The sequence below is a fragment of the Rhodnius prolixus genome, unplaced genomic scaffold, assembly GCF_049639745.1.
Source record: "Rhodnius prolixus isolate KJV_2025 unplaced genomic scaffold, Rpr scaffold_1, whole genome shotgun sequence".
NCBI lineage: Eukaryota > Metazoa > Arthropoda > Insecta > Hemiptera > Reduviidae > Rhodnius > Rhodnius prolixus.
Window position 1 is genome coordinate 6,391,864 of NW_027411581.1, and position 244,018 is coordinate 6,635,881.

Below are 244,018 nucleotides of genomic sequence, written 5' to 3' on the forward strand. Positions count from 1 at the left end.
TTCTCACATTAACCATTAAAGGTATACACTGGGAATATAGCCTAGTACTGCAATACATCTTAGCTTTGCGGGTCTAGCCTCTAACCGCTCGGCTACCTTAGCGCCTAGCAAACATACTTTACTATAAATTTCCCATATTAACCATTAAAGGTATAGACTGGGAATATAGCCTAGTACCGCAATACATCGTAGCATTGCGGGTCTAACCTATAACCGTTCGGCTACCGTGGCGCCTGAATCACTAGATTTAAAGGTAAAAATTTCGTTAAGTAACTCTAGTAAGTGACCGGTTTCAAATTTTCTTCCATCATTAGAGGTGCAGCGGGGCGACAGAAACTTGGGAAGGAAATCTTACGGTGAGTTGATTTCGAAGCTTTTACGTGATAGTAATACCTGCTTTACCAGTAAATAAAAAAGAAAGCAAAAAGAAATTATTTATTTAAGTAGGTACTTCCTTTTTAAATTAGAAATCTTACGTCATCTTTAAAGCTTAAACGCTGCCAGTTAGATTAAGCTTATAAAGTAATTTCCTTCGTACTTCGCGATATGGAGAATAACCTCATTTTTGAGAAATTGTTACCAACATTTTACAACTGGCCTCACATTCAGTCTGCACGAAAGTCGCTTATTATTTATTTTGGAATTGGCATTTAACATTTTTATTTTTTATTTTTTTAACCACACCTGCTTTTTATTGAAACTGTTCACTCACACAAAATCACGTGATTGTTGGGGGTACATGAAGTTCATGATACTTATAGGTGTGGAGTAATTAAAGTACACAATTTCTGTGCTCAAACAAAATGGCCACAAAACGTAACACTTCCTGTGCAGTCTCGGAAGTAGAAACTCTTTTTCCGCGATACTTCCTGTTGCGAAGGAAGTGTGACGAACTAAACAAAAACACGTAGTGTGAACGCTCAACAAATTTTCCCCTTCCGCAGTTTGTGTGTAATTAAACTCCCTTAAAACTTAATGAAAACATAATTCAGGTATTCTCCCTTGTTTTCCTTGATAAATTGCCATTGTTTTAGGAAGCGTGACTCTAAAGCTCCTCCACACGAAAACCCACTAAATTATGTTCATCCTAAAATATTCCCTGTGGTTACTTACCAAGTAGTAGACCTAACATGTACTTACTTTATGTCCAACTTCAAATGAATTCAAATCTAGAAAATTACATAAAATTGATAAAGCCGATCTAAACTCACGACTTCCGGTAGACAGATATTCTTTCAATTGGGAATTTTAATCGGACATTTCGTACAAAAATATAAATCAATAAAATTTATGTGATCCATTTCCTGTTAAAAAGTACTGTTCAATAAATAATCTTTTTTCAATGAAGTGTCCTTACGATCGATTAGCTTCTATTAGGCATTTTATTATACACATATATGCTATCAATATAGTACAGGATGGGAACGTTTGTTTAAGAAAAATGGCTGGAATCCATTTTAAAAAAAAGTCCAAAAAAAAGAACCGGAAATTAACTCAATAGAGCAACATCTATGGATGGCTGATTTTGTAGTCAACTTTAGTGACGGGGTGTCGTACTCCAAAAACAATATATCATGTTTGGAACACTTTTACGTAATTCAATTAATAAACTTTAGACAGACCTGTAAACAGACTGACAGACAAATATTAATTCGTGAAAAAAAAAAATCACTTCTTTTTTATTTGCACTCAGCGGAACAATAAAACCTGTATTTCCGGTTACAAAGTAAAAAATCTGGAAATACTTCCTTTATTATTTATAGGTTTAGAGTAACTCTGACCGATTTTGGACTTCCGTTATTCGTCAGAGGTAGATTTGGTTTAAAGAATTTCGATTTTACTCATGTTTTTCCCTGGACCTTTCTTCTTTTACGCACCACACTTTTTTTGCCTTTTTTTTGGCATTGGCTTTCGCCATACAGCCAGCATCGTCTAGGTGCTTATCACTAGAATATCATTCACTCTCCATTCTTGCTTATAAATACATTCGCTTCACTCATTCATCCCTCTACTATATACAACTATTTACATATAAACTTTCAACTAATGGATGGATCAGTACTCTATATTCCTGCCATCCTTATAGCTTAACCTAAATTAAAATCACGTAATCCTTCTCTAATCATTTTCTTCCATTCATTCTATAACTTTTAAATGCATTCATATTTCTTAGGTAGCTCTGCTATAGATTTAAGCACACAGATGTTGGTGGAGAATATTATGTCTTCGTAGCGAAATGGTGCATCTAAATACCTGTATATGTCGTCAAACATTCGTTTCCTTTCTACTACATAACGTGGACATATCATTATGTTTGAAATCCTCCTCCTCATTGCAATCTACGCAAAGAGGAGAGAGGACCTTTTTGTTGGTCCTGTGAAGATACGATCCACTCACACAGCGTGGTCGCAACAACCCATTTATTAGTGACAGTTCCCTTAAACCATGGTTGTCTAGGTAACTGATCTGCCATAGTTTTATAGAATCTTCCTGTATTTGTAATCTGTCTGTCATTTTTGTAGTGCTGCTTTTGCAATTATGCACTTGGTGCAAATGAAAATATAATTGAACTCGAAATCTCTACACCAAACACTGGTAAAATCTATTCCTGATAATGGATAGAAATTCGAAACCAGTCTTTGAATGCAATAAAGATGAAATTAAAAGTTATATTATCCAGCCTCCTATGTACGTTACCTTAGTAGCAATTATTACTATTTCATTGGTTAAATAAAAATGGAGGCTAAGTTATCGAGAATTGTTTAAATATTTTGTAATCATGGACACCACTCCCTGTTCCTTTGTGGTAGTGGGAGAAAGTTTTACCTTGAAGAACACGTAGCGTTAATAATCGCTCTCCAACTGATCCAACAGAATACTGATCTACAGTTTCAAGTCCCACACTCTAAGCAAACACAAACACAGTTGATTGAATTCCACAAAATTTTGTCGATTAAATTTAAAGTATAATTATTCGATTATCGAATTATTAGAGTGTAATAAAATTGTTAATTTTTTTTTTTTTTTTGCCTTTGACAAGTTCTAAGATTCAAATTTGGTAAATCTGTTCGACATTATGCATGTTAATTATTGATAATGGGTTCTGTTACGACATTATGCGTACGAATTTCAGGCATCCGTAGCGTTAGTCATTATGGATTAATGGTACGATTGAAACTAATAATCATTTGAAGAATTTTATAGAAAATTAAAAGTGCAAGTGCACTGCACACTGCATTTAAATGATATAAAATAATTTCAATAATAAATACATAACAATATGTACACATTACGTAAAATGTAATATAATATTATGTTTCGGAGTGTATTGGCATATGTTAAAATAATGGAAATAATTAATTTTCATATATTAATTAATAATTGCATCCCCATTGGTGGGAGAGTTCTCTAAATCGGTAATGTGCGGGACAATGGTAATATTATTGAGCTTCATTAAAGGGTGGGGGCGTAATTAAAATGGAGTGCTCATATATTTTGAAATAATAATAATGAACAATAAAAGAATTTCTGCCATTGAATAATTTGTTATTATCATTGTTAGGATATTTATTGGATGATGTTCACTTGCTCAGTTCGAGGGGGGCTTGCTCTTATCACTCATTCAGAAAAAATACTAAGTCACAATACTTAATTTTGATCTCATTTTGGGCCACACCACTCCCTTTATTGTAACTCTCTTTCTGGCAGTAATAGCTCTCTTTACAGTACTTAAATTTGATCACATTTTGGGCCATAGCACTCCCTTTACTGTTGCACACTTTCTGGCAGTAATAGCTGTCTTTACAGTACTTAAATTTGATGACATTTTGGGCCACAGCACTCCCTTTACTGTTGCTCACTTTCTGGTAGTAATAGCTCTCTTTACAGTACTTAAATTTGATGACATTTTGGGCCACAGCACTCCCTTTACTGTTACTCATTTGAACTCATTTCTGGCAATGATCGCTCTGCTCACAGTATTTAAATTTAGACTCATTTTATGGCGGTCCCTGTACCGTACCGAACTTCGACTATCTTTGAAAAAAGTGACACTACTTTTATTTTCCAAAGATGTGTGAATTTGGGCCATGAAATTTGACTACCACCTAACAATTCCATTATTCTGTCCAATCTTTGAAATTTCTATTCTTTTAACTGACAAATTTTTAAAATATCGGTTTAAAAGATGTTTTTTTTAATTTTTAATAAATTGTTTACCTTCAATTATTTATTATTATCTTTAACTCCTACGAGTACACGTGCGCACATTATTGCTTATTTTGCTTGCCCCTAGCCATTCCAAATCATCAATTATATATTCAAAATCAATTTGATTGGTCAATTCTTTCTCTATTGATGAAATAACCTTAGTTCGCATTTCTTTTCTAGAGCGAATGATGACGTAAACAACGTTATTACTAACTTAAGCGTACTAAAGCTTTTTTTCTCCAGAGGCATCTGCGTGTTAGACAGCTCGTGATATTCTCACCGTTACGTCATCAACGCGTAAATTCAAGTATCAGATAAACGCATATCAAAAAAAAAAAAATGAATAAAAATTCCACGAATAAAAAATAATAATAAATAACGAAAACAGAATAGCAGACCTCATCAGCTGTTTCATTATCATTATGACCACAATGATAAGATCGATTTATTTTTATACTTAAACATAAAAAAATACTAACATAACGACTTCAGCAAACTGCCAATGAATGATGTTATTTGGAGCTCTTCCTTGCCTAATCATTGGGTTTTTATTAAAAGGTAAACAGGTCCATAATTAAGGAGTTCTTAGTTATATTTTTGGTAAAGGAGAATGAGAGAGATTACGAAATAACTGACACGTCATGGATATTTTTAAATAGAATTTATTCTGTCTTATGATCAAAATATATAAAATATTTCTTATTATCGAACTGTATGTTCGATTCAAATAAACAGTTCTTTGTACCAGTGTAGCCAACTAATTGTGAAAATTACTTAAGTAATTTTTGTTAAATATTACGTAGAGCAGGGGTGCCCCGTGGCCAGCTTTCTATCTCAATTTTTGTAGGAGATATAAGATGTTTAAGCTTGGGAGTGTTGCATTTCCTTCAAATTTCAAATCGATGTATCTCCTGTTTTAATAGGGTTATTCCAGCGAAAATACACGCATTTGTAGTACTCGTTTACCTCTTCAGTTGAGCACGATTCCAGGTTTCTAGCGGTGTTTTAATAGGAGATATAAGGTGTTAAAGTTTGAGAGTGGTAAATTTCCTTCAAATTCCAAATGGCTGTATCTCCTTTTTTAATAGGGTTATTCCTGCGAAAATACATGCAAATGTAGTACTCGTTTATCTCTACAATTGATCACGATTCTAGGTTTCTAGCGGTGTTTTAATAGGAGATATAAGGTGTTATAGTTTGGGAGTGTTGCATTTCCTTCAAATTCCAAATGGCTGTATCTCCTGTTTTAATAGGGTTATTCCAGCGAAAATACACGCATTTGTAGTACTCGTTTACCTCTTCAGTTGAGCACGATTCCAGGTTTCTAGCGGTGTTTTAATAGGAGATATAAGGTGTTAAAGTTTGGGAGTGTTGCATTTCCTTCAAATTTCGAATGGCTGTATCTCCTGTTTTAATAGGGTTATTCCAGCGAAAATACACGCATTTGTAGTACTCGTTTACCTCTTCAGTTGAGCACGATTCCAGGTTTCTAGCGGTGTTTTAATAGGAGATATAAGGTGTTAAAGTTTGGGAGTGTTGCATTTCCTTCAAATTTCGAATGGCTGTATCTCCTGTTTTAATAGGGTTATTCCAGCGAAAATACACGCATTTGTAGTACTCGTTTACCTCTTCAGTTGAGCACGATTCCAGGTTTCTAGCGGTGTTTTAATAGGAGATATAAGGTGTTAAACTTTGAGAGTGGTAAATTTCCTTCAAATTCCAAATGGCTGTATCTCCTTTTTTAATAGGGTTATTCCTGCGAAAATACATGCAAATGTAGTACTCGTTTATCTCTACAATTGATCACGATTCTAGGTTTCTAGCGGTGTTTTAATAGGAGATATAAGGTGTTATAGTTTGGGAGTGTTGCATTTCCTTCAAATTCCAAATGGCTGTATCTCCTGTTTTAATAGGGTTATTCCAGCGAAAATACACGCATTTGTAGTACTCGTTTACCTCTTCAGTTGAGCACGATTCCAGGTTTCTAGCGGTGTTTTAATAGGAGATATAAGGTGTTAAAGTTTGGGAGTGTTGCATTTCCTTCAAATTTCGAATGGCTGTATCTCCTGTTTTAATAGGGTTATTCCAGCGAAAATACACGCATTTGTAGTACTCGTTTACCTCTTCAGTTGAGCACGATTCCAGGTTTCTAGCGGTGTTTTAATAGGAGATATAAGGTGTTAAACTTTGAGAGTGGTAAATTTCCTTCAAATTCCAAATGGCTGTATCTCCTTTTTTAATAGGGTTATTCCTGCGAAAATACATGCAAATGTAGTACTCGTTTATCTCTACAATTGATCACGATTCTAGGTTTCTAGCGGTGTTTTAATAGGAGATATAAGGTGTTATAGTTTGGGAGTGTTGCATTTCCTTCAAATTCCAAATGGCTGTATCTCCTGTTTTAATAGGGTTATTCCAGCGAAAATACACGCATTTGTAGTACTCGTTTACCTCTTCAGTTGAGCACGATTCCAGGTTTCTAGCGGTGTTTTAATAGGAGATATAAGGTGTTAAAGTTTGGGAGTGTTGCATTTCCTTCAAATTTCGAATGGCTGTATCTCCTGTTTTAATAGGGTTATTCCAGCGAAAATACACGCATTTGTAGTACTCGTTTACCTCTTCAGTTGAGCACGATTCCAGGTTTCTAGCGGTGTTTTAATAGGAGATATAAGGTGTTAAACTTTGAGAGTGGTAAATTTCCTTCAAATTCCAAATGGCTGTATCTCCTTTTTTAATAGGGTTATTCCTGCGAAAATACATGCAAATGTAGTACTCGTTTATCTCTACAATTGATCACGATTCTAGGTTTCTAGCGGTGTTTTAATAGGAGATATAAGGTGTTATAGTTTGGGAGTGTTGCATTTCCTTCAAATTCCAAATGGCTGTATCTCCTGTTTTAATAGGGTTATTCCAGCGAAAATACACGCATTTGTAGTACTCGTTTACCTCTTCAGTTGAGCACGATTCCAGGTTTCTAGCGGTGTTTTAATAGGAGATATAAGGTGTTAAAGTTTGGGAGTGTTGCATTTCCTTCAAATTTCGAATGGCTGTATCTCCTGTTTTAATAGGGTTATTCCAGCGAAAATACACGCATTTGTAGTACTCGTTTACCTCTTCAGTTGAGCACGATTCCAGGTTTCTAGCGGTGTTTTAATAGGAGATATAAGGTGTTAAACTTTGAGAGTGGTAAATTTCCTTCAAATTCCAAATGGCTGTATCTCCTTTTTTAATAGGGTTATTCCTGCGAAAATACATGCAAATGTAGTACTCGTTTATCTCTACAATTGATCACGATTCTAGGTTTCTAGCGGTGTTTTAATAGGAGATATAAGGTGTTATAGTTTGGGAGTGTTGCATTTCCTTCAAATTCCAAATGGCTGTATCTCCTGTTTTAATAGGGTTATTCCAGCGAAAATACACGCATTTGTAGTACTCGTTTACCTCTTCAGTTGAGCACGATTCCAGGTTTCTAGCGGTGTTTTAATAGGAGATATAAGGTGTTAAAGTTTGGGAGTGTTGCATTTCCTTCAAATTTCGAATGGCTGTATCTCCCGTTTTAATAGGGTTATTCCAGCGAAAATACACGCATTTGTAGTACTCGTTTACCTCTTCAGTTGAGCACGATTCCAGGTTTCTAGCGGTGTTTTAATAGGAGATATAAGGTGTTAAAGTTTGGGAGTGTTGCATTTCCTTCAAATTTCGAATGGCTGTATCTCCTGTTTTAATAGGGTTATTCCAGCGAAAATACACGCATTTGTAGTACTCGTTTACCTCTTCAGTTGAGCACGATTCCAGGTTTCTAGCGGTGTTTTAATAGGAGATATAAGGTGTTAAAGTTTGGGAGTGTTGCATTTCCTTCAAATTTCGAATGGCTGTATCTCCTGTTTTAATAGGGTTATTCCAGCGAAAATACACGCATTTGTAGTACTCGTTTACCTCTTCAGTTGAGCACGATTCCAGGTTTCTAGCGGTGTTTTAATAGGAGATATAAGGTGTTAAACTTTGAGAGTTTATTTCTACAATTGTAGAGAATTTTGGAAATATGCGGTACATTTTTTTAATGGGACCCCAAGGAGTTCCGCTGTAGGAGAATGTAATAATAAGAATAATGATTCGTTCATCAAGGTCGTGGACATTCCAAACTCTTACTACTTGATTATAACCAGCAATTTGATGTGTTTTTTTATTATTATTAATTAATTTTTTGTTTAATGAACATTCTTCCTGTAAAAAATTAAATAAAATATAATAATAGCGAACAAAAATAAGCAACAAAACGCCATTATAATCTTTATTAGTACTATACATTATATGGCCGTGAATTAGGCCAAGATTACGATAACAGCTGGGATTGTATAAATTTAGCTTTTGTGTTGTTACGTTCGTATTGATAAAATCTATACTACGAATAAATATTTCACTTACGGTATTATATACATACTGTCAGTGTATTTAGTATTGTTCCTAAGTCTAATCATTAAAGTAAAAACTCAGGGTCTTGATGACGCCATTGTCCTAACAATCATGACTTTAATGACTCACACACGCCCATAAAACTGTTACAAGATATAGAATGGTATTGATAATATTTCATTTTGTACTTACATCCTTTATTGCGGAATAAATATTGGGATTATAGCCTCTCCCCCCCCCCCCCCCGACACCAAAAAACTTAATGAACGGTTAATTCATAGGAAGGTGAAATTCTATATTTTGATTTGGCTCCATTAGGAGACCAGACTTTTATTCTTCAGGGTTAAAAAGGAACAAAAATCACTGAGTATTTACGATTAAATCATGTAGGCTAAGACAATAAGTTTGATAACCTTTACAAAATATGGGATAGTAGATATTTATTTATTTTTTTAATTTATGGCGCCTCTTAAATAGAGCTCGGAGCTTTTTACGTTGCACTTCCGGTCTCCTTTAGAAATAATCCCGGTCCTTCACCGGACAGAGAGATGTAGAAAGCTCCTATGAAGAGATAATCTGGGATTTAGGCACCACGGTAGCCGAGCGGGTTAAGAGGCGAGACCTGCAAAGCTAATGTGCATTGTGGTACTGGGTTCGATTCCCGGTCTTGGCCTTGGATTTTATATTTAATGGTTAAATGAGAAATAGTAAAGTACGTTTGCTATTCGCCTCCGTCCACGACACCTAGTAAATGGTAGTTGGACGTTAAGCCCCGCCTGAAATAATAGCGATTACTTTACTTTACTTGTTTTTTTAATCTAGGATTTGATCCCGGGAGCTCTGCGTGGAAATGCAGTGCGCTACCCACCAAGCTAATCCTTTCCCTATGACTCTTATTTAAAACTCTTTCCTTGAATTCGAAAATTTTCTTTTAATTTCATATTTTTCTTATGTTACAGTCAAGACAAGACAGCCGTACAAAGGTGATGATGCTCCACCTACGAAAAAGGTACGTCTTAACAACTTCTCTATTCTATTTATAGATTGTGTTAAATATAACTTATACTGTTGTTAAGTTATTAAAATACTTAATAAATGACAACCACAATGACATCATAATCTTGTAATAGCATTACTTAATTTGAAGCAGTAGATGAGGTGACGACACATTTTGCACTTTCTCTAATTTTTTTTAAGCGGATTTCAAGTTATTACGTCTTTTGTGACATTGAGAATAATTTTACTGTAAAAAAGTTTGCGAATGGCATCTCAGGAAGTTGAAATTTATTTCGTTAGAAGATCTGAATGGGTTATTTCTGTCGAAAAAGTTTTTTATTCACTAAATGCGAGGGATCTCCGGATGAGTAGTAAGATTAGGCCTTGACCCTTTCAAGAAATATTTCAGATCAGTATACTTGACTGGAAATCAGGGAGAGAAGAGAGAGATAAGTAGTAGAAGTAAAGCAAGAGGTTAGCGCTGGCGTGAAATTAGGCAGGACCATTTCCAGTATGTGCTTACTTATTCCGTCACTTGAAAGACTTACTTCATCACCACTACACACAGAATAATATTTGATAGTCTTGGGACTTGTAGACATATTCATTACTTTGAAACGAAGTAAAAAACAGTTTATTGCCTACAAATATTATATATGTATGTATCCCTACTCCCAAAGAAGCTCCTGATGAAGGGCACAAATGGTATCTGAAACGTAGGGTGCAGTAAAAAATGGTTCCGCGTAAAATCGTCTCATCATACTTTTGGTCTGAATGTTCGCTAACCAGAATAATGTATTCAATATTAATTCTTGATGCTACTTCTCACTTCAACAGCCACAGGTGAAGGAGTAACCTACTCAGTTCTCTTGGGGTGTGGAAGGAAGATAAGTGGGACCCAGCAATCAGGGGATAATAACTTTCTGGTGCTCTCTAACTCCTTACCTCCCCAAAGTCTTCGTAGGTAAAAAAAAAAAAGTCATCCTAAATTGAGAAGCAGGAAGGATTCCACTAGAGAGGAGTTGCGTTGTATTCACCCCTCGATTTCTGTCAACCACCCAGGCTCTCTTGGGAAATCTCAGGGATAAGGTGCATTCTTTCCCCTAGAAGAATGTATCGTACTTCCAATACCTGGCTCCAATACTCAGGCTAGAGAAGCCCCAGAGAGGTGAGCTGGCACATGGGGATGAATACTCCCTAGCCCTAAACTATTCGCCTTCCAGAAGAAAGTTTGTGCACTCCTTCACATAACTGTTAACTGCCTTTCTAGAGGGGTAACTGCCCTCCTAAAACCGCACTAGTTGTTTGTGTTGTTGGATGTGCCCGCAAGTTTTCGCCAAAGCAGCTCTCACTAATCCATTTCTCTGAAGCAGTCTATTATACCCTTTCCAAACCAGCGTTTGTGCTGCTAGTATAGGATACCCACAGTGACGTCACTATCCTTTGAAGCTAATCCACTCTCCCTCCAAAGGATCATTTCCGCCATCATTTCAACGTATAATCTGGAATAACATCCGTTTCAGGGGTATTTCACTCGAAGCCGCGCCATCTGTAGAAGGAATATTCAATCAATATTAATCGATATAATTCTTGCTGAAATTCGTAGCGTAATCATCCTACCGGAAGTGCAACACTGCAGAATAGGTTTTTCACTTTTTGTTTTTGTTTTTAATAATTATTTTCGCTGTGACAGTAGCTGATGATGTTGGCGCTCGCAATTGACCTTTTCACTGCTACGTAGAGATAGTGAAAACAGAAAAACAATATTGCTTACTGTTGTATTATTGTTTGTTATTTATTTAAAAGTCATGGCCTGATATTGTTTTTTTAAGGTAAACGTTCAAATATTTATTTCTATTGAACTTTAAACGAGATTATAACTTTATTAAGTTTTGTTTGTCGGCTTATTAAAGATCAAATTCTGTGCATGAACAGGCATTTTGAATCTCTTGATCAAGTCAACACTCATTTTAGACACAATCCAACTCGCAACTTTGTTACCTCTAAATGATCGATATTAATGAAAAAGTTATTTATTAGAAAGGTCTCGCAAAAACGTCTAAACTGAACACCATATTTGAACATTCTTTAGTTATTCTTACTGGGAAGACACACAATTGATACAGACACACACAAAAACGTTCAAACGAATAAACAACACATTACTACACAGACAATTCGTAAAAGCCCATGTTTCGTTGATTTTTTTTCTGTGGTAGTACGCATTTTTATTGTATTCCTGACGATTTCGGAGTTTAGTCCATCATCAGGGGTAGTTTAATCAGTTTAGTGGATAGATTTTTATTTAATATATGTTTCTGTAAGCTGCCTTACTAAGTTCAGCAAGGCGGAAACATGACGGAATATCTCTGATAATGGATGCAAGCCTGAAATGCTGCTATGACTGATAAAATCAACGATATTATCCAGCCAGCACTGCCAACCTAACCGCATTTTCCACTGTTTCGTATTCAAAGCACCAAAATAGAACTTAGATTTCTAATGAAGCTAAAAACCATAAATCTATACGATAAATTCCCACTCTCAAGAAGAGTAAGAAATAGTAAAAATGTTAAGAATAGAAAAATAAAACTGATATACATTAGAATGAAGTTAGAAACTATATTCTATTACGAAGCGCGTGATGTCGGTGCCTTGCAGAGAATGTGATGTGCCAAGTGAGGAGGTTGGCCAAGTGATGCACAGTAAATGTCACTTATTATTATTGCAAAAATGTTGGAGAATGTGTGTGACATTTGCCATCTGGGGGTGCCATCACTGTATACTACGTCATCCACCCACCATTACTGGCCTTCTTTGTAAGTCCGCTTATATGGTTAAATCTTAAACAATAGGTTTCCTTATTGTATTTGTGTATTTGTCCACAAATTACTCACTCCTCAATTTAGTTGAGTGTTACTTTTTTCACAAGTGATTTCTAAAAAGGAAAATGTCAGGATAAAAAACGGATTTAGCTGAAACACCGACAGACGTACGTACATACTCGTACCAAATGGTGAAAAGCAGTTATTGTGTTCAGCATTACACAGAAACTGCATTTCTGGTTTAGTATACCCAGAAACTGAACATTTATTTTCTAACAGATTCTATTTATTGTAGTAGTCGGCTGAATTAGTCACTATTCTGGCGGTATACTAAACCAGCATTACATGCATGTAGTGAATGTTTAATCTAGTTGAAAATGTGGTTACGTGCACATTGTTACTGAATGATAGCTTTCATTTTATTCCAATCATAGCTCTCATGTTCATGATGTATCCCTGACCGGTTTCGTAGATTCATCCACCATCAGAGATTTCGACTTCACTTATGTTTTTTTCTCGCATGATACTTGTTGTACGGGGTTAGTTTCCAGATTTAATGGTTAATACGAGAAATTTATAGTAAAGTATGTTTGCTAGTCGCCACGGTAGCCAAGCGGTTAGAGGTTAGACAAGCAAAGCTAAGATGTATTGCGGTACTAGGCTAGGTTAATATGAGAAATTTGCAGTAAAGTATGTTTGCTAGTCGCCTCCGTCCACAACACCTAATTTGGCAGTTGGATGTAAAGCCTGCCTGAAAAATTAGCCATTACTTTACTTTTTTTTTACCTTTACTTTTTAAGAGTGAGTTAGGATGATTCTTGTTTTTTCCCTGGTTCTTAATACGTTTTCTTTCTGGCACTAATTAGGTCAGTACACGGAGGTAAAGAAAGTTGCTGATTGGGTTGGAGCACAGCCAATGTTGACGGGGTTTTCTTTTTTTGCTCACGTCATCTGTCCAAAAGGGGGAAATTGTGTGTTGATAAAGAAAAAATGCAATCTGTAACTTGGGAAAAACCTGCTCCTGTTTTTCCTTTTTTTACACTTTATTTTCACCTCTGCGGGACATTTCTTCAAGTTACAGGTTGAAAGTGCATATGAACCGTCGATTCCGTGGAAAAAGCAAGAAAATAAAAGAAAGCAAATAAACTGTTCTGGTAAATTAGTACTTCTAATCACGTCTTTCTCTTAAAACACGGAAATCTATCAACTCATTTAATGATATAATTTATAATACTACCTAAAGGCTAAAAAGTTCAGGATTCAAACGATTGCTGAAAAATGAAAATTGTACCATATTTTTTAGGTTTCGGCGGTGCCAAACTTTTGTTTGACCTGTCGCCATTTCCCCCTATAAGCGGGCGATCCTAAGGGCGAATTCTTACACCATTCTCTAGAACCACCTTAAAACGAATTTTTCGAGTAAAATGGTTACAATGAAAGCTGTGTAGGTTGTAGGTGTGTGTGTGTGTGTGTGTGTGTGTGTGTGTGTGTGTGTGTGTGTGTAATCTATATACGATTTTTTTCTTTTTAGAAAATTGTAGGAGAAAAATCTCTAAAATGGGGGGAAATCCATTCAGTGAAAAAGTACTCTCAGAGAAATTTTTAACTTTAAAACAGTAGTGTGTAACAATTTAGAGAAAAGTCTGTACATCCCCCACTCCAAGCTTAGGCTCATCAGTAACTTCTCCCGGAAAAGAGGTTTACAATAAATAATATAGTTGCAGTTCTCTACATGTTTTGCGTCGAAAATTTGACATGAACGCGCGATACGTTTCTTACCTTAATTGTAAGTGAATGTAAAAATAATGCACTCATCGATAACTATCGATAACCTTAAGGTGAGTATCGACTGCAGTCTTTGTCAACCGCTCTGCTGCACTGCGCTGTAATTATTAAATTTTGCTGTCCAAAATAGTACAGGTATTGTTCTTTCAGCACTTTCGTATTTATCAGACCACTAAATGTTTATTTTCAAAAAAAAACAACTCAATTTTGACGCTAACAAATTACTTCCGCTTCGTTAAACCTAAAAAAGAATGTAAACAGAGTTTTATATTTTAAAGTTAAGTTCCTACTGCCTTAAAAAAAAATATTCACCTTGATTCACAAAGTGATTAAGTAATAGTGATCTGAATAGCAACACCACGCGTAGTATTGTTACAGTTGCTTTTCTTCTGTACAGCCGATCTATTACAGCATACCTCAATAATTTGTACACGTTCACGTGGACTAAATGTAAATTGGTTTACATTGTGTTTGTCTGTATGTGTGAAAGTAGTTCGTAATGTAGACGATAAATAGAATGTGTAGAGGTGGGAGGGGGGGTTAAGTGGCCGGAAGGGTGGATGAGGATGGAAGTGGTGCCACCTTCAGATGTCACATTCAGAGTCACACGTATATATATTTGTATGTATGTATATTCAGAGTGTAGAACAGAGTACAGTTGGCACACCTTTCTCTTCCTGGGTGCAATACTTCTACAGTGTTGTTAGCGGAGAATGGTGCCGCCCGCCGTCCCGCTGTCGTGGATGGAGCTGGAGGCGTACATTGCGCTACACACTACTACACCGCTTACCAAACAATGACATCACTAACACACCTCACTTATCTCACTCGCATTCCTCCGGCAACTCTCCCCCCATCGCCACCCAAAAAGTAATATTCCCTTTTTCTCGTTTTTATGTTCTCTCGCTATGTTCTCTTACTAATGCTGAAGGAAACCATTGTGGTCATAGCAACATTTATTTTATTATTATTATTTTTTTTCATTACAGTTAATCTATTCTTGATTGCAATGATTAGGGCCTCACTGCGTCAGCAGAAGTGCTGTTCCTCTAATATTTCCAAAGTTTAGTTTGCCATTCGTCATGTCCATGGGAATCGCCATATGACGTCACTGGTCCACCATCTCTTCATACCCACAGATCTGTTGACTGAGACCAGATATTTGTTTTGAGAGTCTTCACCAAACACATGTCCCCCATTCCTTCAGATCTGACCTGCCCTGGAGACTTATTGTTTTTTTAAGCGTTTATGTTATATATTCTATGTAGCACCACTTTATAGGTTATCCGAGCGGTTAGAGGCTAGACCCGCAAAGCTATGATTTATTGCGGTGCTAGGCTATATTCCCAGTCTATACCATTAATGGCTAAGATGAGCAAATTATAGTAAAGTATGTTTGCTAGTCGCCACGATAGCGGAGCGGTTAGAGGCTAGACCCGCAAAGCTAAGATGTATTGCGGTTCTAGGCTATACTCCCAATCTATACCTTTAATGGTTAATATGAAAAATTTATAGTAAAGTATGTTTGCTAGTCGCCACGATAGCCGAGCGGTTAGAGGCTAGACCCGCAAAGCTAAGATGTATTGTGGTACTAGGCTATATTCCCAGTCTGTACCTTTAATGGTTAATATGAGAAATTTATAGTAAAGTATGTTTGCTAGTCGCCACGATAGCCGAGCGGTTAGAGGCTAGACCCGCAAAGCTAAGGTGTATTGCGGTACTAGGCTATATTCCCAGTCTGTACCTTTAATGGTTAATATGAGAAATTTATAGTAAAGTATGTTTGCTAGTCGCCACGATAGCCGAGCGGTTAGAGGCTAGACCCGCAAAGCTAAGGTGTATTGCGGTACTAGGCTATATTCCCAGTCTGTACCTTTAATGGTTAATATGAGAAATTTATAGTAAAGTATGTTTGCTAGTCGCCACGATAGCTGAGCGGTTAGAGGCTAGACCCGCAAAGCTAAGGTGTATTGCGGTACTAGGCTATATTCCCAGTCTATACCTTTAATGGTTAATATGAGAAATTTTGCAGTAAAATATGTTTGCTAGTCGCCTCCGTCCACGGCACCAAATTTGGTAGTTAGACGTAAAGTTACCCTGAAAAAAAATAGGCATTACTTTCCTTTTATATTTTCTCTCCCAGCCTGCTACTTCATCCATTATTATTCTTATAAATCAGAACGTGTAGAATTTTCTTCCGTTTTGTTCCTAATCTCTCACTTACATGTTTTTTCCAATCTGATTTTCCATTTTCTTTGCTTTCTTTCCATTGCTTTTGATCTCTTCTCGGATACTTCTTATGTATGCTTTATTTTATATTACTGGGCCTTAATGTGAGAATTGGAATTCTTCATAATTAAAGAATTTGAATTTACAAATAATTGAAAGTTATTAGAAAACTCGCAAATACAGAATGCCTTTGTTTAAATTTATACTTGTCTTTTTAGAGTTCATAATTTTTATAATTACTTTAATAACATTTGTAAACGAAGCGCCATCTCTGTTTCGTCATCAAATTTGTATCTAATAATAGCACTCTAATTACCATCTGACGTCGCACTGACCTCTAGACTGTCAACATTTGTCCTGTCCCAATTACCTAGCGCCTAATTTCTCGCACTACCCTTTGACATTATTGAACACCCTATTACCTGCTTCTGGTCAAATTTTCTATTTCCCGAGTTTTCCCTGGTAATTCCAGAGTCTGAATCCTGAGTCCTGAAGTATTAGTATTTAGGAAATGATGTGGGGATGAGTGTGTATACGTTAACTGAGCAGCTAAATCCCTCTACCACCTTTACCACCACCTCCGCCACCTTTACTGGATTGATTTTGCGTTTTTCGAGTGTGGGGGGGGGGATAAGTTTGAAGTAAAACTGGTGAACCTTTTGTGTATCTGTAACAGGGCAATCGTTAAAGGATATCCGTTTAAATCCATTGTTCATAAAATCGCTTTATTAAAGATGCACTTCCGGTGTTCGTGGATTTTGGCCAGGATCTTTGTAACAGGAAACTATATTTGAGATTTGTACAATTTTTAACTTTTTTTTTTTGCGATATTTTATTCATGTATAATGCCACTAAAATCCGGTATAGTTTTGAAGAATTTAGGAATATAAATTCTGAAGCCGTGACAGTGGAGAAGCTCGCCTAACAGTCTAGTCATGTGCGTCTTGTACTTATTGTAACCCTATAAGATGTTGTGCATGCTTCTTAGTGCGTGATTGTGATTCTAGACTTGATTAAATTCCTCTTTTACAATCTATTTTTATATAGATAAAACTATCTGTATTCAGTCATTTCCGCATTGTCATTTCAATGCGTATCATTTAAATAAATGCTGTCATTTTGCTTTTTAATTTTTTTTTTTTTTAATATTTATTTTGACTTTCTCTCGTCATGTTTTTGAACTTAGCTTTAAACGTATACAAAATAAATTAGGCGATCCACTCCCCACCAACCACCCCAAAGGAATTAATGAGTCATGTACACGTGAAGATTCGTTCAACTCACAGTTTCTTTATTTAATAATTCAACCAGCTGTGAAAGGAGAGTGAGCCAACAGATTTGTTTTCAAGGATGAATTAGTACAGCTCTCGCAAAGAAGATCTTTATAATAATGAGATGAAATTAAATTTAAAATAATATTGTATTATACTCACCAATACTTTCCTTATTAATAAATTAGTAAGAGAAAATAATGATAATGATGGAATACGGCGGACGCCCATAATCTTCCCTTGAATCTCCTTAAAAAAAAAATCAATATTCTATGAAAAAATTAATGTTCTCAATGGCGCAATACCTTCACTTACAGAGCTATGAGAAAATAAATAAATCGATTCTGCAAACAGTATAATCGTATTATTTTTTTTAAATCGATTTTCTTATAAACTTCTGAATTTCTCCGTTTTTAATTACTTTTTGTTTTTAAATTATTTGCAAATTCTGATACCAAATAACTCCAGACATTCTACCTCTTCCCCCCTTCACTCACTGGAATTTACTCTTTCCAAAAAATCTTTTTTCTAATCACTGCGCAACTTATGGATAATTTCAAAATAATTAGTACGCGCAAATGGACAGATAATTAAACTGGGTATAATTAAGACAAGGATGGAAAATTGATGAAACTATTTGGTGATATAATTTGTTGTTACTTTATAAAGCTCAACAAAATTTTCCCCATTTCTATAATTAAACACCTTGCTAATTATTGTTAATGAATACATTCGGTGTAATTATAGGGTGGAGTTAATTATTACTTTTTAGTATTATTATTTTGTCTTTTGTGCGCTTTATGTCTGTATAAACTTATTATTTAATTTCTCTTTCTTGTTTTGAGAGGAAATAGATTTTTCGAAAATACAAAAGAACTCTAAAGGCATTCAAAGGAAATAAAGAATAAGAACAATAGCTGAAAATAACGTTTCTGCTCATTATTTCTAGAAATCTTTAGCAAGAATATTACCCTATATTTTAATGAAAATTTGGGAATTTTTAACTTTTATAGGAAAAGATGATAGAATTGTCAAAATTGGGGTGTTTTTGAATATTACTTTTTTTCTTACAATTTTTGACGATCAACCATACAACTGTTCTACCGGATAGTTTTTACTTTTTATAAAAATTTGAAACAATTAAAAAGAAATCAATGTATTAATTCAATCAATTAGGCGCCACGGTAGCTGAGCGGTTATAGGCTAGACCCGCAAAGCTAAGATGTATTGCAGTACTAGGCTATATTCCCAGTCTATACCTTTAATGGTTAATATGAGAAATTTATAGTAAAGTATGTTTGCTAGTCGCCACGGTAGCCGGTGCGGTTATAGGCTAGACCCGCAATGCTAAGATGTATTGCGGTACTAGGCTATATTACCAGTCTATACCTTTAATGGTTAATATGAGAAATTTGCAGTAAAGTATGTTTGCTAGTCGCCACGGTAGCCGAGCGGTTAGAGGCTAGCTGAGGTGTATTGCGGTACTAGGCTATATTCCCCGGGTACAATCAAAACATAAGTCTCCGTTGATAAAGCTGTGACCTGATGAAGCAATCTTTAAGAGTTAAAAGTTCACTTTTATTACAATCTAGTTGGTAATTAAAACCATCGAACAACAAGCAAACAAAAAATCGATTTCCCAATCACACTAGCCAAGCTTCTTCTTTATATCACCACTTTCTTATTGCCACAGACATGAGTGCAAATCGATTGTATCACCAAAACTTTAAATAAAATCTTGTCTGTTTATTTTGAATCTGACAAGTTACAATTATATAATACGTACATTAAATATATTCCTTCTCTATGGCGCATAAATAGTTACATGAATTAATGTTTAGAAAGATGTTGCTGGAGTTCAAAGTTCATTTACAAAATTGGTTACAAAATATTGAGTAAAATTTCAAATTTAACTTCAAAAACTCACTGGTTCTCTTCAAACATTGAGTTTTTCTTTTAAGGAGTTCGCTTTAATATGTATAATCATGAAAGGAATTTAAAAGGGACAAGGGTCGTTCTGAATCGTTCAGGAGAATCACACATCCGGTCAGACACTGAATTTGTGTATAATTCAAAGTAAATATGGCAATGTGTGAGTTAGGAACACGATAAGCGAGAGATGAAAGATGACATCCAGTTCCGCCGATACTAAACACAGCGGTACAAGAAGCGATAAAGCGTTTTCTGAGTTTTAGCAAAGCGCAGGGAGTAACTCAAAAGGCCCTTTACCTTCTCCCAGTCCTTCACTAACCCTTCTGTGAGTGGGGAGGTCAGGCACATCTTCAAAAAAAACGGTAAATCCAAAGCATTTAAATCGAAAAATTGAATCGATGCGATCGATCATTGAAACCGGAAATGACGAAATTTTGGGCAAAAAAAATTGCTAATCGGAAATGACACTTTACTGGAATCTATGTTTAGTTTTTTTGGGATTTCCATGTGTATTTTTTATATGTATTTATTTATAAAATAACTTTTATGCTGGTGATGGTGTAGTGGTTATGGACTGAGATTTGTAAGTGGGAGATCCCCCAATTCAACAATTTTTTTTTGTTAGAAAATAGTGTTTATAGTAAAGTATGTGCTTCCGCCTCAGTTCATGACGGCCAAATCGGTGGTTGGACGTTAAGCCACACCTGGGAAATAGCCCAGAAAATGCTTACGCAGAGATGGTGTTAAGCTTTTCTCCTAACTGGCTTTCACACTGATTTTCTTTTTCAAAGAAAATAAAATTTATAGAAAATCGGTTGAGATATTTATTTACTGTGAATAAATGGTTACGCATAAATTTAGCTTTAATCAAAAAATAATTGTATCTAAATGGCCGTAGGTGGCCGTCATTACAGATGGTAATGGATTTCTTATTATTATTTTAAATTAGAGAATTAATAACCCAACAAACATAAACTTCACATTTTTTTGTTTTAAATCAGTTTTACGTGTTTAATGAATCCGAAAATAATGCTACCATTTTGTCAGCGGGGGGGGGGCCTTCAAAATAACCATCAATCAAATGGGGGCCATGTTTAAGAATTTAAGAGGCTATAGGTATAAAAAAACATAACAGTGAATGCTCCAATATACATATACCTACAGTCAATCAGTTCCTATTTCCGCAGCCATAGCCTACATGATCGAAAGAGAATTATGTATTACAATTTTGTATGTACGAGTATGTTAGCGTTATTACATTACATAGGCGGTATTCACGCGAAAACTTATCGTTTGATCAATCTAATGTAACTAATTATTTAGTTCTTTTTGTTTTTTGTATGATTATTATTTTTTTTTTTAATTTCCATTGTTATTGAATTACGTATTAGTTTGGCACGTGGCCGCTGATTCTATTTCCTGATTGGGTAATATTGGTTGTTGTTGTTGTTATAATTTTGTTTTTATTTATACTTTTGCTCTCGATAATCCATTCCTTTTTGCATCGATATTCATCGATTATCGTTGATACGCTTATTATGAAGTACTCGAATATCATTTTATGATAGATTAAGAGTCTGTTTATTTAACTGAATACAAAACATTGCAAAAGGGAACAAAAGTAAAGGAATCATAAAAATTAAAGGAAATATAAAAATAAAAGACGTATACCATCAGCGGGGTTGTTGTTAACGAATTCCAAATTATTGTATATACAGGGTGTTCATTTTAAGACGGCTCAAATGCATTTCATGCTTAAACGGTTGTTCTGAGCGAAAAATGGTAGAGGAAAAATTTGGACGCGTGACCAAAAGTGAGGGTTCGCAGTTGACCCCCATTTTCATATACACAGTTTTAAAGAGTATAAAAAGTAATGAAAGAATCCGGAAACTGCAATTCGATATTTTCAAAATTAAAGGTGCTAGGCCATTTCAAAATCTGGTATTTTTAATCATATTTCAATTTTTTTAACTTGTTACCAAAGAGAAAGAAGAGCACGCGATAGGTCATTTTTATGTATTTTTTCATCCCCTTTCTACTAAAAATATTGCCAAGGCAGTAAAGCTAGTATTTTTCTTAATATCGGGAAATAAGTCGTTTTCCGAGTGATTTTTTTTAAAAGAAAAATCAAATTATAAGAGCTTTAGATGTTCTCAAACATATCCAAAATGGCTAAAAAATAATTTTACATCTGTTACAAACAAGAAGGTTTAATAATTATTTGGTAATTTTGGGAGAGTTGCGTTTAATCACCAAAAAAATTGGAAACCTCCTGCCACATATTTAAGTGATCAATATCTTTCATGTAAAGGGTCAAATTTATTCCTTAATTTACCAAATAATGCACTTTTACTTTAATTACTAAAATTTTTCAAATAATTTTTATAAAAAACAATTATTGAAATAGATAGATAAATCCCCAAGCATATTTACAAAATATTAATTAATGGAGTCCTCTTATTGTAAACCAATTAGAAAATTTACCATTTCCTGTTTGGTAAGGCTTTCCTTTAAGAAATATTTTTGACGGCCAACGCCCAATCTGGGACACTCTACAAGGAAGTGGTACAAACCCACAGTCACAAACATTTTAAGTTTTAACTCATTTAAAACTTAAAGTCAAATGAGGTTCTTTTTTTCAAAATATTCCAGGGGACCTAAAAAAAAAAACTGATACTTCCGGTGTAAATTTTATATCGAAAATCTGCAGCATCCAAGGATGTAGGGATGCTCTTACCTATAAGGGCCACTTCTGTGTAATCTCAGGTTTTACGAACACGTCACATGTTCCCTTCAAGTTTAAATCTATCAACAAAGTAAGTAGTGCGAATGTTAAAAACCCAAATTGTTAACTTCAAAAAAATGTTTCCGGTTCCACAAATACTATTTAATAATATTAAGCACAGTTGACTGAATACTAACACCAAGTTAGGAACAGGAAAGAAAATAAGGAATACGTATTTATTCCAGAAATAGATGATTGAATAGAAACAGCTGTAGTGGATTAAGTATTGGTGCGTGAATAGTGTGCGTGTGTCTGTCCATGATCCATGACATGAACACAACATGGTGTTGTTATAAAAAACTAAAGTCACTATGTTAAGAGTACAAAAATACCAGGAAATATTGGAACACATACATACATACGTACGTACACTTAGTGTCGGTCTGCTAGTATGACACTGGTATCTAGCGGTTATTATTGTGCACTTTCTCCATAATCTTAACGTGCAAACCACAATAACAGGTAGCTAGTTTGGTCAAATATACCACCATGAATAGATTACTTCCATTCTAACAGCTTCCTCTTCAAACAGCCTGTGTAATATTACTATTATTACTACACTTCATCGTCTTGTACAGCACATTACCGAAGACATAGTGTAGAAATATACATTAACCATTACTAGTTCTGCTTCCTCTTATAGCTCTTAATAGAGGAAGTCATGCGGTTTAGTCGAATTTTTCAGCAATTAAATTCTCTGCGCTACAATCGGGTACCGCGCTACGAATTTTTAAAAAAATATTTTAAGCACATCAACATCTGACGTTATTGGCGCCCGGAGCTTTTTTCACAGTACACTGCCGGCCTCCGGACAGTCTCGGGGAGGAAAAACCAAGGCCTGTGAGCTTTACTCCAGGAGTCGCTCTCCAGAATTAAGAGTCTGATCAAACGGACGGCTCTAGAGGGCGACTTCTAGAGTGGTGGGAGCCACAATAGATCCAAAGGGATCGCAGAGGCCTTGAGGCCGCTCTAGTTGAATCTAGCTATCTATCTCCGGGATAGTGTTCTTTCTCGTTACAGTCAACACTGTCCACCACCGGACGCTATACGCATAGCTAATCCCACCCTTTTTTTTTTGAGCTTCCTATAATTTTTTTGTTAAGGAATTTTCCGAGACACATCTACACAGAATTTTCGCAGAGAAAAACAAACAAAATTAATTTTTCGAACTCAGAAGCCTTAAAAGGTGAAAATTGTTTGTAGAAACATATTGTTACCATATTGAAAATGAAAATGAGCAATCTATAAACAACAAAATTTGGCACTTCCGGTTCAAAATTCGCTTCGAATTTGGAATTATTTTTAAACATTTAATTCCGAACAAAAAATAGCTTCCTACATTTTGAGCCCTTAACACAAAAAAAATACACTCTCAAAAAGTGCCCATAGATGATTTTTTTTCCCCCCTCCTAAAAGTATATCAAGCTTGAAGAAATGATCTGGAGCCAACATCTTCAAAGAAAATCCTGAATAAAAAAGCTGAAAAATTTATTCAATGATATTGTTGACTGTCAAGTTCTCGTGCGGCGGCGGCAACTTAACTAAATATATTAAAATTTGAGTTAAAATAGTTCCACATATCCTAGACAGACAGAGCCACTGAAAACCACCAAAATGGATATTTCCTGTGTCCAAATTATCTTTCTCAAAACGAGGGATGAAAAAAAAAAAGAATTAATTAAAATTGAAATAGGATATTTGCTTTTAAGGGGGAGGAGGGGGTGGTCATTAAATAAAAATATAACTTTTTTTTTCATATGAAACATTTCCCGGAAAAACTGATTTTACGCGGTGATGTAGCTCTGTAAATTGAGTAACTTCCGGGCTAATGGCGTGCGATATTCAGTTACCTGGAAAGTTAGGAAAAAAACCAGATCTGTACCACGGATTATATTTATCCTTTGATAAGGAAAATTAAAAAAAGCCTTTTTATTAAATAATGATTTCATTTTTGTAATGGCGCGCTCTAAATGAAGAATCAGCGGGAAAGCATTGCTGTAAACGTTAATGACGTAGTGAAACACCCCAACACGCAATTATTTGATCTTGACGTAATATTGTACTCGTTTATTCTACGCCTTTGTTTATATCCGTTTACTCCACAGAATACGGATTTCATTTTGATTATTTATTTATCTGTTTAAGAAAAAAAAGATACGCGAACAGATCAATTTATTAAAATTATTTTTTTTAGTAACCTTAAGGGCTATCAAAACCTTTACTTCCGGTGGAAACGATAAACCATATAAAACTGCACGAAAATAACTTTCCTACGAGTGAAAGCATTAAGAGAGGATGTTACAACTTAAGGTTTGGCTTTTAAAACATCCTTGGTGTGCTGAATCTACGTGGCTCCTCTTCTGCTACTCTTGCATTTCAGCAAAAATTATCCCAGAAAAGGGCGAATCTTTTCAGAGCTCTGCATTAAGGGCTAGCCAGATTACTGTTTACCCCATCTTGAAGAGATTTCCTCAACGATTTGTCGCCTTATTCCTGGTCCTTGTCCTTGATATCTTTTCAGCCCTCCAGTTTCAGAGATGCACGTAATTTATCCAGCCTCAAACTGCAGCTTCTACGTGCTCTAGCCAAAAAATTGCATGCGCCTGCATAAACTCTTTGTCTCCCATCCTTTCTAAATTATCCATTCACCTGAGTCTTTAATAAGGAACATCTTCTTTCTTCATAGTTCAATCCGTCTCAGTTTGGCGTTCATACAAATCTTACCACCCTCTCAGTTGTAGAACCTTTCCTAGTAGATACTTCTCATACGAGAAGAAGTAATATAACTCATAATTCATAAGAAGAAATTCGTATATATAGCATATTTCCGTTTTTCTTGTCTTGACGCACGTTTTGCTGACGTAAGCTCTGGTTATCATCTTCTACCTACTGGCTTCTCTAATCAATGCCCCTAAAGTCGAGTAGAGCGAGCTGCCTTCCACTAACCAGGACTTCATTGCCTTCACCTAGTTTCACAGGATTCTTAAATCGTCCCTGTTCTAGAATCCTTCCATTAAGGACCCAACTTCTTCTACAGCTCTATTTCATCCTTCCTTTTCTTGCACTTCTTTCCTTACTTCCTCTTGCTGGTAAAAATATATATGTAACTATATATATATATATATATATTCCTGTATTATACAAAGTTGCATGGTTTTTTTTTGGCATTGGCTTCCGCCATACAGCCAGCATCGTCTAGGTGCTTATCACTAGAATATCACTCACTCTCCATTCTTACTAATAAATACATTCGCTTCACATTCATCCCTCTACTATATACAACTGTTTACATAAACTACAACTAATGGATGGATCAGTACTCTATATTCCTGCCATCCTTATAGCTTAACCTAAATTAAAATCACGTAAACCTTCTCTAATCATTTCCTTGCATTCATTCTATAACTTTTAAATACCTTCATATTTCATTGCTAGCTCTGCTATAGACTTAAGCACATAGATGTTGGTAGAGAATATTATGTCTTCGTAGCGAAATGGTGCATCTAAATACCTGTATAAGTCGACAAACATTCGTTTCCTTTCTAAGGGTGTAAGTTGCATGTTACAGAAAGAGTTAGCCTTTTACTGTACTATAAGAATTAAGATACAAAAATAATTGAAATAAACAAACTTATACTGAAATTAAACATAGTAAAACTGTAGGTGCATTTAAAAAGAAAAAGGAAAATGCCATAAACTGTTCTTTTCTTTTGCTCATATTAGAAAGGAAACAAAATAGAGGTAGCTCAGGGAAACAACATCAACATATATGATAATAAACAAGAACCAAGGCAGTACAAAATCACAAATTATTCGTTCGCGTTACAGACTAAAGTAATATTATAGATCTAGTGAGCACAGACTGGACATTACTCTTGTAGCAAAGCACTACGTAGTCTCATTGCTTCAGTAAAAAAAGTTATACACGTTAAATGCTTGAGTGCTGGTAAAAATATTCAAACAAACCAGATGAAATTGACTTCGGAATTGATCTTTCATTATTGACCCTCCTTGAGTGAAACTTGAAACCCAAATATGGTGGACAAATTAGTCTAGGTCTAATCAGCCATATTAAACTCATTTAAAAACAATATTATAAGTATATATTTTCCTTTCTTTTGAAAGTTTCTTAAAAACTTATGGTTTCCTGTAAAGAATAAATACAGTTAATGAAGCATTTAGTCGCGTTTACTTTATTTAAATTAAATAATTTTCAATTGATATTGGCTTGATTATTACGACGGCAAAAAGTAACCGGGTATTATTTTAATTGGATTGACACAGTACTTTATTTTTATCTCTAATACATAAATTGAAAACGTAAAATTAAAAGGAGAGTTTTACCAAAACGGGAAATAGGTCCTTGATGTACGATAATAATATTCCAAACAGGAGCAGTCTCCTCGCTTTTTTTATAATAATCCATCATTAACTGAAGCACTGATTCATTGAACTGGGAAAATGATGATTTGTACAATTAAATAAATTATTATTGATTGGAAAAAGTTATTTTTAGTAATAAAGGCGACAATCTCTACAGCAGGCGGCCAATTATCCAGATGCAATTTATTTCTGTAATTATCTTCTTATTTTATATTCATTTTTCCCACATCCGCTTTATTAGTTGGTTAATAAATTAAAAAAAAATAAAAAATAAGTATATATAAGGTTGAGAAAATTGTATAATTAATTCAAAGTACCGTTAGGAATAAAAAAATTTAAATTTGATTTTAAAGTGCGTAATTGTTGATTAAAAATGATTTTAATAGTTAAATTGTTCAGTTAGGAAGGGGAAGGGATTAGCTGAGAGGTTAGCGGATGCTGGATACCATAGCGGAGAATCCAGCTGCTTAGATGATTTTCTCTTCCTGCAGAGGGAGAAATGCTTCAAAATTGAGTTGATCTCGAAAATCAGCATTGTAATTCAGCCAGTTTAAATAAACAAAAAATTGGTGTAAACCCCACGGACGATTCAATTCGTGTTGTTGACTGACCACGTAATAAAAATTTCCTAATAATACTTCCGGGAGTTTTCTTTTTAAGTGGAAGTATTGTAATCGCACAGATTCCAATTTCCCGTAAAATAGAAATTAATAAAATACTCTATGCGATAAATGAATTTTTTTACAAATTGATCCGTACGTCCGTCTGTCTTGTTGTAAATCAGTCTGCTTCACTGTGTGAGAATATGTAGCAATAGTTTTCTAACTATTTCTATAGAATTGCAATAGAAAATACACAATTTCTCCATAAGAAAAAAAATAATAAAGTGTTATAATAAGATGTACTACATACCTGATTCTCACAATATGTGGCTGTAATGGAGGTAAAACAATAGTTTGTATTTCCTCATTGTTATTATTTTTAATGAATTTCCATTGTGTGTAATTGGAGTAGTGGAGACATAAATTAGATTTTCACCTTAGATAGAACACATGAACGTGATAGAACTGTAGGAAAAGCATTTTTCTTTCTTTTCTTGCTGTTATGGTTTATTTACCAACAATTTGAACTTCTTAAGGGATCTTCACGTCGCTGCGGGTCTAATGTCATCCCAGACTTACAATTAGGATAACTTACGAGGTGTGGCTATTAAATAACGAGACTGATGCTGCTACAGAAGAGCTTACGGATGCGCCAAATCCTAACCACCGACAGCTGAGCAGCGTAAAGCCTTCTCTTTCGATTGCAGCGTCTCACGTGTTTTTGTAGAGAAATCTGTCTGACCGGAACCGTCGTTTGTATAATAGAGGTTGGATAGTTTCGTTTTGCCGAAAACATGATACTACACATGTAGTAGAGCAACGAATTGTCGTGAAATTTCACATAAAACTGGGTAAAACTGCTACTGAAACTTATCTTTTAATTAAAAGCAGTTTATGGCGATGAATGTTACGTGCGCGAGTTTTTGAGTTGTTAACCGTTTCCAAAATGGCCGTGAAGACGTCGGAGATGATGACCGCCCGGGTCGTCCTTCCACGTCCGGAAAACGGATGAAAATATCGATTATAATTATTAATCAACATTACTACCGTGAGGTGCTGGCTCAACTCTGTGAAAGAGTAAGGAGTACAACATCCCAGTTTTAGGCCATCCGCCTTATTCGCCTGACCTGGCCCCATGTGACTTTTATCTGTTCCCTTAAAGTCCAAATCTGTATTAAAAGGAACACGATTTCTCGGTCCGTTGAAGCTGTGAAAGAAAAAGCGGGCACGCGTCATGCAGGAGCTTACAGAAAAAGCCTTCAACACTGTTTCGAACAATGGTAAATTCGCATGGAGCGTTGTAGGGATAGGGGAGGGGTGTGTATTGAAGGTGATAATAACTAAATAACTGGAGAGTGAGTGATATTCTAGTGATAAGCACCTAGACGATGCTGGCAGTATGGCGGAAGCCAACGCCAAAAAAAAAAAAAAAAAAAAAAAAAAAAAAACAAATAACTAAATATGTAAAAATTTAAAATAAAATGTTTTACAGCAATAGCCACACCTCATATTTCTTTTATAGTCGGGGTTAGATCATCTTCAATGCTGTGAATCATATTTTACATAAAACATATTACAATTTACGTTGATTCGATAGTATAAAAAATTATTATGAATTTTTTAATTGTTAATAAGTATACGGTAAATATTTATTAAGAAACATTTTTTAATATCATCAAATCAAAGTACATTGTAAGCTGTTTCTGCAAGAATTTGTTCCACAGCCTTGAAGATGAACTAGTTCCAAGATCGAAAGGTTGGCAAAAAATAATAAAAAACCTTTAAATCATGAGTGAAATTGGCAATCAATGAATCATTCACCAAAAAAGAGATGAACAATACAATTATGATAACTCATAAAACATTTCGCAATACATTTACGAACTGAAGTCAGCGAGAGTAAAAATAAAAAGCGAGCGATGTTTACTAGTGCAAGTATTAGATGAAGTATCAAGAAGGCAAGTGGTTATTGAAGAAGGTGTGGTGGGGAGAGATGGAACTATTGGCCAAGGGTAACTCCTGAAGACGAAGACGTTGAGTCACAGCACGCTGGACGGCCGGTCCGGTCATTCACTTATTGCGCTCATTTCGTTATACAATACACAAACGGATACATTATTTTATCGACGGTAAGACGATTGTTTTTGTTTTTTGTTTTTTTGAACACGTACTAGTCACAACCAGACTTCGTGTAGCTCATCATTGTCTTTGACCTTTCTGCGAGGTCTGCTTCTTTATTTCATTCTAGCTGGAAGAGTTGATTTTATTAGTTCTTCTTCAAGCTTCCCGCGTGGTTTTCTTCACAAATTTATGAATTCATAAAAAAAAAAAAAAAAAAAAAAAACTTTTCTCTCTTCAAAAGTATTCCTCTAACTTCACTGCAAAGTTCTGTAGCTGTGTTGGAAATCTAAAAGGCAAAGAATGTAGCTTTGAAGTCTGCAACAGTTTGGTAGACATACGTGGCCAATCAAAACGCAGGATTTAAATTTTCCTTTTTTTTAAATTTTATTTTACGATTTAAGTTGGCAACGCTGTTTGACATTTGTCATCCGCAGGCATTGAAGTTATTTTTTTATAATAACTAATCGCTGTTGAAAAGAACGTATGTGTGTATATTGCTTCTTAAAAAAAAAAAAGTTCCAGGAGCCTGAGATATTGTGGGCATTTATTTCACCTTAATAAGTCCATCTTGCGAAGATTCATTAAAAAAAAAAAATTGCTGAAACTGGTTCGATTATGGACCAGCATAATCTTTCACGTTCAAGACCTTCACCTTCACAAAGTTCAATCAACTGAGGAACTCAAGTCACGAGACCATTCCCAAAGAATAAAATTTGGTAACCAAGCTGACTGAAAACTTTAGCGATGAAGAGATTTTGTTAATAAGCAAAAATCTTTCGATTCAGGACTTAACGAATTTAAATTTTAGAGGACAATAGAAATTCCTGTACCTATTCCAGAAGATGCTGTAACATTAAGCATCTTTTTTTGGTTGGTTATTTATTAGTTAGAGTGGCAATTGGTGTGTCCTTTTTTGCGTTAGAGATTGGCCACAATATCGGAACAGTTTTTGGAATCAATTTGCTTAACTTTAAAGGATCTTAAAAAAAGTAAAAGTAATGCCTATTTTTTTTAGGCGGGCTTTCCGTCCAACTACCAAATTAGGTGACGTGGACGGAGGCGACTAGCAAACCTACTTTACTATAAATTTCTCATATTAGCCATTAAAGATACAAACCGGGGAATATAGCCTAGTACCGCAATACATCTTAGCTTTGCGGGTCTAGCCTCTAACCGCTCTGCTATCGTGGCGACTAGCAAACATACTTTACTGTAAATTTCTCAAATTAACCATTAAAGGTATAGACTGGGAATATAGCCTAGTACCGCAATACATCTTAGCTTTGCGGGTCTAGCCTATAACCGCTCGGCTAGCGTGGCGACTAGCAAACATACTTTACTGTAAATTTCTCAAATTAACCATTAAAGGTATAGACTGGGAATATAGCCTAGTACCGCAATACATCTTAGCATTGCGGGTCTAGCCTATAACCTCTCGGCTATCGTGGCGACTAGCAAACATACTTTAATGTAAATTTCTCATATTAACCATTAAAGGTATAGACTGGGAATATAGCCTAGTACCGCAATACATCTTAGCCTTGCGGGTCTAGCCTCTAATCGCTCGGCTATCCGTGGCGCGTTTGTTGAACAAATATATTCAAAATAAGTTTCACCATTAGATTTGGTTTCTCGGGGACATCAAGCAAATCAACTGTATCAATAAAATATTTATTAGAACGGAAAGCACGTCTGTCGGTTTGCCTTGTAGCCTCTGACAAGTACTTCCTGTTCATTTAGAAACAGTTATTCTTTTCTATAATAGCACTTAATAAAAATAAAAGAAGAATTGTTTTTTTACATACATTTTGGTAATTATTTTGAGCACGATGTTAATAATTGAATCAACTACCTTGTTGTGGTAGCAATTAGCATTTTATATTTAATTTAACGGATCAGAGTAATTATGTTTTGAATTAAATTTCTATCCACTTTGCAGTAAAAAAAAGCAAAAAAATTGAATGAACTGTTCTCGATTAATATCGATTGGAATTTTTATTGCATGGTCGTGTTACTAATTTGCAAATATATGCAATGAGGAATTATTTGAGAATTCATTTATTTTTTGGTCATTGGAAACTGCCTCAAATGTTCCTTTTTTTAATTTTTTTTTCATTAGAACCCTAATTAGTTTATAATTTCAATATGGAGATGACAATAATTGCAGAAGAGGTTTAATTAGGAGTACATAAGTGCGAACGGTATATTGTAAATGATTAGGAATAATGATCACTTCCTTTCATTACTTTTAAGACTAAGCAAATTTCCGATTTACACCGGAAATAACATTTTTGAGGTCCCTTTATTCCGGAAAAATAGAAAAATTTGCTTATTTTGAGCATATCTCACAGAATCACAAAATGTTAAAATTTAAATATTTGGAAAGCAGTGGCAGTAGCGTAGGACTCGGCTTACGGAGAAAATCGGCCAAAGGGAATTTATTTATTACCTAATTTTTCTTTTAATTAATTAATTTATTTATTTGCAACTATACAAAGTAGAGCTGGGCTCAGTGCCACAACCAGGAAGACGGGATGAGAGAAACCAGCCAGCGCTGGAACTCTCTAGGAACTTGTTGGGGTTTAGGAGGCAATGAGGTCACGAGGCCAACGCCGTTTTAAGAGTGACGTGGAGGATTGTCAGGATCGGGACGATGTGGATAGTGATTGAGCCAGAGGATTTGGGTGATCAGAGAGAGAGTTTGCTGTAGAAATTTAGGAAATCGGGTGTGGATTAACTTCATTTACGAGGGTCGTTTGAAAAGTCCGTGCAAAAATAAAAACTACTTAATTTTTTGGGGTAAACCTTTTTTATTTTTCAACATAGTCTCCTTTTAGGCTTATACACTTCGTCCAACGCTGCTCTAGTTTGTTGGTCCCTTCCGAATAATAGGATTTGTCCAAGTCTGAAAAATAGCCATTCGTTTCTGTAATCACCTCCTCGTTTGAATAAAATCTTTTTCCCGCCAGCCATTTCTTCATATTGGGGCACCAATAGTAGTCCGAGGGAGCCAAGTCTGGAGAATAGGGGGGATGTGAAACGAGTTGGAACCCTATTTCCATTAATTTTGCGACCACAACTGCTGAGGTGTGAGCTGGTGCGTTGTCGTGATGGAAAAGGACTTTTTTGTGGGCCAATCGTGGGCGTTTTTCTTGCAGCTCGGTTTTTTAACGGTCCAATAACGATGAGTCCTGTAATAGTTTTACCCTTTTCCAGATAGTCGATGAGGATTATTCCTTGCGAATCCCAAAAGACAGTCGCCATAATCTTTCCGGCCGAAGGAACGGTCTTCGCCTTTTTTGGCGCAGATTCCCCCTTGGTAACCCATTGTTTAGATTGTTCTTTGGTCTCAGGAGTGTAGTGATGTATCCATGTTTCATCCACAGTGACGAAACGACGCTTAAAGTCCTGCGGATTCTTCTGGAACAGCTGCAAACCGTCCTTGCAACACTTCACACGATTTCGTTTTTGGTCAAGCGTGAGCAATCGCGGCACCCATCTTGCGGATAGCTTTGTCATGTCCAAATGTTGATGAAAAATTTTATGTACCCGTTCATTCGAGATGCCCACAGCACTAGCAATCTCACGCACCTTCACTCTTCTGTCATCCATCACCATATCATGGATTTTATCAATGATTTCTGGAGTAGTAACCTCAACAGGGCGTCTAGAACGTTCAGCGTCACTTGTGCCCATATGGCCACTCCGGAAATTTTGAAACCACTTTTCTAATCGAAGGTGCAGAGTCACCATAATGTTTATCAAGCTTCTCTTTAGTCTCCTGAGGCGTTTTGCCTTTCATAAAGTAGTGTTTAATCAACACACGAAATTCTTTTTAGTCTATTTTTTGAAAATCACTCGACTTCCTCGATTCAAACGAATGCCAAACACAAAGAAATAGACCGATCTGGCTGAAACTTGGTGTGTGTTCTTCCAAGAGGTGCTACTAACTAAACATAACCTCGATACGCGCCAGTGGTGCTATCTCTCTGACTTTGCACGGACTTTTCAAACGACCCTCGTACATACGGAATATTGAGATCATGATGGAGGGTGCGGTTAGAGACTTTAGAATGGTGCGTTAACGATTCGGCGGAGGACTTTAAACTGGAAAAATTGGATAGGTTGGATGGTTTTGGCGGAGCCCCACAATTCTGCTCCATATGTCCCACATTAGTCGTAATAGTGTTTTGTAAAATATAAGTTTGTTTTGTACGTTCATAGAGGATTTCGGTGCAAGGAGTCTCCATTACGTAAATAGCGGTAAGAGAAGGCAATGTAAGTGTTAACACAGACTTCCTTTTTAAATACATAAAACTGGGCTAACCTTTCTTTTCCAGAACAAAAATAAATATTTACATCTGTTAAAAATAAACTCAAATAAAATATATATTGTAGGACGTATTAATTGGGCATAGAATTGGTAAGAAGGAACTAGTTTTTGCATAACAGCTGTAGCGCTAACAGGCCTTCTAATCTTACATGTAGTGCACATTCCATAAATAGAATCGGAATGCCACGAATTATCGATTTTTTTGTACTTGAAAATCGATCTAGCTTTCAGTACGGTAGACAATGGTCCAGGTATTTTCCTTTAAAGTTTATTAATTATTCTTTAAATTTAAGACCTTTTCGATAATACTGATTAGTGATATTAGATAATGAATGGTTGGAAGGAATTTAGTAGAAATGCTATTATATAACTTGGTCGGTACGGCTGCGTGTTTGTTATACATTCCTTAGCACATGGTTACCGTGTGTTATTGTAAAATATTCATTCTACACCAATCACGTCAGTGTATAGTGTTCTTTAAATATTATTAAATCAATGGATTGACATAATGTTTGTTAGTTATGTTACAGCTTTGGGTTTTCTTTTTTCTTTTTCTTTTTTACTGTTAACTCTCGCAAGAGGAAGTGTATTTGTTGGGGTTTTCAATTTTTTGATATTAAACCGGAAATAACAACTTTTTTTTTTTTAACTTGTTTTAAATAAGTCAGTAAGGAGGGGGCACATGGATACATCGGATCCACCAAGGAAGGTAGCCGAGCGATTAGAGGTTATGTATTGTTGGTTAGTGGGTTCGATTCCCGGTCTTAGGCTTTGGATTTTATTTAATGGTTAATAAAAGAAATGTGCAGTAAAGTATGTTTGCTAGTCGCCTCCGTTCACAACACCTAATTTGGTAGTTGGACGTTAAGCCCCGCCTGAAAAAATAGGCGATTAATTTACTTTACTTTACACTTTGTACATACAGTAGAAAGCTACGTATAATGGTTGTGTCAGGTTCGAGTCCCATTTTATTTATTTTAATTTTTTTATGTAAAGCGTGTCAACATCTAAGGCTATTGGCACCCTTCGGGCAGTGTTCTCTCGTTGCTGACAACACTGTCCATCATCGGACAGTGAGTATAACCAGTCAGCAGAATCTCTTTTTTTCTCTTTGCTATTATTTAATTTATGATTTACTAACCACGTGAACTACCCGCTTCCGTCTACAACACCAGTTAAATAGTTGGACAGCCCACCTGAACATCATATATATATATACAGGTGTTTCTAAGAAAGGGCGAAGTTCGAAGCTCTCCTCCAAAAGTGTGACTTTATTCATAGGTTTTAAGCTTTATCTGTTTTCATCGGCGTAGTAAAAAGTATTATTGTTTAAAATCCGAGTAGGTCTTTAGAGCAGTCTAGATTGGATTTTCAGTCGTTTTGTTGATACTTTGCCAAAACGTTTTCAGCCTACCTTGCATTTGGATATGCCAAGTCCTTGCCTGAATGTTTCGAGATATTTTTCTGATAACAATGCTTCAGAATCACATTATTATAGTGAACCGAATAACATTGTAGTCTACTTTTATGTAGTACAAATTCCAAGTTGTCAAAAAAAAAATTCAGTTGTATAAATTTCTGTTGAAGAAAAAGATGGCGGCTCACACCATTTTTTATTGTTCAACTTTCTCTTACTGTTAATCGGAAGAGGAAGTGAAATTCTATTAATTTCATTAAAATGTAAAAAAAAAAAAACCAGGAAATTAAAATTTTTGATCAACTGCTGCGTATGAATGGAAGCAGTCAAATTTTTAGTCGAAAAAATCATCCAATAGATGGAGAAAAACTAATTGTTACGTGTTTTCCAATTTTTTTGGACAATTTCAAATTTAAGAAAAAAGTTGAATGAATTTTTTGAAAAAATAGCGTCAAGAACTGAAGAAGAAGTAGAAGAAGGAAAAAATAACATTTCCGTTTATGTTGGCTTTTAACGGAAACTACTTTACATTCTAGAGGACATTAAATGCAATTGATTTGAATCGTTCGCTTTAATAATCCCAAATCAAGCAGCACATTTATATTTGCACAAACCTTACGACAACGTTTTCCTTTTTTTTTTATTATCAAATAACGTCTACGCCCTTCCGGTTTACAGAGTTCTTAGTCAAGGATGGCTGACCAAGGTCCGTTCGCAAGGTCTACTTCCACCAAGTAAACACACGTCCATATTTCCTACTAACCTCCTGGACGAGGCGACAAATACAGCCCCACCTACCTTGGTGCCAGGGCAGGTGTAGTAAGCAGTAATGTTCCTCCTCAGTACTCGCTTTTCTTGAAACTATAATTTATGTGCTGTTTATCCAAACAGGAACAGTCTCGCGTCGTTCTCTTATCCCGACTGTCCATATTCTTTTGACATTTTTTTTTACCGTTGTTTGTAATATTTAAATAAATCTATTTAAAAAAAAAGTGTGCTACTTAAATTTCAAAGAATTAATAAATTTTATTGGCCCAATATCTTGTCAAGACAGGTTCAAAGGAATGGTGGTCGGTCTTAAAGTCTCTCTGTAGATAGCGGTCAGCTTCAGCAGTGATATTGAAGTCAGACAGAGATTCAACGGATATGTAATTAAAAATGTTAATATTAAAATCTGGCCTAAAATATAATCAGAGACGGACACTTGATTAATGGTCAAAGTGTTCACCACTATAGCAATAATCAATAGTATGTATCCGGCAATCGCCATTATGGTGAGCATACATAGTAGCTCTGTTTTCATGCTTCTGCCAGACAGTTTCGTGATTGTCAAGTAGAACATGCTCACTGTCATGATCATGCAGATGAGTTTGACCAGAAATATGAATAATGGTGACCAGTTTGTATAATTGTAGCCCATGTTTATGTTCTTGAACACATGGATTATGTTTTTGTCATTGCCCAAAGCTAGGTAACTAACCAGTATATAAGTAAAGCATATAAACGCTCTTCTTTTGTCTTTCCATTTTATTTGCTTACGCTTCATTCTCAATTTATATGGTATTTCATTCATAAAAGGTAATCTCTGTTCTTCATTGTCTTTGTTATAGGTCTCCACATTGACCCAACTGTATAAATTAACAACTATACTTAGGAAGGTTATAGGTTCATAACCTTCAGCCGTCAACAAATAAGGTACGCTCAGAAAGTTACAATTTTGCATTAGCCTTACAGGAAATACATTACTTCCGATGAATACGTTAAGCACAATGATTAGTATTATTGTCCATAACCAGAAATTCTTGGTGATAATGTTTTCCTGTAGAAGATAATTAGTTATAACGGCCAGTATGATCGCTAACAATGATAGCACCAATAATGGACAATCAACTAGTTTTGTAGCTAAGATTTTAGACGCGACAAGCGAACAGATCATGCCAAAGATAGCTTGTAATAAATACCAAATCAGATTCGTACTCAGTTCTGATGAATAGCACAGGCTGAAATGTAACATTATTGAGGACAGCATCCAATCAGCTAAATAACAGTTTTGCACATGTTGATAATCAGCAAATGGTAATACCAGCATCATCAACAGCATGATCACGCTGAGCACAATGTTATTCAAGAAAAAACAACATGTCAATATTAGTAACATTAAAAATGCGCAGAATTCCACTCTAGAAAATAAGGCATTTCTAATGAGCAAGAAATTACGACAGGCTAACCAACGTTTCCTATATTTTAATACTGTCCACCATGTGGTTAGCATCGTCAGTAAATAGATAATTATTCTTGCTGGCCAAGCAGCTGAGATGATCAAGGCTGTTACTAGAGTTGAGATGGCTATGTATAATATATTAATTAGACCGCTCAGTTTCGTAGACCTTATCAGTAGTCTTTTCCAAAAATTGGTCCAATGTTTAGCGCTTGTTTCCGGTACGGCAGTACTATGTTTTTCATCATTTTCTCTGGGCGATTGTCGTATATCTCGAGCTTTGCTGGGCGTCCTGTTCGTTACTTTTATGGATGAATCAATCATATCACTGCATAAGTAAAGCAACCAACCTGAATAGGCTCCAAACGCTAGCAACTTAGCCATCCTAGAATAGTAATATCTGTAATGGTTAATACCATCTAGTAATCGCATGATTAATGTGTTTGTCTCATCTATCACCACATTGTACTTTCCGCGGTCTACGTTGACCTCAAACGTGGAGTACAGGCTGTCAAGTTTACCACTATCAACAGGTGAGAATAGATCACTGAGTTTCACCAAAGCTCCGAGATTTACCCTGTCACTTATGCTTTTATAAAGTGCTTGCAACTGTTTTACATTTGCCATTGCACATCTTGCAATTATAGACGAGTTCTGCCATAAATAATTAAAAGGTAGTTGGCCGACAGAATGCGCTGGCGTTGGTATGCCAAGTAGACATGCCAAGAGCGTGGTCAAATCTTCCGGATCAATATCTTTACGATCTCTGATGAGCACTGACCATTCTTTTGTTTTGGTCAACAGATGCCCGGTAATTTGCCTACCCCAGGCGATTATCGGCGTTGCCACGTTAGTTGGCGCGTCGCTAACATACTCTTTAATGTCCGAGGTTGAATAGTCCGAAGCTAAAATAAATAAAGTTTTCTCATCATTAAACGTTTTCTTAAATCTATAGACTATTGCCTCGATATTCAACAATATCCTGGCAACCGCTTCGCCAATTTTCACTGAATACTTCCCTTCGTATTTATTAAGGGTTTTCACCCCATCAAAATAAATGATGAAAAGGGTTTTCTCCGTTGGTAAAGTTTTTAAAAATTTTAGATCCTTTAATAGAGTTTTCGTCTGATCAGTTACCCACATATCCATGGCAACATCATCATATTTCTTCGTGTATATATCCCAGTTTTCTGGGTAACTATAAATTTCCCATTTTGTGGTGTTTATATGTTCAACATTTACTTTTGAACCAATGTAGATAACTTGATTCAAGTATTTGACCAGATCGTCCGGCTTACTAAGTGTAGACGTGTTAAACCAAGCTAGATCATTGTTCACCGTACCTGACAGTAGACGCTGTAGGTTCTCCGTTGAGCTTTGATCCGAAGACCATGTAATACCCCATCTTCCAGATTCGGTCACTATGCTGTTGATCATACTATACTCCATACTGTTCATAGTTCTATAGAAAACTGAAGCATTCAGCGCGCCGACCAGAAATAGAACAGCGCGCTTACTGCTGGCGATATGTCTGGGTTCAGTAGCTGGAGGAAGCTCTGGATATGCATCCTCTGCCGGGAACATGTCCCAAGCTGACAGCAGCAGGATAGTGTGTACAATGATAGCCGACAGCCAGAAAATGAAAAGGGATTTGCCTGGAAATATGTCTAAAATTTTTCTCTGGTTGGATTCCATTTTTCCCTAAATAATTTTAGCTAAAACAAATTTTGAAATTATCTGAATTTTGCTACTCTAATATTTTACTTAAAAATTAAAATTAAAACAAAACATATGGTTATTGAAATTACTAAATTTTGATCATACAGCCATGCTGCAATCTTACTTATTAAAAAAATCTCTTCATAATTCCTAAAAGTTGAAAGTGAGAGTTCTAATTTCATGTATACTTTAAGTGCCATTATAAGGTTTTGGTGAAAATCTGTAACCGGAATTACCTTTTTACTTCTTTGCACCAAGGCGCCACGGTAGCCGAGCGGTTAGAGGCTAGACCCGCAAAGCTAAGATGTATTGCGGTACTAGGCTTTATTCCCAGTCTATACCTTTAATGGTTAATATGAGAAATTTATAATAAAGTATGTTTGCTAGTCGCCACGGTAGCCGGTGCGGTTAGAGGCTAGACCCGCAATGCTAAGATGTATTGCGGTACTAGGCTATATTCCCAGTCTATACCTTTAATGGTTAATATGAGAAATTTATAATAAAGTATGTTTGCTAGTCGCCCCGGTAGCCGGTGCGGTTAGAGGCTAGACCCGCAATGCTAAGATGTATTGCGGTACTAGGCTATATTCCCAGTCTATACCTTTAATGGTTAATATGAGAAATTTATAATAAAGTATGTTTGCTAGTCGCCCCGGTAGCCGGTGCGGTTAGAGGCTAGACCCGCAATGCTAAGATGTATTGCGGTACTAGGCTATATTCCCAGTCTATACCTTTAATGGTTAATATGAGAAATTTACAGTAAAGTATGTTTGCTAGTCGCCCCGGTAGCCGGTGCGGTTAGAGGCTAGACCCGCAAAGCTGCGATGTAATGCGGTACTAGGCTATATTCCCAGTCTATACCTTTAATGGTTAATATGAGAAATTTATAGTAAAGTATGATTGCTAATCGCTTCCGTCACGACCCCTAATTTGATAGTTGGATGTAAAGCCCGCCTGAAAAAATAGGCATTACTTTACTATTCCTAGGCACGTTCACGTTTGAATTCAAAAAGGTGTGTGAAATTTAGAACATTTTAAAAATCGTTGTAGTCAAATTCAGGGATTTGCAATTTGTTTTCTAAACAGTCCATTATTTCCTCTTACTGCTTTCATCGTCAAAGGAACAGCGTTGCGTTCGTGTTAAATTTAGCCAATTGAGGAGTACCGGAAATAAAGTTTTCCACGCAATGTATAGCTTTGTACTCCTTGATAATGTACACGTTTGTATCGTATTGTATATATTTTTTTTTAAATTTTTGGATGAAAAAAGTAAATAGCTTAAATTTTTTTCGTAAATACATTTAATCCAAATGTGAGGTAATAGAATTTTAATGGTGAAATTAGCCGACCATGCAGGAGAGAGATCGAATTAATTATTCCGCATATTTGTTAAGGTCGACCTCGATCGAATACTTTCTCAAAGCCAAACTTTTAGCTTTAAAAACAATAACAAAAAAACATTTTAGCCCACTCTAATTTTGTGTTTGGTAATTATCTACCCATTATCCAGGTCTTTTATTTAATAGCTTAATTTTAGTCTTTATTTTTATTTTTTTTGTAGTTTCCTCTCGTATGCGGAAGATAATTTTCCAAAATGAAGTTTACTTCAGAAAATATGTTTTGAGGTTTCGAGACTAAAGAATTCAACTCATTTTTTTTTAACTGCCCTTTCACTGAATTCTAGAGTACTACCAAGGGTGCGTCATTAGTAAGAAAAATTAAATTTGTTAATAATATTCTGGGTATAATGATTATCGCGTGACCGGAAATTGAATCTCTTTAGCGATTTTTTAAAAATTAGTTTTCGAAACTGTCTATTCAGGTAAAGAGGGATGTGTCGATTGTTTTGAAATTACTTTCATTCGGTGAATTTCATTCTAAGGAAGATGGTTCTTTGACGAATTTTTGTTCCGCACGGATTATCTTATCAAAACGGATATTTTTTACATTTTATTGAAGAAATGGGAAGGAAAATCAAACTTATCGTAAGCCTTTCTTAAAAATTGCACCGCGTAAAGAGTGTACCAACCAAAACTGCAAACACAGCTCTTGTAAAACATCGAGTAAGGGATCTTTTTCAGTCCTGTGGTTCCCCCACTAGGTAATAAATGAGGTTGATTTTCTTAGAGCACCTCCAGTTTTCTTTGGAACAAGTCACTGTGGTTTTCTCGCTAATTCGAGGAGAACATATGGGTCTGGAAAATATGATTTTCTGAATGACTGAATAACATGGGAAAGCTATTTAAAAAGGGCATTGTTCTTTAGCATTTCAAGGGCTAAATCACCCTATACTTCCTATTACCGCGACAAACAGATTATTGATTGATGGACCCAATGGGGGCTCCTTAGTTGATTAATTTAGAAGTTAGATTATGAAGTTCCTGCAGCCAACTAATCTATACCAGCTCTCCACTAATTGTTGTTGTTGCAGAAAGCATCTGCAAGAGAGGTCCCAATGTTCCCCTGCAATACCTGGTAAACTATCCAGGCTCTCTTAGAAAGCTCTAGATAGAACGTGAAATAAGCCGTTAGGTACATCTAATGCAGAGGGTCCGATATGTACACGTACACCTTTATATTGATGTGCCTAATGGACGGAAACTTGAAACTCTGGTATTCGCTTGTACTTCTTGGGAAGCAAAAACTAGGCGAGACCTGTAAAGCTAATATGTATTGTGGTGCTGGGTTCGATTCCCCGGTCTTAGGCCTTGGATTTTATTTAATGGTTAATATGTGAAATTTACAGTAAATTATGTTTGCTAGTCGCCTCCGTCCTAATTTGGTAGTTGGACGTTAAGCCCCGCCTGAAAAACTAGGCGATTACTTTACTTTACTTACATCTGATACCAACGTCTCCCCAGACATTCTGAGTACAACCTCAGCCAGATCAAAAGAAACTAGTTTCTTCAAGAAAGTTCTAGTAAGAAAAGAAAGAGCCGGTTAATTCTTAGGTGTAGTCCACATCCTGGTGTCACTTGTTCCCTCTCATCCTCGCAACACCCTTCCCAGATGATCTAAAAAGATGTCCACCCCCAATATCGGGAAGTTATCATCTAACTCTAACGCTCTAACCGCAACACTAAACACAAGGTATTTCACGGTCAGGTCGAGGTTTCACCTTGTTCTATAATATTGTAAAATTCTTTTTAAATGACATTTAAATTCAGTCGTCGCCATTGTTGAAAATAAATCGAATACCTTTTTTGTTTTGCCAGTATTACTAATAAAAGATCTAAAAGACCAGATTATATATTATATAGTGTAAATATAAAAGAAAATCGAATGCCATTTGCATGCGTTGATCACGTGTCCCGGACACATGGCAGTCGTGTAAATTCTTTTCTAATCAAAGAAAACCTGTTGTATTATTTATTTTTTTGCTTCTCGTTAAATTATGAACTAGCGAGTGTACGTGTGTATGTTTTTGGGCTCAAAAATTAAAACTTGGTTTTTTTGACTGGCAGTTGGTACAAAGTTGGGTAAAAAGTCTACTTCCGGTGACAAGAGAAGGTAACATAGGAAAAAAAAACAACATAATTTGCCATAAAGGAAACTAATAAATCTACAACTCTTTGGAGGAAGAGCCACAATAGATCCATGGGGTCGCGCTGGTGTAGGCTTTCAAGGCCGCCCTGCTAGAATCTATCTAATCTAATCTACGATGGAGGTAAGGCCGGAACCTGTCAGAAATACAATAAACATGCGTGTTATGACGGATAAAATCAAAAACATCTTCCGTGGAAGGTTTAGAAAAGCATGTGGGTCTGGAAAATATGATTTTCTAAATGACTGAATAACATGGGAAAGCTATTTAGTAGGGCAATGTTCTTTAGTATTTCAAGGGCATTATCACCCTATAACTTCCTATTACCGCGATAAACAGGATATTGGTTGATGGCCCCTAATGGCGGGGGCCTCCTTAGTTGATTAATTTAGAAGAAGTCGGGAGGAATTTGAGACCGTTGGGTTAACGTAGTGTAGAATATATAATGAGTTAAAGGAAAACAAAACACAAATTAATACTTTAAATACTAAGGGTTGAAATAAACACCAATCTATCATAAGTATAGTTTATTCACATAAGACATAAGATTCTAACGCCAACACAAGGCCCAACACACATCACACACAGTAATGGAATGGAAAAAGGAATGTCCTTGCTACCTGCAACTTTATTGCCACCCCTAGCGGTCATCCCTTCTCAGATACCCTCAACCAGTGGCCACTCACAGTCCCAACATTCCAATTTCCCTACAGTAGTAACATTATTGCTCGAATCTCGTATACTCTCTTAAGCCCATGATAGTCGGCTTAGAGACCATTTACTCCTGAAAGAGCGCCAGTTAGCTCAGAGTCCAGTTTTCGGCACAGTCCATCCATTCGTCGGCACAGGTCCCAAGAAATAAAAGTTATAACCTGGCATTTGAACAATACAATAACCTTCCTTTAAAGAGAATAGATTAAATCTGGATGAAGTGATAAAACCGAAAAAAAACCATTCAGTGCAGCGCTTACTTCCGGTTGGGGTATTTTAATCGTTAATAGAATCAGATTTCCGGCAGTTTGTACCAAATCCAAAATATAAGGTTTCAAGCTTCCTGCGATTCTTTTTTTTTCAGATATTTTTTTAAACACGTCACTTTTTCTGTCTTAGGGGACCTCTAAAATGTTCAGCATGATCACAATACCTTATAGTACTTACCACCAATGAGACGAAGTCATTAGATATTGAAAAGAGTTTACCGTTTATTTGATTGTTCACTGATAATCTGTGGTCTGTCCGTATATAAGTACATTGTTTCCCGATCTAAACGGAAATTAGATGGTACCATGATGATATTAGGAAGTTTATATCGTAGTTACAAAAAAAAATAAGTCAGTAAAAGTTATTGCCTACTTTTTCTCTGGCAAACTTCAAGATCATGACACCTAAGTCATGAATCGAACTAGTTCGAACTTATTACCACTAAACTATGTGCAACTATTTCCGCATTTAAAGTTGAATCTTCTCTTTATCGTTATCATTTTAGATTACCTCCTCCGGATGGGAGTTCAATAATTTCGTGGCTATACCACAGAGATAATTTCCTTTTAAAATGGAAACAAAATCTTATTACTTTTGAAATTAAATCTAATAACAAGTTAAGTTAGTTTTTAAAAGAACTGTCCGCAAAAAGAAAAAAAAAGAACCTACAATGTTGAACTATTTCAACTTTCTATTTTTTGACTTTTGCCCTATATACATATATAGTTGGTTGCTATTTCTTAAACTGTTTAATAATTTTGTATAAATTATTTGAATTCAGCGTGTTTTGCTGCCCGTTAAGTTGGTACACAACTTGGTAGCAACTTCATAGTGTGGGTGGGAGGAGGAGGGGACTAATTGGCATATTCTGTTGAATGGGTGTTTTTAGTTTTTTTCGAAACACTGGTTGAAATGTGGCCAGCACCAGTTATTCTACACCTTATTATTATTTTCGAACAGTTCTAGGAGAGTACTAGGAAGACTACGCTCTGTCGTGTTCTTTTGGCAAAGTTTCCTTTGGTTTTCCCCCCCACACTTTTAGCCCCTAATTAGGCTTCTTGCTGTAAGCTCCCGGTAGCCCCTATCTGTTGACGATATTAAGCTGTTACTTTGCCGGGCATTGAATGGTTATCAAGTCTTATACTGCTTTCTGGACGAACAGGAAACGCCAGGTTGTCAGCTACGCCTATTCAATGTAAATGCTCCTACATCCTGTAATCATTTTAAACACGGCACTGAATTCTTCCGCTCCATTATCTCCTAATGTTCATGATCGTCTTCTTAAAGCTATTCAAAATAATAACTGAAGTTTTTTTTTTGCCTTTTTTTTGGCATTGGCTTTCGCCATACAGCCAGCATCGTCTAGGTGCTTATCACTAGAATATCACTCACTCTCCATCCTTACTTATAAATACACTCGTTTCACACATTCATCCCTCTACTATATACAACTATTTACATATAAACTTACAACTAATAGATGGATGAGTACTCTATATTCCTGCCATCCTTATAGCTTAACCTAAATTAAAATCACCGTAATCCTTCTCTAATCATTTTCTTCCATTCATTCTAATCGGCTATAACTTTTAAATACATTCATATTTTATTGCTAGCTCTGCTGTAGATTCAAGCACATAGATGTTGCTGGAGAATATTATGTCTTCGTAGCGAAATGGTGCATCTAAATACCTGTATAAATCGTCAAACATTCGTTTCCTTTCCTCTTGTTTTGAGTCAAGGATCCTAATTTACGTCTATTTATTTTAGAAAGGCCATGTGTCTCCCGAAGCCTCCCCAGGGGCCGGGCACGGAGCTAAAGTTCGATCTTACCATATCTTGAAAAGTTAACTCAATTAAATGGCCCAAAAAGAGTTCCAATTTTGTGAGAAAATTCGTCAAGTAGGAGTTTTCTTTTTAGTGGCTAACATCAAGTGGAAGTTGAGTTATTAATATTTTTCTCTTTAGAATATTTTTGGCATTTAGTTGGGAGGGGAGGCTTTGCCCCCATTCCTTTGCATTTTAGGGCCTTCTTTTTGCCTTCTCCATGTTCAATTAAGGGGTTTCAACAGAGTCCAGTCGCCCGCACATCCCCCTATTGCTTGGCTTCTTAATGTAGGCTATTTAAGCCTGGTTTAATCTTTGACCTTTGTTGGTCACAGTTTTTTATTTTTCTCTTCCAATGAGAACCTTTCTCTCTCTCCTCTCTCTCGGTTCTCTCACTCTCCCTCTCTTACTCTACTAAGTGAGAGAGAGAAGGCAATTATAATTGGGCAGATTTTCTTTGTTTTGAGCTATCACCGGAAGTATTTGCTTTGGGCCCCCCCCTCTGAGTGTGTTTATATCCATGGTAACTCAAAAACGAAAAATTACTAGAGGGGGACACCACTAGAGATTTTTTGGGGGGGTTCAAAATCGATCTACTACCGGAAGAACCATTTCATTGAAGAGCGTATTTTTTTTGGTGAGATAGTTCCAAGTCTCTTGTCTACGTACATCCCACAGTAGCGGATGACATCAGTGGCAGGAAGAGGAATTTGGTTGCCATGAAGAGGAAGGGACGTGATTGTTCTAAGAGTAACTTGCGAACATTTACTTCCTTTCAGCCTTATTTTTCGATTTTCTAAAACCATTTTTTGTAAACTCAGATTTTGGTCATCGATCTTGGGACATGATCACACTTACATGTACAAGTCAGAAATTAGTAACTAAAATAAAGATAACATTTAATATAATCAATTAAAAAAAAAAGAAATATCTTAAATAACTACGTGCAAATAACCTTACGTACATTAGACCACCGCTTTACATACTGGGTCCATGAGTATAGCTTCCTGTCTCCAGGAGAGTTCTTCTACTGGATGGCCTTGGTTTGGAAATATTTTCGTAGAAATGGGTATGTAACTCTGTGACTCTATAGATATGAGTAACGGCATTTCTTAATACATACATATATATATATATATATACATAAACTATTGAAGGACAAATCAAATCAACCTCTCGTACAACTCTACAGTGACTATATAACTGCAGATATAACTACAAACCGTTTTTCCAGGGTTATAAATCAAGGTGGCCCAGCTTTATTTAAAAAATAAATAAATAATCACTTCTTCCAATTATACTTTATATACCATAAAGTTGAAGTTCCCTGTTCTCTTTTACTCGGCTATTTCCGAGATTTGATGATCAGCTTTAATCGGAAATGTCCGTGTATTGAGGTACTCTGAAGTAAAACGAAAAACGGGATTTATCACAAAACTCTCTTAGCTATCCCATCGATCGTAAAGGAAAGAGGAAGTAATTCTTCTAGTAAAGAGTCCAAGTGACGTGCTGAAATTCACTTCCGCCAAGCTTAATCCTCCATTTTCCAAAAGAGAGAGCTAGTTCCTGAATATTAACCCACACCTTTCTACCTTAGCAATCACACTATATTCACGCTGACATAAAAAAAAAATATCCCTTTAGTTGTTGACGTATCCAAAAATCCTGTTATTCCAAATTGTCTTAACATTACGATCCCCTCTCACACACACACACGCCACCTAATAAATTACACTTCTCCCCAAATCTTTTCCAAAGGCTGCAGCATCTCTTTTGGCCCATAAATGCATCATTAGAAGTAAGTAACATCGATTTTCTTGAATTAGCCGACTCATGATGGCCATCCCATCATTGGATGGCCGCCCACATTTAGTTAGAACTTTCGAGAGTTCTTAGACCGGATGAGCGGTACCATTGAATTTTCGTAAATCCTCCCTCCTACCCCCCCCCCAAAAATCTATTACGTAACACAGTTTCTAATTATAATAAAATGTGTACACTGAAAGTAATCGATACAATAAACAAATTGAACTAAAGATACAATAAATAAAATGCAGCTAACCATAAATCGAAAATTTATATCGATAGTAGCAGCGAGGGAGTTTGTAAATGCTCTAGTTGTTATTTCTAGTAAAAACTGTTGGTAAGTTCCTTTCTAATTTAATACAACATTACCGTGCAACTGAGATATATATATATTCATCTTTATAAAGTAGCTCTGTCTGCTTGAAGGTGAACCAGTCTGCCATTGTAACCACGTCCTTCTTGGTTTGTACCCGAGGCGGGCGGGGCCCTCCAATACGCGCATTCCTTTAGTCTTTATAATATTCAGCACCCGCCTAGTAATCTTTGTCCTTAAAAGTTCGCTTTTCCTTCTAAAATTTATGCTTTTAAAATTTGTACTCTTTTTAGATAAATGGATAGCTTATTCCTCTTTGGTTATGTTCCTTAAGCCCTTCGTAGAGAAGTAAAGGGGCAGTACGGCAAAAGGGCGCGACCTTGTGTTCATTCGGGAGATGCGTAATGGTGCGTGGGCTTTCTACCTTGCATTCTGATAACAAATATATAAAATTATATAAAATATCGTTGAGTTCTTTTGAATAAATCATCCTGGAGATATCGCAGAGGCCAGGACAATGTCAAGGTAACCTCAGCGAAGATGATGGAAGATGATGATTGATCATGCATGAACAGGTTTGCAGAAGAATGGTGGTGGGGGAAGCTAAGCAGAACTTCGAGGAAAAAATGAGAAGTAATAAAATAAAATAAAAATTCACAAGGATGTGAAGATAAACGGATGGTCATAAAGGCCAAAGAGATTCTTTTCATTATTATAGGAAGATGCATGAGAAAACTTTAAAGTATAATGGGTCTGCGTGGATTTTTTTTTTACCGCAGACAATAGAAGAAAAATGAAGATTTAGCCGTTTGGAAACTGGGAACTAAACACTGGCCACTGTGGAAGCCTGTGCATTGTTATTAAGGTTACCGTTACTTTCGTGAGTCACCCTAGATTCAAGGTCAGCGCTAAATGCTCTTCACTCGCTTCTATGCACTCTGTAAGCAATATATTGCAGAAAATATTCACTTTCATGATAAATAGGATTTATCTATTTCACAGACTGCTATTATTACCTTTTTGCGAGTTTAATGTTATGTCCAGTTATTCTGTTCTTTTGTTTTATAACTCTATTTTGGAAAAAAATCACTACTGCAGGCACAATTGTACCTGCACTGTTGAGTAAATCGAGTGGCCAGTGCCGATTTCAATTTACAGTTTGGGATTGTCAGGAAGATGAAAGCTAGCCAATGAGAGGATTAGGATGCGTGCAAAGATGAGATTGATGAGAAAGTTCTTGAAACGGCGCGGAGATTAGGACTTGAATAAGCTCCTGTCTGTCTCCGTTCAGAAGTGAAGTGCAGACAAAAAAGCAAAAGCGGATAGAAAACGGTGGCAAGTATTGGTTGAACCTGACAAGAAGAAACGGTAAGCCTTGCTTCAGACTGCTCACGGGCCACATGATTATTTGCCAGGCCCACCTCGTATATCGCCTATTGGGTTAGCGGCGGACCCGACCTGCGCACTCTGTGTGGAAGAGAGGATATGTCCTCCGACACACCTTGACGTTTTGTGTCCTTCTATCGAAGACATAAGAAATCTTATTCAATCGGACGATGTCTCCAAAAAAAAAAAAGCATTTGTGTACTGGGAGGCCCGACGTCTCGCGGATGTCTTGATTAAAAGGTACTTTTATTAGATCAGTGTGAATGGTTCTTGTAGCAATAGAACATGGTTTTTTTAAGGGATAGAATTTTGTGACTGGAGTGCTTACAGTTCAAGTCCGTAAATCCAAACGGTTTCCTTAGGTGCACTATTTTTTTGGGAGTACTCTTTTTGGTTTGCGTCGATTTTTCGATCGTCTGTCAAGGTGTCCTGCCAATAGCGGTTTTTCAAGATGTTTGTGGATTCCAAGTCAAACATTTGTAAACAAAAAGAGTGGCGTTGAACTCTTCTGCTCACTTAGTAACTCAATTGCGTATTAACTATGACGTTTTAAAAGAAATCTCTCACCGGAAGTAGTATTTTATGGCGTGCATTTCTCATTGTGTGTAAGTTTTTTTTAAATATTCACCTTCATTTTTCATTTTATTTTTTAAATTTCAATAAACTACAATTTAGATCGTTTAAGTCGATTGAAATGGTATCGTGCGCCGTACTAGTCGAAAGTCAATAACTGAAAAGAATGAAATTATTGAAAAGCGATACATTCTTTTGACATAGGTAATTAGTACGATATAATTAACATATTTACATATATTAATTTTTCTCTATTACTTCTCATAAATTTTCTTCTCTATTCATTAAACACATAATTTGATTGGACAATTCTAGAGAACAATAAACAATTGCGTAAACAATTTCCTAGGAACAACAGTAAACTAGTTTCTCTGTCCATCATCAGAGTCCAATAAAAACTGCACAGTTGGAGGTTAAATTTTTATACTCTGTTGGGGTAATAAATATCGTGACAAGCATAGTTTTATTGGTTATTGTGTTATGTCCGTCGATCTGTCTGGCGAAGATCGGAACAGAACTATTTGGACACGTGTACAGGTGGCAATCGATGATTTCACGGTACTTCGTTTTTTGTAGTTTTTAGTCGTTTTGTGCCTTACTAATGCCACAGCCTTATTGTTTCACGATTTAGGCAGTAAAAGAAATATTTTACCCCGTTCCTTGATGATTGATTCATCAATCCAAAAGGAAGAAGCAGTATTGCCAATTCTTTTTTTTTTTTTTGCAAAGCTTTCGACCTAGAGACTTGGCCATCTTCAGGGACTTTCCGTTGTTTCTTTTCTATACTTTCTTTCCTCTTTTTGATGAATCAATCACCAAAAACGATGAACAATACTGTACAAATGTAAGGTGAGAGCCAGAAAACGACCCAACGTTTTTACTAAAGTGATCGTTGTTTTTCATATTTTCATATTGGCTTTGTTTTCAAAAATAAAATCTTTAATAATTGTTAAGAAAAATGGTGGCCGTAAGTAATGGCCAAATAATTATCTAGAAACAGTGATATATTTTTATAATTATCAATAACATCCGGTTTTCTGTTAATTATTTACAACTATAAATACGGTGTTATTATGGGTTTTACTTTGTGAGTAAATTCATGATCACCTTTTAAGATATAATTTAAAAAAATTAAAATAACTAAATAAAGAGCAATAAATTTACCATTATCTGAGTAAGTTATCACTTATCACACAATCTGAAGAATCTGAGTAACCCATTATCACACGATTTAAGCACATTGCCAATTAGTTTTTTAGGCTAATTATGATGCGATTATCAACTTGGGTTATCTCTTCAATTAATTTATGTAGTTCTGTTTAATTTCCACTTCCGTTTTATATGTATTCGCAATATATTGGCGGTTAACTATATAAATTGCAAAAAACGATCTTGAAAACTGATTTTACTTAATCCATCTACAGGATGTGCTAGGGGAGTAACAATCAGGGTGGGATATCTCGCTCCCCATGGGCACATATGTTCCTCTTTCACCCTCCTAACATCTGGGAATGATTTTGCTTTGCCCAGTTCTTAGCGAAATCTTGGCTTTGGGATGAGTCTATAAACCATCTCGGTTGGCGTGCTCCTGGGAGCCACTACTCCCGGGGAGGTAAAGATCATCAGACTTGCTCCTAGGTCTATTCTGTAAAGTAGCGCTTCCCTTTTAACTAGTTTTACTTTTCCACCCAAGTTAAGACTCTAATCAAATTACCAGGAAAATTAATCAAAATAGGGTACCATGAAAAGAGTCGGCATCATTTTCACGATAAATTGAACATTCTATTTTCCTTTCTTGTACAGACATTCTATTCTTTAGCAGTTTTTCCTCTTCCCACTCACCTCCCCAAACGAGGATTTCCGATCATTTACTATGTAAAGACGACAAGATCGCAATTTCTCGATCTCTAACGCCTTCTTAGAGGAAGCAATGAATTTGAAATTCACAAAATTGAAATGGTAAAAGTTTGACCAATAGAAAAATCTTTCGAACTGAATAGCTTTACCGGAAGTTGACATAATTTGTAATCTATTCCCATTAAAGAACGGTAAAATATTGGGGGAAAATGAATTTAATATATATTTAACCATCTAATATAGACATTTATTACCACTTTGAACTATTACGTCACTTCAGGACGTGCATAACCAACAGTTCGATCTAACTTGTGCAGTTTTTTTTTGCCTTGCAGAAGATAGCTGTTGAAAAGGTCACCGGTGTCATCAACTTAATGTTCAGCAAATCTATTATATTATGAGTTTGTAATTGTAAAAATTACGGTAAAGTTTTGAAGAATAGAAATCTTGAAAGAACATTATCTTGAATTGACTCAATCTTTTCTTTCTTCACTAATCAAGTCTGCCGAGTTTTTTCCCTAAATCTGTTTTCCCAAGAGATCAATTTAAAATTTAGGAATTTAATATCTTTTCTATTAATGCCTGACGTGTGAGGAGGATTTGTTGAAGAATCTTGACGGTTTTGAGGGGTATCTAATAATGCAAATCATGGACACTCTGCCAAGTCCGAGGCGAATCTGGAAAACAGTTTCTTTTCCAGTAGGATCACTGGAAGGTGTGCCGTCTTAACCTGCATAGCCTAGTAGATGGATGGACTTGTCTGACACATCCCCGGCCTCAAGTTATTAGCTTCAAGATTGGAGGTTTCCTTTGGAAAAACGGGCATTTTTCTTCGCTGCGTGCATGTCTTCAACCCAATCCAGGATACCTGGGCTCACGCTGGAAACTTGTTCTCCTCTAAATACTCTTATGATTGATCCCTGCTATCTCTCCTCGTGGCGCCATCAGAATCACAAGGAGTGGAGAGAGTAGTTACTTCCTGTCTCACAATCAGCAGAAGAGTGGATGAATTTAGAGTGCTGAAGAGCCAGAATTGGCCCAAAAAAAAGTGTTTGCTAAACCCTAAACTAAGTATCTGTATACCTTTAGAATGACTTAGATTTGAGAAAATGAAGGTATTTTCAGTGCTTTGTATCCTGGTATATCTACGCTACAGGAACAAGTTAAAGGTAGCCCTTAAGTTCTGGGTAGAAAGCCGTACTCCCTCTGAGGGTTGGTTAGATTCAGGTTATTTGAAAGGAAGGAGATAGCTGAAGAATTGTACAACCCATTCCCTCCTGTTTGGTGCAACGAACTTTAACTAGAAAAATACAGTGTATGCATTTTGATCATAATGTGCAGTATAAATAGCCTTAATAATATTGCAAAAGGAAACAGGCCTGAATAAAAAAAAAAAAAAAAAAAATAGAAAATCTGTCGTATTTGTTTGATACTTAAGGGGAAAAACCTCCTCACAATATATGCATTGTCTATGTGCGCATGCGCGACAATAGACCAACCACGTTTAATACATAATGAGGTCTTAAACGTACGCTATGAATACTAGATTCATGAAGAAACTTTTATTCTACTCAAACATATAATATTCATTATTCTCTGGGGGCGATCAGAAGAAGCTAAACTAGCAGAGGTCGCTCGCTAGGTGTCGGTAAGAAGTTGATACTTCCGTTGAAAGACGTGGTGTACAGCCATTACACGTTTCATAAGCCTTTACCGGAACCGGAAAGTAAAGACGGCTGGCTGGATTGTTCCTTGTCGTTGTTGTCGTCGCCGCCGTTTTCGTCCGCAAACCAAAAACAGTTGCATAAACTTTTTGGAAACTGCGGTCTGTATAAGTCTTTAGAAGGAACGTGACGAAAGGACCAGACGTGTAGAAAACGCATGAAATACAATCCTGTTTCAATCATAACAGAAGATAATTTGATAACCAAATAGTTTAACGCTATTAAAAATAGTCTATTTTCTATTATTTCACTTTCCAAGCTAGTCACATCTATTCCAATGTTGAATACTGTCAACATTTTCTAGCACCATACTAACACTCCTTTCATCGGTCCAGAGCCTGTCCTGGGGATCACCAGGGGTTCGGTTCGCGCGGCTCTCAGAGATTGGATCTGGAGGGAGCACGAAAAGAACTGGGTGATGTGTCCTGGGGTTAAACACAGCAAGACCTTGATGCCTTGGCTGTGTAAGCAAAGATCCAAAGAGACCCTGTGTTTGGGCAGAAATCAGATTACTCTGATTACAGGCCTATTCACGGGGCACGGTAGGTTCAAGAAGCATCTGCGCAAGGTGGGGCTTATCAGCTCGGAGCCGTTGTGCAGATTATGTCAGGAAGAGGAGGAAACGGCCTCTCACCTGTTGTCGAACGTTTGCGCTATGAAACCTTTGGAACGTTGAGGCCGAAGGAGATAGTAGCGCAAAAAGAACTAGTAGGGAAAGTCCTTGACCTCTTTAGGAGGGGAGGGTTCGCCTACTAGAACTAAGAAGGGACTGGCACAATAAGTCTTCTGTGGCTGCGGTGCCTTGGGGCATAGGTCCCGTCCCATCTACTATCTTATCTTATCTTCTAGCACCATCAAGTGTAAACTGGTTTTAGGCGAGTTCTTGCTGATAATTAAATTGAATTGTTTGAAACTATTAGAGGCAAGAACCAAAGCAATGCAAAGATGTCTATCTAATACCTACATTTTCGAAATTAGGGGCCCCTTTAGCCGGTTAAAACTAAAAAAAATAGGATATCGGAACCATTGTAAATGCTGGAGTATAAAAGATGTTTGATAAAGTTGCAATATAAGGAAGTGACAGGTTCTTATTCTAACCTCTACCCCTAACGGATTGGCAATGGCTGCATAAATAGATAGCTGACATTTGCATTATATGTGTTTTTGTGGTGTGTTTATTTTAACATACATACGAACTCATACAGTGATGACATTAAGTAAGGGCTGTATTTTTTTTTTATGACGAACTTACGTCTTACGAACTTACGAACTTTGAACACCGGGAGCGAACGTATGTGTGTTAGTATTGTAAATAAGAAGTTTTTTTCTTGCAATTTTTATTATATAACTAAGATTTATTTAATTAAGAATTTCGAAACCAGGTGACAACACTGTCAAATTACACTTCCAATAATTAACCTCTCGCTTCATTATTTTATCTGATTTCATATTCACGCTCTGTTGATCTTACTATTCCGAAATTATTAAAAAATAAAAATATTGTTTTGCAAAAAATTAAAACAAAACAAAGAAATCTCTTCAAAATAAAACTAAGATCATTGGTTATTTAGATCAATTAGTGGTGAAACTGTGAATATTGTAATCGAGATTTATTATTATTGTTATTGTTATGACAGTAATCGGAACTAGGTGACAAACAGACTGACGTTCATGCAGACGACAATCCACTGATCTGAGAAAATTTCTCAACAGGTGGTGGTCCGCAATGTTGGATAAATATCTTGTATCCAAGTTTATTTGTTGTTTGGTGTGGAGAATTTCCATTTCATCTACGTTACGTTCTCCGTTGGGAATCTCTTGTTATTGATTTTTTTATTCAAGGCGCTTCTACTTCAACGGTCATTGGCGCCTGAAGCCCTTTCTGGACAGTGTTCTCGATCTATGAACTGTTAGTGGGATGTAGAGGTCACTCTAGAAAGACACAAAGTTTAGGGTTTTAACCGCAATCTCTTGTTATTAATTTTTTATTCAAGGCGCTTCTACTTCAACGGTCATTGGCGCCTGAAGCCCTCTCTGGACAGTGTTCTCGATTTATGAACTGTTAGTGGTGTGTAGAGGTCACTCTAGAAAGACACAAAGTTTAGGGTTTTAACCGCAATCTCTTGTTATTAATTTGTTAATCAAGGCGCTTCTACTTCAACGTTCATCAACGCCTGAAGCCCTCTCTGGACAGTGTTCTCGATTTATGAACTGTTAGTGGTGTGTAGAGGTCACTCTAGAAAGACACAAAGTTTAGGGTTTTAACCGCAATCTCTTGTTATTAATTTGTTATTCAAGGCGTTTCTACTTCAACGGTCATTGGCGCCTGAAGCCCTCTCTGGACAGTGTTCTTGATCTATGAACTGTTAGTAGGATGTAGAGGTCTCTAGAAAGGCACAAAGTTTAGGGCTTTAGCCGCAATCTCTTGTTATTCATTTTTTATTCAAGACGATTCTACATCAACGTTTATCGGCGCCTGAAGCCCTCTCTGGACAGTGTTAGTGGGATGTAGAGGTCTCTAGAAAGGCACAAAGTTTAGGACTTTAACCGCAATCTCTTGTTATTCATTTTTTATTCAAGACGGTTCTACATCAACGTTTATCGGCGCCTGAAGCCCTCTCTGGACAGTGTTAGTAGGATGTAGAGGTCTCTAGAAAGGCACAAAGTTTAGGGCTTTAGCCGCAATCTTTTGTTATTCATTTTTTATTCAAGACGGTTCTACATCAACGTTTATCGGCGCCTGAAGCCCTCTCTGGACAGTGTTAGTAGGATGTAGAGGTCTCTAGAAAGGCACAAAGTTTAGGACTTTAACCGCAATCTCTTGTTATTCATTTTTTATTCAAGACGGTTCTACATCAACGTTTATCGGCGCCTGAAGCCCTCTCTGGACAGTGTTAGTAGGATGTAGAGGTCTCTAGAAAGGCACGAAGTTTAGGGCTTTAGCCGCAATCTTTTGTTATTCATTTTTTTTTCAAGACGGTTCTACATCAACGTTTATCGGCGCCTGAAGCCCTCTCTGGACAGTGTTAGTAGGATGTAGAGGTCTCTAGAAAGGCACAAAAAGTTGAGAGCATCTAGCCGGATATGAATCCGGACTAACGCATTATGAATCCAAAGCACTAAGCTAATTCCTTCTCTAAATCTCTTGAATGATTCGCTTAAATATTTTTTCTTATAATAAGCTAAAGTCAATTAATCAAACTGACCTAATATTTACAAATATTGATCTCAAGGGAAACCATGTTAGATCATTTAGGTTACAGAGTTTGTTTGTTAGCTTACATTTAAGCTTCTAATTTACATTAGTTTAAAAAAAAAAAATCTCAGTAAAAGTAGTTTTAAAAAAAACTTATTATTCCGTTGCACTCTGCGTTAATGAATGCAGTTTTAAGATTGGAAAACAAAGAAGTAAATTTGTTAGTTGGTTCAAGGAGAAATGTAAAAGTAGAGAAGTGCACATCTTGTTGAGTCATCTCATACTACTTGCTAAAAAAGATGCAACTATCTTGTTCTTGCACCGTTATTATCTATTGTCAGCAATAACAATGGCTGCTAATGTTCTTTAATCACTAAACACCTTTTCTACTTAATTAACTATTTTCTATTTATGAAATTGTAATATTTTTTTATTGTGACAACAAGAAATCTATTAAAGATAGCGTTTTAAATAATTATTGTTTTAACAAAGAAAGTTAACCAAAGCTTAAAGTTTTTTTGTAGATTAATGATGATCTTTGGAAGCATCCAGATTTCTGAAGATTTATCTTAAACCCATTCTTGCTTGTTTAAAGTCTCATTCAAAGCTATCTACAAGAAGGTCATTTCTTGTGTTTTCTAGGTTATCTTCCCTCTAAAGCTGTACTAGAACCCCAAAGAGGTACTTCTTAATGTAAGAATTCTTATTGGGACCAGTACTTAAGTTACTGTGCCAGAAATGATGCTACAAAACAATAACTTTCACGTCCCTTGAACTGTGCAAATATGGTGATTATTATCTACTCGCCAGGTATCCATTTAATTTTAGGGTTAAGGTCGAAGTAGTTTTCATTATAGTGAGTGGCCAGTCACTCAGCTCGTGGTAATAAACATTATTTAGTCTGGTATTATGAGATTTATTTATTGTAGCAGATGTCGAAAAGAAAAAAAATAATAGGATTAGAAAGTTGACAATGAAAGTGAATTTGTATTTGTAGAAGAGATGAATGCGTACGGGCAGCAGCTGGAGCGCGCATGTGCATTAGCACATCCATTATAACTAACTAACTGACTCGCATGACACCAGATGTGAAGTTATAACTCTCGTTGCTGTGCTTCTATTAAACCAATATTTTGTTAAAAGTTACTAATTTGATCAACGTATTTTTGTATTTAATTTTTAATAAATTTGAAACGATAGACCCCCTTTTTTTTTGTTAGCGTGTTTTACTTCCAACTACCAAATTAGGTGCCATGGACGGAGGCGACTAGCAAACATACTTTACTGCAAAATTTCTAATATTAATCATTAAAGGTAGAGACCGGGGAATATAGCCTAGTACCGCAATACATCTTAGCTTTGCGGGTCTAGCCTCTAACCGCTCGGCTATAGTGGCCACTAGCAAACATACTTTACTGTAAATTTCTCATATTAACCATTAAAGGTATAGACTGGGAATATAGCCCAGTACCGCAATACATCTTAGCTTTGCGGGTCTAGCCACTAACCGCTCGGCTATCGTGGCGACTAGCAAACATACTTTACTATAAATTTCTCATATTAAATATTAAAGGTATAGACCGGGGAATATAGCCTAGTACCGCAATACGAGGGTCGTTTGAAAAGTCCGTGCAAAAATAAAAACTACTTAATTTTTGGGGGTAAATCTTTTTTATTTTTCAACATAGTCTCCTTTTAGGCTTATACACTTCGTCCAACGCTGCTCTAGTTTGTTGATCCCTTCCGAATAATAGGATTTGTCCAAGTCTGAAAAATAGCCATTCGTTTCTGCAATCACCTCCTCGTTTGAATAAAATCTTTTTCCCGCCAGCCATTTCTTCATATTGGGGAACAAATAGTAGTCCGAGGGAGCCAAGTCTGGAGAATAGGGGGTATGTGAAACGAGTTGGAACCCTATTTCCATTAATTTTGCGACCACAACTGCTGAGGTGTGAGCTGGTGCGTTGTCGTGATGGAAAAGGACTTTTTTGTGGGCCAATCGTGGGCGTTTTTCTTGCAGCTCGGTTTTTTAACGGTCCAATAACGATGAGTCCTGTAATAGTTTTACCCTTTTCCAGATAGTCGATGAGGATTATTCCTTGCGAATCCCAAAAGACAGTCGCCATAATCTTTCCGGCCGAAGGAACGGTCTTCGCCTTTTTTGGCGCAGATTCCCCCTTGGTAACCCATTGTTTAGATTGTTCTTTGGTCTCAGGAGTGTAGTGATGTATCCATGTTTCATCCACAGTGACGAAACGACGCTTAAAGTCCTGCGGATTCTTCTGGAACAGCTGCAAACCGTCCTTGCAACACTTCACACGATTTCGTTTTTGGTCAAGCGTGAGCAATCGCGGCACCCATCTTGCGCAGATAGCTTTGTCATGTCCAAATGTTGATGAAAAATTTTATGTACCCGTTCATTCGAGATGCCCACAGCACTAGCAATCTCACGCACCTTCACTCTTCTGTCATCCATCACCATATCATGGATTTTATCAATGATTTCTGGAGTAGTAACCTCAACAGGGCGTCCAGAACGTTCAGCGTCACTTGTGCCCATATGGCCACTCCGAAAATTTTGAAACCACTTATAAACTGTTCTAATCGAAGGTGCAGAGTCACCATAATGTTTATCAAGCTTCTCTTTAGTCTCCTGAGGCGTTTTGCCTTTCATAAAGTAGTGTTTAATCAACACACGAAATTCTTTTTCGTCCATTTTTTGAAAATCACTCGACTTCCTCGATTCAAACGAATGCCAAACACAAAGAAATAGACCAATCTGGCTGAAACTTGGTGTGTGTTCTTCCAAGAGATGCTACTAACTAAAAATAACCTCGATACGCGCCAGTGGTGCTATCTCTCTGACTTTGCACGGACTTTTCAAACGACCCTCGTACATGATGATAATTAATGACGATCTAGAGCCGAATAAGTAGTGAACGCTTTAATCGAATCGTTTTGCTAATATTTCGTAGATAAGTACTGCTGCTGGAACAAAATATTTTATCAATTAAATGATTATTCACCCGAAAGAGTTTTTCATATCTTTGGACTTTGGTGGGGATGGACATCTCTTATTAGCAGAACAAAAGGCGATTGCATAAGTGAAAAAATTAGTCTTTTCCTAACAGAAGCGAATATTTTAAAAACGTGTATTACAACATTCCTGAACGCTTGCCTCTTTATAAAGAGACTGAAACAATACTGTTAGTTAACTGGTTGGTTATCTCTGAATAAACATTGATATTCAAAGTCCTTTTTTTTTTTTTTTTTTTTTCTTTTTTTTAATGTGATTGTACTGTTTGGTGGTTGTCAGTGTTGCATTTTAATCAACTAACTAGGGATTTTTATTTTTGTTTTATTCTGTATACCTGGCAACACTGGTGATTTATAACTGTGTTTTTATTTTTTTCTTTAAATGTTTAAATTTGATTAGTTTATGTTAGAACTTGAGGGATGACATTGCAGTCTTATTGTGGCTTTCATGTTTGTGCATGTTTCTCCCTGTTCTGGATTTTTGTGTATAACCTTCTTCTGTTCCAAATGCAAAATGTCCCATATCTCAATCGAGAGATGGCCGGGCGATGTAAGAGACCTTTTTCTCTCTCTCTCCTTCAGTGTATCATCTACTACAAAAATATGTAAGGCCAAGACCTGCGGCTAGTGTCCTGGAGGTACCGCTAGATTGTGCTTCTTGTCCAGTGTAGGGTAATGGAATGTACCGTACAAAAGCTAAAGCTGGCCCCTAAGTAATGAATGATTTCTCCAGATATCCTCCTTGAGGAAGTTTGGGAGAGACCAGGATATGGTTATCCTTTGGTACCGTCATCCTCTCTTCCTGGGGATTCGCTTACAGTCTGGATCCCACCTCGTATATATGTATATATCTATTTAGCTTGTGGAAGAGACGGTGTTTTGGAACCAGTTGTGTGTTAATCCATTTAGGTTGCCCCTAATTTCCGGCTTCTCTTTTTCTTAGGATTCCATAGATAGTCCTAAGTGGCTGGCTAGTAGTGCTGGTTCACCTCAGTATCTGAAACCTCCTTGATAGAGCTTCGAAGGTTAGATACTCGTAATATTGTTGGGCACTATACCCACTTTAGGTTCTTTTAATGTGATGGGTCTTCAGAATATCTTGAGGGGAGGAAATTGATGTGTTGGCACAGGAAGTGGGAAGTTGCACTTGACTGTCGGCTCCCCGCAGGTTTTTTATAACTTCCTAGTTGTGTGATTCAGTCTCTAGAGTTGTCCACCCTGCTTTAACTACTAAGTAAACAAAGCCATACTGAGATAGATGAACGCCAATTCATTCGTAAAAGATTTTAATTTTTTCTTTTAATTTAGAAATGTAAACTTTTTTGAATGGTTAATTACATTTGCTAATTAATTTAATTAGATATTCGTGTGTTAATGACTTCCGCCAAGTCTTCCGTAGTGTAAGTAGTTAATTATTAATAAGTAGGTGTTCATTAATTTTTTTGTACTTTTATTAATTTATGAATATCATTGACATTATTTTGCAACTATTGGTTAAGCTGGAGAATAATCAAATAAAAATTAAGCAACAGGTGGATCTACGAACAACCTCCTTTAACAGGAAAAGGAAGCAGTTATTTCTGTCGTAATAATGTTCGATGTTCTAATACTAGGAGACATTGACAGAGTTTGTTTTTTTGTAAACGTGGTAGAAAGTCACATTGCCTGGATAATAGCGTTGAATTTATATAGTCACAGTATTCTAGGCAGTTCTAGAGCAATCTTCAGAGGTTAGTTCTTCATCTGGTTGTATTAGTGACTTTGTATTTCCAAGTACTTATTAGGTTATGAGATTCAGAGTATCTTTCTAAATCTTCTGGTAGTTTAGGATGCACTTAACAGACTTGGTAGGTGAACTGGGCTGGACTTTGGTAGCCAAAGAGTTCAGAGCAGTTCTGGAAGAAGGTTTTTAGGGTAGCCTTTCTTGTAAGGGTATATATTGCAGCATAATGCACGGTTACAAACTGTTTTAAGAATTAAATATGATTCAAATGGTTTGGAGTTAGATGGAAAGTGTGAGTTTAGCACCTTGAGTTCTCTAGTTACGAGAAAGCCATGTGTGGGTGTGTGATCATTCCAGAATTTAAATGCGGAAATAAGGACCAAAGACTATGCTAACTTTAACTCTACCCTGCGTGGTGTTTAAAGCCAAATTTATGTACCATTTAATGGCTCCTACTCAAATGACTAGGCTCTGGAATAAGGGCATCGCTGTAGTATAATAACGTGACCCGAAACATAAAATAAGGCACAAAATGGCGCACAATCTCCAGAAAAAAAAGGTGAATTGTTAGTACAATGTGCATTTGGCCCCTCAGTGATCGTCATGGTAACAATCCAGCTGAGCAATTGGCAATGGACCAGTTCCAGGTCATTGTGAACATCAGTCTCTTGTGGTATCACATCATCCTTAACAAACCCTCTCTTAGAGATTCAAAATTTTGCCGTTTGGTAGTTTCAATTTTGTGTTATTTTAGTTGGGTTAGATTTAGTCCGGTTTTGACAGGAAGTGGCCACATCGATCTAAAAGACTAATAATATCGATCTAATAAAAGTTTATTAGATTGTGGTAAAGTTATTGTCATAATAATTGTCTAGTTATGATAGTAATGTGTTATTTTTTATTGTGTGTTAGTTTTATGATAGTTTTACGTTAAAAATTAGTTGCAATTAATTGGAATAGTTTTAGATAAATAGTACATGAATAAACTTCCTGGATTTAGATACTCTCGCACATACGTATAACCCAGAGAGGCGGAGATTAATTTATAGCAAAATATCCGTTAAACTAGACAGCGGAAATGTTACTGATTTAGATATTCCAAAGATAATATGGAAGATAGAGTATAACTTTAAAAGATTAAACACATCGCGTATCAACTTTATGGTCATTTAACTGGTCCATAAATAATACTAAGTGCATTAACCTGTCTGTGTAATCTGATTATATGTAAATGGATACATAGTTTATGTGCAAGCAGATATGACTGCAATTTTCGTTCAATCAGTTTCAAATAAAGGATGCAGATCCGGTTACTTATTAACAAGTTTACACGCTAACATATATACATAAATGCAAGCCGATTTTTGATTCGGTTAATACTATTTTTCTAGAATGCAACTCTTGAATACAAACATATGATTAGTAAGTTCAAGTTCTTCCATAGTCGGAGAAGTGTCACTATAAGGTAGCGATGGACTATGTTTAAGTGTTGGGTTATTAATCTCTGGGATATCCAAGTTGGGGCAGATATGAGTGTCCATTTACTCTGAAGTCCTGGAGGCTGTTACCATCTAAATACCACCCTGGAAGTTTCAGGACTGGAGAGGTGGTTTCTTAAGGTCAACCTGCAACCAGCTAATCAGCCACAATAGTTGCTGCTATTCGAGCAATTTGTACATCCGCCAGGTAGTGAGATTGCCGGTAACAGGGCGTGGACCGTGACCAGGCGGAGTGTCTAGGAGCACATAACTTGGCTTCATGTCTTTTGTACGTTCAGAAAGTAATCTTCCTCTGTAAGGTTATCGCCAAGGTTCGTGGTAATCATTAGTTTAAGGTACTGGTTCTTGCAGTACAGAAAAGATAACAGGAAAAAATCAATTGCTTTAGAAAACTGCTTTGGATATTGCAGAGATCGCCTTCCAGAACTTCTTGGGATTGATCATTAGTCTCTTTCTTTTGCATTCTATATTTAGATGAACGTCTGTTTCAGAGTCTGGATGCGTTGTATCTTTTCTTTTTTTTATCGATAAATGAAGTTAAAAGTAAATTTGATCTTGGAAAGAAGGGAATCTCCTACTTTTTAATATTTACCCAGAGTCCCTGACCATTCAAACAGGACTGAAGGGATGCCCCAGCTAGGGGAAAATGCCTCAACAGCTGGATCACCCCTACGTTTTCTGATCTAATCTAACTTAATACAAAATTTAGGTTAGAGGATTATTTTTATTAGGGAATATAGACATCCGAGTGGATTCTGTGCAAATGTAGGAATGTTTCAACTATTTGATCTTGTCCAGAGCTGTAATTTCATAAATAACGTATAAGCTGTACATTACAATTACATTTGTTGCAGAGGATTATGGAAAACTGTTAGTTGTTCTAGTATTTTTGGGAGAGGGGCAGTTCATATATTTAGCTATAGATTTTTAATTGATAAGTAAATAATAGGAGACCAGATTGCCTTCCTTCCTTACTTCTAAACTATATCTAGGGGCCCAGAAGTGAATAGTTGGGGATTGAATTAAACCAAAAGAAAAGGTTATAACTATAATTATCGGAAAGATTGTGTAATAGAAAAATGCTAGGACCTGTAAAATAATTGATTACATAAGATTGAATAGATAGAGTAAATGACAGTCCCTCTGTTATCCAATCAATTGGTTCTAATGTTTTAGTCCTTGGTCCAACACTTTCATCCAGTTCTTTTTCAGTGTTAACTCAAGTTGGTGTTGTTTAGGGCGACCTGGCCGCTGATATTGTTGAACTGGAGCGCAATTACTGTTAGTTAGTTAGTTTCACGCTCCTTATTTTACATCTGATTATCTGTTTGAAATCTCCAGTCCAATTTAATTGATTTTAATAAAGAGTAATTACCTATTTTGGGTAGGCCCAGCATTGTTGCTCTTAACTATTACCATATATCTTGGGTATTGTTCAAGCAACTCGGGAGTTTGACTCACCTTCTGGATATCTTGATAACTTCGGTATTATCTGGATATTTTTAAAGAAAATTTGGGAAATTTTAACTCTCATATTGGCAAAGTATCATTTCAGTGCAGTTTTTGACCATCAACTCCCCCTTATACAACGACTGGAAAGTTTTAATCGGAGTATTATCTCAGTGTGTAGCGCACAGTCACGGGGTTTGGTTCTTCTCCCAGGATGCCTTGATTAGGAGGATGATATCAGTGCGCTGTGTTAACGTCAACTAATATGAATAAAGGTAGTAGAAGTATTTAGCTAACCCAGTGTACGTCAAGTATGAATTAAGTTTATTAATTATGACATTCGAAACTTTTTTAGAAACGTCACCAAAAATTTAAAAATTATGACGAATAAAAACATTTTAAGCCTAAAAAGTAAAGTAATGCCTTTTTTTTAATCAGGAGGACTTTACATCCAACTAACAGTTCAGTAGTTGGGGACTGGGTTCGGTGGAGGGAGACGACTAGCAGCTGTACTTCACTATGAAGTTCTCACATTAAAAATTAATAAAAATCCAAGGCCTAGACCGGAAATCGATCGAACCCAGTATCACTATACTTGGCTATCGAGGCCGCCTTTGTTAAGACTTTAGAAGGATATATTTTTGAAGATAACCTCAAAGGAAAAAAGGTGCCCAACACCAGCTTCTTCTATCTTCTATTGAAATCTACTTCAGTAGAGTGCAGAGAAATACATATCGCAACCCCGGAAGTGCCAATGATAACCTCTATCGGTGACAGTGAACATACTATATCCCCACTTTTTTTTTAACCAAAGTTTTATAACGGCCACTAATCCATAACAAAAGTGAATAGAAAATCTCTTGCAAGATCCAGGTACCAAATAAAGAACAAGATTTGCCATAGGAAGCAGGTCACAGATATTACCTGGAAACCTACTCGTCCAGTTTAAGAAACAACTGGTTTTCATATGTGTGTGTGTCTGTGTAACCCAATTAGGCTGTAAATAGATTATTGAACGACAAACTGTGATTATATTAGTGCAACATGAGCATTTCGTGGTGGGTATAATGAAATTTAATTGTAATACAAGTGATTCCAGTCTCTACTACACGGAAGCAAAATCTGGTGTGAACACTACGCACCACATTTTTTTTGTTGAGTCTAATTATTTTTATCGCAGATATTTTTTTTTCGACGAAGCACGGGTTTCATGTTTTCATCCATCGTCAGAGGGTTAATAAAGTTTTTTTTTTACTTCTAGTTATAATTTTACCGACACACTATATGCTAACTTTGCTATGATAATCCTCCCAACCGGAAGTGACCGCGTATTTATCTGTAATAATGGATTTTCTTTAAAATAAGGAAGGTTATTATGTTATGGTTATTTTAGCGGATAAAAACACCTCGCTTATGGGTATTAAATTTATCTTTAAATAATTAAAACTTCTGCGGATATATAATTTCATTTAAAATTTAAGAAATTGCCATTTGGCTTGCGCCATAAAATTGTTTAATAATAAAGTTGAACAAAACTGACCGGATTTCAACTGACTAGTACACAAAAATGAAGTTCTTTAATTATTTAACTGGTGAATAATTAATAGTGAAGTTAGTTAATAATAATTAGCCACTCTCTCTATTTATTTTTACAGGGGACTGTACTGTTAGCCTGGCAGAGAGCTCTTTCTTGGAGCTGTTATTGTGTGCTCTGTTAAAATAAGATTCTGGGAACACTGTTGCTCACGGCGATTGGCTCTCAGATCTTCCAATCCAGAATTGTTTTATGGCCATTTTTATTTATTTTTTTTTTTGTGCGCGCGTATTGCAAGAGGAAGTTCTATAATTGTGTCCCATTTTTCGTCTTCAATAGAAAGAGAAGTGGGGCGTGAGTAAATTATGTTATTCCGTCTCCGTTCATGAAATCTAATTGGTAGTTTGACGTCTGACAAAAAAAGGCTCTTTACTTAAAAAAAAGAAGAAAAAAATTGTCAAAGTTCTAGAACAGTACGACTTTTTTTCATGCAGTTTTTGTGTTCGATCTAAAAACAACTGTCCTACCGAACGTTTTATTTAAAACGTAGGGGGTGATGGAGGGAAATGAGAAACTACAGAAACTGGCGTGTTCACAATGCCAAAGACACGGGGCCACATTGCTACCAATCCAACAATCTTCTACACATACCTCTCTGTGTGATATTGACAAAGCTGTTATTATAACACGAACCTCTATGGAACAGGATCGTAACGTTTTGTTCATTTATTACGGTTTTTTTTTTTACATTCCAGTAACACCTAGAGTAGATAATATTGCCGCATTCCATAAATTATTTTTATTATTTTTCTTAGAGCAATATTATTTAATTATTAACAAAAAATTAATTAACAAAAAAACAGAAGCACAGAATTGAATTATTAATTATAATAAATTACTCTGACAACGAATTGGTGTGAAGGGATTATGACAAAGAGCTGAATCTTGAACATAAGCTGATTTAAGGACTTCCTCTGTACCAAGTAATAATTTAGCAATTAAAAAAAAAAGTTATTTTGTAAATACGCAAGTCACTTCCTTTTTCGACGCTAATTATCAAATTTTTCTTTTCATTTAGAATGTTAATTTGCTCCTGTTAGGCGGCACGGTAGCCGAGCGGTTAGAAGCTAAACCCGCAAAGCTAAGATGTATTGCGGTATTAGGCTATATTCCCCGGTCTATACCTTTAATGGTTAATATGAGAAATTTATAGTAAAGTATGTTTACTAGTCTCCACGTTAGCCGAGCGGTTAGAGGCTAGACCCGCAATGCTAAGATGTATTGCGGTACTAGGCTATATTCCCAGTCTATACCTTCAATGGTTAATATGAGAAATTTATAGTAAAGTATGTTTACTAGTCGCCACGGTAGCCGAGCGGTTAGAAGCTAAACCCGCAAAGCTAAGATGTATTGCGGTACTAGGCTATATTCCCAGTCTATACCTTTAATGGTTAATATGAGAAATTTATAGTAAAGTATGTTTGCTAGTCGCCACGATAGCCGAGCGGCTAGAGGCTAGACCCGCAAAGCTAAGATGTATTGCGGTACTAGGCTATATTCCCAGTCTATACCTTTAATGGTTAATATGAGAAATTTATAGTTAAATATGTTTGCTAGTCGCCTCCGACTACGACACCTAATTTGGACTAAATCTACCTGAAAAAAGGTAATGGTTAATGTGCAAACAAGACCACTATAACAATAAATAAATAAATAAAAATAAATAAATACCTGAAAAAATAGGTATTAATCTTCTTTTTTTTTTAATTCTATGACTTTGTTTGCTGGCGTTTTTCTATATTACCTGGAGAACCGCTGGGTATGGGCCATTACGCAGGTAATAATGGCAATTGATTGATTCATCAAGATTACGAAACCATATAGAAAGGAAGTTGGGTCCTTTATATTTTGCCTTAAATTGCTGACATGTTTTAACGTGCTCCTATTCTAAAATTAAAGAGAAATCCTCCTTCTCTACTCTAAAAATTTGCTAAAATGTGAATATCATTTTGAACGCAGGTGACATTTTTTTTTATCTGAACTATAATGTGGAGACTACCTCAGTCAGGTTTTTGACATTCAGTTTTTTGTTCGGCACAATGTGGCTAAAGTCAAGGGCACCTTGGGATGTTGTAATCGTCTTCTTGTCTCCATGAGGTTCTTCCCTCTCTCTAATTCACAAACAGAAATTCAAATTATACAATTCTTTATTTTGAAAATAGTCTGCTTAAATTATTTTAAAAGAAACAATTACAGTTTTTTTTCCTCTTATTAAACTATTTACAACCTTCGTCTTTTCTAATAATTATAGACTATGTAATTCTACGAAGAACTGTAATTAATGCAAGGTAAATGCCCTGCAAGAGTTGGCTGATGGTGAACAATTTCATCGAAGAGAACTAATACAATCTACCGCCTCTAATCTAACGATCGTAACTTTCATTTAAACAAAACAAAAAATCGCTTTGAACACCCACTCATGATTTGCTCTTTTTTACTCGCATTCTCAACGTTCTAACACATAAATGTACTCAAAATTCCGAATAAGACGAATCAAATTATTTATAACATTAATGCAGTTTGAAGAAACCTGTACATTTTACCGAAATTTAAATTTACGTAGGGTAGTGATAAATTTCTAAATAAATAAATTTAGCGAACCATACTATCAAAATATTAATTAAAATGAACCAATGAAAGTTACATGAGGTGCGTTTATTGGTAGTTGAAAACTAGTCGCCACGATAGCCGAGCGGTTAGAAGCTAAACCCGCAAAGCTAAGATGTATTGCGGTACTAGGCTATATTCCCCGGTCTATACCTTTAATGGTTAATATGAGAAATTTATAGTAAAGTATGTTTGCTAGTCTCCACGTTAGCCGAGCGGTTAGAGGCTAGACCCGCAATGCTAAGATGTATTGCGGTATTAGACTATATTCCCCGGTCTATACCTTTAATAGTTAATATGAGAAATTTATAGTAAAGTATGTTTACTAGTCGCCACGGTAGCCGAGCGGTTAGAAGCTAAACCCGCAAAGCTAAGATGTATTGCGGTACTAGGCTATATTCCCCGGTCTATACCTTTAATGGCTAATATGAGAAATTTTTACTAATTTTTCCCCCATAGGTATTTGATAAATTATCGAATAATGCAATAAAAATTGATATCGTAAATATATCCAAAATAAACATGTTTTGAACATTATATTTCAGGTTTCGAACTTCTAATGTAAGGCAGAATCAAAAAAGTTTATGAAATATTTTCCTGAAGTAAAAGAAAGTAAAATCTAGATCATTGAATGAAAGTGAAAGAGCACCATTTTATGTACTGGATAACTGTGCTTTTATTGGTGAGGGAGTGGCTTACGGTGCCATACGTCATCAGCTACAGCCCGCCTACTTCTCACATCCCGTTCACCAATGAGATTAGCCAATCGTTTTTAGTAATGATTTCTAGGAAAAATACAATTTAAATTTTTTTTACTAATTTTTCCCCCATAGGTATTTGATAAATTATCGAATAATGCAATAAAATTTGATATCGTAAATATATCCAAAATAAATATGTTTTGAACATTATATTTCTGGTTTCATGCTTCTAATGTTATGCAGAATCAAAAAAGTTAATGTAATATTTTCCTGTGAAGTAAAAGAAAGTAAAATCTAGATCATTGAATGAAAGTGAAAGAGCACCATTTTATGTGCTGGATAACTGTGCTTTTATTGGTGAGGGAGTGGCTTACGGTGTCACTACGTCATCAGCTACAGCCCGCCTACTTCTCACATCCCGTTCACCAATGAGATTAGCCAATCGTTTTTAGTAATGATTTCTAGGAAAAATACAATTTAAATTTTTTTACTAATTTTTCCCCCATAGGTATTTGATAAATTATCGAATAATGCAATAAAATTTGATATCGTAAATATATCAAAAATAAACATGTTTTGAACATTATATTTCTGGTTTCATGCTTCTAATGTTATGCAGAATCAAAAAAGTTAATGTAATATTTTCCTGTGAAGTAAAAGAAAGTAAAATCTAGATCATTGAATGAAAGTGAAAGAGCACCATTTTATGTGCTGGATAACTGTGCTTCTATTGGTGAGGGAGTGGCTTACGGTGTCACTACGTCATCAGCTACAGCCCGCCTACTTCTCACATCCCCTTCACCAATGAGATTAGCCAATCGTTTTTAGTAATGATTTCTAGGAAAAATACAATTTAAATTTTTTTTACTAATTTTTCCCCCATAGGTATTTGATAAATTATCGAATAATGCAATAAAATTTGATATCGTAAATATATCCAAAATAAATATGTTTTGAACATTATATTTCTGGTTTCATGCTTCTAATGTTATGCAGAATCAAAAAAGTTAATGTAATATTTTCCTGTGAAGTAAAAGAAAGTAAAATCTAGATCATTGAATGAAAGTGAAAGAGCACCATTTTATGTGCTGGATAACTGTGCTTCTATTGGTGAGGGAGTGGCTTACGGTGTCACTACGTCATCAGCTACAGCCCGCCTATTTCTCACATCCCGTTTACCAATGAGATTAGCCAATCGTTTTTAGTAATGATTTCTAGGAAAAATACAATTTAAATTTTTTTTACTAATTTTTCCCCCATAGGTATTTGATAAATTATCGAATAATGCAATAAAATTTGATATCGTAAATATATCCAAAATAAATATGTTTTGAACATTATATTTCTGGTTTTATGCTTCTAATGTTATGCAGAATCAAAAAAGTTAATGAAATATTTTCCAGAAGTAAAAGGAAGACAAATCATTTTAAGAAAGATATTTTTTCATACAGTCATAATATATAAGCAAGTGCGTCACATAGCTTGTACAGTCGAATAGTAGTACTTCACAATTTAGCCTTTAATCTAATCTAGTGCATTCATGCCAATAAATACGCTCAGTATTACCATAAGCGTAACGTGACTTTTTACATGCTAACAATCATACAGTTGGGGTGGAGTACATTCATTGTTTTTCAGGACCCAAAAAAACCCTGGAATGTATTTCTCTATGAACACAGTAAACATTATCTTCTTGTATGATGGTTTTTAGTCTAAAATCACCGAACCGGAAATGTGAAAATGTGATCGATATTTTTTTTTAGCGGACGTGCTTTCAAATAAAAAGATATACGTACTTCCTCTTTTATAGTGAACTAAATTGAAGCCAACAGCATTTAGTAAAAATTCCTAGTTTGAAGATAACCTTGGGAATGACAGGAAGAAAACTATTCGTGTGAGTTTACAGATTTCCTTTTTTATTACAAGTACGAATTGGGCAGTAAATCTGCTACTAACTGGGAGGAGAAGCACAAGGAAGCCGTGGTTGGCTTCCACAGCCACCTTGACCCAAATACTAACAGAAGCAAGGTCGCCGAATGGAGAGACTGTCCTCAACAGCGGCTAAATATTATTAGCCACCGCCCATGTATTTATAATTAGTAACAATCGATTTCCTTATTATTACTATTTTTTTTCCTCCCAGTTCGATTTGTGTTTAATGTAGGCATCGCGTATGATTTAGCGGGGTACCCTGGCGCCTACTTTTTTTCCTCATCTGATCCTTTAGCTCTCGCGCTGTTCCTGCTCTAAAGCAATGTCTTCTTTGGGCTCTTTCCCTTTTCTTTCGTACTCTTACACCTCGTGAGAGAAGTACTGTAGTCATGCAGAATATTATCCTGTTTTTACTACTTGTTTTTTTAAGGAATTAGAATTAAAAAAAAAATAAATTAAAATTAATGTGCGTCAACATCTGAGGCCATCGATGCCCGGATCTATTTTCGATGCACAGCCTTTTGCGGACTATCCAACACCGGACACTGTGAGAATCTCTTAGGCTGAGAAAATCTAAGGACCTAACAATAATTAAAGCCCTAAAAAAGTACCTCAATTGGCTTAACTCACAAATTAAATTTAAAAAAAAAAATACGCTTAAACCGGAAATACCACTTAAAAGAATACATTTTTAAATTTTCCGAGATTTGGTCGAATGGATTGTTCTTTTAAAAAACAACTTTTATCATACAATTTTTTCCCTTTTCCTAGATTTATAATTTTTACTAGGCAGTTTTGCTGGAAGAATTCGTTAGGATCCCCTTGCAAAGTGTAATATCGGTATTATGTACAGTTTTACAAAGTATACCGTGTTTTATGTTTTCAAAAAATTTAGAGCTTTAAAGGAAGTGTATAAAGTTGGCAGATATAAGGAAGTCACTGGACTCCCACGCGGAGGTCCCGGGTTTGAATCCAGCTGCTGACCCTTAGATTTTCTCTTCCTAGGAGCTTCTTACAGCTCACTGTCCGGTGATGGACAGTGTTGTCTGTAACGAGAGAACACTGTCCGGAGGCCGGCACTGCACTGAAAAAAGCTCCGGGCGCCAATAACCTTAGATGTTGACGCGCCTTAAATCATAAAAAAAAAAAAAAATATAAGGAAGTCGTGCGGGGGTGTTCATGCCAGATTTTTTTTTTTTACGTATCCAGATCTGCCCCAAAAAAACATGCAGTTCCGGGAGAGAAAAAAAAATGGATAAAAAACTGTATGAATATACATATAGAATACAAGAGGAAGTAAAGAAATAGGAAGAAAGGAAGTTAAAAAAAAAAAAGGAAGCGTGTTTGCAAAGAAGTAGAAGTGACGCTGAAGAAGACGACACAAGAAGAAGAAGAAGAGGGGCTTTTTTTTTTTTTGAATGTTGGAACAGACATGAAAGGAGAGAGCGATGAAGAGGGGGGGTTAGTATTTAAAGAGCTAGAAGTGAGCCAGACTTACCACAGTTTCTCTTAAACAGTGATTTAGTGACCATGAAGAGAACAACAGTCGCCATCTTACTTCTAGTCGGGCTTACCAACCTCGGTGAGTTAATGATGAAAGAATTTTTCTTTTTTTTTTTGCAAATATTTTGACGAAATATAAAGCAGTGATGATTAATCGATACTTAAAATTTATTTCAATGCGGTCAACTGAAGAGAGGGAAAAAAAAAATATTTTGTGCGTTTTTTAAAAATTTAAATATCTAATTTGGGGCGGTTCTACAGAAATGTGCTACTTTCGTGTTGTTAATTTTATTTAATTTCTTACATTTAAAATTGTTCAAAGAAGAAGAAATTGACCTAATTTTGCTGTTCTTTTCTTTTTTCTTTAAACTCCATTTTATATTATTATTTTAAATATCTAGTTAGCAGTGAAAGCTACATAGATTTGATGCCTATTTTTAACTTCGCCGAGTCCAAAACAGTGTGGTAGTTGTTTTTCACCAGTTATCTAGGTTAATAATTTAATTTTACGAAGAAAGAAGAAGCACTTAAATATTAGATATTTTTTTTTTAATTTGTTTTATTTTTATAATTTTTTTTTTTTTTTACGTGAGAGGGGCCACCATGTGGGGCAAAACCACTTTATGATCAGCACACTTTCTCTGTACGCCACCCCAGGTTTGTTAAACTGAGACATGCCTTCTATTGTTGTCCAATATAACTTACGTAAACTCGCAACAACACCTACCACAGATCACTTCCTTTTTATAGTTTTCTTTTCTTTGCGCCCTGTTCAGTAAGAATATATATATATATCTATATAGGTGGCTAGCAGCTTTTTAAGCGTGTAGTAATGCATTTCCGGTATGGTTTTTTTTTTTTTTATATATATACTTGGAAGAAATGGTAGTTATAAATTTTGTGATGCATTTTAATGCATGCGTTTACTAATTAAGTTTAAAGCGATCTTCTTCCTGTCTTTCCCTCTCGCAAACAAAAAAATAGAAGGAGTTAATTCTAAACTTTCCCAAATCATGTGTTCTCTCTCGCTGCCATTAATGTATGTATATTATAACAAACATCCGTCCATAGAAAGTGCAATACAATCAGTCCAGTTCATTCCAAACATTACCATATTGGTGAAAGCTGCATTATTTAGTTTTTATCCATTTTTTGTCTCTCTCTCTCTCTCTCTTCCTCTCTCTTTCCAACATGGAATTCTTTTTACAATAATTTCATTCATATTTTTTTTGTTAATTTCTCACTGTGTCGCGTATTAATTTCCTGTATTAAAACTTCTTACTTGTTAGCTTTAAGAATGTGAAACTTCCTTCGAATTGAATGCACATTTAGGGAGTGAAAGCTTTGCAAGAATCTCGTTCTGGATTTTTGAGACGCTGGAATGGATCTCAAGGATTCCGTTTTGGATTTTTGACACGCTGGAGTGGATCTCAAGGCTTCCGTTGTCCTTTGGCAGCCCTTCCAGTCTTACGCTCATCTGTAGAATTATGATAAAAAAAAACAAAACAAAAAATGGACATTCATCCAATGATTTAGACACTGGTGATTTCCGGGTTGCTTTGTTCGTGTGAACGTCGTATCTGTTTAGCTTGGAATTAGCTCTAGTTCGGGCACCCAGAAACTAAAATAGAAACGATAAGTCCTGGGAGAAATTGCTCAAGTTTTGGGTGGCTAACTGTGAAGATTGGTTTCTCTGTGAAAGTTTTCTTCGAAGCAGGAGTGGTCTCTTTTACCTGGTCCCCCACTTCTGTCTGGTTTTTTTGATCGGGATGTGAGGCAAAAAGTTTGTATCCTAATATTGGTACCTAGTTTGAAGGATTGTTAGCCATAGTCCCTTTCCTACTAGAATGTGGGAGAGAACCCCTGTAGAGTACAAATTTGGTTTCCTCTTCTTAAGAGATCGACTCTTCTGTGAACATCAGTCAATTTTGTTTCCATCCAATGCGGGGGGGAAATATGATGGTCAATGAATAGTTCAGGTTATATTAAGCCCGCAAGGATTTTTGTTTTAAAAAAAATGCACATCAGCCCTGATTAGACTTCAAAAATCGTAAAGTTTGGAAGTTATTGGCAGAGATTGGATTTAAAATCGTTCAGATTTTCTCTTTGCCCCCTCCAAATACTAGGATAAAACCCAATTAATGGACTTTGAATCGGCTATTTATTTTAGGCGCGTTATGACTTCTGAATTTGATGTCATGGGTATTGGCCGGAAGTGCCTTGATTAATGTTATTCCAATAAATTGTAAATTTAGTTACACGCAGGCCTAGATCTACACTCATAACCCACATCGAACCCGCGCCGGAGTTAGATTAGAATCTCTTGTGAGTAAAACAAGAGGGGAGCTCTCCTGATGTTTGGCAGATAAACTTTAAACTGTGGAACTATCCTTTATCTTCCATTGGTCAATTTTCAGGCAGAGAGATTTTACGGGCAGCTCATTGATTGAGTTTGTTTGCTAAGCGAGAATCGGTATGGGAATCTAATAGTCCTTCTTAAGATTGTAACACTTTTCACAATTGCGTAACAACTTGGTAATGGCATTTCTATTTAAAGCTGGCCATTCTCATAACATAACGACTTTAAAAGGCTAAATCCTTTGATGATATTATCTAAACAACCTTCTTCATCGGAAATGGTAAATTAATTAAGATTTACCAGTGTCTTAAAGAGTTTTATAGTAGAGGTAACTTTGACTTCAATTGGACTAATCTCTTCAGGTTCCAGTTTTTCTCTTAAAAATGTGGATACTAAGTAGAAGATGCTGCAGCGACATGGTTTAGGCGAGCACTCGTGCCAGAATTCTCCGGAATCTCTAAAAAAATGTTTTTACTCAATACATTGAAGGATAATTTGGGATCTGCCGAAATTGAAGGACTTAATAACATTTAGGCGCAACAAGCTGAGATTATCTAAGGCCTTTGGTCTAATCCATCTACTTGTCTGCTTATTTTTAGACATTTAGTAGTTGGGTTCGTACCTGGTGGTAACTTCGTGGACAGAAAACAAAACACTTCACCACCCACGGGCCTTAAAAACTCAGGAAACTTAAAAACTCTTCCTCAGGGATCATAAAGCTCCAGTAAACACATCGAGCAGTTAAAAAATCCCAAAAATCCAAATTCAAACCGCCCAAGTGTCACAATAGTCATACCGAGAATGGGGCATTAAGGGAGTTCAATCTTATACTCTGTCGATTGCTACCGGACTGGTGATGTACAGGCGGACATTAACGAGAGAACATTGTCCAGAGGCTGAGAAGGCTCTGGGCGCAATCTCGTATTAAATAGGGGAAGAGATAGTGGAGAGACGATTCAATCGCCTGGTAAATCTACTGCCAAAGTTCGTTAGTTTACATCTTTACTCCATCTTTTTTTAGGGTCCTGCATCATCAGAAATTGAACCTTATCAATTCTGAGACCATCCGAAAGGTTAGGGCTCTTCTGTTTGAAGAGAGAGCTATTGGAACTTTTAAATTTTTTAAGTAAATAAAAGGCACCCGATTTTTTTTAACCAATAAACCTGTTCAAACATGTCCGGGTAGCTATTTTGTTGACACAGTTTTATTTGTTGCGTGGCTTTTGGTTTCGCAACATAAAGCGCGAATAACCGGTCTCGTGTAGCCTGGAAGCTGGAAGAGAGGAATAGAACTCTCTGTCTCTGTCTCTCACACAGACTGTGTCTGTCTTCATCTCTTTCTCTCTCAAAGGAACGCTCAGTTGGTCTCACTTCAAAAAAAAAAAAAAAAAGATTCAGCTTTCGCTATCTTCGTTTTAGCTCAGGTTGGCGTCCTTGAACGGAAAAAGAAGTTTAAACCCCAGTTCAGTAAAAGCTCCCCATATCAAACGAGGAAATCCGTCTAATATTGTACGCTCGTTGCACAATTTACACAAATCAAAATCAATATTATGTAAGATGTCGTATTCTCATTAGGCCATATTTGTGTCATATTATTTTTAAATGAATTTTTATATTTCTTTTTATTTATTTTCAGCTTGGGCGCAAAAAGACGATTTTAAATGCCCGGACGATTATGGTTTCTATCCACATCATATTTCTTGTGATAAATATTGGAAATGCGACAATGGAGTTGCCGATTTGAAAACCTGCGGCAATGGTTTAGCATTTGATGACACCGATCCAAAGTACCTGAAGGAGAATTGTGATTATCTGCACAATGTGGACTGTGGAGATAGGAACCAGTTGGGTTAGTATCCGGAAGTAAAATAAAATTTTACTCAACTTTTTCTCTTAGTGTCAGTTTAACTGGAGATAAAGAAACAAATCAATGATATTTAGATGGTAAAAGAACTACTTGTTACTCCTCGGTAATCCAGGTAACTTTAGGTGATGGAAATCGGTAGTTCACTGCCATCCTGATCGTAAAACCTATTATCCTGGAAAAGAATTTTTTAAAAAAAGAAAGTAATTTAGCTTTTAAATGAGTCAATTTACCTTATTTTGATAAAGCCACATTTCCGGGTAATGAACTTTGACCATAGAGAGTTGGTTGTTTAGAAAAGCAATGGAAATATCCAAATAGAACACAAAGTTTTCCTCTACCTGTCTATTAGAGGAGAATCCCAATACAAGTATATCCGGTAAAAAATTCAAGTTTGAAAGATTAATATTCACGCGTTTGTTTACAAAAATATATAAAAATTGGTAACTTTCAATGATATTTTCTCAAATTTTCCATGAACTTAACATCTTTCATAGATTATATAGAGAATAATATCAACAAGTTGTAGAAAACGAAGACGTCAACGCTGAAAGCCCCCCCCCCCCCGATCTACCTGTTGATTGTACCAAAGTTCAAATGAAACCTTTTTTGCCAGGCTCTCTAAAAATGAAACTCGGAAAAAAAAAATTAAAAATAAACTTCCGGAGAACTAATATGCTACTAAACCGGAAATTAGACTGAATTTTTCGTATTTATATTATGTGTATTTATTAGAACCATTCAATTTTTTCTGGAATGGTATCTGTCTATCTTTAAAAAAGAACATAATCGGTGAAATATTTTCATTAAATTTGAGGTTTTGGTAACATTATTCTCATGTTAATGTTATTTAGGTGATAAGACGGTAAATTATTCTGAAATAGGCACTTTAGGTGTAAGACTACCTAATTCCCACTACCCAAAGTTTTAGACCAATAGGAGTTCAATGATTAAAAACAAATAATGAGAAAGACATTTTTATGAAACTCTTAATAAGAGCCAAATATACATTTAATAGAGTATTAAAAGTAAACTTAAAATAAAGTACGACTTTTTTTCGGTTGCGTTACGTTGGAATACAATAAAATACATTTCTTCGAATCTGGGCTCAAAGTTGTACTACAAAAAACAAAAGGGAAAGTAAACAAAAATGACTATAGTTTGTGTAAATAAATCTTGGAGTACCCATAATTTGTCCCAGCATCCATTGCCGAGACCTTGGCCGGGACCACACTCTAGGGCGTGGCTTCTTCCTCCAGGTTCTCTTACGTCACTTTACTTATATAAAAAACTATGTCCAATCAACCTTCAAGAAGAAGAAAAGGAAAATTCTTATTGGTCAATTCTAATAATAAATCTTGAATAGATTATTTCTTTCCCCCCCCCTATAATCTAATTACTGTATTCTTGTTTTTATTTTACCCTTTGTAGGTAGCTTATTATGTAAAAGTAAAAATATGTTAAATGTTCACTCAAGTGAAAGTGTTTGTATTTAGTGTATGTGGTAATAGATCGACGCCAAGCTTTTGACACCCCTCTCACCGCTGTTTATGTGAGATTGTGCAGTGATATACATAAAGGTTGTGAAATATGAACCAATGAATGTGGTGTGCGTGTGTGAAAGTAATAACTGATCATGTTTAAACATGTTGCTCAATAATAAATTACGACAACAGTAAACTGGTTAACTCATCTTCAAGATTTTTTTTTATTTAAAAAAAATAATAATAAATTAGATTTTTGCCTTTTTACCCTCCCAAAGCTATTTTTTTTTTTTTTTGTATTTAAAATTTTTATACAAAGTGGCAGCATCAGGAGGAGATGAAGAAGACTAAGAGAAGAAAAATGAAATGTCGCGGTGACCTTGACCTTTGTCGCTAGTGGAGTTATACAAGGACGTTTCATAAAACTTGTTTTTGTTCTATTCGTGTTAGACTTTTTTCTTTTTTTTTTTTTTTTACTTGATCTTACTAGTAGTGAGGGAAAGTATTGCGATCGTTCAGCTCTTTAATGTGGAGTTTCCACTTGAAATTATCGATTTTTGGGTCCTTAGAGTCTGAAATGTTTTTGTAAATTGGCCCCTGACCAAGTGTTTGGTCAGGGTAACTCAGATCATCTTAAGAAATTCATGATTCATTGAACCCTTCGGCGATTCTTAAAAATTAAGCTCAAAATAGAATAAGGAGGTCAGCAGAGTTAAGCTGTGAAGTGACCAAGGTCAAAACTAAGGCAGCTCAAGATCTTATCTGGACTGGATAAGTTCTGTGAGTCTTGCATCGATTTTTATGTGAAAATAGGCTGGTTGGGTTTCTTCACGAGACATTTTCTTTCGAACTCGTAGATGGACACCAGAAGAAGTTGCGTCTAAAAAAAAAAAAAAAAAAAAAAAAAAAAGCGACAGCATCTGCAGATCCTGTAGTAAGATGGAGGAAGAAGACTCCTCTCCAGTTCATCTTCTGACAATCTGTGAAGCGGTAGTTCAAATAAGATTTTAGATATATGGATGTAGATATCCAGGTGTTTGTGGAGGAGGATATAATGAAGCTAGAAACGTCCTAGATTCTGGGCTATCTCACAGGTCTGTTAAAATGGAAAATCGCCCACCGGAAGTGCTTCCGATTTGCTTTAAATTTGGTTGTACATCTGTAACTTTTGTTTAAAAAAATGTTCATTGTGAAATCGTCGTCCTCTTGTGCCGTGGGAAAGCTGAATTTAAAATTTCCCAAGGGATTAAGTGAATCGCTAAAAATAGTTTATTTTTAAGGAAATTGGAAAAGTTACCGTCGTAAAAACTCGTGCGAGGGTACAGTCCGGATTTATTTTACTAATTCTAAAACTGTCGTTTTTGTTTTGTTACAGAGCCACCAGTTGGTACACCGCACTGTCCTAGACTGTACGGTATCTTTGCCGATGATGGTAAATGCGACACTTTCTGGAACTGCTGGAACGGAGAAGCGTCCAGATATCAATGTTCACCTGGTCTTGCCTATGATCGTGACGCTAGGGTGTGCATGTGGGCTGACCAAGTTCCTGAATGCAAGAATGAAGGTATGCACAATACGTTGTCATTTTCTATTTTATTGTTTTCTAATCAACTAAGTGCAGTTTTATTCCTCCATTACTCAGTAATCAACATTCTCAATGTTAAAACCTACTCAAAGGAGCGACCTTAAAGGTCAAATGATTCACCATATGTGGAGACCAATCTGGTGATTGACGCGTGTATGGGTTTGCGTGAAATTGTCGATCCAAAGCCTGGGTCAAGATTAAGATTCGAGTCTCTGTACCAACATGTAATGTTTTTTGGCATTGGCTTTCGCCATAGAGCCAGCATCGTCTATGCATACAGCCAGCATCGTCTAGGTGCTTATCACTAGAATATCACTCACACTCCATTCCTACTTATAAATACACTCGCTTCACACATTCATCCCTCTACTATATACAACTATTTACATAAACCTTACAACTAATGGATGGATCAGTACTCTATATTCCTGCCATCCTTATAGCTTAACCGAAATTAAAATCAGGTAATCCTTCTCTAATCAGATGTAATGTTTCAACCAAATATACTACCATGAAATGGAGAAAATTGAGACTTCAAGCAAATCGTATAAGGAGCCCAGCGGCCGCCAGCTTTCACCGTTACCTATACGATCTATTGAAAAAGCCCTTAAAATATGCTGGCTATTGAATTCAAGATTGTTTTTTATTTCCGTTCTTAATAAACCTCAGTCTGTCAAACAGATCTAGTTGCAGAAATTATTTATGCTACCTGAGTACGCAAGAAAAAAGAATCAATTGCTTCTCCAGGAGGCCCTGATGAGCGTTGGAAGCCCCTGGAAAGTCTGGTAAAGCCACAGAGCATTATTCAAGAGTTTTAGGAGTGGCAAGTACGCAGAACCATTCCTGGAGCTAAACCTAACCCTACTTCCCCAAAAATCAAAACAGATAATGTGAAGTTCTGTAATATAAGACCCACGGAGTCGCAGTTCCATCAAATCTTGACCCACCTCTTAAGGCTTAGCCGAAACTTCAGAAGATTTTAGTGGCATTTTTTGCCACCATTCATTTCTCCATTTCAGATCCCATGGTACTATCGGGCTAACGCCGAACATGGAGCTTTAAATCCTTAGATCCTGACGCTTCCTGGCAAAAGCTTGAACCTACTAATAGTTCAAATTTGAAAAAATCTGCATCAATGAAAGTCCATTTTATTGATTCAGTTTGTGTTTTTAAACCATTTTTTTGCACAAATTACTACTAGAATAAAAAGAAAAAACACATAATGTCAATCAAATTCTTTTGGAAGTCTTAATCGATAAAAAAAAAATATCTAAAAGAAATCTTAATTTTTAAAGGTCACTATGTGAGTTCGTTCAGATTTTATACGTAGAACAGTGAAAGTTGTACATTATAAATAATGTAACGTGCAGGGAGGCTGTGCAGTATTAAATAACAGTCCTCTTTTTCAAAAGTTATGTAAGTAACGGTCTTTTGGAATTGCGTAAGTTGCACGCATGCGTCCCCAGTTTGGTCCGGAGATTGGTTGGGCTTGGCCGCATGTTTGTCTCTTGTCACGTGACTGCGGATACGCGTGCCTCTCCTTTTTTGGCACAGACAGCCAGTATAGAATTTTGTATTCCAGAAATAATGAATTGTTTTTTTTATTTTCCTAAATTTTCCCAAAAATCTTGGGTCTTAAAATTGGGTTCATCAGCGTCACACAACAGCTGATTGAATACCTGAACGGAACAGCTGTTCTTATTTTGCCACCTGTTCACTTGAATTCAAGATTTACTCCAGCTGTAATAGATAATCCTGGCACAAGCCATTAAGATTGCAGAGTTCTAGATAATTGCGAGATTACCAAATCGATGCCACTCCCTGTGTGTAGTAGAGCAGCTGGTCGGATCAGTTTAGGAATTCGATTACTTTTAGTATTTTATTATTTCAAGAATTTCATTTTATGCAATTTTTAGTTCATTATTAAATTATAATTTACCTACTTTTTTGTAAATCTGCGAAGGGAATTACTGTAATAATAAATTGTACGTACGAAAATTTTTTATTGTGACTATGGTGGACATGTGTTACGAATAAGAAAACTGTTCTATTTATTAATTATTGTAGAATTTCTAATTGTTTGATCAGAATATCTGTTGGTGTAGAAAGTACGGTTTCTCGCAATTATCTAGAACTCTGTAATCTTAATGGCTTGTGCCAGGATTGTCTATTACAGCTGACATGCCGGGAGTAAATACTTGAATTCAAGTAAACAGGTGGCAAAATAAGAATCCGCTGTTCCGTTGTGGCTATTTTCCTCGGAAGTCTGCCCAGTATAGCTGGCTGTTCAGCCGTTGCAGTTAGTATTGTACCTCACGTTTGCCAGTCCTTAATTTTCGCATTAATTGCCCCTCTTTAGGTTCTGTACATCTTGAACGATTTGTTGACAAACATCAGGGCCTGTCCACCCCTTATAAATTCTTATTTACTTGTTACACATAAAAGTAAAGAAGAAGAAGAAGTAGAAATAATATCTTTTACAAAAACCTTTATGTTAACAGAAGTAGCCGGAGGTTTCAACTGCCCAGCTCCTGGTGAAGTCCCAGCTGCCGGATCTTTCTCCAGGCACGCTCATCCAGACGACTGTAGGAAATATTTCATCTGTTTGGACGGTACCCCAAGAGAGTACGGTTGTCCAATTGGTACTGTGTTCAAGATTGGTGACTCTGAAGGTACAGGATCTTGTGAAGATCCTGAGGATGTTCCCGGATGGTAAGTTTTTGTTTTTTTACTACAGTTATTTCTTCTACGTCATCTAGAAAAAAAGAAATAAACCTCATAAAGCAAGCACCATTAATAACATAATTGGACTTATAAAAGCATGTTGAGCATGAGATTTTTTTTAAAAACCAAAACAATTTTCAATTTTCTTTCGGCTTTCTTTTCATTTTTCATATTTTTTTTTTTTTTTTAATTGGGGGAAATGGTGGCTGGGCTTTGATATCCTTTTTCCTCCCCTAACATTATGGATTGACTCTACAGCGAAGACTACTATGGAGATTTGGATTTGAAGAGTATCAGAAAGAGCGAGCTAGCACTTGGTAACGGAGGCGGAGCAAGGGCCCCATCGTCGAAATCTACCGGAGGACCGTCCAACAAGCCTAGGCCGCAGCCTGCACCTAGACCTCACGCGCAAGAGCAGTGAATTACAAAAACAAAACTAACAAAACAATATATATATAAATAAATTAAGAATTAAAGAAAGATACTGTGAGGGGGCGTTGCCAATTGAGGGTGTAAACAAACAAAATGGCTGCCGCACTTCGCCGCAAAAAGCAGTGTGTTCTTTAATCGCAACTTCAACAGACTGACACTAGTTTTTAACACACACTTGCGGCTTGTCTTTTACTTCCCTTAATGCCCTTTGTATCAAAGTTTATCTTTACCGTGATTCCACCATCAACTACTTAAATACCCCTTTTAAGGCCCTTTAAATCCTTCTCCTTTTTCCCCCCTGAATCCTTGATTTAAAAAAAAAATCCTTTAATTTAATTTTACGACTATCTTGTACATTGTTGAAATTGTATACTTTTTTAAAAAATAATTAAAAAAAATAATTGTTTCTTATTTTTCTTTTGTTCGTTTTATTCTTCCTTATTTTTCTTAAAAAGAAATGAGAATAAAGGAAAAAGTTAATTGCTAATGAAAACTCGGAAGCATGTGTTTCTCTTAATATTGCAACTGTTCGCCATGACTGTTTCTTATTGAATGGCATGATCTACAAATATTGACAAAGTGCATGTTTTATTCTGTTTCCTAATTTTTAATGTGGTTATTGTACATATTTATTGCTACTACATATTATCTATTTAAGGGTTTCCTTACACTATCATTAATAATGACAATATTTGTGGGCTAAGAGTCCACCGATCTAACCATTAAATGCACCAAAGTTGATACTGACTTTCTTAAGAAAGTTCAAGTGAGTTAAAAAGGAGATGTTGGCCTAAAGGGAAAATGAAATGGCCGCAAAGAAACAGCTCAGAAACTCTGGCTCTCTTCTCATTTTAAGGAGTCAAGCTTGGCCAATTTTCGCCAAGCAGATCTTTAAGCAACAGAAACATAGATCAAGACCAAGACAGTATCTCTCGGGAGCCTAATGAACCTGAGTTGGGGTTAGGAAAGAATGAAATGGCCCAAAAAAAAACCGTGGCTAAGAAATGTTCAATCAACTCTACACACGGAACTCTGTACTTTGGAGGAGAACAAGTGACCATTCCCTCCAAGAATGAGCTCCCAAAGAAAGGAACAGAAGTAGTCACCTGTGGTCACAGGTTTCCTTAAGGATTATTTTGTGAGTGTAGCTTGCCCTTAGAATAAAGTATGATATTGTCTGCAGATTCAACAAAGAGGTGAAGAAACTGAAGAGAATACGTTTCCTGTCTGATGTTTAGACTTTCTCACATTAACAGAATGTTCAAGTAGTTGTTCAAGAAGAAGACGAGAAGTCATAAAGTCTGTGGTTGTGGAAGAATTTTGGTTTTAAAGGTTTTTATCTGGCATGGTAGAAATTTGACTTCTACTTTCTGTCCATCCATCCGCGAAGGGTTATCCAATAAGCTCAGTGTGGTACTAGAGTACGCGGTGGTAGCGTGTTCGAGACTAACTGACTCCGCTTCAGTAGCCTCTATAAGAGCTAGCCACTAAACTTATTGATCAACTAATAGGTCCTACAACGAGTGAGAGGAGGCACCAAGTTGACAAATGGTGATCTGTTCATCTGATTACCCCTGCTGATATTGATGCGAACCTGGTCCAGAATCGTGGATTCAACAATTTATTTGAATAGGTGATTTAAATTTAATTGAATATGCCTCCTATTTGGATTTTAACAAGCAAAATGTAACCAATCAGAACGAAGAATATGAGAATGATTGCTGCAAATATAAAAAAGAAAATATTGTCATTATTATTGTCATTGTAAGAGGGCCCTTAAAAGGGTTTGTGCTGTTTATTAAAAGTTAATTGCACATTGAACTACCTTCAACCACTTTCTGTCTAGTTCTCTCTTAATTAATGTATTTTACTGAAATAAAAGAAGCGAAGCCCTTCTGTAACTATAATATCTTCTTTTCTACTTCTTTTTTGCAATGATTGTTTATAATTAACCTGATTGATTTAATTAATCACCATCATTTGCATCAATCATTTGTTCCTTCATTAAAAAAAAAGAAAACTTTCTTGTTACGGTGAGTATGAGAAAGTAGAAAAGCAACAAGCTAATTGATACTGCATGATAATTGTGTCCATTATCTTCTGAGACAATACATGTGTATATTTTTTTTAAGCACTTTTATTTTTATGAATACACACTCATTATTTATTAATTAATTTAATTTTTGTCGTAATTTTTTTGTTTTTTTTTGTTAATTATTTGCCTCTTGTCCTTTTTATTTTTCCATGTTTTCCACAATATTAATCTTTTTGTTTTTCTTGCCTGTCTCGCTTGATTTCTTCAAAAATTATGTTTCATATTCCTCTACTTCATGAAAGTTTCATTTAAAAAAGAAAACGGTAAGTGAATTGGTTCAGTTAATAGTGACTCAGTATTGAAAAAAGGTTTCCTCTGAGAACGAAGGCTACTGGTTTCTCAGAGCAGCCAGGAGAAGTCCAAGACTGTTTTCAGAAGTCGTTTTCCTAAGATTCTGATTGTTATATCGTCGGAGGATCAGAATGTGGTCATAGTAATAACTCCAGGTACTAAAGTAATGATTAGACAAATTTAAAGCACTAAAGACCATCAAGTGCTACTTTTTTTTAGACATCTTAAGATTTAGTAAAGCTAATTTGCAAGAAAGAAGGCAACTTCATAAAAACTTGGACGGAAAGTTGGTCTGCTCTGCATCAGATGTATAAGAATTTGTTTAGAAGATAACACATATTCCCCTGAGACTTTCGTCCTTCAGCAATCTTTGCTTCAGGGAACCATGCAGAGTTTCTAGACTGAGTTCCCATAATACCAAGAGCTCAAGATCTTTTCTCACATTTATTATTCCGTCCAGCAGAAGCTCTTCACAATAAATGATCGTAGAAATGATTTTTAGAAAATTTAAAGTAAGCAGGAATCAACATGTTCAGAGTGAAATTATTGTTATCAGCAAATTCCATTGATCCTGCTACTGAGACGGTCAAATTAGGGCACAGTATCCAAATCTCTTTTTCTCTTTTTTTACACCAATATCACTTCCTGTGAAAGACAGAGGCTTGTACCCTTAAGAATAAAAAAGAAAAAAAAGTCTTACGAGATTTTCCTACCATTTAAAAGATTCAAAGAGACGCCATTGAAAAAAAAAAAAAATCGCTGTTTCCATTTCTCTTGAAAAATCTATATAATACACTGCCATTATACATTGGCGGCGCGCCCCCCTTGGAAAGTGCTCTACACAAGGCACATAAATATTTCAGAAGAGAACGTACTCCCATGGGACCATTGTTCTACATCCAACCAACCGCCTCCAGGGAATTGATATGATGCATATGTGCTGCCAAATAGAGTTTTGCTCTTAAGTGAACATCCCAAAATACTACGTTATTTTGGATAGTCAGCGTAACTGGAGCCGTTCCACAATAACCAAAAAAAAAGAAAAAAAGCAGAGTATTTTTCAGATTATTTTCAATAATTAATACTTGCATCCTGGAAATGGAGAAGTAGAGAGAGAAAAATAACTACCAACCAAATTTGGTAAATAGCCCTGAAGATTTATTAAAAATATATCGGTTTTTTTTGTACTATCTTGAGTAAAAATTATCATAAACAATTTTCTTTAAAAAAGAAATATTTTCTGATTTTTCTTCTCTGTTCTTATTTATTAAAACAAAATAAAACCTGTGATAGTGAATCACAGCATCAATTACCTATTCCAGTTATAATACTTGGCTAGAAAATGTAAAGAGATGAAAATTCTTCAAAAGAAAAATGCTAAGGAATTCAGATTAAGGAAAAAATAAAAACATAGGTGCCATCTTGTTTTATTTATTTATTTATTTATTTATTTTAAATACGTAATACATAATTTATAAAACCACAATAAGTGTACTTGTTCAATATAAATAATCTTTGACCTGAAAATTAGTTGTTAAAGATTTTATTTTAATGATACTCTCTGATGAGAAAAGGAAAAAACACATACGACTTGCATTGTTTTCAAGTTTTTTAATTACGTTACCAAAAAATAAAAAGAAAAAATAGGAAAAGAAAATAATAATAACAATAAGTAGTATTCATTCGTGACCAAACAATGAAATGTCACGGTGAATGAATCTGATGTACAGCGTAACCGCTTAAAAAATTCCTCATTACGAAACCACTTCTACTTCTTCACAATAATTACCACGGTTTTCGTTTTTTGTTTTTGTTTTTTTTAAATTTTCCTGTTTATAGTTTAATATTTCCGTTAAATTATCAGTGGAAGTTCATGATTTAAGGCAAATGCTTTTAAATAAGGATACAAAACTATTTGATGAGAGTAATTTGTTGAACATGGAGGCGATTGTTCATGAAGGTTTTTTTTCTTTAGAGATAATAAAAATAACTTGGAAGAACAAAAGGCTATATTGAGTTTAACTGAGTCTTAGTGAATCAAAAAACTCACTTGTGAAAATAGAATCTTTGATTTGAGGAAAGATGGAATAAAGAGTTTACAAAAGAACTATATTTGGCTGGGGAAAAAAAGAAAGATTACATTATTGAGTGTGGCACAAATCAAAGAAAATCATGCAAAAGATACGATCAAACATGTGGCTGCAGTACAAGTTATTATGAAACATATTATGTAGTAGGCTTCTACATTTTCATTTTAAATGTTAAGCTACATTTAACTACCATGTACACCAAAGTTCTTAAATTTCCTCCTTAATGATGCTAGGAAATTTACTCATGGACTTTGAGTAACTCCTGGACCTTGACTGCAGCTCCAGTCTGTGTCCATGAGTTCTCGCCCCCCCCCCATCCGTGGTTATTTCCAGGAATCCATTCATCCATTTCTTTGAGAAGACATTCAAGTTAAGAGAAAGGTTTAAGGCTAACCATTTATTTCAGCTGTTGGCCAGATCCTCATTGTGCTCGTCTGAAATCAACATGCCAGACACTTGAATATTCAATTTGGTTGCTACCTATTTCAAACTACCTACCCAAATCACTGTAAGAAGATCATAATAGAAATGTACTTGTCCTTGCAGTTGTTCTTAAATAACGTATTGCTTTATTATTATTTACAATTGTACTATTCACAAAATCAATTCTAAAAACATTAAATTCACTACTTTCTGAGCACTTCCCCAACAAGTAAGTTGACTTAGCACCTAAGTTAGATATAATATTTTTCTTGAACTTACCATTATTATCATTAATTTAAAAAACAAATGCTCATATATTTTTTTATTGTCTGTTTACAGTGAAGACTATTACGGTGATGTGGACTTAAAAGCACTGAGGAAACTTGGACTTTAAAAGAAAAATTGCCAACTACAATTATGTACGCAAAAAAAAGAAGATAATTTAAGTAACTTATGTTTTGTAAGATAAGGAGAGAAAACTTTGCTAGTCGTGCGCGCTTTGAGCGTGAGCATACTCAAATCTTTTAAATTAATTAAATAATTAAAATTACATCTGATATTTAATTAGCAGATGTTGATAGCAGCAAAGATTCTGCTAAGTACAATTTAGTTCAGTTTGTATATTTTGAATTTGATGAGTGTGTAATTAAAATTAAATTCAACGAAGAAATTAAAACGTTTTCTAAAAGCTCTCTTCAAGATAAAATAGTAAATTCTAATTGTACAAAAAATTCTACACAATTATAATTGTTATACTGTAATATAAATAGTTTAAATTCAACTAAAACTTTAAAGTTGTACTCATTTAACATTTTTTTTTTTCAATATCTTTCATAATCAGATCCTATATTATGGCATAAGTTTGCAAAAAGAAGACTATTTAGAGTTAGAGATCGGCCTTTAATGAAATTGATTATTTTACTTGCATTTTGTAACACTGAGTTTAGATCTACAAGAGCTTCTCTGAAAACAATACAATGGGCGAATGTAATATGGTTATTAACTTCTGCTTTAAGTCTCTCTACAAAACCTACATTTTTTTCCTGTTATGGCTGCACCACCATCTGTACAAACACCAAAGCAGTTACCCCATTCCAATTCCTCTTGTTTAAAAATATGTCTTTCTCTGTTGTGTGACCTTTCAATCTCCAGCAAAGAAGCAAGTCTTCATATACATTATTATCACGACAATATTGTACAAATGTATTGACAATTGAGCTAAATCTTGAATGACTCATCAAGCTGTATGGCAAATTTGTGGCTTTGTTTAATTCTCTCCATTAATTGTTGAAACAAGTACTCAGCAATTGCTGTAATCCTTTTACCATAGTGTCTCATTTAATAATGGAATTTTACTCAGTTCATCTGAACACTTTTTTCCATGAATCAACTTGAGTAACTTCAACTGCTACGGGCAATACAAGTTCCTCACTAATTGTAAAAGGTTTTTTTTTTTATCGCTTACGCTGTTAAAAAAGATGCTTCTTCGGATACTCACAAGGATTTTTCCTGGACCGTAGCATATTTATCAAAACTTATTCATTCTTTTTTTGAATCTTTCAAAAGCCTTTCAAAATATTCGACTTTTTTATTGGGATGAGTAGGATGCTTCGTTTCAAAAATATCTTTCTCAATTTTGTGGGCTTTATGCTTTCATTGCCCAAAGTTTCGTTGCAGATTAAACAAAGCGGTTGCTGTTTATCGTGATAATTATTAAGAGTAAACCCATATTACCGAAAGAAATGATTCATTGAATGTTCTTTTTTTGAGGACGATTCTGGCACTTTTCTTGTATTTTCGACTTATTTTCCAATGTACCTCGAAGTCGCTTTGGTTTCTTCTTTTTCAGTTCACAATATATTTCCGCGACCTTCCGAGTGGTCGCAACCCATAGTTTATGAAGCATTGATTTAAACAAAGTATTTAGCAATTTGCTCCATAGGTATTTGTTAAATTATTAGATTTTGCAATAAAAGTTATAAATGAAAATATCTATTCAATTATATTTCATATTTATTAGTTTAAAAAAGATCAGGTTAGTCGTGGGTCAGATGAACATATTGTGATGTTAATATGGCGGATTTCTTTTATTGAAAACTGATTACCCAACATCATTTGGTAAACACGTAATTAAAAAAAATGATTGATAGTTCAAATATAGATACTATATACAATAAGAAGAATGTTTAATGCTTCAAAACAGCTGTTTTTTCCGAATAACCTCTTTCTCCACACAACTCTGCATAGAACGTCTAGTATGAGCCCTATTTTGTCTTTTTGGAGCCACAATGCTCACTAAGGAATCACAGAGAGACAGCATAATCTCCTAAGAGCATTTTAATTGTGTAGCTAACTAAATAACGGCTAACATGAACCAGGGTCTACTCGTAGTTTTCAGTGAAATCATAATTCACGGATATTTGAAGAAAATCGCTTTTCTAAGGTCACTGAAATTAATATTTTACTAATGTAATACAATTAATAGCGTTCAGTTCAATTAAAGTGTAAAATCCTTCCAGAAATTTCATTGATGAGATTTCAATAATTCCCCAGGGCGGTCAATGGATTAGATTACATGTGCTATTTATTGGTTTAGATCACAAAATTTTGTTTGATTAAGGAGAAAAACTATGGCTGATGTAGGTATTATCTGGATTAACTGTGAATAAGTTTTAGCCAGGGATGTACGTAAGTTTGGTGAATGAAATGGACTCCTCCGAATAACAGGTAAAGTTTTTATTTAATTTATACATTTATAACTAGACATCGACCACTTCTTATGCTTGATTAATAGGCTTAATAGTTAATTAATATGCTCTAATTATCATGGGAACATGAGAGATATCTTCTTTTATTGGATTGAGTTTAATCAATCTATCAAATCTTTATATCAATTATTAAATTCTGAGATATATGCTTGGAAAACGTGTTTTTGGGAAACCACTGTTAATTCAGCATCAGATGGATCAAACTCCGAAACTGATAGGGATGAGAGAAAACAACCATTCTAATTCGAATGAAAAGATTGGACATTGTCCATCTTTGCTGATTAAACTCAATGAGAAACTAGAAAAATTTGAAAACAAAACAAAAATCTTTTATCTAGTTAGTCTATATACAAATAAGTTGTATGTCTCTTATTAAAATTCCAAAATAAAGCGTCTTAATTTACACTTCTTTTATAAATATTAAGTCCATTTACTAAAATAAAATGCTAAAACTCGTTATAAGCGTTCAATCGAAATTTGGTTTCCAAAAATTGCCACTAGAGTGCTCCACCTACTGGACTGAAAGTAATGTAAACAAACAGTACTTTATAGAACCAATGGAACGAACATTAAACCGCATGATTGTTTTATGAAACTGTGCAATGAGTTGGTATTTCCAGGTTTTTTATTTAATTTTAAGTTTTGTTTTTATTTTAAGCCTTAGATTGGAAATCCCATAAGTTCTGGTTTTTATTACTTCTCTCTCAGCACACCAACATTATCGGTAAGGTTAGTCGTAATACTTCTTTTTGTAGAATTAAAAAAGTGGTTTTTATATTGTTAAATTATCGTTTTAGTTATAAGACCATGTGATTATTACGGTTTTGTATGATCACTTAACCAATAACATCTTTCCTATTTACGAAGTTTAGATGTTTCTCATTCACTTTATTTTCATATTATCTCCTCAAATCTTCAAGTGCTAGAATCACTTAACATTGTAAGGATTTGATTCCTCATCTCCAGTCTTAGCGGCTGAACCAACCCAGTCCACGGTAAGGAGATATATTCTGATACTATTGCGTTATGTAAAATAATCGCAAAGAGCCACTCATTCATTTCCAGCAAAGACTTGTGATTTGAACTTGTTGTTCGCTTGCTCAAAATAATCATTTATCTACACTAAATTGTCTATAAGTGGAGCTTAATATGTGCTTTCATTGGAAATACGAATAAGTGAAAGAAATCACCTTGGTACCTAAAAGAACCTCTCCCCAAAAAAACCAGGTCAGTTTCGGTTATAGCAACCTAAAGTCTAGTATAATATTTACTTTTCTGACATTAAAGTTACGAAATCCAATACAAAAAGGAAGAAGTAATAGAAGCAATTATAAGCAGGTTTTCTAATTTTCATCTGCCTGTTTTAAATGTCGTTTCCTAAGAAAATACATGTAAAATTTACCCTGAAACAAACATTATTTTACCCTTTACTTAATATGTAAGTTCTTAATAGATGGAAATTTGAATTTTTTTTTGCCAGCTATCTATAATGGATGTTTTTTTTTCCAAACATTGAAGCTTAGAAATTTTACGTTTCTTTTGCACCCTTTCTCTCTCTTTATTAGTAAATTTTCGAAAAATAAAACCTCAGGATGTATTTCGAGTAACTATTCAACAGAATTTATTTTTTTCGATAATCTTTCCTTATTACTTGATCATTATTATGTATGATATATGGTATTTCTAAAAAGGTACTTAATTTAAACTAAATCATGCCTTGAATTTCTTCAAGGTTTCATTTACGACTTTCATTGTGACTCCCATGCCACACTATATTATAATTCAGTAACCATGTTTAAATACATCCTTCAGAATACTACCTATCTCTAATATTCTCATACAAAGTATGTTCGCTGAAACAACCCTTTCTACATGTATTGCTTTTACCTTTCAAACTTATCAGATAATGCAGGAAGATCTTTCCAATATTACCGATAATATATTCCAATATAATCTATTCTGCCTCATCGTAATATTAAATTCTACATATCCCTATGCTTTCCATGTAGCATCTCTTTGTCTAATAATGAATAGTTAATATAGCTAATAATGTTAATGATGGGGGAAAAAAATAACTCATTAGATTCTTTCAAGTTTACTCTTTATTTCTATCAAGTACAATACAATAATGCAAAAATAATGTATAGTAAGACATAGTTTTTTTTATACACTTTTATACAAATTTATTTATATATATTCTTATAAATATTATTAGTTAAATTTTTCATTTTAGTTACTTTATTTAAATTATAATTATTATCATCAATACAAAAATGTTCTTTATTTCAATTATCAATTATATGTACGTATTTTTCTATTATAACAAAAAAGTAAATAATAGCATCAATATTTTGTTTTTAGTTATACTGGTACAATTAGCTTCCATTCGTTAACTATATTTGTCAATACATTTTTCTTTAAGAATATAAATCGCATCGTAAAATAGTTCCAACTATTTGGGTGTCACTTCCTGAAGGTCCTACTTCTTCCATTCTTCTCTAACTCCTGCAGTTTTGCTCTAATTAGATGGCGTTCTGTTGGTGATTGACTTCGGTCACAACCATTCCTAAATAGTTGATTGATTTTACTCTTGCAGATTTATGGTTTCACCGTCTTGATGATTTCATATTCGATCCAGGGTTAAATTTTTAGTCTCTTCTTTGCCAGATTCACTATATTCTTTTGCCACTCCAGCTAAAGCATTCACCATATTGTCAGCGTATATCGAGTGATAACCGAAGTCGTAGATGTTGTCTTTTGGCTTTATTCGTATCGCTTTCATTGCTAGTTCAAGGTTTTTGAACAAAATATTCAATTTTTGCTGAACAATAGCGTCTCTGATTGTTTCGAACCCATTAGTCAGTGTTGCTTGGACTATAACCCAACACCTAATGGCTCCCAGTGTTATTCGAAGAGCAACAAGGGTTCGACGGTCCATTCAAGATCAATCTCTGTTCATACCTTCAGTTTGTTTGTGTTCTACGACAGATGAGTAGCATTTAGTGTCATAAAAATTAAACTTAAACGATAACTATAATAAATATGTTGTAAATAACTATAATATATGTTTCACGAATAAATACTACGATATGTCAGAATAATTATAGGTAATATAATTGGAATGCAATTCCCTTGTGTACATGTAAAGTTGATTAGGCGTTTTGTTCTTAAAACTTATTAATTCTATTTCTAACTTCTGTCAATCACTTTAAAATTAGAGACTCTATTGCTGAGTACTCAGTGCTCTCCAGATTAAGATGTGATCATTGGTCTACAAAGATTTTCCTTTTTTTAATTCTGTAGCTTCTGTAGTACATATGTATATGTAAGTGTTATGTTCCTCAGATATACATGGTCTCTAACACGCTGAAATTATTGTTAATCCAATATTATCAATGTTGCCAGCAAATTAAGAGCAGTTTGCAGTAAGTTTTCTAGAGGAGTAGTCATCAAATTTAAATGTAACAGCTACTGAGCATTAGGCTTAGGTGCAGAGGATAAATCCAGCATTTTTTAATTTCTTGGATTTTCTATAGTTTTGTCAGTTTTTAAGGTTTATTTTTTTACATATCATTTATTACGTTATTAGAATCATTTCTTTATCAATATTTAATTTCTAATAATTTAACAATATTTTTCTATACAAATGTATTTTGTGTAATTCAATGTTTTCTGCATAAGCAGGAAAACAGCGCCCCTTCAAGTCAAATACAATTCTAAAAGAATGCCATGTATAAAAAAAAAAAAATCTTTAAATTCATAATAGTTTTCATTAACTTTATTCACTATTTTTATAAAAAATGTTATACATTTCATTGACATTTTTAATAACACTATCATATGTTATCTCGTACCTAACATATGGTAAGTAACCGCAAGTAACCTCCCTCACTCTGTAAGCAACTGTAGTGTGAGTCGGCAGGCATGGTGGTGGTATTATTTATTGAACAGTATATATTCAATAAATAATAGTATATATTTAAGTTGATCGAACATGTATGAAAGTGAATGTAAGCCCAAAACCAGTCAGGAAGAAAGCAAACAGTGTATTGTAATAAGCGGTACTACATTTTACTTTAAGATTGTAACAATTAATTGTATTGTTTAGAACTATTTCAAAATCATGTTTTGAAGTATCATTTAAAAAATAATACGGTCTTTTATTTTAAAAAAACTGTTTTAAGTGAAAAAAGGTTCTAAGTGAAGTAATCGTTTTTTGAGATTGTCTACATTGGTTTTGAATGGTTAATAATATAAAAATTATTTCCGGATGTAGACCTTGTTCTATCCTTTACAGTATTTTGGGTACAATGATAGCTTAATTTTTTTACGGAAACTTAACTATCGGGATTTTAATGAAACATGCTTAGTTAATACGAGGTTATTATCTTTAATGTATACATCAGTATATTTCTTAAATTTCCAGTGCTCTCATCTAACTCTTTGCCGGCTTGCCGTCCAGTTATGCTCAGCTTTCATGTGAAATGATTACCTCCGCGGGCTCTTCTTTACATCCAGCAGTAGGTTGGTGAATATTAGGTGGTTTTCATCTATTCCATTCTGGAGAATGAAGGAGTCAAGGAAATCTTCCCACCACTTGGCCTATGGAAATGTTGTACAGGTAACCATGTCTAATATTTAGTGTATTCTAAGTATTGCATCATAAACTGAATTTTTTTTTTTATGATAATCTTTCCCTTTGAATCGTAATAAGTGATGTTTCCACTGGAGAGCTCTTATTAATATAGTTACATTAAATAATAATAAACACAATTAATGACATTTTGCTTAATAATGAATTGCAAATGAATTAACGAGTATATGGATAATTCAAACTAAAAAAAAGAGCGCTCTTGTGGCAAGATCAATATCTACTCAAGCATTAGTTATCATTTTCTCCGCTAAATCGTAGGGTATTAGGAATTTATATGTTTTTAATTTCTTACAAAACATGCAGTTTTTTTTTTTTTTTTTTTTTTTTTTTTTTGGCGCATCAACAGCTGAGGTCATTAGCGCCCGGAGCTTTTTCCAGTGCACTGCCGGCCTCCGGACAGTGTTCTCTCGTTACAGACAACACTGTCCATCACCGGACAGTGAGCTGTAAGAAGCTCCTAGGAAGAGAAAATCTAAGGGTCAGCTGCTGGATTCGAACCCGGGACCTCCGCGTGGGAGTCCAGTATGCTAACCTCATAGCTAATCCCTTCCCTTAAAAACATGCAGTTATTTCCATCTTAAGTAACTTTGATATGTGCGCAAATCAAGTATTGATAGGGTGAAAATGGTGGTAATAATGAAATTAAAATTATTGTTTAGAAGCAAAATGTTGATTTAATTCGTACCAATTGCATTCTAAATAGACATTTTTCTGATTTAGAATTTTAAAAATAAAGGCTTAGGATCGTGCTCTTCTATTATTTGATATTAGATGCAGTTTTTAATTGTTCTACAAATGTAAATAAAAATTTTGCTTTCTTGTATAGCACAGACCAACGAATTAGGTTAAGATTCAAATAATAAAGCAGATATTATGTGCAATCATTTCTAATCATCTACTTTTATGTTATGAGTGGTACAACATCAACTAAAAAACTTTTTTCATATAATTTTTTTTTTTTTTTTTTTTTTTTTTTTTTAAATCTGGAAAAAGTTTTAATTTTAGAGTGTGGAAAGTAGTAATTACATAGAAAAATTCAACATCAAACATGAATGTGAATTCTACATCATTTTGCAATCACAAAACTATTTTTAGTAGAGCATTATTAATGAATTTTTGAATTCATTTGTATAAAAATAATGTTAGATTGTTAGTTTTTCGGAGATAAATTTCATTTTTATTGAATTAAAAGATTCAGGTTCTTTCAAAAATAATAAATTCTTTAGTATAATCAAAGTCTTCTTTATTTAATTTTTATAATATACATAAATTGTTATACATGTTTTTCTTAATGCTAAGTAAAACTCAGTAAACATGTTAATTATTTTAATTACAATACATAAGGTTGATTTTCAGATGAAACCCTGGCGATATCATAGTACTAGCTGCAAAACTAGTCATCAGTGGTAGCCGAAGTGAAAAGACGTAAAACATCAATCCAGTGTAAATATACCAACAAATTTGGTCAGGAATCTGTAAAAAAAAAAAGTAAGTAGTTATTATACGTAATATGCATGTTTTTATCACAATCTAATGTAAGAATTTTCACTTTAAAGTAGCATGTGTAATGTTGAAAAAACGAATAATTTTGTAGTTACTTAAAAAAGTCTTTAAAAAAAATTATTTTATTTATTTTTGCATTTAATATGTTAATTGATATGAAAAAGTAAAAATAAAACGAAAGTAATTAATAATATTTCAGAATGATGAAGAAAATGCGAAAAAATAGAAAGGATAACCTAAATGGAAGGTTATAAATAGTCTAGAGAGTGTTAGAAGTAAAAAGGATAACCTAGAGGGAAGGTTAAAAATGGCTGGCAGAGTCGTGAGAGTGTGCAAGAGCAACAGTCAGCTGGGCGATCTAGTGGGCACTGGTGATCAGGTGAGTGACTGGCGCCATCTTGCTCTGGGAGGCTATATAACTAAGTTCGCTGGAAGGGCGGGGCAGGGTGGGGAGAACCGTCGAAGCGACAACATCTCCCTAACCATTACTCAAGATCATGATTCTTAGCAGAGAGAAGTGATGGATGATAGTCTAGACTAGACTAAGATATGTTTGGAGCGGCGAGCGATCTACCCCCCTGCATTACTAAAGTCGTACTGACGAGAATTTGTTCGGTTGCCGTATATATAGAGGAAGGTTACAGCACTGGTATCTAGTGGCAGTTTTTGGAACTAGTTTTACAGGTCTGATAGGTGGCGCCCTCTGGCGGATTTTTTTGGAACTAGTTTTACAGGCCTGATAGATGGCGCCCTCTGGCGGATTTTTTTGGAACTAATTTTTAATTTTTGTTGGTTTTATTTTTTTAAGCACTTTTAGCATTTTATTAATTGAAAAAATTGGCATGCAAATAAATATATTTTTTGTTTAAATTAAATGTTTTTTATTCTCCTACTAAATACTTTTCTTTTTATATAAAAGTAAAAATTTCATACAAATTATAAGATTGCAACATAAACAGGCATATTACATATTATAACTAAATAATACATTTTTTAGTCTTTCATTCAGTTTTACAAAAATTAAAACGTCATTCATCCTGATTAAAAGGAAACTATAATTTATCAAAAAGTACGTTTAGTTTATGTTGCAATACTTAAAACGAATAAAATAATAGATAAGATTACCTGAAAAAAAAAACCAAAAAGGCTGAGAGGTAAGTAGAGATTTTCTTGACTTCTTCTTTCTCTAGAATAGACTTATTGAGAATTACCTAATATCGGTTGCTGGATGTGAAGCAGGGCCCATAGAGATAATCATTTCTAGATGAAAGCTGAGCATTAATAGGCTGCAACTTAGCATTGTTTGAAAGCACTGGTTAAAGAAAGAAAAACAGAAAATCTTCATTATTGAATTAAATTGTATTTACAAGAGTTAATCTTGAACAGAACAGCGTTCTATTCAAACATATTACAAACTAAACTCAACCTCTTTAAAGGTACATTTCTTTTTTTAATCTTAAAAATCTCAGAAAAGAAAAAAATCACTTTTATAGATTTAGCAGATCTTGAAACGAGTATATCCGGTGAAAACTAAACAAACATCGACCCGTTTGAAACGATTAAATACAACTCTCACACAATGCTTAACACATGGAAAATTTTAAACTGAAATGTACATACCTATGCTATCTAGTGGACAAAGAGAGAACTAATGTTACTAGTTTTTGCAGCTTTTTTTCTTTTGAATAGGTTATTAGAGTTTTACAGTTATTTTCCTCCTTAAGGCAGTCTTAAATTTAAAATTCAAATTTATAATTAGTCACAATTCTTTTAGTAAATTTATAAACATGCAAGAAAGAAATTAAAAATTGAATAAATATACATTTCGTATTACTTTCAATATTTTGCAATCCCTTACTATACGTTTCTAAGTTAGCAAAATCTTATTTAAATAAATGAATTGAAGATACCCTGATTTTGAAAATAAATTTGTTCTTAAATGTATAATTTTGTGTGGAAATATATCTCACACAGTGTTTATTTTTTTCATCTTATTACATTATTTACTTCAAAGTAACCGACAGAGCTAATAAAAAGTACATTACTTTCATGAATAATAAAGTAGAATAGTTATTTATATAATCTATTTCTTTCTTTTTGTTCCTAATATAAAAGTCACTTCTTATTTTGAAAGTTTACTTTATATATGGAACATAAAGCAGAAAATAAATAAGGCAAGTTCTATGATTTAAGAAATGTGCTTAGACATGCAAGCAGAATAGCATAAAAGAGAAATGAAGAGAAGCACTTTATATCCGAACTTAAGGGAAAATAAAAATAAATGTAGAAAAATGTATTTACCTGAAATTTAAAGCACTAATTCTGCATTCTCATGCCATCTATTGGAAGAACGGAGAACTAACTCAACGTTGTAGTTCTGGATTTGACCGTTAGAGCACTCTAATTTACGTTTTTTTCCCCTTTTCTATTCCCTTAATGTTTAGCTGAATAGGTTTGATTTTGACAGGTTACAGACTGTTCTGTAAATAAAATATAAATAAACATAAATTTGTTGTTGATTAAATAATTTTATTTGTATTACTTTTTGAGTTGTTTTTCTTCTGTATTCAAAAGAAGAAGTATGCAAAATCAAGTTTTTTGTGAATGCCTTTTAAGTGTTCTTTTTGTTGAAATGACTTGAATTTTAATATTAACAATTACCAAATCTAAGATAAAAGTTATTCATAATTAGTTTTAATCTTAGGTTATTAATATTCGAAACTGACTTCATTTTGAATCTAAAAAAAATAAGCATAAAGAACTATTTATTTTATCAATCAGTTTCACAGTAAAATTAATTTGTCGGAATAATGAAAGTTTTTTCTTGCATATTTCTTAAATATGGGTATCTAATGACTTGGAAAATCCAAGTTAAATTACATTTAACAAAATAAGTTACGTAAGTTATTTTTGTAACTATCTTACCAAAAAAAAAAGCTTCTAGTTTTTAATTTATTTAATTGAAAACAACTGTTTTATTAAATAGTTCTACTTTATTAAAAAATTATTCAAAATTCACAGGCACACTTGTGTAGAATTTGTCAATCAAATTAAAACCTATTTTCAAAAAAATAAAAAATAAAACTTATGTGAAAGGTTGTTTATCTAAATAATAGATAAAAGACTACCTGAAGCACAGTTCCTTAGGTAGGGTGTTAGGTAGACAGGCTTGTCCTTCTTTACTGTTGATCACAAAATGGAATCGTCATATTTACGGTCGTGCTGCTGGAAGTATAGAAGAGCCCTCAATAATAATCAAAGCGGATGTAAGCTGAGCTTTACTAGACTGCAAGTTGCCATAGAGGTAAAACTAAAAACCCTCAGATGAAAGAACTGGATAAAGGAAAGAAATACTACATTAAAACCTCATTAGATAATTCGAATTTAATACTACAAATCATTAAGCTAAACTTAGGACGGAAGATTTGCGAGGAATCGGTCAAATAAAACAACTCGTCTTTTTGCCAACGTTTCGACAAATATATTGTCCTCTTCAGGGCGGGTTGGTTGAGTTTCAGAAACTGTTTTATTTGACCGATTCCTCGCAAATCTTCCATCCTAAGTTTAACAATTTGCGGTCACGAAAACTATATATTCATTAAGCTAAACCTTTTTATCAAAAAAAAATTATCCATTCTGCTTTCTTTTTTCTTGAAAACAAAAAAATTAGGTTAAAAAAGTTTACCTATTATCAGAAAAGATAGATAAATCTATCTAAATCCGTAATAGACTAAATGAACTTGGTTGAAATATTTCTACAAACTTGACGTGAACATAAAATACATTTTTAAAAAAAAAAATATTTTGTTTATAAAAAAAATCGAACTAAATATCCAAATATACTTTATTCCACTGACAATTAGGTTTCTTTGTTTAAAAAATTAAATACAATTTTTAAATATTTTCTTCTACGTAGTGGAAAAATATCCAGATTCAAAACGAAAGATAATTCATCATAAAAAAGGTTATAGTTTATGATTTAATACTTAGAACATACTAAATAATGGATAAAGTTACCTGTACAACATTACATAGGCCAAGTGGTAGAAAGATTTCCTTGACTCCTTCATTCTCCAGAATGGAATGGATGAAAACCACCTCCAATATGAGCCCGCGGAAGTTATTTCACATGAAAGCTGAGCATAACTGAACGGCAAGCTGGCAAAGAGTTAGAAAAGACCATGGATGGGAGCACTGGAAATTTAAGAAATATACTAAAGATAATAACCTCGTATTAAACTAAACTAAAGCCAACAAAGGTTACTATGGCAATCTTATCACTGCCATGTTGTAACGATAGATTTTTATCAAAAGAAAAATAAAGGCGTAAAGAACTTAAAAACAACACGATAACATTTTTTATCAGCAAATCACGACAGCCACAAATAAAGATAACCATCTTTATCATACCTAATAGTAGACAACCCTTATACAACTGTCCTGCCGGACAGTTTTAAAATCGGAGCTTTATTTTGTTGTCATTTATCAAGCAGTTCAAGAACGTAGCAGCCAAGTTAAACCATATTGCATTCAATTTTCTTATAAAAAGTTTACTTTGGTACAAAATTACTAAGTACTTTTACTTCACGTATGTTTAAGTCTCGCACTTAACATGCTGACTTAGGAAGGTTATTATGTGAAGTTCGGAGTTGTATTTTTATGAAAGAACGCCACCCACCTAATGGTATCTAGTGGCGATTCAATAAACTTTTATGAATCGTAGTTCTACGTTTTTCCGCTAGATGGCATGAAGATTTACTTTTTAATGCTTATGTAGTGTAATAAAAGTATCCAAAGCAATGTTTAAATAATATTTTTTAAAGGAATTTTATCTAAATATAGTCTAATATTAATATTAGGTGCATTGCATACACACAAAGAAGTAAATACGATGTTGAATGTAACAATTACATTAATTTTTAAGTTAATACCACAAAAAATTAACTAGTTTTAAACACTATTAATTATTTATATTACGAATTAATAAAAAAGCTACCTGAATATGATGTCTAATGAATAAAATTAAAGATTTAACTAAGCAGTCCCTCAATTGAAGTTTTTGAAAACTTGCTCTTTACTTAAAATGGGACAGAATATTTATTTAAGAACCTAATCATATAAATAGGAAATCGATTTTAAGTGTTATGAAGAACTATTATCTATTATTAAGGCAAAGTTTGACTTTTAAGTCTACTTATTTCGAAGTTTGACATTTTTTCAATATTTAATTAATTGAGAAGATCAGTGCTTATGCGGACGGAAATACTTTTCATCTTTTGATATATGTAGGTATTAGTTTTTTTGTTGAAGGAATAGTGGATATAATTTAAGGCAAAGTTTTTTCGAACGAATCAAAGTACAATGAACAATTTGGAAACCATGAAAACTTACAATTTCATAGCAGGACAACGTTCTGAAGCCCACCATTAAAATTATGTACGAACTAGAGACAGAAGAAAGATACGGAAAGTAAAGCCAAACAGTCATTATAATAGAAAACGTGAATTATTGTTGAGGAAAATATAATTAACAAATCTACTAAAAAGAAAGAAAGAAAAACACTACAACATAAGGAAATTCCCTATCTTTTTCATATTTATATTCAACAATGTTGTGTTTACTCACACATTAAGCTTATAGTCGGAAATTAGGCACTATTTTTTTTTTTTTATTTAATCTGAACCCAACTATGTATCTCTTTTGAAGTTTCTTTCGATTCTAGATGTTATTCAGGAAATTGGAAGGCAAGAACTTCCAAACATTCCTTTTTCTCTTGTCTGTATTTCTAAATGTTTAAACGAAACAAGTATGAAGTTGGTAATGAAGCTATTTTCCTTTGCAAGTAATACTTGTTTGCTGACGAAGCCTGTCTGACCGAAGAAGCTGAACGAAATGGGAAGTATGTAAACACACGACTACTAAGACACGAATCAAATAACTAGCTTCTGATCCAAAGAACCTATGAAAAATACACAGGACAGTGCGCAGATCGAAACTAAATCGAACTACAAACAATATCCTAGTCGGAGGAAACAAAAAACGAGCTGCAAATGCAACGTTTTGGTAGAAATGGTTCGAACATAGTTTGGTAGAAATGGTGCGAAGGATATTTGCTTCAACCCCAACAAAGTTATGATACTCTGATGAGCAGATGATACACTCAACTTTCTTACGCAAGGCAAGGTGCACCACGAAACTTTTTTTAACTACGAGTATCGTAGTATTGTGTCAGAAATACATTAAATGTGCATACTTACCAGACTTCTCTAGCCATATTTCATTTAAATGATCGCCTCATTATATGGAACTTAAATTCATCCATTGAATTTAAAACATTCATAAGTAAAAAAAGTATTTCCTGATCATTTATTTAATAAGAAATTTTAAGGAGGAATTTGTTGATGTTTTGAGAATGGCCTATTTTGCAATTTACCATTCAAATATGGGTTATGGACTTGAGCTATGAAGAGCCACCCCACACCTTATGCGTCTATAATATTCGAATTTTAGAAGAAAGCAACTAAAATAATGATACGGAAAAAGGTTCATGACAGTGGTAAACCTCTAATTTAGCAATCACTACCAGTGTTGCCGATGGGGTAAATCAGAATTACCCTCTCCACTAGGTTCAATTACCCGTTTTTACCCGATACTAAAACCAGCGTTACCAACTATATTTTATAAGCGGGATATATAAAAAACACTTTGTAAGCTTAAAGGGTTATAAACAGTATGTAAATAATAACTATGATTAAATTATTTTATTCTTTATTTTACAGCTTTTATGTATTAACATAATTAGTAGCAACATTTTTATAAATTTTATATTTAAAATTATTATAATAGTCATAACTAAACACAAAATAAACTTTTAAACCTCTTTTTTGTCCCAAATGTTAGTATTTAACATTTCCTCATTTGGTTCAAAATTAATAATATCATTATCTTTGGATAAAAAATTTTTGGTGATTAAAATAGACTTTAATGTATTAGTTGACAAATTATTTCTGTGATCAGTTTTTATATTTTTTATGTCACTGAAAATTCTTTCAACAGATACATTAGAGAAGGGTAAAACAAGCAAAAAGTATATAACTTTTTTTAAATTTTTAAATTCAAGTTCACCATCAGCTTTTTTTATATTAAAAATTTTAGCCCAGTAATCCTCAGTGTCCAAATTTATATCGATATTAAAATCTTTTAACTACTGAACTGTTAGTAATATAAGTAGATTAAATATATAAAAATGTTATTGCTCTTTACAAAAGCTGAATTCAGTCTAGATCGAATTTGAAATTTTCGAAAAATTATTTCGTTTGAGTAAGATGATTACCCGATTTTACCCGTCAAAGTTCAATTACTTGCTTACTTACCCATTCAATGTTGAATTACCCGAAAAATGGGTAATTACCCGGACATTGGCAACACTGATCACTACATACTTATTCAGGTTGGCAATAAAACTGGAAGATAATTCTAATTAGAAAATGAGAAGAGACCAATATTTTCACAAGTAATCGCTAATTTGTTTCGTGAGGGGCTTAACGACTAACTACCAATTATGTGTCGTGGACGAGAACATATTTTACAGCATAAGAAAAATAAATAAACTTTACCTGCTACATGGATGATGAAGTCGGAAATTATTCCTAAGTTTAGCTTCAAATAGAGTTTAGGATAAAACTCTTCGACAATATTAGATAGTTGCCCATAACTGACTCCAGAAGAACTGTTAACAACTTTTCTTTTCCATCTGATCGAGTAAATTCACAGAGAGCTGGCGCACTGAACATTCCGTATAAAACAAACTAAACATTATCTAATTTACTGTATAGTTCGTAGAAATCCTTGAATAATTGCTGATCATTATATTCGCTATTTCGTTTGCTTCGTGAGCCCATTGTTCTTAAATACGTACGGGCATTAAGAGCTAAAAAATAAAAAAATGATAGGATGGAGGCCGCAGTTATTAAATATAGATGATAGTAGATGTTACTTTGATTGTTCTTCCTTTACAGAAATAATGTTAATACTTGCCACTCTTTCAAACTTGTTTTCACATCTCATATATGTATTTCTTAAGCACAAAAGGCAATGATCGATCACCTATGCAAAGCACTTTCATGGTAAATTATAGTTAATGCCTACAAGACTTGTTAAGTTCATCAGATTCTTCCCACAACAAATATTTCAGACAGTGGATCCCTAATGAAAGCAATCACATGTTTATGTATCGATAACTGTCTGAGAAGGTTACCAGAGCTAAGAATAACAAAAATAATTATTTGAGGAGAAAAGAGATTAAAATTTCTCGCGACAAATGTAAGAAATGTGGCTTCTTATTGAAACTTTCTTTGCCGTAGCCTCAAATACTTTTTTCTCTTAAACGGTTTTTTTCCATTTCCCTTTTTTTTTATAAGTACACTCCCGATGAATACCTCTATAAATACATTACTTCCAGTTACTTTAAATTGTGATTTTTTTCCCTGTAGATACGTCGTAAGTAGGACCGATGCATGATAAACAGGAGCCATTGTGGAACATCAGCTGTCTCCGACACAACCTCCTGGATATGACAACAGACAGATACAGCTTGTTAAAATCCAAGCTTTTAAGTTTATTAAATACAATTATGAACTTATTTTTGCTTACTATATGAACAAAAGTTTCCTCCAAAATGATTTGAAAAAAAAAAACTTGAAGATGTCAAGAATATTATATATAACATATTTAAAATGAAATTGAAGGCTACTGTAATAGATTTTCAACTGATAAATTTATTTTTCTTTTCATATTAATATCCACAAACATTATTTACCTACACACTACCCGTTTGATGCTTGCAAAATTATACTCTTGAGAATGTGGAATTAACCACAAATACAATAAAGTAATCGCCTATTTTTTCAGGCGGGGCTTAACGTCCTACTACCAATTAGGTGTCGTGGAGGGCACAAATACAATAAAAATTTGTTAAAAATGAAACCGTACAGTACCTGTTGCACTCGTATTTTTTGTCACACTTTATGCCAGTTCACTTACTGGTTAAATATAAAACATTGTTTATTACTAGAAATAAATGCTTTTCCAAGGAAATTCTTAAGATAAATAACATGATATTAAAGCTGGATGGTTCGAATTGGCTTGGCTGGCATTGATTGGATATATTCAAGGCGCCACGGTAGTCGAACAGTTAAGAGGCGAGACCTGCAAAGCATGCATTGTGGTACTGGGTTCGATTCCCGGTCTTAGGCCTTGGATTTTATTTAATTGTTTATAAAAGAAGTTTACAGTAAAGTATGTTTGCTAGTCGCCTCCGTCCACGTCACCAAATTGGTAGTTGGACGTAAAGCCCGCCTGAAAAACTGGGCATTACTGTTCAAGACTTTTTTTCTTTCCATATTGATCTAACAAAATTGTTTCCTAAAAAAAAATCTTCAATAACTACCCTTGATTCAATTTCCGTGGCAAAAAATGTATCAAATAAAAGTATGCGCAATGAGTGAACGAATCGTTTAAGAGTCAAAAGTCAAATTTTGGGAGCCGTTTTTGAGAAAATTTGTTAAGAAAAAAAAAATCATAAAAAGTATTCCCGGCTGAGGGATTTTTTTTTAGCTAACTTTTTGACAGAACCTTCAACCAGAATCAGAAACGCCTTGGCAGGAGTTTACCTAACCGAGACTTGAAAGTTTGAATGTCCTAGAATTTTTCGTCTTCGACAAAAGTTGTTTACACACCATTTTCTTAAAACAATATGAAACTCGGGGCCACAAAAACAGGAGATTTCTAGTAGAAACTCTCGTTAAGAAGATTGTACACACTGTACAGTTTATGAAGATGTAAGGCAAGAGTACACAGAAACATGTTTGTCGTGAAATAAGTTAGGTCTATCAAATGGCAAATATTAAAATCGCCCCGGACTCAAATTAAATTATATTTATTACGTCCAATGAATTATGGGATGCTAAAATTGGGGAAGCTTAATAACTAAATGAGGAAAAAAAAGCATCTTGAGATGCTTTCAGAAGGAAGCTAGTTTCTTGAACCTTACAGACAGCAATGACGTAAGGAGTGCAATCAAAACCTCGTTTGATTTCAGGGCCGAAAACATTCCCTCTTTTTTGCATTAACTTTTCACACTGCACCTGGAACAGTACTGTATTTTAATGATGTTGCAGATATAATTAAGATAGAATATTCATCATAAGAAAAAGGATACAAAGCAAAAACTAAAATAATCTGGATTTAAAATCAAATTTTATTAATTTTTTTCTTTTTTCTTTGTTTTTCTTTTTTTTTTTATGTTTTCATAATCAATCTCTTTATTCTCAAATACCAAACATGACTAGATAGCACGTTACAATTTTTTTTTTCACATTTTTTTTTTTTTTGAAGTTCTGTTATTTTTTGGAAGCACTTATTCCGAGTACTTTTTAAAAAATAACTTCATTGTGATCAGCTGTTTTCTTTTAAAGTCATTATTATTTTTACAGTTAGAACTTTTTTTCTGAACGTTTTGATTGGTGATATAATAGAAATAAAAAGTAATAACTGAATTGAAAGAAAATGACTTAACAAACCGGTAACATAATCATTTTTAAAATATAGTACAGTTTAGAGGTAGGTAGGTATTATTTGAAAAATGTCGTTTGAAATATAAGTAACATGCCTTAAGAGTTTTAATGATTTTTAAATTGATTTATGAAGGTTTAAGAGCGTTTATGAAGTCATAGCATGGTCATATCAATTTGAGAACTGGTGACGGTAAAATTCTGCCGGTCAAAAACAGACTAAACTTATCTGGATATGCTCAAAAGTTTTTTTAATGGTTTTATCACTGAATTTAAACTTTTTGTTGGGGTTAAACAAAAAGAAGGAACCCATTCTAAAGTTTATAAAATTATTTAAAAGAAAAATTATTTCAATAAATTAAAAAATAATCCTTTTAAAATAAATTATTTCAAAGAGCCATTATTTCAAATAATTTTTGCCTTCCTCTGTTACTTACAGAAAAAAAAAAGTAAATGATCAACCCAAAAACGATTATTTCAAAATTTTTGTCTCATTATCTTGTGCCACACAACTTATTTCTTCAGAATTTGTTTTGTTTTTTTTATAAATATTTACATCTGTACAATTTTCAATTTTAGTGAAAAAAAAAATTCTTTTTTTCAAGTTAAAAGTTAAATTTCAAGAAGTGATTTAGCAATCTAGATTTAAAATACAAAAATACAGATTAAAAAAAAAAAAGAATAAGGTTGAACCACATAAAACTACAATGAATATTTAGCTAAAACATATGTTTGACTTAAGAGTGAAATTTCAAACTTAATACCTTTTTTCTTCGTTACCACAAACACAAATAAACCTCTCGTAAATTTTATTTTTTTAAACTGGTTCAACCCAAGCTTACTGTTTTAGCTGCATTCATATATGCCAGTTCAAACAAATAAACAAAAATCATCCTCTGTAGATCGCTAAAACACGACATAAAAATCAAATACTGAAGAAAAAAAAAAACTTTAAAAGCCTAAACTTACAAACTTTAATTGTATAAATCAATATTATAATTTAATTAATTTTTTAAAAATAATTATCATACAAAACATCTCCCACTTTTTTTGCCTTGACATATTTTTTTTTTTTTAAATATATTTATTTATACTTATTTGTACATAAATAAATGGAATATATACAAAAAAAGTTTTTGTTAGATATATTATAATCCAATTTTATATACATCTGATGATATAATATTCTAGAAATTGAATAAAAAGAAAAATGGAAAAGAAAGAAGCTAGTTTACAGAAGCAATTAATGTTGAAAAAACCTAATAAATATTTCCTAAATATTAAAGACTTTTAAAAAAAAATAATCAGAAAATAATAAAACCTTGAAGATCTGCGTTTTTTAAAAAATCAGAAAGAAAACAAAAGAATGACATAAATGAAAAACAATAATTTTTATGTTTAGGTCACCTTTCCTCTGCACATATCATATCTATACGAAATTATACCTCCCAGAATATAGAGAGAGGTTGTTTATTTGGTTGTCTTTTTTTTTATTTTAAGGCTTACTTCTGGAGAATATTTTGTCTTTTATTCGGTTTTTGAATAATAAATTACTAACTTGGTTAATTGTGAATTATGAAGGAACTAGATTACATAGTGAATACCTCTTTCCCAACTTATTGCCTCCATTTTCCACCAACTTCATTTCAAAGTTTATTTTTTAGGTTCTCCGGTAACTTAAATGGACGAAATTAACTCTTAATAATTACTGTCACCATGTTACTGTTCGTCAAAATATTAAACTTCTATATTGTCAAATAATATGAGGTTAAATCTGCAGATCGTTGATTTTAATTTTAGTTTTCTTATCAAGTCTGAAAGGTTTCAGATATACGTTCTTCATCAGAGATTACTGATTCTTTAGGGTGCTGATCGCTACAATTATTCTAATGAAGCAATGTCTTATGATGGATAAAAATAAAAATCTAGAGAACCCCCAAAAAAGTGTGCTATGTGGTGGATAAGATAAACGAAGTTTATAATTAGAATACCACACAGAGAGAATTGGAGAAGTCTCTCAACTTTTTCAAAACGTTACAATGATTATTTATTAAAGTCATGGTTTATTTGGATGATGACACAAGTTAACTCGGTTAAATCGATGGTAGAAAGGTTTATACGTCATCCGAATTCCTACGCAAACTTCATGGAGTTCAAGTAAATTCAAATGGATCGTACGAAGACTGAAAAGCTGTCCGGGGGCCCACCTGAGCCTGGAACTTCCCAGTCAATAACCATTAGCCCCGAACATGAATATGCTCATTTGAACACAACAATGGTGTTTTCTAAGACTGAATCTGGATAGTGATAGAAACTCTCAAAATGCCATGGTTTTCTGTTATTGTTATTAGAGTGAGATATCAGAAGTGAACAAATTTTATTTCTTTGAAATGACGAGCGATGTCAAGATACGTTTTAAAAAAAATTATTTTATGAACTCCAAAAATTTTAAGAAAATCACGTAGAAAATGTAATGTATTACAAGGTATTAAGTAATCAGAGAACATGAAACATACCATATATTGATTGTAATTGTGAAGATGTTAAGAGAGGAAACTGGCTAGTTGGGCTTGTCACAGATCACAATTACCACACTAAAATTGTTTGTTTTTCTTTTGCTTTCCACAAGTGAGTGAAAATTTTACATACCAATAATAATAATAAAAAAGAGACATTAACTCGAGGAATATTAATTTCAATAGGAAAAACTTGGAAATACTTCTTAAATACATACGAATAAGCTCTTTTCTCAAAACAGAGTCTAAATAGCACATAACAGCGTAGTTCAACTTTTTGTGCTAATTTAACAGTGATGTACTTTTTTTTTATTATTTAAAAAAGTATACTAATTTTAAAAGGATCTTCTGTATAAATATACATTAAGTATATAATATATAAATAAATTATTTGTGGACTAGATTTAAGAAATATTTCTGGAAGTTGAACAAAAAAATGTGATGTCTTTATGATAGAAAAAGGAAAAACTTATAAATTTTGTTTCAATAAAACTTAAATTATTAAAAATATTTCTGCCAAATGCTCACGTTCAATCCAAAATCCCAATTATTTTTTTTTCTGCATTTTGCTTTTTGTTTTTTCCTATAAACTTTCAGACTCACAACTGCCTTTGGCACTACTTTAATACTTAATATACATATACACATATATAATATTGACGGTTAAAATGAAAGAAAAATATATGGCAAAAATTAAGTAATCAAATAATATACAAAGAGTATTTTACCTATAAATATTATAGAATAAATAAAAGGCAATATTCCATTTTAAAACAGTCAAATTTCAATAAGTTTTAAGCAAGAAACTTCAATTGAAGCCTGTAAAGTGGATTAGCTCCTTCATCAGGGATCTTAACATCCTTGCACGCATCAAGAGCTTAACAACACCAAACAGCATTCAATTCTGAAACCCTCACACAATCATCCAATATATTCAAAGCCTACCTGAGATAGTTGATATGGGACATCAATTTGGGTTTAGCGAAATCACAGGCAAACTCTATGTAACTCTAATCCAAGTAGTTAAGCTATCCCTTTGACTAAAATTCGGAGTCTCTGCACCATCAGGCATCCCCTCACATCAAATAACGGAATACATAATAAATAAATGAGTAAATAAAGCTGGCTTGGTAAGGCGATCACTTAATATATCCTGTCTCTTGAGAGGGAAGGAGTGTTTAGGCACCAGCACGTGATTTTCCCAATCTCTTGATTCTCTATCTTAATCTTGGAATGGTTAACAGATACTGAAGGAAAATATATCCTCCCAGAGGGTTAGAAGAATCTAGGGCATCAGAGAATGTTTGTCCCTACAGCCAGCTCCCACAATGTTCCTAGAACTCCCGTAGAGAACCCAAGCGACATTTTGCCACCTAAGTTCCTGTAGGGAGAGTGGTATTACTTGTCAGAAGTGGGGAATAAAATTGATTTATTTATTTGCAACGCAGAATGTCCCCATTAACAAAAACTATATTGTTGGTACTGACGAAAAAAGCTAATGAAATTAAAGGATTTCATCTGTTTGATTTCCAAGATTAATGCATGTCTTATAAAGAGTCTGTAGTGGAGCTTAGAATAAAGGAAGAAGCCAAATTTCTCGCAACTTTCAAGAAGCCAATTTTTTGGAGTGAACTCCCAGGAACTGTGGCGAGGAAGATTTAACAAAATACTATAAACCAGTAGAGATCTGAGGCGACATAGTGTCTTGAGTGAGCACATGCTTCTCAAGCTGGCGGCATTTTCAACTTAGAAGGCCACTGAAAATAAAAGCCGAGTCTACAACGTGATGGCACCTACAGAATCCATTAAAGATAATTCCTCTAGCAGATGGTTAGCGATGACATAATTCAAGAAAGTTTTGAAAGCCTGGATAACGGCATGTAACCTTCCTTTTCTTTCACATCATCTGTTTTTGCATTAAGCACATAAGGTTATCGTCTACAAAAAAAAAAAAAACTTTAATTCACAAGGTTCTATGCAACGAACTAGAGATGAAAAATCTGTTTAAAAAAATAGACTTTAAAACAAAATAAAGTCAAGATGGCGAAACAGTAACAAACGTCTGGTAGCGAATAGTTACGTACTTTTGGGGATATCAATATTCTTGTAGCTTCAATAATTCAGCATTCTGTCTGTTTTTTTTAAAAAAAGCAATCTTAACTTTAATTTGACTGCAGAAAATAATAATAATACACGCTGAAATCTGCGCTGCGTTAAAACCATCGAAATATCCGTTTGAAAAACCTCTCGAGGAGGTTGTAATAAGTGAAGAAGGACTGGTCTTAAAACGATATTATTACCTTTTCTTTACTTTACACATTTCCAATGGTCATTAGCTTAAAATAGATAAAAACTAATTACTTAACAAAATTAAAGTAATTATTAGAAGAGAAAACGATACAATAAGTGAATTCTGTTGAACATTACTCTTTTCTTTTAAGAATATTCTATAAATATTTAGGAATTGATTGATCAAATTGAGCAATAATTGTCTGTTAATTTATTTATTTTGAAGCAGAATTGTGGACAGGACTTTTAAATTAATACAATTAAATTTATAATAAATGCTCTGTGATTCTTTTTAACTAAAATCTAATAAGCAATGGCTAAGTTCTCTAAAAACACTTTATTTGAATCATCTCAATTACTTAGTGTACGTTTTTACTTCCTTTCTGACGAGATTTATTTCATTTAAAAAAAAAGTAAACCATTTTAATTTTCCAAAATACACTCATCACAAAACGAACATGGGTGTTAGAATTGATAAGCAATTAATAAATTTTCTATAATCTTAACTAATTTAAATCTTTCAATAATTTACGAAAAATTAAATTAAAAAAAAAAAAACTAATGTTAAACTAACTTATTGCAAGATAATTTATTTTTTAATGTTGCCTCTTTGTCCTACACTAAATTTTAGTTAATTATTAAAATTAATTATTCGCTAATTTTTTAAATTTTTTAAAGCGTACACTTGTGGAACAATTTTACAAAAAATTAATTATCTGTGAAAATTTTTTTAAGAAAAGCGAAAATTTAAGCTAGATTTGAATTAAAATTCAAGAATTAACTTGAATATCAGAAAATAATTTTAAATATTGAACAGAAGACTATCCCAAAATTTGCTGGACATAGTGGAAAAATGATACAAATTTAATGAAATGTGCACACTTGACTAGTGAAATTTTTCCTTGCATAACTGGAAGCAAAATGGATGAATAGAAATCAAGGCTGAAAATTGGAAATTTAAATTAAGTAATATCTCCTACCCCTCATGACTTTGACCAATAACAGTGCAGTTTACTTACTATTGGCTGTTTTTTCTTCCATTATACTGTTTGAATTATTTAGCTGGATGGAGGTTCCGAAAAATAGTTAATAGAAGTCTGAGATTCTGCTCGTAGATAACAAAGGAATTAGTTTCCTCTTTTTATCAGTAAATAGGATTAAAATGAGGAAGATTTGCGCACGAATGAACGGAATGTTTTTTTTATTCTGATTTTTTGGAAACAGACTGAAGGAAGGTAAGGAAATTGTCAGCAAGTAGTCTGAAAATGATTTGAGTCATTAATTTTGCAGCGTAAACCTTGTCCTAATTTGATAGCTCCTAGAGCCGGCCGGCCCGAAGCCTAAGATTTTAAACCGTACGTTACTACAACGGAAATTACAAGTTAATTTACATGAAGAAAGGGTAATAATGCACCATCGATGTATATCCATCTTGCAGCCCTAATAAAATTCAAGATTAAGTTACGCGATATACAGAAGTTTTGTGGCTCCCATTGTAACGTTGCGTATCAGTTTAATGAGACTTTTAATTTAATAATTTTTTCGTCACGAGAAAAACCAAGTATTGCAGTGTTGATAGCAGTCAAAATTAGACAAAGTGCTATCTATTTATTTATAAATATTTTGAAATTTAGTTCATTAATCATCATCGTTGAAACCAAACATTGAAGTTGGATAAATATTGGAAACCGATTAGAATGAAATAAAAGAAAGATCCTCTGAAGGTGAGATTAACTTTCAGATGCCGGAAATCCAGTTCGAAATTGTTGGAAGCTGTTTTGCTTCAGACGATTTTCAAACCAATAAGAGATTTATTGGAACCAATCATTAATTTTTAGCACCAAAATGTAACGTTTTCAGAATCAATAATTAAGACGGCTGAAATTATTTTTCTTCATAAATAAAATCTTAAAAAGGGGAAAACTCCGTAATTTAAAAATCGTAACTAATTTTGCTTATCATAAAGTATTGTATAGTGTGTATTTAGTAAAGTAATAAAATATTCTCTTTGTCTCAAAGGGCTGATTTTTCGAAAGGAAATGAGGTATACAAAATCAACATGGGAAAAAACCTTAGTGATTAAAAGTTGTAAGAATATTTTGCTTATTTCTTCGTGCTAAGCAAAACTGGACGGAGATAAACAATTTTTTTTGCAAACAGAAAAACAAGAAATCATAACAATGAGTCTTACATTTTCAACATTCAATTCGTGTATTAATTTTCCACTATATTTTGACTTTTACGAAAAAAAGGTGACCCAATATGTAAAGAAAAGTACTACATTTAATGGACCCGAAATTCATGTTTTGCGAAAATTAAACTTTATTGAACTTGGTGATGAATATTATTTATAATTAATAATAATTTTACAAATGTTTAAAAATTATAAATACCAATAATAATGAATAAAATAAAGAAAAAGGGAAAAGATAAACTAAGATAACAAATTCCTCTAATAATTATTACGTTATTTTTATTATTACAATTATCAGGCACAATTATCAAACCATTCCAAGCTATAATGGCGAAAATTTTGATAAATCTAGAAAAGAGTTTTCTTTTGCTTTCTTTTTCAATATTATTTAAAAAAAACAAAAAATCCCTTTATTAAATATTCCACAAATAAGATAATGTTCAGTATTTTTAGAGGGAAATAATGGCGTTTTTTTACCTTATTTTTATTTTTAAAAAGAAAAGAGAAACCCGAGAAATTAGGCCGAATTTATTCTTGTGTTTTATTGTTTCTGAGTTATAAATTTCGAAAAAAAAAATTGAAAAAAATCAATGGACATTAAAGGATAAATTTGGGAACTATATTTTTGAATGGGTACATTAGGACCGGGTATTCAATAACTTTATTAGATAACAGATGGCAAAACCAAATTTTTGTTGACAAAAAGAAAATGTTTGTGAGTTTTTATATTATTATTCTTTCTTTTCTTATTTTTTTTAACTTTTAGTATATATATTATTTATTTAATTTTTTTTAGGCATTTCCAAAAAAACATGCAAGCAAGCTTCGATTATTATTATTATTTTTTAGAGGCAAGCACGATATTACTATCATTATTAAAAATTGTGTGTGAAAGTGACCCAACACAGTGTGTATGATGAGTGTATACAATGTTTTTTTTTCTTTTATGTCTCTTATACATATTGTACTTATGTATAAAGTATAGCACAAATAATTATTATCATTTTTTTTTTTTAACTTACTTTTTTCCTTCTTTTTCTCCTTTAAAATAGTTTCTAATTATTATTGATGTTGATGCCTGGCAGGCCATAACCTCCTCCATGGTTGTGGTGTATATAATCTAGTGTGATGTGGAGATCCAGGCACCGAAGAACTCTCGGACAGCCTACGTGGTGGCGGTTGTGGAGGTGAAGGAGATATATACCTGAAGTCATAAGTTACGAGTTACATTATTAAATTGATGGGTAGGATGTCGTAGGCCCCTACAATAATTGCATTTTATTAAGATTTGAAGATGGGTGTGTCAGTCCACTTGAAATAAACAGCTGAATACGAATACTCTTCTAGTAAGAGAGTTCTCGCTAACTTCTTCAACAAAATGCTAACTTTCTTAAGTCATCTTCGTCCGTAATCCTTCCCTTCTAGGTAGCGAACGTTTTTATCATCGACGTTCCATCAGCGAAATCCTTGAAAAAAAATGGTTCTACCAAGATACTCGAGAACATATTGACTCAAAACAACATATTAAGAAACGAACAGTTTGGTCTTAGACCAAGACTCCAACTCACACCAAAACTCACAAAACTTCCAAGCCTTTAACCACAGTCCGGCGTAAGAGTCGTTTTCTCTGTTTCATCAAGTACAATATACCTCTATTCCTTATCGAACTCCTACATTCATTATCTCTCCCACAGAAAGTCTTTCAATCTCCCTAAACTTTCTTTCAACATCTATTTCAAATCAGCGGCGTTCCTCAAGGTTCTATCCTGTATCCCACCAACCTATTTATCACTAACATTAACCTCTTCCAAGAGTGGAAAATTAAAATAAACCACATCAAAACTCCACATAACTCACGACAAATTTCTTAGACAAGCGTCTGACTGTCCTTGACCTACTAAAATCGACTCACTCAATGAGATATTTCCAGGTCCCTCCTCAACTGAAACACATCCTTACCCCAGATTACCATGTTGACCCACTTGCCGCAAATAACCATCTATGATCCTTCCAATTCACACAGATACCAGCTGCAGGTTTCTGTTCTTCCATTGACTCATCTCCTGCTCTTTCCTAATGTCCCTATCTAAAGAATGTACGAAGATTATAATGTATCACTCTTTACGCTTATGTATGTATGATATGTAAATATTTTTCAATAAAGTTTACATCTATCATTCACCCTTTTAATATATTATCAAAATAAAAATAACAGAAAAACGTAAAATTAAATTTAAATATACATTAACTTTATTTAAGATTTCTGATGAATTCTACATTTATCAAAGCGTAACCTGCCCACCCGACTCTTCCTCCTTAAATGATCATTAAATGGCCTTTGAAGACAAACTGGATTTGTATTTTTATTCTGTGCTCTCTGCCTCTTTTTGGTAAAAGCAACCTATCTGTCCTAAGTACCAGTTACCAAATCCAGTCTGTATTTAAATTCCATTTAATTGAAACTGGCTTTGAATTCGACATAACCAATGAATTCAGATTAGTGTATTTGTGTACAAGGGACAAAGAGAATAAACCAAATATTTAAATTTTAATTACAAATAAATTGAGTTCTAGCTATTTAAATTCTATTGACTGATTGAAATAGTGTTGAAATAGATATTAACCTAAATAATAATGATAATAATTAAGCATTATTTTGTAACTCACCTTCTATTAAGGATTGGCGATGCAGCGGAAAGATCCCCCATTTCTATGTTTCGCCGGTTGAGCAAGGGAGAAGAATTTCTATTAATTCTAGGCGGAGGTTCCGGTGAGGAAGACCCTCCATCTAAACTGCCAGCGTGTCCACTGCCTCCGCTACTTCCGCCACCTGCACAACTAGTCAGTCGCATTTTCAAGTAGGAGCTTAATTTTCTTCGACTGTTGCCGCTGCCACCATTAATTTCATCGCCTCCACATTTAGCACTCCCATTGTAACTGAGCTGACGGCACGGTGATACAGATGTCGATCTAAACACCGGTAAATAATAATTAAAATAAGTTCAAAAATCAAGAAAACAGTGGGCCAGTCTTCAGTCAACCTCAAGTGTTCAATCTAACTTCTACATTGTCATCAAACTGGGAATTTTCACAAATTATTAAATTATCTTTGGTACTGTATACGCTAAAAGAGCGTACTGTACTAGTGATTCAGTAGACGGTGGAAAAATTCTTTAAAGAAACTAAACAAGATATTCACACTTCCCTCCAGACAATTAGCTTCGAAATTTGATATTTTGTAGGTAATTCTCAATATCATGAAGCTTGGAACTACGTTTAATTCAGAGAATTCTTCAGAGAAAAGCTCCAAGAACTGTTCTCATATTTATTATCCTAGAAAAATAAAATCTAGGAATTTACATTTCCAATAACATAAATCCCTTGAGCCTGACTTGCACGTATAATTGATTAAACAAATTTAATCCTCTTTGTTATGTATTTATGAGGGGAAACATTTCAAATTTAATTGATACTTTGATGAGAAATTGAACAAAATTAACAATTGAAACAAAAGTATTCACTAGAAGTGGGAAAACTGGTTGGCCTTAATTAAACCAAAACATTTTGAGAGGAACGGATCACGTCCTCTTGCATCCAATAAGACTAAGTAAAAGCTGTTATAATTAATAAAGAAATAGTTTCTTTATTTACACTAAGAAATTAAATGAGATAAGGAAACAAACAAAATACCACACTGTACCTGTACCTATGCCTATGCTGATTCTGTTGGTGATAAAACCTCTGTAAAAGCAAAGGGCTGGTATTGCCTCCTCCGTCGTAATTACCACCACCTTCAGGACCTCCTCCATTCAACTGACGTCTGACTGGTATTGGAGAATTCATCCTAAAATATTCACGGATCAAAAAATAGTTATTAAAAAAAAAAAATGTACAGGTAATTAAACTATTAGAATTATTTGTTCGGCCGACTAACCTAAATTGTGATAAGGCGGGATGTTGAGGCAGATTGTGTGGCGCAAACGGTCCAGAAGTAGCATCAGAAAGAGATCTGTGATGATGAGATGAAGGAGCTGTACTGGTATTCCTAGAATTTAAAAAAGTACGGCTTTACTTTATATTGAACAGAATCTAACTTCAGTCGACGAGTTTTTCACATCAAAATTTTTCAAATTTCTCGCTCAATGCTATTCTGAAGAACCCTTAACTTTCTTTTTATATATTTTGGATTAAGGCTAAGCCTGGATTTAATTTATTGGCTACTACACGCTATTATGACTTTAAAAGATTATTATCATAGAGTGCTGGAGTTACAAGAAGCAGCTGAGCTCTCTATGAGTTCTTTTGTATAGAGTTATAGTTTTAGGATAATACGTAGGTGCCTCTTGGGAGGACACTGATCATCCAGCACTTTCAAATTGGACGATCCCTGGAGCTTATGAAAAGGGAAGGTTTCTCCTACTAGAACGAGGGACATATGTCTCTTTTGACTTAAACACCTAGTCTGTTCTATTTTCTAATCTAATCTACATTCAATAATTCTTTCTAAAGACGTGGCCTTAAATACCTACATTTTTTGTCCAGTCATAAAATTATAATTCTGCCTTGAATTAGGTATTATTTATGCTCGGACCGAAAAAGTTCAATTCCAACCATCACTAATGTTTTAAAAATTGTCTAGAATTTTTTCTTTAAATAAAACTTCGATTAAAAAAAAAAAAAAAACGTGAAATCTACCTGTGTATTGGTGAAGGCGAAGATGGAGTACATCGCGCATACCAGGACGCCACATCCACATTTTCTTCCATGTACTTCCGGAGGAAACTATGTTCTAGTAATTTCCGATATTTAGGCCGAACATGATAATCTTTTGAGAGGCTGGAAAGTAAGCAAGAAATAAAACAATCAAATAATTAAGTAATCAGTTGAAATAATTATGGCAGAAAGTGACTCTCTACTCTTCTAACTAGATCTCGTAAAGCAGGTTTTGAAGAAGGTAACAAATTCAAAAGTGGTAAGAATAACATCTAAATGTACCTAGAAGAGCTTTGGAAAGCACACAGCTAGATTCCGATCATTACCCAACAAACAATAAGTAGTGACGAAGAAAGGCATAAATTGGATACTGTAGCTAAGAAAATAATCATCGTCAGCATGTGAATGCTCGGACACGATAAACAAATTTCAGTTCTGCCCGAATATAATAACTGCAGAGGAGCACAAAAAGGAGATATCCAGTGAGTACTCAGTAACCGCAATCGCAATACCTTTTCTTATTAGATGAATAAGAAAACGAAAATGAATTTATCTCTGTTTGTTTGTTTTTTTAATAATTTAAAACAATAAATTTGTTTCACAATTTAACAAAAAGATCGGTGAAAACATTATTGCTTTTCACAGAGCAGGCCACATAATAATGTTAACGATAGTTCCACTATCCACTTCATTTCTATGCTCCCATTGGAAAAAAAGAATCCAAGTACAAGATATAAGAAAATTTAGGAAAAATACTTTCAGATAAGTTTAGAAAAGAGTGATTTTAAAAACATTAAGAATAACGGCCATGATACATATAGTATGAACTTACCAACACTTAACAAAATCTCTAAAATGTGGTGTAAAATCATTTCCTTCTGGTAATGATGGAGGGTCATCCTGTAATACTCTAGAAAGCACTTCAAAATCTGATTTACAATCCGGATATGGAAATTTACCAGTAGCCAACTCCACTAGGGTAATTCCTAAGGACCATACATCAGCTCTGATATCATAATCAGGTCTTTGAGGATCCGGTGGGCTAATACGTTCAGGCTGTGAAGGAAAAAAAAATACTATGATCTTTTTCAAATTAAATTAAAGAAAAAATCAAATCAACAACAATCAACTGTTAATAAATGTTTAAAACATTGTTTCCAATTACTCACAGCAAGATATGCAGTACAACCAGCGTTTTTTGTATTAGCTTTTGAATTGACTAAATGGCCAGAAATACCAAAATCGCATAGTTTGACATTTCCTCTATTATCGAGAAGTATGTTTGAAGGTTTTACATCTCTGTGGATGACACCGTGTGACTCTTTTAGATAATGTAAAGCTCTAACAGTCTGCAAATAGATATTTTACTAAAATTAATAAACTTATCAATTTTAATTTATTTGGAGAAAATAAATAATATAATCAATAAAAAATCTATACATACAGCAAGTGATACTTTTCCAATGACTGGTTCTGGAATCGGAGTTGTGAGCCTTTTTAACAGTTTATCAAAACAAGTGGACATAAGCTCCATACAAATCCATACTTCGCTATCAGTGATAAAACATCCCAAACATTGGACTATATAAGGGCAATCGTATGATTTAAGTACAACTTCTAGATCCATGGCTATTCTCTTATTTTCTTCTGGATTTCCGCTTCTGCGCATTTGCTAAAAAAGAAAAAGATTGATTTTAATAAAATGAAATTGCTGGAAAAAATAATCACGGAAAAATATCAATAAACATTTAAAATGCCACAAGTAAATAAGATTGGGGAAAGGTAAAAGGTATTGAAAGATAATATTTGGCTATATTTATTCTAGTTAATGTTTTGCCGCACTGCTTTGGTTTTAACAATGCAAATAAATATTTTTACATAAAAATTTAGTTGCTAGTAAGTATTAATGCATCGTCGCGTTGTTTTGGTACTGGCAACGCAGTGTAACCATATGTGGTTTGGTGGGTCATCTTTGAGAACACTACCCGCAACACAAAAACCCTTCAACGCTTAAAAAGCAGTAAGTAATAAACTATGCATTGAAGTCATCTTCCAGTAGGGAAAAGAATGATTAGACCAAAGCAGGAAACTTCCAAAGAAAAAAAAGATAAGAAATTAATTCAAACACACCTTAAAGGCCAAGCCTTCTTCACTAAAAAAATTTACATTATATCAACATCAAATCTACAATGAAAAAAAAATAGCAACTTAGATATCATGCTAGTCAAAATAAAAAAATTGATATTACCTTAACTGCTATAATCTCTTGACTAGGGACGTGTAACATTTTGAAGACATGACCTGATGTTCCAAAACCTAGTTCTCCCAACTCTTTTAGATCACTCATTTCACTTTGGTATCGCTATTTTAACAAAATAATGAAATCACGGTTAAAACAGTTTTTGCAGCGTACGACACATTGATTGGAAAATAACAGATCACAAAATTATTTTTTTTTTTTTTTTTTTGCGCATCAACAGCTGAGGTCATTAGCGCCCGGAGCTTTTTCCAGTGCACTGCCGGCCTCCGGACAGTGTTCTCTCGTTACAGACAACACTGTCCATCACCGGACAGTGAGCTGTAAGAAGCTCCTAGGAAGAGAAAATCTAAGGGTCAGCTGCTGGATTCGAACCCGGGACCTCCGCGTGGGAGTCCAGTATGCTAACCTCATAGCTAATCCCTTCCCTCACAAAATTATTAAAAGAACTTTTAAATACCAAATTATTCATGCTATACTAAACAATGCAGACTGTTTACTTACAACTCCATTGATGTGTAAAATGCCCGACAGTTTCATTATTTCTTTAAGTTTTCTTTCGATAACACTGTTGTCTGGTGTTTTTGGTTGGACTAGGATGGTTCCAGGCAAATCAAAATTGTGCCCACGACTCCTTGTCGGAGTACCCATATCACCAACTGAGGCACAACAGTTAATAGTTGTTAACAATTAATATATATAATAAAAATACAAGCAATATATGACTATATTTAAACAGAATAGAATAATCAACGCTAAAAATGCTGGAGATTAAAAGTCAATCACACTGTACAAATTATTTAAGAAATGAAATTATATATTCCACTTTTTTACGTAACGTTATTTCATTTACAAAACATGAATTTGAAGGAAGAAGTTGAATTGATTAAATGTATTTAGAAAGAGTTAAACGTCATACCAGTTCTTTACACTAAAACAGCTTAATTGCACACATGTATCATAAAAAGTACTTAACCCTTCAATTTAACATCCAAATCTGTATAAACTTATTCTAAGATTATCTTTACTATTAAAAATTTAAAGATAATCAAGTTTCTTCTACTATTTTTACCTACATTGCAAAGAAAATTCAGAAAATGAGAGTGTCCGTTTCAATAAATGGTAAAATATAAGTTTCTAAAAGAATGTGTTCTTACAATCAACATAATTGCGTGGAATTAGGACAGAATGCTGTTAAAAGTTTTAATCAATTTTGATTTAGCACAATTCACAAAAAATACGACGAAAATTGAATGGTTTTAAGCAATAAAAAATGTATGATACGCTGCTTTCTGAAACAGCTAATGGACTTAATAGTACTTTTCGTTTAGTTTTACTTATTTACTGCTTCAAAAGTAGCCATAATAACAGTACAACATATAAAAATACAAAGCGGGCTAACGAAGTAAAAAATAAATAATTAACTTCTAGTTATTGAAAAAAAATGTTAAGGTTAGTTTCAACTTACGTTCTCTTGGTCTTCTACAATTACCATTTTTCGGACTTGACAAACTAAAAGGTGTTTCTCTAGTTACATTTTCACTTTCTTTAATGTCACTTTGGGAAGGGATATGTACTTGCATATTTAAAACATCGCTTTCTAAATAAGAACTTGCCATTACGATATTGATAAAAGTTTACTTCTGGAACCCACCGCCATTCTTATCAAGGCCTGTATAACAATGTTGCAGATACCGCTGCCTAGTGGCCCCTTTACTAAATCTTTTAAATTATTTCGTTTATTTTTAAAACATTGTTTACGTTCAACTTAATAACGAAGACTTAAATTATTTGAGATTTTATTACAGTTATAGATACACTTATCTAATATATTATTTAGAAAAATGAGTAAAATATACCATGCCTTCTTTACTATCGCTGACTGTCCTTCCACTTCCATTCGCATTCGCTCTAAAGTGTGGAATTCCTTGACACCCTTTAAAAACATTTTGTTTAGGGAAGGATGGAACCGTAAGAGCTATTACGAGATTCCACTGTCAAAAAGACGAATGTGGCATTCAACTGTACAGAGGGAAGATTCATTTTGTTTTAATTGCATCAAACAATCACGACTGTGTTGTATTGTATACCATCGGTTATTTATAGCAATAAATAAATAAATAAAATAAAACACAATAATAAGAAATGCATTCTTTATTTCTGCATATGTCTAAATTGAATCCCCAAAAAAATAAATCTGACCAGTTAATCATTAGGCAATCTAAAAAAAATTACCAGCATTGGGAAATTTGTATACCTAATAAATAAAATAACTCATTTTATGTCCGGCCTTGAATATTTTAAAAATAAAACTCCACAAAAATCAATACTCCTTGTGTTTTTTCGAGATAACTGTAACACCCTAGATGCTAAAAATAATTTTGTTTTTTTTTAAGACGAAAAATGGGACATCTCCCTAATAACTAATTTAAGACATTCTTTCTTATGATTTCGTCCCGTTATGTTAAAGATAGCTAGATTGGAATTTATTCAACCAATTTAGTAATATGGTACAATTAATTCAATCAAAGTTGTGAAAGATTATTTAGATACGAGTCAAAGTATAAACCTTTTAAAAAAATCAAATAATTTAATTATTGTAATTGATTTATCCATAAATTATTGTTCATTAATTACGAGGTGAATTTCATGCAAGGATATTTTCTTAAAGAAAATAGAAGGGAAAATGCCAGGCAAACTACTATAAGTAAAGTTTCGGCTAGATTAAGTTAATTCTGTTGTAGCATTAAAACGTTTGAGCTTTGGTTCCTCACGTAGACGTTTATTAATATTGACATGGACGCACCCAGAATTTTTTATAGAGGAAGTTTTGGTTTAAGAGGTAGTTGCAAAGCTTTTTCATTTTAAAACTATTCTTTTACTAAGGTACAACACAATCATTTTCTTAATGTATCTGAGAACATGATTCCAAAATAATTTAGGCAACGTGATCTCTGTAAGCTACTAAATAAACATTAATAATTGACTGTCATTAATAAGTAATTATTTTTAAGCTTATGACTCTGTATTGTCCTCGGGAAGCTCCAAAAAAAACAAAAAACTAAACACGAAACAAAACAAAACAATGAGAGCCGAGGTTTACGGCCAAATACGAGTAATAATATATCGGTAAGAAAAATTGGCGAGTTTTTCGGACAGAACAATTGCATTGCAATACATTAGGGTTGATAATGTCTGAACAGAAGTATAATCAATTCTAGAGTACTAATTTTCTCAGATAACCATTCATCTCTCCTTCGAAGTTAATTCCAGGCAAAAACTTATTTTATTTTTTTTTCTTTTTATGCACAATACATCTTATAGTATAGCTGGGCAACCTGGATGGACATTTTGATGAATATTGCTAAGTATTATCTGGAAGACTTAGACAGAGGAAATGTATTTTTCTTCAGGAAACGTACAAACTCTGAAGTAATCTAAGTACAGTTTTTTTTTCTACTAAATTGGACCTAAATAGGAAATAAATGGAATGAACTCAGGTACAGCATCTTTCACATCTTTGGAATGACTCGAGTGGAACTACAATCTATACACCGAAAGGGAGACTGATTACTAAGGGCGAGTCGTATCATATCTTCTCATAAACATAACCATAAAATACATGATGTTAATAACGGTTCATTTACACACTCTTACTTAGGAAAAAGCTATTCTCAATAGAAGAGCAAATCTAAACATTCGTAAATTACTGGTTGAATTACAACGTATTGAAAATGAATTTAGTTTTATGATTTACATTATTTTACTAGTCTTTCCAAAGTTAGAAGAAACAAACAAAACTAAATTTTAAGAGAGCGTGTTTATAATCTGAATCATTAGGGAGTCATTTAAGGCAGAATAGATTTTTTTTTTTTGCAAAGAATATTTTAAAATAAAGAAATATATTTAAAGGAATATCTGTTGGAGAAGCTGTGTCAAGCTTGTCTTTTGGCATCGAAATACGTTCCAACCTCTCAGACAATGAGCAAGATTGTGAAACATTTTACAATAGTTTAGAGAAGATCAAGATCAATTGTTGGGAAGTTGTAAGTAACGGCGTCTAGTTCTGGGAAATAGGTAAACGTAACCACAAGAATTTGAGATTCGTACGATTTTTTTTCAGGAATATCAGTTTAAAATAATAAGTTCGTATTTTAAAAAGAGAAGAAGTGTGAGATAGGCGTGGGAATCATCTGATTTAAAATGTTAAAATGAAATAGATTATATACCTAGTAACAAAAGATGTAGACATAACAAGAACCTTTTAATTTAAAATGTTTCATTTCTTTTTTTCATACTTACTTTAATGAACAATAAAAAAAATAGAGGTTCTTCTTAAATCTTCTGTTTTCATCCAATCTAACATCTTAGAGAGATGTACACAGTCCGTTAAATAATTATTTTAAGTTTATGACTCTGTAATGTTTTCGAACGTTTCCAAGCTCGAAGAAAGGAAAAGATAAACGGATTGAACAACACAGGTGAAGGGCTAATCCAAGTCCAAGATAGCTCAGAAAACCTTGGAAAATTGGCCACTTATTCATTCAGACGTACGAGCTAATTAAGTTTTTTTTTTATTCGATGAGTGTTGATCAGGGAGCCCGAGCGTTCAACACAAATAGGAAATGATACGACAATTTTGATATAACCCGAGAGGGTTGCTACGCAACCTCAAGAAAAGCCAATTTCAGTCAGGCAAAATTTCTGAAAATTACGTTATTATCACTCACCTAAGCTTAATAAAAAGCGTTACTTTAGCCTAGATGACAGTTTATACGGGCGATCGTTGGCCTCTTCAGGGTATATTCCACACTATATAAACACTTGCATTTCAAGGGTCAGCAAGAGGTCTAAAGCAAGTATGCTGGGTTTAAAATTACTCAAGGACATTTAATTCTTACTAACTTTAGAAGGACGTCTAACTCCACTTCTCCGCTAGAAATGCCATAAAAACTTATCTTCTAGAAAAATGATTCAAATATCAAAGGAACAGAGAGAGAATCATAGAAGCTACTTTCGGAAAAATCTCAAAAAAGGGAAAGATCCACTCAGTTTCCCGGTGTAGGGGTTTTCTTCAAACTTGCAATGCTTTTCTCTTTAAATGTTTATAAATGACAATGGAACATTAAAATGATACTTTGAAGGAAAACCAACTACCTCTCAACCAAATGTGCCTTTCATTTAATTTTCCTGAAAATGTTTCAACTCCATTGGATGTTTGGCCGATGATGATATATACTGTTGCATTGGTTGGGGTCAAAAAATAAAAATTCTTTCAAAATAAATATATTGGTTCGACTTTTCCAACACTCTATGTTCCCTTTTGCCCAAGTACTGGAGTGGAGAACCTACATTAAATATTATTTGAAGTGGGAACCCAAAATCGAAAAATTGCATTTCTTTTTTCAACTAGTAGGTAGTACAAGTATTTAATTAATCAATTTCGATATTTGCATCATTGAACACGAATGACATCAGTGTACGCATTTTTTTTTAAATAAAGTAGTTACTATTATCAATTGAACCCATCAATCGCAGACGCCCTAGATTGCAATGTTTAGAAAACCAATGAGGTCTGGGTATTAGATCAGCAGTTGGCCTCAAGTAGAGCTGCTACTTTTGTACATTGTGAATTTCACAACTAAAGAGCAGTATTACTATAATAACTAACGAATACTGGAATGAGTTATGAAATTTCAACAAACATGGAGGCACTAATCAGATTGGGAATTAATCGCTATCATTTTATCAAATATTAAAACTTCTTTTCTTTTTAAAGTATTCTTTACTTTTTATTAGTTATAGAAGTTCATAAACTGTTTCAAATGCTGACGTGAGTTATGCAAGGTCTTCTAAAATTTCTTCATCAGTGGATTAATACAGAATATTTTTAGACTAAGGTAATAATTACTATAAAACTAAGATTAAGAATTAAAGAAAAAAAGGCAAATCTGAATTTTAAAAAAACATGCGATTATCCACCAAATTGAGAGGAATCTTCTTTTGGGATTCTGATAGCTACAGATGGAGTTAGTTGCAGATGAACTAGTTTTAATAGCAAATTCCAAGGCAAAACTTGAACGTAACGTTTGCGTAGAAGATCTAGAAAAGAGAAATAAAACAGTCAGCCTATAAACAAAACAAAGCAAATATTAATGAAACTATGATAGTGAGTAAAACAGAATAGAGAAGTATGATAAGGATAAAAAGGGAAACCATGTAGAAGTCTATAAATATTTCGTAGTTTTTATCTAAATATATATATATATTTTTTTTAGAACAATCCGTTTTAAGGCAGTTCTGAGGAGCGATAGGAATAGAATTTTCTCTAATGTCTCTTTCTTGTTAAGTGAGAGTGAGAATTAGATAAGTTTTGAAATTTCGAATTTGATGAATAGACTAGAGCTTTAAGAATTATTGTAGAAAGGAAAAGTGTATGAGTTTTCCATCAGATTTTTTTTGGCTGGCAAAATTATTTCACGGGTAATGTTTGAGAGGCTGAAATAAATTTAAATAGAATAATTTTTATATTTTCTTAGTTGTGAGTAAGAGAAAGTTTTCCGATTAAAAGAAAAATTTTCTCGATCGTGTTTACAACGGACGTATCTGTTTCGAGATCCCTTGAGTTTATATGTATGTGTTTCAAACATCCGTTTTAGAAACGTTACATTGCAGGAAAGTCAAAATTAAGGTTAGTTTGAGTACATCAACAGGACTTGATGAAACAAATATCACATTTAGTTCTATAATCCATTACTAAGTGTTGATTATTTAAAGGATGTCGCGCCATCTTTCTCTGTGGAAAGCGGCGGTCCGCTGATCTCTAAAAACCTAAGAGTTTGTCATAGCTGCCAAGGGTTCAGATCACATGATCCCCTCATCTGAGCCTCGGCTGTCTTACTTTGCGGACATGTTACAACTTGGTATGCGCACTTTTCCATTCTGAGGATATGGTCTGCTGCCTTCAACACATCCAGTTACTCTTACAGTACCCACTTTTCTTCATTATTACGCCTTTTACCAACTATCACCTCCGCAAGATTGGTCCATATGTCAATCTAACGTTAACGATCTCAATTTATCTACAGAAAGTAGCACATTACTGAATGGTTTTTCTTTTTTGAAAACGTTTCTTTCTTGAACTTCGTTCCCTCATTTCTCACACGTAGTTTTGCAACTTTCATTTGTGTCATACATTTTCATTCGACAAGTGGAACTTCTTGGTGAGGGTGGGTTTTCCACAGAGTGTTTTTTTACGAATGAATCATAGCACTATTATTCTTACAAGAAGAGTTAAATTTTTCCCACAAGTGGTAAGAAAGGATGAAGCCTGGGTTGAACAATATATTAGTTACAAATAAAATTAAAAAAATTCTATATTTATGACACAAACTACTAATACAGTCAGCAAAATATAAGCTTTGTTTAATCACTTCAAAAAGAAAGCAAGTTTATTGACACTTTCTGATGGCTATTCATTTGAATGAAAGGAACGGAAAACATTACAGTTAGGACATTCAAGCAACAATACTATCTTAAGCCTGCCTGCATGCCATACATGGTTATAACGAGATAATGTAATTGTAAAAAACAAATAATAGTCTATTTATCTTAAAGATAAATTCCTTGTTGCTGACGTCAAAAAGTAAGAATTGCATGCGTCATAATAATGGTAAGCTTAAAGCTTGGCAGAAAGAAATACAAGGTTATCTGAAGGTATTGTGTAATTTTTTTTAAGCCTTAAACCAAAAAAGAGAATAAAATAATATAAAATTTGAAAATAATCATATGTTTACTTTCTCTTACACTTCAGAAATTCTTTGTTAACTTAGATTAACGCGATACCACGATTATAACAAAAATATTTAGTTGATAGCTATATCGGGGTGTGCCCCAAAACTTTCCACCGTATCCTAGTATATAAGTAAATGCACTCATACAAGGAAATCAACTTGCAATCTAACAAACTGATCCTTAGGATGAAAAAATAATTGCCATTTGAGTCGTGATACATTTATTCTGCCGAGCTTTCGACCTAGGGATTAGGTCATCTTCAGGGCTAGTTTACAAAGTAATACGAGTCGTATTTTACATTATAGGGTTGGTGTGTCTTCTGTCTTGTCTGTTCATGGACATGTCCCTAGGTCGAAAGCTCGGCAGAATAAATGTATCATGACTGAAATGGCAATTATTTTTTCATCCTATTGAAACTATGAATCAGTCACCAAAAATAATGAACAGCAAACTGATCCATCCAACTTCAATAAAATCAATCTTCAACAAGTTTCATCTCAGCTCTTATTCCACCATCATCTGCTCGTTCATAATCTTCTACATATTCATTTCTTATCACTACTATTCATCGTATCATTTTCAAAATAATCAGTTCGATTAGTGTAATATTTATTTCTTACGCCATGTAAGTTATCCTCTGTATACTTGGTTTATCTTTATAGTTAAATATAACTATAAATAAACATCTTTTTCCTACCACCAAGACTCATCGCACTTCCGTAAAAATTCGCGAAGAATGATTCCCATAACGTTAGTCAAAAAACATTCAGCTAAAAAAAAATGGAACCAAATTTTTATCTTATACAGAAAGTCTAATTGTGCAGAGCATATTTATCTGAAATTAATGACCATTAAAGTGTTAAATATAGTCTTTAATAAGATAATTATATTGTTAAGAGAGATTTTCGACTGACTGTTGTCTACATGTCCGTAGGCGGTATAAACACAAACCATGGCAAATCTCTCTGCGTAATGTTGTGTAACAATTCTACTCGACTATAGGCACCAGTTCTGCTTTAACCTACTCTTCTATTATGTAAAGAGATCTTATTAATCCGTATGCCAAATATCCACTTTCTCCTATGACTTACAAGAGAAAGTGTAGGCATATAGATTCTTAGTTGCACAAAATTGCAGTAAGCATACATCCTGAGAGGGTATTTATACATGCAGGAGTTTATAGTGCTTGGGAGTGAAATATCCTTATTGTGGCTTGCCTCTCTTCTCAGGACATTCCTAACTCAAATCCAAGGATTTAGAAAGACGGAATTTTGGAGCTTATCTTCTCACCCTTACTAAGAACCCCATTTCTACATAGTTTCCTTGGAAAATGTTAGAATTAAAAGTAATAGACCTAAGTAGGGAAGCGATGAGCTAAGCAATTAGCGTTCTAGATTCTGTCACGCAGATCTCGGGTTCGAATTCAGCTATAAGCCCCTTAGAATTTCTATTTCTGGGAGGTTCTTACAGCTCACTGACTGTAACGAGAGAACACTGTACGGAAAAAAATAGTCCTACGTATTTATAGTAATTGTCGACAAATTTTGAAGAAATTCATGGAAAAAATGCTAAAAATGCAAAAAAAATTAAAAACTTTTTAGGTACAGGTGAGACATATTAACATATTTTATTTCCTTTATATGTCAGGCCACATTACGGCAGCATTACCCATAATGAGTCTGTACCTTTACTGAAATAGAACTTCTTATCTCTCAAAAGCGCCCATAAATGATTTTTTACAGGCAAAATGTTTTACATTTAAATTTTAGGTCAATATGTAAGCTAATTGGTGTACTGTAATGAAAATTTTTAATGCTGTTTTCGATTTAAAAAAAAAGAAGAAAAATGAATCGATTCGGTAAAGACCAGTATACGAAATGTAATAAGTATACTCGTAAATGAGAAACTCAGTGGTTTTCCGTGTTTAAGTAATGGTGAGTACACCACTTCCACAAGGCAGACAGAACAATGTGTAAAACATTTTCACTGTCTCAGAAAACTGCAAAACAGATATTGCCGCTGAAAACATATTATCACGATACTTTCCCACGAGTATTAAGAGATAGTAAAAATGAATAAATAAATAACTAGGTCAAATGATCTATTTCATCAGAAAATTAAAATATAATAAATAATAAATAAAAAAACGAACAAAAAGATCAGAGAATTAATGCATATAAATTATTTAACCATCTCTTATAAAATAGTTTATTGAATGACTTAACTATGAATAGATAGATAAGTTGGGAAGGTTTGCGCGAGAAAGGTCGTCAGGTTAATGTTATACTCTCAGTCTCTCATTACTGTGAATGTATAAAAGTTCAAGGCATGCGATTTTTTAGTCAACCTGTTTTTTCAAATATTTTCTATTTTAGAGTTTTTTTTTGGGGGGGGGCAAATTTTTTCTCCCCTTCTTATTGCTGTATGATCTGCTATGATGCAAATCTTGTCCTAGCCATAATAAATACAAAAATCAAGAGCACCAAATCATGTACTTTCCGCAAAACCTACCTTGGAACTTTGTGCAACAAATACGACGTATTTTTGGACTGAATGATTAGTAACAATAATAGGAAACCTATAGAAAGTGTGTGGATAAGGCTGAGTCCTCAAACGCTTCCTAACGCACAAAACATAAAAAAAAAATAAGGATGGTACTCAGAGTCAGCAGTCATCCACGAAACATTTTTAGAAATTCTGTTAAACCATCAATACTGATAAATAATTGAAGAAATCTAGGAAATGAAGCTGTTATTACCATTAATAAAGGCCTGATTTGATAATGCCTGCCCACATGATAATCACCGTTCAGTAACTGAATGAATTGAAGATGAAAGCTCTGGCACAACCATTATACTGCCAAGACCTCTTATCCAACAATTTCAAGAAACTGTCTTACTGGTAGAAACTTGAAATCGCTGAAAACAGGCTTAAAACTGCATTCATCGAATTCATTGAAACCCGGGGACCCAATTCAAACCCTTTAGGGTTAAATCGACTTGTTTCTGGTTTATTTTTATTTCAATTTCATTGAACTATATGAGTTACGTACAATTTTAATGCACATCCTCTGAAATCTTCAAAACTTTACTTTTAACCTAACAAAAAGACAGTACCGGTTCGTTCAGTACAAAAGGTAGTAACAAATTGGAACTATATTTAGACCCGATCTCCCACTTGAAAACAATATCGGCTCAAGAGCTTAGTTATCTTGATAGAGACAATAGGCGGAGCACTACATGCTAAATGCTAACGAATTCATAGCTGATATGAATAGAAATTATAACTTTTACAACAATGAGTACTACATATAAACTTATATATACACTTGCGTATATACTTATATATATAGTGTTTAAAGGTTGCGTAATAGGTCATAGTTAAGTAATTCACTCACCATATGAATGTACTTTACACATATGATGAGACAGACAGATTTGGTCACGCTATTTCCTTCAATCTCGGTCTTTTAGCAGCACATTTCATTCTTATTATTGAAGAAATGTTAGCAACATACTTAATTGAATTTTCCTAAAAAAATAAATCAAGTAAATTTATAGATCGCAATATTGTGACAGGAGAATAAGCTTAGAGAATTAAATAAGTCATAAATCCATTCAGTAGTCGCACCTCCGGTGAAGAAACTTCGGCCAACATCTCAGTATCGGAAGTGATAAAATAGTACCAAAGGAACTTCGTCTTAGAGCTTTCAGCAAAGCTTTTGATATATTCTGTTAAGACACAATGAAACCAAGCACAAATGTTTCTTATCTTTCGTAATCATTGAACCTCCAAACATGTATTCCGACGAAAACTTAATTTGGGAAATTTGATCTCATCGCAATACTTCCTTCTTGAGAAGCTTTGCTTCCCCTTTAAAATGTGTACCATATCGGTCCTTGATGTATTCTGCTAATACAGAAGCTTTGCTTCTCGTTAAAATGTGTACCTCATCGGTCCTTGATGTGTTCTTCACATTCACATACAGAGTAGTGATGGGCTATTTGAGCGGACTCGTTCCATCGGAACGAGTCCGATGGTGGAACGAGTTGATTCAAATCCCTATTTTTAAAAAAAGTGATTCCGCCCCGCCCCAAAAAATTTAGGCAAATAAAAATGAAAATGAGGCAGCAGAAGGTTTGGAACGATTAAACATAAGAACAAATGTCACGCAATTTATTATATTATTATATCATTAAATGTTAGCTTTCCCAGTTAATAACAAAACTATATTTCTTTAACACACATTGAGTACTATCCCTAATTTCCAATTGCTCTTATAAATATAAAATTAACAACGTAATACAAAAATTAACACAAAAATAGGCTAGTCAAATATAAATTAAAGCAATGCAGTTTTGTCATTATCTAGCTTGACCACTAGAAGACTGGAGTTAACTTACATCAAGAGTATTCAAGGTAGAGAAACGGAAATGGGTAGGAAATTATTCCATAAAAATTCTAACCCTTCAAAATTATAATTACTCATAATATTTATTAACTAAGAATTGAATATCAAGCTTTTAAAATATTATCTTATTGTTTTACAAAAAGAAAAAGCTGTGTGCTTAATCTTAAGCTTAGCGCTGGACACTCTTACTCTCATCTTCATTGGCGTAAGCTTGAACGTGTACATGTCAGCTAGACGGTCAAAGTAAAACTGGGCCAAAATTTAGTATTACCTAACTGGTTTACTTAGTGTAGTATCCCTCCCACTCTATCACCTATTTCACAAACATTCATCGATTGAAAATATTTTTTAGTTAAATATTCGTTTCATTGGAATACAAAAAACATTATAACGCTTTCTTAAGATGATTTGAATTTTTAAAATTTGTTTTTGTCCATTACTCTTATAAAATACGAAGAATTTCAAATAAAATATAATATACAAACACAGAATGATCTAGTGTGCAGGTGGAGTCAGTCGTAGTTACCATGACAACGGAACCGTTAAACGACTCCGGCCCAGCTCTAGCATTTTCATTGGTTAAATCCACTGGAGTTGGTGGAGTCGAATCCGGAGTGATTTAAATCCTTTTGAAACCGGACTCGTTCCATTTTTTCGTTCACTGAATCTAGCCAATAGAAATTGCTGGAGCTGGAACCGGAGTTGTTTAACGGTTCCATTGCTATGGTAACGAGGACTGACTCCACCTGCATACTAGATCATTGTGTTTGTATATTATATTTTATTTGAAATTCTTCGTATTATATAAGAGTAATGGACAAAAACAAATTTTAAAAATTAAAATCATCTTAAGAAAGCGTTATAATGTTTTTTGTATTCAAATAAAACGAATATTTAACTAAAAATTATTTCCAATCGATGAATGTTTGTGAAATTGGTGATAGAGTGGGAGGGATACTGCAGTAAGTAAACCAATTAGGTAATACTAAATTTTGGCTCAGTGTTACTTTGACTGTCTCACGGTCATGTACACGGTTAAACTTACCCAATGAAGATAAGAATAAGAGTGTCCAGCGCTATGTTAAAGATTAAGCACACAGCTTTTTCTTTTCGTAAGATAATAAGATAATAGTTTTAAAGCTTGATATACAAGTCCTAGTAAATAAATATTTCTTTATTTATGAGTAATTATCATTTTGCTTGAAGGGTTAGAATTTTTTTTATGGGAATAATTTCCTACCCATTTCCGTTTCTCTACCTTGGATCCTCTTGAAGCACGTTAACTCCAGTCTTCCAGTGGTCAAGCTAGATAATGACTAAACAGCATTGCTTTAATTTTTATAATTGACTAGTCTATTTTTATGTTAATTTTTGTGTTACGTTGTTAATTTTATATTTATCAGTGCAATTGGAAATTAGGGATAGTACTCAATGTGTGTTAAAGAAATATAGTTTTGTTATTAACTGGGAAAGCTAACATTTAATGATATTTTTTAATAAATTGCGTGACAATGTTACTAATGCATAGGGTAAGTACAGAGACCGGAATCGGTGAACGAGTTGTTGGAATCGATTCCAACCCTGGAACTGATTCAAATCCAACGAGTCCAAAGACGGACTCGTTCTGCCCATCACTAATACAGAGCATGAACCACGTGAAGTTATAACCCATGTTATAACCTGTTGAGGTTACGCTCAGGCTACAATAGTAGTACAGTTGCCGCTGCCTTCTTGACATTTTGAAAATTTGATTATATATTTCTTTTTGTGTGTGTGTGTCTTTCTGTAATTAATTGAGATTAGAACTTTGTATCATCTATATAGGAAATTATTTTTTGAAGGTACGGGTCGATCTCAGGGAAGCATCTCATTTTAACAATTTAGTAAAACTTCAAAGTTTTTATGTCCATAACAGCCAGGAAAACTGACGGGTGAAAAAGAACTACATATGTGTGTACTCATTGAATTAGTTTTCGATTTTGAGCTCTCTAGATATCAAATCCACCCACAGCCCATTTTCTAAAGATCACTGAATTAAAATTGAAGCACCCAAAGAATCCCAAAACATGTATTTTTGTTGGAAAGGCAGTTTTCAATATTTAATAAGACCATTAAGACTCTCTTTTACCAACAGAGAGGGAAAGATGAGCAGTTATGAAGATTGATGAATGGCCATTTATCTAGGAGGGCAACTGTTGGCTGGGTCTAAAAAGTAATGGCTTCTGCAGTTCTGTAGGAAAATGGAGGAATCTCCAATATCTCTTCAATTTTCAAGGTTCAGATTGAAGGGGATTGGGAAGTCTCTGGATTAGATCAGATTAAGTAGAAGACAGTCACAGACTATGTCACCATGATTCAAAACGTCTTTTGCGGCACCTCTTCTATATCTGTCTGTACGAATTAAAATTCAAGGATTTGTGAGGTGGCTCCTGGCTATGATATGAAGTTATGGTATATTATAAGTTTTTCTTCCCCGAAGAGCCAATTTATGGGTCCTACATGTCCTGAAAAACAATATGTGTAATGCAATTCCGGACAAAACCAACACAGGCAGAAACATGGCCAAATTCATGAGAAGCATTTGCTTCTTCAAGAACCTACCTTTATCCGAATGGCCGCCTGGCCTAGTTGACACAATGGCCGTTGTATATTAGGCATGGTGCTAATAATAAACACTTCTCTTTCGTTTCTGGCCTCAGGTTTTGTTACATCTCACCATCCACAAGCAGTACAAGGCATTTCAACATAAAGGTTCCGAAATATAGGCTACCAAGCTCTGGAATCTGTCTCCTCATTGCCACTCCAACTCGAATTTGCGGACTCCCACACGATAAGACTTTTGTTTTGTCTACCAGTACTCTTCAGCATCTCCTAACAGTTCAATCTTTGAGCAGCCTTCATAGGGCTTATAGTTTCATAGGCTTAGCAGCCTGCAATTTGTTTCCTAGAATCTTGCTCTAGAACCAGAGTCTAGGATACCTTGGATCCTGTTAGGGTAGGATGTAGGATGTTAGAAAAAATCTATGGTCTTAAAATACATGAAATTAAAAAATTATTATTAATAAAACATAAAATCAACTAAATAATAATTTGATTTTATAATATTATATATAATAATACAATAGATAATAATTTATATTATGTAGCAAATAATAAATATTAAAAAATACCTATATAACCAATAAATCCACCAATATAAACAAGTATAATCATGCAAGCTGTTTGTTTGTATCAATGATCGTATAGCCGTGGAGGAATGATTGTTTTATTCTTCTAATCCTCACGGCTTTAGCAACAACATTGGCTGGCACTTTGACCCCCGTCCGAGGGAGAGAGGACGTGATCCCATTAATATCGCCTGCCTAGCTGGGATTGTGCACTGCAAATGTCACGGGCCCCCTTCCATCTGACAGCTCGTGATACCCAATTAATTGAGCACCTTTCCCCTTTCTATAAACAGTCCATCGTATTTACAGTCCCCCCCCCCCCTACTAATCTGTATCCATCTGTACAGGGAGAATTAGAAATCTAGTTACTACTCTAATTAATAATAAAATCGGATGCGAGCAGTAATATGATTTATTATTACTGCTATTATTACGTAATTAAATTTTCTAATATCAGAAATGGTGCCAAAAAAAAAAATCCATAAAGCCTACAATTTTTATTCTGTAAAACCGCATAGGCGATTTCTTAAAGTTTAGAATTTCCCTTACAAATTGAAGTTTTATTAATACGTATAGATAATAAGGCCTCGCATTATATATAAATAACATTTTAGAGATAAGCAAGTTCAACCCCATTTTATCCTAGAGGACTGCTCTAAGGAGAAATTTCTAGGAAAAATGTTTCAAGTAAAAGTTATAGCTCTATAAGTGTGCAATTACGAAGTTTAAAGAAAATCGATAGAGCTCTTTTCGGGAAAAATCTTTAAAGAAGTTAAAAATTTCTCAGTAGAGTGCTATTTTTCTGGATAAACTATTTTGACTGCTAAAGAATACTGTTATATCTTTAATCGTAACGAAAAATAATAAACTATGAACAATGTAGCATATTATTTTCTTAAATTTAAAATCTAGCCTTCATACAACAAACAATTACAATTTTGTAAAAATTTATGTATAGTATGCAATTTTAATAAGTATCTGGAAACTATATTTTTATATAATAGTATCGTACTTGGACTTCTTCATTCGACCTTCGCCGAAATATTTCAAAATAGAAATAATAATGATTAATAAGACAAAATAAAAAAAAAATGGGCCATCAAATTTTCTTAAATTATATAAATGATGCAATAAGATTTATCAATGATTCGTCGGCCAAAATAAAGCATATAATTTTTAGAAAAATTTAAAGGTCAAGTTTGTTTTGAAAGTAATTCGTATATATTTTTTATTAAACTTTATTTGCTAATAGATTATAAATTAAAGAAAAATCGAAGCAAATTCAATGGAGCAAGAAGTGCTATTTCTATTTAGAACATTTTATCAAATAAAATAGTTTTACAGGCCCTCTGGGACCATTGATTTGTCTATCTCCTCTCACTAAAATCTTCAAGTTTGGAGAGTAGAACTCAAATAATTGCAGTAACTTGAAAAAGTGAATGCATTCACACAAGGTTTACTTAAATGATATGCACATAAAATATAGCTGAAACTATTACTATAATAATATAATCTTACTAGTTGTCTATAAATTTTTGTTAGAAGGTTAGCGTGCAAGATGATCGGTTGAAAATTAGAAAACTGGTTAGTTTCATACTAGTTTATTTAGATATCAGGAAAGAATTGCGAGGGCTGTTTAGGTTATTAATGCAAAAAGCTTTATTGATTACAACTTTAGTTTCTCTCTAAACTGAAGTCAAAATTTGGTCTAGACCAGTGGTGGGCAAACTTTTTTAATGGGGGGCCACAAAGTTTAAGAAATTCTAGAGGAGGGCCAGAATTATAGAAAAAATGCATTTTGTGTTAAAGCTTTTAATCATAATATTATAAAAACATTACAGCATTACACACTTGTGTAAGTACGCGGCTAGTTTAGCTTCACCTATAGGTTATGCATCTATTATTCTACTAAGTAGAATCTACTTTATACTTCTCGACCGTCAAAACGTAATTATAGCGGGCCATATACTATCCATGTCGATGGACCCTCGGCGGGCCGGATTAAATACTTTCGCGGGCCGGAGTTGGCCCGCGGGCCGTACTTTGCCCATCACTGGTCTAGACAAATTAGATCTTAAAAATTATTACAAAGATGAAGTTGAAAAAATACTCCTAACTTTGATTAGATCAACTGGTAAATTTATTGTGATCTTTTGAAGTTAATTTGAACTGATACGGAAGGATAAATATAGATTCGTATCAATTTTGGAATTAGTGTTTTCACTTATGTTTTTAAGGTTCTCGAGTTCCAATAATGAATACTGAAATTGATCTGTGTGCGGGTAAATTGACCAGCATAACTCGAAAATATTAAAATCAAAGAACTTACGACAAAAAAGGTTTTGGTCAAAGTGACATCCTAACGTGCTATTGTAGTATATAAATTTGTCTTAATTTTTTGATTAAGTTTTTAATGGAACAATATCCATTATGAGGGCATCTGAGACTGAAAAAAAAAAAATGATATGCGAAGGAGTGTGAATGAGTTTGGGCTAGTATAATTCAAAAACAGTGGTTCTAGGAAAATTGGAATTTAGTATTTTGACTAGGTGCCACAAGCTTTTTGGCAAAATGAGACAAAGTGCCAATTTACTAAATCAAATATCAATCAAAATCAAACTTTTAGGATTTTCTCAAATACAGCTCCAGCAATTTTTTTTTTTTTTAAATTAAACTTCGTATTTTCATTGCACACACATCTACAACTTTTAATTGAAATATTTCTAAGTAAAATGCTTCTTGGTGCACCTCTAGGGTGGTGTTGGGGGGTAAGTTTCCATGAAAATGTCATTTAAATGTAATAAAAATGATGTTTATAATTCCGCTTTTCATGGAACATTGATTTTAGGATCTCTCTCTGATACCTTCCTCCAAGAGACCCATTTTTTTTTATAGTAATCTTGTAACGATTTAGTTAAGTTACCAAATTTGAAGGAAGTTTCTTGGTTACAACTTTGAAAAATGTCGGAAGATAAACCATTTGGGTTCAGAATGGCCATCAACGCAATCTAATTCGCAAAGATAGCGAACTCAGTGGAGTCAGGCCCAGGTGATTACGTCTCTTCACAACCACAGTAGGGTCCACATACCACCTTCCAGGCTGCCTCATCTAGTTATATTAGCTTCTAGAATCGTCATCCTCTACGTGACGCTGATCACTCCACTTAATTAGTATTAATCCTAAAAAAATAAGGACTCACATTTTACTGTATTTTTGGTTTTTCCTTTTCTTTTTTTACCACTGAAACTGATTCCCTGAACTCATTTCATTTTTGGACAGTATGATAGTGGGAAGGCACAAGAATTGTTATAACTAAAAATATTATAGTTAAGTACGAAATATATTGCCGCAAGGTATATGTCAAGGGTGTGGCAGTGCTTTAGCGTACACAACAAGCTAGCATGGGTCCACAGATCGTGCCACTCTATATAAACAGGACCCCACTCAGGGCGCAAAATTCAGTACACAATCAAGATTCAAACAATAAACATGGCTATCAAGGTAATTTTTTTTATTTTTATTTTCAAATTATTAATGAAGAGAGTAAAAAAAAAAAAAATGAAAGTCAGTTAATTTGATCAAATTTTGTTCAATAAAAAAAAGTAAAAAGTTCTTAAATGTAGCCCATCATATGCTTCAGTAGTTCCGGTGTACCCATTTTCCGGCAGTGGTTGGATACCATATCCAGCCAGGGTCACACAATTCCAGGGCCAAGCCGAAAAATTTTATTTTTCCCAATAAATATTCGAAACAACTTGGCATTATCAATGAAGATGACAAATCAATTTAAACGATAATCTGTTTAGAAATAAAATTCCTAAGGATAAATAGTAAACAAATGTTCTGGGAATACTTATTTACATTAACTAAAAATTAATTGCAAATAATAATACATCTGATGAAGCGAAAGTCGAAGATTTGAAGAATGGTTTTGGCGAACTTCAAGTCTGTATATGGTTTCTTGTTGGGGTGATTTGAATTCTTCAACAGCAACTGTCGAAAGCTTGTAATGGTTCCCTCCTATTGACCAGAAAGGATTTTGGTGCCTCCTACAGCAATGTCTGAAGTGAGCTGTTCTGTATACCGTAACAGTACTTTAGGGAGAGTGCATCCCTCTCTAAAAACCAAACTTGAATGAAGTCCCCTGGAAAAAATGTTCATACCAAAATGATAGGATTACAATATGTATTGCATTTCAGAAGTAAAACAAAATATTAGAACCATTTACGGAAAAGGCGCTAAATAATCATTTTAGTAAAAAGTCAACTTTCTAAAAACATTTTAATTTTAGTTACACACTTAATCCGCATTAACATGTAATAGGTGATAATCCTTTACATTATACTGTTTCCTAGTGGCAACCAAGCATCTACAAGTTTTGATTGAATCATTTTTTAACGATAATTCTCTTGAAAGCCTTTCTGAGAAATTAGGCTCCACACTAAAGCGCCAACATGGGATTGTTTATTTTGTTTTACTTACTCTATTCTTAAATGCAGAGTTTTATTTATTTAAGTAAGAAAAATACTTACGTTTGGTTTTGTACTTCAGTTGTTTGTGCTTTGCGCAACGATCGCCGCCGCCCATGCTGGCGTTATCGGTGCACCAGCAGTATTTGCTCCAGGAGCACCAGTCGCCGCTCGTGCTTACGGTGCACCTGTTGGATACGCTGCTCCGGCCGTTGGATACGCTGCACCAGCCGTCGGATACGCTGGTCCCGCTGTAGCTAAAGTAGCCGCTCCGCTTGCTTACGCAGGTGGTCCAGCTTATGCTGCAAAAGCGGTAGTTGCCGGTGATGAATACGATCCAAATCCACAATACTCTTACGCCTACGATGTTCAAGACGCTTTGACCGGTGATTCCAAGAACCAGCATGAAAGCCGGCAAGGAGATGTTGTCCAAGGTAGTTACAGCCTTACCGATTCAGATGGTACAAGACGAACCGTAGAATATACAGCCGATCCGGTTAATGGTTTCAACGCAGTGGTGCACAAAGAGCCTTTAGTGGCTAAAGTGGCCGCAGCTCCGGTAGCCTATGCTGGCCCCGCGGTGGCTAAAGTTGCTGCTCCTCTTGGTCTTGCCGCCAAATATTACCACTAAGACTGGAGAGTAACAAAAATGTAAAAAGATCATTGTTATTTCATGTATATTTATTCCATTTTGTAATTTGAAAAAAAATTACTACATTGAAGCAAATAATTTTTTCTATTTACATTTCTGTGTAAAAAATAAAAAACAAAGAAAAATTGGGCTGTCTACTTTGCTACGATTGGCTTGTGATAATTTAGTATTATAAATAATTATTTTGTGATGATATCATATTGCTTCAAATACATATATAATTTTTTATGTTTACCTTTTATTTTTTACCGACCTAAATTCTTTCAAATTCTCTTTTAAAAAAAAAAAGTGAAAAGTCACTCTTAATCCTATTCTCAAGGTTCTAGCTCAAAAAGCTGTTTCAAACTCTAAACGTTTGAAACACATTAAATTATTACCAAAAATGAAAAGTTTGTTTCCATACACTTTAAGAAAGCCTCTACTACAACCCCTCAGAAACTTCTGCAGCAAAATGAATTTTCATCAAAAAATTGTTAAAAGAAAAATTATGAAAACCTGTGATGAGTACATAATGTATATTACATATCAATATTATAGTAAAGCCTAGGAGTAATCCTTAGGATGGAAGATTTGCGAGAAATCGGTCAAATAAAACAATTGTACAATGTATTTGTAATATCCAGGCCCTGAAGAGGACAATATATTTGTCGAAACGTTGGCAAAAAAGACGAGTTGTTTTATTTGACCGATTCCTCGCAAATCTTCCATCCTAAGTTTAACAATTTGCGGTCACGAAAACTATATATTCCTAGGAGTAATTTTCCACAAATTGAACAATCAACTGAGTGAAAAGTACTTCCTCGACTGAGAGGTTTTCTTCTAGCTCGATTTCAGCAACATATTTAAACCCTCAAAGATAAGGACCATACATAACACAAAATGGCATTATGAACGGAATTTACTTACCCACTTTTCCAGAAAAGTGCGAGAAAATGTTATAAATTTACATTATACTGGCAATTAGTTCACCAAGTTTTAAGAAAATCTTCTAAAACTGTTTTAGAGAAAATCTTTCAAAAGAAATCAGATCTTCACACTTCTCGAACTTGGTAGGCTTCAAAATGTTATTTCCGGGAAAAATCGGTAAAAAAAAGTATTACATTAAATTAATATTACTCAATACATTTAGTGTATATTTACTGAATCTATGATAAGTTTTATTGAAATTGCAATTGAGAAACAATTCAGAAATTTCTTAGTGATTTATGTGATAAATATTATGTAATTATTTATAGTTGAACTAGTATTTATCAAAGAAATGGTCTCTACTAGTTATAAACACATAGTTTACACGTGAGGTGTAAACTCAAGAACTTGTCTGAGAGTAAAAAAATAAAAATATCAACTTATCATGGTGATCCAGAACAAAAAACAAACAAAGTGTTGCATTTTTTTTACTCTTATCACCTTCTGCTAATTAAGATAACATTTGCTGAAAACAAATCATCTGAGAACGGAAAGAGAACTAAAATTATCGTAATATTTGAACTTTAGGAAGTTCATTAATGTTATTCTAATGTCTCAAAAGTTCTGTCAGTTCTAAATTCATTACTGAACTTGCAGACGTAAGTACCAATGACTAGTTAACATGTCTGAGGTCGAAAATGTCTTGAGGAAAAAAAAAAAAATCACGGAAAAATGTTTTAAATAAACATTTGTAGAATGTGACGCCAAATTGGAAGGAAATGGTAATAAACAAACACGAAAATCGAAAAATTAAGCTTAATAAGGCGGCATTTTCAATTGATTTCAATTTATTGAACCAAAACTGAGTGCTTATGCTTAAACCAAATATCAAATTTGAGTTTGTTTTTTTTTGTCTGATTTCTTTTAAGTCGAAGATCCTTATTTTTCGTAAATAGGTCAGATAACATCTCTCTAAAATAATATGTAAATAATCCCTCTGTTGTCAGAGCATCAGCATAAAGCAGGTGAGCTACATTTATTAAAGTATTGAATTGAAGTAGTCAAGATTAAGTTTGTCACAGTTTGTCTCATTCAAGCATTCTTCCACTTTGAAGCACTGAACGCATTCTTTTAATATGAATCACTCAACGTGTAATCATATATTAGAAGAGACCACTAATATATTGTTTATTCACGAATTCTGTTGTCTTAAGGTAATATCGAATCTCATGGAATCTTGTACATTAATAAAACAAGTGATTCAAAGTACATGAAACGTACCTTGTGGTGGTAAGATTGAAATATTAATCTTGAAATTAATTTTTCATTCGATCAATACAATTTCTCTAAGTAAAGAAAAATACCTCACTTTCAGAAGCAAGCCATAGGGAGTCAGTAAGAATTTATTGTCATTTGATTTCCGAAATCTACATAACGTCAGACTATATAATCCAACCTACCTCTTAGTTGTATTGTGAACAAAACTGGACTGTTTCGAACTTCATGACCACTTCTGCGTGTAAAATTAAGTGAAAAATTAATTAAATCTAAACAGACTAATTCACGAGCAGATACCCATTACATATTGAATACCACAACTCATTTAATATTGATATTCTTAGGAGAAGCTTCATAACTAAATCTGTAATAAAAAGCAATTGCAGAATCATACTAATTCTAACCCATATTTTGAAGATGGGTAAATTATTTACAGAATGACCATCCGTCATCTCTTTACATTTAGATTATTACAGCTGGTCGCTTGCAGGATCATACTTTTCCTAAAAATCTCTAGAAGCTTCGATAAAAGAACGATACAAGGTGTCTAAAAAAGTATGGGATGCTTGAAGAAGAAAGCATAACCGTCATCGCAGAAGACCGTGGCTCGGTAATAGAAACGTTTTAAGGAAAATACGGATCGTCTGATTGTTTTACTCTACTTCTAGGGTAAAAGTTATCATAAGTGATCCTAGACCACTAATAAATCGGCCTGGGTCTAATTTTGAACTGCATCTGACTTAATAAAATTATCCAAATCAGCAACGACTTAAAGGAAGGAACAAATCCTACAGCTCAACACTATTTAATAAACCTCTAGGCCCATTTGGGCTGCCCTAAAAAAACCTCAGCAGCCAATGTAAGCTCAAAGCCGATATTATATTAAAACATCCTAAGTAGTTCAGAACATAGAACTAGAACTAAGTCTCCTCACAATGCTAACAATTCGTCATTAGAGGTATGGTTGTTTTCTCCTCAAACTGAGACTGTCTACAAAATGGACGTTATACGAGCCTCATAATGTGTAATGGACGCTTCTTAGACCTCAATGCCTCGTATAAGATGAAACCAGTAATCTGTACGATGTCCATGAAAAACCAATCGTCTTAGAATCAGCTAATCAGCAATTTAGTCCATCACAAACTGAACAAAACATTCATCAATAAAGATGAATTCTGTGATGCCTTCATACCTGGTAACTAGATATGCGGCCAGAGAACCGCGACAGCAGTTTCTCATTAATAAAGGGTTAATGAAGAGTCGAGTCTCCTTTGGCCAGCCCGCTATGTCTCCTCCTTGAGTCTGAAATACCCAGAGGCAGATCTACTTACTTAACGGAAGATTTCATCACCTATTCGTACGCTAAACTAAAAGAGTATCACACAACTATTTGTACACGCCTTAGGTGTGTGAATATAAGAGTTTTTTTGTTGTATGAAATGCCTGCAGGGATGTCAAGTACCTAGGATATTTCTTTATCTGTCCAAGTTCCTCAAATCTCTTGGGTTTACTCTGATTTGAATTCATCCACAGATGGATTTATCAGAGAATGTAATAAAAGTGAGAGATCTATTCCAAACAACGCATACATATTTTTGAAAGAGCAAACACAAAACATAAATGTAAAGTTGAAATCGAAACAAAATAAGAAATAAAAAAAGATTTAAAAAAATTATAGAGGACAAATTTCTTAAAAGTAAATTTTAAATCCTTATGGAAATTAAATTCTATAAGGCTAAATATGACTGTTTTTGTAATTAATTGTATTGAATCACAAATAGTTTAGGCAAAGTAGCCGTTCCATTTGGGATTCTTTTTTTGGGTAATGAAATTTACTTTTTTGACATTTCTAAGCATTATTTAGGATACTTCATCAAAGAACTTTTAAACCAATAATTTATTACAGCTTAATTTAATATTTAATATTAATATTCAGTGTAATATTAAAACAAAATAATAAAACAAACAAAAACGTTGTTTGTAAAGTAGCTTAATATAAATTTAAGATATTAATAATGAAAATTTAAGATAATTAAAACAAAAACAAAAAAAATCGGAAAATGGTGAATTTAATTAGTAAATTAAAAGAAAATTCCTAAATTGTTTCATTGCACTATTTTTTGTAAATTTCTTGTGCTGAAACAATTATCATATGTTACTCAAACTTCCCCTATTAGGAGTCCAGAATGCGCTCAGTCTTTTCGATAAAGTCTTGGCAGATTGTTCAGCACAGTAGGGAACCTGTACTGGTCTAGATTTTCCGTCATTCGTAATCATGCCTAGAGTTTATCTTAAAACTACAAGAAAATCCAAGAGTGAGGGTAAGAATTTTGATAATCGTTATTTCTCTATTAACATTTATTTATTTATTTTGTTCTACTAGTATTATTAATAAATAGTTCTTTAATAGTGTTTTCTAATACAGAATAATTTATAATGGGATAAAAGATGACCTAAACAAGAAATACTACTCTTCAATAGAAATTAAGTCTTGTAGTTATTAAGTAAGAGGCTCAGACATTTTTCTACTGCTTTAAAATCCTTATTTTCTAGTTTAGAAAAGATGAAAACATCCAGTTTCTTTACGACAGGGAAAACCATCTTTTAATTTTTTTTAAGCTACTTATAAAAACGTTACCAGTTTATTGAATATTCTACAAACCTAATAAATCATCATTTACTATGAAATTTGTAAATGTATTTTTCACTTTTCTAGCTGGGGATAAGCTTTAACTGTTAGTACAACTTGAAGATTTAAAAGTAAAGCTTTTCTCAGTTGAAAGCTTAGAAAAATTATAGTCCATAATAAACCAACTTTGTTTTTCTAGAGGAAAAGTTTCCATTCACTACTCTATTCTATAAATGCTAGTTAAAATTTTTAGTCTTTACCATTTAAAAAGAAAAAGAATAAAATTAGGGACGACTTAAACTAATACATAAGTTTAAAGTCAGCTCATCAGCGACATGTTGCTTTGTAAATGTAGCTTTAAATTCTACTGTTTAAGATTTTATAAAGTTTGACTTGAAACAGTCAATAATGGGAACTTGAAATTAATTGCAAAAGTCCTCTTAGTCAAAGTAAATCAATTTTTGTAACCATTATATGATAGCAATTTAACTAATTGGCTGAATTTAACGATTATTTAAATTCATTTTCGAAAAGTATTTTTTCGTTATTTAACTGCATCAGTAATAAAACCATATCATCTGTTTGATAATTTTTTTATTAATGAATTAAAGCTCTAGATCTGAATAAGTGTGCCGAGTACTTGTTCAATTAAGCTGTTAGAAAAAAACTACTTGTGAGAATTTCATGTTTGTAAGCTTGGGTTGCGTCTGACATTAACTTTTTTCTCATATTAGAGCTTTTCAAATCTTAATTTAAAGATTCTGGAATGAAACAAAAATAAAGCCATGAATCGCACTGAAATCACGATTTCATTTCAGTTATACTTTCGTCCAGTTTAAACAAGTATAATGTCGAGAACGTTTCTTTTCTCAGATTCTGAATTTTGTAAAGCGAGCTTAAATATAATTTTCAGATCTTAAGAGAAATTAAGGTTTTTGCTTTCATAATCATTTCTTTTTTTTGTAACAAGAGACTTATGTTATTCACAGACAAAGAACCTGAAGTGTTTGAGTTCTCACAACCAAAGAAGAAGATCAAACCGAAGAAACTGAAACTCGATCTTGCAGCACATGACGATTGGTCTTGTGTTTCAGCACTTTCCATAGTAACTAGATGGCAACTTGGGAAAGTACCGCAGGTAAAATACTAATTTTCATTTAGATATTGATGTTAATAAATGTACATTATTTTCTAATGTATTAAGTTCATTAAAATAACAAAAATCTTTTCAAGTCCTAAGAGAAAATTTTAGTCATAAATATTTATCTGGAAATAAATCAGAATTATCGTTGTAACGATTTCTTTTTAGTTCTTCTAATAGTCCGCTACAAACCTACCATTAAAGTGTGCTATAGTTCTAGTTTGGTACTTAGTTCTCTAGAAAAACACATCCATTTAATCTTCGACTCTTCTTCTTCATTCTTCTCAAACCAAGCCATCCTCTTGAGGTCGTCCTACACATACTCAAAACTCCTTTGCATCGTTTTTCATCTTATTTCTTTTCTTCCTGACTTCCCTGTCATCATCCACATCAGAACTATGGATTCTGACATTCCATAAATGTGACTAAGTTATTCTTTTTTAATGAATGCCTCTAGCCTCTAAATCTGTAGTAAGTAGAGCGAATAAAGGTAGTGTGGGGTTTCAGGGGGAACGTATAGCTTTTCTGTGTTTTCCAAGTATTAACAATTATTCAATGACAAATAGTTAGCATTATTTGCAAATACTTTTTTTTCACATTTCACCAGTTGCTTTAAGTTTTAAAAACTTAGCTACTGTTGCAAACTAGCTGTTGGATGACTCACTGATACCATTTCTTGGACTTTTATGGTCATAGGGAAAAACTTTTCAATCAAAATTGTAGTAAATCTACGTTGCAGTGCAATCTGTAAAGTACGTTTAAAGTTAAGCTAAAGAGTCATTTCGGGAAAATTTTTAAGTACCAGAAATATTGGTAAAGGAGTACTTTCAGTTGAGCGAATTCGAACAGAACTTTAATTCCATTTAAAATTACGATTCCTGTAAAATTATTACTCCTGTGAAGGTACTTAAAGAAAAGTCCAATTGGAATCATCTACGATTTTCTGATTTCGTTTTATGGTGGACTACCCAGAAAACCTCTTTATTATACTCAACGGATTTCAAAAGATATACTTTCTTACATAGTCGATTACCTCTCGTATCCTACGGTGTAAAGAGTTTCCAAAAGGGCCGCAAGGGGTTCTTTGGCTACTACTATTATTTTAATTTTCAGGGATGTGAGGCATCGCCCACAGTCTCTCACCTTAGAGCCGAGGCTGCTAAACACATATACGAGTACTTACGATCCATGAGAATTGAAAAACTTATCTTCCCCTATATCTTCCTTTGGTTAGAGAAAATAGAAATTAAGGAACTTAAACCATTGAATTTCTTTTATACTCAACTAAGTACGACTTAGCTCTGGAACTTTTATTCTGTTCCTATACCTTGCTCTGCTTTTACATCATTTCTAATTTTAATAGATTGTTCCCGGCCAATTCGATCTTCCATCACGTAAGCTACCGACTTTGAAAGAAGCACCAGTTCCCATTGATTTTCCTGAAGGATATAATCTAAGGGCAAAAGTGCGAAACAATAATTACCATAATCTACAGAAATGTCCACACTGTGAGAAAACATTTGACAAAGACTGGGTATTTAAACATCATCTCAGATTGCATACAGGTGAAAAACCATTCATCTGCTCAGTCTGTCATCAGTCTTTTGCAGCCAGGTAAGCCATGAGTAATCTTCTTTTTGATTTTCTTTAAACTGCAGCAACTAAAAACAGAAAAAAAGATGTTAAAATTAACAAACACTTTTTACTCCTGCCCAGGTCAAATTTAAGAGCACACCAAAGTACAAAATCACACCACGACTGGGAATGGAGATGTTTTCATTGTAAAAAACCTTTCTCACAAAGAAGATATATGGAGAAACATCAGTCAATATGTGTCAGTAATCCGAAGGCAATGGATTATGGTGGTAAAAAGTCCAACTTGAAACTGAGTGTTTCTGTTGGATAAATTTTTCGATCTGAGTAACAGCACCATTACTAAAGTACGAAGAGGTTTTAAAAGATCGAATTGAAGAGCTTTAAAAGACTGAAAATTTATGTTTTTACTCACTAATTTTACATTATCCCCTTTTATATTCCAAAATATTGTACATATTATTGTAATAGTTTATATATTATTTTTTTATGAGCGGCAAGTGTAATATTGACAGATTATAAATTTTAATTGGATTCCAAATATCTATATACGTATATTGTTAATAATTAAAAGAAAATTTAACATTTAAAATATGAGTAATAAAGTTTGATCAACAAAGTATGAATGAAAATTGACTAAACTTTTATTACTGTTAATAATAATTAAAAGTTTTAATTTATTAAGATTAATGTTGCATTTTTATAAGCAGTTTTATTAAAAGGCCTTCTGCCGGCAATAAATGATAAAAAATAGAATAAGTTGACAAGTCTCAATAAATGTATTTAAATATTTATGTGACAAATAAATTTTTTATTTTTTTATATAAAATCGTGAATGTTTTTACTTTTTTAAACAATTTGAGTATTTGCTCTTAATCCCAGTCTGCATGGTCAATTTTGCAACTCAAAACCGGGAGGATATCGTGGAAAGTTCATATTTGGTGAGGAAGGATGTGCAGCAAGGGCCAGGGAATGTTTACGTATTTTTAAAAAGATTTTATTGGTGTCCTACGTTTTGGGTACCACTGGCGCTCTCTATCAGGAGCTACTGTATTAACTTCATTAAATTAATCTTTTTTAAGGAATACTTTCTCTGGCTATCGTGGAACATTCATCCTGCTTGTAATTTAAGGCCTGATCAATTTTGAATCTAGATTAGTACAAATATGATATTTCGAAATAGATGAAGCCATTTTTTTAAAAAATCTCCAAGAAGTAAATAATCCAGTCGGAAAAATGTTACTTCCGGTAGAGGAATTTTCATTAAGTATTCTTTAAAGAAAAGCCTAGCCAGCTTTCCTCATTGAATTTTCCTCAGAAATTGTTTGAAACAAAAAGTATTATTATTATAATATGGATTCAATGATTATAGAATATCGATAGAGCCATTTTTAAGAAAATCTATAAAAAGTCGCCAAATTGGTTCCGCTATCACTAAAACTGGTTTTAGAAATGTTTCTAACAAAATGTTCCTAATTAATGATTTTACTTAAAACGTTGACTTGTCCTTGAACCTGCTTTATAATTTCATCCCCGCAACTCAAATATTGGGGTATAGAAGTATTCTTCCGCACTGAAACACTGTTCTATTAATCACTGAACTATAATCACGCCCTGGAAAAAGGCATCCTAATATACTGATTAATCACGAATATGGCAACATCATAAGGTAACATCACATCATCAGTACGTGAACTAAACCTTTGGGTCAAGTCTCATAGCACTTACCTTAAAGTGGTAAAACCAAAAATTATTATTGGAATTATTGTTTCATTCAATCAATCAATACAATTTCTCTAAAGAAAGAAAAATACCTCACTTTTTCAGGCGAGTCATAGGGAGTCAGCAAGAATTTATTGTCATATGATTTCAGAAACCTAGATAAGACTAATTCATGAGCGGATATTACATTGATACCTAACTTCATTTCTCCCAAATATTCTCAGCTGAAGCGTTATTACGAAAACTAGGGTACTGAAATGATTATTCCTATCCACATGTTGGGGGAATGGGAAAATTATTTCTAAATTGACATTCCGCCTTCTCTTACACATCTAGATTATCATCCTAGACGCTGTTGCAATCTTCCTGAATCTGAAAATCTCTTGGAGCTTCATAAAGAAAACGATACAAGGAGTCTAAAAATGTCTAGAGTGCTTTAAGATATGAGCACACCATTGTCGCAAATGTGTGTGGTAATAGTAACGTTTTAAAGAAAAATACGGATAGCAGCCGTTTTAGAAAAACCAGGATTTTCTTGTTGTTTGGTTCTGCTTTCAGGGAAAAAGTCATCTAAAACCATAGAAGTTCCAACAAATCGAATAATAAGCTAAACAAAAAAAACAATCTAAGCGTTTCCGAAGCAACCTGAACTTAATCTTAACAATGCAAACAATTCGTCATGATAAATCTCAAAAACCTCTGAAAAAAACAGGTCTGATGTGAGCCCCATTATAAATAGAATTTAATCCCAATTTGAAGTTATATTCTATAAGACTAATTATAATTCTATTTTGTAATTAATTGTATTGAATCACAAATAGTTTAGGCAAAGTAGCCGTTCCATTTGGGATTCTTTTTTTGGGTAATGAAATTTACTTTATGAAGATTGTGAAACACCTTGAAATTTTTTCATTGAAGAACTTTAAAACTTTATAAATTATTCCTGCTTAATTTATTTTAATATTAAAAAAAAAAAAAAAAAAAGATTCGTAGCATAAGATTTATATTTATAAAATTTATATTGAAAATATTTTTAATTTAAATAATAATTTTATAAGAAAAATTGAAAAATAATTAACAAAAAGAAAATTGCTACTATTTTTCATTGCACTATTATTATTTTTTTTAATTTCTTGTTCCTAAACAATTATCATATGTTTTCATAAATTTCCCCTATTAGGAGTCCAGAATGCGCTCAGTCTTTTCGATAAAGTCTTGGCAGATTGTTCAGCACAGTAGGGAACCTGTACTGGTCTAGATTTTCCGTCATTCGTAATCATGCCTAGAGTTTATCTTAAAACTACAAGAAAATCCAAAAGTGAGGGTAAGAATTTTGATTATCTATATTTCTCTATTAACATTACTTTATTTATTTTGTTCTACTAGTATTATTAATAAATAGTTCTTTAATAGTGTTTTCTAATACAGAATAATTTATAATGGGATAAAAGATGGCCTAAACAAGAAATACTACTCTTCAATAGAAATTAAGTCTTGTAGTTATTAAGAGTCTCAGACAATTTTCTACTGCTTTAAAATCCTTATTTTCTAGTTTAGAAAAGATGAAAACATCCAGTTTCTTTACGACAGGGAAAACCATCTTTTAATTTTTTTAAGCTACTTATAAAAACGTTAACAGCTTATTGAATATTCTACAAACCTAATACATCATCATTTACTATGAAATTTGTAAATGTATTTTTCACTTTTCTATCTGGGGATAAGCTTTTAACTGTTAGTACAACTTGAAGATTTAAAAGTAAAGCTTTTCTCAGTTGAAAGCTTAGAAAAATTATAGTCCATAATAAACCAGTTTTAGTTTTTCTAAAGAACTAGTTTCCATTCACTACTCTATTCTATAAATGCATTGTTCGAATTTTTAGTCTTTACAAAATATACCATGGTTACAATTTTGAAAAATAAAAGAATAAAATTATAAATAAATTTAGGGACAAGAGTTTAACTAATATATAAGTTTTAACTTTTGCTCGTTAGTGATTTGTGGCTTTTTAAATGTAGCTTTAAATTCTCATTTTTAATGGTTTATAAAGCTTGACTCCAAACAATAATGGGAACTTGAAATTAATTGCAAAAGTGGTCTTAGTCAAAGTAACTCAGTTTTTTGTTACCATAATATTGTAGTATATTACTGGGGTAAATGATAACTAACTGCGTGAATTTAAGAATGATTTGAATTCAATTACGAAAAGTATTTTTCCATTATTTAACTGCAACGATAATGAAACCACATCATCTGTTAGTTTTTTTTTATAAATCAATTAAACCTCTAGATATACTTAAAAGTGTGGTAATTAGGTGCCGAGTACTTGTTTAACTAAACTGTTAGAAAAAAAGGCCATAGGTATTATTATACATTTTTTTTTTTCCAAATACTTAACTTTGATGTCATCTTAGTCAATTATTCGTGTAAACCTTCTATTAAAGTTGGTACATTAATGCCATTAAATGATTTCTACGGTTCATTTCTTTTAAATAAAGCAAATAAAAATTGCTGAGAAATCCGTAACGTTTCTTAAGGGATAAAGAAGAACACTCTCTCAAATCCTATCTGTGAGTGTTCTTTCTTATTAACTACTTGTGAGAATTTCAAGCTTGCAAACTTGGTATGCGCCTGAAATTATCTTTGTTCACATATTAGTGCTTCTCAAATCTTCATTTGAAGATTCTGGAATGAAACAAAAATAAAGCCATGAATGGAACTGAAATTACGATTTCATTTCAGTTATACTTTCGTCCAGTATCCAGAACGTGATTTTACTTAGATTCTGAATTTTTGTAAAGTGAACTTAAATAGAATTTTCAGATCTTGAGAGAAATTGTAAAGGTTTTTCCTTTCATATTCATTTCTTTTTTTTTTTTTTTTTTTTGTAACAAGAGACTTATGTTATTCACAGACGAAGAACCTGAAATGTTTGAGTTCTCACAACCAAAGAAGAAGATCAAACCGAAGAAACTGAAACTCGATCTTGCAGCACATGACGATTGGTCTTGTGTTTCTGCACTTTCCATAGTAACTAGATGGCAACTTGGGAAAGTGCCGCAGGTACCGAAAATACTCATTTTCATATTGCTGTTACGATATTTTCTAGTTAAGTTAGTACATTTTGAAAAATAGTATCTTGAAGTCCAAACTGAGATTTAGTTGTAAATTATTATATGGATATAAATTACGAATGATTTCTTATGGTTCTTGAAACAAACCGCTACAGGGTACTTTCAGGGCGTTACAGTTCTAATAGGAAGCCATAAAGTTCTGCCATTCTCGCTTATCTACAATTTTTCTTCTCCATTCCTTTATATTGATACTTCTAAGGTCATTCTCCACATCATTCAATCACCTAGCTTCGGTTTACATCTTATGCTTTTTTTTTCTGACTACCCCGTCATCGTTCTCGTACGAAGTCCGGACAAAGCTACTTTTTTGTTTAATGAATGCCTTTTTAATCTGGGTGCTCCGATTAAGACGGAAAGCTCTATATATTCGGGTAGAAGTGGAAAAGGTAGTGTGGTTTCAGTATAACTGTCAAAATCACGTAGTTGTTCGCCTTACTATTTCTAAGAGTAAACAGACAGTACGGGAGGAGCTTCTCGAACTAGAGACTATAGAACTAATGATAGAGACCGCTGGATCTCAATGGCGTATGAATGACAAACTAATTACATTTCTTTAGGGTTTGTATATAATTGTAGTAAACTGCTGGAGTCCAATTTCAACTTAAATTTTCCCAAGTAAAGTATGTCCAAAATAATAACAATTTTATTTAGTCTGCCACAATAGGTCAACTTCTACAGAAGATAAGTTTGAAATACGAATATCACGAATTTTTAAAAATTTGCCATTCATTAAAATATGTTGTTCTCGTTAATATTAATGCAAGTGATACCATCAGTACAGTTCACTGAAACAGCGTTTTAGAAAGTGCAATTGCTCGTGTGCAATCAGTATAGTATACTTTAAAGTGAAGCAAAGGACTCATTTTCCAAAAATCCTGAACAGCTGGAAAATTGTTTCAGTAGGGCAGTATTCTTCCGGTGAGCGATTTTGACCAAACCTTATTGCCACTTAATATTTCTCTCTTATTTTTTTTTTTTAAGTGGCCGTGGAGAAACTTTGATGTTTGATGTTAGAGGGTGTCAAAAATTAATTAACTTAAGGCACTGAATTTTTTTTTTATACCCAACTAACAGTCCAGCCATAGCTTCGCACGAAATGTTATTATTTTGGACATACTTTACTTGGGAAAATTTAAGTTGAAATTGGTCTGCAGCAGTTTACTACTAACATATACAAACCCTAAAGAATGGTATCATCACTAGTTCAATTTATTCCTAGTAGAAAACTAGAATAGAACATCCCTATACAATATTCTATACTTTAAATATTGTATTAATTATTTTTCAAAAACACCCAATACTTGTTCATTATTATAATTATTTTACAACATCATTTCTAATTTTAATAGAGTGTTCCCGGCCAATTCGATCTTCCATCACGTAAGCTACCGACTTTGAAAGATACACCTGTTCTCATTGATTTCCCTGAAGGATATAATCTAAGGACAAAAGTGCGAAACAATAATTACCATAATCTACAGAAATGTCCACACTGTGAGAAAACATTTGACAAAGCTTGGGTATTAAAACATCATCTCAGATTGCATACAGGTGAAAAACCATTCATCTGTCCAGTCTGTCATCAGTCTTTTGCATCCAGGTAAGCCATGAGTAATATTCATTTTGTTTTTTCTTTAAACTGCACCAACTAAAAACATAAAAAAAGACGTTAAAGTTAACAAACACTTTTTTAATCTTGGCCAGATCAAATTTAAGAGCACACCAACGTACAAAATCACACCACGACTGGGAATGGAGATGTTTTCATTGTAAAAAACCTTTCTCACAAAGAAGATATATGGAGAAACATCAGTCAATATGTGGCAGTAATCCGAAGGCAATGAATTATGGTAGTAAAAAGTCCAACTTGAAACTGAGTGTTTTGGTTGGATAAATTTTTCGATTAGAGTAAGAACACCATTACTGCAGAACGAAGAGGTTTTAAAAGATCGAATTGAAGAGCTTTAAAAGACTGAAAATTTATGTTTTTACTCACTAATTTTATATTATCCCCTTTTTTATTCCAAAATATTGTACATATTATTGTAATAGTTTATATTAATTTTTTTATGAGCGGCAAGTGTAATATTGACAGATTATAAATTTTAATTGGATTCCAAATATCTATATATGTATGTATATTGTTAATGATAAAAAGAAAATTTAACATTTAAAATATGAGAAATAAAGTTTGATCAACAAAGTTTTAATTTATTATGGTATTTATTAAGATTAATGTTTCATTTTTATAAGCAGTTTTATTAAAAGGCCTACTGGCGGTAATAAATGATAAAAAATAGATTAAGTTGACAAGTCTCAATAAATGTATTTAAATATTTATGTGACAAATAAATTTTTTATTTTTTTATATAAAATAGTGAATGTTTTTACTTTTTTAAACAATTTGAGTATTTGCTCTTAATCCCAGTCTGCATGGTCAATTTTGCAACTCAAAACCGGGGGGATATCGTGGAAAGTTCATATAGTGTGAGGAAGGATGTGCGGCAAAAGCCAGGGAATGTCTTGATTAAAAAACATTTCATCGATGTCCCACGCTTCGGATACCATTGACGTCCTAGATCAGGAGCTACTACTGCATCTGGATTAGTTGAAATATAATATTTCGCTATGCAGCATTAAACTGTTGGGATAAAAATAATGAACTGGAAGAGACAATGTCTGTTGCGAAAAGGGGCAATTTACAAATTAAAAGTTTGTTCGTTCCAAATAAAATGCGTTATGCACATTTTGTCAGGAGAAAGTGGTCCTGATCCTGGGTGTTCACATTAGATTTCTACTCCTTAGACTGATTAATCTTGTGCTTGATTTTGGAAACTCAATAAATATACTTTAATTTTAAGGGCCATAATTTAAATAAATAGTAAACAGGTTTGTGAAACAATGCGATAAAATGAGATGCTTTGGAAAAGAATCAACCCTTTCTGATCCTCCAAAAAATAATTTTCTTGGAAAAATCATTTAAATTAAAGTTATTGATCCAAAGTTTATGTAATCTAAATACGAAGTTTCAAGTAAATCTCCGAATAAGATGTAGACAAATGTCTAATAAAATTTCGTCGGTTTTTGTGGATCATCTTGTTTTGGGCAAAATTAGAATGTAGCTTAAAGTATATTGCCAAGAAATTTGTAGGTAAAAATTGATTAAAGATTTTTTGTTTTTTATTTGAGCCACAAAGAACCATGGGTTACAATGGTCGACTGGAACACCAAACCACTGGAATAAAGGATGGGATAGAATAAGTGTCTCTCATTATTACAACTATTTTTTTTTAACTTTCTTAAAAATATTAGCATAATAAAAAATAAATAAAATCACGGTAAACTTAAACAAAGGTTAGTAAAAAAGAAACAAAAATGATGAAACTACTTATTGGCCAGGGGGGCGGATGTTGCAACGTTACATCTTTGGCCTCCACCTATTCTTTTACACCTGTACCTTCAAAGTGTGGTTCGCAAGTATTTTCCATCTATGTGTCGAGGGGGGGGGGGCAAGGATCAAGACTTTTTTAAATGTCCCCTCCTATAGAAGGGGATTTACTCAGAAAAGTGTGGGGTAATTTGTTAGCTTGTATAAGTGCTGTATATATAAGCTAAATGCATATAAATCTCGTGACTTTTAAGAACTTTTATTAGTTAACAAGGCTGCACCATTCTAGGATCTTCTATAATCTCCAATAATGATTTTTAAGGTAAGTAAATTATTGTTTTATGTGTGTACCTGAAGTATAATTTTTGACTTCACATTATACTGCATAGTGAATTTGTTCTTCGAGAGGGAAGTCTTAACTACACCACTGATGGCTAATTCACAATTTCTCTTGAACCAAGTATAACCCTCCATCTTTGGACCTTGTTTCTCAACTATTTTTCAGCTATTCCATCCCTCAGTTCATACCCACCATGCTTTAAAAGAACTTGAGCAATACCCAGAGAACACAAATTCGAAGAAATTTCAGCCCTTTAGTCCAAATACGTCCTCTGAGTTTTTTAGCACGCAAAAGTTAAACCAATGTTCCTGTGCTCAAAATGCCCAGATAATTTGCCTTATGAAAAGGAAACATTCGAAAAATTTTCCTCAGTTCGAAATCTGTTAAAAATCAAAAAAAGTTACTGTATCTAGAACATAATTCTTTTGACAATGAAGTAGATTAGAGTGAAATGGAATAAGGAAGCTTTGCTAGTGATAAATGTATCCTCTCTTAACATGTAATTAAGAGTTAAGGTGTTGTAGAAGTTGGCCATTCTGATTCCGATAGCGAAAAATTATAAAAAGGAATTTATGGACAAAGAAATAATCGAGGTTCGAGTTATATTTTGACAAAATAGATGAGTAATTTGGATGAAACAGTTCAGGGCCAAGGGAACTTGCCAATTTCCGTAGATGTTGCCCAAAAATGAATGTGTAGACAGACAAGTTAGTGGAAATAGAGTATTTGTCAAGAACCCTAACAAGAAAAAGTAAAAATAATAATAATAAAGTTCTTCGGTGAGATGTATATTTTAAAGGAAGTGACGATATTGCCAACTCCATTAGGACCTAAAAGATCTGTAGTGGCTCCCTAATGTGACAGTGTTTGTGCATATAATGTGTGCACAGGTTAAATGAGTGAGGTGGATACATAGTTTTACACATATCAACTGCAGGCCCTGTCTATTTTGTACCAGTATAAATGTTATTTCTTTTGGGGAGCTGCCAAACATTTTGTAGATAATTTTTTTTATTTTACCGAAGTTTGGGCAAATTTTGAAGCCTTCTTCAGGATAATATAAATTTGTAGAGTTAAATGTTCAACTAAATCATCACACAACTGACAGACTAATTTTCAGATGTAGAATGCTACGGTAATGTCTCGGCTATCCCAATTGCTTGCAGGTAACAAGACTTGTAAAGTAGCATTGTATTGTAGTATTGCAGAACTCCCGAATTTCTAAATTTGGACTTTTAAAAGAAGTATCATAAAAGATTTTCTATTTTTAGATTACTCTAGAAACATTCGATTTAAAGTACTCAGAGAATGGAAAAGTGGAGTTTATATATTGATCTGTGAACGTGAATGACCAGATGTTTCCATCGGAACTCTAAATCGAAAAAATCGCTTAAGAAAATGCCTCTTTACTGAAGGGATACTTCATTATTTTGACATTTTCTTGAAAATACTCACCAATGATTTTATTTAAACTTCGATATTACCAACATATAGATCTAGAACTTTTATTCGAAATAATTTTTTCTGAAAAATCGATTAAGAATACGATAGGGGTTCGTAGATTTCCTTTACACAGCAGTTGTACCTTGAATACAGTGTTAAGAAGTCACATGATCGTTCGCACCAGACTTTTTAAATCGATAAATCTTTACAAGAGCTGATAAAGCAGGAACAGCTGACAATAAACTTTTGATAAACAGTTACGGTGCAGATTAAAAGTAATACAAAAGTAAAATACTCAAACCTTAGAAAATTTTGAATAATTCTCATAAAATAGTTTAATGCATTACAATTTAATTTTTTTTTAATAACTGTGGCAGAAAACCTATAAAAAATATATTAAATTTGATATATATTTATTTTTTAAATTACCATTATTTAATAATATTTTCCCATTAACCCAAGTACGCAATGCACATTTTAGGGACTTCCCAGGACCGTACAAACGCTTCCGGTGGCCCTGGTCTACTATCAATGAAAACTATCTCAAAATAAACTATGAGGCAAATTTTATAAGCGATAACATTTATCTTCTTTCAGCTACTGCTATTGGGAGCCACAGTTTCGGCTGTTTCTGCCGGCCTATTCGGTGCACCGGCTGTACTGGCTCCAGGCGCACGTGCTTACGCTTCCCCAGCACTTGGTTATGCTGCAGCACCAGGCTTTGCAAAGTTTGCTGGTCCGGTTGCCTATGGTGGGCCACATGCACTTGCTGCTGCTGGCGAATACGACCCAAACCCGCAATACTCTTACGCCTATGATGTTCAAGACGCTTTGACCGGTGATTCCAAAAGCCAACATGAAAGCCGGCAAGGAGATGTTGTCCAAGGTAGTTACAGTCTTACAGATTCGGATGGTACAAGAAGAACCGTAGAGTATACAGCCGATCCGGTCAACGGATTCAACGCAGTAGTACACAAAGAGCCGTTAGTTGGCAAAGTCGCTGCTGCCTATGCAGCAGGTCCTGCAGTTGCTAAAGTTGTGGCACCTGTTGGTTTTGCGGCTGGTCCACTTGCTGCCAAGTATTATCATCATTAATTTTTATTTTTACTTTTTGTAAAAAAAAAATTGTAAATTTCTGTTTTGTTTTTATAATACAATAAAGTATTTTTTATTTTTTAATAATTATTGTTTCTTATTATTTAGTCCAAACATTCTTCACATCTGTAGAGAAGGGCTATGTTTTTACATACTCTTTAAGAAGAGATATTATACCCATGCAGATTTTCGATTTTGCTTTTCCTCCAAAATACCATCTCGAGGTTTCCTGAGCAAGAAAAATGTGTTTTTTCCCAATAGGTGTTTCAAATTATGTGGATATCGACAGAAAAACTAAAATAGCCACAAAAATATTCTCTTAAATTTGTGTTCTTAAACAAAATTCAACAAATCAACGTTTTGTTGTGCAGACACTAGCGAGATTATGCATTAACTTTTTCTTTTTTCAAATTGGAAGATTGGAGAAGGTTTGGTTTTTGAGAGTTTATACCAGATTTTTTTCTACTCTTTTGAACCTTCAATATGGTATCTACACAATTGATTATTAGATCATTTAATTTTTAATTTTTCGTACTTCTCATAACAGGAAATACAAAGAAATATACATTTTAAGTTCCATAGAGAATGAAAGAATGGCCTTTTACATTCGTGAATGAAATGAAGTGGGTATGTCTGTCTTTATGTTTGTATTCGGGCAGCCTTAACTACAAAAGTTGAGTACATAGTTAAAATTTTATACCTGGTTCTAGGTATATCAGGAGAACCGTCAAACACTTTTCCGGACAAAATCGATCAACCGGGGGGGGGGGAGACCCAATTAACTGGATCAAATATCTAATCACTTCCTCCCCAAGATGTGCCCTTATTCGAATCTTTTCCGACGACGGAAAATAAATCTTCAATTCACATAGGAAACTATCAGTAATATCTGATGAATTTCTAAATTGGAACGTAAAAAGCGGTCACTTTATAACTTTCTTTTTTAGAGGGTAATAAAGCAGTTTTTTTTCGTTTTACAATTTTATGGCAAATGGCCATAAATAAAAAAAACTTCTACGGCAAGTATACTTCATTCAAAAGTATGAGTAGTTCATGATATTTTGTTGACTTTAAAAATTAAATAAAAAATATTACTACATATATCTCTGATATTTAAATTCTTTAAGTTCTTTTTTATTATTATTATTGAAGAGATATTTGTTGTATTAACATCAGTTAATGTGTTCATAACGTTTAAAAAATCCGTAATGTTTACATTTTTGTATTTTTTTGAAAGAATATTATTATTAATAGAGAGTTCAAAGATTGGCCATTTACATGGTATTTCTCTCTTCGTAAAGTGTGAATGAAAAGCTAGTCAGTTGACAATTTTACACTGTGCAATAACTTCTACCAAATAACCTTTTTTTTTTTGCTTTATTTTTTTGGTACATCTTCTTCAAAAAAACAGAGGTTTTTAAAATTCTTTTGCTATTTATGTTAGTTAGTACATATGTTGAAGTCAAAAGATATATTTATATGCAATGCCAATACTAATGATCATATGGAGGTGCCGTTTGTTGAAAAATTAGATGCTTTTGCACATGGTAATTGTGACTTTTTCTTTTTTTTTTTTTTTGTATACGGTTTTTGTTCTTTTCTATTTAAATTTTTTGTACTGAAGTTTTCAAAAATAAACTATGGCACTAATAAATAACGATTCCAGCTACTTATGAAGTAATATGCTTCAAACTTTTCGAAGCAGTAGGTATACAATGATTTCAATTGGCTACTTTCGTTTTTAATCAATTTTCTCCAATGCGTTGATAAAATCAGATGTTATTTTTTTTTGTTCACATCTAATCTATTTTTATTCCATTATTGATAATTTTATTGCTCTCTAACACAAGAGAGCAAAAAGAAAACTTCATAGTTTTAAGCTACTGTGACAAAATTAAGACAAATTTAGTGTTACTTTAGGAAAAGAATTAACTACTTTAAACAAAATCACAATTTGCATGCTAACGTTATTTGTTCCTGAAAATCAGCTAGTGAAGAGTAAAGGATTATTGCAGGGAACTTCCATAAACAAATGAAAAAATTCACCAGTGATGAACTGCATGAGAGTAATATGTAATCCTTCAATCAGTAGAGTATGTTTTTGACATAGCGTGTTTGCTTCATTTTCTGATCAATTTCGGATTTTCAACAATCCTCAGTACATTAGTTCGTCAAGTTTGTGTAGAAAATTTTCCAACTTCCAATTTGTCTCTCGTTAATGATTCCAATTATGTGAGTGTTTTACAAATAAAACTTATTTCTCTCCATTTTTTTTTTTAATAATCCTTAAAAAAGAAAAGATTGATGAAAATCCCAAAAAAAAATTGATCATTTTACGAAAAGATAAAACAAACACGCTTTGCGGATCCAACCATTATTAAATGAACTATACTATTTTTTTTTTTTAGTTTTAATTAGATCAAAATTGCTAAACTTATTTTACATATTATTTCCTACTTAAATACTTAGGGCTAAAATAGTAATCCGTTGCGTTTTCGAGGATAAGGGTAAGGGTACAGGTGTCGTGGTTGTCCCCTTATCAAACTGTATAATTTACAGATCGATTGGCATATTATACGGTTAATCCAAAAGTACCGAAGTATTATGAATTTGAATATTACACAAAATTATGAAAATATTCTCTGAAGTTTCATCTTGTTTGAGACTAAATTTTTATTTTAATAACAACATCCAGTTTTTATTAAGTAATGTTATATATAAACTTGTTTTTTTTTTCTTTTACCATATTTTTAAATTTTCAGAATATAAAGTACAAGGTAAAATTGGTGAAGGATCATTTTCAGAAGTGTTGAAATGTCAAGACAAAAATTCAGGAGTTTGTATAGCTGCAAAGCATTTAAAGAAATGCTTCAAAAGGTAGATCATTTAATAAGATGTAGCCTAAGATGAATAACAAGTAGCCTAAGATAGAATCGTTAAAAAGAGAAACTGATTAGAAAAATTGTAAAATACTCTTAGTTAACTTAAAAGATTACAGTTTTTTTAGATGTCTATAAAACTGACTTAAATTCCCGATGAATTGGTTCGAAATTTCTAGTGAAAAAATTGAAACAATCTACATATTAGGGAAAGAAAAAAAGAAATAATACAATAAGACAACTGAAGATTATCAAAGGCATACGATAATTTAATTATTAAAGCATAATGATATTAAAAAACTATGCTGAGGTTCAATTTTCACTGATCACATAGAAAACTATCTTGCCCTCGATTTTTGCACTGATTGATTGCAATTTTAGGGTGAAATATTACACCTAGGTCACGAACTGCTACAAATCTAACTCACCTAGCTTGTCCGAAAATACAAATTAAGTTTGGGCGAATCATTGACAGTGATTATGAAACATTTTTGAATGTGATCAACTTCAATAAATCTTCGATTACTTTATTCACAAATTTGTTTTTCTTCAAATTATTTATTTGAATTACCTGACTGTGAATCTCCGTCGCTTTTCTTTACAAAATATCGCAGACACAACTATTTCGGATGCTGATTATTAATATATTATGGTTCCACTTTTCGTTTTGATTTTCTTGTGAAATATTTTTTTTAATCATATCAGCATTTTACAGTGCTCTCCATGCCGCTGAACTTCCTGAGCTGATTGCTCTAAGAAAGCTGGCTAGACATCCAAACATTCTTCACATGATAGAATCACATTAGTAAGTTTAATGTCTAGCTTTAAATAATGTCATTTAAGAAGAAAAAATGCTTCATTTATTCTTTTCTGTGATTTCAGTGAAACTAACACTGGAAGAGTTACATTTATTTTTGAATTGATGGATATGAGCTTATATGATATGATGAAAAATCGAAAAAGGTATCACATTTTGATTATATATTTTATTTTTTTTAATTTATTAAAAACCAAAACTGATTTTTAAAATATAATAACGAAATTTATTTTTTTTAAAAAAAATAGACCCATTCCTGAATCAAGGGCCAAGAATTATCTTTATCAGGTTGTGAAAGGAGTAGCTCATATCCATCATCATGGAATTTTCCACAGAGATATAAAACCTGAGAATATTCTAGTAAAGGTAATTAAAAAGAAAATGGTACATTCACTTATTTATATGTGGGCCATAAAATTAGCAAAAAAACATTCCTGACTGTTAAACAAATTCTTTAGTAAATAAATAAAAACTGTTGAAAATGTGGTTGGATCCGCAGTGCTAGATAATATCCGAAGCCATCCGAAGTACGAATGTATTACATGTTTCTATCGGTATCAGATTCTCATTCATCCAATGTTTTTGACCCAGTTTGATGAAGAGAATTTTTATTTCTACTATGTTTCAGTCAAACATTCGTATGGCCGATAAAATCAAAGATAAAAAGAAATAAAAAAAAAAAAAGAACTGAGTTAAATTTTTAAAGCTAAATCAACTTAGGTGATTAGAAGTTTCTTTAATAGGGTTTTTTAAGTCTAAATTTTTTAGAGTCATATTCGTTAAGTTACAAAATCTTACTTTATTCATGAATGATGAATTAGTTGGCACGAAACGAATGTTCTTAAAATATTTAATTTAAGATCCTCCGGACGTAAGATCTACACAGCTTAATCTACATATTACTCTACATATTATCTATTGTACATATTAGTGAGAAACTATTTTATATTATAAATCTAGCAAGCAAAAATTTTAAAATGTTTCCTAGCAGAAGTTTAGCGATTAAAAGTTAAAGAGATGAAACAAAATTAAAAGTAAAAGAATCATGAAACACTCAACTTTCTCTTTCAACAATTCTCAACTTATCATTAAATTTAAAAATTTTATTAAATATAAATTCTTGGCTCCCAAAATAATCAATTTTCTAATCGGTTGTTGTTTTACTATGTTGATAGTGTACAAAAGTTGAAAGGAAACGGTTCAAGAGATCGATCGCGGTCAAGTGATTTTCTTCAAACTTGATTTTTCATCATCATACGTACTTAATTCTAATTAATTTTAACACGCGATATAATTTTTTAAGGTTCAGCGAAATTCCTCTTTAGGGAGATATATAAAACTATCTCCCTACCATACGATGTTTACGATAAGTAAGAGAACTACTCAAACTTCACTAAAATGACTAAAAAATTTTCAAAATATTACAGGGTGAACTATTGAAAATATCAGATCTTGGATCTGTAAAAGGTATTTACACTAGACATCCTTACACCGAATATATCTCAACAAGATGGTACAGATCACCCGAATGCCTACTCACGACTGGCTACTATGGACCAAAAATGGATGTATGGGCCATCGGATGTGTGTTTTTTGAGTTAATCACGTAATTAAAAAAAAACTTTATCTAATTAATAAAACTTTAAAAAAGAAATAGTCCTATTAGCATACAGTAAATTTGAATTTACCTCTTTTATTTTAAAACCTTATCTATTAAAAGCTAATACTAAATATTAATTTTGACCTATTTACAAAGAAACAATTGCTATAATAGACAATTTCAGATTCTCCAATAAATACAGTATATTATTTTTTAAAAAAAATCAACGATTCGCTATAGAAACGATGTTTTGTTTATAAAACAATCTATAAATTGATCAATAAACATTTCTGTTGGATAGTTTGAAACCTCTTTTTCCTGGCTCAAGTGAATTGGATCAAATAGCCAAGATTAATGCAGTATTAGGCAGTCCGAACGCAAGATTATTGGCAAAATTCACAAAACAGTAAGTATTTTAATATGGTACACATAAATAATAATATTATTATCATTTAAATAAAGGATGCCAAATTGCGAACATTTCTAAAATTCGAGAAATATCTGCTTTGGTTTAATGGAATACTAATGACGTGAAATCTGTCTTCTTCTGAATAATTTTTTTTTTTTTTTTCAAATTACACATTTCTAATTCAATATGTATTTGTTCTTGGAACCCTAAAATTCCACAGAATTAGATAATAGTCAATCTGGCCCAGATTAAACAAAACTAAACTCCAAAAACAATACAATTTTAAAAGTTTTTTGAAATTATACCACTCAAAAATTGTACCATCCAAAAGAAGGCTGAAATCTGAAAGCTGCTGGCTGAAATTTTGATTTTTTACTTTCTTAAACCTTAAGAAATACCTAACTTAACTTCATTCAGGGAAGATACAGCATTTAAAGAAATGAAGTACAAAGATCGTAATAGTAACTAAACGAATTAAATTTTAAAAAAAATCGTCTAGAATTTTATGAGAAATCAAAGCATTGAACAGTCTTAAGTTTGTTATTGGGGCGGCCAGGATAATGTTATCCAGTTTATACAGTAGTCGTATAGCGTCGCTTGATCTTTACTTTGTCATGTCTTCATAAGGCAGTTAGGCTCCACTGCTGGCGTTAGTCTAAGAAAGACAATTCAGAGGACCGATGTCAGGTAAGGGAATGTATTGTTACCCCACAGTGACGAAACACATTATTAATCTATTTTGTTAATTGTCATTGCTTACCCATTCAAATCACTAAAGTGAGTAAAATGTGAACGTTTCAAGGTTGTAGCGTTTACTCTTCCCTTGTAATACTTAGTATCTTTTTAATAATGTGTAGACTTTAATTTAGTGTTTGTTTTTCCCTTTTTTTTTTTTGTACTGATGTTTTAAACTGATATAATGACATAGAAATATAAAAATTTACTAGTATTTACTAGTTTTCGTTTCATTTGTTACGAGACACTTTACACTTGGAAAAAATAATAATAATAATAATGAAATTTAACTATTATAACATGAAACCTTGCAGTTATTCTTCCATTTCTTTTATCTTGTATGTAATCTAGACATTATGTGTAACTGTTGGCAGCAAGTGTCGCAACATATCTGTCTGCTTTCCGGCTAAACAAGGCTCTGGATTAAATCAGTTATTACCATTTATAACAACCGGTGGAAGAGATGTATTAAAACAGATGATAGTGTACGATCCTGACTCTAGATCTAATATAAGGCGTCTTTCAGAACATAAATACTTTCTTGATATTAGGTAAGAAATAAATGTAATTAAAAATACTATTTTAAGAGAATAGGGTGGAAAACTAACCAGATCGGTACAGGTCTTGTTTCTTGCATGTTATATAGATGGGTTGAATGTGTTAGCTAACACTCCCGAGAGTTTAAAGAAACTTCCGCCTCTAGAAATATTTAACTTTTCCGGAACTTATTCTCAAATGTTTCCTTTGATTTTCTTTGAACTTATTATTATTACAAAATACAACTAAAACTTGATTTGAATAATTATTAATGGATATTCGTTTTAGGGAAGTTTAGGAGCAATGAGGAACGTTAAAAGTGTCATTTCGGATGAATTGTAGTTTTATAATCTGGTAAAGTTAGTAAAAAATATATTTCTGAAGTTTGGATAGTGAGAAAATGAAAAAGTTAGAACGTCGACAATATTGTAGTAAGAAAAAGTCCAGTGAGAGTTTTTTTGTAATCTGAGAGCATATGGTTGTCAGGCAAACTTACAAAATTCAGGAGAGGGAAGATTAGGGGTGTGAGGCTAACTGCCACTTTGAACCTATTCATAAATCGTAATCATAAACTTGAAAGCACAATTCTTACCTCTCCTGAATTTAGGTGGTGTTCAATAGTTTTAAGCAAATTTTTAAATTTTCCATTGCATGAGAGAGCAAGAGAAAGGCTTGTAAGTAATTTTTCTTTCTTTTTTTTTTTTTTTACAGAGATTCTTATATAAAGCTGACGGACCATCTGAATGCACAAATACCTAATCCGTCAAATTTGAAAATCACCTACAGAAATCCAGCATTACTTAGCTATTTGACAACGGAAAGAAAAAGGAAGATTAAAGTAATAATACCTAAATTGTTATACTTTCGTAAAATCTTTAAAAGTCATTCGAATGATCGGTAGCCTTGGCTTTTTTCTTGCATCGATTGCCAGACATTAACGCTCAGGAATTATTATTGTTGGAACACAATAATAATTGTGTTTCCCCCAAGGAACTGCAGCCAGAGACGCCTATACCTTGAAAGATCTACTAGATAAAACGTCCTTACTAGATAAATTAGGGTTCTAGAACAATTAGAAGTGATCTCAGCAGGCCTAAATTAATCACAAATTACAACCAAGTGATAACTTCGCCGGCAAACTGGGAGGCCATTTCTGAAGTCTGCACAGAGGCTCTACATTCAATCGTACCCTATGAAGAAAAGAGACTGACTGTGACAGCTCCTTGTTATCCTAGTAGGAAAAATCTACTTTTTCTAAAGACTAGGGTTTTCCACCAGTCGAAATAGTCTCCTTTCATCACCTAGTGCCTGAGGCCACATTAGCAAACTATTGAAATTAAATTACCTCAACTTTCTGTTCAATATTTAGGATTTTTATGGGACAACTTAAAAATAGTCTTACTGGTACATTATGTTTCTGATCTTCGCCACGACTAGTTCCGGTCAGTTGGCTGCCTTGCTTAATTTCCAACACCATCCTTCTAATTTTGGGCATATTTGCCTTTTTCTTCTATACTGATTCACTCACAGCAACTATTTTTATATTTGATGAATGATAATGAGGCCGTCCCATCACTTGACTAAACAATAAGAAAGGTATTGTAATCGTGCTGGGTTCGAATTTGCGATTTCACCAGAACTAACTGTTCCGAAAAAAAGTTTTATTTAATTTTTTTTTTACAAATTGGGCTGCGTGTGGTCAACATAACTCAAAAAAAGAATTGTAGGAAGTTCAAATTGGATATTTCGACTTCGTACTTCAAAGGATCCGGCAATAAACCATCTGTAAGCACCTCTGTACTGAATTGATTTTTCAGTATTAAGAGGTTTTCTCAAAAGCGATTCAACGATTTTCTTTAATCTACGAATGCTCGTTGCAAACACGTAGATGTTCGACGTTTTTTAGAAACATTTCCCCAGAAAAATGCTTCCCAAAACAAGTTCTGGGGAGAGGTAGGGTTAATCTACCATCTAAAGATTTTTTCGTTCAATGTGCAACTCATGACGTTTATACCAATATATAGAGCAAAAATTTCTGCATCAGATTTTTCGAATTAAAACAAAATAATTAGAGTATTGACACTAAATTTTTGTTTATTGTTCGGCCTATCATCCAACACAATCTATCGTGAAATGGTGAGAATAACTATCTCTTTTCTAAATAAACTATAAAGTAAATTTCCGTATTCATTTCAGAAGAAAGTTACAAATACGAATACAAGTAAGCTAAACGCCACAGCAACTGCAAATCATAAAATTACTGAAGCAAAACGAAATGCTTTACTACAACAGAAATTACAACAAAAACAACAAGAATTACAACATCAGGAACAAGTTGAAAGGAAACAACTGAATTTACCGTTGCCGTCAAAACTTAAACTAAAAGGAGCAAAAATAGCGGCATTAAAACCGGAAGCGAATGAGAAAACTGAGAAACTGAAGAAACCACCTCGGCCAACACCTTTGGACATACAGGAACAGATGGTGGGTTTTAAATTAAATAAAGGCACACTAGAAAACCTTAAAGACAGACTTAATGCGCCACAAAATCACCTGTCTGTAGGTAACTGTTTTCAATTATGTTATTAATTATTTTAAGGAAACGTAAAACATTTTAGACAAACCAAAGTAAATGGAATGAAAAAAAAAACGTACCATATCCATATCCTTTTTTGAGCAAAGTACATATGAATATTTTATTTATTTGAAGAGCGAGGAGGAACCGATTTTAAAAACGAAATATTTGTTTCGTAAATGAATTTTAATGTTTACAGGCCAGAGAGCAAGCAAAGGAATACTACTCCAAAGGGGATAATTCGGAAAATCCTTTTAATGAGACGATGTTTCGTAATAATTTTTTTCGGTAATTATATTGTTGCATATTATTAGTGTCGCATTCATCAGGATTGCAAGACAAAACTCATTTATGCATTTATAGAGGCTAAACATAAGTTTTGTCAAACCGGGATAACTGTTCAAAACAGAAAGTTGGGCCTACTGTTGAAAAGGCTAGTTACCAACTATTTTATAGTAATAATTGTTAGTTCCTCTTAAACTCGATATGAGACTTTTCTGCACACATTTCACTGAAATAAAGAAAGGCCTACCAACTAAAAGTTTGGTAAGCTCTATCCACTAATTAATCAATTAACACCTGTGAAACTCATTGTTCCAGGCTAGGGGTTCTAATTCTTTTTGTTCCTTAGACCCTTTAGGTTTAGACTGTAAGATAAAGGGCCACAGACCCCACTACTCAGAATAATTTACTCTTAAACGCATAAAACATAAATATATACTACTAATAGTTTATACATATGTACCTGATTAATCGAATTGAATTTATCATCAGAAAAAATCTTCATCTTTAGCTGCGTATTCACACGGGCATACTGAGGTGTTCTTACAGTTGGCTTATAATTCTGTTAGCGAGAACTTCACCACAAAAAAATGAGATCCCAATCTCGTTTATTAAAACACTAAAATAAAAAGATAAATTTGTATTAAAACTAACAATAAAGTAAATCCCACCTTCTCTGGATGAACTATAATGGACCTCTTAGAAAATTTAACGGACATCAGATTAGGAAAAAATGCTGAAGACTGTTGTATACACCTATTTTTATATCATTACCTGCTTCCGTTTGCCCCCCGTGCAAGGGCGCTAGTAGGCTGCAACGAATGAATTGTAGGTTTTCCTTTGTATTGCTGCGTATTGTCTTGGAAGCATTGCGGTTCACATGAAGTGAAGAAATCCGGAGCTATAAAAATCTGCAATTAAAGACTATAGATTTGACCACACTTAATTGGTGAAAAAATAGTCAGTTGACGGCTCCTCAACCTCAACTCAACTACTACTACTTCCTAACTTTACAACCAATGATAATTTCAAAATGAACAGTTTGTGATATCATTTAATTGTATAATATAATAAAACTCCGGAAAAAATTTCATGGCAACTTTTAAAGTTGTTGATAATACTAACATTATTTAATTGCGTCAAAAAATCAGTACATTTTAATTAAAAGTTTAGTTTGTAGGTCAATATAACTTTTGCTGTTCATTCAATCAATATTATTCATTACTTAAAGTATCTTTCAAAAAGATAAGTTGTGCCTAGCCGGCTGAAATGCATTCCATAATTTATATATTATAAAATTTTGCGTACTATATACTCATGTAATTTAACACTTTTAGACTTAAATCAAATAACCGGGACAAAACGGACGCTTTCGTCTGACTTGGAATCCGCACATGAAGGTTCAAACGCCCAGAACTAAATAAACATTACCTCTTTCTAGCACGACTCGAAGTTAATACATAAATTTTAACTACCTTCACTGGTTGATGAATCTAATTATCCCTTTAGTCAGCTACATCTCTTGAATTAGGATTTTTTTTTGTCCTTATTTGCAATTTTGTCTGATAATTGTTTTGTATTTTTATGTTCTATTTTTTTACTTGAATTGAGCATGATTTCAGGCTACCGCCGATAACAAGAGCTAAACCTTCCTTGAAAGCTGCACAAGAAAAGTCTTCAAACAAGAGTAAAATAAAATCAATGCTACCACCAATTTCTCAAACTAATAGCCAACTCGCGCCGATCGGACGAAAAAAATGACCGCCTGCCCCTTCCAAGGATTGCATTCCGGAGAGAATAAAAATAAAAAAGGAAAATAATATTAAAATGATGAAAACAAACAGTCAAGAGTCAAATGTTCTCTAAAGTCTTCAACAAAAACGTTAAAAATATATATATATGTTGGCGAAATAGTGGTCAAAATGTGAACTTGTTTTGGATTTACTAAAACATTAATAATTAAAATTATAATGACTTATCAACTGAGCGATTTGGGATGTTTGTATGACATATTTGTATCAGTGATAGGAATCATTAAAATAATTTTGTAAAAAGCCAACTATTGCTCATTAGTTGTACTGTTTTTAAATTAATTTAATTTATCTTACACTATATTACACTTCAATGGCTACCGTTTTATATTGTGGATTGCTTCTTTAATGTTAACCATGTCTGACGTTAAAAGCTGGTAGTCCCTCATTGTGTACTGTTTCGCTAAAACAAAAAATAAATAAAAAATAAAGCAACAACACTATATCCAAATAAGAGGACACTGTGTTTATTTTACGATTGTTGAGAAACAATGAAAAAAGTAATATATGATAAAATTGAGATTATATTTATATTAATAAAATTGTTTGTTACTAACACTTATCTATTTACTCAATGTTTTTTACACTTGATTTTCCCATCTACCTTTCTTACAGCTCCGAATGCCTGGTTCTTGGACCAAACATTACTACTTCATTTTCTTGTGTGGTCTTCGACGTACGACAGTATTTTCTTTGATACCAAAAAGGAAGGAAAAGGTATCAAATTAGTCATTTGAAAATCTACGCAAACTGTTTTATTCTCCATCCTAGCGCAGTAAGGGTGCCTTGAGAGTTGCAGATCTTCGTATTTATTAAATAATAATTCCATCTTCAATAAATAACGGTTTCTTCAGAGCAATGTAAAACTGCTTTGCAAATTGCTGACCCAATGTTGTAATTGTTAAATGCTGTCTGGTGCATAATAGTAAGTGATTTGAGCCAATATACATTCTTTCTGCCTTAAGTTACATTATTTTATTCTTTTAACAGTACTTATATATAAAATATCGTTTCTTTTCTCATGGTTTTTATATTTTCTGAAACGCAAGGACACAATAATGTAAATGGTCTTAACAGACAATTTTCTCTAGCCATTTTCGTCTTTATAAAAAAGTATTTCAACCCCGTTTGACTAAGTTCTTCAGTTTTAATTTAGTGGGTGCAGGAATATTTGTTAAAAGCAGTGCACACCCTAGTCTTTCAAGTTGTGAATAGCCTCCGTTTCAGCCAACGATTGTTGCATTCAGAATTATTTTAAAAGCACAAATACTATATCAGGACTTGTCTCTTACTAAAAAAAACAGTTTAGATTATTTAAGGTAAGTCACAAAAATTATTCAGCACTTCCTCTCGTCAGCTAGATTGATGAGATAAGAAGGGACGTGTGAGTAAACCTTGCAAGCTTTCCAGAAGGCTTCACTCTATCTTGCAAGGCAAGATGTTATTGGGACATCAGAACGTTGCATGTTACGTCTCAGCTCGACGGAAAAGAGATAAGAGAAAATGATTGGGGGCGCTAGTAACCGCAGCAGTCGATGCGTCTGGAGAAAAAAAAACGCCTTCATAAAGAGTATAAGCAGGCACTTTATTCTATTACAATTTATTCTTCATAATTACGCTCTTGATTGTGAATAATTGAGTTTTGTAATTTGAATCGGAGTTAAAACGAAATTTGGTCTTAAATCGTGTTAGAGCAGAATACAAGAGCCCAAAAAGAGTATGAATGGAACTTGGGTACTTGGTGAGTTGTGTATCTTGTTGAGTTGTGTATCGTTGAATATACTCTGATACTTTACTTTTAGAACTGTAAGTTTTTGTTAAGGAGATGACTGTTTTAAATTGAGAATAAATCATACTTTCATATTGTATAGTTTGAGATTAGCCACCTGAGGACAGCACTTCCTTAAAACGTTACATACACATAGTTATAAACAATGCCGCTAGATTGCAGATGTATTTGGTGTTGGTAAATAGTATCAAATAAAAAGCTATCTGCAAAAGATCGTGAAATCGATCCTCCGCCACAGCAGGAGAAGTAAGCTAGGGTGAAAAAAGAAGACGAACACCGCCATCTTGGAGAAATGACCGAATGTGACATTAAAAATATAGTGAAATATAAAGTACGTGATGCCAGGGGTTTCGTGAGTTGTATTTAAGATAGGTGTGTAACCAATTGCAAGGTAATGGAAGCAAAATAAACTGAGCACTCACCTAATAGTTTTTCATAAAAGAAGAATTTGTTTAGTTATTAAAAATGTTAATAGTAAAGTAAATGCTCCCACCCCACTAGCCCCGTCTGTAAAAAAAATAAGCGATTACTTTACTTTATATTAGTTTCTAGTTATTCTCATTAAAGAGAAACTTTACGAGTAAGAATTAAAATGAACTTCATTTCAGAAGTTTGAAGTTCAGTGAGCCTAATGCTATCCCAGGAAAAATGGATTTTCTCGAAAACAAATGTTATCAAATACAAGTGATAGATCTATTTTTATACTTGTTTCATACATCTAACGTACAGAAAGAAAACTCGAGAACCTGGATGGGTAGAGGAAGTCTGTAGTTTCTAGCATAGTCAGCAATACCTTTCTGATCCAAACAATACAAAGATCTGAAATCCATAATAAATAAAGACATCGTGGTTTTTTAACAAACAATTGTTTAGGCTGCAAATTGATTCTACACTGGCAGGCCACACATCCAATTAAAAGTTATTTCTGTAACTAACTAGTATAGACCTGTAATTTGATTGATTGATTAGGTAATAAGTACAATAATGTACGTATAATGCGATACGAACATGAAGGCGGGATATTTGTTTATGATAAATTACATCATATTGATATTTCGATTTTAATCGATATTTCACCAAAACAAGGTGTCTAGAAAACAACAGAATCCCTTTATTATCATCTTTATATCATCCCCTTTCAAATCCCTTAAATTCTTTTTATTTTTCGCGAAAATCTCAAAGAAGAAAGTATTAAGAGTTCTGGTTAAAAACAGATTAGCATATCAACATTGAATTAATGGAAACAAGAATTGGAAGAATATCTTGGAAGGTTACACTTTGTTAGTGCCAGTGCCATAGTTTAAAAATGAATGTGTAAGATAACAGTGCTTTTTAAAATAATGATCAGAATCCTAAAAGAAAAATTTAATCAAGTTAATGAAGTCATTTATATCCGAAAACAAAAAGATCCTTAATTATGAAAAGAGCTACAATCAAACTTAAAACACCTAATCCTCTTTTTGAAAAATGGATAACAGAATGGATAGAAGAAACGATAAATTCAGGAAACATAGCTAAATCGAACATACTAACAAATGTAAGTAATTGGATTTTTTTTTCTAAGCATTGTTTTCAAAATAGCAAATAGCTACATCATAATATTTTTTAGGCTTTAGAATCTTTAAAAAAATTTCCACTTGTATTGAAGACCGGTAAGGAATGCATGATCTTGGAGCACTTTGACACCAATTTGTGTGTTCAACTGGACAGGAAATTAGTTGATCATAGAAAGAATTCTTCAGGTATTGCTATTTAGATTACATTGATGGCTCCAGTACTTTGTTTAAACGTTTTATATTCTAATTTTATTGACTTGATATTTCTTCAGCTAGAAGAAAGCATTAACAGTTTCACTTTTCAAGGAAGAGATTGCGCAGTTGTTAGAGTTAATATAATTATCATTACTAATTGAGCAAATCAGTGAAAGATTGATTGATATAGTGTTCAGGTTGGGAGATCCACTCGTAGTATTTTTGCACAGTTAGGCTATTCATTTCCCATTATGAGAGAAGAGTATGAGAGACTGATGAATTTGCCGAGACGAGCTGTAGTGTTAATTCCTTTTGCTCCTTTGACCTAAATCTACCAAGACATTTTTACAACAAATTCACTATAAACTATACTAACAAATTGAACGAATGAACCAATAAGCACAATTGTGGGGCAAATAGTAAATGCACTTCCTAAAAGAAAACAGGGGCATCCAAATTCCCTAATCACGACGCCACCTTCCTATCTTTACAATCAATAAGAAGTTTAAATCGTTTTTAAGGATTTTTGTTTTCATTAATATACTTTATGTTTTCCGATTTAGAAGAACCTACTGGAATAGCTTGTGCTAAAGAAGATGCGTCTGAAAAGCCGAAAGAGTCAGAAGCAAAGGAACATGTGAGTATAACAGTTTATTATTTCTTTTTTTACAATAGAATTTGAACATACTAAGACTTGGAATGCATTAAACCTGGACTCAAAGCTCAAAGCCACCGGTCGCGCAAAGCAATTTGGAACACCCAAAAAGTTCTAGCATTTTAACCTCTTTTTCAAAAGGATTCGAGGAATTGACATTCTTTTTATTGTAAATTGCGTTTTTTTTTAAAATTTAATATTTTTAAAGCGGCAAGATGAAAAAAATCAATAAGAATTATTGTTAACTATTTACTGCATAATATTGCAGGGGAATTCTTCCTCATCAGGGGATCCTGTCCTTTGCTCTCAAAGGAAAACAACCAAAATGGAAAAAGTTAATCAAACTCTTAATTTAAGTGGTTTCTCTTAAGATGTTTATCATCTATTTTGAGTTTTGCAATTTTAATAATAGCTAATAAAAGTTACTTATGAATGGTAAACCTCGAGAAGTTATAGAAGTGTCTTAATAACTCTTAGCTGGAAGATATGCTGTCCAGAATAAGCTGACTAAACTAAATTTAAGTCGCGGAATCGTATGAAAAATATAAGTTAAAGAATTATACTTAAAAGAAAAATTACTCTTGAAATTTTGAGGGGAAAAGTCAGGCTCTTGCTTTGCTTCATGGAGATTCCTCGCCTCTTAGACACTCCACAAGAAATCTTATAAAAGTTAGAAAGAAAATTGTATATAACTTACATAAAGGAGTAAATCATTGTACAAAATTCTAATTTGCAGAAAAAGAAAACCAAAATTAAGGGATATCTACCCACATATAGATCATCTGCCTACGCTTTGCTTTTGACCCTGTACAAAAATGAACGATCCACCGATTATAAAGGTCAGATAAAAGTAATTAGAAGTCAATATAGTATTATTTGAAATCTTTCTAATTGAATGAAAATAACGATACTTTCAAATTTTTTTTCCAGGTTACATGACGAAAATTGAATTGCAGAAAGAAGCGCAACCTTTAAGCGATGCTTCTTTGAAGAAAGCGCAGGCAGGTTCATTTTACACTGGATGGACATCTATGTCTCAGCTAATAGCCAAAGGCTTAGTAATTAAAACCAGTAATCCAGCTAGGTGTAGTAAAAGTTTAACGTGATAGATATTATATAAGAGGAAAACTATTTTGCCCTCGCATTAGTTAAGTGTATATTTGAAATGGACAAGGCCGATATAAGGGGATGGATATAAAACCAAATCCGTCAAGCTGCTGAACATCCAATAAAACTGGCCTCCTTTAAAGAAGCTTCAGCGTTGATGCTGGTTCTATTACTAGCATTATCATTTATCTCTACAGTTCTTCAGACTTTCAGATTGAATTTCTCGTCTCGTCATTCAATTATTATACACATTAGTTGCGGTACAAGAGAGCACATGGGGCAGATTAATTTCAGAAATGCCGCAGAGGTGGTTTCCTTCGACTAATTGTACTCTCTCATCTGTGAAATCCAGCGGTAATTCTAAAACCTTCTCATACCTTTCAAAATGGCGTGGCTGTTATGAACTTTTTTACGAATGTTTGTAATTCGCTCGCAGATTTTTGGGAGAACTATATAGTTCAGAGAATAGAAACAGAGTTCTAAACTGTCTTTGTTGCCTCACTTGCATGGATCTGCGATAAATGGTTAGATTCTTGGATGCACATAGATTAGATGCTTTGTCTAAGAACAAGGGTGCATGTCTCTAAAAACTGGTACAAAGCTGTGTACTTCTCGCGGTTACCTAAAATAATGAAACCAACTAACACTGAAATCATTGTATGAGGTTGAATATTGTAAAAACTGTGCCACGCAGTTATCTCTTAGTTAACTTCTGCCCTTCAGGTTAGGTGTCTGTGCTACGCATGGTTTATTTTACATGCGGTCGTTCAGTTTTTACAAATGAACATAACTTAAATTATCTACTTTACAAATTAACCTTATGATATTATATTTAATTTTTTTTATAGATTTAGCCTCACGAAAGAAGGTAGGGACGTCGCTTCACGTCTGGCGGAAATTGAACCTACTTCTCATGAATCTGAATGTCAAGCGAATACAGCTAATCAATTTTCTACGTTCAACATTCCAGAATTAACAGATATAATGGCGCCTGTCAGTCTGCGTTCAAAGAAAGAAGCTCCTACTGTGCCAATGGTAATATTACTTTACTCAGTTGCTTATATACAAATATTGGGAAGTACATTTCCTTGGCTCCCCCTCCACCATAAAAAGGTTTTTCGGAATTGCTCTGTATACATGAACGCTAGCTCAAAAACCTGAAGGTAGATTTTAGATGATTCTAAAAATAGTGATTACAAGCCAATAACTGCAACATAATTATCTATTGTGGTTCTTGAACGATAACTTTTCGCGTGTAAATTGTTGAAAATGTTAGCATGTTCTAGAGTTTGCTTCTGAGTTTCTAAAACCTAAATAATGGCACACATCAACTTTCTGTGCAGGTTCTATGTGTTATATGAGTGTTTAGGATTCAGTTTTATTATTGTTCGTGTCGTTAGGCTGGGAACCCGCAGGGACGCCAAGATCCCTGAAGAAGTGGCTAGTCCACTTCCCCCTAAGAGTAACCTTCAGTTACTTAGTGAAGAATATCCTCTACTACCAAAATTATCACTTTAAAGAATTGTGGTGTACTCCTTATTTGAGATTACCTCGAAAACGGCTCCAGCTATTTTCATAAAACACACACACGTACATATACTTATATAAATCAAATATAATAATTTTAGTAAAAGTTGCTTCTTCATCTTAAACCGGTTCACCAGACCATTCATTTCCATTGTGGTTTGATTTAGGAAGAAGAAACTGAAGACAGTCAGCCAGTAGAAGAAGAGGAAGAAGACGCTGTACTTTCTCCTGGTACATTTGATACAATTTTACTTGTTGATACTGCTGAGACTTCTGGGTCTGTTAATTATTAGATTTCTGATTTATATTTTCAAAAATTTACACAAAAAAAAGAAGAAATTAATAATTTTGACAATTTATTAATTTAAAAAAAAAAAATGTTTACAGTGCTGGAAGTCCAGATGACGAAACGATTTCAGAACTAACTGCAACTGGAATATTGTTTGAAGTTCGTCATCTAAAAGTTGGAGATTTCTTATGGATATGTAGAAGCCGCACTTCTCCTATAGAACTTGTACTTCCTTTTATTGTCGAAAGAAAAAGATTGGATGATTTATCTAAAAGTATCATGGATGGACGTTTTCATGAACAAAAGGTATTTATAATTTCTCTTAATCTTTGTTTTTGGGATAGCTGATTACGAAATATGAAAGTTATCTCTAAAATCCGTCAACCAAAGTAGTTTAGTTTTCCTTTAGTTGAGCGATTTGTTTTTTAGAGAATGACTTAATTTCCTGTAACAATTCACTCTCCTCAACGCCTATCACTTTTATTTGAAACACTTTCCCAATAAAATTGATTTGGAAAGAGCCATCTGAGAGAACTTTAATGTATGCACATACATACTTAAGGTTTGTTTAGTTCAGGTTGAAGAAATGTGGAGTTTATAATGTTATCTATCTCATTGAAGATAATGGGGGCCAGAAGAGATTCGGAGTGCCTATTTCTTCACTTCACCAAGCTATCGTAAATTCAATGGTCTGTTATCACTTTAATGTTTTTTAATGCTATAGTTATGGAACACACTGGAAGAAGATCTTTACTTACTTATTTTTTTCTTTTTAGGTAACAGATGAATTTACTGTAAAAATTACTTCCAATCACCAAGAGTCAATGAATTACTTGGCTACAATCACTACAATGTTAACTAACATGTTTCGTGTAAGTTTGTATTTGTATCATTCATTTTTAGATTGAATTGTAGCGATCCTTTGTGTCTTGTAGAGCTTTAATATAAATATTTTTGATTTTCAGAACAAAGTATTGTTTTCCTGCAGGAAGAGTGAATGGAGTCTCGATATTATGGACGATACAGTGTTCCTTCTTACCTTTACAACTTTTATTTCCGGAATGGGAAAATCTAGGGTAAGCAGGCTAACAGTTAAAATTAATTAAGAAATTTATTACATCCTAATTTTTGAAAGACTTCTTCCCAAAGAGATTAGTTGACTAACCGATTCTGCAGCTCTAAGAGCGGTTGTAACGTAAACGTTGCAATGTTTAAAATAGAATCTCCCTGACAAGAGTTATTTGTCAATTAAGACCTATTGGAGCGTTTGAAATCAATTTTATGTTGTCACAAGAAGCATCCTATCTCTTACTTAAGTAGGCAGCTTCAATAAGCTCAAACTCAAGTTGAGCGGGCAAAGAGAATGTGATTGACCCTAATGCTAAAAAAAAAATGTTTACCTTGTTTAGGGTTCGGATCCTTCATTCAGCATATCAAGGGTTATGAATCAGTTTTCTTCGCAAGTTACCAAGTCTGTGGAGGTAGTTTGTTAACTAGTCAAAGATAAGCTAAAGATTTCTCTTTCTAAAATCTTTCGTCATATTTGCATTACACCTTTAGATTAACAGTGATTGCCTCTATAGTTTGGTTCTAAATTCCTTATAAAAACTTGATATCTAGAAGAGTATTTTTCTGTTTTAAGGTCCCTGTGGATTTTGCTCCACACAGCTAACTTTCATGAAGATCTGAGGCAAACTCTGAAATAATGAAATAAAAAAAAAAAAAAACATTTGTATAAATATCTTACATCTGCGAAATATTTTATTTTCTATATTTATTGTACAAATTTATGGTTTTTCGCTTTTGTATTTTTTTTTTTTTTTATCGCCAATGTTGTCTCGTCAGTGAATCACAAACTAAGAGTTATCAAAGAGCAACTAGTTCTTCCGTCTCTTCTGGCCTCAAGTTTGCACAAACAGCGCAATGTTTTCCGGCATTAAATTGATGTCTTCTCCCTTTCGAGGTTACCTGTGAAATTTATAATAAATAGATATTAGAAACAACTAAAGAACTTGCTTTATTTCTTTTTTTACTTTTGTATTAACAGTAAAACAACAATAATGAGGAGGTCTCTACAGTGCATATAAGTGTTAATTAAACATTTTCTAGGCTCAAACGTTTGAAAATTATCCTTCTTTTTTTCTCTTTTTAAATACATATGTTATATTTCGAATTATCACTTTTATTACAACATTTAACTGAGAAAATTCATTTTAGCACAGTTTCTAGAGAGATGACCGAATTCTCCGCTGCGTCTCTAAACCCAGAGGCTATAGTACGCAAAAAAACGTTCGACGGGAAAAACGTAAAAATGAGAAGTTTCTTCTATTAGAACTTCAAGAGTTCGGCAGTTTAAGTCTCTATTGTGCTTTGTGATCAGGCCAGCTTTATTTCCTTATCTATAGAACCTGTGTAACGTTTTTTCTTTTTTTTTATTCGACGGCATCAATGCCATATTTATATATAACCCTTTGCTTCCATTCTGCTCTGCCCATGTAAATTCAAATCTCGCAGAGCTTTTCTCTTCTTTCCTTCTTCCACGTGTTCCAAACACTTCTTTCTCGGTCTCCAGAGTTTCCCCTTTTCTGCTGGGAAGATAGAACTCTTAGTCGAAAGGAAGTCAGCCTAACTACTGGAGGTTTCTCGATTACAAACCAAGGACTTCCAAGGTTGAGGGTTGATATTTAAGCACTGGAGAGAAAAATATTAAATCCTTTTCAATTCTTTGGCAATATAGGATAGCTAATTAAATAAAAAATAACTATAATGATTTGTTTCTCGACTTTTAGAATTTCAAAACAAAAGAGATGTTCGTAAAACAACTGGTACAACTACACGGCCTATCAGCCGACAAAGCTTGGGCTATAGCTAGTCTTTATCCAACGCCGGCGGCTTTAATTGCAGCTTTTAAAAGTAGTTCATCGTCTCCTTGTGAGTTATTATCAAATGTTCAATATGGAATACTAAATAGAAGAGTTGGACCAGTTATTAGTGCACAATTGTATCAATTTTACACACAGTTAAATTTGAAATAGAAATTGGCAGTGATGTTCTATCACATAGATGTTAGTCTATGTCAAAATAGTTTGTTGTTATTAATTCGTACATGGAAAATTTTAAATCATGTTTTTATTTAGTAGAAAATTATATCATTGTAAATTAAATTTAAACTTTGATAGCATTTAACCAGTAGTTAAATCTTCGCCTTGTGAATTATTGTCCAATATTCAATATTGAGTACTAATAGTAGAATTTGACCAGTTAATTTTGTACAATTGCCTTTATTCTACACAAAGTTAAATTTAAAATAGAAATTAGCAATGATGATAATCCATGTCAATATTATAGGTAAATAATAGGCCGAACAGCAGGGATTAGCTCAGTGAAATAAGTTTAAAATAATAACAGGTCAGGTGTAAAACAGCTGTTAATTTGTACATACATAAATCTTAATGTTTTTTTGGTTTTTTTTTGTAATAAATTAAATTAAAAATCGATTGTTTTAAAATACTATGTTTGAATTTGCTACTTTTTTCCTTATTATTTAGAAAAACTTGATGAACTCTGAAACTTGATGTACTTACATCCCTCCCTCTCTCTCTCGTATGCACCTATAAATTTTTCTTGGAACTTTTTTTACATAAAAATGGAAATCAGGAGTCTTTCGACTTCCCTTTAAATTGCCGATTCTATGTATTGCACGGTGTTTCACTCAACATAATGTTACTCTGAATGAAATATAATGCACAAATTCTAAAATTACTGCATTGCTAAATGAATTCAAAGACAATTTGTAATTCATTAATTTGGGAATATTGCGTAAGAAAGTCGTGCTTTTTTTTAATGACAAATAATAATAATAATAATGATCACTTACAACTTCCAAATGATAACAAATTAGTGTGATATGTACATGGATGGAAGCTCAAGATAAACTTATTCCTCGTCATCGTCATCACTGCCTGATTGACTAGATTTAGATGAACTTTGTGAGCCACTTCCGCTACCACCACCGCCACCTGAACAGATATTTTGTAAGACATTTATGCAAAACAGAAAAAAATTATTAAAAATAAAAGCAAGACTAATAAGAAATAATAAATGGTTCATCAGAACTTTATTACTCTTTAACTTTTATACCTGGGTTGCCCAATAGTCGATAGACTAAGTCATTAAATAGGAAAATCGCACATTTAATTTGGCGACGAAAGAAATCTTCGGCACTTTATTTTAGTACATTTAGCTCAAACGTTTTTAATTTTGATAAACTTCAGAAAACTTTTTTACTTAGTCAAGCAAAGATTCAAATTACAAATTAGAAGCCGAGATACAGAATTCACAGATGAAGAAACTTACAGTGTTTCGGAAGAACAAAGTGCAAGCGTAAATATAACAGTACTCCCTATGTTCGATTTAAAAATAAAAAACCAAATATGGAAATTCAAATTGAAGCTTTAGTTCCACCGAAAGTCGAAACTGATAACTCAAAAAGAAAACTTAGTGGCCGACGAGCATACCTCGAAAGGTTTATATTATGAGATTCCGATGAGTACGAAAGAAATTATATTCGTATACGAACAAAACACAACAGAAAAGTAATTGAAAACTTCAATATTTACCTATTCTCTTTCAATTTAAGTACCAACTTGAATTGATTAACAAACTTGTCTTTACTAAACCTTTGATTTCACTTAATACTCCTAATTCTCTGAGAACATTTAAACCATGAAATAATTCCAAATTATTATACGTAAATATATAAAATAAAGAAATAAAACCTCTATCACTGTCACTTCCTTCATCTTCGGAACTTTTATTGGTGTTGGCTGCGCCGCTGCCTTTATCACTCTCTTCTCCTCCACTGTCAGCGCCACCTCCGCTTCCTTCACTCCTGTCTTGATCACTGCCTTCTCTGTCGCTACTCTTCCCTTTGTCACTTTCCTCTTTGTCACTGCCTTCTTTGTTACTTTCCTCCTTCTCGCTACCTTCCTTGTCACTTCCATCTTTGTCACTACCTTCCTTGTCACTATCGTCTTTTCCGCTGCCTTCTTTGTCACTTCCCTCTTTATCGCTACCTTCTTTATCACTGTGCTCCTTTTCCGAATCACTTTCTGCATCCGCTTTCTCACCTTCGCTTTCGTTATCACTACTTGCGCTACTCTTCGCTTGTGTTTCCTCATTTTCTTCAGCTTTCTTTTCTTTTTGTTCTTCCTCTTCTTCATCATCCTCTTCCTCCTCTTCTTCTTCTATATGAGGTTCTAATTGTTTTTCTCTCTGTCTATGTATATTGAATTCATTGGCATCCATTGGACGATGTCTTACCACAAGACGTGTATTATTCGGAGCCTGACCAGCTCTCTGACGTCTCTTACTCAAACGTACCCGAGTTTCTAATTCATTAAAATAAACTCCATCCGTTCTAACAACAAGGAAATAATTCTCTTCATATCCTTTGGAAGCTTTTGTTTTTACATTCCAATTGTATTCTCTAGCTATTTTGTACTCATATTCTTCTTCGTCTTCATAATCGACTCCATTGGTAAAGTCTCGCCGTCTCTTTTCCAAAGTACTCTCTGTTGGTAGAAAGTAGGCTACAAACTGTTCACCACTTTCGTCCATCACACCTCTGAAACAAAACAGATTCTATAAAGAACAGCATAAAAAGAACAGTCAGGAAAGCGAAAGGAACCTCCTAACAGAGAACAAAAAACAAACGCCCACCAAAAAACAGATCGGTGAGACAAGTCACAAGGCAAAAAAAATTCTATTAATTTTCTGATATTATCCATCCCTTTTACAGGAAGAACATCGAAAAAGTAAATATTTTATCGTGGCAGAAGATAGATGGAATATGATTCTGCTCTAGTTCACCTTATAAACGATTAGTTTAAGCAATAGGGCACTTTTTTCAATGAATGGTGGAGTAACAAAAATTATGTAAATAACAGAATTAAACAAGCCAGAGAGACTATCAAAACGTTAACTTGTTTCTTAAGGATGAGGGAGAGAGACCTGCCTCAAGAATAAAAATAAACAACATAAAGCAGAAAACCAAAAAGGCAGCTAGGATGCCTGTACTGCAGAGATATCGCAAAGAAGAAGAAGAAAAAAAAAGAGAATTGAGAAAGTGGGGAATTAACTGATAAGAATTAAAATTCCTAGAAAATTTTGAATGGTAAGGCGAGATAACTAATGGGCCTGATGGTATGGAGATTGCTGGAGAGAAGGATGCGAGGCCGGACGAGACCCAAGTGGAGGTAAGACAAGCCCTAATGATCAATCTTGAGATGCACAACCGAAGATCAAGAGGAATCGTAATTAGTGACAAAAGAAAAGGATCGAAGTAATGTTTTTTTTAAAAAAAAACTATACAAAACATGAAATAATAACCTTATCATTGCTTGTGACATTTCCTCCAACTGAGCCGGAACAGGTCTTCCCACTGGTGCAGGATCAGAATCAAACATAACTTGAGCACAAGGATATTTCCATAACTGAAAAATCATTCAAACAGGTTTAATTTAAAAAGTAGTTTTCTGTAAAGTTAACTTATTTTAGTACACTAATTTCTGAGGAGAATTTATTATTATAAACCACTTGTGAAATTATTTTAATACTACAAACCTTAAAATCAGGAAATATTGGCAGTATTTCTACAGGCACTACATTTGGTTTGCTGTAATGTTTTTCTATAGGCTTTTTAGCGTCTTCGAAAGTCTTTTCAATAGCTTTAATTTGATTCTCCCTGTCCAAATAGAGAGTTTCTTCCTGTAATGTGATAGGTATCCTGTTAGTGGTTACAGAAAAATCGGAAACTATATGCCTAGATTAAGGTAAGGAAATAGCCTTGCTTGCCTTCTGTAGAACAGTGCTCTAGAAAAGGAAGTAGGCTATCCAAAATACAAGCAATCGGTCACATTCTACTAATGAAACCGAATATGTAGATGAAATTGAAATAATTACCCATCTTAATAGAAATCGCTCGCGGTCCCTTCAAGGAGTTTGAAATATGCATAAACAAAAAATTAATTAAATATGATAACTGGAGCTACACCGTACGATACTCACGTTCAAGAATGAAAACCATAATTTTAAAAATAGACGGAGGCTTCGCCTCCTGGAAGCAAAATCCACCAATAGGATTTCTCAGTAAAATGCAATACGCTTATATTTGTCGATGTATGTACGTTCACGGATGTAGAGTATAGAACGGATTAATTCTCAGAATATTAGATTAATTAGTAACTAAAATAATGCTTTTCCCACTTAGCAGTCATTACCTTAAGACTTTTTTTGATACTGTATCCAACTTTGGCCTCTACTTTGTCCATAGTCTGAGGCTGAAATCTGGTTTGTTCTGTTGAAATGTATTCAGTTCTTCTCAACCAAGATACACTTCTCGAATGATGTCTCGACCTAAAGTAAAGAAGAAAAACAAATGGTGGGTAATTATTGGGCGATTCTTAAACTGAAATAGTTTGTACAAAGAAAATGGTAACAAGAAAAGTACCTTTTCGAGTCATGAGGTGTTAGGATATCCTCCTCAAGAAGTTTTTCATCTGCAGGATCCAATTGAGCATGTGGATCGGCTGCGTACATATCCTTATTAATAAGGTCAATGGTGACACCAAGATCATGCTCTGTAAGTACTTCATACTTATAATGTCTTTCTAAAGATGTTGGTTTGTACTCTATAAATCTAAAAGAAAAACTGGCTGAAATAATCTAGAAAACATAAAAGCAATCAAAAGAAAAACAAAAATACCAACATATTTTGGTATGAAAAAAAGAAAGTACATCTTACTTTAAACTTGGCTATTACCTGGTAGACTCGAAGGGATAAGTGATAAACTTCGGATCGAATGGAATGTCTGGTAATGTGTTGCAATATTTTACTCTACATACTAGTTCAGATCTGTAAAATTGATAATTATTGGATTATATAGAAGGATCTGATAAATGCGCCTCCCTGAAGGCTTGAAACATTCACAGTTCACTAACATTAATCAATAACCTATTCTCAATGATAATCTCACTTTTGAAGAAAATGATCTTCAAATTGATTACTTTCCTAAGATATCCACTTTCAAAAGGACGGTGTTGAATGCCTTCTTCAGATCACGAGCTCCCACCCGAAGCACAGATGGTTTTGCTCTAAACGACGCGATTTCTCTGAAGGAGAATCTTGTTTCAAGTAAACCACATACTTCCCCTTTCAAGCTCAGCAACCTCGTAAAGCAGACTGATGGCAATTCCTGCTTGAGCGGAAGTTCATTGCTCTACTTTCAATTAAAATTCTAAGCAGATAGAGTATTTTACTGAATAAAACCTTCACAAAAACCTATTTGTTAGTTTACCGTTAAGATCTTTGCATTTCTTTAATTGCTGGTCATTTTTCACATTGAAATTAACTGAGAACGTTTCATTTCCGTAACTTTACTTTTTCTGAGTGGTACAATATATATATATTTTTTAAGTAGTTTATCTTTTTAGCTAAAGTACAGTCAAAAGATGATTAGATATAAAAAAAAACTTGAGGATAAGTAGGAGTTAATAAAAGCTATTTACCCTTCAGCTCTTTTATAAAATTCAAATGCACTTTTACATTTTTAAGATAAATAAAATATTCATAACACATACCTTCTTTCGGTGGTACCAGGTTTAAGTAGACTGGACCTTTTTTCAACATTAACATTTGTTGGTACTGTCGGTGACATTCCGACTAGTCAATGGACACTAAAATCAAGCTACTAACAATTAATTACACAGAAATATTTACAATAAAAATTGACAAGATACCCAACATCGTGTTTAGTAAGTTGGGGAGGATACGTTCATATAGGTTAGATTTCTTTTAGTTGACAAACATCAAGATACAATTCTAATTTTGATGATAGTTTCATTCAATATTGTGATAACATAATGTTAAAGATGAATAGTATGTTATAATTAATTTTATATTCTGATATAGATAATAATGCTTTGATAGTTCTAAAGTTCCGAATTAAAACCTGGCAACTATTTCTAATAAAGTGTGTGGTGTGGTACACTTGTTGTATTCCCGCGTAAAAGATTGCGCGAGTATTGAGTACTGACCATTGTGATATTTTGGTGTGCTGTTGGTGTAGTTTTATTTTTCTTATTGTTACTGAATCGGATTTAAAGCTCTAAGAAAGAAAACATACAAAATGCCTGTAAGTTTTTAAAAATCTTCACTATGTGCTTAATATATTTGTATTCCACATTTTCTGGTGGAAGTTATTTATTTAATATGTATTTTGATTCATTGGCATATTATGATTACTCGATTTGTCAAGCCTTTTCTTTCATTCCATGGTGCGGTAGGTCTTGTTAGCTATAGTTTACTACAAATCGACGTAAGGTGTCTTTTTTCTATATTGTCTGACTTGTTTAATATCCTAATCGCCGTTTTGGCTTTCCTTGCAATACTTTTCATATTGAAGGTCTTACTTTGCCAGCCATGGAATCTGAACTTCTTCAAAAGAGAAATTGATACAGTCTTAGGCTGCACAATTTTGCAGTTTTGTTACACTCATAAATAGTCTTTACCCCAACCAGCACTATAACGGAGTACCACTACCTTTGGGTTGCAACTTTCGGCATTGTACACTTAAATACGTCCATCCATAATCCTATGTATAACTATTTTACGCATTTTCAGGATGGCTTTTACTCTTAAGAGACGACCGAAAAGTTGAATAACGTGTATTTCCAGAGCAAGCCCGAGCTAGAAATAGTTTTTCCCCTCATTTCTACCAGACATGATGAATCCCAAGTATTTGAACCTGGAAATACCTTAAAAATAAGTAAATCTCCTGCAAACATTCTGTAATTTTCTCTTTCTTCTTCAGTTGTCATATATATATATATATATATATATAGTTTAATATAACTTTTAGACGTATTCTTTGGCGTTTGACAAACTTGCTGAATGACCCGTTCAGGGCGGCTCCATTACGGTTATATATGGATCCGTGGTATACTGCACCATGTACTTGTTATAGGTCACTTCCCTTGGATTAAGTTGAAAGCTAGTCACTGCTTTCAAAAACCATTATATAATAAGCCTTGTATTTTAGTTATTAATGTCATTGTGCAATTATAATCAGAGTCCAGATTCTCCATTGTCAGCTTCAACAGACGATAGAAGAAGCCAACCTGGACCTATGACATCACCACCCAGAGATCTTGATGAACCTTTTGAAGATGAAGCTGAACTCATTGGAGGAGATGGGGATAGAGAGAGTATCATTGAAGAAGAGGATGGGGAGGAATTATTCGGGGATAACTTAGAGGCGTGAGTTTTTTTGGGTCTGCTTGCGATATTTTTATAATAGATAAATCATTACGTGAAAACTTCTAGTTTTAATGATGTTTAATGGTATTCTTTTACTAGCGATTATCGTCCGAATCCATTATTAGATCGATATGACGATGTTGATTTAGATGAAGAAGATTACGATGATATGTCTCAAGGAGATAGAGTTGCTGCTGAAAGATTTCTTAATGAACGTGACCATGCTGAAGGAAGGCGCCGTGGCGATGCCGAACTGTTGTATGGTACTTACTTTTATATTTACTCCTGGATTTTTTTTTTTTTTTTTTTTTAGCTCACTCAATAATTTTATTTAAACTCGCCAGATGCTAGTGACGATGAAGAAGCACCTAGCAGAAAGAGGAAACGAGCTGAAAAAGCTGCCACTGGTGAAATTGATGACACTGAGGTATGAACTTGTTTAAGAATTTGGTCTAATATGTTTTAGATGTGCTCCTAATTTTTGGAGTGTTAATTCTTTTATAAACTTTTATCATTTTATAGATGATTGAATCTATAGAAAATCTAGAAGATACTAAGGGTCATAGCATCAAAGAATGGGTAACAATGCTTGGACCGCGAACAGAAATCGCTAACAGATTTAGAAGTTTCTTAAGAAATACAGTCAATTCCAGAGGAGCTTTTGTTTATAAAGATAAAATTCGACGAATGTGTGAAAACAATTTCTCTAGTTTTGAGGTGGAATTTCCTGTTTTAGCCAGCAAAGAGAATGTATTAGCCTTTTTTTTACCGGAAGCTCCAATTGAAATGTTACAAATATTTGATGAAGTGGCTAAAGCATTCGTACTTACACTTTATCCTAGTTATGAACGTGTAACTTCAGAGATACACATTAGAATATCAGAACTACCCTTAATTGAAGAATTGAGGACTTTTAGGTTGGTTATATTATTTACAAAACAACACCAATAAAATAATTAAAACTCCTTACGAAATCATTCTTTTTTATTCAGGAGAATTCATTTGAACCAGTTAGTGAGAACAAGCGGTGTGGTGACTGCAACCACTGGAGTACTTCCTCAGCTTTCATTAATAAAATATGATTGCTCAAAATGTGGTTATGTTTTGGGGCCATTTGCTCAGACGCAAAACAATGAAGTTAAACCAGGTTCTTGTCCTGAATGTCAGAGTCACGGCCCATTTAATGTGAGCATGTATTTTCGTTTTATTTATTTTTTTTATTTTTTGCGCATTGACCAGTGTCGTTATTTAGCGCCTCGTTATCGTTATTAATATTTTTATTCAAGAAATGTAAAAAATATCTACAGTAAATGTTTTTATAGATAAATATGGAACAAACTGTATACAGAAATTTCCAGAAAATTACTTTGCAAGAGTCTCCTGGTAAGATTCCTGCAGGAAGAATACCTCGCTCCAAAGACTGTATTATGTTATCTGACCTCTGTGACAGGTAAGTAAGAACAGAGAATTAGAACTTATATTTTAAATGAAGACTATGGAAAGTTAATTTTGAAAATTAAACATTTCAGGAAAATGTATGGATTTTTAAATAAAGCACTTCTTCGTCAAATTAAAAATATTCGTTTGCGTTAAATATTCATACAACTCGCATATGATGGACTTCTTTTTTGTGAATTTGTGGCTATTGATTGAATTTTGCTTTTTCCAGATGTAAGCCAGGAGACGAGATAGATGTAACCGGAGTGTATACAAATAGTTACGAAGGGTCTCTAAATACTGAACAAGGTTTCCCTGTATTTGCTACCGTTATTCTTGCTAATCATTTGATTGTCAAAGATTCAAAACAAATAGTACAATCATTAACCGATGAAGATATTTCTACCATTTTAAAATTATCCAAAGATCATAGAATAGGTGAGAGAATAGTGAACAGTGTTGCTCCATCCATATTTGGACACGATTATATTAAAAGAGGGATAGCTTTAGCATTGTTTGGTGGGCAGCCAAAAAATCCAGGTGAGTCCTAATCCAACAAACAAATCCAATGTTCAAGTGTTAAGATTTAATTGAATCTTTGAAAATTATTTCAGGAGAGAAACATAAAATACGTGGCGATATTAACGTTCTACTTTGTGGGGACCCGGGCACGGCCAAATCTCAATTTCTTAAGTTTGTGGAGAAAATGGCACCCAGAGCTGTATTTACCACTGGCCAGGGTGCTAGTGCGGTTGGTTTGACTGCCTACGTACGCCGAAATCCTATGACTCATGAATGGACTTTAGAAGCTGGAGCTTTAGTGCTTGCTGATCAAGGTGTTTGCCTAATTGATGAATTCGACAAGGTAATTGATATTTAAGATAATAAAATGGAGTTCACTTTTAGGAAAACAATATCTTTTAGGTTTCAGTAGTAATCAATTTGGATATACCACCAAATTAAGAATGTGGGGTGCTTCTACAAGGGCTCTACCGATACACCTAGTAACTATTTTCCGGTTTTAGAACATTTTCAAGTCTTAAATCATTGTATTCAATCTCTAAAAAAAAAATCTAATTAGGGTTTTCAGATGCATAAAATTTGGTATGGATTTGATTGGGCCAAACGGCCAAAAATATTGTGACAATTTCTAGTGTGGGTAATCTCCTGACCATACTCCATACAAACCAATTTTTTAAAAATCACTTTTTCGGTTTTAAGAGCCGCTATACTTTCCCGGTGCAAACTCGTGCTAAAATCTGCATAATTACCTTGTGTCAGCATTCAAAAAAAGTAAAATAAATTACAAACAATAAAAATAATTGTATGTACAATAAAAGTACGTTTTAGTGAAGGTTGTATTAGTTTATAGATTACTTGAATGTGAAAGTAAAAACCCTTTCATCTATAGTATTACCCATCTTGACACCTAATTATATGTACATATGGATTACGATCTGAGTACCTAATGGTTTTAGCTCTTTGTATTTAGAAAGTGCGTAAACTGTGATGGCCAAAAATTATTTAATTATTCTTCTTGACAAAGTCTATTCAAAGAAAATTTTTAAAAGTTGAAACTTTTTTTTTTAAATTTGGATATAGATGTGTATACATCTACCACTGTGATTCCAAACTTACATCAGAGTTCAAGGAACTTTAGTTTTAGTAGAAACTTTGGATTTTAGGCGTACTACATTTGGTAAACATTTCTCATTTAGAAGAAAATTTGATTGCTTAGAATCTTGAAATATTCAGTAAGAAAGATCTGTTGTACACTTCTGAGTTTTTGCTTTAGATGAACGATCATGATAGAACTTCAATCCATGAAGCTATGGAACAACAAAGTATTTCAATTTCTAAAGCTGGAATTGTCACATCACTTCAAGCAAGATGTTCGGTGATTGCTGCTGCCAATCCTATAGGCGGCCGCTACGATTCAGGAATGACTTTCTCAGAAAATGTAAATATTTTAATTTTACACAAAATCAAAATCCTAGACATTTGTTTAGCATTTTAATTAAATATTTGTTTTATAAAGGTTAACTTGTCTGATCCAATCCTTTCGCGATTTGATATCCTGTGTGTGGTACGTGATGAAGCCGACCCAGTAGTTGATGAACAACTAGCCAGATTTGTAGTTGGTTCTCATATTAAACACCATCCAGCCGGAGGAAGTAATAACCAGTGGACAGAAACGCCGACTTCTGTTGATAGTATACCACAGAATCTGCTAAAGAAATACATAGTCTATGCAAGACAGAATATACATCCAAAGTTGCACAGCGTTGATCAAGATAAAATTGCCAAATTGTATGCACATTTACGTCAAGAGTCTCTGGCTACTGGATCATTGCCAATAACTGTTAGACATATTGAAAGTATGATCAGAATGGCCGAAGCTAATGCTAGAATGCATCTGCGAGATTTTGTACAAGAAGATGATGTTAATATGGCTATGAGAATGATGTTGGAAAGTTTTGTGGAAACACAAAAGTACAGTGTCATGAATACCATGAGGAAGGTAAATTTTAAAACTAAACAATAATATTTTTATATTCAAGCAGTTTTTCAATAATGATCCCTTTTTTGTTTTGTTTTTCTCTTATTGTAGACATTCCAAAAATATTTATTGTATAAAAAGGACACTACAGATTTACTATATTATATATTGAAACAGATGATCTTAGATCAGCTTGCGTATATCCGTGGAATACACGGTGTAGATGTTAGCTCTGTAGAAATACATGAAAAGGATTTTATTGATAAGGTAAGCAAACGTTTTTATTATTTAAATTTAAACATAAATTAATCTAATTTTTTAATTGCCACCATATTGTATGTTGACTAAATTGTTTTTCAGGCAAAGCAGATAAAAATCTATGATGTAAGACCATTTTATGAAAGTAAAATTTTCGAAAGTAATCACTTTAAATATGATGCTCAGAAAAAGATGATTGTGCAAACTTTACAAGCGACGCTTACTAATGAGTAAATCAAATTAGCTGTTCTAGTTAAGAACAAGTAGTATTAATTATGTGGAAGTAAGTATAAGAAAAACAATATTTATAAATTTAATTGTTAATGGAAATGGTTCTTTTCGTCATCAGTCACTTTGGATCGTAAAGTCACTACAACTTTGTTTATTTTATTATGATGTAAATATTTTTACAAACTACTTGATGGTAGTAAATCATTGCCTTGAACATCATCACGAACTTTCAGTTTGTTGGTCGGTTATCTTCTTTTAAAAAGTAAAGGTCGAATATCTCGTAGTTTTATTGACCCTTAGCCCGTCTTTTCTTCCTTAATGTGATGATAAAAATTTGCAAAACAAAAGTTTGGATGCTGAAATGAGTGTGATTATTTTCTGCATCTGAAATGTCAGGACACTTCTGATTCAGATTGAGCGGCTGCTATGTATTGTATTACCTGTGAGGCGCTTTGAGGGTTGAGACTACAATCTTGCTGATTTCCCTTCGTGTTCGGAACTCTTTAGAATAATTATTCCGTAATTCCCTTTTTCTTGTAAACTTGGACAAGAATATCCTACAAAAAAGTACTTCCTCCAATCTGTAAGAAAATTCCTCGCACCAATTGTGACTTGATACAAGAAATTTACTGCCTTCAGTTTAATCTGCCCATCTGAGCCGGTAGAAGTCCCTTTTGAAATTGAGTTCCGCTCATCCGAACTTTAATAAAGAATAGCTTAAACTTCAGCCAGGAAGACTGTTTTGAGGGAGTAATGCTTAGTGTAAATAAAGTCTAAATTAAAAGAGTATTTCAAGTTTGTAGATATAGTCTTTAAGCTATAAGAGAATTGCATTAACAGAAAGTTGTTTTACGCCAGTTCCAGTGTTATGCACGTGTTAAAACGAATAGCTAAAAACAATGATTTTTATTTGTTTTGTGCTTATTGAAACGAAGATTTATTTAATTAATTTCATTTAGAAAATTTGATCGAAAGTATGAATTTTTTTAAACAGAAATGAAGCGAAAAGATATTAGATTCCAGAAATGTACAAGTACTTAGCCGAATTGACGGATTGTATTTTACAATTGCTTTCTTAGAAAATAATATACAATAAATTACTATTATTATTTCTTTTTTAAGGAAAAGAAGATATAAATGTAAATAAAAATGAATCCAGATTGCTGACTTAGATGTACCGGATAGAACTTTAGTAAAGAATCTACATTTCCATCTTAAGAAGTAAAAAGAATATCAGTAACGTAAATCGTTACTTCCTTGCGATTTATTTATCACTATTATAGTTTTATTTTAAGCTAATATTTTATTTTCTTTTTAACTTCTGGATTAGGTTCGATATTATTCCATTTTTAATTGAGATATTAAATGTTTGTAAATAGTAAAAACAAATTAAGATTTAAGAAAAAACAGTACCTTCTTATTTTATTTTATTGCAATAGACTTGTAAATTTTTCTTTTATGTAGTTATAAGGAAAGAGAGGATTATATCCCCAAGACACTGTGGCTTTTTTGGTTATTAACATGTATTTCTTTTTTTTGTTAAAATTTAATAAAATCCGTTCCATATTTGAAAATTATATACTGTACAAAAAATTGAATTATAGTTTTTTAATGTTAATGAATAGGATAGCAGTATTTTTTTTTGTTAGTTCGTGTATATAATTTTCTTTTATACATAATAAAAAATAAGTATTTATAATTTGTAAGAAAAAGTTTATTTATTTTAATATTCCCAGCAGAAGCAAAATATACTTTACATCTAATAAAAGTTATTAGATGTCGCACATAATTAAATATTTTGTAAATTTCATGTAAGTATATTTGCGATTTCTATAATTTGAAAATATACTATTACGAGAAAAGATAATATTGAAAAATTGATAAAAACTCTTTGCAATCAAGGAATTTTGTAGTTTAAAACATTCTTGTATGGAAGGTATGGACATTAATAGTAAAAAAAAAAAGAAAAAAGTACTAATGTACGAATTAAAAAATTACTAAACTAATATTTTTAATTCCAATGTCTTTTCGGTCATGAAAAGTTTCGAATATATTGAACTAAATATTACTAATGACTTGTTCAAATTTATAGTTAATGGCGTTGCTTAATTTAAACAGACGCATCTAAAAAACTTCCGGTAAAATATGAACTTTTTACAGATTCTCTTTACAGATAATTTATGTATTTAAACAAAACAACCATGTAAATTAAATAAACTGTTTGGCCAAATGATTGAAGGATATAAATGATGATTAGAACGTTCGGGCTAAGTACACATAGATCATCACAATAATTCTGTGTGATTTATTTATTTATTAAAGCCCTTTCATTAATAGATATTTATCTTCTTTTATGATGTGGAGCTATCAAAACTTTTGAAGCGTCATCATGCAGCGCTGCATATATATAGCATGATTTTGTTTTTTTATCTCTCTCTCTTTCTTGCAACTGGTTAATCCTGTCCTATTAGCGAAACAGTGTTATCTCGGAAAATTCACGTTTTTAAACCATAAATAGATTGGATCCTACTGTAGACATCTTGCAGCCGAAAATATCTCTTAACTGAGTGGATTTTTATTTATTTATTTGCATCTTTACGAAGTTACCTCTTCCGCTTTTCTTAACTTTTCACACAAGTAAAGATCTGAAAAACTATAACGTTTATTTGAACAATTTTTTAACTTTACAAATTTCACTCGTGTAAAAGGCAGTCTATTGTTGTTTTACTGTAGATTATTTTATCTTTAAACATTATTATTACATCCTTAAAGACGTCTTAACGAAATATCAAATTTGTTTCATTGAAAATCTGTTTTCTTCTTTTTGTATGATGAATACTATAGTTTAATTTGAGGATTAAAAGCTGTACGATAAATTACAAGCGCACGTCAAAATTTTCCTTTGAAGGTTCGGCTATGTTTAACTTGGAAAGCAAGATTTTTTTTTTTTTGTTATGTACATATTAACATTCTCCACCAAAATATATAAAAATGACTAGTTCTAGTATTAAAAAAAAACATTTCTCATAAAATCACAAAGTTTTTGACCTCTGTAATGGCAATAAAGATGGAGGTGTACTTAAATTGTATTCAATACAGACACTACTCTCCGTGGAAATGCTGCTTGTATCATCGCTTGAACTGCTACACGTACTGCTTGTGCTTGAATTACTGCTACATGAGCTTGCGTCACTATTCCGACGTCTTTGTTCATTAATTTCCTGACTGCTTGTCATCGTTTGTTGACACATTGGTGATTCTATGTGGTCTCTTTTTCTATGAAGAACAAAACAAAAAAACACAATTAGAAATGGCACTTTAGCTAAATTAGTTGATAGGACCCTACCATATGTATCCTGCATTACGTAATGCTCTAATTGTTTGACGTTTATTCTTTCTATTAGAGGCATTAAGAGAAATACCAATGATCTTACACTCTACATTAAATGTTTCACTTTAAATTTTAATAGAAAAAAAAATCCGTCCTTTAATGCAGTCTATTATACAAAAGTTCTTTGTCATTATTAAATATCGTGTAGATTAAATTGGATCTAATAATTACAGATACTCCTTCAACCATAAATCCAAAACAGGCTCTTGATTTACCTTTTTTTTTGTGTACTTAATTAAAACTTAATTTCTAAATTTGCTTTTGGTTAATAACACAATGGGTAACGATTGTTTATTTTTTAATGATGGAATATTTTGTTCGGGAAAAAAATAAATGTTTAGTTTTCTTTTTTCTATATTATTTCCCGAGATTCACTAGAAAATTAGTGGCTAAACGTGCTTGTTTCACCATGTCAGCAAGCAGTAGCTTGGGATAATAAGAAATTTACAGAGAATGAATTTGTTGCCGCAGGCTACCAAGGCGATATAAGAGAGTATTGGATAATAGAAAACAAATAAGTTTATTTTTATGACTAGAGCCCCTTGGGGATTGGAGGCGGTCTCTCAATCTTCACCCGTGTTCAGCCTCCACTAAATCGCTAAATCTCTTTTCTCAATTCCTTACTTAGTCTGTTGACTCTAAACATTTTCTAAATTTAATATTCTCCTATTATTCTATAAATATATTTTTTCTGCTTTATCCCTCAAAAGTAATGCATTAATGAAGATTTTCTATTTTGAGTTTACTCCAGAAAAACATATTTTGAAGTCCCCCTGAGTATATGAACATCTACTGTGGGTTAACACCCACACAATATACGATAGTTCTCTAATACATATTACAAATAGATCCTAAAATTTATATTCTACAAACTTCGAATTTCTGAAATTAATTTATATAAACGATCGTATAAATCTTTATATGAAATTACTGTAAAGTTTTGAATATCCGTAAATTACACTGTCATTTTTAAAGCGGTATTTCTGTTGCGGAGTTTTCAGCAAACTCGAATTATAAAATTTTAGTTTTCTGAAAATTTTTAATAAATGTAGTTTCAAAGTAAATGTTGCTTTAATTTATTATCAATAAAATGAAAGGCCTTTTTGGAGAAGCTTGGATGGCCCAGAACCGCTCCTTTAAATCAATTCATGGAAACCATTTTCACAGAAAATCGACCGTCTTTATCTGATTAGTACGATATACAAATGCTAAAAAGAAATCGTTTAAGAACTTCTCTCTTCCGTTTATAAGATTTTTTCAAATTCATAATTTTTAAAACACAACGCCATTTATAGTATGTAAGTGCTAGACTATTATACTGCTTTGAGAAAGCTCTTAGATTTCGAGTTTGTAGAAATCAGTGGTTCCGGAAGTGATTATTATTTTTATTTTTTCAATAATTTCCTGCAGTTCTCTGGAAAAGTACTTTAGCTGATTTCTTCATATTGTTATACTGTCTTTTGAATGATACAATATTTTTATTTGCATTTATTTTTTGAAACTTTTATCTAAGCATTAGATGATTTTATTTATTAGTATTAAGATTTCCTATTTTGCAGTATTTATTTTCTGACAATACTACATTTCGAAAAAACAATTGTGCCCCGAGAGAGGTTGAGGAGAATCGTATCTCGTACGCCTTTTATTCTTGCTACGTTCGTCGAAAAACAAATGAGTAAAATTTCACTTAAAAAAATACCTAGCGTCTGAAGAGAAAGAGAGAAAGAAGGAAAGGAGAGAATATCCGCTCTGAGATCTATTAATGGGCCTAAACAGCATCCCTGCCTGTACGGCCAACTAACTGCTCCAATCTAAACAGACGGAACAAGTTTAGGTGGGTTTTGTTGTTATTCTTGGACCAGTGTGCCCATTTATTTCATCATAACAACATCTAGTTTAACTAATAAATTGCTTACTGTATTACTACGCAAACACATCTCTTTATCTATTCATTTATTTATTTAACTACAGTACATGTGAATATGTATATTATACATATATATATATTTTTAAATTCAAAATTCAAATTATGTTTTTCAACCCTTACTTCCTGTTTGGCTTGCAACGATTTAAAAGATATTCTTAAAAGATAATTATATCTCGATTTGCTGATGTTCTTTTCAAATCACTTAGATTTTTTCCGCGCCGCGGAGAAAAACCTTAAAGACTGCCGTACAGGAAACCGGCGAATGACAATGAGGAAGGTTCGGACTTCCATACATCATCAAGATATATCGACGGATAAAATCAAAAAATCTTAATGACATATTTGGGCTGGGCAGGGCAACAAAAATAAGTTTTTAACACTGTTTTGATGATGTAAGACTAAAAAAGTGCGTTTTTATCCTAGTTATCAAACGGATGTATGTTCTTATCTGTGCTACGATATGATAATATCCTTAGGTGCAGGTATAATTGGCAACAGCATAAAATCAAAGATATCCAAAGATTATCGAACAATGCGGAACTAACCACATTTTTAACAATTCTTATTACAATTCGTATAACAAAATAGAGTGCTTACAACTTAAGTATAAATCCAATTTACACCGAGGTTTCGCTTACCTTTAAAGCGCCATAACTTCGTGAAGAGAAAATTCGATATGTGGTATTGGTGCTACGATTTGACAGTAAGCTTTGGGACAAAATTGGCTAATTAGAAAGTGCTGATACTTCACTGAATCGATTTTTACGTTTTAGGAGGGATTTTCTTAAAAACTGCACTATTTTCTTTTATCCTGAATCATTCATCCAATTCTTCATTCTTTCTAGGAAGTTCAGAGGTGTGGTAACTTTAGGCCCCTCTTATTATATGCCATTTCAGTAAGTTTTACGGTTCTAATACCCTTAAAGGAATTAAATCACTACCAAAATCCAAATTTGAAAATCAATGACCGGACGTGCTACATCATTGAATTGCTTCTTATTTTGCAAGTTTCTTGTCAGTCACTGATGGGTTTCATATTTCATACTTAGTGTACTCTAACTACTGGAAGTTTGAAACTTGGGTTTGAAATGTTTTTTTATGGAACACATTGAAAGAGGAGTTCTTGGTGAATATTAACTTCAAAAGTATCATTTTTTTTTAAATAGGAGGGAAGTTCTGAAATGTTGAAGCCAGTAACTGTTTAGTACTAAAAATTAGAATATATAGTTTTCGTGTCCGCAAATTGTTAAACTTAGGATGGAAGATTTGCGAGGAATCGGTCAGATAAAACACTCGTCTTTTTGCCAACGTTTCGACAAATATATTGTCCAAACCAACCCGCAGAGCCACGTAAGTTTCAATACTTATAAAGAATTTAGTGTATTTTTCTGTTTATTTTTGAATTACTGTTTTTTCTATGTTACTGACTCTGTAAATTGTTTTGTATTTGTAATATCCAGGCCCTGAAGAGGACAATATATTTGTCGAAACGTTGGCAAAAAGGCGATTGTTTTATTTGACGATTCCTCGCAAATCTTCCATCCTAAGACTAAAAATTAGTTTAAAGAAAATTCATTATTTGAGTTTTAGTAAGAGAAAATCGAGTAAATGTTCCACATAAATTTTATATTTCATAAATTCCTACGGTTCTGATTTAGTTTGGTACTTCAAAAGATGAAGTTGGGGTATGACCAGTTATTGTTAAAGTTAAGTTTAAAGGATATCAGCTGCATTGCATGATTTTCAAGAAAATTACGAAAATTCGCCTTTTCTAAATCAACAATTGCATTGAAATTCAGAATTTAATCCCCTCACTATATCCTCATAAATTTTACTAAATTGATAGGAGTTTACGCTTAACAGATAGATCTGAAGATGTGCCATGAGTTTAGAACTTTAATGAATTTCAGCCAAAGTTGCAAAATAAATGAATAAATAAAAATAATGTTAAATAAATAAAGTGGCTCCTCCTCAATACATTGGAGACAACTTAATGGAACATGAAATTTGCACTAACGTTTTCCGTTTTTGAGTTATGCCGCCCAAAAAAAGACACACGTACAACCAATTTTTAAAAGCCACTTGGCGGAGGGGTTTTTTAAACTTGCTTTCTATTTTGTGGCTACTTAAAGAAAGTAAATCGTGAACTTTCTCAGTGCTGCAATAAAATGAATATCTCCAAAAAAATATTTACTTGCCTAATAAGCGGGTCATTTTCCGTTTGATAAGTATATGGATTAACAAAAGTAACAGCTAAGTTTGAACATCGAGGGCATAACGCAGGAGCCGGACAGTGCATGTAACTCCACATCACTATGTAATACGCTTCACTTTTACTAGAGTAAAAATCCCAAACGTCTTAACACAAGAACCAACTATCTACAACATAATCAAACTGAGCGCCTCTTTTTTATCCATAGTCTTCCCCCCACTATACTAGAATAGACTTGTTGGCTTTGATATTGGAGCGATCTCTACTGAAATAGAGACAATCTTCACTGTACAAATATGCTATACAGTCAAGTTTTAATTTAATTTTGATCTGATTTATTTGTATTTATATTTTTTATAGTCAACTTGCAAACTATTAAGTTTGTTACATTCTAGTTAACAGGAAGAATAAAGAATTAAATAAGTAGAATATAAAAAGAAAAGAAGAGAAAGAAACAGAAAACAGCTTAATCAATGGGAGAATAAAAAATAATAAAAAAGTTGAGTGCAATGAGAACCCAAGTCAAACAAAATACTTTAACACTTTTTTTTAACAATACAAAATGAGCACTTAGTGAATTTTTCATTAAAATGTTCTTTATAATTTCCACTGGAAAAGTATTTATTACGTTTTGGTTCAACCAATCTTTATTATAGAAGGAATCGTTCTAAATAAGGAAGCAAATAAACCAGCGAAAAATATTGAAATAACCATTAAATATGTATAATCGTTGTACATACCTTTGGTTGTATAATTAGGTAAATTCCCAATATTGTTGAGTCTGATTCTTAGATAACTGGGCTCCACTGTAGCTTTTAATGGGTTCAAATTGCATCTCTCCAACAAAATTAAAAATCACTATGAATTTTGATAGTTTTATCCTCATCAACTCCAGAGAAAACATCAAGTAATTCATAAAGTAAAGCTCAGGAACGCCGATGTCGAAATAATTAACTTCCGAAGTCACTTTTACATTATGAACTAATGGTAACAAAAGTACTCTCTGTTTAAATTATCTGCCCATAAAAAAGAAAGAAGGTTACAACTTTAAACTTGTGAAAGTAATTACAATAATATTTTAATGTAACATTTGGTAAGTATAAGTTAATACAGTTGCAGAGCGAAGTGTCTATAGGTAACTAGTTTTTTTTAACAACATATTGTATTCTTGTAATTATTTTTTTGAGAAGTTTTACATATTTTTTTAAATATTATTTATAATAAGAAAAGTATCCCACTGCAGTATAGTTCTGATAAATGCTGCTAGATAGCAAGAAGACTAGAAAATGTTTCATGAGCGAAACATAAGTTCACAATGAAAACAGCAGACTGCGTTGAGTTCGACATCCCTACTCAGTGTTATCGAGTTCTCTGAACTACCAACCATCAGGTTCATAGCGCCAGAACAGCTGACAAACCTTACCTGGTCCAACTCACACCGAATACAGGCATCCGCAGATGTAAGGTAATCATGGAGTCCACACTACAAGCATATACAAAGGCAAGTAAACTCTATTATCAATATTTCTTATCACTCTTCTAATAAAATTATGAAAGAAATACTCAGTGATTTCGTTGCCCATTTTAACTGAACACCTCTTACACATTTCCACGACATACATTCAAAACATTATTTATTACCAATTCGATACAAGCCGTTTGAATAACCTTTGTTCTCTTTAGCTTACACCAAGTTTTTTGAATTGTATGACTACTCAGTTTACTAATTGCACTGCACCGATTGTGTGTTAAAAACCTTTTGTCACTGTTTTTGTGATTTTTCATTTAGTCCATAGAACGTCTTATTCTGAAGTTATTACTAGAATTGGATAAAATAAAAACAAATGTTTGGAAACAAGTTATAGCTTGCACTTCTTTGGCTTCTCAGTATAAGATTTTAAGCAAATGAATTGATTGAACATGTACCCCTCTAGTAGTAAAAACTTGAGAGTTTATTCTGCTTCTTCTGTAATTACATGTATTTTATGTCAAATATCATGAAGTTATTATTCTATTTATTATTGATATAATTTTTTAATAAAATTTTCAATTATATTACTAAGTTTTTTTTCCGATTTTACTTTTTCTACTCTACTAATAAGAGAAAGTTTCGTAGTCGTTCAAATTGCCGATTTGAAGTTTTTCGCCAGAAATATCCGATTGGAGGTCCCCTGAATTCGAGGTTTCACAAATTGATCTGTATATATTCATATATCCACCATGATTAAAAACCCAAAAATCCCGGAAAGATCAAATTTAATATTTCTTGTAGGTATCACCAGTGGATCTCACTTAAGTTTTTGGTAAAAATTATTCTAATTGAAGTACAACTTTCTAAACATCTATTTTTTTTTTTATTTTTTAAGGTTTTATCAAATACGGCTCCAATGTATTTCTTTTAACTAAATGTACTAGTTGCATATATGCAGATCTATAATTTGTAATATTTTTCCAAAAAATTCATTTGAAAATAATTTTTAAGGCTTTTCTTGGAGGGGTGGTAATGCGATTATTTAATGCGTTATTTTTTTAAAAATTATACTATCTTTCCACCTGCATAATATTAAGAATCAATGTAAAACTAAATTTAAAATGACAGTTAACTTTTCACTTTCTGGAAAATGGCTCCTACAGTAAATACAGAATTTTCTGTATTAAATGAGATTCCTACATTAATATAAGTTCATTAAAATTTTAAATGAATCCCTCATGAACACAAAATTTTAGATACTAAATAAATTTTACCAAAATTTTATATTTCTTTTTTCCTTTCCACCATTGAGTAATGTATCCTTTAATGTTATCCATTCCCTAGCTAGCAATCTTTTATTTTGAGTTGAAGTATGGCATTACAAGACAAAATAAACTTTTCGAAAAGTTTTAATTCCTAAAGAGAAACTGTAACAATTTTTTTTATAAACAAAAGATAGGTGAAAGTGGTCAAGTTGCTTTTAAAATTATTCAGCAGAAAACGAAACATTGGTATTACGAGCACCAGTACATTTTTAGCAAAAAATAAATTCTCGAAACTACGAAAAGCATAACTGATACTGCATTTCTACACTCTGGCACCCGAGAGGTCCGTGAGGGAATCCAGTGCACCAACCACTGAACTAATTCCTTCCTATATCTAGTTTGATCTCTTCATCTGGTGTGGGTACGTACTAAAAATGATTTTATCTAATTGCCAAACATTTCGACATATTAGGGTGTTCTTTATAAGTAGCTCTGATATAATCTAGAGGTCATACTCAGTTGCAGTTACTATCAGATGACTGTAATGACGGACTGTTGCCACTGTTTTCTTGATTTTATTATCTGGCTTTATTGTTTTGTTTTTTTTTGTATCTAATTAAGGTAATTCAATGTGGAATTTCATCATTGCTCTAAAAAGGATTTCATGTGTTTCGAAATATTTGCAAATAAATAACAGTTATTATCAGATCATACATGGCTAGCCCTGTTGGAGTTGTGTAAAATATGCCCTTCCCTACACAGAACTACCCTCTGAAGAACTTCCATGATCTGTTATTCTATTAATGTAATTACCAACTGGAAATGATGTTTCGTTTCTGTCATAAAGTAAGCCGGACAAACTGAAAGTAAGTGGATCCCTGATGTGCATAGAATTCATTCTTTGCAACCGGTTCTCATATTTATATGAATTTATACTTAGGTATAAATTTATCCTACACTTAGTAATTTTCTTACATATCTAAGTAACTAATACAAACAACAAAGTTGTTTTACTAGGAAAAAGGCTTCTTAGGCTATGCAGAATGTTTTTAACTCTTCTAACGTTATCTTCTGTGTAATGTTATCGTACTGGAATGTTGTAGAAGACTGGAAAAGCTATCTTCTGTTAAAGATGTTCTTCTGGTTAAGATCACTTGTTTAAAATGCATCCTTGGAGGTATACGTAAAACTGGTCAGATCGGGCTCCTTCTCTTCGGTAGCATTTCACGTCTGTTGTTTAGACTTGCGTGTCTAATTTTCAGATATGGACAGCCTCGCTAGCTGTACCAACCTAGTGGACGAGCTGCAAGGGCTGTAGATTTACTAAAATGTTGATCCTGAGTTCATCTTGGATGGGTTAGTACCTTCATCGTGGGGGGTCCTTTCATTTATCTCTCTCAGGCATCTGGTTGATATGCCTCACTATGCATTGAGGAAACACTCTGGAAGCATAAGTACAAAGGTATGAGATTGATGAAGAAATACCTAGTCAGACATCTTGACGCGCTGTTTGCGTACGAGAAGATTCAGTTACGTTGGCGGTGCGGCAGCTGAGGCTGTTTGCTCCTATGGTTGATCGATTGTAAGATTGCTGTAATTAATGTTAGGTGGGTCAAAATCGGAACTGAAAGTTTTCCAAGACTTTTGATAGCCATAGGGCAGCAGGGGCTTTGAGACATAAGGATTGACCCTCCGTATTGAAGAATAATAATAAGGTATTCCTTAAGCACTTGCTGGAAACTGTCTCTTTCATATCTCATGTACTGGCATCCTGATACAACAAAATACACTTTCACACCTAGCCTTTACCCAAATTTGGCGTCTATTCCACAAGTTTATTAAAGGCAATTGGTGATAAGTACACCAATTCTGTGCAGTCATTAATAAGATTTATCATTGATAATATCATTATCAATCATTGATTTTTTCTTATTTATTTCTTTTAAAATGTGTGCAATTAAATATTTGGAATTAAATCTGATTTCTTTTTTTGATTAACTTAATAGATCGTAAGAAATGTTGCGAAACCTGAGATATTTTGATTTAAAAAAAAAATCCTAAAATTGAAATACAATTATTCGAAATAATCTAAGTTTTGTTCATTTGATTTCAATTTTATTCTTTCGATAATTATGTTGGATAGAATAGTTTTTGTTGTTGTTGATGTGGGTCGTACATCCAGTTATTGATTTTTAGTCTTAATTTCTAACAGGTTGATTGCATTTATTTAGTTGGTAATGTCAATCCTTTAATAAGTATGCTTTTAATTCATACTACATAGAAATAAAAGATAAAGCCAACACTTTAAATGAAAATAAACTTTTATTTTAATGAGCAGGAGCATTCTCAACAAATGTGGTGAATTCTCTAACATTTAATGTTAGGTGGGTCAAAATCGGAACTGAAATTTTTCCAAGACTTTTGATAGCCATAGGGCAGCAGGGGCTTTGAGACATAAGGATTGACCCTCCGTATTGAAGAATAATAATAAGGTGTTTACTGATAAAGTAATTTCCAACCCTGAAAGGAAAAACAGTCGCTTTAAGTTCTTGCAAAAGGAAAATCACTTGATTAACATCTGCTAGGATCTTGATCCCTTCTGTTCAGTTAGGTTTCTTTGCAAAGAGAAATTTAAGATTTCTTCTTGCTAGTAATTCAAAATGGTCAGAACATATTAAGCCTATTAATTAAATGGTAATAATATCCTTTTAGCATTGTTGTAGAATTGTTAAAATTTAGGTAACTTCATCTGTAATGGATGTGGCGATGTTGTGGGTATTTTCTACGAGTATAGAATCTAGAAATTTTGTACAGGACCTTAGTATGTTGACTGCCTATTGAGGTAAAATCTGCCTAAGGATATTGGGCTCAAAACCATGCCAGCTGCTGCCGTGGAAATATTTTTAAGAACCCCCTCCCCCGTCTTCCATGATAGAAAGAAAACAAACCTGGCGCTCTGAAAGCGTGAAGGAGAATTTAGCTGTTGAGAGTTTTTGCTAAGATTATCTTCATGGCAACTCTAACACTTATTGGGAATAAAAGATATGGATTAAGAAAACTTCTGTTTTGCAAAATTGTGGATAACGATGATTTTAAAAAGCCAAAAGGGCTGAGTTAAGAAGTATAGAGGAAGGAGGAAACGAATTCTCTACGCTAAACTCCTCTGATCAACCTCTGATAATGATCAGAGATACAATGCACAAGCTGTTAAGGTAGATAAAATATTCAATATTTAAAATGTATTCATAATGCCCAATTCTAACTTTACACTTCTTAGCTTATCAATCAACAATCAAAAACACCAACTTGTTTTGGGGTCACGAAGGTTAAAGACTAAAACTGAAATTAATAATCCGTGGATTAAAGATGGCGTGGTGAGTAGCGGGAGTACATTACATAACAAACCGGTCACATTCTACTCGAACAATGGTTTACGGTAGCCTATAACCATTTAGGTATGAAAGGGCCACTCTACCTTTAGTAAAATTCTTGTTTGAAGAAAATTTGTCACTTAAATTACCATTCTAGTGAGTGATTACAACAGATTATTGCATTCCTTTACTCCCTCTTTCCCTTAGGTGGGAAGTAGTGTGACGGTATCAAGTGTTCTGTTTATAGTTTTCATCGGGAATACAAGTTTTGGTTTCTCCGAAGTCCATAAAAAAAGAAAAGTTGTTTTTCAAATAAGATGAAAAAATATTTCACTCACAAAACAAAATAATCACCCAAAGATCAAATTTAAAATGTCAACTGGAACCTAACCGGAACTTACGATCAAAATCCCTCAAACGTAAGTACCACCTTCTTAATGAAGGTATTAAATAAAACTACCTTTTCACAATCTTCTGAAATATGGCTTCTTCAGATTTCCTTTCAACATTGTTTACGCGCTTCACAAATGTCCTATAACTTTTTCTTCGTAGCTGTTTCCTTTTATAAAAAGCTATTTTATGAAATGTACGGTTTTCACTAACAGTATAATGTTAGTCATTAAGAAATAAGTTTCAAAAAAAACTTGCGAGTTGATGAGAATAATATCCTAGTAGTTCGAGTTTTAGTATTTAAAAAATTGTATTATGAGAAGTCATGACAAATTTTTTAAAATTATTTTAGGTAATGTTACTGTTTTTATTTTAAGGTGTTACAAAAACTGAATTTTGTCATTGGCACCCCAGAGCCTTTTCATTGCTTTGTCGGCCACCAGAAGGAGTTCTCTTATTACAGAGAGTACCTTATCACTGGATAGTGATAGACCCCCATAAAAAGAAACTAAGTAACTGAATTCGAACATAAGATCTTCCGCACAGGAGTCCTGTGCACTACAACACCGAGCCAATCTTCATCTCTGTTATTGTTGTTATGATTGTAACTAAGTATTAATGCAAGGGTGCTTAATTTTTTAATTTCTAATTGTCGTCCCACTTTTATCATGTGGCCGACTATTTCTTTAAATCGAACTCAAGGTTTTTTTTCTCCCAGAAAACTTTTTTTTAATGATCGGATAGACAAAGTTTTTTAATTACTACTTAATTTATGATTAAAACAAGTAGATTATCCTAACGAGCTAAAAAAAGAAAAAATCCTACTCACCTGTTTCTATAAAATCAACGTCTTCCACAATTGAGTTAAACGTCTCTACATCAAAAATACTACTTTTGTAACAAAATGTCTACTCTCTAATGAACTATAAATGAATTGAATTCTAGTTCCTTCTCTTACTAAAAAGTAGCCACCTGTGCTTTTTTAAATTCCCTTTTTCTCCTCCCTCTCTCTCTCTCTCTCCTTCGCTCCTGGAAATAAGATATTCAAGGTCATCAACTCTCTTTTGGTTCTTCCTTCACCTGCAGAAGTTATTACATAAGAGTTACGGTTTCTGAAAGTTTGTTCGAAGTTTCATCAATGCTGATCAATCTTTATATTTCTCATTTATGTGATATATAGATAGTGTTTCTGATTGATTATTTTTATATAGTCTAAAAAACTTAGTTTGTAGTTATTTTTGTTTTTAAAGGAAAATCATTTTCTAAAAATGGGATGTTGCCATGTAAACTCAAACATGTGATAAAAAAGTTCGGAGCATACTCAAAGTGAATGCCCACAATTATTGTGAATTTATCTTTATTATTTTTTTTTTTTTAAATGTGAATAATAATAATGAAGTGTTTTTATCGCATTTTCCGCTTAATAACATAATGGAAAATGAAAGTTCATTAACTTTTTTGAATAAAAATAAATATTTAAGTAGAAAATCTCTAGGAACGGATGTATTATATAAGAAACGATTTCAACTGTGGGCTTTAGCTTGTGAACACATAGCCCAATATATAATAGTAAGGCATATTGTTTTATTGATTTTTTTGTTTCATCTACTTATCCCATGTAAATTAGAAGTGTTGCTTTTATTACCTCATATATGTTGTAAAGAGTTGAAAAGTATGTATACTCACTCTTCCATGTTTCAATATAACTTAAAAATGGAAAACAGAAATTTTAAATTTGATAAAAGTAATAATGAACTATTGTTAAAGTCATCCACCGGAAGTATACCAATTTACTGAAGGATTTTTTTTATTTATTTAGAGTGCTTTAATCACTTAATTTCGAAGTCTTTATTTCTAGTTGAACGGAGGTGTATACCCTTCTTAGAGCGGTCCAATGATAGAAATTTGGTTTTTTCTCTTTATGGCTGAAATTTAAAAAAATATATTTCTAACAAGAATCTTGTGTTTGGGAGACGGGAATATAATAAGTTTATTTGATTTTATAACTTAAAACATTTTGAATTTTTTAGGGTGCCCGAGTATGGATTCCACATCCACAGAAGGTATGGGAGAGCTCCATGATTACAGAAAATTTTATAAAAGACAAACTGCTTGTAGTGACCGAAGATGGACTGGTAAGCATTTTTAAAATAGTTAATTCAGGATGGTATGAACCAAAAAATAGAATTATAAATAATTTTTTTGTTTTTCTCTATCAGGCGAAAGAACTGAAAATAACCACCGATGATGATTTACCACCGCTTAGAAATCCAGATATTTTGGTTGGAGAAAATGATCTCACATCTTTGTCTTATCTTCATGAACCAGCCGTATTACACAATTTACAGATCAGATTTTGCAGAAACAAAGCTATATATACATATTGTGGTAAGTAACTTTCTTATTTAACAATAAATTGTTTTATTTTCTCTCTTCCTATTGAAGTCTAGTGTAAGACCGAAAAAATGAAAAAAAGATCTTTCAAAAATAAAAATTCATTAACTTGCTGCACCTCTAACGTGCCTTCTTAATTAAAAAAACAAAAAAAATATTTATCTTTCTATTGCAATTGTGTCAGTACATACAGTATGCACGTAAAGACACTGGAAGCAAAAATTCTGTATTGGTTCATTAGTTGAACCTTTTAGGGAGGGAGTTCTAAGCAAAATGGAGTGTTTTCTCGGTATCAAGGATAAAACTGAAAATCTTGCACAGCAAAAGGAAAAAAAAAAACACAAAGAAAATAAAAATAAAAATCTTTTTTTATGCGAAAAACCTTGATGAAAAACTCACTTCCAAGGGATTCAGACAGCCACCCTCAGGAGCCAGCTCAACTCTTCCAAACCGCTATTCCCAAAAGTCTCTAGGAAACTCCGGGAGTCGATAAACCCCCCCAAAGTTTTTAAATTTTCTGAAAGCAGTCCAACCACTAAAAGTTCTGTAAAGGTGGGAAGCTGTTAGTCAGATCCAATCACCCCCCCGGTGCCCTCCCGCCATACAACTCTCCTAGCTACGTTGCCCCCGGATATTCCAGAATTACCACCCCCAAATTAATTGGTTTTTGGAAGGAACCTTAGTAACCACCCAGACTCTCTAGAGTACGATGAGGGATTGAGAAGAGTTCGCAGATATTGATAGCCTCTCCCTGGCGCCAGGTAACTTCTTCCTAACTCTCCTAATTAGAGTTGGCAATCATCCAGGTTCACTGGGAAAAGTCCCAGAAAGAGAGGGGAGCCTGTAAATTGGTTTAAAATTCTTACTAGATCTAAACATCCCACCACTCCAACAGTGAGTATCCTCTTCCACTAGTAATAGCGAAAGCGTTCTGTGAAGGACAAATGCTGTCCCAAGCAGCAGTTTGACAAGGTATCTCTAAATAAGTGAGGTTGATTGAAAATTCGCACCCTTTTTTGTTTTTGTGCAAAAGTAAATATGTGAAGTGAAGTGAGCTTTGTGAACTGTTCCGACTACAGTAGAAAACATTTTTATATTATCGTAATTTTATTTTAAAGGTATCGTATTGGTTGCCATCAATCCATACACAGATGTATCGATTTACGATCCAGGGACCATCTGGGCATACAGAGGACAGGCCATGGGTGACCTGGACCCACATGTTTTTGCCGTCGCAGAAAAAGCTTACACAGAAATGGAAAGGTAATTCAAATTTATTTTTCTTTTTTTTAGTGACGTTTCAGATCTTTTCCGGTTATAGTAGTGAGACAAATATTCGCTAACTTCACTTCTAGAAAGTTAGCTTTCAGAGCTTATCTCCTCCTCATTTCTGAGAACTTCTCAGAGAAACCCGTGCTTATTTCAAAAAGGGTTGAGGCCTCTAATGTAAGACACGGCACCAAAACCTTGTCAGGATGTCGGCTATCTCCTTAATAAAGACCATATATTGCTTGGCTTTTCATCACCTTCCAGACTCCATTTGCAATTACATATATCCAACACAACATATCCAGTATTCATTTATATGTTTACGTCGACTTCTTAGCCAAATGAGAGATACCAAACCAAAGTTGGGTAGTTAAGTAATTTGGAAACCATGGTATATAAATATATTTTCAGGGTGCAGAATGATCAGAGTATTATAGTATCCGGTGAATCTGGAGCAGGTAAAACAGTATCAGCTAAGTATGCCATGCGATACTTTGCAACAGTAAGCGGTTCAAGTACTGAAACACAAGTAGAACGAAAAGTACTCGCATCGTCCCCAATTATGGAAGTAAGTTTTAATTTTTCTTAAATGAAAAACAAAGCTTAAGTAAAGTTTTCAAGTAAATATCTTTATTGGATTGAACTATTATTATTCTCTATTGTCAATTGATAGAGAATACTTATTGAACTTATTTCTGCTTATCTTTTAATCTAATTTTTTGGAGTTTTAGAAACTTAGTGCCCCTAGCCTAGGATCGCCATTTGCATGTCCAAATATTTCCGCCGATACATAATTAACTATTAGTCTAGAGAATATTCTGCCTGAAAAAGAACAAAACAGACAGTTGTTTAAGCATAGTTTTTTGTATAATACTCGTAAGCATCTCACACTGGCACCAACTGTTGTCTACTCGAAGAAAACAGAATGAAGTTACGCAGAATCATGTGTGCTTAACGCTAAAAAAAATCTGTATTCATGCCGTTTAATTGCGCATAAATATAGATTGAATGTTTATTCCCTCTTTACTCGAAGTCATACCCGAAAACTTTGAAACTATTTGCAATAATAGTTGTCACTATTGAAAGGGTTTGCCGTTGGTAGTATTCTCTAAACTGCCGTCAAATTATCACTTAATTTTGACCTTATGGGGTTCATTTAAGTTTCTTGGGTCCCCGAAAAAACTTAGGAGATTGCCCACACCTCCAAACTGATTTCTAGAATATATTAGAGATTAATCTCGATTGGGACGGTAACGAACTTGTTCATTTTACCCGTACTAATCCAGATGTTTAAGTTGCACGTCACATGTTTTATAAAAATCCTTTCAAGTAAAAGCAGCAAACACAGTTTGTGAGATTTCATGTTTTTGAAATTTAAAAAATATTAGTAAATAATTAAACAAAAAACTCCATCTTGTGGCAGAAATTTCAATTTTCTGTTTAAAAATTGTCATTTCTCTGATATTAAGAAAATATTCTTGACGATTTATAAATAGTAATTATATAAATATATTTATTAGGCAATAGGCAACGCTAAGACTACCCGTAATGATAATAGTTCAAGATTTGGTAAATATATAGAATTACAATTTAATCGAAGATATACGATTGTTGGAGCAAGTATGAGTACTTATCTATTGGAAAAGTCTAGAGTTGTGTTTCAAGGGCCTTATGAAAGAAATTATCATATATTTTATCAGATCTGTGCTTCAAGGGAAAAGTTACCAAATCTTCATTTAGGTAAGAGGATTGATTGTCTTCTTATATATTATAATGAAATTAAATCAAATATTATGTAGCAAAAGACAAGTTCCCAAGTGCATATCTATTCTAAATTTTATTATTTATTTTAGAGAATGCTGAAAGCTATTATTATTTATGCAATGAAGATCCATCAATACCTGGAGTAGATGATCAACAAGCTTACGCTGAAACCGTGGACGCATTCACTACTCTGGGTTTTCATAAAGATGAAATCAACGATGTTTTTATTTGTCTCGCATCTATATTACATCTAGGAAATATCACTTTCAATGTTTCCGGTGATGATGAAACATGTTCCATTAATGTTAGTGATTTTTCGACTTAATAATTTTTCAGATCAAAGAAGTAGCCCATAAATTAATGTTTTGTTTATTTCCTTGCTTGCAGAAGAATGATAAACATCTGTCAATTTTCACTCAGTTATTAGATGTAGACGGTGAAGAATTATCACATTGGTTGACAAACAGAAAAATGATAAGCACTAGAGAATTTTTAAACATTCCAATGAACTGTGATGCGGTAATTTTGCTTTACTTTATTTTGTTTGTGCTTTTAGTTAATTTTAGCAAAAGTGAAAATTATGGAAACACCAACCTCTATCACAACATTTCCTTCCTTCTTACTTAGATTTCTAAATTAAACATGCCTCTTTTTTTTTTGTTTTTCATATTCTAGGCTATAAGAGCAAGAGATGCCCTGGCCAAGCATATTTACGCTTGTTTATTTTCTACAATTGTTACAACTGTAAACCGAGCGCTCAAAACTTCCGCAGAAGCTAAACATAGATTTATTGGCGTACTGGACATATATGGATTTGAAACATTTGATTCAAATAGTTTTGAACAGTTTTGTATAAATTATGCCAATGAAAAACTACAACAACAATTTAATTTGGTTAGTATGTTCTGTTTAAAGTTTTTTTTTTTTTTTACTATAAGCGATCAGAAGATTTGAAATTAAAGTTTGGTTTCTGAGCGAGTTATAAGTTCTATAGTGGCTCCCTTAAGTGTCTTTGTTCTTTTTAGAAGAAGAAGTTGCCTTTAAAATAAGTAATATGTGTGTTACAGTAATTATAGTGACACGATTTGTCGATATAACTTGAGACTTTGCGTGGTCAAAAACTTGCACGATCGCAGTACTTCCGTCTTATTAGGAGTAAGAGGAAATAATATCAACAATTATTTAGCTTATTATTATAAGTTTTTTTTAAAGTAAATTACCAATTAGAGCACGTTTTATTGGAATATATGTGTCTTCATTTAGGCTGAATTCTTCAATCGTGTTCGATACATTGATCCAGAAGCCGTTTAAAGGGATCTTCTCAGGGACCTTGGCGTTCCTTACGGTTATCCACCCTAATCACACTTACCACGCTTTATCTCCTTTAGCGTACAATCACAAAATCCACCTCTATTTCTCGAAAAAGGAGTTGTTGGATTACTGTTACTTAGATTACGCGCACATTCGAAATCTCATCCTAGCTCTTTTGCAAACACTTCACGTGTTCGGTAGTTACTTTTCAGAAGTGTACCTTTAATACAAAAAAAACTGGACGTACAAAGGAGCCACTAACAGAGAAGTAGAGTTGTTTTATAACTATAAAGCAATCTAGTGTCCAACATCTAGACTATGTTTTCTTAAATTTTTGAAATTGAAATAATTAAATTGTGGCATAGCACTAAATTTTCTTTTTGTGTTTTTTTGCAGCACGTGTTTAAATTAGAACAAGAGGAATATGTAAGAGAAGGAATAGAATGGACTTTTATAGACTTTTATGATAATCAATCGTGTATAGATTTAATTGAATCAAAATTAGGCATACTAGATTTACTTGATGAAGAATGTAAGGTATATAATTAGAATTTTATGAAATTTATCAAAAAATTAGTGTATATGTATTTATCTAAATTTACAAAAAGAATAATTTGTAATTTTTTTTTTATTTTTGTTTAAGATGCCAAAAGGATCAGACACATCTTGGGCGAAAAAATTATATTCAAATTGTTTGAAGTCGACACATTTTGAAAAACCAAGATTTGGTAAGTTCTTTTTAAATAATAATAATAATAAAATTAAAGTTTAGCATGAAATTGCGCAAAAAAAATGGTTATTTCTCATCATAAGAGTACTTATTAAGAGTAATTACATTACACCATTTAAATTCTATCAATTTTACTAAGCTTCGCATTTAAAAAAAAACCATACGTTCTACGAAAAGTTCACTGTAGGAGTGTTTAAGAATTTAGAAAATTAAATTTACTATTATTACAACACTTTCAAAACGTGTGTGTGTGTGTGTGTGTCTGTGTGCCGCCTGTTTCTCAATGACATTTTAGTACTAACTATTGGTTTCAACAAATTTAATTATGTCTTCCTAATTAATACAGGTGAGCACTCGTTTTTGGTGAAACATTTTGCTGACATAGTTAATTATGAAGTGGACGGTTTCTTAGAAAAAAATAAGGATACAGTATTTGAAGAACAAGTAAGAAATAATAGATTTTTATATTTTATTTACTTGATGTGGTTAAATCTCTCCCATCATTATTTTATGAATTTTACTTGCATTTTAATAAACAGGTAGCTGTACTACGACGAAGTACAAATAAATTAGTTCACAAAATTTTCAGAACTACAGACGGAGATATTAAATTAACTGTACCAAAAACTAAAATTCATTTAAGCATTCAAAAATCCACAACACCAACATCTACGGCAAAAAACAAGAAAACCGTAAGTCTTATCTCTATTATTATTTAAATAGGTTTATTATGTTAGAGACTTCTTTTTTTTAAATTTAGTTAAAAGATCTGGAACCCCAGATTTTGCCTCACACTACGTTCGTAGCCTAAGTTTTTGTCGAATGACCAATATGATTATTGTGAAATATGTGGGCTTTAAAAATCTAGCATTAACCGAGCCTTCAGTGTGTGTTGTTTGAAACGACCATTACTATTACGCTGGTAGTTAAAGAAACGCCATTATGTAAACACACCCCCAGATTACATAAATAATTTTAAAATTGAACTTTATCTTTCCAGGTTGGCTCGCAATTTAGAGATTCATTGAACGCTTTAATGACTATATTAAATTCTACCACGCCGCATTATATTCGTTGTATTAAACCAAATGATGACAAAGAGCCATTCAGGTAAAATTTAATTAATTATCTGTATTTAGTTACCTTAGTTACATTTCTGATCAGGAAGTTGCAGAGATATCTCATCTCAGTAGCCTGTAAATTGTTTTCCTTTCTTCTTTAAGGCCGTGAATTCCGATAATTACGTGAATATGGAGAGAAACGTAGACCTATACACTCACAGTTAAGTTGCTTAGATATTTCTTTACTTCAAAGAAAGCCCTTTCTGTCTGCATTGAACATTTTGTCTGCAACACTTTTTCTGTCCCTAACTTCCATATTTTAAAACTGCCTCCACTTCTGTGATAATCTAAGTACATAAAACAGTTTTGAACAACTTATCCCCTGTTAATCTTAATGTTCTCATAATTCTGAACGGAATCTTGACTACTCTCAAATAGTTACTTATTGAGCAATTGCTTAAAATTGAAGTTTTAAAACTAATCTGGACGTAAAAAGCGTTCCTACGTCAAACGAATTCATCTTTCCAGCCCAGTATCCTAAGCCCAAGCTGCATTGCTTGTGTACATCGTCTGAAACCTCTCCATAAATATCTGGCAGTTACTTCCTTTTCATAAAAACAACATAAACATTTATGCTATCATTCATTGCTTTATTCAGAAAACTCAAACCCTCTCTTTTCCCTCTGTGCTCAAAACTTCGCCTCTCACTTCATCGTTGCCTCAAACGTCTCTAACTGAGCGAATTTTTCCTAACTCAGATGATTTTTGTTCTGTTTTGTTTTGTGTTATTTAATTAAAGTGGTTTAACTATTTTGTTGTAGATATAATTCTGGCAGAGTTGTACAACAGTTAAGAGCTTGTGGAGTTTTAGAAACGATTAGAATCAGTGCTGCTGGTTTTCCTTCAAGGTTAGTGTAGTACTATTATTAGTTTTAATTTTTGGCTCGTTAATGGCTGATTGCCGGATTGTTTGCTCTCTTTACGAAAATTACTGTCTATCAACAAACAGTGAGCTGATTAAACATACTCTGTAACACTGTTTATTTATGCCATTTTTAATTCCTTTTTTTTAAAACATAACATTGGTTAAAAATTTCTATCAAACAATGAGCAAAATTAATACTCTTCTTTTTGCAGATGGAATTACTCAGATTTCTTGAAACGATATAGAGTCTTATGTAAGTCTGGAGATGTTCGATGGGATGAAAAGAAACTTACTTGTGAGAAAATTGTTTCTAATGTAATAAAGGTAAATCAGTTGCAAATATTTTCAAGTTTTTGCCTAATAAGTGATCTACACAATTGCACTTAATGTTCTAAGAAGACATAGAAGATGTATTAATAGTTAATGTATTGCTTCCACTCCACGTTTAGAACATCTAAAATTTGGTATTTGGACTTAAAAAGCTATTGAAACAAATTGGCGTAACTTTTTATTATTTGTTTTTCTCTTACTCCTAGGTATAAGGAAATTTAGAGATGGTGTCAAAATTTATAATTCGTGGTTTAAACGGAGATATTTGTTTCATCAGAGCTTCTGAATTTTTAACAAATGTTTTTCTGTGACTATTCTGCACCTGCACGAGATAAAATATCTAAAAAAAAAAAACAGTAATCTTCTTTCTTTTAACTTTTGCCAAAACCGCGACTAAGTGAATGTACTGTAATTACCATATCCAAGTACCGTAGTAGTTTTTCTTAGCATTTTCTGAGGACATTGAGTTTTTTTAGGGGGTTACTTTCAGGAACTATATACCGTTTTGAGTTCATCTATTCTCATTCTAAAGGGAATTAACAAGGATTAACCGAAGTTTGATTTTACATTGTAGAATTATTAGTTTCATTTGAAATTTTCTCGAAATCGGTTGCAATATAAACATTAGATATTAATTGTAAAGACCATCTTACGAATTTCTGGAGAATAGTTTATTTATTAAAAGGAGGGGGAGGAGTGGCTCATTGAACTCATCCATAAATCTTAATCAGAATCATGCAATCACAGCCCACTCCTCGGCCTATATTTATGAGAACTTCTCTCTTTTTAATGATTGCAGTAAAAAAATAGAAAGTCTTATGAGTGTTTAACACTTTTCTTATATTTTAGGAAAATGATAAATTTAAATTCGGCTACACTAAAATTTTCTTCAGAGCTGGTCAAGTGGCATATTTAGAACGACTTAGATCCGAACGCCTATTAGATTGTTGTATTAAAATACAAGCTTGTGTTCGTGGTTATTTATTAAGATGTCGTTATAAGAAGATATTAAAGGCTGTACACATATTACAAAAATATTGCAGAGGACATTTGGCAAGAAGGTACGCAAAACTATTTTATCCCAGTTTTTGATAACTTATAATAGTGCAACGCTTGGGTAATGGCTGCTTCATCTGGAGCTGTTGCCAACTCAAAACTCTTGTTTTCAATCTTTAACTTTTTAATTTAAATTAATTTTTTTTTTCCTACAGATTAGCCGATAATTTGCGCAGAAATAAGGCAGCCGTAAGGATTCAAAGATATGTTAGAGGGTGGGTAAAGAGGAAACAATTTTTACGCTCTAGAAGGACAGTATTAGGATTGCAGAAACACGGAAGAGGATTGTTAGCAAGGAGAAGATATGAGTTTATGAGACAAACAAAAGCTGTAAGTTAAATAAAGTTTAAATAATTTGTTTATCTACAACTTTAAAATATGCTATAAGATTATAATTTTACTAAATTTTATCCTTTTAAATTTTTAAGGCAATTAAAATACAAACCGCAGTCAGAGGGTGGTTATGTAGAACGCGCTATAAGAGATCAAGGAAGCAAGTAATCGTTTGTCAGACAGCCTTAAGAGGATTCCTGGCCAGAAGAAGGTTTGAAATATATTTTTTTGGGGGAACTACCCATCTATATTCACTATCATGTTTTCTTTGGAAAGAGCTTAAATTATAATTATTGTCCAGATTCAAGTTAATGAAGAGAGAGGCAAGATCTGCTGAACATCTGAAGAAGTTGAACAAAGGTCTTGAAAATAAGATTATTTCATTGCAACAGAAGCTGAGTGAAATGGTAAAAAAATAATAGTAAAAAAAAGAAAAAAAAGTTACTTATTATTTAAAAATAAAACTAATTTTTTTTTTTTAATTTCAGAGTAAAGAAGTATCATTTTTGAAAGGAGTTAAGCATGATAATGAAGAACTACGACAAAAGCTTATTGCTATGAAAGGAATTGAAGTACAATCCAACAACTGGAAGACAGAAGCGTCAGAAAAAGGAAAGAAATTGCAAGAATTTGTTCAAAAAGTCGAAGAACTAACAGAGACTATCAAGGAAAAGGTATTTATGCGCAAATTGTAAATAAATAAATAAAATTAATTATAAAAAAATAAATATAAAGTGGTTGATGTAGGCGAAAATAAAGAAATAGGTTAAATCGATCTTCTATTCAATCACTATCTTTAATTTACTATCATTATCTTTCAACCTGCTGTTAATTGTGCAGAAAATATCTTGTGACCAAGTGTGTGCAATATGCAGATAGTATCTGTTAGCACGGAATACCCCATCTATGAAGGAAGTCATGTAAAACTCGTAATTAACCAATGCTATCATAGGATACCAGACAGATGTGATGTACTCTTGGTGGTAGCAGTGGCTATAGTTTTCAAATTTTTATAAGAAATTTGACAGTATTAAGAGAATGTATAATCCAGTATTTGATAGTTGCTCGGGTTCACAATAAACTATACATGCTAATTCAGAACGAAATGGTTGGACCATGTTGTAAAGAATGACTGCTAAATGGTATAATATCAAACGAATCACTATATGGCTATAATCGACAAGTGAAGAGTTGGGCGACCTCGATGGCGATACTGTAAGGGCGTGGAGCGAAATTAGCCAGTGCCGATCCAGATCTAGAAGGAGAAGAAGAATAGCACGAACGTTTAGCTGCTCAAATCCATTTCAATAAAATATTGTCAATTTTATTGTTTCAATAATGTTTTCATCTGGTAGTGTTGATAAAATTTTATCAGTATTCACATTAATATTGTTGCGACGGGTTCCGCTTACCGTTCCCCGGATACCTTTCTATCCAGCTAGGTTAGTGGACGTTCAGGATCTGCCTTTCTTAGAAACTGCGCATAAAAAAACTAAAGAAAACTCTTCTCAAACTTATTTAGATTTTGCTACGTTTTAAGAAAAAATGTAAATTTATAAACTTTATGCGAAATTTATCTAAAATATTTCATGGTCAAATTTTTCTATTTACAGGAAAATAGAGTGGCAACTACTACTGCAAACTTAAAAGAAGTTACCGATGAAAATAATAATTTAAAATCTACTGTAGCACAACTAGAAGAACAATTGGCCAGCTTAAGAAAAGAACGAGAAGGTCAATTCTCATATCATTTTACTTGGCTCTTGCTTTATGCATTTGTTAATTTGTTTAATGTTATTAATAAAGGATGGTACGGATGGTGTACTTCTTAAAAACAATAGACTTAGAAAACAATAACAAAAAATAGTGTATTTTTTATAATTAAGTTTTTGTAACATTTGTTATATATTTGCTTTGCTTCAGTTTTATTAGTTCACGGTTTTTTGTTTGATGAATGATAAAAAGAAAGTAGAATTGACTAAGTATTTCTTTAACATCACTTTTGATCAAAGTCAGGGGCAAAGAAATGACAAATTTATTTATTTCAAAATAACAATAATTTGTTTTAAATTAACATTTTTAAGAGTTTTATATTATCGGTAGGGTGCGCGCAAAATTATCTCAAGTCAAGACGCTTTCTTAGTTGTTTTCTTGAAACTTTTTCGTATTTTATAACTTTTTCTTTTTTTATTGTTATTGATTATGTAAAGTAAACAGAGTACTTTAGAAACGAAACATTTAAGATCGGAATCACAAATTTAGTTTGAATGGTATCCTATATGTAGATGTTAATGTCAGTTTGATTAACTATTTGGTTTAATTATAATTAAATTGATTTTGCTTATTTATTTTTTCGCTTTTCTTTTATAGAATTCAAGGAAACTCTTAGAGTTGTCCAATCTGAACGGAATGAACTAAGAGTAGCACAACAAAGACACTTGGCCGAAATAAATAATCTTGAAGATAAACTGGAACTGATGGAATCTGTTAGTAAGGACTTGAAGTCGCATAAACGTTCTTCTTCAGATGCTAGTACCATTTCTGTGCAGGATGAGGTAAGTTTAAACTTTAAAGATGGAACTTTAAATTATGGATTTAAGATGATAGTGTTGATTGATAAGAAATCGCAAATTTTTTAATTACGGCTTTCTTATTGGAAGTATAGATTTTTTTTTCAGTATCTTATATGTAATGAATGTGGGATTGTATAACTCACAAAAGAAATTTGATATCAAAAAAACATCTTCATTCGAACAGTTTTATTTTTGCGATTTTATAGAAAAATGCTGAAGGGGTTGAGGTTTTACAGACAAAAATAAATGTGCATGATTATATCATTTGATCAATTCCAGACTTTGTTTTTATTTTTTTTTTCCACTTTCATTACCAATTCAATCAATATCTGATTTTCTGATTACTTATTTCTTCTGACGTCACTGAGTTGAAATTGATTGATTTTATATTTATTACGTTGACTTGGAAGTTCGGAAGTTATAAAATACGGATAGTTTGTTTCCAGTTACTATTCAGAGTTTGAGAAATTAATAATATTTTTAGAAGTTATTCACTAAGTCAAATGTTTTGATGAAATTAGAACCAGATGGATCAAAATAGAAAATTTGTACGATTACAATACATCATCTTTCGAAGGGTGAAGAAAATACTCTTACTTTAAAAAAGGGAATTCTTATGGACTGCGGATTTGAAAATATATTTAAATTATTATTCAAAATAAAGTGAAAATAAAATTGGTTTTAAATAATTTATTTATATTTATATTTCTTAGAGATTATTCATTTAATTTCATTGAATTTTCCAGGATAATGGTTATGGCTCAGTAAAATCTTCGTACACTGCTCGAAGTACTCGTACATCAACTCCGGATCAACAACAGGTAAAATTTAAACGTAACAACTTCAATTTGTTGAATCTTCGATAATTCCAATTATTTTATCATTGCATGTTTTCTTTTTGATTCTTTAAATAATGGATAAAGAAAGGATAAATAAAGTCATAGATTTTTCTGACAGTCTTGAAACGCTTGATTGTAGCTTGATTATTTTTCTAGGAGTCTCAAGATAATTTTGATTGGAAGAGTGAATATAAAAAATTGCAAGAACAATTGAAAGAAGCTAATAGGAAATTAGTTGAGGCCGGAGGTAAGTGCATTTTTTTTTAAGTATTTAAATTTATCTTTTAAATAGTGTCGATTAGAGAGGTAGTTCCGAATTTGACCTTTCATAGAAAATACGCCTTGTAGCTTTTGATTTATGAAAAAATTATTTTTAAACTTGATCTCTGTTTATATTACTATCTTTTATATAGCCGAGCTCAATAATGAGAAATTGTTTTCTTACAAAATCCAGCCTTTTTTGTTATTCTGCTAATAGTTTCCTTACAATCAATCGTTGCTCTTTGAGTGCATGGACAGTGACATGAAATCTCCCAAAAAATGAAAATCACTGCGTGAAGCTCAAACTTTAAAGTTTTAGTACTACCAGGGTACCCACCAGGAGATCGTTGTCTTAGTAATCCAAATCTCCAACAACCAGAAATAACACTTTACCGTATGAATTTATTTATATGTATGTTATTGCAGTCCATCCTTTTCACCATGAAGTTCGTAGGAGTTGTTATATTCTAGATTCCAGCTTTTTCAGGTGACCTCCAGATTCCCTTGAGTAGTCTTTCAGCGTGCGAAGTCTTTTTTTTAGACCTGTGATCGCTTGAGATTTTTTTAGTTTATAATTAACCAGATCAATCTACTGTTGTTCAGTCTTGAGAGGTTACTCCTGAGCATTTAAGCTAGGTAAAACCTTCTATTTTTTGTTAGTTAATCTAACTTGAGAAACGTACCCTTCTGAAAAGAGATCATTAAAGAGGATCCTGCGATTTGATTTGCCATTTTGTAGATCTTCTACGCTAACATATCCCTAAAATATCTAAAATTAGATAACTTTATTTATTCAGGTCTTTTAGTTGGCTGATTTATCCAAAAAACGATTTTTGAGTCGATCAAACTTTGGCGTCTTATCTATCGGATAGCGTTATGATTTCTTGGTTTCAACGATAGTTGTCGAAACTAAAGTGCATACTTAAGTGGACATTTTATGATTAATATTTTGTTTTCTTTAATCCTTTAGTGTTAGAAGATTCTGCGGAAAAGATTAGCTCATCAGAATTGTTACCAGTTATTCGGAAAAAGGATCGTGAAGCTAAAGGAATGTTTGAATTCATGGCTGAAGATATACCTGTCATACTGAAACACCTTCTGAGTAAGTACATATAAACGGAACTATTGAAAGAAAATAACTGAAGTATTTATTTATTAAGAAATATAAGTGCATTTTTAAAAAAATTACAGGTTTGAAGCCTAAAATTGCTATCAAACTCCTTCCTGGGCTTCCTGCATATATTTTATTCATGTGTATTAGATACACGGACTATATCCAAAGTGAAACCATGGTTTGTGAATTTATTATAAATAAGATTAATTTTGTTTTTCTTTAACTTATTCCTACTTAGTAAGAGGTATAAGGGTTTATCGTCAAACTCTGCACGAAAAAGCATAATGTTGAAAAACTTGTTTTTTTTTTGTTCTAGCTTCAAAATTTAATGATGGGCTATGGAAAACATATGAAAAATGTTGTGGTTAAAAAACTTATTGACGCAGATATTGATATTGGAATACTTTGGTTATCAAATACACTACGTCTTGTGCACAATCTAAAACAGTACAGGTGAGTCACTTATTTAAGTTTAAAATCGTTTATTATCATAATCGTTATCATAATTTAAGACCTAATGATTCAATTACATTTTGTTTGTTTTGTTTTACAGTGGTGACGAACATTTTTGCAAAGAAAACACTGATACACAGAATGAACAGTGCCTCATGTCCTTTGATTTATCTGAATTTCGGCAAATGCTTAGTGATCAAGCTATTGCCATTTGCCAGGTACAATGCATTAAGTTTTTTTTTTATTAAACTATAAACATGAACAGTACAGTTTTGTTGATCCGCATGGTTGACCAGGAAAGAATAAAAACTTTTTGACTAGCCGACATTTTGATTGTATATTCAGTTATCTTAAGTGAGAAAAAATACGTTATTTGAAGAAGTACTGAAGTCATTATTTAATAAAGAATATAGTGTTGTGAACGTAGGTTTTAGTAAATTAATGCATACTTATTCAGGCGGATTTAATATCCAACTACTAAATTAGATGTCGTGGACGGAGGCAGCCAGCGAACGTTTAAACTTTAAATATATCATATTAACTATTAAAATAAAACCGAAGGCCTAGACCAGGAAACAAACCTTGTACCACATTACAGCAGCCCCGCAGATATAGTGGTGCTTTTTGTTAGGGTTAATGATAAGTACAAATAAGAAAAGAAAGAAATTGTAGAAGAAACTTACCTTAGTGCAGGGCATGAGTGAGTTAATGAATTTTGTAGAGAGAACGACCCTTTGAAGGTGTTGATGTTAATGATTGGAAGGTTATATAGTATCGTTGAATTAATCGGTCGTAAAACCATGTTTATTGCATGAGTTTTTTCTATCCATTATCAGAGGTAGTTTGTTTAATTAGTTTAGAGCAAAGAATTCGACTTTAACTGCATCACCATCTCCCACCATCTTTATTCACTGATTGAGTGAGGGAGGTTACATGGTGTGTTTGTTATCATGTGAAGTAAAATTATTTAGACCTAATGTGTGTTTAAGAGTTTTTTGTGTTTTGAGCAACAGTATTATTTATAATTATTAAGTCTTAGTTGTATTTTATAAGAGGAGGAACGTGAATTTTGTTAGATAACAATAAAACTCAGATCCCTTAAACTCGTTCTAGATTTTATTAATTTTATTTTACTACTTTAAAAAAAAGAGTTTTATAGTTAATTAACAATTTGGTAAATGTCAAGAATAAATTAAACACACACTACATGTACTAAAGGCCAGTTCTCTACACCAAACCGAATATTTAACCTGTGAATGGAAACGAGTCCAGAAGAATTCATAACATGCGTGCTATGATGGATAAATCAGCGGTATTATTCAGCACTGTGGGCGTAATCTAATTTTTAAAAGGTTTTGGAGAATGTGGTATGAAAAAATATTTTTTCGGGTGAATAAAGAATGATTTGTCATGATCTTAAATCTTCCATTCGTTTCCAATTAGCCGTGAGAAAAAGCAATATTTAAATTTGTACATATGTGTAACATATATATAGCTACCTACATAGCATTACTTTTTGTCTATTTAGGCCATTTTAAAACGTATGTGCATATTGGTTCAACCGTATGCAGTAGCCGCTATATTAGAACATGAGGGTATATCTGGCTTAACGTCGACCCCTACAAGTGGCCGGCCATCATCTTCGACGAATGCACAAGATAAAAAGAGTAGCGGTGTTTCAGCACTTGACCAATTATTAGAATTACTAGGATCATTTCATAGAAGTCTCATTCTTCACGGTGTGGATCCACAATTACCACCACAGTTGTTCGTAAAAGTAAGATTATTTATGTCTTTATCTATTACACAATTTTATCTGTAACAAGTTTTTTTTAAACTCTAATTTTATTTTTAAACAGATATTTTATAATCTTTGCGTTCATGCATTGAACAATTTACTTCTAAGAAAGGAATATTGCCATTGGTCAAAAGGCATGCAAATCAGATATAATTTATTCCATCTTGAACAATGGGCTAAAGATCAGAATTTATGCGTAAGTTGTAACCTTTTTTTTCTGATTATTTTATTGATACTATTATTCTCTTAAACAAAATATTCTCATTAATTTTTATGAATAATTCCTTGCTATACTTACCCTAATATTTACAGGATCCAAGATTGACTGATACATTAAAACCCATAATGCAGGCATCACAATTGCTCCAAGCAAGGAAATCTGATGCCGATGTTGAATCTGTAGCCGAAATGTGTGACAGGTTAACTATTAATCAGGTTGGTATTTTCATTCTAGTTACAATATCTTAACATATTATTCTACAAATCGTTATTACTAGTGGGATAAATGTATAATGGTTCACCTAATGAACTGTGAATGAACAGATCTCAAGATCTAAGCATTTTCTTGGATTTACGATTAAAAAAAAAAAAAATGCTGGTTCAGATCCAGATTTGTTACTCTTAAAATTTCTCTTTCTCCAAAATTCACTGTCCCTCCGCCGATGAATTATGATGGTACAGCTTCCTTAATAAATAAACTAAAAAAGACCATACAGATTTGAAGAGTATTTGTAAATATTTCAAGAGACCTGAAAGCAAATAGTTAAAAAACTAAATACCTAATCTTAAATTTTTCTTTTCAGATACTGAAATTATTGAATTTATACACACCAATAGATTCATTTGAAGAAAATGTATCGGAAACATTTATGGCAAATATCACGGCGTATCTAATGGAAAAAAGAAAAGATTCAAGCAATGTAAGCTTTATATTGACTTTTAATCATTATTATTAGCCCATAAATGGTACTCTTACTTCAAAAGTTCTTTTATTATAAATGAACCTTATTTAACAAAACACAACTAACATTTAGCTAAAATTCTTAGTTTGTAAAAATACTTTGAGCATAGTATGAAAGAAAAAAGTATCGTTCAAGTGTTTCACAAACTATATTTATTTCAAAACATTTTTTTCCAGGCGCTAATGATGGACATAAATGAGACTTTCGCCCTGGAATTCCCATTTAACCCATCTAAAATAAGACTTGAAGATATTGAAATACCAGAAGCACTCAAATTGCCAATGCTTAAAAAGATATAAAGACAATTTTGTTTGTTTTTTTTTGTTTATTTAAACAAAAAATTTATATAACAGGGAAAAAGGGAAAACTTTCAGAATTTTATTAGAAAAACATTCCCAAAGAGAAAAACTAATTAGATTTTTTTTTGTTTCTCTTGCTATTAATTGGATGTTTATTCCATTTGTGTATATACATTGTGTATATATAAATTTAGTAATTTAATTTTTATTTATGTAAATAGCTATTTAAAGTAGGTATTTTTTTTTTTTTTTTTTTTTTTAATTTATTTTGGATTTGTGAATAATTTGATGCAAAATAAAAAAATAAGTAAAGAAAGTTGTAAAAAAAAAAGTAATACATTTGCAATAAAAATGTGTATAAATTATGTTATAAAAGTAAATAGTTTATGAATTTTATGTACTTAAAGAAAGAAAAGAAAAAAAACTAGTCGTATATGTTTAATACAAAATGATAAAAAGAAAATTACGAAGTAAATTATTAATAAAGATAATAATTGAGAACACATTTAATATTTAGGCCTATTTAAAATATAATAAAATTTTAATAGAGTTTATGATACAATGATTGTTAAATATTTAAAATGTCTATTTCTTTGTTGATAAGTAAAATATAGTTTAACAAATAAAAGAGGAATAAATAGAACAAAAGTTCTGAAAAATAAAGGTCATCTTATATGCATTATACAATATATACGAAAAGAATTGGGTAATTTATTATTTATAATATAAATATTTTATTTTTTAATTTTTGCATTTTTTTTAATTAAATTTTTGTTTTATTTTGAGATTAGAATGAAGATTACTTTTATTAAAAGTAAATTGTTCAAAAAAAGAAGTTAGAACATGTTTCAAAGTTATTGATAAAAAAACACTGTTTTAGGTCTGTTAAACATTCAATAGAATCCATGATGCTGGGCACACTTTCAAATCTTCTTTAATCCCGGATTTATAGCATCTTGCTTTTTTTTTTTTTTTTTTTTTTTTTTTTTTAACCTTCTGTTCTCGGTATTAACAGCAGAATTTCTTGTACCTGTAAAGACTTGTCTGTATAGTTTGGCGACAATGTGCCATAATGCTTGTAAATTCTCTTGAAAAAAAAAACCCTACAGAACGATGTTCTCTAAAAGACGTAAAGTTTATGAAAATGAAAAGTAACACGAAAAACTTGATGTGATTTGGTTTAATAATCATTGAAATATTCTCAATTTGGGTGATCATTCATTTCTTAAGGCCTTGAAAGAGAACATTTGGGTTCATGTACTGAGCCAATTCTTATAAGACAGGTTCAGGAGCCTATTAAATTAGCCTATAAATCATTATTTGTATTTTTTTCTTGTCTTACTAATTAAGAAGAAGTAACATGTAAAATTTTCGATGTCAAGACTTCAACGGAAATATCCTTTCGAGTTCTTAAATTGGACCTGCTGCCCAATAAAAATTCTGTGATTTGTTAAAGATAATCGTCGCCTGGAAAGCTAGACATACCCTAAGATGTGTCTTTACCTCCCAGGTTGGCACAGTGGACTTACTTGGGATCTAACCGGAGTTGCAATTAGAAATCTTTATGTCCGGTAGCTAATCAAAGAGAGCTTCTGAATCACGTCATACATTTTGCTGATTGCTCGAGGAGAAGCTGAACTGCTTTCTTCCAGCCGAGTTTCTATTCATTTTTGTTCATAAATCTTAATTGCGTTTTCTTTCCTCACAAACATTTGTTTAACATCCACAAAATTACCTTGCTTTCAAATAAAACATTTAATTTTATTCATTTGTAGAGCCCAGTTATTTATTTTAACTAAACAAAAATGTAATGTATTCCACTAAAACTAATCATTATGATCAACAATTTTGGAATAAAACCAACTTTGATTTATTAGAGCTTCCAAAAATAAATTATTGGATCAAAATTATGCTTTAAAGATCTAATTGATTCTTTTACTGAATCAGTATTTGTAATTATTTATTTTCTACATTCCATTGTGCAACTTTATAGACTGACACTGTGAGAAAATTAAATAAATTTTTTTAAAAAAAGTTATATTTAGCACAATTACGCTTTCACTAGCCACATAAATATTTAATGGTTTATTTAAAGAAAGAAATTATTATTTTGTATTTATTCAAATTCTAATTCTGTTTCCTTATTAAATAAAATTATATTAAATTGAAATTCTGTAAAGAATTTAAAAAAAAAAATTAATGAGAGAACTATTCAGTTTATAAACAGTTTCAATTCATTAATTTTTCTAACTATTTTAGGGCAAGACCACAAACAATTTATTGAATTAGAAGCATAACTTAATGCTCTTAATAGTTGTAGAATAATTTTAAATATTGCATTCAGAAACGAAGTCCAAAACACCATATTTTTGTTGTTATATTTCTAATAAATAAAGAACAAATTTTATTTCATTTGCCTAATTATTATATTTATAAATATCCTCTCTTAAGTTATTCTCTGCTGAGCTTGTTACAATTCCGAAAAATTTTGTTGTGAATAGCAAGTTCATTAATTCAACATTACAAATTACCTTTTTTGTTAAATCTTAAGTCAATTCCTTACCGCTATATACTGAACTTTTATTTCTCTGTCATTCTAATGCCACAGAAGACTCATCAAAAGTACGACGTGGTAGCTGAACATCTTATCGACCCTTATGTCTTGTGCCTTTATCTCAACACAAATAGAAAGATTACATTAAAATTAAAGAATTGACAAGCCCGCACCATCTAACGACAACATTAGTAACTAAAATGCTCTATGTAGTCCACGCTAATTCCGCTAGGTAACACTGAAGGTACTAATTTATATTAATATTTCGAAAGGCCCAAACATTTACTGCTCAAAATGAAATGCAATTTTAGATAAAACTTCTAATAAAGAAAAAATGTTTTGAGGTTGGCAAGAATAAAATAAAAAGGCTTAATTTTCCCCTTTTTTAAAAATATTTATTTCATTTAATGATAAAACGAGAAAATAAAAAATATCAATTAAAACTAGCCAAGATTTTTCCAATTCTATCCTATTTTACGTAACTCTTGTATTTCCAAAACAACCAGACCTAATGTGCATGATCGCACCCCAACCTAAATACAGGACGTTAAAACAGGAAAGTAAGGAATTTCTGTTAAAATGAGCTAAGATTTTCTATTTTCTATTTCTCCCCTTTTTTAAGAACATCTACGTTGAAAACCAGCCTACCTAATGTGATTGATTAAACCATGACGTAAGTATAGAGTGTTAGATGGAAAAAAATAGAAATTTATACTAAAACTAGATATAATTTTCTATTTTTTCCATTTAATATGTATCTGAACTTCCAAAACTAGCCGACCTAATGTGTAAGATCAAACCCTGACCTTATTATGCAACTAAACAGCGAGAAAAGAAGGAATTTCTACTAAAACTGGGTATAATTTTCGATTTCTTCTCTGTTCTATGAATCTGTACTTCCAAAACAAGCCGATCTAATGTGTAAGATCATACCCTGACCTTAATATAGAACTATACAGCAGAAAAGAAAGAATTTTAACTAAAACTAGATTTAATTTTCGATTTCTTCCCTTTTCTATGAATCTGTACTTCCAAAACTAGCCGACCTAATGTGTAAGATCAAACCCTGACCTTAATATAAAACTAAACAGCTAGAAAAGAAGGAAATTTAACTAAAACTAGATATAATTTTCAAATTCTTCCCTTTTCTATAAATTTCAACTTCCAAAAGTAGCCGAACTAATGTGTAACATCAAACCCTGTCCATAATATAGAACTATACAGCAGAAAAGAAGGAATTTTAACTAAAACTAGATTTAATTTTCGATTAATTCCCTTTTCTATGAATCTGTACTTCCAAAACAAGCCGATCTAATGTGTAAGATCACACCCTGACCTTAATATAGAACTATACAGCAGAAAAGAAGGAATTTTAACAAAAACTAGATTTAATTTTCGATTTCTTCCTTTTTCTATGAATCTGTACTTCCAAAACAAGCCGATCTAATGTGTAAGATCACACCCTAACCTTAATATAGAACTATACAGCAGAAAAGAAGGAATTTTAACTAAAACTAGATTTAATTTTCGATTAATTCCCTTTTCTATGAATCTGTACTTCCAAAACAAGCCGATCTAATGTGTAAGATCACACCCTGACCTTAATATAGAACTATACAGCAGAAAAGAAGGAATTTTAACAAAAACTAGATTTAATTTTCGATTTCTTCCCTTTTCTATGAATCTGTACTTCCAAAACAAGCCGATCTAATGTGTAAGATCACACCCTAACCTTAATATAGAACTATACAGCAGAAAAGAAGGAATTTTAACTAAAACTAGATTTAATTTTCGATTTCTTCCCTTTTCTATGAATCTGTACTTCCAAAACAAGCCGATCTATTGTGTAAGATCACACCCTAACCTTAATATAGAACTATACTGCAGAAAAGAAGGAATTTTAACTAAAACTAGATTTAAATTTCGATTTCTTCCCTCTTTCTATGAATCTGTAATTCCAGAAGAAGCCGACCGAGTGTGTAAGATCAAACCCTGACTATAATATAGAACTATACCACAGAAAAGAAGGAATTTTAACTAAAACTAGATATAATTTTCGATTTCTTCCCTTTTCTATGAATCTGTACTTCCGAAAGAAGCCGACCTAATGTGTAAGATCAAACCCTGTCCATAATATAGAACTATATAGCAGAATAGAAGGAAATTTAACTAAAACTAGATATAATTTTCGATTTCTTCCCTTTTCTGTGAATCTGTACTTCCAAAAGAAGCCGACCTAGTGTGTAAGATCACACCCTGACCATAATATAGAACTATACAGCAGAATAGAAGGAAATTTAACTAAAACTAGATATAATTTTCGATTTCTTCCCTTTTCTATGAATCTGTACTTCCAGAAGAAGCCGACCGAGTATGTAAGATCAAACACTGACCATAATATAGAACTATACCGCAGAAAAGAAGGAATTTTAACTAAAACTAGATATAATTTTCGATTTCTTCCCTTTTCTATGAATCTGTGCTTCCGAAAAAAGCCGACCTAGAGTGTAAGATCAAACCCTGACCATAATATAGAACTATACCGCAGAAAAGAAGGAATTTTAACTAAAACTAGATATAATTTTCGATTTCTTCCCTTGTCTATAAATCTCAACTTCCAAAACTAGCCGAACTAATGAGTAAGATCACACCCACTCTAATATAGGACTATATAACGAGAAGAGAAGGAATTTCTACTAAAACTAGGTTTAATTTTCAATTTCTTCTCTATTCTATGAATCTGTACTTCCAAAACTAGCCGACCTAATGTGTAAGATCAAACCCTGTCCATAATATAGAACTATACAGCAGAAAAGAAGGAATTTTAACTAAAACTAGATATAATTTTCGATTTCTTCCCTTTTCTATAAATCTCAACTTCCAAAACTAGCCGAACTAATGAGTAAGATCAAACCGTCACCTTAATATAGAACTATATAACCAGAAAAGAAGGAATTTTAACTAAAACTAGATATAATTTTCTATTTCTTTCCTTTTCTATCAATTTGTACATCCAAAAGAAGCCGACCTAGTGTGTAAGATCAAACCCTGTGCATAATATAGAACAATACAGCAGAATAGAAGGAATTTTAACTAATACTAGATATAATTTTCGATTTCTTCCCTTTTCTGTGAATCTGTACTTCCAAAACTAGCCGACCTAATGTGTAAGATCAAACCCTGACCATAATATAGAACTATACAGCAGAAAAGAAGGAATTTTAACTAAAACTAGGTTTAATTTTCGATTTCTTCCCTTTTCTATAAATCTCAACTTCCAAAACTAGCCGAACTAATGAGTAAGATCAAACCCAGACCATAATATAGAACTATATTACTAGAAGAGAAGGAATTTTAACCAAAACTAGGTTTAATTTTCGATTTCTTCCCTTTTCTATAAATCTCAACTTCCAAAACTAGCCGAACTAATGAGTAAGATCAAACCCAGACCATAATATAGAACTATACAGCAGAATAGAAGGAATTTTAACTAATACTAGATATAATTTTCGATTATTCTATGAATCTGTACTTCCAAATCTAGCCGAACTAATGTGTAAGATCACACCCCGACTCTAATATAGAACTATATTACTAGAAGAGAAGGAATTTTAACTAAAACTAGATATAATTTTCGATTTCTTCCCTTTTCTATAAATCTCAACTTCCAAAACTAGCCGAACTAATGAGTAAGATCAAACCCAGACCATAATATAGAACTATACAGCAGAATAGAAGGAATTTTAACTAATACTAGATATAATTTTCGATTATTCTATGAATCTGTACTTCCAAATCTAGCCGAACTAATGTGTAAGATCACACCCTGACTCTAATATAGAACTATATTACTAGAAGAGAAGGAATTTTAACCAAAACTAGGTTTAATTTTCGATTTCTTCCCTTTTCTATGAATCTGTACTTCCACAAGAAGCCGACCTAGTGTGTAAGATCAAACCCTGTCCATAAAATAGAACTATACAGCAGAATAGAAGGAATTTTAACTAAAACTAGATATAATTTTCGATTTCTTCCCTTTTCTGTGAATCTGTACTTCCAAAAGAAGCCGAGCTAGTGTGTAAGATCAAATCCTGTCCATAATATAGAACTATACAGCAGAATAGAAGGAAATTTAACTAAAACTAGATATAATTTTCGATTTCTTCCCTTTTCTGTGAATCTGTACTTCCAAAAGAAGCCGAGCTAGTGTGTTAGATCAAACCCTGTCCATAATATAGAACTATACAGAAGAATAGAAGGAATTTTAACTAAAACTAGATATAGTTTTCGATTTCTTCCCTTTTCTGTGAATCTGTACTTCCAAAAGAAGCCGAGCTAGTGTGTAAGATCAAACCCTGTCCATAATATAGAACTATACAGCAGAATAGAAGGAAATTTAACTAAAACTAGATATAATTTTCGATTTCTTCCCTTTTCTGTGAATCTGTACTTCCAAAAGAAGCCGACCTAGTGTGTAAGATCAAACCCTGTCTATAATATAGAACTATACAGCAGAATAGAAGGAATTTTAACTAAAACTAGGTTTAATTTTCGATTTCTTCTCTATTCTATGAATCTGTACTTCCAAAACTAGCCGACCTAATGTGTAAGATCAAACCCTGTCCATAATATAGAACTATACAGCAGAAAAGAAGGAATTTTAACTAAAACTAGATATAATTTTCGATTTCTTCCCTTTTCTATAAATCTCAACTTCCAAAACTAGCCGAACTAATGAGTAAGATCAAACCGTCACCTTAATATAGAACTATATAACCAGAAAAGAAGGAATTTTAACTAAAACTAGATATAATTTTCTATTTCTTCCCTTTTCTATCAATCTGTACATCCAAAAGAAGCCGACCTAGTGTGTAAGATCAAACCCTGTCCATAATATAGAACAATACAGCAGAATAGAAGGAATTTTAACTAATACTAGATATAATTTTCGATTTCTTCCCTTTTCTGTGAATCTGTACTTCCAAAACTAGCCGACCTAATGTGTAAGATCAAACCCTGACCATAATATAGAACTATACAGCAGAAAAGAAGGAATTTTAACTAAAACTAGATATAATTTTCGATTTCTTCCCTTTTCTATAAATCTCAACTTCCAAAACTAGCCGAACTAATGAGTAAGATCAAACCCAGACCATAATATAGAACTATACAGCAGAATAGAAGGAAATTTAACTAAAACTAGATATAATTTTCGATTTCTTCCCTTTTCTATGAATCTGTACTTCCAGAAGAAGCCGACCGAGTATGTAAGATCAAACCCTGACCATAATATAGAACTATACCGCAGAAAAGAAGGAATTTTAACTAAAACTAGATATAATTTTCGATTTCTTCCTTTTTCTATGAATCTGTGCTTCCGAAAAAAGCCGACCTAGAGTGTAAGATCAAACCCTGACCATAATATAGAACAATACAGCAGAATAGAAAGAATTTTAACTAATACTAGATATAATTTTCGATTTCTTCCCTTTTCTGAGAATCTGTACTTCCAAAACTAGCCGAACTAATGAGTAAGATACACCCTGACTCTAATATAGGACTATATAACGAGAAGAGAAGGAATTTCTACTAAAACTAGGTTTAATTTTCGATTTCTTCTCTATTCTATGAATCTGTACTTCCAAATCTAGCCGAACTAATGTGTAAGATCACACCCTGACTCTAATTTAGAACTATATTACTAGAAGTGAAGGAATTTTAACTAAAACTAGATATAATTTTCGATTTCTTCCCTTTTCTGTGAATCTGTACTTCCAAAAGAAGCCGAGCTAGTGTGTAAGATCAAATCCTGTCCATAATATAGAACTATACAGCAGAATAGAAGGAAATTTAACTAAAACTAGATATAATTTTCGATTTCTTCCCTTTTCTATAAATCTCAACTTCCAAAACTAGCCGAACTAATGAGTAAGATCAAACCGTCACCTTAATATAGAACTATATAACCAGAAAAGAAGGAATTTTAACTAAAACTAGATATAATTTTCTATTTCTTCCCTTTTCTATCAATCTGTACATCCAAAAGAAGCCGACCTAGTGTGTAAGATCAAACCCTGTCCATAATATAGAACAATACAGCAGAATAGAAGGAATTTTAACTAATACTAGATATAATTTTCGATTTCTTCCCTTTTCTGTGAATCTGTACTTCCAAAACTAGCCGACCTAATGTGTAAGATCAAACCCTGACCATAATATAGAACTATACAGCAGAAAAGAAGGAATTTTAACTAAAACTAGATATAATTTTCGATTATTCTATGAATCTGTACTTCCAAATCTAGCCGAACTAATGAGTAAGATCAAACCCAGACCATAATATAGAACTATACAGCAGAATAGAAGGAAATTTAACTAAAACTAGATATAATTTTCGATTTCTTCCCTTTTCTGAGAATCTGTACTTCCAAAACTAGCCGAACTAATGTGTAAGATCACACCCTGACTCTAATTTAGAACTATATTACTAGAAGTGAAGGAATTTTAACTAAAACTAGATATAATTTTCGATTTCTTCCCTTTTCTATAAATCTCAACTTCCAAAACTAGCCGAACTAATGAGTAAGATCAAACCGTCACCTTAATATAGAACTATATAACCAGAAAAGAAGGAATTTTAACTAAAACTAGATATAATTTTCGATTTCTTCCCTTTTCTATGAATCTGTGCTTCCGAAAAAAGCCGACTTAGAGTGTAAGATCAAACCCTGACCATAATATAGAACAATACAGCAGAATAGAAGGAATTTTAACTAATACTAGATATAATTTTCGATTTCTTCCCTTTTCTGAGAATCTGTACTTCCAAAACTAGCCGAACTAATGAGTAAGATACACCCTGACTCTAATATAGGACTATATAACGAGAAGAGAAGGAATTTCTACTAAAACTAGGTTTAATTTTCGATTTCTTCTCTATTCTATGAATCTGTACTTCCAAATCTAGCCGAACTAATGTGTAAGATCACACCCTGACTCTAATTTAGAACTATATTACTAGAAGTGAAGGAATTTTAACTAAAACTAGATATAATTTTCGATTTCTTCCCTTTTCTGTGAATCTGTACTTCCAAAAGAAGCCGAGCTAGTGTGTAAGATCAAATCCTGTCCATAATATAGAACTATACAGAAGAATAGAAGGAATTTTAACTAAAACTAGATATAGTTTTCGATTTCTTCCCTTTTCTGTGAATCTGTACTTCCAAAAGAAGCCGAGCTAGTGTGTAAGAATAAACCCTGTCTATAATATAGAACTATACAGCAGAATAGAAGGAATTTTAACTAAAACTAGATATAGTTTTCGATTTCTTCCCTTTTCTGTGAATCTGTACTTCCAAAAGAAGCCGAGCTAGTGTGTAAGAACAAACCCTGTCCATAATATAGAACTATACAGCAGAATAGAAGGAAATTTAACTAAAACTAGATATAATTTTCGATTTCTTCCCTTTTCTGTGAATCTGTACTTCCAAAAGAAGCCGACCTAGTGTGTAAGATCAAACCCTGTCTATAATATAGAACTATACAGCAGAATAGAAGGAATTTTAACTAAAACTAGATATAATTTTCGATTTCTTCTTTTTTCTGTGAATCTGTACTTCCAAAAGTAGCCGACCTAATGTGTAAGATCAAACCCTCACCTTAATATAGAACTACATAACCAGAAAAGAAGGAATTTTAACTAAAACTAGATATAATTTTCTATTTCTTCCCTTTTCTATGAATCTGTACTTCCAAAACTAGCCGACCTAATGTGTAAGATCAAACCCTGACCATAATATAGAACTATACAGAAGAATAGAAGGAATTTTAACTAAAACTAGGTTTAATTTTCGATTTCTTCTCTATTCTATGAATCTGTACTTCCCAAACTAGCCGACCTAATGTGTAAGATCAAACCCTGTCCATAATATAGAACTATACAGCAGAATAGAAGGAATTTTAACTAAAACTAGGTTTAATTTTCGATTTCTTCTCTATTCTATGAATCTGTACTTCCAAAACTAGCCGACCTAGTGTGTAAGATCAAACGCTTACCATAATATAGAACTATACAGCAGAATAGAAGGAATTCCAACTAAAACTAGGTTTAATTTTCGATTTCTTCTCTATTCTATGAATCTGTACTTCCAAAACTAGCCGACCTAATGTGTAAGATCAAACCCTGACTATAATATAGAACTATACCACAGAAAAGAAGGAATTTTAACTAAAACTAGATATAATTTTCGATTTCTTCCCTTTTCTATGAATCTGTACTTCCGAAAGAAGCCGACCTAATGTGTAAGATCAAACCCTGTCTATAATATAGAACTATACCGCAGAAAAGAAGGAATTTTAACTAAAACTAGATATAATTTTCGATTTCTTCCCTTTTCTATGAATCTGTACTTCCGAAAGAAGCCGACCTAATGTGTAAGATCAAACCCTGTCTATAATATAGAACTATACCGCAGAAAAGAAGGAATTTTAACTAAAACTAGATATAATTTTCGATTTCTTCCCTTTTCTATGAATCTGTACTTCCGAAAGAAGCCGACCTAATGTGTAAGATCAAACCCTGTCTATAATATAGAACTATACCGCAGAAAAGAAGGAATTTTAACTAAAACTAGATATAATTTTCGATTTCTTCCCTTTTCTATGAATCTGTACTTCCGAAAGAAGCCGACCTAATGTGTAAGATCAAACCCTGTCTATAATATAGAACTATACAGCAGAATAGAAGGAAATTTAACTAAAACTAGATATAATTTTCGATTTCTTCCCTTTTCTGTGAATCTGTACTTCCAAAAGGAGCCGACCTAGTGTGTAAGATCACACCCTGACCATAATATAGAACTATACAGCAGAATAGAAGGAAATTTAACTAAAACTAGATATAATTTTCGATTTCTTCCCTTTTCTATGAATCTGTACTTCCAGAAGAAGCCGACCGAGTATGTAAGATCAAACCCTGACCATAATATAGAACTATACCGCAGAAAAGAAGGAATTTTAACTAAAACTAGATATAATTTTCGATTTCTTCCCTTTTCTGTGAATCTGTACTTCCAAAAGAAGCCGAGCTAGTGTGTTAGATCAAACCCTGTCCATAATATAGAACTATACAGAAGAATAGAAGGAATTTTAACTAAAACTAGATATAGTTTTCGATTTCTTCCCTTTTCTGTGAATCTGTACTTCCAAAAGAAGCCGACCTAGTGTGTAAGATCAAACCCTGTCTATAATATAGAACTATACAGCAGAATAGAAGGAATTTTAACTAAAACTAGGTTTAATTTTCGATTTCTTCTCTATTCTATGAATCTGTACTTCCAAAACTAGCCGACCTAATGTGTAAGATCAAACCCTGTCCATAATATAGAACTATACAGCAGAAAAGAATGAATTTTAACTAAAACTAGATATAATTTTCGATTTCTTCCCTTTTCTATAAATCTCAACTTCCAAAACTAGCCGAACTAATGAGTAAGATCAAACCGTCACCTTAATATAGAACTATATAACCCGAAAAGAAGGAATTTTAACTAAAACTAGATATAATTTTCTATTTCTTCCCTTTTCTATCAATCTGTACTTCCAAAACTAGCCGACCTAGTGTGTAAGATCAAACGCTTACCATAATATAGAACTATACAGCAGAATAGAAGGAATTTCAACTAAAACTAGGTTTAATTTTCGATTTCTTCTCTATTCTATGAATCTGTACTTCCAAAACTAGCCGACCTAATGTGTAAGATCAAACCCTGACTATAATATAGAACTATACCACAGAAAAGAAGGAATTTTAACTAAAACTAGATATAATTTTCGATTTCTTCCCTTTTCTATGAATCTGTACTTCCGAAAGAAGCCGACCTAATGTGTAAGATCAAACCCTGTCTATAATATAGAACTATACAGCAGAATAGAAGGAAATTTAACTAAAACTAGATATAATTTTCGATTTCTTCCCTTTTCTGTGAATCTGTACTTCCAAAAGGAGCCGACCGAGTATGTAAGATCAAACCCTGACCATAATATAGAACTATACCGCAGAAAAGAAGGAATTTTAACTAAAACTAGATATAATTTTCGATTTCTTCCCTTTTCTATGAATCTGTGCTTCCGAAAAAAGCCGACCTAGAGTGTAAGATCAAACCCTGACCATAATATAGAACTATACCGCAGAAAAGAAGGAATTTTAACTAAAACTAGGTTTAATTTTAGATTTCTTCTCTATTCTATGAATCTGTACTTCCAAAACTAGCCGACCTAATGTGTAAGATCAAACCCTCACCTTAATATAGAACTACATAACCAGAAAAGAAGGAATTTTAACTAAAACTAGATATAATTTTCGATTTCTTCCCTTTTCTGTGAATCTGTACTTCCAAAAGAAGCCGAGCTAGTGTGTTAGATCAAACCCTGTCCATAATATAGAACTATACAGAAGAATAGAAGGAATTTTAACTAAAACTAGATATAGTTTTCGATTTCTTCCCTTTTCTGTGAATCTGTACTTCCAAAAGAAGCCGAGCTAGTGTGTAAGATCAAACCCTGTACATAATATAGAACTATACAGCAGAATAGAAGGAAATTTAACTAAAACTAGATATAATTTTCGATTTCTTCCCTTTTCTGTGAATCTGTACTTCCAAAAGAAGCCGACCTAGTGTGTAAGATCAAACCCTGTCTATAATATAGAACTATACAGCAGAATAGAAGGAATTTTAACTAAAACTAGGTTTAATTTTCGATTTCTTCCCTTTTCTATAAATCTCAACTTCCAAAACTAGCCGAACTAATGAGTAAGATCAAACCGTCACCTTAATATAGAACTATATAACCAGAAAAGAAGGAATTTTAACTAAAACTAGATATAATTTTCTATTTCTTTCCTTTTCTATCAATCTGTACATCCAAAAGAAGCCGACCTAGTGTGTAAGATCAAACCGTCACCTTAATATAGAACTATATAACCAGAAAAGAAGGAATTTTAACTAAAACTAGATATAATTTTCTATTTCTTCCCTTTTCTATCAATCTGTACATCCAAAAGAAGCCGACCTAGTGTGTAAGATCAAACCCTGTCCATAATATAGAACAATACAGCAGAATAGAAGGAATTTTAACTAATACTAGATATAATTTTCGATTTCTTCCCTTTTCTGTGAATCTGTACTTCCAAAACTAGCCGACCTAATGTGTAAGATCAAACCCTGACCATAATATAGAACTATACAGCAGAAAAGAAGGAATTTTAACTAAAACTAGATATAATTTTCGATTTCTTCCTTTTTCTATAAATCTCAACTTCCAAAACTAGCCGAACTAATGAGTAAGATCAAACCCAGACCATAATATAGAACTATACAGCAGAATAGAAGGAAATTTAACTAAAACTAGATATAATTTTCGATTTCTTCCCTTTTCTATGAATCTGTACTTCCAGAAGAAGCCGACCGAGTATGTAAGATCAAACCCTGACCATAATATAGAACTATACCGCAGAAAAGAAGGAATTTTAACTAAAACTAGATATAATTTTCGATTTCTTCCTTTTTCTATGAATCTGTGCTTCCGAAAAAAGCCGACCTAGAGTGTAAGATCAAACCCTGACCATAATATAGAACAATACAGCAGAATAGAAGGAATTTTAACTAATACTAGATATAATTTTCGATTTCTTCCCTTTTCTGAGAATCTGTACTTCCAAAACTAGCCGAACTAATGAGTAAGATACACCCTGACTCTAATATAGGACTATATAACGAGAAGAGAAGGAATTTCTACTAAAACTAGGTTTAATTTTCGATTTCTTCTCTATTCTTTGAATCTGTACTTCCAAATCTAGCCGAACTAATGTGTAAGATCACACCCTGACTCTAATTTAGAACTATATTACTAGAAGTGAAGGAATTTTAACTAAAACTAGATATAATTTTCGATTTCTTCCCTTTTCTGTGAATCTGTACTTCCAAAAGAAGCCGAGCTATTGTGTAAGATCAAATCCTGTCCATAATATAGAACTATACAGCAGAATAGAAGGAAATTTAACTAAAACTAGATATAATTTTCGATTTCTTCCCTTTTCTATAAATCTCAACTTCCAAAACTAGCCGAACTAATGAGTAAGATCGAACCGTCACCTTAATATAGAACTATATAACCAGAAAAGAAGGAATTTTAACTAAAACTAGATATAATTTTCTATTTCTTCCCTTTTCTATCAATCTGTACATCCAAAAGAAGCCGACCTAGTGTGTAAGATCAAACCCTGTCCATAATATAGAACATTACAGCAGAATAGAAGGAATTTTAACTAATGCTAGATATAATTTTCGATTTCTTCCTTTTTCTATGAATCTGTGCTTCCGAAAAAAGCCGACTTAGAGTGTAAGATCAAACCCTGACCATAATATAGAACAATACAGCAGAATAGAAGGAATTTTAACTAATACTAGATATAATTTTCGATTTCTTCCCTTTTCTGAGAATCTGTACTTCCAAAACTAGCCGAACTAATGAGTAAGATACACCCTGACTCTAATATAGGACTATATAACGAGAAGAGAAGGAATTTCTACTAAAACTAGGTTTAATTTTCGATTTCTTCTCTATTCTATGAATCTGTACTTCCAAATCTAGCCGAACTAATGTGTAAGATCACACCCTGACTCTAATTTAGAACTATATTACTAGAAGTGAAGGAATTTTAACTAAAACTAGATATAATTTTCGATTTCTTCTCTATTCTATGAATCTGTACTTCCCAAACTAGCCGACCTAATGTGTAAGATCAAACCCTGTCCATAATATAGAACTATACAGCAGAATAGAAGGAATTTTAACTAAAACTAGGTTTAATTTTCGATTTCTTCTCTATTCTATGAATCTGTACTTCCAAAACTAGCCGACCTAGTGTGTAAGATCAAACCCTGACCATAATATAGAACTATACCGCAGAAAAGAAGGAATTTTAACTAAAACTAGGTTTAATTTTCGATTTCTTCTCTATTCTATGAATCTGTACTTCCAAAACTAGCCGACCTAATGTGTAAGATCAAACCCTCACCTTAATATAGAACTACATAACCAGAAAAGAAGGAATTTTAACTAAAACTAGATATAATTTTCTATTTCTTCCCTTTTCTATGAATCTGTACTTTCAAAAGAAGCCGACCGAGTATGTAAGATCAAACCCTGTCCATAATATAGAACTATACAGCAGAATAGAAGGAATTTTAACTAAACCTAGATATAATTTTCGATTTCTTCCCTTGTCTATAAATCTCAACTTCCAAAACTAGCCGAACTAATGAGTAAGATCACACCCTGACTCTAATATAGGACTATATAACGAGAAGAGAAGGAATTTCTACTAAAACTAGGTTTAATTTTCGATTTCTTCTCTATTCTATGAATCTGTACTTCCAAATCTAGCCGACCTAATGTGTAAGATCAAACCCTTACCTTAATATAGAACTATACAGCAGAATAGAAGGAATTTTAACTAAACCTAGATATAATTTTCGATTTCTTCCCTTGTCTATAAATCTCAACTTCCAAAACTAGCCGAACTAATGAGTAAGATCACACCCTGACTCTAATATAGGACTATATAACGAGAAGAGAAGGAATTTCTACTAAAACTAGGTTTAATTTTCGATTTCTTCTCTATTCTATGAATCTGTACTTCCAAATCTAGCCGACCTAATGTGTAAGATCAAACCCTTACCTTAATATAGAACTATATAACCAGAAAAGAAGGAATTTAGAAATCTAAGATTTTCTTTTCTTTTTTATGTTCCTGTATATTTATAATTAGCTGATTTAATTTTTGTAATAGAATCCTATCACTGAAGGGAATTTAAATATAGATTAATATGGTGAAAATCGTATGTTAGAATGTGAAATGAAGAAACTCCTCGTAAATCTAGAGAACTGGTCTAAATTTCTTCTTTATTATACCTTCTGCTCTCAATATTTG

General features: G+C 33.1%; 13 protein-coding genes and 3 long non-coding RNA genes across 47 annotated transcripts; 10 read left to right on the plus strand and 6 right to left on the minus strand.

The window, feature by feature from the left end:
- Window positions 1-36,302: 36,302 nt before the first annotated feature.
- LOC141453103 (uncharacterized) lies at window positions 36,303-39,300 on the minus strand. Its single transcript, XM_074125869.1, has one exon. It carries the CDS (start codon window positions 39,212-39,214, stop codon window positions 36,347-36,349), a length of 2,868 nt encoding a protein of 955 aa, XP_073981970.1. The 5' UTR covers window positions 39,215-39,300; the 3' UTR covers window positions 36,303-36,346.
- Window positions 39,301-72,409: 33,109 nt separating this feature from the next.
- On the plus strand, window positions 72,410-88,251 carry Gasp (Chitin binding Peritrophin-A domain-containing protein Gasp). Of its 2 annotated transcripts, none has more exons than XM_074126194.1 (5): window positions 72,410-72,568; window positions 76,485-76,697; window positions 79,572-79,760; window positions 82,283-82,493; window positions 88,176-88,251. In XM_074126194.1, exons 1-5 carry the CDS (start codon window positions 72,517-72,519, stop codon window positions 88,228-88,230), a joined length of 720 nt encoding a protein of 239 aa, XP_073982295.1. In that variant the 5' UTR covers window positions 72,410-72,516; the 3' UTR covers window positions 88,231-88,251. The 2 variants fall into 2 exon arrangements, with proteins under 2 accessions (XP_073982295.1, XP_073982285.1); XM_074126184.1 differs by lacking the exon at window positions 88,176-88,251 and adding an exon at window positions 82,764-83,348.
- Window positions 88,252-91,118: 2,867 nt separating this feature from the next.
- Window positions 91,119-97,606, plus strand: LOC141453325 (uncharacterized). Of its 2 annotated transcripts, none has more exons than XR_012457944.1 (4): window positions 91,119-91,333; window positions 95,031-95,225; window positions 96,615-96,746; window positions 96,961-97,606. It is a non-coding gene; the product is annotated as an uncharacterized lncRNA (long non-coding RNA). The 2 variants fall into 2 exon arrangements; XR_012457945.1 differs by having other exon boundaries at window positions 91,119-91,328.
- LOC141453321 (uncharacterized) lies at window positions 96,603-101,412 on the minus strand. The gene is made up of 7 exons (XR_012457943.1): window positions 101,172-101,412; window positions 100,779-100,955; window positions 99,890-100,094; window positions 99,063-99,241; window positions 98,382-98,490; window positions 97,887-98,073; window positions 96,603-96,731 (listed from the first exon to the last, which is right to left on the minus strand). It is a non-coding gene; the product is annotated as an uncharacterized lncRNA (long non-coding RNA).
- A 5,589-nt stretch (window positions 101,413-107,001) lies between these two features.
- On the minus strand, window positions 107,002-133,106 carry LOC141453125 (dual specificity mitogen-activated protein kinase kinase 7-like). Of its 5 annotated transcripts, none has more exons than XM_074125899.1 (12): window positions 122,770-122,993; window positions 121,806-121,960; window positions 121,293-121,406; window positions 120,489-120,716; window positions 120,214-120,393; window positions 119,877-120,100; window positions 119,027-119,167; window positions 118,266-118,376; window positions 118,032-118,175; window positions 116,999-117,301; window positions 115,354-115,535; window positions 107,002-111,786 (listed from the first exon to the last, which is right to left on the minus strand). In XM_074125899.1, exons 1-11 carry the CDS (start codon window positions 122,918-122,920, stop codon window positions 115,394-115,396), a joined length of 1,893 nt encoding a protein of 630 aa, XP_073982000.1. In that variant the 5' UTR covers window positions 122,921-122,993; the 3' UTR covers window positions 107,002-111,786; window positions 115,354-115,393. The 5 variants fall into 5 exon arrangements, with proteins under 5 accessions (XP_073982000.1, XP_073981990.1, XP_073982026.1 ...); XM_074125925.1 differs by lacking the exons at window positions 107,002-111,786; window positions 122,770-122,993 and adding exons at window positions 132,493-132,626; window positions 132,726-133,106 and having other exon boundaries at window positions 115,380-115,535; window positions 118,038-118,175; XM_074125914.1 differs by lacking the exons at window positions 107,002-111,786; window positions 122,770-122,993 and adding exons at window positions 132,493-132,626; window positions 132,726-133,106 and having other exon boundaries at window positions 115,380-115,535.
- Window positions 133,107-136,541: 3,435 nt separating this feature from the next.
- On the minus strand, window positions 136,542-171,922 carry LOC141453327 (uncharacterized). The gene is made up of 8 exons (XR_012457946.1): window positions 171,775-171,922; window positions 171,074-171,210; window positions 170,763-170,918; window positions 155,669-155,847; window positions 149,233-149,410; window positions 142,702-148,494; window positions 141,207-141,776; window positions 136,542-140,818 (listed from the first exon to the last, which is right to left on the minus strand). It is a non-coding gene; the product is annotated as an uncharacterized lncRNA (long non-coding RNA).
- LOC141453274 (larval cuticle protein A2B-like) lies at window positions 140,045-141,793 on the plus strand. The gene is made up of 2 exons (XM_074126287.1): window positions 140,045-140,175; window positions 141,226-141,793. Exons 1-2 carry the CDS (start codon window positions 140,164-140,166, stop codon window positions 141,772-141,774), a joined length of 561 nt encoding a protein of 186 aa, XP_073982388.1. The 5' UTR covers window positions 140,045-140,163; the 3' UTR covers window positions 141,775-141,793.
- LOC141453271 (uncharacterized) lies at window positions 147,585-150,087 on the plus strand. The gene is made up of 3 exons (XM_074126271.1): window positions 147,585-147,746; window positions 149,113-149,363; window positions 149,466-150,087. Exons 1-3 carry the CDS (start codon window positions 147,585-147,587, stop codon window positions 149,653-149,655), a joined length of 603 nt encoding a protein of 200 aa, XP_073982372.1. The 3' UTR covers window positions 149,656-150,087.
- Window positions 152,042-156,473, plus strand: LOC141453259 (uncharacterized). 3 transcript variants are annotated; one of them, XM_074126240.1, is made up of 4 exons: window positions 152,042-152,388; window positions 153,980-154,128; window positions 155,549-155,799; window positions 155,904-156,473. In XM_074126240.1, the coding sequence occupies exons 1-4, from the start codon at window positions 152,343-152,345 to the stop codon at window positions 156,091-156,093; spliced, it is 636 nt and encodes a 211-aa protein (XP_073982341.1). In that variant the 5' UTR covers window positions 152,042-152,342; the 3' UTR covers window positions 156,094-156,473. The 3 variants fall into 3 exon arrangements, with proteins under 3 accessions (XP_073982341.1, XP_073982361.1, XP_073982351.1); XM_074126260.1 differs by lacking the exon at window positions 152,042-152,388 and adding an exon at window positions 152,886-153,173; XM_074126250.1 differs by lacking the exon at window positions 152,042-152,388 and adding an exon at window positions 153,216-153,426.
- Window positions 157,749-160,552, plus strand: LOC141453079 (larval cuticle protein A3A-like). The gene is made up of 2 exons (XM_074125822.1): window positions 157,749-157,909; window positions 159,968-160,552. The coding sequence occupies exons 1-2, from the start codon at window positions 157,898-157,900 to the stop codon at window positions 160,463-160,465; spliced, it is 510 nt and encodes a 169-aa protein (XP_073981923.1). The 5' UTR covers window positions 157,749-157,897; the 3' UTR covers window positions 160,466-160,552.
- LOC141453138 (MAPK/MAK/MRK overlapping kinase-like) lies at window positions 161,740-172,678 on the plus strand. Of its 12 annotated transcripts, none has more exons than XM_074125969.1 (12): window positions 161,740-162,012; window positions 163,228-163,342; window positions 164,060-164,149; window positions 164,227-164,307; window positions 164,410-164,527; window positions 165,589-165,767; window positions 166,063-166,167; window positions 167,280-167,456; window positions 168,154-168,280; window positions 169,639-169,926; window positions 170,217-170,305; window positions 171,922-172,678. In XM_074125969.1, the coding sequence occupies exons 1-12, from the start codon at window positions 161,919-161,921 to the stop codon at window positions 172,058-172,060; spliced, it is 1,602 nt and encodes a 533-aa protein (XP_073982070.1). In that variant the 5' UTR covers window positions 161,740-161,918; the 3' UTR covers window positions 172,061-172,678. The 12 variants fall into 12 exon arrangements, with proteins under 12 accessions (XP_073982070.1, XP_073982040.1, XP_073982131.1 ...); XM_074125939.1 differs by having other exon boundaries at window positions 161,741-162,012; window positions 169,639-170,001; XM_074126030.1 differs by having other exon boundaries at window positions 161,741-161,878; window positions 169,639-170,001.
- Window positions 172,679-174,643: 1,965 nt separating this feature from the next.
- Window positions 174,644-185,949, plus strand: mus81 (mus81 structure-specific endonuclease subunit). 3 transcript variants are annotated; one of them, XR_012457826.1, is made up of 13 exons: window positions 174,959-175,436; window positions 175,509-175,641; window positions 176,214-176,287; window positions 177,042-177,144; window positions 177,236-177,389; window positions 178,261-178,447; window positions 179,107-179,216; window positions 179,327-179,534; window positions 179,801-179,917; window positions 180,005-180,100; window positions 180,194-180,304; window positions 182,018-183,823; window positions 185,029-185,949. XR_012457826.1 is itself a non-coding variant. In XM_074126069.1 (12 exons), the coding sequence occupies exons 1-12, from the start codon at window positions 175,317-175,319 to the stop codon at window positions 180,898-180,900; spliced, it is 1,443 nt and encodes a 480-aa protein (XP_073982170.1). In that variant the 5' UTR covers window positions 174,644-175,316; the 3' UTR covers window positions 180,901-181,645. The 3 variants fall into 3 exon arrangements, 2 of the variants coding, with proteins under 2 accessions (XP_073982170.1, XP_073982154.1); XM_074126069.1 differs by lacking the exons at window positions 182,018-183,823; window positions 185,029-185,949 and adding an exon at window positions 180,871-181,645 and having other exon boundaries at window positions 174,644-175,436; XM_074126053.1 differs by lacking the exon at window positions 185,029-185,949 and having other exon boundaries at window positions 182,018-184,201.
- On the minus strand, window positions 180,958-188,100 carry atms (RNA polymerase II-associated factor 1-like protein antimeros). 2 transcript variants are annotated; one of them, XR_012457818.1, is made up of 9 exons: window positions 187,869-188,100; window positions 187,051-187,143; window positions 186,739-186,927; window positions 186,509-186,644; window positions 185,853-185,996; window positions 185,619-185,722; window positions 184,007-184,854; window positions 183,106-183,247; window positions 180,958-181,196 (listed from the first exon to the last, which is right to left on the minus strand). XR_012457818.1 is itself a non-coding variant. In XM_074126040.1 (8 exons), exons 1-8 carry the CDS (start codon window positions 187,943-187,945, stop codon window positions 183,165-183,167), a joined length of 1,674 nt encoding a protein of 557 aa, XP_073982141.1. In that variant the 5' UTR covers window positions 187,946-188,100; the 3' UTR covers window positions 183,102-183,164. The 2 variants fall into 2 exon arrangements, 1 of the variants encoding a protein (XP_073982141.1); XM_074126040.1 differs by lacking the exon at window positions 180,958-181,196 and having other exon boundaries at window positions 183,102-183,247.
- Window positions 188,101-188,255: 155 nt separating this feature from the next.
- Mcm2 (DNA replication licensing factor Mcm2) lies at window positions 188,256-194,024 on the plus strand. The gene is made up of 13 exons (XM_074125879.1): window positions 188,256-188,422; window positions 189,359-189,546; window positions 189,646-189,809; window positions 189,891-189,973; window positions 190,069-190,463; window positions 190,539-190,731; window positions 190,869-190,996; window positions 191,216-191,523; window positions 191,598-191,848; window positions 192,779-192,943; window positions 193,022-193,504; window positions 193,595-193,750; window positions 193,844-194,024. Exons 1-13 carry the CDS (start codon window positions 188,417-188,419, stop codon window positions 193,973-193,975), a joined length of 2,652 nt encoding a protein of 883 aa, XP_073981980.1. The 5' UTR covers window positions 188,256-188,416; the 3' UTR covers window positions 193,976-194,024.
- Window positions 194,025-196,842: 2,818 nt separating this feature from the next.
- LOC141453278 (uncharacterized) lies at window positions 196,843-225,335 on the minus strand. 7 transcript variants are annotated; one of them, XR_012457920.1, is made up of 4 exons: window positions 225,096-225,335; window positions 208,829-209,028; window positions 202,243-205,680; window positions 196,843-197,248 (listed from the first exon to the last, which is right to left on the minus strand). XR_012457920.1 is itself a non-coding variant. In XM_074126296.1 (3 exons), exons 1-3 carry the CDS (start codon window positions 201,599-201,601, stop codon window positions 197,186-197,188), a joined length of 246 nt encoding a protein of 81 aa, XP_073982397.1. In that variant the 5' UTR covers window positions 201,602-201,720; the 3' UTR covers window positions 196,843-197,185. The 7 variants fall into 7 exon arrangements, 2 of the variants coding, with proteins under 2 accessions (XP_073982397.1, XP_073982392.1); XR_012457922.1 differs by lacking the exon at window positions 225,096-225,335 and having other exon boundaries at window positions 202,243-202,518; window positions 202,614-205,680; window positions 208,829-208,969; XR_012457925.1 differs by lacking the exon at window positions 225,096-225,335 and having other exon boundaries at window positions 202,243-202,518; window positions 208,829-209,251.
- didum (dilute class unconventional myosin) lies at window positions 202,864-229,883 on the plus strand. Of its 4 annotated transcripts, none has more exons than XM_074125837.1 (34): window positions 202,864-203,003; window positions 210,030-210,134; window positions 210,219-210,387; window positions 211,512-211,656; window positions 212,074-212,230; window positions 213,183-213,402; window positions 213,516-213,730; window positions 213,814-213,945; window positions 214,102-214,320; window positions 215,134-215,274; window positions 215,381-215,465; window positions 215,814-215,911; window positions 216,007-216,159; window positions 216,468-216,577; window positions 217,350-217,436; window positions 217,666-217,777; window positions 218,633-218,844; window positions 218,995-219,169; window positions 219,268-219,383; window positions 219,474-219,579; window positions 219,661-219,846; window positions 220,786-220,906; window positions 221,543-221,727; window positions 222,492-222,566; window positions 222,741-222,831; window positions 223,816-223,947; window positions 224,037-224,137; window positions 224,276-224,412; window positions 224,513-224,630; window positions 225,941-226,189; window positions 226,272-226,406; window positions 226,523-226,645; window positions 227,014-227,130; window positions 227,349-229,883. In XM_074125837.1, exons 1-34 carry the CDS (start codon window positions 202,974-202,976, stop codon window positions 227,469-227,471), a joined length of 4,680 nt encoding a protein of 1,559 aa, XP_073981938.1. In that variant the 5' UTR covers window positions 202,864-202,973; the 3' UTR covers window positions 227,472-229,883. The 4 variants fall into 4 exon arrangements, with proteins under 4 accessions (XP_073981938.1, XP_073981956.1, XP_073981949.1 ...); XM_074125855.1 differs by lacking the exon at window positions 202,864-203,003 and adding an exon at window positions 205,083-205,104; XM_074125848.1 differs by lacking the exon at window positions 202,864-203,003 and adding an exon at window positions 208,009-208,028.
- Window positions 229,884-244,018: the final 14,135 nt, after the last annotated feature.

Coding starts and splice junctions, on each gene's coding strand:
- Mcm2 (XM_074125879.1), top strand. Junction 189,810..189,890: donor CGATGCCGAACTGTTGTATG/GTACTTACTTTT, acceptor TAAACTCGCCAG/ATGCTAGTGACGATGAAGAA. Junction 193,751..193,843: donor AAAAGGATTTTATTGATAAG/GTAAGCAAACGT, acceptor ATTGTTTTTCAG/GCAAAGCAGATAAAAATCTA.
- atms (XM_074126040.1), bottom strand. CDS start 187,945: ATGTCACCGACAGTACCAACAAATGTTAATGTTGAAAAAAGGTCCAGT. Junction 186,645..186,738: donor ACACCTCATGACTCGAAAAG/GTACTTTTCTTG, acceptor TCTTTACTTTAG/GTCGAGACATCATTCGAGAA. Junction 185,723..185,852: donor CAATATTTCCTGATTTTAAG/GTTTGTAGTATT, acceptor ATGATTTTTCAG/TTATGGAAATATCCTTGTGC.
- didum (XM_074125831.1), top strand. CDS start 209,431: ATGGAAAATGAAAGTTCATTAACTTTTTTGAATAAAAATAAATATTTA. Junction 222,567..222,740: donor CAACTCCGGATCAACAACAG/GTAAAATTTAAA, acceptor TTATTTTTCTAG/GAGTCTCAAGATAATTTTGA. Junction 227,131..227,348: donor AAAGAAAAGATTCAAGCAAT/GTAAGCTTTATA, acceptor ATTTTTTTCCAG/GCGCTAATGATGGACATAAA.
- LOC141453103 (XM_074125869.1), bottom strand. CDS start 39,214: ATGGAATCCAACCAGAGAAAAATTTTAGACATATTTCCAGGCAAATCC.
- LOC141453278 (XM_074126291.1), bottom strand. CDS start 201,601: ATGTGGAGTTACATGCACTGTCCGGCTCCTGCGTTATGCCCTCGATGT. Junction 197,249..201,488: donor GAAAATGACCCGCTTATTAG/GCAAGTAAATAT, acceptor TGTTCTTCATAG/AAAAAGAGACCACATAGAAT.
- LOC141453259 (XM_074126240.1), top strand. CDS start 152,343: ATGCCTAGAGTTTATCTTAAAACTACAAGAAAATCCAAAAGTGAGG. Junction 152,389..153,979: donor AAGAAAATCCAAAAGTGAGG/GTAAGAATTTTG, acceptor TGTTATTCACAG/ACGAAGAACCTGAAATGTTT. Junction 154,129..155,548: donor AACTTGGGAAAGTGCCGCAG/GTACCGAAAATA, acceptor TAATTTTAATAG/AGTGTTCCCGGCCAATTCGA.
- LOC141453125 (XM_074125899.1), bottom strand. CDS start 122,920: ATGGCAAGTTCTTATTTAGAAAGCGATGTTTTAAATATGCAAGTACAT. Junction 120,394..120,488: donor TTGGAAAAGTATCACTTGCT/GTATGTATAGAT, acceptor ATCTATTTGCAG/ACTGTTAGAGCTTTACATTA. Junction 120,101..120,213: donor GTTGTACTGCATATCTTGCT/GTGAGTAATTGG, acceptor TTTCCTTCACAG/CCTGAACGTATTAGCCCACC.
- LOC141453271 (XM_074126271.1), top strand. CDS start 147,585: ATGTTATTCACAGACAAAGAACCTGAAGTGTTTGAGTTCTCACAACCA. Junction 147,747..149,112: donor AACTTGGGAAAGTACCGCAG/GTAAAATACTAA, acceptor TAATTTTAATAG/ATTGTTCCCGGCCAATTCGA. Junction 149,364..149,465: donor CATCAGTCTTTTGCAGCCAG/GTAAGCCATGAG, acceptor ACTCCTGCCCAG/GTCAAATTTAAGAGCACACC.
- LOC141453138 (XM_074125939.1), top strand. CDS start 161,919: ATGTTGAAGTCAAAAGATATATTTATATGCAATGCCAATACTAATGAT. Junction 164,308..164,409: donor ATGATGAAAAATCGAAAAAG/GTATCACATTTT, acceptor TAAAAAAAATAG/ACCCATTCCTGAATCAAGGG. Junction 165,768..166,062: donor GTGTTTTTTGAGTTAATCAC/GTAATTAAAAAA, acceptor TCTGTTGGATAG/TTTGAAACCTCTTTTTCCTG.
- Gasp (XM_074126184.1), top strand. CDS start 72,517: ATGAAGAGAACAACAGTCGCCATCTTACTTCTAGTCGGGCTTACCAAC. Junction 76,698..79,571: donor TGGAGATAGGAACCAGTTGG/GTTAGTATCCGG, acceptor GTTTTGTTACAG/AGCCACCAGTTGGTACACCG. Junction 79,761..82,282: donor TCCTGAATGCAAGAATGAAG/GTATGCACAATA, acceptor TTATGTTAACAG/AAGTAGCCGGAGGTTTCAAC.
- mus81 (XM_074126053.1), top strand. CDS start 175,317: ATGAAAAGAGCTACAATCAAACTTAAAACACCTAATCCTCTTTTTGAA. Junction 177,390..178,260: donor AAAACCAGTAATCCAGCTAG/GTGTAGTAAAAG, acceptor TTTTTTTTATAG/ATTTAGCCTCACGAAAGAAG. Junction 179,535..179,800: donor GACGTTTTCATGAACAAAAG/GTATTTATAATT, acceptor AGGTTTGTTTAG/TTCAGGTTGAAGAAATGTGG.